This window comes from Podarcis filfolensis, assembly GCF_964270895.1.
Source record: "Podarcis filfolensis genome assembly, chromosome: 13".
Lineage (NCBI taxonomy): Eukaryota > Metazoa > Chordata > Lepidosauria > Squamata > Lacertidae > Podarcis > Podarcis filfolensis.
The window spans coordinates 28,791,430-29,016,688 of record NC_139615.1 but is presented as its reverse complement, the minus strand read 5'-3'; the positions used below and the strand labels follow the sequence as shown (position 1 = coordinate 29,016,688).

The window sequence follows — 225,259 nt, the reverse complement described above, 5'->3', positions numbered from 1 at the left end:
CTATTTGAGGGTATTTCCAACCTTAATGAAAATCCTAGCGTGTCTCTGGGTAGGTAGGAGATTGATCATGGCTTGTTTGGGTCATTCAAGGCAAAGCAGTTATTACACTCATCCGTTTTAACCTCTTGCAATGAAGAGTATTTAACCTTAGGTGTTGCTGCCACCTGGGGGTGTCAGAAGAGATTTTCCTGAAGCTCACTGGGTTCTTCAACTGAAGCAATCAGGTGCGCTGCTCCAGTTACAAACTAGGAGAAAGAAAACCAGCAAGTGCTACAACATGGATGGCTTTTTAGCTTTCCAAATTCCCAGGATAGTAATTCATTTTTTTAAAAAATCTAGAGTTAGGTTGTCTTTTAGTTGGGCCCTTTCATTCCAGGATTTCTGCAGAATTCACGTACTGAAGAAGATGACTGATCTCTTTCCCATCCACTCACAAAAACAACCCCTCTTTGAGAAGGCATTGGGAAGAGGAATAGCAGCCCAGGGGTGTGGAGAAAGGGTGACTACCACCACCTCAATTATTGTTTGCAATGTTGGTGGGGTAGCAGGCACTGCAGCTTCATCGCAGCATCATAATTCCTCCCCAGTGTTAAAAGTGAAAAGTGAACACCTACGGTTTCTACAGCAGAGAGCCTTCTTAAGGCCAGGCAGCAGAATCCTAACCTAATTAGAAGCAAGTCCTACTGCATCCAGTGGGGCTTGCTCCTAGCATGTGCATTTGCGGACTAGAGTACACATAATCAGATCCATGAAGCTACCGTTCCTGTCACAATGCAGACACAGCAGCACTCATATGTGTTGTGGTCTTACCAAACTTTAAAGAAAAATCCGGAGTCCCTGCAGTTCTACTGGAATCAGTGGACTCAGCTACATTAGTTTTTTTTTAAAAAGGCTTTGAATGTGTTATAAACATGCAACACCAGATGGCGCTGGAGAGCAAAAGAAAATCTTTGCAATTTTACATAGCATTGGGTCCCCCCCTTTCGTTATAACTATTTAATTTCTGACTTATTTATAGCAATTATTTCCCTGTGTGTAGATCCACCCAGTGTCCTGAAGTCTCATTAAAAGTCATACTACTTTTGGCTACAGGATAATAGGTACACTTACAACTTCAGGAGGGTCTGATTCAATGCTTGAACTTGAACCAAGACCTCTGCCTGGAACACACAAAATAATGATATATAACCGAGTGCCTTGGAATAGATGGATCATTGATACAACCAGGCAAGATCATTCTTAGAAATCTTAAATGTGCCTCACGAGACTTCATATGCCCTATAACCTAAAAACCTCAGTGGTGTTTACTTTAATTCATATCTCATCAGCGCACTGTGGTCTTCACAATGTTATGGCTAATCTATGACTTTAAATATACCGAGTAGGTTGGCATAAAACCATAAAAGAGCCAGTGTGGTGTAGTGGTTAAGAGCCATGGACTTGTAATCTGGTGAACCGGGTTCGCATCTCCGCTCCTCCACATGCAGCTGCTGGGTGACCTGGGGCCAGTCACACTTCTTTGAAGTCTCTCAGCCCCACTCACCTCACAGAGTGTTTGTTGTGGGGGAGGAAGGGAAAGGAGAATGTTAGCCGCTTTGAGACTCCTTAAAGGGAGTGAAAGGCGGGATATCAAATCCAAACTCTTCTTCTTCTTCTAAAACCAAAATGTTGAAACATACAACTAACCGTGCAATCCAATTCCCATCTCCTCTGCAGTAAGCCTATGCATGCCTTCAATGCATTTGCTCCAAGGGAAGTATGGAGTGAGCCTCGCTGAATACAGGCAGCTGATATCAGAGTAGGCATGCATGGGATTATGTTGCAATACCTCTCCATCTATACCTGAAAATCAGGGATGTGGAACTTGTGGCCCTGTAGAAATTGCAGGATTCTCAATGCCCAGCAGCCCTGGCATGCATGACCAATGGTCGGGGATGAGGGGTGCTGAAGATTAGCAACACTTGAAGGACCACAGATTCCCCATCCCTGCTATATATCACTTCTCCTTTCTGTCTGTTTTGCTGGGATATAAATTTTATTATAAATAAATATGATATATAATCTTTCTTCCTAACCTGACTTTCCTCCCTCCCTCTCTCTCATTATTTCTCATGCTGTTTCACACACACACACACACACACACACAGAGAGAGAGAGAGAGAGAGAGAGAGAGAGAGAGAGCTCAGTCAGTTGAACACGAGACTCAGGACCATGAGTTCGAGTCCCATGTTGGGCAAAAAGATTCCTGCATTGCAGGGGGTTGGACTAGATGACCCTCGTGGTCCCTTCCAACTCTACAGTTCTATGACTCTATGAATGCAGTTCCCATTTCCTTTGCCTCCGAAAGGTCCCCAAACCAAAGCTTTCCATGGGTGCATCAGTAAAATGATGGGCGCGATTGCAGCCAAATCGCCTCCCACCCACGTTTGATTTGTATGTTGCTTTGTAATCCGATGCACATGGCCACAGAAAGAAACTATATCTTGGAATGAGGGGGTAGCAAAGGAAAATAAGGATTCCACGAATAAATTCCCCCAGTCAGCATCCAGTACTGACATGTAACCACAAGGGGGAGCAAAAGGGCTATGCAGCTTGTGCTAGGTGGTAGGAGAACCATGTAGTTTGTTCCATCACCTGGAAGACACGGCTGTCAGGTCCATGAATGGGTAGCTGGGGCGGGACGACAGGATACCCCACTGCTAATTGTGACAACTGAATGAGAAATCCGACCTAGGGATTCTCTTGCCCAAGGCTGGAATTCAAGGTTTTTAAAGCAGCTTTGATTTAACAAGCGGTCATGGGTTCCTTGACGAAATCGCCACAGGCTTCCCCCCTTTTCCATCTGGTCACTAGGGATGGGGGGAATTTGATTTGGCTCCTATTTATAGGTGAATCTATCAACTCTGCACTTTCCAGAACAAGATGAGAACCAGAAGACAGATGTCCTTCAAAATTTGCAGTTCTCTGAATTTTGCAATGCAGTTTGCTAAGCAAACAGTATTTTTTAAAAATGCATTTATTAGGGGGGAATATGCAAGGGGGGAATGAAATAATAGTGAACACAGCGTACAAACTGTATTGTGTTTGGGGAAATTGCATGCAAAAGGGTGTGCATGAGTAAAAGCAACCACCTTCTATAAAAACACTACTTGAAAAAATAGACTAAACAGTACAACCAAAAGAAAAGTCATCCTCTAAGAATTCACAAAGGATTTCTCTAGGTTTTTTCATGTCCAAAGTAAACTGAGTGCCTATAAATATGCAGGAGTCGCACTTGCAATGTGTCATGTGATGAAAGCCAATCTTTGGACTGTTATCCTTTTTGTGGGTGATTCTATCTGCTGCAGGCAAATTCAGATTGTCATTGCTATAGTTGATTTGGTGTTCTTACGTGACAAGAACCTCCCCAGAACTTGCCTTTTTGCTGTTAGGAAAGTGGAAGGGAAATTCCTGGGAACAGGCAGAGTAAAATTGGATGGGCACAACATTATGCAATGTCTCCCCAACGAATCAGAACAAATCAGAACCCAGCCAACATTGCCTAACTTCAGTCCCAAGCTTTGTGCAAACGAAACAGAATGAATTATAAATAAACAGGAAGTCTGGACATGATCCAAGGGAGAGCAGAATCAGTCGCTCATGGCTGCTATGCTCACGGCAGCATGGAGGAAAGTCGGCACAGAATAACTCGGAGATGGGCAGGGCTGGATTTAGGTTGGTTGAGGCCCTAAGCTACTGAAGGTAATGGGGCCCTTTATATGTCCAGCTGTCCTTTGTCAACAACAAATTGTCACTGTTTTTTGTGTTGAATTTATGCTATATGGTAATTTATGGACCAAATAGGTATCTAAAGCCATTTGCACATGTTGACACGCAACCAGTCCATGCAGAATGTAGGCACCCTATATATAGAAATGAGCAAACCAGTGATATTTTAGGGAGCAGGCTAGCAGGCGGGGCCCATTATTTACATCATAGGAGCTTACACAACACAAAACACTGTTGCTGTATGTAGGTTTTATTTTATTTGTTTTTTATCTTATGTTTTGGAAATGTACATCCACATTTTTTCCTTTGATTTTTTTGGGGGCCCCCAAGAGAGTGGGGCCCTAAGCTTTAGCTTGTTTAGCTTATAGGTAAATCCGGCACTGGAGATGGGGAACCTCAGCCTCTTCCACGTGCAGAACTGGCACTGCACAGGTGCCACACCAGCTGTGTCACAATAAATCCATCTTTTAGTGAGGTGGCACTTACACTTGGGAACTGTTCACATCAGTCGGGCATCTTTTCTGCAATCTTTTCCAGCACCTGCTTAAAACATTTTTGTTTAGGCAAACCTATCCAGGCACATAGATGTTGAAGTGCTAAAATCTCCTTTATACTGTAAATTTTAATTATTTCCAGATGTTCCAATTGTTCTTAACTGTGTACTGATCTTCTTAAAATTTCTTGTAAATTGCTTAGGGGTTTTAAATGCAATCCTGTGGGATATAAGCATTGTGAAATGTTATCCATTTGCTCTGAACTTCCCAAAGCTGCCTAAAGGGCAGAGGGACAAAGTTATTCTCGTGGGAGGAAAGTTCATGTTTAAGTGTCTGAGCCAAGCTGGACAGAATAGCAACAATTCTAGCAGATACCAGTGTTAACTAGGGACTAACAGAACAAGCGAAGGAAGCCTGAACAACTTAAATATCCCTCAAAAGCCAGTTCAGAGAACCCCTGGATGTTTCATGCACACAGGGAAAAGCTTTGCTGGACCAGCAACTACAAAGCGTCAGAACAGCTTCCAGCTGGTGTAGATAAACAGGATAGAGGAGGTGTCTGATTTGGATTCTGAGACATTCCAGGAAATTGAGAAACTGGACCACACCAGCAAGGATGACTGGTTCCACAAAGTTGACAAGAATCTGGAAAGGAACAGGTCTCTAGCAGGAAGTAGAGCAAACCTGAATGAGGCCACATCCTGAAACAGAAGTCAAAGCCATGCCTAGTGATGAAAGAAACCAAACTGTTGCATTGCAGACAATGTTCCCTTAAGCCTTTCCCCCTTAATTTCATTGCAGTTGGGGGAAAATGTGCCTCTTTATTTGGCAATGTGTAATTGGCAACCCAGGAAATTCACCAGACATTCTAATAAGCACACACACACACACACACAAGTTTATGTGTATTTTAATGAACTGAGTGGGAGACTATGGGTGCTTACTTTGCTTTTGGTTGTTAGTTTGTTAATGATGTTAATATATTTGGGGGATCAGGAGTGCTGTAATGCTTTGTGAATTTTTAGAATATGACTTTCCTTGTGGCTGTACTGTTTAGCCTGTTTTAAAAGTTGTTTTGTTAACAGTGTTTTATAGAGGTGGTTGTTTTTACGGATGATTTGTTAATTATTTTATATGGTTTGTGCTGTAATTGCAATGTTCTACTAGGTTGTTATTCATTGTATGTGACTCATGCAAGTGAAAAGCAGCATAGAAATAGAATAAATGAAAATGAAATGAAAATATATATCTCTAGCGAGAATTCCTGGATTTGCACCAGTGCAGACATGGTGAGAATTAACCGCAGGCTGCAATCAATCAATCAATCAATCAATCAATCAATCACTTTATTACAGTCAATGACCAGCATAGCTTGCAATCTAATCCAGAGCTTGGCATCAATAGGATGCCCTTTTGTCTTCAGTGCCAGGGGATGGGCCACACTTTGTGCTAAGAGGTCTCTCTTGTGTGGCATTGCTGCTGGATGAGAACATAACAAAGAGCTCCGCTGGATCAGCCTGGTGGCCCATCTAGTCCAAAATCCTTTTCTCATGTTGGCCAACCAGATGCCTGTGGGAAACCAACAAGCAAGACCTAAGTACAACAGCCTACTTGTGATTCCAAACAACCTGCATTCAAATCATTCATACTCTTCTTTAGCTGAGAAGTGAGAACATAGCCTTTGTGGCTAATTCTTTGGCGATCACTCATAGCCGAGTAAGATTGCCTTCCATAAACATGGTTTTAAATTGAGTCCGTAAGTGACTGTGGAGGCCAATTCTTGATCCACACATCCTTCCATAGTGGGGACAAAGGTTTCCAGGAGGAAATTGATCGTGGTGAGGGTTTGCCAAACATGCAATTAGCACATTTCTCCCTTTCGTCCTGAGTTTGAGAGTCTTCAAAACCCATGGCACCTTTGGTAAAGGCTGTTCCCCAACTGGACCACTTGCAGGCCAGTGTTTCCCAGTTGTCAGTGTTTATACTACATTTTTTTAGATTTACACTGAAAGAGCTTTTGAACCTCTTTTGTTGATCACCAGCATTACGCTTTCCATTTTTAAGTTCGGAATAGAGTAGTTGCTTTGGAAGATTATAATCAGGCATCCGCATGACATGACCAGTCCAACGAAGTTGATGTTGAAGAATCATTGCTTCAACACAGGTGATCTTTGCTTCTTCCAGTACACTAGCATTAGTTCTCTGGTCTTCCCAGGTGATGTGTAAAATTTTTCAGAGGCACTGTTGATGGAATCTTTCAAGGAGTTGGAGGTGGAGTTTATAAGTGGTCCATGTTTCACAAGCGTACAGTAAGGTTGGTAGAAGTGAGAACTTAGCCTTTGTGGCTAATAACCATTCATAGGCACCACCTCCGTGAGGTGCCACTGCCTTTATCAGCAACATGCATTTGTCTGATGGCCAAGGCGGACCTGAGATGTTGACAGCCACCCTTCAAACTGTTTGTGTTTAGCTGGCTTCTCCTTTTGCCGAAGGGCGGAGGTGGAGGAGAAGCCATTAAGACAAAACAGTTCCACAGTTCGCTGGGTGCTTTTCAAACCCGTGGCAGGTAGGACAATGGCATCACTCACTGGCTCTCCGGTGCTCCTGAACAACTCTGTATACAGTTAAGCCCTTTACATATTTGGACGAGAGCTGGAAACGTTAGGAGCGATGCTTACCTTTAGCCGCATGAATAGAAATTGCACAACGGCACGGCCCATTTGTGTAACACCAGCAGCCAGGAGAAGCAACCAACCTTCTTACACAATGGTGGTTGTTGGTGGTGGTTGTTTTGTGCAGGCAACTTTCAGGGTGGTTTGTTTTCATTTGACACACAATGTGTGGTTTCACCTCTTTTCACCGGAGGCCTTCAGCTACTGGAACGGAGGGGTGGGTCACATTCCCTTAACCTAAGAACATAAGTGGAGCCTGCAGGATCTGGCCAATGGCCCAACTAGTCCAGTATCCTGTTCTCACGGAGGCCAATCACATGCCCATGAGAAGCCCCAAAGCAGGTCTCCAGCACTCTCCCCTCGCTGTAGTTTCCAGCAAGTGGTATTCAGAAGCATTACTGCTGTCACGGTCTGGTTCATGGGTGATTGAAGTCCCGGCAGGGGACGTCAGGACCGGGGGCAAGATGGCGGGGTGGGAGCAGGAACGGGGGTCCAGAAGCCAGGAGCCAGGAAGCCAAGAGTCCGGGGGTCAGAGAGCTGGGAGTCTAGAAGCCAAGGGTCCGAGGGTCAGGAAGCAAGGAGTTACAAAGTCAGGGGTCCGAGGATCAAGAAGCAGGGAGTCAAGAAGCCGAGGTTCAAGGATCAAGAAGCAAGAAGCCAAACAGAGCAAGGCAGGAAGCATGTTGCTGTGGCAAAGAGCCGAAGGGAAATGCTGACTTTATATACTTTCCCAGCTCTTGCCACCAGGTGCTGTGAGTTACCAATCGGCCTCTTCAGAACAAACTTAGGAAGGCCCTAGTCCTGCAAAGTCCTATTGGTCACAGGGCCTGACTCCTGCATGCACACCTGACAGCTGCCTTCAACTACAGAGGCAGAGCAGGCCAACACGGCTATCAGCTGTAGAGGAATGGCGGCCAGAGAGTGGAGGAGAGTAGTCATGGGAGAGGGGTCAGAGGCTGCAAATATGTACACGAATGTTACACAAAAGATCTTGAGAAATAAAATAAAAGTCTCTAAAAGTTCCAAAGAATACATTTTTTGGGGGGGGGAAAGAAGGCAGAGGGTTGTATCTCACAAGGTCATTGCACAAGTAGGATGACTTTCACTCACCCAATAAAATTGCTCCTCCCCTGCATAATCCCAGCCACCACCACCCCAAAAAAATAACTTCTCTGGGGTTTCTCTCAACCCTCTGGAGCAAATTTGGGAGGGCAGAGGCATAGGAAGGGGGTACGGTGGGGGCAGACTGCCCTGGGTGTCATCGTTGAGGGGGGCGACATTCGGTGCGCTGCCCACCCGCGACTCCCAAGCCTACCCTGAGCCGTCGGGGGAAGGGGGAGCTGCGCCGCTTTGCCAGCGGCCTTCCCCCCTTCCCCCTTCGTTTTGACAGCTCGGGGGAGGCTTGGGAGTCACGGGCGGGTGGTGCACCGTTGCTCCACGCTCCTGGGCTGCTGGGCTGCTGGAGGAGGCAGGCAGGGAGAGGGCGGGAAGGAGGATGGGAAGGAGGCAGGTGAGCAAACAAGCGGAGGGGGGTAGGGAAGGAGAGAAGCAAAAGCTCCCTCAACTCAGGACCCAAACCCTGGAACGCATAGGGGGAGAGGTGGGGTGTGAGAACAAAGTTGGGGGGGGAGTTTTAAGTGCTTATGCTCACTATGTTAAGTAAATAAACCAGAAAATAACACTTGCAACTGTAATTATCTAATTTTACCCTCTTTTAATAATTTCAATGTGGGGGGGAGGGTGACAAAAAAAAAATCCACACAGGTGTGCATCACAGTTCAAAATTAGCAGTGTACAAACATAAAAATTGAGGTCCACTGTCCAGGAACTCTTAGGTAAACACAAAAGTCTTAAACATGTGTTTTAACATGTTTAAAACATGTGCTGCCACCTCATGAATTACCTGAGGGAGAGCATCCCAAAAGGTGGGTACTACTCTATTGCTGAGAGGACCTTTTTCCACATGGGTCACCAAGGGGCAATCTTCTGGTCATGAAATGACTACAAGGATCCCCTCAGAAAACCTCAAAGAATGGCTTAGTCTGTACCAGGGGAGGAGGTTTTTAAGGCTAACCTAGCATTGCTATTTATCTAGAAAAAGAGGTGCCAGTACTCACCACGAACGCCTCCCTTGTTCTCTTATAATGGCAATGGCACCCACCTGAGAGGTGCCAGAACTTGGTTCCGGTGAGTTCCGTCTGAAAAAAACAACAACCCTGTAACCTAGCATTTGCTGCATTGTTTCTACTAATTAATCATTAAACCTGAATGGAAAAGAAGTCTAAGGCTCCCTGTCATTTAATTGTGTCTGACAGGATTGTGCAAGCTAAATATCGTAAACTCTCTCAAATTCCAAGGCAGAGGTACAAGCAAAGCAGTTACAGGAGCTATGCAGGGTGCGGTGTGTGGATAACATTGAGAGAGGCTGGAAATGCATCGAACTGTATTGGAGTCAAAGGCAGAGAATAATTCCTGGTAAGCCTTTTCCTTGATTGCAAATAAGTGTGGAAACACCTGGTGTGCTGAAGTGAAAGAGAATTTGTGTTGATGATTTTCTATTTTTGAGACAGAACATCCTCTTCTGGCTATCCTATTTATTATATGGTTGTTATTGTTATGTACTGAAGTTCTCACCCTGGGCCAGCAGGGGGATACTGTAGATAGTTATGCAAATAAGGGATCGAAAGTGACGTTCAGTGATTGGATAGTTTTAGAAAATTGTTACAGTTACATTGTACTGGAGCTCTATATAAGCAGGCTGACTGAACCCTTCAGTTCAGTTCTGTCCTGGCCTGTGAATAAGCAAGAGCTGTTTGAAGAATTGCTGTGTTGTCTGATATTTTCACCCACAACTTAACAGTTATTTTATTTATTGTGAGGATTTCTACAAGGGACAGGGAATCTGTACCGCCCCCCACCCCAACCCAAAATGTTTCTGGACTCTACTTTTCACCATCCCAGATTATGGGCCCTACTGGCTGGGGCTTATGGGAGTCCCACAACATCTGGGGGGCGGGGCACAGTAGGCTTCTCGATCCCTGATTTTTATACCTTGCCCTTTGATCAAAAAATTCCCAAGGCAGGTTACGAAACATGGAACACACAATAAACCAAGATTAATGTACACTAAAATATGCTAAAAGCAGCAAAATCTAAATGAACAGCATAAAAAAATACACAGTAAAAGGGCAAAACAGATCAAATTGAATTGAAAGACTGAATAATAAAAGGGTCTTCATCCTATACAGTTCTCAGGACATTCTGCAATTAAAGGTGCCACCACAAAGAAGGCCATTTCCCACCTACTCTCAAGATAAACAGAAGCTCGGATGGGTGCTGAGCTCAGCTGCTGTTTGTGAGCTTCCCATAGGTATCTGTTTGGCCACTTATGAGGACAGGATTCTAGATTGAACGGACCTTTGGCTTGATCCTGTTAGGCTCTTCTCACTCCCTAAATAAGTCCCTGATCTAAGCCATGGATCTGTGTTAGTGCAAACCAGGACCTAATAAGTCGATCTGTAGGGTTCCCCCCCCCCTTTGTTTTTTTTGTTTTACTAATTGCTTCATATCCGTGCCTACTGGCAAGCACATAACAGCCTCTCCCCCACCCCACCCCCTGCCTTGGCTGTCACCTGCCCATAAGATGTTCTCATGACTTCATTCTTTTTCTAAGGTAATTATGGAATTATCTCCATTCATATACTGTGCAGGTTGTTTGGACTTGCTGGGAAGGATTCAAAGCCTCCCTTAAGCTTATCTGTGTTTATCTTGTACAGAGACAACACCTTATCATGAAACACATGCCTCTTCCCTCTTCAAGAGTTATCAAGTTGTTCTCTTGGGGTACGAAGGGCAACTGATTCAGATTAATACCATCAGCTTCTGTCTCCCTACCTTTATAGAATGAGTAAAAATGCTTTATTCTTAACCATATTGGATTATTATTATTTTTTTAAAAAAGGAAGGGGGAAATCAAGTTCCCATTTTGGAAATCTTAACGCACTTCTTGTCAAACAAACTCATCATGACATTTCTGAAAGCTCTAATGGAAACGGGATGTCCCTATTTTTGGAGCAGGGCAGAACTGAAGCAATGAACAGCTTCATTTTAGGAAGAAAGTGAAGAAAACTGGATATTTTTTTAAAAAAACCAGTTATTTCTTGAATGTTGAATATTTATATGCAGAATGATAAAAAGTACAAAAATGCAGATACTATAGACATTAATGGTTAAAGGAATAAATTCACAATAAATAAACAAACAAACAAACAAAAAGAATCTGCTCTGAACCTTACAAATTCTTGCCAAATGTTACAAATTAGATATGAATTGTGGCCCCGGCCACCAACCCTAAATTGAAAAGTTCCTTGGCTAATGATGTAAAAATCAATGAACTTTTACAAGTAGTATGCATTCCACAAACACTGTACCTGCCTCTAGCTTTATAAAACTCATATAAGTTGCCAAGGTCAGTAAATGATTATGTATGACTGGAAATGAAAACTGCATTTCACATGTGGTCCAGAAATGTGTTGTTGTAAATCATCTTTCCCAAGCGAGCTCAGAGTGACAAATGCTTTATCTTCACAACAATCCTGTGAGGTTGGTTAGGATAGGAGTTAGTGGCATGACCAAAGTCACCAAGAATTGCCTTGTGGCTAAACAAGGTTTGGAACCTGGGTCTGTCTGTCCTAAGCCCAGTCCTCTAACCACTTCACTACACTGACTCACTTTGCTCTCAAGTTCATTAAAAGAAACTGGAAAAGCAACCCATTAAAATTCTTTTGTTTGTTTCTTCCTTTTTGATAACCACCCATGAAAGCAATTGCTACAACTGCCCAAGGGATAGCGTGAGACTATAAACAGGAAGGGAGGCTTCCGAAAGGCAAGGACCTTATTAAGTGTCAATTGTCACAGTCGTTGTGATTGGAAAGGTCAAGAAGGCCTCTTAAGAAACATTTCCTACTCGGCTGTTCCAACGCTAAGGGTGAGGGCGATGAGTAGGGATGCTGCAGAATTCTTTGGAAACGGTAATGGGAGCAGAAGTTGCCACAATCTGCGTGTTTGCTCGAGGCCAAGAACAAGAACCACACAAGCAAGTACGATTGGTAGACTATGAGCAATATTTGCTATTGTTGTTTTAGCCTGCAAATGATATACTGTATAAACAATTCCGTCATTTTATGCATTGTTCTTGGCATTTCCCTCCCACTGAAATGCACTGAAATTAATTACGTACAGGCAACGGCCACTTTGTGTGTCAGGAGAGTGCACATAAGCCTTCTCCACCCTCATCCCACCCCCATTATGCCCCTTTCTCCGGCCACTTCTGGGGCTAACGCAGTGCGCATGTGCACAGACACATGATAATTGGACGCCTAAAACGGTCATTGCTTGTAATTAATGACATTAGTTTCAGCAAAATGGAAACAGAGCGAATGTCACCATATAAACTCCTTCTGATGCAGTATAATAATTGCGCTTCGAGGCCCCAAGACCTCCCCCCAAAAGAACTTCACACAGACACATATTTTAGTTTAAGTTATTGGGCAAATTTTGACCACAACTTTATTAATTACAAAAGGATGAGCAGTGTTGGCTTAGGCATTAGCAACAGACTATAACTGACTCCGCCTCTCTGGCTGGTAGTCTGAAAGGGTAAACACCAAACGAGGGAGCAACATCGATGAAGACCGACTGATGCTCACCCCGGGGGTTCCTGTGGTCCTGGCATTGCCCTAGCCCCTCAAGCGGACTTCGGATGAGAACCAGGACCCCCAGGTTCCTTTACCGGAACACCCTATTCCTGGAGTGGCATGTGATGGCCGCACCTCCCCTCCCCCTCATTCCAAAAGCCAATGCCTAACGCCAAATGGTTACAAGTTGTGATGATTGCTGAGGGGGTAGGCAAAAACCAAGTGGCCAAAGCCAATCTGCCAAATGGAAAAATTCCTACCCAGCCCCTGTTCCAAAACAGGTGACCCAATCCAAAGCAAGGCCAACGCGACACAGCCTAACATAAAAGGGATGGAGGGCGGGTGTCTGGCAGTGCGAAGCAAGTGCCCCAAATTGCATTGCGCTGCAGCCTATATTGAGCCCAGGGATTACGCCACCTCGTGCAATTGGCCAAAACAGCCTGGCATGATCCCTGGACTGAGGGGGGCAGGGCTAGCTACGCCCCTAACAATTTAACCCTGCGGGGTCATTCCCGGGGCCCGTGCGCAACCAGGACCCTCTGTAAGGAGGATCCTACTTCCTTGGAAAAGGCTCTTATAACGCAAGCAAATTTTGCCCCATATGATCCTCCATCAGTTAGGCCAATTTATCTGTCTGATGGGAACATGGCTCCTAGTTACGGTGGCTTGGTTCTCCCTCCACCATTGGAAGCAGAATGCTTCTGCAGGCCAGTTGCTAGAAGCCATACAGTCCCAAAATAAGCGTGGAACCACATGTTATCACAGTCAATGACATGAGAGGTCATGATGTCAGGAAGACCAGGTACATTTTATTACAAGTAATAAAGATACAGAACTTGACTCAAGGCTGCTAGATTTTGGCATCTGTCCCGAAATTATCATAATGTGCTGTTCCACCCTCAACCTGTTATCTCTCTCTGCATGTCTCAATCACTCCGGATCAGTAATATGTCAAGTGGCCCCAAGGCACCAAGAAAAACCTGTTTGTTTCCTGCAGTTGTTCTCTGGAGCCACGTTCACAAACACTGTACTAGCAGCCAACCCATTCTCTGAGGAGGGATTCTTATGTAGGCAAAATAGTATCACCCAGCCACTCAAAAGCGGGAGGTAGCAGCAGGCTTGGGGGGACTCCAGGGCTTGCAGAAGACAAAACAATATTTAGGGAGAATGAAAGCCCAAAGGGAGAGGGACCCAAAGCATTCCAATAAGGACAGAGCACGCTCAGTGAGCACAGAATGATTAATGGCTGTTGGTGGGAGGAGGGGGAATAGAAAAACAGGAGGAATGAAGTTGAGTATCATGGAGCTCAGCATGGCTGGCTAGAACCTTGAAGAACAGCACTCCACACAGCAACGTGTGTGTATGTGTGTGTGTGTGTGTGTGTGTGTGAGAGAGAGAGAGAGAGAGAGAGAGACTATTTCTGAATTTTGCTAGTGTGATTGTAGGTGGCTGTTGTTGTTTTGCCCATAAAACTATGTATAAAACACAAGCATTTTTTATTCTCTCCCCATAGAAATTAAGTATTTGTAATCTGCCCAGAAAACAATGCATTGAAGACAAGGGTGTTGTTGGGGTTTTTGTCTTTGTTTTTACCTTCCCATAGGATTTTTTTTGTAATCTGTTTGCTTTATTTCCAAGCCCTAATGCTACTCCACCTTGAAAGAGATGCTGGAAACAAGATTGGGTAGAAATAGCCTCCCTATTTGCAAATGGAAAAATGGTGGAAGAGGTTGCCAAATATTCTTGGGGAAAGAATTTTCCAGTAGTTTTTTTTGGGGGGGGTGGAGGGCGCAAATTAAGTCTCACCAACTATTTCAGAAAATTCCCTTTTGAGAAATTTCAGGTTTGTTCATACTGAATGAATCTACAGTGTTGGTTCATACTGGTGGCAGATGACGGATGCAATGAGCTAAGAGAAGACTGAAAAGATCAGAGGCCAAGCCTGTTGCTTCCTTCTGCAAGAAGAAAATCATACTAAAATAGTATTAAAATGAGCCATTTCTGCAAAAATTCTTCCATGCATGGGCTGAAATTCTCAAGTGGTTCAGAGGATGCACGAAAAGAAAATTCTGTGAGCAGTACTGAAAAATTCCTTTCCGCAGTTCAGCCAAACTCATGATGGAGACATCTTTTCCTCTTCCTTCCCCCACACCCCACTGTCACCTTTTTTGCAGTTAAAAGGAGATCTGCTGTTCCCCTGTCAAAGCACTTATTTTATGCTTGGATGGAGATCAGCCTAGGGCCCCAATCATCAACTCTTCTTTTCACTTCCACAGCTTAGAAGCAATACTCACTGTTCTGACAAGCCTGGCTTTGCATCTGAATGAGAAGGATTGCATCTCAGGCTGCTGATTGCTGCTCTACACTCAAAACATTTCACATTATCTGGCAGGGTCAGGTGAATCTGCTCTCCGAAGTCGTTGCAGTCATGTGACTGGCTCTGCTCAACACTCTTGCATCTTATAGTAACTTAAATCTGTACTGCTCTGCATGCACAGCTTATTTGTGGCACACAAGTCTTTTCAGTGATATCCCCGGGGTCTGCTCTGCTTACCCCACAATTTTAGAACTAGAGTGATGCTGTGTGGATCACAGCACCACTGCTTTGCAGTTCGATGTGCAACGCCTCTGCAGCAACCACAGTCTATGGATTCCAGCGCCAGTTTCCTGGACCAACACAAGAGACCAAAGAGGAAGGGGCGGATTCAGAAGAGCTCTCACTCCAGTCAATCGAAAGCTTTTTCCACCCAAGGTTTGCATTCCCTTCTGGACAACATTCAAAGGACAGCATGCTGGTGGCAGACAGAGCCAGATGCAAAAGCAGGTGGAGTTTCTACACGTACTCTCACTTATCTATCCTCCATCCAGGCAAGGAAGAGACATTACCCAAGCTCAAGAACACTTTCCAACCCGACAAAAACACTCATGGAGGTACAAAACAGGATCAGTTGAGGGGTATGACTGGGGAATACTCCTGAGGGCCAGATAGGGAGAGTTGGTGGGAGGCATTTGGCCTTGTGGCCAAAGGACCCTCACCCCAGATCCATACACACCTATTACTCTTCGTGTTTCAGCTCCAGAAAAGCCACTTTCCCAAGGCTGTAGCAGCCACAGCTGGCTGTGCACAGTGCTGATTGGCTGTCTCTGTAATGTCACCAAGAAACCCTTCCTTCCCACAATGCTGGAGCAGTTTTTAACTTTTCTTTATTTAAAAAAGCCATAAAAACACACAAATTTATGCAACTGATACATTTACAAACACAAGTAACTTCACATGGCACTTTTAAAAATTAAAAAGGGCAAACAGGTTGCGTAGAGGAAGAACAAAGAAGCAGGGCTGGTGGCTGAGCCTGTGTTCAGATAGCTGGCTTGCATGTCTATCATTTCAGCTGTGAAACTGGACTCACCCTGTGGTAGGAGAAAGCGCAGTGAGCAACCCTTTTCTGCCTTGACCACTAAAACTCAAACCATGGTGCCCTTTGTCTGAATCAACTTCAGGCAAATGCCTGCATAAGCTGGGTTGCCCTGTGTCTGTGGCTGGATTCACCACCCCCACCCCCTTTTCCTATTTTGAGTTGGCATTAAATGCATCGTGCTTGGAAAACAGAAGATGGTTGGGTTCCTTCTGAGCTGCCAGCATTTTCAAACAAAGGGTCTGTTCATGGAACCAAGGACACGTAAGCATCCCACAATCCTGCTCACCCGGTTTAAATCCTCTGCCTTATCACTAGCTGCCAACAAGCAGCTATTATTTCGGTGCTGCGGGAATTGCAGTACTGCTGGTCTCTGCCATTCTAGCATGCGAGAGGTTTTACTGCAGGCAAACCAGCCCTTGGAGACCTTGGAAGAAACACCCAGAAAACGGTGCCAAAGAATGAAGCTGAGTTTGGCTGAGCCCTTGCTCTGTAGTACCCTAAGTGCCACAGGCAATCTCACTCCAACCTTCCTATCTCAGTGGGGTAAAGCAGTCTTCCTTTTATTTTCTTCCACTCCTAATTGCTAGGCAAATGGAGTTTCTATGCACTTAATACAGTAGCAGGAGGAAAACAAAACAGCCAATCATAGAGGTGCCTGCAGATGACAGAGAAGGGCAACGATAGAGATCAATCAACTAGCTACCATGTCTCTGTTATCAAATCCTTTATGAAATCCCTGATAGTGGATGGGCAGGCATTCTCTGAGTTTCAAAAGCAGGGTATATTATTGACTTATGGAATGTATAGCCCGCCCTTCTTCACAAAAGGTTCCTGGGTGGTTTACTTAAGCATTTGAATAAAAAGTGAGAAACACAATAGCAGAACAACAAGCTGAACAAAACGTGAATTAAGACAGCAGACAGAGAACTCCCTAAAAAGGCTTGGAAGAATAAGAAGAAGGTTGCCTGACACCTGAAGGCTAATCAGGTAGGTCTGGGGTGGGGAACCTCATAACCCAGGGGTCAAATGCTACTCCACCTGGCCCACGGGGCACTCCCCAGGACACAGCTTCTTCTCAAGTCCTGCTCTGCAATAGCCTTGCTCTGCACCCCCCTTGAGTGCCTTGGCCTCTGAAGAATGTGTCCTTGAGCGGGTATAATATCTCCTGCTTTCCTGTCATGAGTCCCATGGAGATGTCATGGACTGGTGGCCTGTTCCCAAGGAAGAATGGGAGGAGCTCAGAGAACTGGAGCAGGACGGCCTTGGGAGAGGGTCCTAGAGGGGTAGGAGAAGCCTTGGAAGGGGCTGATGGCATGGAGAATGGTGAACTGGAACCCAGGAAGGATCTGAGCAGGCTAGCAGAGGAGTGCTCTGCTCCAGGGACACCAGACACCCCTAACCAGACCCTGCCTGTCATAGAACCATTCCCAGCATCTCCTTCCATGTCAGTGATGAGCCTGCTTCAGAGAACAGGGCTACTGAGAGTAAACTGGATGCTGAGCTGCCATCAACTCTGCCTCCATCTCCTAGGACACAGAGAAGCCAGTGCAGGCACAAACAAACCTCGCAAGCTCAACCCACCCAGAGCAGTGCCTGTTTGCTTGCCCAGTCTTGGGACTCTGGCCATTTGCTGCCCTAAATGCTGTGCCTGCCCCATCCTTCAAAAGGAAGGTGCGGGAAGCATGTCGCTTGTTGACTCAACATCTTAGCTTGTGCCTAGCCATGTATCTAATCTTCTTGGCACACCTGATGTACCTTGCAACTGTGCCTCGCTGATGTGCCGCTCTCATTTAAGCATGAAAGTCTTGGGCATAAACTGAGCTGGGTGTTTGAGTTCTTCTTCTGGCGTTCTTTAGTGCCAGGGCTGGTTCAGACGCAGGTCAGCACTCAAACGCAGAGATGAGCTGGACGTTTAATTCTTTATTCAAGAAAACAGCAAACAACACAGAGAAGTCTCGAGGCAGGACCACAGTTGCACAGGACTGATGGTTCCTGCTTCCCACTTCCCCATAAGACCTCTCCTCCTCCGGAGACTGCCTACGTAGATGTAAACTATGGCGGGAGGCAACTGTTGCTCATTGTTCAGCCACATGCATAGCTCTTCATGTCCTTGGAGCTAAGGGCTTAACATAATAGGACAGGCGAGCTCCTGGGAAGCCTCATGGGCTGAGTCTGGACTACTTTCTGCCCTTGGCTCTTCCCTCTCACTCATGCCTGTTGCTTTTTCGGTGGCCAACCATTCGTCCTCTGCTTCATCCTCTGACTTGTCCTCAGTGTCCCACCCCCATCCCCTGTGCTCTGAACATTCCTCCTATGAGGCTTAATAGATGCATCTCGCCACTCCTCTTTGTCCAGCCAGTTCCTGACATCTAGGCAACAAAAGGGGGCAACCAGCCAAGTGATGCCTTGCATCAGCAGCGGGTGAATGCTTTAGGTCAGTCTCTGCACTCTCTCCTGTAGGTCCTGCCCACACCCGCACTGCCAGAACACAGGTGTTAAAGGCAAGTTGCACAGCTCTGCTGAAGCCAACAACGGATTTGTGCTGCAATTCGTCCATTGAAAATCACTCACCGCCTAGGAAATCCTACCACAGTATGAAGACACTGCGCAGGAGACAGATTTCTTAAAGGCAACAGGGCTGACTGCTTGGAGGGAGCATGAGAAAAACATGGGATCCGCAGACACTGAAAGGAAGGTGTCGCTTGGCAGCTTTTGCAATCTTTTAACCATAACAGAAAACGGTTGTAGGCAGAGGACAAGTCAGAATTTGTTTGGACAAGGCTTTGCAGAGCTTTGCCATTCTCTCTGCCACTTTATAATTAGAAACCACACTGGGATTTTCTTCCTAACTGTTCTTAGCAACTCCATCATGTCATTAATACCTTGACTGTGTAGGAACTGGGGGCGAGGGAAGGTGAAATTACAGGGGTCTTGTGTCTGAAAGCACAGGAAGAAGAACCATCACAGAACAAACTCCAGAAATGGAGGGTGAGATAATTCGGCATCAAAGAAAAATATCTGCAGGTGCTACAGCTGCCCTTTGCATTCCCACTAGTTGACCTCATATCAGAGCATTTGATGTCGTGATTCCTAATACTATCCATGTGAAAACACAGTCCTTGTTTTTAAAAAGTAATAATAAGTAAATAATAAGTAAAAAGTAATAATAGTTTCTCTTGGTTTCCCATTTTTCTAGTTCTCCACATTTCAACATCAGTATGCGATTCCCCTTCCATTCAACCCTCATGGAAATTCTTCAGCATTTTAGTGTGAATTTCTTCTAATATACACATTTGTATGTACAAGTGTGTCTGCTTTTGCCAAGCGATTTCCTCTAATACAATGCATTGTTGCACATTGTTTTCATGAATATATGCATTTTTGTGCACATCATTTGACTGGATAACTCAAAATTCAAGAAAGTGTACATTTTGAAGGACGGCTGCGTTTCATTTGGGGTCTTGTTTCAGAAAATGTGCAGAGGCAGTTTTAGGGTAGCATGACCAGTTCAGCTGCACCGGCCAAAGTCTGCCACTGAAGTGTGAATTAGATAGGTTCACAACCGAAGCCGCTGCCCCAATCCCTGTGATAGACAAACTCCCCCAAACTTGTCTTAGAATGAATTCAGTATTTATGAGCTTTCTCCCAAAATGTTCAGGGGCCAGGGAGCTCATCTGGTTTTATAATTCCATCCGAAGCTCATAAGGTAGGTTCCAGCTTAGGACACTGCCATATAAAAATCAAATACTCAAAATGTAATCGATATTTAATCCTAGCCATGGTAGCTCATCACAACTCAGACAAAGCTCTGCAAAATCGGGGACTATTGCAACTCCTGTATGTGAAAAAAAAAAGATAAGGTACCTTAGTTTTTCAGTTTAGAAAAAAAATGTAAGTAAGGTATGACATGATATAAAATTGTGTATGGTGTGAGCAAAGTAGGAGGAGATAATTTTTCTCATAATGCTAGAGCTAAATAAGGCGAATGTTGGAAAATACAGGACAGAAAGACACTGTGCATAAACTCTGGAATCCAGTATCACATGTAGGGTTGCCATACGTCCGGAATTTCTTTGACATATCTGGAATACTGTATCTGAAAGCAGTGTCTGGGCAGAAATTGGCTAAATCCATATGTATGGCAACTGATGTTGGCAGTGTTGTTTTAGTCAATTCCCCCCCCCCAAGCCCAATTTATTTGTGATTTTGCAAAAAAAAAGCTCAATAACTTTTCTGTCCAGATTCCCCTTTTTGAAATATGGCAACCATAACCACATGAGATTTATTTATACAATTTACAAACCGCTTAACTACAATAGTCTCTACGTGGCTTACAAAGATACAATACTCTAGAATCAAACATCAATTAAATTAATATTGATGGCCACCAAGTTGGGTGGCTTTACGAAGAGGATTCGACATATTCATAAAACTATTAGTGATTACTTATCATGATGGCTATATGTAATGGGCAGTATTCAGCTAAATATTTACATTAGCACAGCAACTTGTAACTGCACGGTGTAGCTTCCCTGACCTCTCTTTTTTCCTACTACCTGCCTAAATCTGCTCCAGAGGGTTGGGGGGAAACCCAGAGCACATTTAGAGGGCACGCAGGGAGAGAAGAGGATGCACAGCTAAAAGTCATTGCACTAGTGCAACTGTTTAGTGGTCTCCCTGTTGCTGGGGAACATGGGGGAAGAGTGCTGCTGCCCCTCCCCCATTGTCCTGCTCATGGAACTTCCCAATAGGCCTCTGATTAGATCCTGCAGAACTCTTCTTATGTTGTTTTGTGTTTCAAAGGATGCTTTTTAAAGGTTCCAGGAAAGCCTCTCCTCACAGAGGGGAGGTATTGTGAGTGGGAACCGTTCCCACGGCAGCAGGGGGGCATGTTCGGCCCCCTGCGTCATCTCCCGGCTGCCACGCCACTCTCTTGGCTGGCCAGCCAATAGGGCTGGTCTGGGGGAGGGGCTTAGTCTCATTCAAGCGACCATGGCAGCCTCAGCGCCTCATTCTTAACCTAAATTCTTGCGTCCTTGTCTCTTATTTACCACCACGCGGGTTCAGTTCCTCGACTCACAAAAGGATAAGCCTGAGCTTCAGGAATAAATGAGCTGTCCAATGAATTGATCTGACAAAGCAGGGATGTCAAGAGAGAAAATTTCTTTGAAAGTAATTTGACATTTGAATTTTTTTTAAAAAACCAACACATATCAAAGTAGTCCTCATGGGGGACCAGAACTTTGATTGACTTCCTGACACTCCATTTTTCTGTTCTTTTCATTACACATACATTTTGAATTACATATGCAGGACACCATTATCTTTTCAACAATTAGGTCCTCTAAAGGTCTTAATTTGGCCCTGGGTGCTGTGTTGTGAGTATGCAAAACTACACTGACTTTCAACAACATGTTGGCTCACTAGCCATCCATCATTTGTGGTCACTGCAACAAGGGGTGGCAGAGAAACTCAATTCAGCTTACATTTAAAAGTGAATCTATCAAATTTGCACTTTTCAGAATAATGAGAACCAAAACACAACCATCCTTCAAAAGTTGCACTTTTCTGAACGCTATGATGCAGTTCTCCATTTAAATAATGCTTACAAAAATGGGTGGAAGAGGAAGCGTGCCATGTTAGTGAATATGACATTGCAAATGCCTATGTTAGCAAGAACGGCTTGCAAAAATGTGTACATTACTCGAAATAGCATACAAAGATGCATTTATTCGGAGAAATTCACACCGAAATGATGATGACTTTTCATGATAATATTTTTTTAAAAAAAATATCAAATGACTGCAGAAGTGTAGGGAACTGAATGGAAGACAAGAAAAATGAGAAACAGTAACCTCAGGCATGCACAGAGGGCATGTGAGAGAGGGAGGGAGGGGGAGACGGGGGCTTCTCTCATTTGTGCAGGATATATATATATATATATAGGCAAAGGGAACCATCCATGTCCAAGATGGCGCAGACGACTTCTCTGCTCCTCACATGAGCCAGTTGGTGGAGACTGCAAGGAAACAGATATTGGCTGGCAGCAGCTGGTGTGGTATGGTGGATCTGTGGAACCGCTCTTCTGACACCCATCTCTCTGCTGCTCACCTGGATGCTGCAGGGATGAGGCAGGGCAGCAGTGAGGTCAGGACCACATGGGGGCACCAGCTGAAACACTCTAGCGCTCCTGGTGATGTGTCCCCACAGCCACACCATTGAGGCAAGCAGCAGCAATGCTAGTGCTGAGGCCAGCTCCACTGTGCAGTGAATGCTCCTGATTTTGGCAAAACGTTAGGAGAACAGACTCAGCAGCGGAACCGAGGCAATCTACAAAAAAAATGCATATTGGGGAAAATGCATATAAAAAGCGGGGGAAAGCATAATGTCAGGGAACTGCCATCGGGAGAACTGGAGAGGAAGAGACTCACAGAGGCTGGCAGAGACTTGTCAGCTGAGGAGGGAACCAGCAGGGGGAGAGAGGCAGTTCCAAGGGATAGTGAGTCGGAAGGAGGACTCAGAGACAATTCCAGCGAGAACAGCGAGGAGGTTTCAGGAGCTCCTATAGGGACACCCACTCCGCGCCGGAAATTGTCGCGTAGAGAGTCCAGACGACGTGTTTCCGTTAAAGGAGCTTTTATGCTGGAAGAAATTCTGTAAACGCCCACTGTCGGATTCTGCCAGCGACTGACGGAGCCATGTTTAGGGGCTCCGTTACAGACAGTGGTTTGTGGACTTAGCCAAACACTGAGGGATTAGTAACTTTACGCACAAGCAGCTCAACATCCCATCACACATAAGATTGGGTATATTAGGGAAATGTGCACCTACATAGCAACAATTTATTTAAAAAGAATAAATTGTAATAGGGGAATGCAGAAGACTGACCTTAAGATTGGAAAATGAGAAACATCAAGAGAGGCCAAAATGGGTGGAACTGTCCATCCCTAGAGAGGCTGTGGTTGACCTAGAGTCCCTGAACGGGTCTCAATAACTTTTTCTTAAGTTCCTAAGAGATTTGTTGAACCTTCCATTTTTTAAGAGGTTTTATAAAACAGTCCGTGTGCTCAGGGAAGTCGCAAGTTGATTTTTAAATTTGATTTTTAAAGTTGATTTAAAAAACGCCCCCAAAACCACGATAAAAGTTGGTTCAGAAATGGCACACAGAGAGCCCCAGAGCCTAACCCCTTTTCTGGCCTTCGGTGTTTTTGGATGTGTAATTCAGGCAGTTTTTCTTGCTGCTGCAAACAGCTGAACAAAACAAACCGAGCCATGTGATTGAAAGAAACCTGAAGCAGAGGCTGGGGCTCTCACAGTTCGGCTCCACCCCTCCCTTGGGTGGCCACACCTCACTGATATCATGCAAAAAGCAAAATAAAAGGGAAGAGAGGAGGAGGAGGAGGGAAGGGACGGGGGAAGAAAAGAGAAGCACCTTTGGTATGTCACCGGCGTTCCAGAGAATGACAATCACATTTGCCGGTTAATCAGGGTTTTGGAATTGACCAAGAGGAAACGCATGTTTTGTGATGATGACACAATCCTTGTTGGCATAGTTGTTTAACATGAGGGAACTCCCACAAGGAAAGGCTTAAAAGCACTTAGCGAGGGCTGAGGCACTTCTCAGACGCTGCCAGGAAAGAGAGGGAGTGTTTGCGTGTTTATTTCGGTTCCTAGTAGATGTCAGAATGAACTCCGGCCAAGGCTTCTACCACTTCTCTTCTGGATCTCTCAGGGGTGCTTCAGGATGCAGCTTCTCACACATCGGAGATCCCTACAGAGCTGGCACTCTGCACGGAGGAAATGGCTGTCTACCTGTCCCCATGTCCTTTGGAGCACCCACCTGGCTGGCCTCTGATGCCGGGGCAGGCTGGGGGGGCTTCGGCGGGAGCCACGGGGACATCTTCATGGGAAGGAACGAGAAGCAGATGATGCAGGACCTGAACGACCGCTTGGCCTCCTACCTGGAGAAGGTGCGTTCTTTGGAAGAGGCCAACACTCAGCTGGAGGGCTGCATCCGGGACTGGCACAAGAAGAAGTCTCAGGGCACCAAGCACGACTTCAAGGATTACGAAGAAAACATCTCAGACATGCACGAGAAGGTAAGTCTGAGGAGGCGCAGACTGGCTTACATTCCTCCATGGGGGAATTCAAGTACTCGTTCAGCTCAGCAATATAAATATCTGAAATGGTTGCTTCTGTTGGGTGTTTGCTTAAGAGCTGTCCTCAAGGAAAGGTGTGGATTCCAAGGGTAGGAAAGGGTGAAGAGGGAGGGGAGGCAACCCTGAAATATATATATTTTCAAGCACACACATTCTCAAGCAAATTCTCCTAACTACCGTTTTGCTCAGGGGGGAAATGTTCATATTTCTATATTTTTTATCACATTGCAGTTGTGGATGATGTGGAATTTATGGGCTTGGCAGCACAATTTGTTGAATTTGGCGTGTTAATGCTTAATACTAATCTTTGGATTTTAAATTAAGAATTGTGTTACCCTATAAGTTTTTATTATATTAAAGAAGGTAAATTTGATTTGGGGTGGAGTGGGGAGGTTAAGGTTAGGGTTAACATTTCAGACTCAAACTACTCACTGTGTTTCCAATGTGCACAGAACACGATTTGAATTCTAGACAGAATGTTGCACTTCGCTCTTGCTTCTCAGATACACCGCGACTGAAATGATGCCAGCTATTTCTATATACATGCATCTCATGTATATATTATAAAGCATAATTTTTAGTTAACCTACATCTCCTGCAAGAGCACAATGTCCCTGTTAGAATATGCCGGGATGCTAGTTTTAGGAGTGAAGCCTAGACACCCTTCTAAATCGTGGGTTAGACCTTGAACAAGCTGAAAAGGATGACATGCTCCAATAAGATATGGATGGGAATCCAGGGGACGTGTCACCCAGTGAGTGCAAGGCATTGGATGATATCCCACTGACATCACAAGTAGACCCATTCAGATGAATGTGCCTGCTCTGAGTATGACTTAGAGGGATATCTTGAGCAGCGAGCAGCTGAGACTGGGCAGCATTTGTTTACATAGCAATCTGTGTTATACCGACTTGGACCATTGGTCCCTATAGCTTAGTATTGTCTACACTGACTGGTAGCAACCCTCCAGTCTTTCAGACAAGGAATCTTTTCCAGCTGTACCAGGGATCGAACCGGGATCTTTTGCATGCAAAGCAGATGCTCTGCTGCAGAGTTACAGCCTATTCCCCACTGTTAGCAAGCGTTGTTGTTGTTGTTGTTGTTGTTGTTGTTGTTGTTGTTGTTGTTGTCATTGATTAGTTAACCATTCTTCACCCTAAGGTTCCAGGGTAGGTTACAACATTAAAACACAATACAGTGGTACCTCAGGTGAAGTACTTAATTCGTTCTGGAGGTCCGTACTTAACCTGAAACTGTCCTTAACCTGGAGCACCACTTTAGCTAATGGGGTCTCCTGCTGCTGCCATGCCGCCAGAGCACGATTTCTGTTCTCATCCTGTAGCAAAGTTCTTAACCCGAGGTACTATTTCTGGGTTAGCGGAGTCTGTACCCTGAAGCGTATGTAATCTGAAGCATATGTAACCCGAGGTACCACTGTATTAAAAACCAGTTTAAAACAACTTAGAATCACATAAATGAGGTGGGCCCTAGAAATATACCCCTCAAGTGTCAAAAGCCAAAGTAAAGAGCACTGCTGAAGAAAGTTAATTTGCTCGTTATTCCCATTTGTAAAGATGTTTGCTGCTTTACAGTTCTCTCCTCATTCATCCCCTTGCAGTAACCTTGGCCTAACTCTCAGAAACAGTAGCTGGAGATAGCCCTGAGTCTGGACTATACCACTTCAAACCGGAAGCAGGGGGTCTCATAACTGAATTTCATTTATAAAAATAAACATAACAAATGAGGTGGTGTGCGAGTGAGAACTTCCACCCAACTCTCCTTGACATGCAAGCTTTCTTTGCATAGGCATCTTGGACGACCCCATACATTTAAAGCACCACTTTAAACAGTCTTGGCTTCCCCCAAAGAATTCTGGGAGCTGTTGTTTGTTAAGGGTGCTCAGAGTTGTGCGGAGACCCTCTATTCACCTCACAGAGTAAGAATTCCCAGAGTTCCCTGAGAAAAGGGTTAGATTGTCAAAACCATTCTGGCCGTTGTAGCTCAGTGAGGGGAATAGGGGCTTCATAGCAACCCTCAGCACCGTTAATGAACTACAGCTCCCAGAATTCTTTGGGGGGAAGCCATGACTATTTAAAGTGGTATCGGAGTGTTTTAAATATATGGTGTGGATGTGGCCTGGGGGTGACATTCTCTCAGTGGAGCTCCCATCTGCAGCCTGAAGGTCATTACACAAAGGGAATGCACCTGGGATATAGCAACTCTGCAGAACTTTTTTGTCTGTGTCTCCTCTCGCCACCTATATTTGTTTCAGAGCCACTTCTCGTTTCACTGCTTGGACTTTTGAAGATACGTATGGAGGAAAAAGTCAGTAGTAAACAGCTGGAGGCGTGAACTGGGTGAATTGCTGCCGAAAGCTCAGAAAGGTTGCAAGGCATATGTTGTCTCCCATAGTATACCTGAGCTTTCCAGGGTTAAAGATATAGCCCTATCCCGACTGTGCCATTTCATACTGCCAGTTGGGCAACGTATCATCAGCCGCAATAAGCTCAAGTCCCAATTACTGCAGTGTGCTCACTGTGGGGTTACCCTTGAGCCTGGTAGGGATCCTCCAGCTCATGCAAAATGCTGCAGCCAGACTGCTGATGGGGACAGTCTCTCATGCAACTCTGGTGCTCAGAAGTTTGCACTGGTTTCCCATATGCTACCAGGCTGTGTTCAAGGTTCTTGCATTAAGCTACAAGTTCCTTAACTATTTTGGTCCAGGATACTTCAAGGACTGCCTAATCCCTTACATCCCTGCCCAATCCTGGAGGCTTTCGGGGGAGTCACTGTTGGTGGCCCCCCATGTCTGGGATGCATGGCTCATATCCATAAGGAACTATGCATTCTGTATTGAGGGCCCAATTTTGTGGAGCTTCCTTCCGGTGTAAGTCAGGCAGGCCCCTTCCCTACTGAACTTCTGGTGGCTGTTGAAGTTGTTGTTGTTGTTGTTGTTGTTGTTGTTGTTGTTGTTGTTGTTGTTGTTATTCCAGTAGGCATTATAATAGAGGTTTGATTTTATAGTTTTAACTGATCATTTTACATTGTACCTTTGTACACCACTCAGCAACTATTGTAGTTGAAATGTTTTTTAAAATAAATAAAACCAGAATTGGACCTTTTGCTTTGACCTATATACTGTAAACTTGGCAGGCAGGGATTTTGGGTGCTGTATGTCACCCACCGCATTGTTTTCAGCGCATTTACGGAGACACAGTGGTGCAAGTACTTTGCAGCTCATAGCAAGCTGGGTAGCAAGAGATATACCCATCCCCATAAACAACCTCATTTTGGAAGGTTCCTTCAGCAGGTCTGACTGCCCTGACTTCCTGTAATGTAGGAGGATGCTGGGCCGGCCCTACCAGTAAGCAAAGTAAGGCAGCTGCCTCAGGTGGCAGATATGGAGACTGGGTAGTGGGGATGGGGTATTGGAGGTCACAGTTCTGTGTGCCATAGGGACTGCCCTGCACCCCCTTTCCCAGCCTTAATTTTAGTGAAAGATGCTGGCCCATCACCTGCGCAGAAGTAAGATGCAACAGCCAGTCTGGTCCAGTTCCATACATGGAATAGGCGAGCCCAACATTTTGCCTCTTACCTAAGGCAGCAAATTGTTTTGGGTCAATCTTAAGAGGACGGAGCTGCTATAGTGTCTCTGACTACACATGAGGCCGGCTGTGCAGGAAAATACACACTTCCACTCTAATCTTACAAACAGCCCACCCTCTCAGCAAATATGTAATTTCCCGATAATTAAAGAGAATTTCTGGTTCTCACCAAGATTTCTACATTAAGCGTCAACTGAAGCTGCCTTCGTGCTCACATGTTTTCGTGCCTAAGTGGGTTGTTAATTGGGGCTCATAATAATGCCCATTTAACTAGGCAATAATCCCTGTGACTAATCCTATTAATGACTTTTAACTCCATGTTGCTATATAAGGCAAGAAGGCAGGCTTTTCACAACGGTGTGCTTTAGCTCTTGAAGAGCGTTCCGGTTCTGAATGAGGGTAATTTGTACCTCCCATAATCTTTGGGAGAGGCTGCCACAGAGAGCTCTGCAAAATGGCATCCAGCAGGGTCCCTCTCAGCAGAATGAGCAGGAAGGCCTATCTTACCACATTTTGAAGTAAAACACACGAGCACCTGAAAGACAGACCCTCATAGGATCACAGCCCAGGTGGTTCATGGGAAGTGATTCATAAAACAAAAATAACAATTAAAAATAACAATTAAAAATAAAACTGCCTAACTGTACTGCTGTATGCTAACTAACACTTTCTGCATGGTGACAGCCTCTGTGCTGGCTCATGTGGGATTAGAGCTGGCATTTTTTATAGCTAGAGGTAGCCAATGTGGTGTCCTTCAGAGGTTGTTGAACTACAACTCCCATCATCCTTAACTGTTATTGGTCATGCTGGCTGAGGCTGATGGGAGTTGTGGCCCAGCATTATCTGGAGGGCTACGATGTTGACTCCCCCATCTAAAGCAAGAAGCCTGAACTTGGCCAATCTGAACTTGGCCAACCACTCTTCAGCCACCGATCTTCTCAGCCCCCGAATGGCTTTCCTCAGACTTGGTTTAGAGGGTTACTGAAGCATGCTGAGGGCAGAACAAAGACTACAGCCAACAAATGAGGACCTTCCTAATGCAATCTCCCTTGCTCGTTTTTCCTCACTTCAGGTCCAAGCTGCCTTGCTCTGCCAGTAAACTCTCCCCTAGCTTCTATTGGCTTGAACTGGGATTGCTACCCAGTGGAGAAATAATTTTCTTGGCCCAAGATAAAGGTTCATATTAGATCTTGGCACCCACACATATACAGTAAATGTGGATTTTTCTAGTGTGTTGGGGTCTGCTTCCATAGTCAAGAGAACTGTGAGCCAACTAGAAGGTTGGCATTAGTCTACCACCCTCCCAGACTTTGCTCCATATCCTTCCTGTGTTAGGATTAATGGGCAAGCAGAGGGGAAACAGTTCATTCTGAAAACATAGGCACATGGGGGAGCAAGGAACCTCACTGGTTCAGGATACAATTCTAGAAATTATGGTTTCTATGTTGTCAATACATTTTGCCCTGCTGTTAAGGACTTTTCCTCCCAATATGCTCTTCAGGATGCCCTCTGCTCTCTTTGAAGCACCATGAATAAGTTCAGCTAAAGCCAGGATGTTTTGCAAGATGTAGTCTCAACAGCACCTTATCACACCACCATCTAAGTTTTCTTTTTGTGTGGCTCTGCATGAGTTTTGTTTACACTCAAGGTACAAACTGATTGGCTAAAATCCCTGTATGTATGTGTGTGTTCTCCTGTAATATATGGCTTTGCCCTCTTGCTGAAATCATCTGGAGGTGTTTGCTGTGTAGGCTCTGTGCTTACGGCATTCTTTCTTGCATGCACTTTGGGAAGGAGAGGAAGAACAAGGAATGCTGAAAATATAGGTCATTGATTCCAAGATTTCCGCAACCGCCTTTTTCCTGTTCTACAGTTCAACAACAACAAGCGTCAGAACTTGGAGTGAAAAAGTGTTAATTGCATTTGTGAACTAACTTTGCGGCCTTCTGCATTGCTTCTTCTGGCAACCCCAGAGGAGTAGTCTATTTGCCCAGGAATGTTCCCTGTCATCGCTTAACAAACACATTCATGGCATGGATCCCCCTGGCTCTGTGATACGACTCAGGTCTTTCAAGAAAAGGCTAGAGAGGCTGTCTTAGTGATGCTTTAGAGACAGATTAAGGGTATCTCAAGTTCCAACGGTAAAATGGTAAAACTACATCCCCCCAAAAAGATGTGTTTTGCAGAGAATGACACAGCAGCTAGGGACACGGAAGAAATTTGGTCTGGTTCACATTTCAGTGATATAATTTGCACTTACCAAAACAATACATGAACCGGGAGTAAAGATATTCCTTATGTACAGGAATATTCAGTGGTTTCCAAACTTCCTTACAGACTTTGAGCACTGTCGCCTGTTGTGTCATATCTGTTACAGCAGTCAACAATCCCTGGCTTGCCTTGCTGGCTGAAGGGATGGAGGTCTTTTCTCTGACTTCATGCTACAACTCTGAAACACAGAGCATGATGTAATGGGGCATGATGTAATGAGCATGATGTATCTTGCTCCTCACTCCAGCTCTGAGGTTGAAGCTATGAAGTGCAGGGGCCCAAAAACAATTGCTGAAGCTCACAGTTCAAAAATGAAGAGGAGACAGAGGCTGCTGGCTTACGAGTGCAGCTGAAACTTAGAGTACCAGTTTGGTTCCAAGGCAAAGTGATGGGACCTCCCTCTTCCGGGTCTGAGCTGGGAGATCCAGAAGCACAACGGCTTGCTCTGTCTCTGTGCCTGAAGGACACTCCTAGTTCAAAGAGTTGGACAGGAGAAGAAAAGCACTGAATATTCTCAGTGCCAACACAGTAGTGGAGGGGTTTTATGTGTCCTGCAAGCACAGAGCCTAAATGGGCCCAAGGCTTCCACTCGAATGGGGGTTCATTTCCTCTGCTCTTCAACTCTAGGCTTCAAGGGAGCCTCAGGCTCATGTTGTCACTTGCTAGAGCTCCTCGCTCTCAATGGAGGGGGGGCCAAGTCAGGTCATTGAACCTTGATCCATAAGAGTGTTACCTTACAAAGGGGGGTGGTCCTAGAAATATGCCAGTCCTTTTTAGCCAAATAGTGGCAACATTGTGGAAAGAATTCAGATTTTATTGCAGACTGCAGTAAGAATAAAACGATTCAGAGGAATTCTCCAAATTCAGGCCCCAGGACACAAAATTCAAGACACTTTTATAACATTCTCTTTACATGATAAGGTCATATAGTTTCAGCAATATGATTGGATACCAGAACGCATGGACCGCTTGTGGACCCCTCACGCTCACTTGTAATTGGTTTACAAAAAGCACACTCCTATCCACTAGTGATACCATGGCAACAGTGAGCAAAGTTTAGAAATTTGCTATTCATTTGTCTCATACAAAATGTTGTTTTTCTGCTATCTGCTTACATGAAGTTGTCCAAATTAGTGTGAGTTACTGTTCTGGGGCTTTGAAGTTCCTAGTCTGCAAAGGTCAGTGAGCTCTTGGCATGTCTTGCTGAGCTGATAAGAAAATGAGAGGCCCTGCTTGCTAGCAAAAAGAAATGCATCTTCTATTCATGGGTGAGGGAGGGGGCTGCAGAGAGAAAAGAAAATTAGTTTTAAAACTACTTCACATCCTTTTCCCTTTGGAGGTGAGAAAACGGAAAGTTATTTCTGAAGTCTTCAATCTGGGATTAAATGAACAAATGCATTTGCATTAAGTGTGCAAAACAATTGCATTAAAGAGAGAGAGATGCCTATATTTCCAATACATTTCCAGTACAAATGGCACAGATACTTTGTGGCTGGGACTGTCTGAGAATGTGTTTATGCAGACTCAGCACTTATCAGGCTGAAGTCAGTTGTGCATCAGAAACACGTTCTGTGGTAGACGGGGCGAGCATAGTTTTGCGTGCTGTGGGTTCTGACATGCTTCCTGGTCCACGACAGCCACCTGGGTTACAGGTCATGACACCCAGGTATCACGAGTCTATCTGTCAGGGACTGGGCAGAGGAGGAATGGTGGAGACTGCCTCCCCAGCCTGACCCTTCCAGAGAAGAAGCAGACAGTTCAGAATTACAACAGGGGTTTGAGGGAGATCACAGCTCAGAGGAAGACGAGGGGGAAAGTTGGGAAATTATGGGAGAGGAGGCGGCGGCACAGCTGGAGCAGCTGGCTGACACATTGTCACTAAAAAAAATTCCAGACCCACCATCTCCCAGAACCTGGTGAGCCTTAAAAGCAGGAGAGCAAAGGGCTCAGAAATAAGGGACCCTCAGAGCCACCCGTAGAAGGGATGATGAATGAGGAAGTGGGAAAGAAGGGGAAGGGAGATTTACTCAGGGCAACGCCATTATTCCAAGAGGCTACCTTTCTAAGCCTCTCTCTGTGAATATTGAATAAAAAGCCATAGGTAAGAACTTTCCTTGTCTTATCCGTTCCTGGCAACCTACCATGGGGTTGGGTCCTCTGATGCCTGACACTATCATAGAATCCCTCAGCTGTGCAGAAGACTCTAAACCCTGTTGTAGGGCACACACTCAGTTCACAGAAGGCACTGTTGGCCTTCCTCCTCATCTCCTGTGAACAGGTGGTGTGTGTCATTTAACATACCTAAAGCATTCATCAGTGGTTGAGCATCACAGAAGAAGATTAGTTGTGGTTTGCAAACTGCCTTTCAGCTGCTGCTGCTGTTGTTGTTGAGCATCTGATAAGCTAACAAAGACTTCTGGGATCCTCCGGAAACTCTTTGAAAATAGCTTGTACCTGACAATTTGATGGCATTTAATGGTCGGCAAACAATCGTCGTTAACATCAGGTTGCGCTGGGTAACTCACATGCATTAGATATAGTGTCCAATAGCATCTGGTAGGTAAGTAACAACCATTAGTATTTGGGAGCTGGGAATTCAGAACTGAAGATGGCCAAAACCAAAATGATCAAGAGATACTGGCAGGTGCAAACGTTTCCCTTTTTGACATTTGATTTACATATTTCAGAATAACAATGTGAATGTGAATTTGCTTTGGAAAAGTTGCATTTAAAATATGAAGCTTAACAAAGTTAGAACATTTCAGATGTTTGCAGGTGATAGGTTCAGCTCATGAAAAGCCATTAGGTCAGAGAACATTGCTTGCAAAAAAAAAATATTTGCACATTATATAGTAAACAAATATACTGAAATACTGACCAGTTTTTGTGAGGACATTTATTTAAAAAGGAAACTGAAGCATAAATGTGATGAACTGCACTTTAGGTTGGAAAAATGAGACACAGAGAGAAACCCAAATTGAGAAATCCATCCATCTGTTCATCCCTACCAACCAATCACAACAACTGCCAACCCCAACCCCCCCCCGATACTGAGCTTTTCATTCCACATTTGCAATGAGATGAATTCTTTCTTTCTCATTTACAGATTGAGACTAAACGGGTTGCCAATGCAAGCATCGTGCTACAGATTGACAATGCTAAAATGGCCACTGAGGACTTCAGGCTCAAGTAAGTTATTCCTTTAACTCCTCGCCTATTCATGGAAACAGAGATGGGCAAAGGACATAGAATTTGGCCCTTGATTCTTCACAACCTGGTCGTTTGGGTGCAATAAAGCCAACCTATTCCCCAAGCAATTTAATAAATGTAATAAATAATAACAGTAATGTTAGATGCACCACAGGTTAAGCATGGTTGAAATCATCATCACTGGAGTCATGCCATTTATGGTGCCCTACTTACTAGGTCCTTGGCCAGCAACTAGGCTGGCTAGCAGGCCAATCTTGAATGGAGCGTAGGGTTGAAAGGGGTCTTACCTTCCCCCCACTGCTTCTTACTCATTTGTGGCTGCCACCACATAACATACCTGGCTGAGGCTGAAAGCTCAAGGAAGGTGTATTTCCTTTTCTGGATAGCTGAGGAAACCTCAGGAATTATGTAGGCGCCGCAGCTTGTTTCCTTTCCATTTCCCCTGCCTCTTGAAACGAGATTGGTGCTATCAATGTTTACTAGCCCCAATGGCTATCTTCAGCCTCCACTATCGGAGGCAGTCGCTAGGAATCACAGGTGGGGAGATGCTGCTGCTCCTCCTCCTCTCAGGTCCTTCTTTTGGGCTTCCTATGGGCATCTGGTTAGCCACTGTGAAAACAGACCTGATCCAGCAGGCTCATCTTCTCAGTAGTGGCACCCACCCTATGGAACGCACTCCCACCAGATGTCAAACAGAACAACAACTACCAGACTTTTAGAAGACATCTGAAGGCAGCCCTGTTTAGGGAAGCTTTTAATGTTTGATGCATTACTGTATTTTAATATTTTGTTGGAAGCCGCCCAGAGTGGCTGGGGAAGCCCAGCCAGACGGGCGGGGTATAAATATATTATTATTATTATTATTATTATTATTATTATTATTATATCATAAAATGGTAGAGTTGGAAAGGACTGTGAGAATCATTTAGTCCGACTCCCTGCAATGCAGCAGTATTTTGCCCAACGTGGGGCTGGAACCAGCAACCCTGAGATTAAGAGTCTCGTGCTCTACCAACTGAGCTATCCCTCAGGGGATCCTATGACTATATGGACCCTTGGCCTGATCCAGCAAGCTCATCTTATGTTCTTAAGAGGGTATATTCAGGATCAAACCTGACATGTATTTACTCAATATGTATTTGCTGATTTACCTAAAAAGATAAGGTTGGTGAGTGTGCATGGAAGGGAAGTGGAAGCTGCCTATTTCCACTTCACCTTCCTCTGCTCCTTTAAGCTGTTTCCCCCACCCTTCCAGAATCACTCATTTCTAGTATCTGAGTGGGACTGTGGGGAAAAACAAATTTGAGAAACTGAAGGGCAATGGCAATTTTTTCGCTTGCAGAAATAGCCAGTGCCAGGAAGTGTGTGCACTCAGTTTGGAATGGGACACAGGAAGCTGTAGGCTTCACCTTTTGTTGCAGTTCTGATCTAGCGGCCCTCTGCCCCAGTCTGCAATTTGTACGGTGGGGGGAGATCCCATTTGCTCCAGTGGAAGCTTCCTCCCCACCTCCCGTGCGAATTGCAGACCTGGTGAGGTGTGTGTGTCTAGATCATAACTGTAATGGGCAGCAAAGGGCTGAATCACAGAACTGCAGAGTTGGAAGGGGCCCAAATAGTCATTTAGTCCAACTTCCATGTGTTCCAGTGTTCCAGGCCAAATTGGAGCTCCTGTGCAGACTGTTTCTGCATAACAAACCCTGCCCTCAGGGTACATGGCTTGATTAATACCATGTGTAACTTGGCCCGTAGCGAAAATTGGTTTTAGGAACCAAGTCTTTGAGCCCATCTTTGTCAAATACCAATAGAAAACTCAAGAGCTGCTCTGTTATCTATGTAATGGGTGCATCCAGCTTCACTGAACTTTGTGAATGTGGAAGACTATATGGAAAGGTCCATTGTGCCTTTCCAAATCAATATTTTTATTGTACGAGCATGGAAGTCGGAAAAGGGCATCCAATAGGTAGGCTAGCTGGAGTCCTCAAAGCTGTATGCTCAGTCCTCATGTGTCTCCAGTCCCCTCAACTGTTTTCCTTTGCTCTCCTTGGCTAAGATATGAGGCAGAAAAGGCCCTGCGGCAAAGTGTGCAGGATGACGTTGAGAACATTCGCAAGGAACTCGACAACATGACAATCATCATAACAGACCTGGAAATGGAGATTGAAGCTCTCCGTGAAGATCACATCCTCAAGAAGAAGGAACACGAGGAGGTAGGGGAAATTTCCAAATCTGCTAAAATAAGGCTCATAAGATGACTTTCATAGATTTCATTGCACTCTTATTGCTTTTGAAGAAAACTAATCCCTGAATCAAATCCTCTTTGACTCATTCTCCACTTGAAAGCTGAGTTTTGGATGAGCCATATCATAATTATATTGAATTCAAATAGGAGATTGTGGGCTACATTAGCACTATCTGTTGGGTAGTGTGAGTGGAGCTTGTTTTGCACAAAGCTCACATACTTTATTTCCATTTTAACTTTTGAGCATGCATTTCTCACTTTAAAATATTGATATCCCATCCAAAATACAGTAAAAATTCAGTCAAGATATACTTAAGCAGTAAAGGACCATTCCACCATAAAATGGCAAGAACAGCAGAAAAAATACCTGCCCACCCAAATTCACTAACATCGCTAACAACCGAATTCCTTCCAAAAATATAATTAGGGCAGAAGTGAGGTGGTCTTCTCGGGGCAGGGAATCCAATCTTTGACTGCAGCCTTTAGAAATACGTTCTCTCAGTCAACTGTCCCAAAACAGTATATAGGTTTAAAGGCGATAACCAATACTTTCAATTGGGCCTGGAAGCCAACTGAGAACCAGTGAGGCTGTTTCAGCAATAGTGCAACATACTTCCAATATCCAGTTCCAGTTTATAGCCTAGCTGCTGTACTTTGAAGAAGCTGAAGTTTCCGAACACTCTTTCAAAGGCAGCCCCACATAAAGCACATTTCAGTAATGTAGACATTATGTGACTGAGGTACATTTTACCACAGCCAGATCTGTCCTTTCCAGGAATGGTTATCATGGGCACAACAGCCAGGAATTGATATCATGGGCACAACAGCTTACACTGGGTGAAAGCATCTCTAGCCAAGTCCAGAAGCCCTCTCAAACTGCTTTATCCTACCTTAACCCTCTTCAGTAGAACACACACATATATAGATTGGCACAGCTATCCCATGGTCCATTGCTGAGATTACGACAGCACAAAGGATGTTGCATATATCAGAAAGATTCCCTTAACCAGTACAGATCAGAGAGAAATTCACTTCAGTTTACATTTAAAGCTGAATTTGTTACAGTCACACTTTCTGGAAGAGTATAAGAAGCGAAACGCAGCCTTCGTGAATTTTGCAATGTAGTTCTCCAACCAAAAGAGCATTTGCAAAAATGAATAATGAAAGTGAACATAGAAAAATGCATTAAGAGAAGTTGCTTGCCCCGCCCCCTCACCAAAAAAAAGTACTTTAGTCAAAGCTGCGGACAAAAAAAGTTTTTATTTGGAGAAATTTGCAATAAAATACTGACGAATCTTCATTAGTATTTTTTAAATAAATAAATAAATTTCAAATTACTGCAGAAACATGGAGAACTGAATTTAAGGTTGACAAAAAATGAGGAAAACAAGAAACACAAAATTGACAGATCGTTCCATCCCTGCCAGCCAGCTTCAATGTCCCTTGAATGCTGGGATATTGCTTGTGAAAAGGTGTCAAGAGAACAGAATACAGAAATGCATACATATTTTCATGTAAATTTTTGAAATAAAAATGTTTGCAAAAGCGGGACAAACTGAACTAAAGATTGGGGGTGGGGAATGAGAAACTGAAATAGATTTATCATTCCTTGTAGGTAGTAATATCTAATTTTTGCTACCATAGGTAAAACACAGCTATTGCAACCTTAAAGAGTTCCTAGTGGTAGTTCTGTAGAGTTAACTATCAAAGGGGACACAGTTATATAAATGCAGAACATAATTAACCAACATGCATTAGTGTTCCATTGGCTGGTGTCATTAGTTCAGAAACCCCTTTTCAAAAATGTATTGCAATTGTCCGCTGCAACCAAGCAATCAGCACAAAGCATCACAGTTTTCATGTGCTCTGAACACTGGCTGGTTTTAGCATCCTCCCCTTAGCTTCCCAAGGGCACTGTCACTATGTAAACCACAGAACGATATTGCAACGAAGGGAACTTTACCATACCAGTTTAGCTTGTTTAATAATTACGTTGTTTACAGAGTAATTATGTGTTTTCATTCAGCTGCTCCTGTGGTAATTACACAGAACCTTTATAGCTTTTGCAGCAAGACTTGGCAAAGTACAGATACATTTTTGTGTGCGTAAAACTATTGATATTAGATGAAAAGAACAGTTTCAGGTTTTGAAGAAGAATTCTATCCCCCTCCCCCCCCAAAAAAAACCAAGTATTTTTCCGTGTATAACACGCCCCCGTTTATAAGACGCCCCCTATTTTGGGGGACTAAAATTTAAGAAAATGGGGGGGGGAGATTTCCCTGCTCGTGGCAGCAACCAATCCCACGTCCCACCTCTGCACAACCCTGTATAAGACAACCCCCCATTTTTTATATTATTTTATCAGGAAAAAAACCTCATCTTATACACGGAAAAGTACAGTATGTTTAAGTAAAGAACCAAGATTTTTAAAGGACAATTTAACTGTTCTTCAGGACTCAGTTTTTCTACAGTACGCCCCAGCCCTGGATTTCTTTTAAAAACAGAAGTCCACCTATCAGAAGATCATATACTTGCTATCTATATTCTGTCTCCTATTTTAAAGAAGCCCTCCAGATTTTCTTGCACAAACACTTTCCCAGTGGTAGAGCACATGATTGATACAAGACCCTTGGACCATCTCAGGCATCTCCAGTTACTAGGCAAATTTGATTGTCATATATCGGATTAATAAGGCAAGATAGGAGCAACCAGTAGCTTTGGATATTAAACCAGAGTTTAAAAATGTCTTATTATCTTAGCTGGTTCTGAAGTTGTGAATCACAGTTTCCAGTTTGGGGTGAAACAGGAAACTATATTTAATGAAAGACTTCGCTATAGTTGATTCACTTATGCACACAAAGGGGCTTAGTGCTTGACCATAAACTTAGATAGGATCTCCTGGACTTGCCCAGTCTGGACATCGGCTGAGCCCAAAACCTCCATGTCATCCCCTCCCTTCAATACTTAGCCAAAAATATTTAAATTCTCTCTCTTGGGAACCAAGTCCTGCAGTCTGTCCTCCACATTGCTTAATTTGTTTTTATGCAAAAAAAGTGGGCTGCCGAGTCACAGGAATTTTGATCTGCGGGGCAACCTCTGTGCCTTACTTCTGCACTTCTTTGCTGGTTAAATATTAAGACCGACAGGGAAGCAATTGTCTGTGATGAGCTAGCTTTAAGAGGAAGAAACAGTCAACAAGTTGGCATGTGTTTCCATTGTTTTGATATTTTGATCTGAAGTTGCCGGGAGACCTCTGTTAAAGGGCGGGATGTCAGTTCTGAAAAGAAACAAATAACCAGCAAGCAAACACCTAAAATCACCAATTGTACAGATTCTCCAGGAACAAGCACATGCACGCACCTATAACAAATTAAATTACATCAGTGTAAATTTTCTGCGGAAGAAATAAAGCAAGCCTAGGGAAGCTGTGGCTCTCCAGATGTTTTGGAACTACAATTCCCAGCTCTCCTGAGCACTGGCCATGCTGTCTAGGACTGATGGGAATTGGAGTTCAGGAACCTCTGATGAACCACCAGTTCCCCGTCTCTGGAATAAGTGGGAATGAGATACAGGTGGAGTTTTTTTATGATAGCTAGGAGGGGAGAATCAAGATAACAAGGGAGCTTTCTCACACTCAGGCCCTGACCCAATTTTCTCTTCCCTTGGAGCACAGCTAAGTCAGCTCCTGTTGAAAATACAAATATGGGGAAATCTCATCTGCTTCTAATGAGGTTTAGGGATCCTGTTCTACCAGCACTGGTCTCCCTGGGCTAGAGACAATTGCTGAGATCTCTCCCCGGGCTAAGATTCTGGGTTTTCTTAATTACTTTTTAATGGATGGGCATTGGAGCCAGAGATACAGGTGTAAGCTGTGCTGAACCACCTGAGCTCCACCTCACCTGCTTCTCCTTTGTCATCTCTGCTGTTTATTTGCCAACCAACAACAGCAACTCCTCTAAACTTTGTCTCAATTAACTGTACATGATCATCCGTCCTGGAAGCGGCTGCGCCTCTCTTAGGCCACATACAGGGGACAGTGCATTGTTGGCAATGGGACCACCGGGAAGGATACAGGCCCATCACTCCAGTTTTGAGAGCTCGCCTTTGTTACTGTTTCCCCCTTCCTTTGAACTGCACCCCAACATGTTGGGTGTGGATACAAGTAGAAGACTGTGCAAATTCATGGAGAGCGGGAGGGGTTGGAGCAGCAATTCTGCTCGTGGACCACTGGAATATCTTTTAGAGTTTACAAAGCCCTCCCTCATAATGTTGGGTTGGATGCACATGGAAAAATCCATAAACGCCTGATAGATCCATAAAGACCCATCCCTCTCTCTTCCTCAAAAACCCTCTAAGAGACCCAGGAATACCCCAAAGAGCATGAGACTCATCTCAGGGTTGTGGGTTCCAGCCCTATCATTGGGCAGAAGATTCCTGCAATGCAGGGAGTTGGACAAGATGACGGTAGTGGTCCCATCCAGCTCTACAATTTTATGATTCTCTGTGTTTGGGTGCGATAATGGCAGACTCTTTGAAAGGCAGGTTTGGGCCAATTCCATTTCTGTTGGCCTTAGATCCTGTCCATGTCCCCTTCTTTTGCTCTTTCCAGCTCCAGCAGACAACATACAGTGTTTCCTCCTTGCCAGTTGTTTTGACAACTTCTGCTAATCCAAGGGGCTTCCCTTGTACGTTTTGCATTTTTGCCACAAGAACCTGATTTGCAACTGGCAGCATCTCATTTCATCACCTTGTAATTTTCCAAGTTTGCTGCAGGTAGGCCTGCTCAGGGCTGACATGTATTCATTTCAATGAACTGGAGGCACACCTGTAGCAGTTGCTGTCTCCAAAGGGAGAGCAACAGGAAAGGGCTGTTGCCTTCATGCACGGCTGGTGGGCTTTCTTGAGGCATCAGGTTGGCCACTATAAGAAATAGGATCTGATTAGGCTTTGGTCTCATCTAGCAGGAGGGTGCCCTATTTTATTCGGCAATCACATTCTTTAGAGACTTTCAGAGAAGGTGAAACTGCTTGGAAGAGAGACAAAGTTCAGATATGAGATTTGCAAACAGCAAGTGGGAAGGACGTCATCCTAAAAATAATTCTCACCTCTCACCCAAAGAGAAGAGGAAGGACAGATTGGAATGTGGCCATCCCATGGGCTCCTCTCGCTTCTGATGATGTCCTTTACATTAACCTCCATCTTTAACCCTTCATGTGCAGGACATGCAAGCACACGGCGCTTCCAAGGACTTCAAGGTGAATGTGAAGGTGAATTCTGCTCCACAAGAAGATCTGGCCAGGATCCTGGCAGGGATAAGAGCGGATTATGAAGCCATTATTGAAAAGAACCGCCAAAGCCTTGATGCCTGGTTCCAGCAGCAGGTAATCTTTGACATGAGCGAGATGGAGAAAGCCCTGTTGAACTACCCTGGGCCCATATGTGCATTTTTAAGTGTTGTGAGCTAGGCATGACCACAAAATGGTTGCCATTTGGTGGGGGGGGCATTCAATGTCCTTTTCTGTACACGTATGTATCTTTTGTGTGTCTTCACACCAAGGGGAAATGTATAGAGAGAACAAGAAAACAACAGACACACACACAGAGAGAAAAGCACACACAACTCCCCAAAATTCTGGGCTAGAAGACCCTTGGGTCTCTCCCAACTCAATAGTTTTATGATTCTGTAACTCAGCAGTGGAACAATTTCTGCACTGACTTGAATGGGAGGGGTGCCTGCACCTGTAAAAATGGCTGGGGAAGCTCTGTTTGAACAACAGAGCCCTTGGAAAGGGTGAACTTCTCACCACCAGCCATTCTTGGAGTGGGACAGCTTCCCTCTCCATATGCAAGTCAATAGAGGCATCGCACCACAGAGTTACATAAGGGCAAGAGCCCGGTGGGTGTCATGGCACGGCCTGATGGGTGGCACACCTTTGGGGATACTAGGGCTACAATTTGATACCTTGGCCACCCACAAATTAGGAGCTGGCTTCAGGGTGCTACGAGGGCATGCTGGCTTAATCCTATTCCAGGAATCGACAGTGCCCCAGGGAGTTCTTCCATACCCATTGTCCCTGCGATTATGAATAAGCTGACTTCCAGGCAGGCAAAGTGCCTGCTTAGGTGTGAATAGTTAAGAAACGCCACCTCCCAATATGAGGTAATGCCGTTCACTGCTGCATGGATGGCTTTGCTAGCACCCAAACCTCAAAGGACCAGCCACAAAGCTGATTTCCTCCCTACCTGGGCACATGCTGGCAAGTGAGGACATGCCAGCCTCTGCGCCTAATTGATGCCATCTCAAGAAGAGTTATTCTGGGGGGGGGGGGAGGACAGCATTTCCTGGGATGGGGGAGGTCACACAGCAATCTTCCAGGGGAAGGATGGTGAAACCCTAGGGCAGGATCTGATCCCTTCTGGGGGCACATGCAAATGGTGGGCAGGGCCAGAGGCGGAAGTGGGTGGGGCAACAAATCTCCATTCTACCTTTGTGCAGCAGGTGACTTTCTACACCCACTCACAAACCCTTCCATCCCGGCAAACAAGAAGCATTATTAGAGCTGAAGGACACATGCCAGCCAGGGCAAAACACTTTGCCCTGCAAAGTAGGCTGCAAAGCAGGGACAGTGAGAGCTGACCCCCCAAGGGAGGGTCCCGAGGGCCAGAAACAGGGCTGCGTTCGGCCCCCAGGGTTGAGGTTCTTCACGCCTGATATAGGCAGGTCAGAGGAAGGATTCTCAGTGAGAGCTCACAGGAACCTGTAAGAAGGGTGTGCTGCTCCAAGCAGGCTCAGGCGAGTCTGTTCATAGCAACAGCACAAACAAAAGACTTTTAAAAATATTTATATTTTATTGAACATTTTCAGTAGAGAGATGCAGTGGAAAAAAGTGGAAAAAACTGAACACAAAACAAAACAAAAATAGAGAAAACTACTTGAAACTGTGGTACAATACAATATATAGGTATATAAACAGTGCTGTTATCCTAACAAGTATAAACTTATTAAGAAGTCATTATGCTTTTTTCTAAATGCATTCCAAATATCATTATATTTTTCCATACACGATCTACCTATAAAAGCAATCAGTTTGTATGTTGCAAGAGTAGTCATATCTTCTTTCTATCCATCATTCAAAGGGGGCCGTGGTATTATCTTTCCAATGTATCAATATCAGACTTTTAACAGAAGTAAGGACGCAAAGAATCCATTTGCACTGACCCACTGTCAAACCACATAATGTTGGTATGTGGTTTAGGATAACATTATCGTCTGACAATTTTAATTCCAACCTCCCCCCCCAAAAAGTAGTATTTATAGTTCTTAATACTTTCCTCCCACAATTTGTCAGCATCGGACAATGCATAAACATACATGTTGTTGTAGACAGGCCCTTTCTGTGCAAGAGTAGCAGAGTCTCCAACAGCACAAACAAAATGTGTTGCTATTTTTGTTGTTGCACAGGTCGCCAGTGAGTCTATGGAAGATGCGCCCAGCCAGGAAGAACTACAGAACAACCGGAAGGAGATCTCTGACCTGAACCGCACTCTGCAGAACCTGGAAATTGACCTGCAGACACAGCTGAACAAGGTAACGTAGCCAAAGATAGAGGATGTAACAGACACGGCTCACAAGAACAATGGTCATTACAGTGAGCGGTCCATAGCTCAGTGGCAGAGCGACTGCTTTGCTGACAGAAGGTCCCAGGTTCGGTTCCTGACATCTCCATGTCGGGCTAGAAGAGACCCTTGCCTGGAATGCTGGAGAGCTGCTGCCTTTCAGTTTAGGAAATACTGAGGTAGGAAGGTCAGTATAAGGCAGCTTCCTAGGTTCTACATTCCAGCAGCCCTCAAGAACCAAGTTCTACTTAGAGGGCCAACGTTGTTGTGAAGATGAAATGAGAAAGAGGAAAACCATGTATATCACAGTTGAGTTCCTGGGATGGGGAAAGGTAGGCTAAAAACGCAATAAACAAACAAATATTCCCCACACAAGGAACAACATTTGGTACAAATGGAGCGTAATTAAGCCATGGCACTACTGATGTAGGGGACGTGGGTGGCGCTGTGGGTAAAACCTCAGCGCCTAGGACTTGCCGATCGTATGGTCGGCGGTTCGAATCCCCGCGGCGGGGTGAGCTCCCGTCTTTCGGTCCCAGCTCCTGCCCACCTAGCAGTTCGAAAGCACCCCTAAGTGCAAGTAGATAAATAGGTACCGCTTTATAGCGGGAAGGTAAACGGCGTTTCCGTGTGCGGCACTGGTGCTGGCTCGCCAGCTGCAGCTTCGTCACGCTGGCCACGTGACCTGGAAGTGTCTTCAGACAGCGCCGGCTCCCGGCCTCTTGAGCGAGATAAGCGCGCAACCCTAGAGTTGGTCACGATTGGCCCGTACGGGCAGGGGTACCTTTACCTTTACCTTTACTACTGATGTACATGAAAGTACGTAAAGGACAGACTCCTGCCTTAAACAAATTCCCGTATTTTTCGCTCTATAAGACGCACCAAACCACAAGACGCACCTAGTTTTTGGAGGAGGAAAACAAGAAAAAAAATATTCTGAATTTCAGAAGCCAGAACAGCAAGAGGGATCACTGCGCAGTGAAAACTTGCTGTTCTGGCTTCTGGGATAGCTGTGCAGCCTGCATTCGCTCCATAAGACACACACACATTCCCCCTTACTTTTTAGGAGGGAAAAAGTGAGTCTTATAGAGCAAAAAATACGGTACATTCTTAATGTAGTTAGGCAGTAGGGAAGTGGGGGCAGAAAGAAGACAACATATGATGGATAATGTAGTTATTGCTCAACCTGACAGCCATCTAATATGACTATAGGCATGTTAAAGATGTGAATCCTGCAATTGCTGCTAGGCTGAGCCCGTCATTTACAAATCCTCAAATAAATAACTGTCGTTTCTGGGGTTTCTCTTTAAATCACCACAAATATTTCACAGAAGATGATATCATTGGATCCCTCACTCTTCTCTCTTTTTCAGAAATTCGCCATCGAAAACACCTTGGATGAAACCAAGTCTCGCTACGCCTTCCAGCTTCAGAGCATCCAACACGTCATCTCCAGATGTGAAGAAGAGCTCAGTCAGATCCGCAATGACCTCAGGTCTCAAAATAACCAATACAAGGTCCTCCTCGGAATCAAAACCCGCCTGGAGAAGGAGATTGCGACTTACCGCGAGCTTCTGGATGGAAAGATTGATGGGTGAGGGAAAGTTAATATTGAGTCAGGCAAAGGAAATAAGAACTCTATGGCTGGTATCTACATAGAATTGGTATGTTTTTATGCAGACAAAGTGCACGGCATGAAAACTGAGGCCCCATCATGTATACAGGTACATGCCTGAAAAAAATACATTTATGTGGCACTTAGGGCTGCTTTTAGATGGCAGGGACGCGAGTGGTGCTGTGGGTTAAACCACAGAGCCTAGGACTTGCTGATCAGAAGGTTGGCGGTTTGAATCCCTGCGACAGGGTGAGCTCCCGTTGCTTGGTCCCTGCTCCTGCCCACTTAGCAGTTCGAAAGCACATCAAGTGCAAGGAGAAAAATAGGTACCGCTCCAGCGGGAAGGTAAACAGTGTTTCCGTGTGCTGCTCTGGTTCGCCAGAAGCGGCTTTGTCATGCTGGCCACATGACCCGGAAGCTGTACGCTGGCTCCCTCAGCCAATAAAGCGAGATGAGCGCCGCAACCCCAGAGTCGGCCATGACTAGACCGAATGGTCAGGGGTCCCTTTACCTTTACTTAATCCCAATGCACTGGACATTACCCCTTCAGATGTGCAACTCTCTCTATGCATGATAGAAAGTAGCAGATATGCAATTCCCTACTCAAAAGTTACAGAGGTTTTCAACCTTTTTGAGTCCATGGTTCCCTTGAACAGCTACATTCTTTCTGTGGTACCTCTGTGGAGTTCAGGAGCCCAGTTATGTCACTCCTTGTCTGCAGAGCTGGCAGCCTCTCACTCTTTTTTTGAACACCCTCCCTTGTGGAGTGTTCCCTCAGCCTCCTCTCCTCTCTCCTTGGGAGTCCTCTGGGCAGCCGCTGCCATCCCTGGTCTCTGAGCTGCCTCAGCTTCTGGCAACCAGCATCTCCAGGCCAGCCCCAGAGGCACCATTTGCTTGGAGAGCTTGTAGCCAGGGCTGCTGTAACAAACAGCTATGCAAGCCTTTGGGAAGCAAAGATACGAGGAGGCATCAGAGGAAGAGAGGGAAGGGTAAAGGGACAGAGGCCAATGTTATCTGTGGCATCCCTAACCATCATTCAAGGCACCCCAGGGTTCCCAGGCACACTGGTTGAAAACCACTGCACTAGGCAATGCACATGTGACCACATTTGCTTGGGTCACCTGTCTCCATACACATCTGCAGACTACATTTCCATATTCAAAAAGATGAGCCTAGCTCAGTGGCGTAGCGTGGGTTGTCAGCACCCGGGGCAAGGCAAGTAATTTGCGCCCCCTAACCCGTGGATTTGCGCCCCCTAACCCATGGATTTGCCCTAACCCCAGATGTTGCGCCCGGTGCGGCCGGCCCCCCCTGCACCCCCCACGCTACGCCACTGGCCTAGCTGAAACATAAATGATGGGAGATTTTAGCCCAAATGTGCAAGGGGAACTTTCTCCCCAGCCCTATTCTGCTGGAAGACAGGCTGGTGTCTGTATGGCTCAGGGACTAGCATATTTTCTGAAGGCAAATAAGCACAGCATGAGTCACTTTGAATCACTTGTTCCAGGTAGCAGAGTGCCCTTGTAAGGAACTTGGGGGAGCAACAGAGACACAATCAGAACTTTTCTAGAAACGGGATTTTATTGTGAAAGACTAACAAAATGACAACTTAAAAGTCCTAGACACAGGGAAGAGTGAGGGGCACCTGGCTGTGTACAGTCCCCACCCCCTAACACCAATTAAGAAATAGAAATAGAGTTGTATGGGTATTTGCATTGTGCATATTAATTTATGCTGCCTTTTTTTGTCATTTCGCAGAATGACGGGCTCCACTTCAAACTCTAGAGGTAAAAGTCTTGATAATTGTTGGGAAAGTCCCAATATTCTTTATGTGTTTTGTTTATGTTTGCATCTGGTTGGGTTTCCGTGGAGAATTTCTATCTCAAAAACATGAGCAGCGTCCTTATCCTTTAAATGAAGGGTGGGGGATGAGGGGTGTGCATGGCTGGGAAGTTGTGTCCTGTACAAAGGGAAGGGTCACATCCATTGCTCCACCTACATCTGGCATGCAGCCACTGAATGATTCCTTATGAGGGTCAAAAGAGTTACACATCCTTGCTGGGTCCAGAGGTGAGCAACATCTGGCTGTGAATATGAGCTAGGTGTGTGGATGCTCCAGCTCACAGGATTGCATTCACAAAAGGCTTCTTGTTAAGCACCATACCCTATGTGAAGTAAGATTCAAAATGGCGCCAGCCCTGTGGAGCACCTGTCTGTCAGATGTCAAACAGATAAACAACTCTATGACTAAGCTATCTTATCTTTAAAAGACATCTGAAGGCAGCCCTGTATAGGGAAGTTTTTTTAATGTTTGGTTTTTTTATATTTTATTGGAAGCTGCCCAGAGTGGCTGGGGCAACCCAGTCAGATAGGCAGACAAAACTATTATTATTATTATTATTATTATTATTATTATTATTATTAAATTTAAGTCCATTGTGAACAGATGTTTCGCTGTGGGGATTTAAAAGGAGTGAAGTGGAGGGAGATATATTCCCACTCCCCGGCCATCTCTTACATTTAATAAGATAAGCAGAACCCCATACCCTTCAATAGGTTTACAAAGTTTGCCCACACTCCACAAAAGAGGCAGAAACAGAAACACTTCCTTCATGAGGAGCAAAGTTTTTCACAAAACTAGAGAGTGGGATCGCAACAGTGTGAAGGAAGAATAATTTCCTCAGAATTCAGCCTTCTGCTCTGCGTATGTCTTGGCTTGGTCACTCCCAAAATGTTTATGAGGTAAATGTCATGCTTACCTCAAGTTAAGAGAAACTTTTCCATCACAAGGGCCACATTCCCTGCTGGACAGCCTTCCAGGGGCCACATGACAGAGGCAAAAGTGGGCAAACCATATGTTGCCTTCACGCGGTAGGCTAGTTTCTATGCACATTGATTGGCCCTTCTCTGGCCTCTACTGAGGCATTGCCAGAGTTCAATGAAACATTCCCAGTCAGGCCAAAACACTGGGAGATGAAAAGCAGAGCCACTGAAAGGCATGGCCTGGGGATACTTCTGGGGGCCAGATAAAGTGGCACAGAGGGCCGCATTCTGTCCCTGGGCTTGAGGTTCCTCGCCCCTATTTTCAATATCAGAAGGGCTGTCGCATGGAAGATAGAGCAAGCCAGGACCTGAATCAATGGATTCAAACTGCAAGAAAGGAGATTCTGACTAAACATTAGAAGGCAGCTTCTGATGGTAAGAGCTGTTTGAGAATGGAACAGACTCCCTCAGAAGGTGTTGAGCTGTCCTTCATTTGAGGGTGGATGGCCATCTGTCAGGAATTCTTGAGCTGTGATTCCTGTATTGCAGGAGGTTGAATTACATGACCCTAGGTATTTCTCCAGTTCTACAATTCTATGACTCTACATCATGTTCTCATATTTTTCTAGTACGCAAGGCATTCAGGAGCCTGTGCGCCAATGTCAAATTTATAGGACGGTGCTATAACAATTCTGATACTTCACTTGGGTAGTCCCTCAGTCCCAAACATCTTTATCTATGTAATAGAGCACGCCTCGCTTCTTGCATAATAATGTATCCCCACGTTTGTTCCAGGATATGGATCTCCCAGCCAACATCTAACAAAAATCATTCAGGAGAGTGTGGATGGACAAGTGGTTGCCACACATACTGGTGAAATCAAACGGCAAGCTTGAGGTCAGCACTTTGAAGAAAAGAAGCACTTACATGCAGTAAAGAAACCCCACAGAAGTCCAGCTTTCTAAGAGAAAGAACCCTGTTCTTCATTTACTGATATACTTTGGGAGCTTTGAATCTATTTCCCCACTTTTGCCATTTACATGTTGTCACCCAAACCAATTCTAATTTTATTTAATATGAATGCAAATAGTTTGTCCTCTTCTCTTGGCTCCTACTTCTTTAAAGAGTGCAATACAAATAAATTAAAAATGTCATGGAGTTATTCTTGTTCATAGCAGTTGAAGTTTAACCAATCGGAGAACAGGCTTTCAGATCCCAAAGGCTCTTAAATGCTGCACAATTCTGTAATTTAAACAGGTTGGTCTAGTGAAATACCACAATGCAAGCTATTCAGGAGTATAGGATTTGCATTAAAAGCCATGAGGGGATGGATCCAAAGAACCACAAGCAGGAAAATAGCTAATAGTTTTGTCCCACAAAACACTAGCACAGGGCTGGTTAACCCAGTGCTTTTTATCTGGAGGGACGCAGGGGTACACATTCCCCTAAACATTTTGTGAATGTAAGTTTGGCCTCATTGAGGGGCAGTATTTCAATATGGGTAGGAAAATGAGAGTATCCCTAAACATTTTTTTAGGGGGAAAAAGCACTGGGTTAACCTGTAGCCCTCAAGCTGTTGTTGGACTACAACTCCCATCATCCCTGACCATTGGGCAATGCTACAACTGATGAGAGATGGAATCCAAAAACATCTGGAGGGTCATAGGCATGCCATTCCTGCAATGTTCTTCTATGTAAATTCCATAGCAGATTTCTTTGTCCCACATTGTGGGACTTGCACAGAGTTCTTGTGCAAGTAGAAGAACATCTTTAAACTTACTCATGGAACATTCCAGTGCAAAGTGTATCTCAGCTTTTCCGGGCACAAAAGATGCCCTCCAGCAGCTATTAGGAATTGTCTAAGAAAGCGCTTTGTCAAAAAGTAATGTTTTCAAACAAACTCAAAGGCCAATAAAAAGGGGGGAAAGTGAAAGCAGCTCTGGAGAGTTTCTTCATCCCCCTGACTATATATGAAGTAGCTGCTGAAAACTAGCAGATTGTCCTAGATCAGGTGTGTGCAGTGGCTTAGCGTAGGTTGCCAGCACCCAAGGCCATGCAGAGGGGATGGGTGGAAGGGAGGGAAATGGACGAAGTACACATGCGCATTCAACTGCCTAACAGTGTCCGTGTCACCCAGGAGATCACAGCCACAGAGGTAAGAAAAGAAGAGTCGTTTCATTGTCTGAAGAGGTCACTTCCCGGTTTGCATGGAGCCCAGCAACGGAAGCATGCAGCTCTATTGAGGCAGCACTGGATGTTGAACATTTGCGCCGCCTAACAATTTTGCACCTGGGGCAACCACCCCTGTGGCCCCTCCCACGGTATGCCACTGGGTGTGTGAGAAACGTTTGGCCCTCCAGATGTTGCAGGACTCCAACTCCCATAAGCTCCAGCCAAAATGGCCAATGGCACTCAGTAATGATGGGATCTGGAGTCGATCAGCAGCATATAGAAGGCGCCTTGTTGTGTAGGATTGCCTTTGATACAAGTGAGAAGAATTTTCAGCCCTACTTGAAATCTGCTGAAATTAGCAGATTGGAGAATTCAAGAGAGAACTTCCTCCTGTAAAATCTCACTCAGCACTACTGAAACACTCATTAAAAATGGCTTTTCTCATCCAATGCTTTTTTAAGGGACTCGACATCATGGTTTCAAAGTTGCTTTCAGCACTTTTGAGTGTTTACAGGGGCATGCCAAAAGCCAAATGCTACCCAATGCAAAGGAAGGATGTATTCAAGTGCCTTACAATGGACTGGATTAGTTGAGAACCAGTCTGGGCAAGACTTTAATTATAGCCCCCGTGCCCTGAGTGCGGGTGAGGACAGATAAATTAAAACTTTTGCGGCCCTCAGCCTGATGAACAGGAAATGGTGCTTTCAGCCTTTTGAAAAGGTTCCGTCCTTTGAAAAAGTTCAGAAAGATCACCCTTCCTTGCTTGTCCTTGCTTAATTACATGTCACTCAGCCGCGTAATTAGTGGGCTCCGGGCCTGGAAGGAAACGAAAAGCAAGCAATGAAGTAATTAACCATAAGGGTCCTTTGTTCATGCACTGCATAAATATACACAGCGCCTCCCCAAGCCAATGGTCTTTCACCTTGCAGCAATATAACAATGTGGGACGTTCCCAAAGGAAAACGACAATAAGTTGAAAATGTAAGCCAACGAAAAGCCAATCTGTTTAAACTAGCACAGGGAACACCATAGATAAACATGAGAACTGACCTGGTCCCTGCTCAGGCCGATCAAAATAATAATAATAAATAAAAGCTTTTTGGCATCCTTCCAGGTGAAGCACCTGGCCCAGCATGTTTTATGGGAGAGAGCTTTCCACGGGTGAGGTGCCCTGCCCCTGGCAGAGAGGCTGATCTAAATTCATACCAGGGTTCTTTCTGCCTGATGTTCTGAATGCTCAGGGAGACTCGCTGGGGAGGATACTGGACCTGCCAAAACTGTACACATAGCACAAGAATGCATTAAGTTGTAGATCAGACAACTCAGCGGAAGGGCCGTGGCTCAGTGGTAGAGCGTCTGCTTCGAATGTGAAAGTTCGCAGGTTCAATCCCCGGTATCTGCATGCAGGGCTGGGGGAAGACAGCCTTGCGAAAACTCTGGAGAGCCATCGCCATCAGTACAGATAGGACTGTGCTATTTGGGCTGACAGTCTGACTCAGCATAAGGTTGCCTCCGATGGGATCTGCAACAAAAAGTTGTGGCGTGGAATGCTGCTGTTCCAGATTCCGGACGCTCCATTCCATTCCCTCTCCTTCCTCCCCTTGCTTTTGGTCCATTCCTCCCACGGCCAGTCGGCTGGGCAGGTTCAATCCTTGATGCGCTGTTTTAGCTTTAAGATTGTTGGTACTTCTGCAAACCTTGGCATTCGCCCTGTCCTGCTAATACCTCCTTACTGTGCTCAAGGTAGCACCGTATTGGTTACATGAGCAACAGAATGTAGAGAGGGAAAAATCAGTCTCTTAAGAAATAAAATCATGACACAGGTAGAGAGCAATGCCTCCTGCACCCACCCTCCCCGGCTGAGCAAAACCTACCCCACCTTGGTTCACATCCACAGATCCCAGAACCCATCTCTCCTCTTCTATCTCTGCCTACCGCCCAGCTCCAGCACTAAGCTCACATCTGCACCATACATTTTAAGTACATGGGTCCCCACAAAGAATCCTGGGAACTGTAGTTTGCCTCTCACAGAGCTACAATCCTCAGCAGCCTTAGCAAACTACAATTCCCAGGATTCTTCCGGAGAACCTGGGTGCTTTAAATGTATGGTATGGGTGTGGCCTAAGCCTATTTACAACAGGAATTGTGGGAAGATAGGCATGATCTGTGGGGAGATGGGCAGGAAGATAGCCCAGTTTCACTAGGCAGGCTTGCATGAAAATGTCATTTTACTTCCTTCTGTGATGTGAAGTCATGCAAATGCTCCCTGGTAGTCTGAGAGGGAGTGCCAGCGTTCAATGGATTCCTATGTTTCGGTTGCCCATAAAGGGCTGTATACAAAATCTGCTTCCATGAGCCACATCTTTCTCTAGGCAAGTCAAGACCAGTTCATGACCACAACCCAAGAGATTCCAAAAGACCTTGAGTGGATTACCTAATGCTTTCTGAGTAGAACGGGTAATACTAGGTAGACAACTCTAAGCTAACTGACGTATTCTTTCAGCTTTATACCCAACATAAAAACCAACCAGCTAGAACATGGGCATGGCTGTCTAATACTCTAACATTATTTACAAATTTGGACCATTCTATTCAATCATCTCAAAAGATGTAGGAGTGGTGGAGAAGATGTGCAGAAAGAGCAAGCAAAGTTGAGCTTGTGGCCCTCCAGATGTTGCTGGACTCCATCTCCCATCATCCTCAACCACTGTCCATTTTGGCTGTCCAACAGTTTCTGAAGAGCACCAGGTTCCACATGCCTGACCGACTGTACATAGAAAGCCTTAATCCAGGTGTGACAAACCAGGTGAACTGATCGCAAGCTGCATCCTAAGCAGATGCTCTCCCACTGAGCTACTGAGTCCCACCTTTGGGGACCAAGAAAAGATGTTGCTTGCTCCATTCCCTGGGAGACCCATCTGTGTTGCTAGGAAACCACCAGGTGTTCCTTCTGCCTTGGCAGCCAAACAGGCCCCACAAGGACTCTCACACCGCTTCTCGGTTGGCCCTGGGAAGAAAGCGTGAGAAAGATTTATGAGAGGGTATCTAGGCTCAAATTAACAATTTCTCAACGTGCTACAGACTTGGCGTCGTCCTGGGTTGGCAACAGGTTCAGGGTGAAGAAAAGGCAGGAATCATGCACGGGAACAAACCCATGGAACTCATTGCCCACAGGGCCTGCTGGGATAACTGGGGGAAAGATGGCTTTGAAAAAAGACACTTAAAAATATAGGGAGGATTGTTCTAATATCAGAGTGGATAGCTAGAAAACAGGCTATCTATATTTGGAGGCAGGATAACTTGAATTGACAGAACAGGTGGTAGTGTCATGTTTGTTTAAGCCTGGATTTTTTGAAGGGGAGAGATAAAGACGACTACTTTCTACCATCAGGTTTTAATGAGAACCTTATTTTCTTTTATGAAGTCATAGAATCTTCTCTCTGCACATAAGCAAGCTCCACTGACAGATGCCAAACTTTCACAGGCTACCCAGAGCTCTTTCATTATGCCAATTGAGAAAGAAGATCAAAGGTGTCCATAATTAATTTTCACATGTGATGTTTTGCCTGCACAAAGCTCATCGCATTCTTAGAATACCCAGCTGTCAGATCATGGATTTTAAAACTCTCGGTCTCTTAACCAACAACTTCAGGAAATATGGAAATGAAAACACTTTCCTTTCTCCTTTCCCAAGAAGAGGGATATTCAGCGAAGCTTGCTTGATGTTGTGTGGGTTTTTGTGTTTTTTTAAGGAAAGCATTGCCAAAGCTGGGATGCCTCTAGAAGAAGGCAGACAACAACCGTCTCAAATGTAGATCCAGCACAGAATCAGACTTCCTGGATTCAACAAGTTCTATGAATAGCAGGCTGCTTTGGTCAAATCCACCATTCAGTATAGTGTCTAAAAACTCTTTCTCAGACCCCATCTACACTTTTCATTTAAACCAGTATTATGCCACTGCATGCTGCCTTTAATAATAATAACAACAACAACAAATTGCACCCTAAATAATCTATAGTTCCCAGGATTCTTTGGGGGAAGCCATGGCTGTTTAAATTGGCATGATGCCTCTTTAAGTATATAGTACAGATGGGTCCATACACACTCAATACCACACCTTAGGAGTCATCTGTATTCATAGCAAACCATTGGATGCAGGCTGTCTTGCCTCAAAACAGGCAGCTGAGCTGAAAAGTCGGAGTTCAACGGTACAGCACATCTTCCACATGCATTGCAGATGGTTTCAAGTTTGATCCCTGCCATCTCCAGTTAAAAGGTGCTGAGGAACAGTGCTGACAAAGACCTCTTTCCCAGAGATGGAAAAAAGCTAAAGTCCCTACCAGAGAAGACTGGCAGATCAAGTTGATGGATTATGCCGAAATGGCTAAAATGTCTGGAATAATCAGAAATCAAGAAGACCAAAATTTTAATAAGGAGTGGAGAAAATTTATAATTTATCTTAAAAACCATTGTAAACAGTTAAAATCATTAGTAGGATTGGAATAACACTTGTAGTTTAATGGTGAATTTTGGACACAATGGAGAGGTAAAAGATTTGGATTATTATAAAAGATGCAGGAGGAAATGATTAACAAGAGGGCCCACAAAGGAGAGGGTGGAAGTCCAGGAGATTCTTTGGAATCTTGTTTCTATGTTGTATGTTGTAAAATTTTAATCTGAAAAAACAAACAAATAAATAAATTTAATTAAGAAAAGAGGAAGACCTCTCTGTCCCAGACTGCCTAAAGCCAGTGTTTGAGTAGGCATCAATAGACCAATGGCCTGATTCAGTATAAGGCAACTTCATATGTTCCTTCCAAGGCTGTGATTTAGTTCTAGTACATCATCATTCTTAGGCAGTCCCTGTTACAGAACTGATACTCAAAACATATGATAATAACTTTCTCAAGCCACCCAGAGTGTCTATGGCTTCACTTGGATTTGAGGTGCAATTCTAACTCTCTATCTGAGTACTTATCTAGCACTAAGTATCTGATGACTGCAAGGAGCGCACGGGTGGCTGCCAATTAAAACTGTCATCGATTTTATGTAATTCCCCAAAGAATCTTCCCATAAATCTTTGCAGCAATTATTCCGCCTCCTCTGAATTCCTTCCCTCCTTCTCAAACCACATAAATACACCCTCGCAAGGCCAATGGACCTGCACGTATCAGACGTTCAACTCTACCGCCAACACGGTTGAGGCGTGCACCCAACATGGTGCCAGCTGTGGTTGGACTAGAGCTCCCTTCAGCCTCAGCCAACATGGCTGATTGTCAGGGAATGTGGGAGTTGTCATCACTCCCATCAGGTGTTTGAAATACCAATTCAGAAATCTCTTATACTTGGTTCAGGGATTGGCAACTTCTAGGCCATATCTGGACATTGAATGGTATCCTCAAGTCCTGCGCTTGCCAAACCAGTGGCAGAAAGGATATCTGGAGGAAGTGGCAGCTGTAACTATGGAACTGACTGAATGAAATGAGTCACCAAGAGGGCACCTGGCAAGAGGCCACCCTGTCAAAGTGGTCACCCATTAAAATTAGGCCCTCTTTTCCCCTCATAGAGTGGTAGTTCTCAGGGTGGTCTAAGAATCAGTTCCTTCTCCCAGGGAAATCAAGAAATTCTAGTTCTATGAAATGAATAGGTGTTTCCTAACATCTCTCTCTCTCTCTAATTTTCATTATTACCATTTCCAAAATCACATTCACGTTCAAATATACATTTCCACCATTAATATCTTTCTTTATAATAAAAACATTCAGCGACTTCTGTTCTTTGCCTTCCCTGGTTCCTTTAATTTTCCCACCATTCCTGCATATTCTTATATATCCATTTAGATATGTATTACACTGTTGAATTTACCTTAATGCTGCTAGCATTTTCACTTGTTTACAATTATTTTCCAGATACTCCACAAAGTTTTTCCACTCCTCATTATATAACTGATCTTCTTGCTCTCTTATTTTGCTTGTTAGGCCTGCTAACTCTGCATATTCTATCATTTCTAATTGCCAATCCTCCTTTTTAGGGACATCACTCACCTGCTACTTTTGGGATAACAAGATCCAAGCTGCTATAGTGGCATACATAAATATTTTTTTTCTGACTCCTGGGTACCATCTGTACCATTCCCAGAAGGAATGCCTCTGGTTTTTGGGGGGGGGATATTTTTTAAAACATTGTGTTCATCTCATTATATTTCATTTCCCAGTACTCTTTAACTATTTTTGCATGCCTACCACATATGCAGAAATGTTCCTTCTGCTTCTTTACATTTCCAACATACCTCAGATTCTGATTTATATATCTTAGCTCATCTACTCAGAGTTAGATACCATCTGTGTATCATTTTCATACAATTTTCTTTCAGTGTATATAGCATGCAGTAAATATTCCATAATTTCTCCCAGAGGTCAAATTCTATATTATGCCCTATATCTCTTGCCCAGTGAATCATTGATGATTTTACCAGCTCATCTTTCATTTCCCATTCAAGTGTTTTCCTAACAACTCTCAACACCCTTAGCAGACTACAACTCCCAGGATTCTTTGGGGGAAGCCATGACTGTTGAAAATGATATGATGATGCTTAAATGTGTAGTGTAGATGGGCCTTGTTTGCAGATCAGGATTCTATAGAGTACCGAGTTAGATGGACCATTTATATCTTCAAAACCAGAACTGTAGCAGTTAAGACAGATTATATTTCCGCTTTGCTGAGGGTCATAATATAGAACAAGCATGTAATTAAGAAATACCTTTCCTTCTGCATCCTCTATGTCTTCTGATTGTTGGAAAGCGGCTGTGGGTCAAACTGTATGTGATGTGGGAATTCTGTGGCTGGTAATCTTTTCATTCTGCAAAAAAGTAGCTGTAACACCCCACCACCTCCAATTTGGACCAGGGTTCCAGCAGAAGGAGAGGGACGATCTAAACCTCTGCCCTTGTACCATGATCTCGATCCAAATTCCCTACAAACCTGCCTTAGCTACGGAGGGAGAAACTCACAGGCTCATTTTCCTCTCTGTGCCTAACAGCGCCTGGAATGGGTGGATGCAGCTTGGACCAAGCCTGTGGTGTGAGGGCAAAGGGTTAAATCTCCCTTCCCCAATCCAAACACTTGCACACTGCCCTCAGTAGTTGCTACTTGCAAAATGGAAAAATAATCAGGCATTCGGAATCACGGAACTGAAACAAACCATTTGGCCAGAAGCAAACCTCAAAGCAGTAGCTTCTTACTATGACAACAGTCTTAAATGTTTAGGACCTGATGTTGTTTCACTCTTTCCCTGGGCTAGTTCATCATTAAATCCGTTGCTAGGATGTCTTCCTGTGTCAACAAGGTTGCTTGGAAAGGAAGCAGTGCAGAGGTGGCATATTGCCTCAGCCTCAAACGTCAATGCCAAGCCACCTTGGAAGTGCAGCTGTCTCTACCCACAGAAAACGATGCCACGATTAATTGCTCAGGGACCATTAACCACATCATCACCTGGGAAATGTCTCTCAATTTAAAGATTAGCCTTTAATGTGTCCCAAAATGACACAAGGGAAAAAAAACCATCGTTTTCATTTCGAGCCAGTCCTGGTTGCTGATGAATAATCACAACCCATGCCTGTAAATTTGGGGGTGCATGTCTACTCAAAAGCAAGTCCCCCTGTGTTCCTCAGGCTTACTCCCAAACAGGGAATAGGGGTGTCTATTTCTTGTCTATGTCATTTGTGTATCTGTTCATTCAGAGGTCTGTTCCATTCTGTTTCCACATTCATCTGTGTTTATGTCCAATTGCACTAACACTCCTCCTGCACAGATTGTTTTTCTCTCTAATGTGATCGACTCCATATTACAGTAAGTTCTGGTAAGAGTAAATGGAATCATATAAACTGTAAAGTGTGTCTTACCAGCCAAACTGTAAACTCATGTGCTCTGTAAACTGGGGCCAATTCTTCCCAGCCAAAATAAAAGGAGCGCTCTGCCTTCGGACACTTTGGGTATTGTTGTAGGCGTCCTTACTTTACCAGCTTCAAGCTTGCTGATTTATAAAAGGAGAATAAAATTCACTGAGCCAGAAGAAGCAACATGGGAAATAATTGTCTGACTTGTTGCTGTTGCTGTTGCTGTTGTTGTTGTTGTTGTTGTATTTTGCCATTAAAATTTATATACAGCCCTTCATCCACAGATCTCAGGGCGGTTCACAACATAAAATCACAAAATAAAAACCATAAAATATATAGCAAAAATAAGAACAACAAACCAACAATCCCCCTCTCCCATATCTTTGAGGAGCTACATCGTAAGCAGCAGTATTCATGTAGCCCCTTTTCCAGCAATAGCAGGTCAGTCCCCTGGAAAACGTATGACCTGCAGGGACCTCATGTAAATGTTTACACAAATTCAATTGCATATAATGAGGACAGAGCCTGGTGTGCTGGAGCTCACGTCAGAAGCTCACATCAGTTGGGCATAGTGCAGCCCTGAGCTACAATTGCATTTACAGTCATACCTCAGGTTACAGACGCTTCAGGTTGCGTTTTTTCGGGTTACGGACTGCCGAAACCCAGAAGTACCAGAACGGGTTACTTCCGGGTATCGGCGGTCGCGCATGCGCAGAAGCGCTAAATCGCGCTTTGCACATGTGCAGAAGTGCGCGAACGTGCATCCCACACAAATCACATTCGCAACCCGAGCATCCACTGTATTGTGCAAGAGAACACAGCTACATGGCTATGAATGAAGACATTGCATAGGCCTCTGTGCCTATTTCTGTTACAGGTCTGCTACATTAAAAATGTGCTAGACAAATTTGACAGAGAAAAAGCACACAGTGGAAAGTGAATTGTTTATTGTATTTTCCTCAACAGCTGTGAAACTCAAAAACCCAAAGAGCCTAAAAAGTGAAAAACACACCTAAGAAAGTGAACTGGAAGATGAATAGGAAATAGTGCAAAGTTCTTAACTGCCCGCCCCCCAAACAAAACAAACTTAATTCACATTCAGTTCACTCTGCAATTACAGGAACAACTTTCAGCTATAGTGCAGAGATTTTTGACATATTCGGTGAATCTCATCAAACAGAACTAGTTTGTTCCAAGCACTGAACTTTTACTAATTTTATAGTTGCACGGATGCTAAAAATCCAATGCCATGGAGGGAGACAGGTGTGCAGGTGTCAGACGGCAGAAGAGCATGAGCAAAAAGGATGCAGGGGTGTGCCTATTAATGCTGGGGTGGAGGGAGACTGCAGATACAAAACAGTTGTTGAGTTCTTTAATGAGAAGTAAATATATGCTACAGGAAGCTGTCAGGCTAGAATTATAGAAACAAAAATAATAATCCAGCAATATGGGTTTTCCCACCTTGGTTTCAGGTGCAGCCAATGAGTCACATGAGAGTATTCCTTTAAAAATAAAAAGTTCACTGGATGCAACATACTTAATTACACATGGGTTTTAGGTTTCCAGCCTTTCGTCTGTTACCTGATCTGCTCCAAATGTCTCTTAATCTGCGTAGGTGACCCAAAGTTCTATGGATGAGTCACCTGGAAGCTATTGGGGTTCATAAACCGGAAAACATGGAGAAGATCAAGCTTTGCAGGCACACACATAATGCAAAACAAACAAAGAATCCCACATTATCTACAATGTATTTTAGAAAGTGTTTGGTCCATCTGTTTGTCTGCCTGTCTGTTCTCTATAGGATTCCGAGACCTCTTGAGAGATCAGCAAAAACCTGGCACAAGGACTCCCAAGTTGGAGGTAGTGTTCTTCACCATCATTTGGACCCCGGGAGCAATTTGGAATCAAGATGGCAACCATGTTTTCTGGCTCTCAGATGGACAACGCAATTAGTTAAATCGTTGCATTGTGTGGGGCAGGCTTCCCAAACCCAGTGAGCTCCAGAAGTTTTGAACCTCAAGTCCCATCATCTTTGACCACTGACTTTGCTGGCTGGAGCTGACAGGCGCTGCAATCCAGAACTGGAGAGCATCAAGTTGGGGCAGGATGCTTATGTGTTTCAGAAACAGGACCTCCCTCTTGGTCACCGATTTCCTATTATACTTGTCAGGAGACAAACATTAGTTTTCTCAAGACAGGAATGTGACATGATAAGGCCATTGTTTTCCTGGGTGTACACATGCATTTCTTTTGTCCTGCTGTTGCATCTGGTTAAGCAGGTTTTGCAAAATATTTTTTTAAGCCTGTAGAACCTGAGAGCAGAGACTATAGATGGATGTGTTCACACCCCAGTGCTTACGTCACACCACTGCCAGTCCTCTGAGAAGACACCTGACTACCCTCAGCCAATTTTTCTTTATAAGGAATTGTTGCTGTTGTTTTAAAAGCAGCCACACTCGGTTCCACTTGGCATTCCATTTCCACAAGACATGTTTGTTTCCCACAGTTTGCAGGCAACCGCCAAGGTTATCCTAAAGTGCAAATATTGATTTAGGCTTCTTTTAGTGAAAGACACTTCATCAGGGATCCGGCTCCCTGGGCTCAAAACCGAAACTGATGACTCAGAAGCAAAGCCCACTGAAAAAGTGCTCTTGGTTTCAAGGGAGGGATAAGCCTCTGTTTGGAGTGATAAGCCCTTATTTGGGCACTCGCTTTACATGATTAACAATTTCAGGGTCCTAAATTCCAAAAGGGGGGTCTATGTGTGTACAGCAGGCTCTCAAATAAAAACAGGCCCCCCATCTGTGGATAGTTGGTGGTGGGGACTGGGGTTTTGTAACGATGTGGCCCATAGGTGTCACCCCACTCTCTCCTTCCACCTGATTGTTAGTCAATCCCCACCACCAACTATCCACTGGGCTTTTGTGAGGATAAAATGGAGAGGGGAAGAAGCGTGTACCCCACTGGGAACCTGTTTTCAGCCTGAGGGCTTCTGTCACAGGAGCATGCAGTCAGCAATCACACAGTTCAAAGATGGCGTTAGCTCTTCATTAGCAAAAACATGATCACAGACTTGGTTGAGTGTCAGGCCTAATGAACAGAGTTGCTCATTCCCAGCGGTCTTCCTCCATGAAAATCAGTTGTCGAGAATGACAGTCCCCACCTCCTCACAGCAGTCTAAATCCCCTCCTCTCCAGGGCTTCTTCCAAGCAATTGGAGATTGCAACTGCATGCAGCTAACCTCTCCTCTGCCCTTTTCATGCCTCTTCTGGTTCTGGGAGACAAGCAGGAAGGGGAGCCTGTCTCAGCAGGAGACCAGTGACTCCTTACCAACCTGACTTTTCTCTGCCTCTTGGCCTCTATCCTTCCCTGCTTCAGCCTCTGCCTCTGATTCCGGATTTCTCTCTGTCACAGACTCTCCCTGCTCACTAAGCCCTGTTACCTCTTCAGCTTCCAACCCCTCCTCTTCCCAGTCTCCTCCCTCCTCTCCCTTTGTCGTCCCACCACTACTCCTCAGGCTCTGAGCCTTCTTCCCTTGGTGGTTCCCCAGCTGGCTCCTCCCACCAGTCCCATGCGCCCAACCAGTCCGTGACAGCTGCCTTCCCTTCCGCAAAGGGTGTATGGCCTTGGGAGAGACCTAAGCAACCAAACCCAGAGGCCTACCAGACCGCATTTGGCCCACAGGCCTAAGGAGCCCCATTCCCAGGAGTAATGCACATGTAACCATTAATTTGCCTTTGGCTCCAAGAGTCAGAAATTGCAAATGAGTCTATAACACCAGCAAGGTACAGTTCCTAACACAGAGAGGTTATTTTGTAATTTTTAAGGAGCAAGGTGCCAGGATTTTGAGCCTGCTTGGAATCCGCTCTGCCTGGCCTGCAACCGGCAGCAGTGACTCAAGTGAAAGTAGAAATGTACACATCGAGCATTGCATGGTGCAATCTGTGCATGAAGAAATGAGGAAAACACACACTTTAACACTTCCTTAACCACCTGCACTTTCCTCTGAGGAAGAGTGAAAAGATCAAGATCAGTATCAGGGACTGGCAGGACACTGACGAGTGTGCACTGGGGGAAGTGGGGTGGAGTCTGACTTGGGAGAAAGGGGTCAGTGATTTGTGGGGCACTGTACTGGCCAGGAGGCAAGAGACAGAGGAAGGGGAAGCTTCAGAGCTGAAGGGTAGCGCACAAGGTGGGTCAAAAGAAGAAGAGGGTGAGGGAGATCAGGAAAGTGAAGGGCTGGATGCTTCCCCATCCTCTCCTGCCCCACTGGATCCCAGAATCAGGAGGGCATTGGGCTTCATTAACTACGAATCCCAAAATCTGGGATCCCCTCGAAACTGGTGCCAAAGGTTTGCAGTCATTATGCAGCGAAAACGTTGCATTTTGCAGTGCCCCACAAATGGAGTAATTCATACAGCAAACCCCAAATGCCCCCCCAAACACAACATTGTCTGATTCACTCCAAACCGGCACCAAACTTTGGCAAAAGTTTTTGTCTGAAAATCCCGACAGCAAATGGGAATAGAACTTAAGAAGGTTTTCAATGGTATGGAACTAAGGGACTGTTGCTGCATCACCACAAAAACCTCTGGGAAAGCCAATGACTTAAACAATGGTTTTAAAGAAATGAGGAGGAAAATACTTCTTTTGGGGAGTGGGGGGTGGGGATAAAGAAGAATAGAATGAGGTGGGGAGGGGAGGAGGAAGAGCACACTGAATTTAAGATTGGGAAAATGGCAAATGTGTCCTCTTTTTTGCTCTTCAAAATATGGCAACACTAGATGTGGCATGATCACAGCATGTGGCTGGCAGCTGGCGTAGGAGATGGGAAAGTTGAAATCCCTCCATTTAATCACCTTCCGGCATGGAGCTCATTGGTTTTGGTCATTTTGGTTGAATTATTCCAATTGCAGGATTGCAGGAGGTACACTTTGAAGGCTAAGGCAGGCAAGGACCCACAGCCCAGGTGGGGCTCACAAGCTCAGGGAGGAAGTATGTGATTTCTCAGCTGGAGTAGGCTCAGGACAGGCCACATGCCTCGTCAAGCCCAGATGCTGCAGGGATACTGCATCCTGGCCAGGCCAGCATCCTGGCCACTTTAACATGTGTAAGAGCTACCTGCTTTTTGCAGATTCCTTTGTTCTTATAATCAAACCATGCCTCTTTATTAATCAATAAGCTATGTGTGTCTTTATTTGGGGGGTGGGGTTATGTACATTCCTATTTCAACTGCTTCTCCTCCACTTCCACTTTGATTAGAGATCAGCTTAAACAGGGAGCATTTAAGCCATGCGCTAGCAATTTGTAGGCAGATGGCGACCTCTAGTGAGGAAAGAACACATATATTATGATGGGTGAAAAGGAATGCAGTGCCACTTCAAGCAATTGTCAGTAGGAAGAGCACATCTATGATAGAGATGGAGAGATAGAAAGATGGTAGATGACAGATAGATAGATCTATAGATCGATCTATAGATAGATCTATAGATCTATAGATAGATAGATCTATAGATAGATAGATCTATAGATAGATAGATGATATAATTATAACAACAACAACAACAACAACAACAATTTATTATTTATACGCTGCCCATCTGGCTGAGTTTCCCCAGCCACTCTGGGCGGCTCCCAATGGAGTGTTAAAAACAATACAGCATTAAATATTAAAAACTTCCCTAAACAGGGCTGCCTTCAGATGTCTTTTAAAGATAAGATAGCTGCTTATTTCCTTGACATCTGAAGGGAGGGCGTTCCACAGGGCGGGCACCACTACTGAGAAGGCCCTCTGTCTGGTTCCCTGTAACCTCACTTCTCACAATGAGGGAACTGCCAGAAGGCCCTTGGCGCTGGACCTCAGTGTCTGGGCTGAATGATGGGGGTGGAGATGCTCCTTCAGGTATACAAGACCGAGGCCGAGATAGATAGATAGATAGATGATAGATAGATAGATAGATAGATAGATAGATAGATAGATAGATGATAGATGATATAGATGAGAGAGAGAGATGATAGATGCATTTCAACAGCGCACATTTTCCATAATTCACACGTTTAGAAGAACAACATAAGAACATAAGAAGAGCCTGCTGGGTGAGGCCAATGGCCCATCTTAGTCCAGCATCCTGTTCTCACAGCGGCCTGTGGGAAACCTGCAAGCAGGACCTGATCACAAGAGCATTTTCCCCTCCTGTGGCTTCCAGCAACTGGTATTCAGAAGCACTGTTGCCCCAATCCATGAAGGAAGAGCCTGGTCATCCTGGCTAGCAGCCTTTGACAGCCTCATCCCCCACAAATTTGCCTAATCCTCTTTTAAAGATATCCAAGTTTATGGCCATCACTACCTCCTATGGGAGCAAGTGCCATAGCTTAACTTTGCCCGGGGGGGGGGGGTCTTCTCTTGTATCTATTCAGCTTCACAGGACCTAGTGTTATGAGTTTGTAACCCGAAATGTTTGTAACCTGAAGCATTTGTAACCCAAGGTACCACTATAGTATGTTAACTTGTATCAATGTAACTAGTGGGCATTTGGGGGGTTTGTTTTCCCCACCAACAGGGATTAAAGCTTTTCATTTCAACATATCCATGATATAAATCACCTTGCATAATAAAGGAAGATAATTTGCAGCTTGCTCAACTAAAAATAAAAAAAAACAAAACCAATTTGAGCTCCTTGGAGAAAAACTGGGATCTAAAAGCAATACACAGGTAAATACAGTGGTACCTCGGGTTAAGTACTTAATTCGTTCCAGAGGTCCGTTCTTAACCTGAAACTGTTGTTAACCTGAAGCACCACTTTAGTTAATGGGGCCTCCTGCTGCCACCGCGCCGCCAGAGCACAATTTCTGTTCTCATCCTGAAGCAAAGTTCTTAACCTGAAGCACTATTTCTGGGTTAGCGGAGTCTGTAACCTGAAGCGTATGTAACCTGAAGCATATGTAACCTGAGGTACCACTGTACACGTTTTGCATAAAAGATGTACACAAGCTGTGTCTCTTACTGGGGAACACATTAAGAAAAACACACAGGAAAGTGTGCACTTCACATTAAAAGTGCCTATTTTGATAAGGAAACCATGCACATAATGTGTGCAGAGTGCAAGGGGGAGGGATGGGTCGAACAGCATACAAGGGAATGGAACGGTCCCATGGCTTATCTGAGACCAAAATGGGATGGAAAGAGTTACTTAGTGCATCTCTGCTCCACAACAACTGTGATCTAATACAGTGGTACCTCAGGTTACATGTGCTACAGGTTACATATGCTTCAGGTTACAGACTCCGCTAACCCAGAAATAGTGCTTCAGGTTAAGAACTTTGCTTCAGGATGAGAACAGAAATCGTGCTCCGGCGGCGCGGCGGCAGCTGGAGGCCCCATTAGCTAAAGTGGTGCTTCAGGTTAAGAACAGTTTCAGGTTAAGAACGGACCTCCGGAATGAATTAAGTACTTAACCCGAGGTACTACTGTACTGACTATAGTTAAGGGGATTGCTGAACCTTGTTCAAGGTGGGATTTCGGCTTTTCCTCTTGCCACCGCCACCTCCTCCTTCCTTCATGTACTCTAAAATGGAAGCAGCACCTAAGAGTTCATGCCCCGAAAGAGGTGTCTCTGTTCGCTTGCGCCTTAATGGTTTTTTTAAAAAGTGGATGCTTGAGTAAACCCCAATGGCACGCATGACGCCTGGGTGAGTCACTAGCATTATCTCTACAAATATGCCTTCACCTTTGCCGTGCTGCTGGAAGCGCTGTGGAAAAAGGAGGGGGGAAATATCAAATGCTTCTCTGTACCGCTTTACCAGGTAACAAACAGCTCTGTAGCTTGCCTTCCTCTGAAAGGTCTAGCTATGTTGAAAAAAATCTCCTTTCTCGGGGAGAAGGATGGGTTGAAGTGCTTATATCATTTCTGCAGATTTCCGTGGGAACTGAGCAGCTCGGAACATAGGCTGCATTCGCCCCATACATTTAAACAGTCATGGCGTCCCCCAAAGGATTATGGGTGCTGCAACTTGTTAAGGGTGCTGGGAGTGGTTAGGAGATCCCTGTCCGCAACTCGGTTTGAAAAGGGCTCTTTACAACCTGTTACACTGAAGCTGGGGAAGTGATCTAAATGAAAAGACCTTGCCTATTTCCCCTTCTCCTCCTGCCCACACACGAACACTTGTATCAGTACGTATCAAACTTTATTTTGGCCGCAGACCAGCACAGATGAACACTTGTCTATTTATTAATAAGCAAATAAAAGAGACATTGCTCGGTTTTCTAAGGTTCTTATCTAAGAGATTTGACTAGCGAACCTTGAACTTCTGCTCTCGTGAATTGCCTTATTTACGTTTACGCTAAGCAGCTGCACCCATACCAAACCCAAAACCTATGGCTTCGGGAATCAAACAAATCCAGCCATTATTTTACATACCTTCAATGATTTATAATACCTCCGTCCCCTGCAAACTGCTTCCATTGTTACAGCAACTTTACTCTCGGGTTGTCACCTTCCTCCTTCTCTTCCTGTAGGGTTCAGCTGGGAGGAGGATGGGGAGAAACCTAGAATTATTTAGTTCCATGTGTCATTGGCTCCACCTACTGTTTGGGTTCCCTGCCATTCGCGCCGCCAGTCCCAATGGGCATCGGCAGTGCCAGATTTATGTATAGGCTAAGTAGGCTGAAGCCTACGGCCTCTAAATCTAGGGGGCCTCGCCAGCCTGCCCTCTCCCCAGTGCCACAGTCTCCCCTCTCCCAAAATTTCAAAATTTGCAAAATTGCAATTTGCAGCAGTGGGGCGCAACTTGAATTTTTTTTTGGTAAGGCTCCAGTTCACAGCCAAAGTCTGCAAAATCTTATATATATAAATAAAATCCATCTAGATTGTCCTGCTGCAGGGCCCCCCTTAGGAGCAAAATTGCTTTGGCAAAATTGCTGCAATTGCCTTAAGGTCAGCCCTGATGAGACTGTGCAGGGGTTGGACTGACAAGCCCTGCACCTTCTAGGTCCCTGGTGTCACTATTCAGAGTACAGACTCAAAAACTTGTTACGGAAATAAAGGGGGGGCACTTATTGGAAATCAGTTTTGTCACCTCCTCCCCCCACCAAACCCCAACACAATGAGCCCAGCCACCTTTTATTCACAGTTGCATAAGCACTATACTACAGCATAGCCATAAACCTGTACATTCAACTGCTGAAATATACACCCAAACTGTAGCAATGGAGATTTATGTTACTGCTTTATGAATGAACACTGTGTTTTATGAATGGACTCTGTATTTTGTGAATTACCTAAGAGCCACCAATAGGGAGCTAACCAATTGCTAACCAATGACAGCTAACCAATTGGGTACTAACAAACAGTGATCCCTATTGCTGAAAGCAGGTAACCAGCAGGGAATGCTTCAGCTCAGCCTTTGCACAGTTGACTGAACACCCCCTGCTGTGCAGATAATGGAGAAAGCTCATAAATTGTATCCCTTCTGGCATCCTGGCCAACTCCATTATGCTGGTATAAATCCTGGTGCACCACAAGCCCAGAATAGCAGCAAATAAAATCCGCTCATACGTCAGCGACTGATAAGACTTGTCAACCAGTTCTTCCAAAGTCTTCCTAAATTATAAAGTTCTAAAATACAGGCCACAAGTGAACAGGTCTGGGAAGAGTGAGGCATACAATGGGCACCACCAGTGAAAAGGCCCTGCTCCATGTAACTCCTGCCCTGTCATTTGATTGAGTGCCCACTTGCCCTCCTTCTTGACATTGAATGCTATCTATTGAAGTCTCCAGGTCCAGTACAAAGACCATAAGAAGGGAGAGCAGGGACCTTGAAGTTCCCAACAGCTGTTAATCAAGCAAGCAAGCAAGCACACAGGTCACTTTTGTCACAGTCAGGATGCCTATGTCCCGGCCAGGCCTGCACCCAATCTTGTTTTTGTACAATCTTGTTTGTCCACAGTAACCCAAATTATATTATCAACATATACAAGTAGAAAAGTTGTTTTCCTTCATTTGCAAGGAATCATACAAAACAAAGTGACACTAATAAAGAAAAGTTCCAGGGTGACAACATAAAGTAACTAAAAATGCTTTTGCAGTTCATCAAAACTATCCAGCGATATCAAATTATAGGAAAACTGGTGCTATTAACAGTAATCCTTCTAGTTGGTTAATTGGTTCAGCAACTTCCATGCACATGGTGTGTGATGCCAATCATTTCCCCCAAGAGTTAAATGATGACTAATCAGAGGCAGCTACAGTTGCAAATGGCAACAAAATATCTGTGAAAGGAAAAGGAGCAGGTTTGCTCAAGTGTGTTGCAGGTAGAAATACTGTTTGTAATGAAGTGAGAGCAGTAGTTTACTTGCTCGAATTTACAAATAAGAAAGTTTTGAGAATTTAAATTCTAGATTAGAATTGATTACTTCATTGAGAAGGGGATTGTAAGAAAAACACTGGGGCCTAATTTGAATAGTAGAGTGCCTGGTATCTGGTGGGCAATCTCATCCTTTATTTCCACACTGTGGCTGCCGACCAAATCACCTGTCAGGAGAGTTATGAGATTCAGGTGAGGGTCAGATGCCTTGTCAATCCCAGCAGGTATATAAGAGGATGACCGCCTTTGCCCTGGCCAGGCCCGCAGTTTTTTTAAGAATAACATTACAACTTCATTTTCCTAAAAAATAATTCTTATACAGTGGTACCTCGGGTTACATACGCTTCAGGTTACAGACTCCGCTAACCCAGAAATAGTGCTTCAGGTTAAGAACTTTGCTTCAGGATAAGAACAGAAATCGTGCTTCGGCGGCACTGCGGCAGCAGGAGGCCCCATTAGGTAAAGTGGTGCTTCAGGTTAAGAACAGTTTCAGGTTAAGAACTGACCTCCGGAACGAATTAAGTACTTAACCCGAGGTACCACTGTACCACAAAAGATTTACAAAGTTCAGCTATTGCAAAAGTTTTTCAGTGTTAATTTTATGCATTTTTAAAATCACTCCATGGTATTTAACAATAATATCTTATGTCCTTTAGAGGAGAAATTGTGAATTGCAGCATTTTTTAAAATCATCATGGTATTTAACAATAATATCTTATGTCCTTTAGAGGAGAAATTGTGAATTGCAGAATTTTAAATACCCATCATCATCCTTGGCTTCACTCAATTTTATTTATAACACTCTTCCATTTTCTTCTAGCTGTGAGGGTGGGGGATGGGGAGGGGCCTCACAAGTGGAGTAGCCTAGGGCCTCTCTTCATCTAAATCCAGCCCTGGGCAACAACCACCAGTAACTTAGCAGTATTGTAGTGACACTGGCGAATTTCTTTCCACCATTGTGGGACATTGTTGCGGAAGAGAACGCAAAAAAGCCCATTGCATGGTGAACTTCTGCTCCATCAACAGCCACACGGGAATCCCCTGTTGCCCAAGATTAAAACTCACCCACCTGCTAGTGCAAAGGGCACTTGCGGTAGCAGACAGAGAAAGTTGGGTGCAGCCCTGCATTTACAGCATCTCTTTGCAATTCGTTCTCTCGTGATGAATATGCATTTATTTCCACCCTAAACCAGGTGTTCAAAAAGAAAGAGCACAAGCAAGAGAAAAGAGCAGTAAGACTCTCTGAATAGCAAGGCCTTAACAATTCCATACCCCAGGCTTTGGGCACCAGATGCTGCGACCTACAACAGACTCTCTGAGCATTGTTGAATGAATGACAGGTGCAGCTTAAAGATGCAGCCAGTTAATGTAATTGCAATGCCCTGAAGCACCTTCAGCTATAAAGTCTATAGATTACACATCTGCCATCCATGCTTTGATCAAAGCCATGTCTGCCCTAGCTTTCCATTATCATGTTTTGCATTTGTGATGTGTCACCAGGATGACTAGACTCTCAGAATGGGGCGGCGGCAGTGGGGGGAACATCACCCATAGTTGCTGTCTCCGGGGGCTAAGGCACTGTGGGCCCTCTCAATCTTTTTGAGGCCTTGAATTGCTGGAGCTGGGCTCAGAGCAATGTTAGAACAATGTGCTTCAGAAGACGGTGCCTCTGCCTCCATTGATGTCCAATATTTCACAGATGAAAATAGAGGCAATATTGCACATGGTTGTGGGGTTAGGGGCAAAGGATGGCAGGCCAGCAGCATAGTCTAAAGGACCATGGTGGGCCGAATCCAAATCCAAGCAGAAACTAGAGCAGGGGTCTTGAATCTTTTTGGAATTTTGAGACTGCTCCATTGGCACCAATCACAAAATGGCTGCCTCGGGAATGTGGCACGACACAAAATGGCTGCTGCATCTAACGGAGCAGAAAGAGACAGGGGACCACAAAATAGTGCAGCCATGCTGTCCTATCCCTCATATTAGCCACCAATGCATTCACAGAGAGAACCTCTTTGCACCTCTCCTCAGTTCAGAACAGAAGGAAGGCAATAAAAGAAGGCTCCCAATAAAATACGTTTAAGAGGATGTAGTACAAGCGAGGTTTTCATGCACTGTGGATTTCTGAAGTAACTTTTACTGAGACCTTTCACCATCACCACAGGAGGTCCTGGTGGGCAAACTGGCACCAGCAGACACCATGCTGGTGAACCCTGAAATAGAGGATTAAAGTGCAAGCCTGCCAATGCTGAGGCAGGCCACAGACTGCAAGGCAAACTGGGGATTATATTAGCATTGCGAACAATAAACTTGCAAAGATTATAAGCCGGGGGGAGCACTTAAAACCTGGCTAACCTGCTGGGGGCTGGCAGTGGAGGGGCAGAGAGCTCTATCTCCACCACTAGTGACCTGCTCCATTTACATGATGAGTACAGAGGAAGACGAGGCTTCCCATCTCCGGCAGCCGACTTGGTTTCTATGTTGGGACAGAGTGCTCCTCCCTTTCTGCATTACTCACTTGCCTGCATGGAATTCCTTGTCACCTTTGGCTACCAGGCGAGTGCTTAATTACAAGGCTGGTCTACCATAAAAATAACCACTGCTCAGTTTCATCTGCATTCATATTTGGTGGAGTCATGATCCACTGAGAAAGTAAGAGGAGCGCTGCTGGATCCTGCCAGTGGCACATCTAGTCCAGCATCCTGTTCTCACCGTGGTCAAGCAGATGCGTGTGGGAAACAAGAAACTGGGTTTCACCCTCATGAACATGCCCATTGCTAAAACCACAGTGAGGTCGAATTCTGCTTGTTGATAGTATTTACACCCTGTGTGCCTGCCTGCCTGCCTGCCTTCCCTGCAAATAGGTAAAGGTAAAGGGACCCCTGACTGTTAGGTCCAGTCACGGACGATTCTGGGGTGGCGGCGCTCATCTCGCTTTATTGGCCGAGGGAGCCGGCATACAGCTTCCGGGTCATGTGGCCAGCATGACTAAGCCGCTTCTGGCAAACCAGAGCAGCGTACGGAAACGCCGTTTACCTTCCCGTCGGAGCGGTACCTACTTATCTACTTGCACTTTGACGTGCTTTCAAACTGCTAGGCTGGCAGGAGCAGGGACCAAGCAACGGGAGCTCACCCCATCGCAGGGATTCGAACCGCCAACCTTCTGATCGGCAAGTACTAGGCTCTGTGGTTTAACCCACAGCGCCACCTGCGTCACATCCCTGCAAATAGAGCAGAGGAATTTGCTTATTCCTGTGAAATCATAGAATCATAGAGTCAGAAGGGATCTTGAGGGTCATCTAGTCCAACCCCTGAAAGTGCAGGAATCCTGCCCACAGCTGTCCCTGGGTGGGCTCAAACCACCAACTTTCTGGTTAGCAGCCAGAAGCACTGACCCACAAAGCAAGGATGGATTCAGGCAGGAATTCATCATGTTCCAGCTACCTTTTCCCTCCATAGAGAGTAGCTTCCAGCCCTCCCACACATTGACGCTTCCCTTTTGTTAGTTTATCCAGAGGGAAAGGGGCACATTTTACAGGACTATGGCTGCCTATAGAGTGAGATGGTGCAATAAATCATTCAGAAGGGTGTATCTTTGCTCCAACATAATCACAAAGAAACCCGGATCCCTGCAGACTTTGGACTGAAGCGTAGGTGAATTGTTGATTAAACATTGGATTGTTAGTGGTAAATGTCTCTTTTATTGCCCGACGATGGGTTGGGGCAAAATGTTGAGAATGTCAATGCCACCTTAACAGGCTTATCAGCAGAGGTGGAGTTTGACACGGTCAAGCCTCTTTCTTTTACACCAAGTATAAAGGTCTAAAAAGGTTTGCCCCACCAATCATTTCCTACAATAGAGTCTCTGAAGCTGGTAGTTCCTTAGCTAAAGAGGAAGAAGAAGAAGAAGAAGAAGAAGAAGAAGAAGAAGAAGAAGAAGAAGAAGAAGAAGAAGAAGAAGGGGAAGAAGAAGAAATGGCTTTCTCTGGCTTTTCCTCTGTTCAGTCTTCTCGACCAAGCCTGGCTGGCTCAATCTACAAATCATCGTCCGTCAAGACATACCGAGCGCCCAGTGTCCATGGAGGAGCTGGTGGGTACGGCACCCGCATCTCCACCGGCACCAGCTATGGTGGTTTGGGTGGTGGCTTTCAGCTTGGTGCTTCCACCGGTGACCTGCTGCTTGCCGGCAGTGGGAAGGCGACAATGCAGAATTTGAACGACCGCTTGGCTGTGTATCTGGAAAAGGTGCGCTCCTTGGAAAAAAGCAATGCTCAGCTTGAAATACAGATCCGCGAGTGGTATGAGAAGTGTTCCCCTGTTGCTAAGCAGGACTACAGCATGTATTTCAAAACCATTGAGGACCTCCAGAACAAGGTAAGAAGTTGTTCAAATTCTAAGCCATTGACTGGGTAACGGTATGAGCCTGTGAAGGGTGGACAGTGTGCCATTTCCTTACACGTGTATATCAATCAAGCCAAAAAGTTATTTTAACTCAGAGCAGCTCGTGCTGATTTTCTCACAGTTATGGCTCTCCTGAATCACCTTTTGCTGGCAGTGCACTGCTTGAGGATATGTGCTGACCTGGCCCTGACCAAGTGGGTGAGCTATGACTTCATTACACAATGTGAACTAGATAGCACACTTGGTTAGAGCGTGGTCTGATAACGCCAAGACTGTGGGTTCTATCCCCGTATGGGACAGTTGCATATCCCTGCATTGCAGGGGGTTGGACTAGACGATCCTCAGGGTCCCATCCAACTCTATGATTCTATGATCTATGATCTCTATGGACTCATGTCATCAGTCATCACATCCAAAGGTCATCCATCCATGGTAGCTGCCCATCAGCCTGGAGGTGTGGCAAAGTGCCCTGCAGTCATGCCCTGCACATTTCCCCGCACAGTGAATAACTTAGGAGGCTCCCCAACAATGCAATGCTTCTTTTTTTATGTATACAACTAAGCGGAACACCAAAATAGAACAGTCCTTCTGCAGAGGCATATTTGACTTTTGTTTTTAAACAATTGTTTGAGCAATTAAGGTCAGTGAGAAAGAGGAGGATTGGTTTGAGAAGATATTGAATTATTTGGGTAGGTTTGAACAATTTGGGGCAATTAAAATGTTAAAAGTTAAATAAACCTTGTGGAGGGAGGAGTGTTAAGGTGTATAGAAGTATACATATGGTTGATTTGAATATGTTATTATTGAATATTATTAAATATTATTGAATATGTACATTATTGAATATTGTATACCCAATGTATCAGTCGCCTGGGGGGTTTCACTGTTTGTGTTTTAGTGGTTGGTAAAAATAAAATATTTTTTTAAAAAATTGTTTGAGCAATGAGCACAACTGGGATCAAATAGCACTGTATTATCCGGGGCATGGAACCACAACTTTGTATCTAGCCAAGTCGTAGTCAGAGCAGACCGACTGAAATCAATGAACTTACATTAGTCATGTCTGCTGATTTTAGTGGGTCTGCTCTGGGTCTGCCTTAGATTAATTCAACCCACCATTTTTATTTCATTGGGAAAGTGCCTTGGCCGTGTTAAGAGACTTTACTGAAAAAGCAGAACTGTCCCAGATCAAAATGTCTGCCCGTCAGAAAATATCGAAGCTCCTTGAGAAGGAATCCTCTGTTTTCGCCATGCATGTTATTCACTAAACTTACTACTACTACTCCCATGTCGGAGGGATGCACTTCCCTATTTACTCTTCCCACACTCTACCATGAGTCAATTAAAACCTGTTATAAAATCCCAAATGCTGATGAGAATGGCCTTACGAGCGTGCCATTTAAATCATGCACCCCACCCTCTTTCCTCACCGTTTTGTACCTAATCTAATCTCTGCCATAAAGTTGCACCCACAGAAAAGTAAATACGTGGTCGATTGAGACTTGGGAGGTGCCATGTATGGAAGTAGGGAGAAGCGGTAGAGTCCATGTTCAGGTCGTAGCTTCCAGATTTGTGATAATTCTCACTGTGTGGTTTTCAAGAGCAAACAAACACTGCGACCAAGCAAAACTTACATGCGGGCACTTGGGATTTTGAGAAGATTTCCATGAGAAGCTGCCCCCAACATTACATGTACCCATTTGAGCAGGGTAGGAATTCTTTTCAAGATTATTGGGAAATGAGCACCACAACCCCATAGTTGCCTTTGACTGGACTTAACCGTCCAGGGGTCCTTTACCTTACCTTTTACCTTTACCACTGGGCCACAGCAATTCCCCTAATGAAAGGAAAGCAGAATCAGGCAATAGAGTAGAACAGTCCATGCTGAGTCATGCTGGCCATCTCTCTGCCTAGTGGTAGGGCCCATGTTCTTCATTAGAACATCATTTTAAGTTCTCCACTGATCTTCTTCTTTGGGCCTTTGTTTCTCATTATATTGCTATCTCTTGTCTTTCACTGACCATCAGTTCCAACTTCCATTGCCTGGAGGTGGTAACTCTTTTAGGTTTCTGAGTTGGTTTGCTGCATGACTAACCCCTCACTTTCTGTTGTCCCCCCAGATTATCGCAGAACGATTGGCCAACACCCAGATTGTATTGGCGATTGACAATACCAAGCTGGCAGCCGATGATTTCCGTGTGAAGTACGTAGGTTAAAAACCAATGAATATATTATGGCAGTCCATTAACATGCACAGTAATATTTCATTACCAATTATTCTCTCTTACACACACTGCTGTGGGCTTCTCAAAGGAAAAGCAGGAACTATGGGAATGTCTTTCCAGTTCCACAGGTGGCAGGAGTGGAAATCGTAAAATCTGTGAAGATTTTATGCAGTCTACATTCATTCATTCACCTAGAGGAAAAGGTGGCATATAAATGCAAGCAATGAATGAATGAATGAATGCACTGCACCATAGTTCAAGGTGCAGTACATGGTTTTCCCCTTCCTCATTTAATCTCAAAAACCCTGTGTGGTAGACTAGGCTGAGATAGGATTGCCATATTTCAAGAAGTAAAAATCTGGGCACAAAAGGGTGTTGAGTTTTTCTTTTTGGAAAAATGCCCAAAAAATTGTTGAATTTGGGAGGGGGGAATCACCCATAAGTAAAACCTGGACAACCTGAAAATTCCCCCTGGATGGTCACTTCGGCTTTGGAATCTCAGACATGTCCAGGAAAAACCAGACATATGACAACCCTAGAGATCACCATAATCACTGTAGCAATTGTTTGTAAGCATCTGCCCAAGAATATTTAAAAAACAAACAAACCCAGAATTCAGGATTCAGCTATCATAAAGAGGTCCATTGCAGTAGTATTGGCCAATGAAATTAACAACTACTGGGGAATTGGTCCAGTTTGCTAAGGAAGAAGTTGACATGTCTTTTTGAACATCAAACAGATACGAGAATGAGCTGGGTCTCAGACAAAGTGTGGAAAATGACACAGCAGGGTTAGCCAGACTCATCGATGACTTGACCCTGACTAAGTCTGATCTTGAGCATCAGGTCGAAGGTCTGAAGGAAGAACTGGCTTACCTCAAGAAAAATCACGACGAGGTAAGAAAACATCCCATTAAGCCAAAGAGTTGTGGATTTTTTCAGCTTCAGGTGTCCACAGGACCACCTCTGCCAATAGGCAGAGTGAAGCATTTGCCTCAGGTGACAGATGGTGGGTGTTCTTGTGCATACACACCCGAACCTGATCTGCTATGCTCAGGTGCAGCAGATTCAATTCTACAGTTTGGTAAGCTTTTAGACATGGAATGCAAGGAGGAAACCATCTCAGGCAGAAAAATATATTCAGATGGGCCTGCCAGTAGGGCTAAAGAGTTCGAGGGAGGATCTAGCAGAGATGTCAGAGAAGACACAATGGGAACAAATTACTTAAATTACTAAGTTGCATGATTTCACCAGAGCAGACAGCGAAGTGAACAACAAAGATTTGGGTGGAAGCCGAACTGCAGGGTAATGGAAACAGTGCTGCATGCAGCAGATAAAGAACAGAAAATGATACCTTCCTACATCCCTCTGACCGCATTAGTAAGCAGTAGTCAGATCTTGAAAGCCTGTGACTACACAGATGAGGAGCAATCTCATTTGGTTGACTGGTAAAACTCAGAGAGAGAGCCAGTGTGGTGTAGTGGTTAAGAGCGGTAGTCTCGTAATCTGGGGAACCGGGTTCGAGTCTCCGCTCCTCCACATGCAGCTGCTGGGTGACCTTGGGCTAGTCACGCTTCTCTGAAGTCTCTCAGCCCCACTCACCTCACAGAGTGTTTGTTGTGGGGGAGGAAGGGAAAGGAGAATGTTAGCCGCTTTGAGACTCCTTAAAGGGAGTGAAAGGCGGGATATCAAATCCAAACTCTTCATATATCAGGGCACTTAAGTAGAATAAAGGTAAAGGTACCCCTGACCGTTAGGTCCAGTCATGACCGACTCTGGGGTTGTGGCACTCATCTCGCTCTATAGGCCGAGGGAGCAAGCGTACAGCTTCCGGGTCATGTGGCCAGCATGACTAAGCCGCTTCTGGCGAAACCAGAGCAGCACACGGAAACGGCATTTACCTTCCCGCCGGAGCGGTACCTATTTATCTACTTGCACTTTGACGTGCTTTTGAACTGCTAGGTGGGCAGGAGCTGGGACCAAACAACGGGAGCTCACCCCGTCGCAGGGATTCGAACCATCGACCTTCTGATTGGCAAGCGCTAGGCTCTGTGGTTTAGACCACAGCGCCACCTGCATCCATAAGTAGAATATGGGGAGCCAAAAAGGACCCTATTCCTTGAACTTGATGCTGGTTTCAATGTTAACTAGCACGGAATAATCATGATCACTGGTCTTTTGCAGGAAAAGGCAAGATTGCAGAAGCAGCTGGGTGGCACCGTGTCAGTTGAGGTGGATGCTGCTCCAGGCATTGATCTGGGCCAGATTATGGACAACATGCGCCAGCAGTATGAAGTCATGGCTGAAAAGAATCGTCAAGAGGCTAAAGACCGTTTTGATAAACAGGTGATGTTTGTCACGATGGTTGTTATGACTAAAGTTTGTTATTATGACTAATAACCATTCACATGGCATTTTACCTGTGAAAACTACTTGACTCGCTCCATTTTGTTTATTCACGAAACACAGTGATGAAATAGGACGTTAAGTCTGCAATCCTGTTCCTACATCCCCAGAACTGAATCCAATAGAACTTACTTATGAGCAGACAATCGCTGTAATTGTTCCATTCTGCAAATTCAGGCTAAGAGAGCCTTCCAAAAACCAGCAAAGGCTGGGTTCAAATGGCGCATGTACACATTATAGCAGGTTTGATCTTAAAGGAGGCATTTCCCTCTGTATGAGAGAATGCCCCTCTTGATATTCTGCCTGCTACATATACACATATACATGCACACACAAATATATATGCAATTCTTTTTTAAATATGCTACAACTATCAGGCACATCCTTTGTCATTCAGCACTGTATTTTAGTCTATTCAGCTACACTGTTTATAGATTAGATAGATAGATAGATAGATAGATATAGATATTCATAGAATCATAGAGTTGGAAGAGACCACAAGGGCCATCGAGTCCAACCCCCTGCCAAGCAGGAAATTCATTTTCCAATTAAAAAAAAATTCATATTAATAACAAATCAAACCAAATCTTTCCACATTCAAAAACAAAAACCAATATAGCCAATTATATAATCCAAATTAATTAATGTCAATGGAACTTCCCGTGTTCTGGAGTTCAAGAGATAAATGTCCATCCTTTCTCTTTCTGCTATCCTCTTTATTACTTCACAGTTTTCCAGTCCTGATATTGACAATCTCCTCTCTCGATCAGTCAGTCACTGGTATAACTATCTTGTTTTATTTGACCGTTCCTTATTTCTATAATCATGCAGGGGGCTTTTTCCTCATTGTTCTCAGTCTTAATATTTTGAAGCACAGTCCTCCTTCGAAGCCTTTTTCTGCTGATTGTTGTTCTAATAGGCTCTGGGCTTCCGTCCAAGGTTGAAATGAATTAGCGTATTCAGCTACACTGTTAATCACCCCAACAACAATAACATTTGATTTCTCGTCGTTGGATTTCTCTCTCTCCGTCTTTGTATTTTAGGTTGAGGAATGGAATATAGAGGTGACCACCACTACACAACAACTTGAGGGCCATAGAAATGAGGTCACAGAGCGGAGACGTACACTTCAGACCACGGAGATTGAACTCCAATCCCAGCTTAACTTGGTAAAGTTCAAGTGCAGCAATACATTTACTGCTTTCGGTTCATTGCATGAACATTTGGGTTCCTGCCCCTCAGAGCTATGCAAATGCTGGCAATCAGCTGACCATCCCCACCCCACAGACTTTGGGTCACTTGACATTCTAGGCTAGGGAACATCCTCTTGAACTGAACATCTGCTCTCTTCTTCTAGAAAGCAGAACAGGAGAATATCCTGGCGGAAACCGAAGCACGTTACGGAGCCATGCTGGCCCAGATACAGGCTTCCATTGGGAACATAGAGGCCCAGCTGATGCAGCTGCGGAGTGACATGGAGCGCCAGACCCAGGAGTACAGCAGCCTCTTGGACATCAAGGTCAAGCTAGAGGCAGAGATTGCCACGTATCGCCGCCTGCTGGAAGGGGAAGACAGCCGGTGAGGGATTTGGTCCAAAGGTGCTTACGTTGTGCGAGTCAGCAGACCGCATGTTATGGGATGTGGAGGAAAACAGAGCTGAGTGACTCTGGTATAGCAGATGGCACAATCGTATCGTATCGTAAAGCCTTTATGGGCATCACATACAACATCCAAAACAAATCAATACAGAACTACCACTTCCCCAGTGGCACAAAACATTTGCTAAAAGAAAGGAGGCAGAGCAGTCTATCATCACATCTCTTGGTCTCCAGGGAGATCAGACATCTGCAGTGTATTTCGACGGCAAAAAGCCAAATAGAGATATTTAGCCACTAACTTGGTGAGCTCCTGATCATTCCCCAGTAATAGAAAATGCATGACCTCTGACTCTGGTTTCCATTTGGGGATACAGAGTTGATCTAGAAATTGCTGGCGGAGATCAGCATATAGTTTACAATTGAAAAGCATATGTGCAAGGGTTTCCACCAGGTGGTCTTCACATGGGCAAGTTCTTTCTCCTTCCACCCTGCTTGAGAACCTTCCCCAAAGGAGAGATGGTATAAGCAATGAGCAGAGAGGAGGAGGAGAGCTTTAAAATGTCCGGTCTGCAAAGCAATACACTGAGCATGCAGAGGCCATATAGGAAGTTTGCCCACGCAGATGTCAGGCCGCTAAAGAGATGCTATCTCTTGTTGTTCACCTAGAAAGTAATGGGCTGTATTCAGTGGAGTCATTGTGCAAGTGGGACGGCTTTCAATCATGCAACAGAACTTCCCCTTCCCTTATGTCTCTCTCACACACAAACACATCTGCTCTGGGGTTTCAAATCGGCAACTGATGCAGGCAGAGGAGGGAGGGAAGGGAAGTTACATTACACTTGCAGACATGGGACCTAACTGGTATGATGCCCTGGTGTGCTCTCCCCAAGCCAGACAGAAATGAAGAACCCAAATGCAATAAGCAAATGATGAAACTCTTTTAAAAAAGCAAACCTGATCAAGTAAAGATGATCATGGGTCTGGAAACTAAGCCTTATGAGAAGCGCTTGAAGGAGCTGGGTATGTTTAGCCTAGAATGAGGAGGCTGAGAATGATAGCCATCTTCAAATATCTAAAGGGCTGTCACATGGAAAAGGGAGCCTGCTTGTTTTCTCCTGCTCTGGAGGGTAGGACTTGAACCAATGGCTTCAAGCTGCAGTAAAGGAGATTCTGACTAAACATTCAGAAAAAAAACTTTCTTCAGCAGTGGAACAGTCCACAATTGGGGGTGGACTCTCCTTCCTTGGAGGATTTTAAGCAGAAACCAAATGGCCATCTGTCATTGATGCTTTAGCTGAGATCCCTGCATTGCAGGGGGTTGGACTAGATGACCCTTGGGGTCCCTTCCAACTCTTAGATGCTATGATTTTCTGATTTATAAGACACGCTATGTCTGATTCAGTTTTTATTTCATTTTTTTAAAACCAGGACTATTCTTGAAGAACTGGAAGCTGAAAAAGGTATGAGTCTGAATCGTCAACACCCTCTCTCATTTGTTGAAGGTTTCCACTGGAAAAAAGCATTTCAGAGAGGCCTGATTGGGATTTTGTTTTCAGAAATCCATTGCGTTCTGGCAGGAGGGTGTTGCTCCATTGTTTTAGGGACACAGGAAGCTTATACCGAGTCAGTCCCATTGTTCTATCGAGCTCAGTATTGTCTACGCTGACTGGCAGCAGCTATCCAACCCCCTTAGATGCTGGGGATTGAAACTTGGAGCTTCTGCTTGCAAAGCAGATGCTCCTTCCCTGAGCTATGACCCTTCCCCTTAGCAGGTAACTGGTTTGCACAGAAAAGGGCTTTCAGGTCTCTTCCAGCATCAGCAATCCACCCATCCATCCCACGTACGTCAGTGGTACAAGAAGTATTTTAGGCTGCACCCATATAGACTTATGCATGTTCTGCCATGTGGCCGGAACCACTTTCCATATTGTTTTGGGTACATTACACCTTTAATTTAGCATTTGGGCCCTATTGGTCAACTCTGAGCACAATCTCTTTCAGCCGGCAGTGACTATTGGGGTGGCACATATGGGAATGTTCAGGGTGGCAGGAGAGGATATTTTGCTTATTAATATCCTTCCTAACTTGCGCTAGCAAGTTCCTTTACTTAGCAAAGTTTACATTCCCCTTCTCACGCACAGCAGAAATCTGGTTGCAGGCTCATTGCTCATTAGAACCTCTTACTATTATGCAATTCAATCTTCCTCGGATTGAATTGTATGTTCCTGGTAAGATCCCCTTTTAAATCCCTCCTAAAAGAATAAAGACACCACAGTCTTATTCATAAGCAATAAAATGAAACTTTCAGGCAGAGCACAGTGTGATCCCTGAAGGCAAGCTTCAGCCTTAAAGTTACAGACTTATACTAGCAGGTTTACCCCATAAGGAAGATGACCTGGGGGACTGCTTGGCTGGCAGCCAGCAGTTCATTCCAGGAAGTTCACAGGATGAAAAGAAGATGGAAAAGAGGCAGAGGGGCAGCATGCCTTGTCCTCTTACCAGGTCTGGAAAGGTCACGCCCACCCACTAGTCACATGCGAGGAAGGATGCTCCAGGCCAGGAGGAACAGGAAGTTTCGACTGGCTGGATCAAACATTCCCTTGCATGTCCACTCTAGGAAAACAAGGAATGTTGTACTTGACTGCTCTCAGTGGATTGCATCCCACAGCACAGACAGCAAAGTCCTTCTCAAGTCACTAGCAGCACTGCAACTTACCTGGACTGTGTCTGGGGCAGGAGAGGACGGTGGCCAGGTCAGGGCTGCCCAGGTGAACAGACGAAGCTCCTGCTGGTGAGGTCCACACAGCCCTGACCTTACCGCTTCCCGGCCCTGTCCCAGCATTTTATTTATATATTTTATTTATTTATTAAAAAATAAACTAGCCCCATCTAGAGAAGCTGCAGCGACATGAGTGGCAGGAGCCCAGTTTCCCCCCACCACACTAGGAATTCAGTCATCCTGCTGCAAAAGCCAGCAGGAAAGTCCCTCCCCATCTCTTCATCCAACCAGTCATTGAAAACACTTATGCAATTCAAGTTTTGTTGCTGTACAAGCAAAGTCCTCCGTGCATCTTATCTGGTCTTGTTTTCCACACTAACCGTCAGCATTAGATTCCTCCTGAACTGGTTCTTACCAGTCTTGTGGTCAGGCTGCATTCTTGCATTGGTGACACTGGCCTCACCGATAATGAGCTTTGCAGAATTTCTACCTCCTGGTCCCTAGCCATAACGCCAAAACGGAATGATTAGGAGGTCTTCCAAGCAAGAAAGGAAATTTTTGCCCACTGGTGATGTTGTATTATCATTTAAAGCACCCAATGAATTCTAAGCATGCATCTGATCCATATTTTTGGGTGGCCTGGGATAGCTTGGTAGAGCATGAGATTCTTAATCTCAAGGTCGTGGGTTTGAACCCCACATAGGGCAAAACAGTCCTGCACCGCTAGATGACCCTCGCGGTTCTTTCCAATTCTATAATTCTATGATTCTATCTCCCTTTCCAGAAAGGAATAAAGTCCTGAGGATCAAGACTGTGGTTGAAGAGATGGTTGATGGGCAAGTCGTATCATCCAGAACTGACGAGAGGGAACAGAAGATGTAGCCGGTGGCGGAACAATACGCATTTTACGTTCTTTGTGTTAAGGCCAAAAAAAAAATAACCTAATTTCAAATCCTGCCTTTCTGAAGACGAAATGATACTTCTCTATAGTTTTAAAAAGGGAACTCAATGATAAAGGAAACAATGTGCTATTCCTAAAGAATCGATCAACTGTTTCTTCTAATTTTTTTTAAAAAGTCTGTGTTCATTATGACAAAAGGCTGCAACTGTATGTTTTGTTATTATCTGAAATATACCGGTACTCGGAGTCGAGTGTGGATTTCATGCTCTTTATTCAGCTCATAGTAGCGAGGAATGAAAGTTTCCCCAAAATATCTGCTTTATATACATTATTTACACAATGGGCTGCACGTGATTGGCTAATTCCTGGATTCTCCTGTAGGCCAATCAGGCTGCGGATTCACTTCCACCTGGAGCTGGATTGGGTGGCTCCTGCGGACCAATCATACTGCTGCATTGTTCTAGGACCAATCCGACTGCTGCATTCTGAATCCTATTGTTCTAGGACCAATCAGACTGCTGCATTTTGGATCCTGTTCAACTCAGTACATAACATTATCAGTTTAACTGGTTGAATTAAAACACAACAGCCTGTATCTAGTGCTGCCCATGCGAGCAGACTTCCACTCTTGCAACAGGACTTCTTCTTTCCCTTTGCATGCACTCAAAAATCTGCTCCAGGGGGTCCCGGCCTGGGGGAATTGGGGGGGCTGAAGATGGAAGGAGAAAGATTCATTCTTCAAATGGAAGTCTGCTCATGCAACATTGGGTTCTGCTCTCCCCAGTCCAGCTTCTTTATCCTAAACCCAGCTCTGTGTGGGACTGAATACTTCCCTTAGGCCACAGATATGGTCCCTGTGGCGGTCATCCCTCTCCATTGCCCACAATGGCCGGGAATGATGGCAGAGGGAATTAAACAACAGCAGGCAGGCCACATGTTCCATGTCCCTGCCCTAGGCAAAACAAGGAAGTTTATCCAGGATAGAGATTGGAAATGATCTATCGATTACTGTTCTGCTTTTCATCCTTTCAATCCTAAATCCAGTTCTCCACATTTATGCAGCAATCTGCGATCATTTAAAAAAAATCCTCAAGAAAATTCTTCAGCATATTACTGTCAGTTTCTCTCAATAACCACATTGTTGCGTGCAGTTTTGATTAACACGGGCAGTTTTTGCAAGCAATTTCCCTCAACTTGAACGTACCTTTGTGAGTTATTTTTCAGAAATACATGCATTTTTATGGATGCTATTTAGAGTACTTTATGCATTTCTGTTGGGAAGCTCGCAAGCAGGACATGACTGCAACAGTGCTCTCCCCCCCATCCCACCCCCACTTGTGATTTTCAGAGAGTGGCATTAAGAGGCATGACATTTTTGCACTGTAGAGGTAGTGGTATTGTAGCTACTACCAATCAACAAACATATATATATATTTATACATACATACATACATACCCCACCCATCTGGCTGGGTTTCCCCAGCCACTCTGGGCGGCTTCCAACCGAATATTAAAAACAATACAGCGTCAGACATTAAAAACTTCCCTAAAAAGGGCTGCCTTCAGTTGTCTTTTAAAAGTAAAATAGTTGTTTTTTAAAAAATAGTTTTTATTAACAATTTCAACATAACAAATTATCACAACGTATCATCTTCATCATTCCCCCCCCCAATTTTTTCCACTTCCCCCTCCCGAAAAAGAACCCTCCCTCCCCCCCAGGACTTCCCTCAGGTCCTCCCTCTGATTTTCCAGCACATGTTGTTCTCTGCATATTATAAAATTGTAGTGATCCTTAAATTATCTATCTATTATAATAACAGTGAATATGTTTGTGTATGTTTATTCAAAGCCAAAAGTAAAATAGTTGTTTATTGCCTTGACATCTGATGGGAGGGCGTTCCACAGGGCAGGCGCCACTACCGAGAAGGCCCTCTGCCTGGTTCCCTGTAACTTCACTTCTCGCAGTGAGGGAACCGCCAGAAGGCCCTCAGCGCTGGATCTCAGTGTCCGGGCTGGATGATGGGACTGGAGACGCTCCTTCAGGTATACAGGACCGAGGCCATTTATGGCTTTAAAGGTCAGCACCAACACTTTGAATTGTGCTCGGAAACGTATTGGGAGCCAACAGCATTTTCCTCCTTCGATTTGTCAAATCCTCTTCTTATTATCGTTTATTACGCATGCTATTTGTTGGTCCTGAGCTGCTGATTTTCAGCTGCGTTGAGCATTTCTTCCCATGCTAAGGTACGATCGAAACACTATAAGCGAGCAAACAGGTAAATTGACAGCATTTTAATAGCGGCTAACCACACAAAACTGGATGGGATAGGATGCCCCTGTTGCCTTGTCCGGGTTGCACCCAGGGCAGCTGCCCCTGACACCTGCCTCGAACAATACCACTGCGTCCTTATTATCCTCCCAGCTCCTTTTTATCTTTTTGATACATGAAGTAATCCTTTGCCTGTCAGCTAACACACATCCCCTTTGGCAAACATGGAGGCCTCCAAAAACAGGAAGATTCTGTTGTTGTTTCCCAACAAAGGATAATATACAAATATATAAAGTCGTCCTTTGGAGAGAGAGGGGGGAAACTACCCTTCCCGCTTTGATGATCTTGATCCGTGCAAAAGAGCCAAAAAAAACACTCCTCGGTTTCACAGGCATGAGTCACTAGCCAATTCTATGAAAAAGAAGAAGAAGAAAAGAGAAATAATTCTTTCAGATTCTTGACTTCTTGCTCCAATACCATTCATAAGAAATCCCTGTCAAAAACAAACATGCACCACACCTATAAGCCGCAGGGCTTGGGTCCATTGCAAAGTGATAAACTCAAGATGGCATCTCCGACACGATCACTGAGTTTCCTGTATCTGAGTAATGGCTGTAGAGGGGGGTCAGGACCGAGATCACAGCCTGTAGGCAATTAATGCCCATCCCCATTGTAGGCCTAATAAAAATCTCCCCTATCACATCCGCTGGTAGCCAATAGCACCTTGGGGAAAGGGAAATTGCATTGCAACCATTACGGGGGATTAAATCCACTCACGTTACGCCACCAATCCTGATTCCCCCATTCCTATTATTTAGGGGAAGGAAACGAAACATTACGTTCAAAATACAACACAACTGCTGCATGGGTTGTACTTGAGGGGGAAAGGAAGGGTCTATTAAGACAGTCACATTTACACAGGGAGGGAAGAAAAGAAAGATAGTGATTTGTTAGTACCAGCAAAATGCAGTACATATTGGTTGGTTTCTTTAGTGCAAGCAGAGAATTTGATTTACACCTTCCATCCATCCATCCAGCCATTCATCATATTTGCAGTGTATTGTGTATATCTAGTGATATACAGGCAATGCAATTTAAATGGGCTTTTATTTTTAAACCAAAACTATTTATATTTTTAAAATAATATTTTAAAACCAAAAGGATTTATATTTTAAAATGTTTTCAGATGATTTTAATTGCTTTAAATATGCTTTTATTTTATTTTCAATTGTATTCTTTTAACATGTTGGTGTTAGCTGCCCTGGGCTCCATTGAAAAGAAGGATGGGAGGGCATTGGCATTATTATTATTATTATTATTATTATTATTATTATTATTATTATTATTATTATCCAGAGCCATGAGAGAGATGATAGATAGATAGATAGATAGGGAGAGAGATATTCAAGTATGCTGAAGAAATGAAGGTAAATGATTTTAGAAACTGGAGAGAGGCTTAGTAAGTTAGAAGATATTTCCGGCCAGCGCTGCACCACATGGATTGTTTCGGAGTTTTGACTCCGCTCCACCCAAATCCGCCCCTGTTAGCAGAGCAAATACCTGGAGGGCGCTGCGTTTCCACACCAGCAGACAATTTGGGTTTGCACACATCATCCAGCTCGGCCAGGAGATAATTAAATGGGCAAAGAGATGAAAGTATGTTGCCTAAGGAGGTGTGGACTTCTGCAATCAAACACTCCCTTTGTTTCCATATATAAAGCCCAATCCTACATGAAGGCTGTTCTGCTTTGCTCTGCCAGCCCTTCAGCAGGTTCTGCCCAGCAAGGTCCTTCTAGTACGCCATGGCCCTCTCCATCAGAGCATCCTCGGGGCCTCGCCAGTTCTCCTCCCGGAGCGGATATGGAGGAGGCTCTCTTAGGCTGTCTAGCAGCAGCAGCGCAGGGAGCTTCGGGGGGTTTGGCGGCGGGTCTCTGCTCAACTTTGGTAGCAGTAGCGGCGGTGGATATGGAGGAGGAGGATATGGAGGAGGCAGTGGGTTTGGTGGAGGACTAGGTGGTGGATATGGTGGAGGGTTAGGAGGGGGCTATGGTGGAGGGTTAGGAGGGGGGTACGGTGGAGGGTTAGGAGGGGGGTACGGTGGAGGGTTAGGATCTGGCTTTGGAGGTGGCTTTGGGGCTGGAGGAGGAGGAGGAGGAGGAGGAGGAGAAAGCAGCCTTCTATCAGGTACTGAAAAGGAAACCATGCAGAACCTGAACGACCGCCTGGCTGCCTACCTGGACAGGGTTCGTTCGCTGGAAGAAGCCAACACTGAACTGGAACGCAAGATCCGCGAATGGTACGAGAAAAATGGCCCTGGGGCTGGTGGCCTAGGAACCGGCAGAGATTACAGTAGATACTACCCTATAATTGAAGATCTCAGGAACAAGGTGAGCAATTTTCCCCTCCCCCTGCCAATGATGCCCTCCGAAGAGGCATTGATTGTTGAGTCATTCTGGGAACTGTAGCTCCGTGATGGGTAGACGGGTCTCCTAACTTCTCTCAGTACCCTTAACTAACTACAGTTCCCAAGATTCTTTGGGGGAATCCACGGCTGCTTGAAGTGGTATGATGATGCTTTAGATCAGCCTTTCTCAACCTGTGGGTCCCCAGATGTTATTGGACTACAACTCCCATTACCCCTAGCTATCAAGGCCAGAGCTCAGGGATGATGGGAGTTGTAGTCCAACAACATCTGGGGACCCACAGGTTGTGAACCACTGCTTTAGATGTATAGGGCAGAGGGGGCCTATGCCATGTTCATTAATTTCAGTGTGTCTACCATGAGTGAATCTTAGTTGGCTGCCATCCCAAGTTAGCTGCTATGTGTGGTTTTGCAGGCATGTTTTTATTTCCATGTGCCGTTTTATCTGCATGTATTTATTTTAGAATTACTAGTGAAACGTCAGTACTAATGAACAAGTAATCATCTGGGCAGAGCTGCGTTCTCTAGAAACATTCTTCTTGTTTCCCAGATCATCAGCGCAACGATCGAAAATGCCCGGGTTGTTCTTCAAATTGACAATGCAAGGCTGGCAGCTGATGATTTCAGGCTGAAGTAAGTAGACACCCATTCCTTATGAAATATTCACCGCCCCGCTCCAAATCTATCATCTTCTTTAGCTACGTGATCTGTACCTACTCTTTTGCATCTGTAAATAGTAGTAAGGTCAGGTGCAGATCACATAGATCCAGCTACATCTAGTCATTTGATATTATGCCATTTGTTTAACAGAAAGAGCTCTGTGTCTAATTTCTTCCTAGATTCGAGAATGAAGTGGCACTTCGCCAGAGTGTTGAGGCCGACATTAATGGCCTCCGCAGAGTCCTGGATGAACTGACTTTGACCAGGGCTGACTTGGAGATGCAGATAGAGACTCTGAACGAGGAGCTGGCATACCTCAAGAAGAACCATGAGGAGGTAGGCCATGTTGTACTTACATTATTTCAGTTTGTTTGTTTGTTTTCATTTTTCAAGGGGAAGCCGGAGTCAGGTCTGCTTGCTGGATCTTGTTCTCCAACCCTTGCTTTAGGGCAGATCCTCACCATAAATTTAAAGCATTTTCAGTGTACATAGGTCTTCCCACAAAGACTTCTACAGTTCATTGAGGGTGCTGGAAAGGGTAGCTCTGTGAGGGGGGAAACTACATTTCCCAGAATGCTTTAGGGGGAGCCATATGTTTTAAATGTGTGTTGGATATGCTTCAAATGTATATTGTGGATCTACCCTTAGAGGCAGTATTAGGGCTAATGGTTGGATCTGTTGTCAAATAAGTGTGTGTTGGGGCAAACACAGTCGAACTCTGGTATACTTGGATGCCACAAGGAATGTGAAGTGCTTCTTCCTATCAGAAAGCTTCTTAAACCCCAAATGAGGGGTTCCCAAACTGTGGTCCATGGACCATGAGCAGTTCAAAAGTTTCACCCAGGTATTCTTCAACATGTCTGGGGTGAATGGCAGTAGCAGCCACTGTGAATGGTAGGCTCAGTGGCTGCTGTGTTGTTCTAAGAGGCAGGATGGACTGGAAGTGACCGGGAGAGGATACCTAAAAGGAGCAGAGAGGACTGGCAGCCAGAAAGGCAGAGTGAGAGGCACATCCATTGCATCAAATGCTCACATTGATTTCTAATTATATTTTTAATTTCTGCTTTTATTGTAATACATATATAAATATATATATATAATAAAAGAAACATTCAAATGTTCAGTTTAAAAATTATACAGAATCAAGGACAAGTCATTCTAACTGCTATGACAGGCAAAAATATCATGAATTGGTCCTCCAAAACCCTTAACCATTTAAAAGTGGTGCAGGGCAGGGGGAGTTTAGGAACCACTGCCCTGAATGGTGTATTATTCTAGAATCTGAGCAGGCACAAACCATTTTCTTCTTGGCGAGTCTCCTGCATGGGAGGTCCAGAGGGTGGCAACACAAGAACGGGCCTTTTCCGTGTTGGCTCCCCACTTGTGGAATGTTCTCCAGAGAGAGGCTCACCTGGTGCCATCGTTACTTACCTTTGGGTGCCAGGCAAAATCTTTCCATTTCTGCCAGGCCCTTCACTTTTGATTATCTGCGGCCTCCTTCACTGTGGGTCAGATGGATTAGTCCTGCCTTTAGAAATAATGAGTTTTAGGCTCCCTCTCCTGTTTCGTTTAATGCTGATTTTGACGCGTGTTTTATTCATTTGTTGCTGTAAGTCGCTTTGCGCTACTTTTGTGTTTGTTTTAATAAAAGGGCTGGTGAACTGCTTTTTTTAAAAAAAAGTATAGTAAGTTTAACAGTATGAGGCAATTTGAATCCCTGCGACGGGGTGAGCTCCCGTTGCTCAATCCCAGCTCCTGCCCACCTAGCAGTCTGAAAGCAAGTCAAAATGCAAGTAGATAAATAGGTACCGCTCCAGCGGGAAGGGAAACAGTGTTTCTGTGCGCTGCTCTGGTTTGCCAGAAGCGGCTTAGTCATGCTGGCCACATGACCCGGAAGCTGTATGCCGGCTCCCTCGGCCAATAAAGGGAGCTGAGCTGAGCACCACAACCCCAGAGTCGGTCACGACTGGACTTAATGGTCAGGGGTCCCTTTACCTTTTAAGCTTAACAGACGAATAAAATAAAGACTGTTTGTTTCTATTTGGTCTTCGCAGGAGCTCCAAGGACTCCAGGGCAGTGTTGGGGGGCAAGTCAGTGTGGAGATGGATGCTGCTCCAGGGACTGACTTGACCAAACTCCTGAATGACATGAGAGCCCAGTATGAGGCAGTGGCTGAACAGCACCGGAAAGAAGCTGAAGCCTGGTTCAACGAAAAGGTGACCGCCTTGGGAACAAAACCATTTGCTCAGGTCAAATGGCAAAAACTAGTGCTCCAAGATGAGCTACGCCCTTCCTGTCCTTCTCCCCTCATTCCGGCATTTGATGTTTCAGAGCGGAGAGCTGAAGAGAGAGATCTCTACAAACACCGAGCAGCTCCAGTCGGGGAAGAGCGAAATCACAGACCTGAGACGTACGTTGCAAAGCCTGGAGATCGAGCTGCAGTCGCAACTCGCTATGGTATGGGAACCCACCCACTGGGGCCTTTAATGTCTCTTATGTTTACATTTTGCGGACGTGACCTTTAAATCAGCACAATGGGGCATGGCAGAGAGAGGAGGCAGAGGCTGCAAATAGGGGTGAATTCAGTAAACTTGTGGTAAGTTGACTCACACTGGCAGCGACAGAAGCCAGGCCCAGCAGGAAAACATCAAGTGAGGTGTTGGCTCAAGCCTGACAGCATGGTGGATTAGTATTTTATCCACCCAGGCACCAGTCTCAATGGGGAGCTGGATTCTGTGGTTTAGCAAGCTGAAAAGGGGGTTGGTAGCTGCAGAAGCTGTCCATGGGGCAGAGTGGGAAAATGATGATACTGGCCTAGCTTAGAGCATTAATGTTAAGATTATGGCAATAGTTCTCACCTCTGCCCCAGTCGAAACTTAGATCAGCCTTCTCCAATCTGGTGCCCTCTTGATTTTTTTTAGACTCCAAGTCCCATCAGCTCCAGCTACTGGGTTTGGTGAGGCATGATGTCTGGAGAGCACCTGGTTGAGGAGTATTGGGACTTTAACATAGGCCATCTGTGAGGAGGGCTGATTTGAACCAGAAGGCAGGTATAAATCAGGAAAATTAAATTAGAAACAAACAAAGGGAAACAGGAAGTCACAACAAAAACCTGGGCACAGACTAGAGAGGAGCAAGAGTTGCTTAGTCATAGGCAGAGTGACCATGACTGAATGATATCTTTCTATGAGCCAGTGAGGAGTACCAAAATCAACAGCTAGAAGTCCTACCATTTTTCAAACTAACTGGGGAAAGGCATGGGGAAGAAATTTGGTTCTGTTTGCCTATTAACACCTGTTTGCCTATTAACACATGTTTGCCTATTAACACATGTTTGCCTAACATGCTTTCCCTGAAAAGATAAGCAAATATTCACAACTGTGTGCACAAAATGTATCTCTTGCAGGACATGCATATTAAAGCGCATATATTTGTGGAAACAACGTGCAAATTGCATGCAAAAAAAATGTATAAATTGGGATGGAGGAAGTACATGCAAAATGCCGACCAATTTTCACGAGGGCTTTTGGGGGGTGAAAAACAAAATTGCCATGCGGTGTGGGAACGTAGCAAACTGAGCTTACGATCTGAAAAATAAGGAACAGAGAGAAGACAGAGTGGTCCATATATATCTGAGAGCCAAAAAGCACATTACATGCAACTTTTCGAGACGTTTTCCTTTCTGTGGGGTTCCAGACATGTGCATTTGGAGGTGGGCATTTTCAGAAGAGAGCAACAGGCAGGGAAGGGGGTTCAGGACCATTCCCTGCCAGCTGTTTGTCTCCCCTCTTGATCTCCCTTCCTGGACCTGGCTTTTTCCTCTTCAAAGGAGGCAACTGGGCCACAGTTACATAGGTTTGCGAGCCATGTGCTATTGGGCCTGTGGGTTGCTCTGTCTTTCATTCAAGAGTCATATGGGTGCCACTATCTGACAAAATACAACCTACTTCTTCCACTTCATTTCTTGTGTATTGGGCTAACGCACCTCTCTTTCTTTCAATACAGAAAAAATCTCTTGAAGACACTCTAGGAGAAACTGAAGCAGGCTACTGCGCCCAGCTGGCCCAAATGCAGCTTCAAATTGGAAACCTGGAATCCCAGCTTTTCCAGGTCCGAGCAGACATGGAGCGGCAAAATGTGGAATATCAGCATCTCCTGGATATCAAGGCCCGTCTTGAGATGGAGATTGAGACTTACCGCCGACTGCTAGATGGCGAAGTTGGGTAGGAAGGCTGCCAAATTTACCTCTCTCACTGCGGAGTAGGTTCTCTCACACTGAGACTGAGCATACAATGTACATAAAGCACATTGGAAGCACATTTTCCTCCCTCAAGGAATTATGGGAGTTGTGGTTTTTAAGGGTTCCTGGGAACTGTAACCCTGTGAGGAATAAACTACAGAACCCAAAATTATTTGAGAGGAAGAATGTGCCTCAAATTGTGCTTTAGTGTGGGCACACCCTGAGTTTGCTCTGTCTTTACTGTGCCCGATTCTGACAAAAGGATGTGGCCTGACATTTCTACCATCTCTCCACAGGTCATTTGAAAGTGCTTCCGTGGCAAGTGTCAAGTCAGTGGATTCCTCTCGCGGTGAGCAAACATTAGGATTGCAGTTGCACAGCTTGGGCCTGCCAAAAATACATAACAATGCATTTGAGTTCAGGATTCCAGCCAGCCAGACATGCCATGCCCTTTCCTAGGATACTCCATTCCATTCCCCTTTCTCACCCGCAGGTTTTCCATTTTCTCCTCAGCGTTTAGTCACCTCATCAGACTGTTGCCACTAAATCTGCTCAGTCTTTACTGGGCATGTGTAGGATATTCCCTCTTAGAGTTCCACCCAGCCCCATATAAAATCATTGTTTATTTCATTTATGAATCGCCTTTTCTCCAGAAGGAGTCTGGGACTGTGTGCAATAAATAAATAAGATAAACTGGTTGTTTTGTACTTCTACAAGCCTGGGGATTGTCTCCCGAGCTTACTGAGAGCGTTACCTCCCATTTGTGGATCTGTTTGGAGCTATGAAAGGCCCACACCTGGAATATGGGTTTCCTATATATAGCAGAAGCAGGAAACCACAAGCCCCAGGGCGCAGCTATGGCTGTCTGGCCCTCATCAGCCTTGCTTCATGCCCTTCTTGTGGGTTTTTGGCCTGGCTGGAGCAAATCCCTTAACTGTGATCATTGCTTTTGCTTGTTAAGATGGGGGATAAAAAGTGTGGGGGTATCAGTGTGTTCAGGAACTAGCTAATAATACTAATAATAATAATAATAATAATAATAATAATAATAATTTATTATTTATACCCTGCCCATCTGGCTGGGTTTCCCCAGCCACTCTGGGCGGCTTCCAACAAAACACTAACATACAATAACCTATTGAACATTAAAAGCTTCCCTAAACAGGGCTGCCTTCAGATGTCTTCTCATCTGTACAAAGACTGTACTGTCTCTACTGTACAAAGGCAAAATTTGCATTCATTGCTCTGTCCAGTTTTGCCTCTGGCCTGCCCACCACCACTGGCTCTTGAAGTATTCCTTGGGGGGCAATTTGGCTCCGCCCCTTCAAAATGCCATAAACTGCTGGTCTGAATACTTCAACCTTGCACTAAACATCTCCTTTTTTGCTTACTGCCACCTGGAGGACGAAGCCTTTGTCTTTCCAAGCTCCTGTAGCACCCACAAGCATGTTTTGCCTCTTGGATTCATTTACTGACTCTGCCAGAGCAAGCACTTTCATTTAACGTATCCCGAGCTAAACTGAACACTTGGCAAACGTTGAACAGGTCGTGTGAAAGTGAAACGGTTCATGAAACTTCTGTTTTGTTTTACTTAGATCCAAACAAAACCAGGAAGATCAAAACCATCGTCGAAGAGGTCGTGGATGGCAAAGTGGTTTCATCCCAAGTTAAGGAGGTTGAAGAGAAGATATAAGAGAAAAGCTTCAACGATTCGTTCTGCAAATGTGCGCAGTTACTAGGTTTACTTTTTCTCTAATCTCCGCTTTCCTCTCTTAAGCATGAAATGTTATAGAAGCAAAGATGCATTTGAAATTTCTCTCTAGCCGAGTGATTCAATAAAAACTCTGATTCAGCTTGCATGGTGGGTTATCTTACAAGTCATTCCAGGTTCCATCACAGGTGGTTTCATTGGGTGGGTTGTGGCTTGGTGTGGATGGCATTGTTCCAAGAGGAATGTAGCAGGTGTGCCCACCTCCCACGCCAAGTAATGCCCGCCCTGTCCTTGCATCCTCTTCTCCTGTTGTTCCCAGCCCGCTGGTTGGGCCATGCAATAAGTAAAACAGAAAAGATCACAACATATATAATCAGAAGAAAACAAAAAACCCAATAACACACACACACACCCCAGAAAAGAGCCACATTTTAAAAGGGTATATGTCAAACAGATCAACCAAAGACCTGGTTAAAAAGGAACGTTTTTGCCTGGTGCCTAAAGGTGTGTAATGAAGGCGCCAGGCAAACTTCCCTGGGGAGAGCATTCCACAGACGGGGAGCCACTGCAGAGAAGGCCCCGTTCTCGTGTTGCCACCCTCTGGACCTCTCGAGGAGGAAGCGCATGAAGAAGGGCCTCAGAAGATGGTCTCGGGGTTTGGGGAGGTTCATATGGAAAGAGGTGGTCCATGAGGTATTGCTGTCCTGAACCATTAAAATCAGACCAGAAGATGCTTTAGGAAATCTTGAATCTCCCAGGACTTTTGGTTATTTGGGGTGGAGGGGGGTATTTTTGCGTGCAAGTCAGTCACATGTTTTATCTCAGCTGGCTGTGCTTTAGGAAAAGCTGCACACTTCAGATTTCCAATCTATGTGCAGTGCATATCAAGTCCTGCCTGTACATATATTCAAGTCCACAGATATGAAACAGTGGCAGAGCAAGTTTTTGGCTGGCAAAAAGGCCCGGGTTCATTTCCTGTCATCCACAGCTAGGATTCGAAAGGAGTTCTGCCTGAGAACCTGGAGAACTGTTGGCAAGCTCTGTAGACAGCACTGAGCTCAATACCAACAGCCTGACTCAGTATACAATAGCTTTCCTATGTTCCTGATTACCATACTTCATAGTTCTATGCGATTTTCTCAATTCAACCCAAAAGCAATAACCATACTCAGAACATACAGTAATACTGTGTCAACTTGTCTCCATTTGAAAACACACAAAAAGGGTAAGAAATGTTATTGCGTGGACAGGCAGAGTCCCCAGATCCCGAGCGGTCCCCTCCGTCATGTGGAATAACGACTCAAGACAACGTGCTATGGGATTAAATTGGCCACAACTTTATTAAATTTCAAATGTGGGTAGACCTTGGCTCAGACATTGGGTGTTCTCCCTCCCCAGTCCCGAGCCGGGGACCTAGGGAGCTTCAGGGTTATCCAGTGTGGGAGGGGGTGGGCCAGCTCTGGAGAACATATGTTCAAGCAGAGATAGCTGCCCCCGTTACGCCGCCGCCGCAGGGGAGAGCAACGACGACCTTTCGGCGTACGGTCAAAGCCTCCCTTCAGAAACCCCTTTAACGGGGAACCCTGGTATCACCACCGCAAAGAGGAAGATGGACTAAAGGATTCCGCCCAAGGCCTGATACCGCCAAAGTTGTGACGTTTTGCTACGGGAAAGGCGAAACCTGCCAATGCAGGGAAATTCCTTTCCGGCCCTTTAACAGCGACCTTAACGTAGCAGCGCCTGCATACCTGTGAAGAAAAGTTACCTGTAAAACCAATGAAGAAAAGTTAACCTGCAAAGAAGACATTAACTGAGGGTGGGTAGGGTGGGAGAAGCTCTGGAGCCAAGTGAGGATTCCCAGGTAAGATCCTCCCTCTATTGTGTGGGCAGGTAATCCCTCCCCTACCTGGCCTGGCCTCCTTGGCAACGCTTTCCCCAGGTGGGATTGGACAACTGACTGAGGTAGGCGGAGACCTCCAGGTATCCCACCTGAGGGAAGGCAAAGCCAAGCCTATGCTGATGGGGCCGCTCCAGATCCAGGGCTGCGCACGTCCACACAAAGGTTGCCCCCCATTTTAAGCGGGGAGCGATCATTATCAACTGACTATGCTTGTAGAACTACAAGAAGTTTTGTAAGGAGAACCATATAAAATATTGCAGAAAAGATTTGTGAGAATGGATTTTAAGCTATGCATTATTAGTTAGGATCAAATGTAAGATTAAGAGATGAGGTTTGAAAATCATTAGATGTGGCTGATGGAAGTTTCAGGCTAAAATAGCCAAAATGTTCTATAAGATGAGATGAGATGATATGTTCTGTTTGGAAAATATATGTAAAAACTAATAAAAATGTAAATTAAAATAGAAAAAGAAATGTTATTAACATTGTCGGTACAAAGGTTTGAAAAGACAAGATTTCCTCAAGATTTAGTAACATGGTGCCCTCCAGCTATTACTGAAATCCCAGTCAGGGAAAATGGGAGTTCCTGGGATAGTTAATGATGATGGAAGCTGTGGGTGCTTTAGCTGCTTTAGCTGAGATTCCTGCATTGCATTGGGGGTGGACTAGATGTCCCTCAGGATCCCTTGCAGCTCTGCGATTCTATCAACATCCGGAAGGCACCGTCTTGGGTATCTGATTACAGAAGGAATGGAAGCAAAATTAAAGGAGGATCCCTGTTGAAGAACGCTAAGTAAATAAATGAGTTTTTAAAACAAAAACAGAGACAAAAGGAAGCGAGCAAGAAAAATAAACAAGTGTAAAGACCACAGGTCTATGGGACACAGCACCGCAATCAAACAACACATTGCAAACTAGTTTTAAGAAGGACAGAGTGCCATCTACTGGGGACGCAGAAAGCAACCATTTAAAAGAATCCACTTTTTACCAAATACATATTTCACCCTGAGGGGCATATGGGGCTTGTCAACCTGGGAAGGCGGTTCATCTAGGAGAAGGGAAACTCTCATCCTAAACCTCTGCTGCCTTGCAGAATATCTTTGGAAGGAGTAAACCCTACACAAGTCTGGAGTGGAGTCCCTAAGACGGTTGGATGGCCCCTTGCATGCCTCCTTCCAGCAACTCCTGCAGCCCAGCTGGTACCAAATGTATTGCTTTGCTTTCCTTTGGACCACATCAGTGAGGCCAAGATGAGAGTCTTGTTGTCTGGGCAGCCCAGGACCTCCATACACACTGCCCAGGCTTGCGCCCTGGGGAGGTCACTTTGGTTCTGCGAAGAAGAAGAAGAAGAAGAAGAAGAAGAAGAAGAAGAAGAAGAAGAAGAAGAGGAGGAGGAGGAGGAGGAGGAGGAGGAGGAGTTTGGATTTGATATCCTGCTTTATCACTACCCGAAGGAGTCTCAAAGCGGCTAACAATCTCCTTTCCCTTCCTCCCCCACAACAAACACTCTGTGAGGTGAGTGGGGCTGAGAGACTTCAGAGAAGTGTGACTAGCCCAAGGTCACGCAGCAGCTGCATGTGAAGGAGCGGGGAAGCGAATCCAGTTCACCAGATTATGAGTCTACTGCTCTTAACCACTACACCACACTGGCTCTCACACCACACTGGCTCTCACTGCTAACACCGTGGTTTGACTTCATCCCTGGAGGCACACTCCATTGTCTCTCGGGACAGATGGATGCCAACAACGATTTCACCCTGGTTCAGTGGTTCTGTTGCCCAAGTTGTTAGGCTAGTTTCATTCGTTCAATCTAGGCAAGGCGATGCTTATTATGACAAAGAATATGGTTGGCCTATTATGTTTCATTAAGATTCAAATCCTGTTAATCCCCATGCACCTGAAGGAATGTTCTTCCTTTGCTCATAGAATGCAGTGGCCCAGTTCATACACAACACAAAGTGAAACCATGGCTTAGTGCAAACAAGCAAAAAGTAGCTTCCCAGAGCGAAGGCAGCAGCTGCTGTGCTCTTCTCCCAGGTCTAGGGATGGGGAAGAAATTCAGTTCAATTCACATTTGAGGGCAAGCCTACCAAATTTGCACAAATAGAAACTTCCTTTGAAATTCACACTTCTACACGTTTTGCAAGACACTTCTCCAGCCAATTAATGTTTATCAATTTTGTGATTTCCGCTGATATATGCCTTTGTATGATCACTTAAGCCTAGTACATGAACTTTTAAGTGATCATTCAAAGGCATGTATTAGCAGAAATTGCAAAATTATATTACAGGAAATTGCAAAATTCAGAGAAGTGCAAATTCCAAAGGATTGACATGTTTCAGTTCACATATTGGTTTGGGGAGAGCAAATGAGGCAGGTTCACATACAAAATGCAAACTGAACTCATTTCTCCACAATCCCTAGCACAAAGGCAAAAGTCAATGAGTTCAAGGAAGATAATAGTAGAGCAGAGATCTTAGGCGGTGAAAAGATCACCTGTGATTTTTAACAAGGGCCGTTTCAGTGGAGCACAGAGGGTAGAGGTCCAATTGAAAGGGGTCAAGATGGAGGTTGGAAGAGAGAAGCTCAAGAAAAGGAACAGCGCATTCCAGGAATTTGGAGGCAAAAGGGGGGGGAGAGAAGCAAGATCAACCAAGATCCTAGAGGGCAAGGATGAGTCAGTGAAGGGGGGAGGGGGTTGGAGAATGTGGAGCAGGCAGGTGGAGGGCAGATCTTAGCAGAGCATCAAATACAGAAATTCCAGAGATTGTTCCAGCGATTGTTGCAATGGGTGTGGATCAGGGTGGTGCAGTAATGTTGCTTGGCCAGATAAAAAGCAGAAGGTAAAGGAAAGATCCGGAACTGAAACTGTTTTCTGCCAGGACCTCTCAGCAACCATGAAAGCATAAGTGGGGGGTAATGAATTGAGGGACAGCAAGCCAGGGCTGGGGTTCAATGGAGTGAAAATCTTGATGGGGCCAATGGGGCAAATGTTGAAGATAGGGAGGAGTGGAAATTGGAAACTGTATTATCAGTGCAGTTTCCTCCTGCCCAACATACGGTTGGCATTCCATGCCCACTGGGCATGCTCAGTTCCCATTGGGCTCTTTTTGGGTCTCCCAGAGTGGGTGGGCATAAAGATATACCACGAAAACACAGGTTTTCATGTTCCCGAGTCGCATGATACCTCATTCTTATATAGGGGTGGTGTCATTTTGGATTGGCAGTAGAGAATAAGTGGGGCCCTGCAGCAAACTCTATTCCATCCCCTTTCCACCCACCCCAGTTTTCCTTGTTGTCCCGCCCCAACACTGTGCATTCCATTCCCACTGAGCATGCTCAGTACTTATTGGACTGTTTGAGTTTCTTCCTCCATTTTGTCCCCACCCCCCATTTTGGATATTGGAGGGTGAACACACCTGAGATACATTAGCATCTTGTACTTCTTAATTGATTTCAGTGGGTAGCAGTGGAGGACTTGGGCACAACAGAGCCCTGTGCAAGGCCAAATTTGCCCCCCCCAACCCTCACAGGCATCAGGTTGACCACTGACCTGATCCAGCAGCCTATTGCTGTGCTCTTATGTCCTGCTCAATAACCCACATAAATAGCAACTGTGTTTATTTCTCCCCACAAATCACTGTGTTTTGGGTCCACTGGGAAAACTGTGAATAAAAAGTAGACCATCGAAACAAAACACACACATTCTTCCTTCTCCTTCTCTTCCATTCCCTTCTCCTCTCCAAGCCCTCCCTTCTCAAACATGGGGCGTTTCCTCAGTTAATTTAGTTTCATTTCTCAGAATAGGAAAGCAGGGAAAGAGGTTATGAATTAAACTTTCTGGAGAAAAAACCAGGGCGAAAGAGCTGCTTGGAAAGCTGGGGACTCCCTGACTCGCCTCGACATGCCTTGTTAATGGGGTGATGCGACTTGGGATCGTGAGAGTCTGCTCTGCTTGGCTGTGTCATTCAGGATTCACACAGGTGATGCACACCCTTAAGAGGCGTGCTGGAAACTGCTGACTTGCTTCTGTGTTCTGCCCAACAGGCTGCCAGAGTTACATGGCAGCATAAGGGCATCACACGGAATTAGAAAATCCATCCCCCTTTATTGTATTTCCCTGCATAGAATCATAGAGTTGGAAGGGACCCCGAGGATCATCTAGTCCAACCCCCTGCGATGCCAGAATATGCAGCTGTTCCATACGGGGATCGAACCTGCAGCCTTGGTGTTATCAGCACCACACTCTAACCAACTGAGCTGAATGAATGAATGAATGAATCTTTATTTGTGGCAGCCGTCGGCCATAGCAATAAAACAACAATACAATATACAAAGAATAGAAATAAAAACTCAATTATATAAAATACATTTTAGGGTTTTGAATCAATAGTCAAATACTAGATCTTATTCTGATTGCCCCAGCTGAAAACCTTGCAGCCTTTGCTGTCATCTGCTCATCCTGATCTGCCAAGAGAAAGGACACTGTGGCAGTGGTTGGGCAATAAAAGAGGGGTGGTAACCTCATTCCTCAAGTCTTTATAAAGAGTGCAAGCCAGAAGGGCATGCGCCACTGATTCGGTACTGCCACCTCCACAGGGACATAAGCGTTTTTCGTGTGGAATCTGTTGGAATCGTCCCTCCAGTACAGCCAAGGGCAATACATTGAATCTTGCGAGAGTAAAAACGTGTCTATATTTTAGAATTGCTAGATATCTATGCAGATAGGGTGCCAGAGAGTTGAAATGGGAAGGTGGAAAATAGTCATATCATGGGCAAAATTTCCTTATTGTGGCCAAGTTGTTCTGACACTCGATACCATTTAGGCACTGACAAATTAGACTGTTTGCTTTACTAAAACCCAAAGTGTGTAGCTGTTGTGGTGATAAAGCACAAGAGTGAAGTTTTTGATAGACAATTTTAGTCCAGGCACTCTAGTGACAATCGTGCAGCATTAGGGATATTACACTGGGGGGATTCGAGTTTAGGCGAAGCCAATAGTTAAGTGCCCTACGCCAGGTCCATAATTCTACCAAGGGAAGATTAGCCTCTAGGAGCAACCAACTGAGCTATCCAGATGCTGAGGATTCCCGACCCTTCGCTGTCCTACAGCACAAGTCCGTCCACTTTCCTACATGAAGGGACATGTGTCATTTTCACTGTTAAATAAAATGCAAAAGGATGAGGCTATCCAGATTTGCCATAGGACCGAAAAATCCTTCAGGAACAATAGATTTTAGCATCCGTCTGTCTCGGGAGACAATGGAGGAGTGATCCTTTGGGAGTGCAGCCAAACCACTGAATAGTTACACTGCTTGCTGTGACTGTAGATCAGAGGTTTTCAACCAGTGTGCTGTGGCACCTTGGGGTGCCTTGAATGATGGTCAGGGGTGCCGTGGGCAACACTGGCCTCTGTCCCTCTTCCCGTCCCTCCCTCCTCTGATGCCCTCTTGTGTCTCTGCCTCCAAAAGGCTTGTGTGGTTGTTTGTTGCAACAGCCCCAGGTGCATGGTGTCTCTGGTGCTGGCCAGAGGGTGCTGGTTGCCAGGACCTGAGGTGGCCTCAGAGTAGGCAAGCAAGTGGGTGAGGGAGCCCAGCCAGCCAGCCAGCCAGCCAGCCCTTGCTGTTGGGAATGGAGAGACAAATGGGAAGCTGGGCAGGCAGGCAGACGCTGCCCTGGCCTTTCTTGTGCTTGCTGCCTCCCAAAGTGAGTAAGGGGCTGTCCTCATGTTCACCTTTGACCAGTTTCAGGCAATTATGGCTGGGGGCATCCAGCCAGTTTGGTATAGTGGTTAAGAGCAGTGGACTTGTAATCTGGTGAACCGGGTTCGATTCCCTGCTCCTCCACATGCAGCTGCTGGGTGACCTTGGGATAGTCACACTTCTCTGACATCTCTCAGCCCCACTCACTTCACAGAGTGTTTGTTGTGGGGGAGGAAGGGAAAGGAGATTGTTAGCTGCTTTGAGACTCCTTAGGGTAGTTGATAAAGCGGGATATCAAACTCTTCTTCTTCTTCTTCTCTTCCCAGGCCCCTGTGGGGCACTGTGAGGAGGCACCCTCTTTGGGGCAGGGGGTGGCTCAGAGACTGGGGTGGTAGCTGTAGCTGCCTGGAAGACTCCCAAGGAGAGGGGAGAGGAGAGGAGGCTGAGGGAACACTCCACAATGGAGGGTGTTCAAAAAGGGGTGAGGGGCTGCCGGCTCTGAAGGCAAGGGGTGACTTAACTGGACTCCTGAGCCCCACAGGGTTGCCACAGAAAGAATGTGGTTGGTTAAGTAAGCCATGGGCTCAAAAGGTTGGAAACCTCTGCTGCAGATCATTGATCTGGCAAGCACCACTATAGATACTGGATAGGACTGGTGTTTGCTCCAGGATTGTGAAAGTTATGGCGTTGACTCCAGTGTCATCTCTTGCCCTTGTGAACCCGTATTAGTCAGATGGAGCAGAACCTTCATTGGCGCGGTCAGAAGCAATACAAAAAGGTGCTCATGTCTTTCTTCAATGTGATGGCCGCGGTTGATGGAGAATGACTAACAGGTTAACAAAAGCTTGCCTCTGTGGTCTCAAAAGATTATTTATGTTTCTGGGTTTGGCAAAGGGTATGCGTGATGCAAGGTATCTAACATTATTTTAATTGAAAAGGAGATTTAGCTAGTCAGCAGTCATGACAAGCTTTAAGTAATTAGTGGGATAAAAAAACAACAACTTCATCTGCCCTTTGAAAGCCGGGAGGAAAATTAGCCAGTATACGCTAAGTGCACTATCATAGACTCACCTGCCACCATTCATTGACAGCATAATTATTTTCAATCCAGAATTAAGCATAGAATCACAGAATTAAGATGATGGTTTTTAAAAAATTACTTTTCAAGCAAGCACTTGAACTGCATCCAAAATATACTGTGACCTCTGCTCCAGGCAGGGCACTTACCTGCCATTTAAAAAAAAGGGGGGAGTCAAATAGCTGATGGATCACAAAACATTAAGGATCTTTTCACAGGAAATTCTTATATAGATAGCAGAATAAAAATGCTACCACCTTCCTGATGATCTTTGTTTTACCAAAACTGCTGAATTTTTAAAGCAACAAATCAAATAATCCTCTGATATTAACAAAGAAGAATAAACTGAATAAACTGGATTCCCTCCTGGTGTAACCATATAGCATTGTATCGCATTGCATTAATGCAAAAACCGGTGTGCTTTTAAAGCAGAGCTTAAACCCCATTCACCAAATGACAGCTGCTTCTAGACATAATGGCAATAGGGGGGGAATTATTCGATGCTGCTACTACAAGTGCATAATTTTACACCCCCTTTCAAAAGGCCTATGCCCCGTTGGTCAGAATCGAAAGCCATATTAGCTTTTCTGCAAACTTTCCCACAATGTGGTTGTTTTCATTATGACTGCTGCCATTTGTTGCCATTTTTATGTGTGCATGCATTAAAAATCTGTTTATGCTTGTCTTGGTTGTTGTTGGTTTTTTTTAAAAAAAATTATTCATATCTTTTTATTATGAGTATGTTTTCTTCTGCAGAAAAGGGTCTGATAGATTAGATCAATCTCTCTGTGAGATGTGGTCTTTCCTCCCCTTCTAAACTAAATAGCAGGGGAGCTAGGGTTGCCATATTCTCCAAAGTTGAGCTTTTTTTGGAAAAGTTCCCCCAGAAAGCTCGATTCCTGGAAAACTCAGACGTAAGTCAGCCCTAAGAGAAGCGATGGGGAAGGGAGCCTATAAGCTATATGACAGCTCAGCACAGTTATAAACAGGAGCCACCAGCTACTAGTTATGAACTTCTGTGGTTTTTAGAATCTGATTTGCCCCCCTGAATCTCTGTGGTCCAAAATCTCTCCCTGGTGTAAAGGGTCAGGGACCTGTGCTTTAGTCCAGCTAGTCCAGGACTCTGTTCTCCCACTGGTCAACCAGATGCTTATGGGAAGGACTCAAGCATGACAGCGCTCTCCACTCCCATGGTTTCCAGCAACTGGTGTTCAGAGATATATTGCCTCAAACCGTGAAGGTCAAACATAGCCATCGGGGTTAGTAGGCATCGACAGCCTACTCCTGAGTGAATTTGTCCAGTTCTCTTTTAAAGCTATCCAAGTTGTTGACTCTCCCTGTCTCTTATGGAAACAACCTCCTCAGTTTAACCACACACCGCATGAAGAAGCTCTTCCTTTTTGTCTACGCTGGAATAAAACCTGCAGAATCAGCATTAACCTGAAAGTTAACGTTGCAATTCCGGCACGATGTATGCAAAAGGGAGAAGGAATAAAGAGGCAAGGTAATGCAGGGATAAAACAAGGATACAGTGGTACCTTGGGTTAAGAACTTAATTCGTTCTGGAGGTCCGTTCTTAACCTGAAACTGTTCTTAACCTGAAGCACCACTTTAGCTAATGGGGCCTCCTGCTGCCGCTGCGCTGCCAGAGCACGATTTCTGTTCCCATCCTGAAGCAAAGTTCTTAACCCGAGGTACTATTTCTGGGTTAGCGGAGTCCGTAACCTGAAGCGTATGTAACCCGAGGTACCACTGTACCTAAAGAAATAGCATGCAATAATGTGTTAGGAAGCAGCGAAGCTATAAAAAGGAAAGTACAGTAATTACTCAATTGAGTTCCAAAGGCTCTAATGAAAGGGTTGGCCCACCCCGCTCCACCTATTCTCCATGTTGACATGCTGATTAACCAGAGGGAAGAACCCAAGCATGCATATTGGGATTAGCTATTAATTATTATAATTAGCTAATGATGGGCTAGGCTAGCAATTTGGCAAAAAAACACACCATACACTTAGGAGTATGATGCAATTGCACATTTGTGTATAAAAAGGTAAAAACCGCCTTCTGAGGTCACCATCGCTGCATTTCTGCACAAGGAAGGTCCTCTGTACATTGTGCTGCAAACATGAGTTTCTTTAGCCAGTCCTCCAGGCAAGCCGCTTCTTCCCGCAGCAGCAGCAGCAGCAGAGGACCAGCAAGGATGTCTGGGCATGGAGCATGCAGCTTCAGTGGTGGATCTAGCGGCAGGGCCTTTGGTGGAAGCTCCAGTTTCAGTGGTGGATCGAGCGGCAGGGGCTTGGGTGGAAGCCCAAGCTTCAGCGGCGGATCTAGCAGAAGGACCATTGGTGGAGGCTCTAGCTGTGGTGGCGGCGCCTGGGGCTCTGGCATGTGCAGTATGAATGGGATGCCTGAGAGTAGAGGGAGATGGAATTCTGGTGGCATGTCATGTGGTGCTGGTGGGTCCTGGGGCTCAAGTGCTGGGTGGGGCGCCATTGGAGGTGGGTCGGCCGGGGGTTTTAACGGCTTCGGGGGCGGTGAGGGCGGACTCCTTTCCGGCAGCGAGAAGCAGACGATGCAAAATCTCAACGACCGCTTGGCAGCCTATCTGAACAACGTCCAAGCGCTGGAGGAGGCGAACAGTGACCTGGAGAGGAAGATTGCAGAATGGTACGAGAAGTTTGGAGGAAGCTCCAGAGGCGGAGAGCAACGGGATTACAGCAAGTATTACGCAGTCATCGATGACCTTAGGGCGCAGGTATGGAAAGAAACAAGCCACGCAGATATGTCGCAGGGCTTTATTTGCTGCGTTTGTTCGATTCACAAGGCTTATACAGTCGTACCTTGGAAGTCAAACGGAATCCGTTTTGGAAGTCCATTTGACTCCCAAAACGTTTGGAAGCCAAAGTGCAGCTTCTGATTGGCTGCAGGAAGCTCCTGCAGCCAATCGGAAGCCCCGTCAGACGTTCAGCTTCCAAAAATAGTTCGCAAACCAGAACGGTCACTTCCAGGCTTGTGGCATTCGGGAGCCAAAATGTCTGAGAAATAAGTTGTTCAAAAACCAAGGTACAGCTGTATTTATTGTGCAAATTTGCAGGTGGAGGGGGGCAGGAGAGAGTTAATGGGCCCAGAGGTACTGCTGAGGTCCCTTAATGGTCAACAAGCCAAGTTGCCAGACACATCTATTAGGGAAATTACAGGCGAATGGCCCTTAGTAACTAGGAAATAGCTGGAGACACTGGAACATAGGAAGGTGCCTTACACTTAGCCAAGCTACTCACCCAACTATGTCAGTGTTGCCTACACTGAGCTACAGGGACTGTCCATGATTTCAGAGAGGCTCCTCTCCTAGTCTGTTCTGGAGATGCCAGGGATTGAATCTGCATGCAAAGCAGATGCTCTATCATTGAGTTACGGCCCTTTCTCAGAGACACCCCTGGAAGGTGAGATCCATTTTGACAAAGGGCATACTTTTATTCCCCCAACCCTCACATTATTATTATTATCAATTGAGTTTATCTACTGCCCTATACCCAGAGGTCTCGGGGCGGGTCACAGAAATATTGTAACCTTTCTTCATAGAGGAGTAGCCCCAGCTCCCCAGTCATTTATTGCTGAAATATTAATTTTATTTACCTCCTTTTCTGTGGTTCTTTTGTTAGTATTCTTCCATTCTAATTAAAAAAACTCCTTAAACTTATTGGATGCTTAGTTTTAGACAAAATCTATTCTAACTATATAAAAGAGAAGAAAGAAATGATGTCGTTTTAAAACCCGTCTATCTCTCATCTGTCTATTTAATACTATATATTCCCCTCATTAATTAATCAGACTTGTCTTGACTTCCCACAACAAAGGGAGACAGTTAAGAAATATAACATAATTCATAATCCGTCCTATTCTTAATGGTGCTAAATAATAATTACTGTACAAATAAAATTGGGTAGGAATTTCCAACAGCACTGTCGTTTATTTCTCTGGGGGAAGCCATGACTATTTAAAGTGGTATCATAGTGCTTTAAATGTGTGTGAATGAGTTGGGAGAGGAACTTACTGCATGTCCGAATCCAACATTCAATTATATATTAATTATTGATTCTTTCTTTTGCAGATAATTGCTGCAATTACAGACAATGGCGGCCTCATTTTGCAGGTTGACAATGCTAGGCTGGCTGCTGCTGACTTCAAGCTGAAGTAAGTGGGACAAAATGGGCATCTGCTCCACATCCTGGTGGAGATGTTTGCTGAATCATTCGTGTAGAGCAGAAAAACCAGCCTATTGTGAGATCTCCAGCATGCATATCCCATGAGGTGTAAATACAGTACATTTACTGTATGCTTGGGTGGAACAAATTCATACCCACCAGCCAATGAATTGCATTTGTATGCTGCAGCACAGACCCAACCATGTCAACTCAGAAGTATGTCCCATGGAGTTCAGTGGGGCTTACTCCCAAGGGTTATAGGGCTGCAGCCCTAATTTCACATCATAAATTTAGCTGAGTGCTTAACTAATTCCAGGTTTGGTTCATAATGTGTGACAAAAACACCGCTGATAACCACACCTTCTTTAAAACCTGATATGCAAGCAAATAGCCCCAACATAAATCTGTGGGTTAAACCACAGAGCCTAGGACTTGCCGATTAGAAGGTTGGCAGTTCGAATCCTCATGACGGGGTGAGCTCCCGTTGCTCGGTCCCTGCTCCTGCCAACCTAGCAGTTTGAAAGCACATCAAAGTACAAGTAGATAAATAGGTACCACTCTGGTGGGAAGGTAAACGGCGTTTCCATGCGATGCTCTGGTTCGCCAGAAGCGGTTTAGTCATGCTGGCCACATGACCCAGAAGCTGTACGCCAGCTCCCTCGGCCAATAAAGCGAGATGAGCGCCGCAACCCCAGAGTCGGTCACGACTGGACCTACTGGTCAGGGGTCCCTTTACCTTTAAAATAATATAGGAACTTAAGAAGAGCCTGCTGAATCAGGCCAGTGGCCCATCTAGTCCAGCATCCTGTTCCCACAGTGGCCTGTGGGAAATCTGCAAACAGGATTTGAGCGCAAGAGACCTCTCTCCTCCTGTGGTTTCCAGCAACTGGTCTTCAGAAGCATTGCTGCTGTGAAGAAAACCGATTAAGGCATCGAAGAAAACACCCACAGAGAAGGAACATGTTTCCCTCTCTGTGTTCAGATGATTCCCACATGATCTGCTGACAACCTTTTTAATCCATTTTGCGTCAGGTATGACAATGATGTGGCTCTCCGCCAGAGTGTTGAAGCTGACACCAATGGCCTCCGTAAGGTCCTAGATGAGATAACCATGAGCAGGGGTGATCTTGAAATGCAGATTGAAAGCCTGACTGAGGAGCTAGAGTATATGAAGAAGACTCATGAAGAGGTAATGTAGGTCTCAGTAATGCCTAAAGTCAAGTCCAATATGTGTGTGTTTGTGTATGCAGTGGTACCTCGGATTACAGACGCTTCAGGTTACAGACTCTTCAGGTTACAGACTCTGCTAACCCAGAAATAGTGCTTCAGGTTAAGAACTTTGCTTCAGGATGAGAACAGAAATCGCACAGTGGCGGTGCGGCAGCAGTGGGAGGCCCCATTAGCTAAAGTGGTACCTCAGGTCAAGAACAGTTTCAGGTTAAGAACGGACCTCCAGAACGAATTAAGTTCTTAACCCAAGGTATCACTGTATTTACCTTTACATATACACACACATCTTAAGGGCAATGGGTGCTTGCCGTGGGACTTAATAGTATTGGTTTGCATTACCCGTATAGATAATAGGGGAGTGGGTGGCGCTGTGGTCTAAACCACTGAGCCTCTTGGGCTTGCTGATCAGAAGGTCGGCGGTTCAAATTCGCATGATGGGGTAAGCTCCTGTTGCTTTGTTCCAGCTTCTGCCAACCTAGCAGTTCAAAAGTACATCAGTGCAAGTATATAAATAGGTACCACTGTGGCAGGAAGGTAAATGGCATTTCTGTGCGCTCTGGTTTCCATCACGGTGTTCCGTTGCGCCAGAAGCTGGCCACATGAACCAGAAAGCTGTCTGTGGACAAACTCAGGCTCCTGTGGCCTGAAAGCGAGATGAGTGCCACATCCCAGTCGCCTTTGACTGGACTTAACCGTCCAGGGGTCCTTTGCCTTTTCACCTTTACATAGATAATAAACAGGACAGAGCCCAAATCAAGCTTTAGCTACACAGGAGAAACTTCAGGTAAATGATGGAGCAGAATACAAAATAGTACAAGGATGCCAACTTGAATAAAATATTGTTGGGGGCCCAGGTAAGCCCCACCCCACATAATCAATCACATGACGCAGCACACAACACAACATTTGAATGGGAATGCCCACCAACTCTGTGAGGGCCCGGCCCCCTCAAATATTTTATTGTGGGGGCCAAGGCCCCATGGCCCCTAGGAGTTGGCTCCTATGAAATGGTAAGAGCAGGTATCCCAAAACTCAGCCCTCCAGCTGTTTTGGGACTACACCTCCCATCATACCTAGCTAACAGGACCAGTGGTCAGGGATGATGGGAATTGTAGTCCCAAAACATCTGGAGGGCCGAGTTTGGGGGTGCCTGGGTAAGAGGGACCCCACACCTACACCTGCTCAGTCTATTTTGGATCAGATACAGACCTCTCTGGAGTCTGGGCAGTAGAAGCAAAGCTATTGAAACCAGTCAACGTCATCTAGAAAACATTACAATTACTCCTGGTATTTTTTTTTTAAAAAAAATTATTTTCCTGCTCTTGCAGCAAGTGTTGAAGGTACATTTTTATTGATGCAGGATATGAGCTCTGTGACTGATACCACGACCGGAGGCATTGATGTGCAAATGAATGCCGCCCCAGGAGTTGACCTGACTGCCCTCCTCAATAAGATGAGAGGAGAATATGAAGCCCTCGCTGAGGAGAACAGGCAAGACATTGAGGCCTGGTTCAACGAACAGGTAGGTGACGGAAATGCTCACTTTTTTATTATTTCAATAGTTTTCATTTGGTTTTACAAATTCATTCACACTCATAGTCACAAGTAATTAAAAAAACCCACAAGATTCTTCCGAATCTCAAGACTTCCCTCCTCCCCTCTGTGGGTTCTTTAAGGTAACTTTTTTAAACTGCATATTATAAGTCCATCTAACTTACAATCCTCCATTGTATCCAAAGTCTATGTATCATTGCAAGAGTTATTAGAAACCTGCCAAAGAGTTAAAGTGTTTACAGTAGTCTTTTAAATACAATCTATATTTGTCCCATTCTCTGTTGAAGTTTTGATCCTCCCGATTTCTGATTTTCCCGTTCAGTCTTGCCATCTCTGCATAGTCCATTAATTTCATCTGCCAGTCCACCTTCGTAGACATCTTGTCATCTTCCCAGCTCTGGGCAAGCAGCATCCTGGCAGCTATTGTAGCATACATAAACAATCTTTTCAGTTCCTTCAGTATCTCTGCACCTACAATTCCTAACAAAAGGCTTCTGGTTTTTTTAACAAAAGTTATTTGAAACGTATTTTTCAATCCATTATATATCATTTCCCAGAATTCCTTTATCACTTTACAATTCCACCACATATGATAAAAGGTGCCTTCTTTTTGTCTTGCAGAAAATGCTCACTTTTGACTTCACAGAGGACTCTTTCTTAAGCAAAATTATTCATTTGACTAAAAATCTTTGGATAACTCTCTCTCCCTCTTTTAATCACTTTATTTCAGAGTCAAGAACTGAATAAGCAGATCAGCAGCAGCGTCGAAGAGACCAGCACCAACAAGAGTGAGATTACCGAACTAAGACACACTCTTCAAAGCCTAGAAATGGAACTGCAAACCCAATTGTCTATGGTATAAGAATTTTTTCTTTCGTTCAGTTAGCATCCTTTTTTCTTTGAGAATTTTTATTTTACAATTTTACAATTGCAAATAAACATTTCACAAGCTTTAAAATATCCAGGGACTTCCCTTCTTCTCTTTCCATGGTTCATTTTGCGTATCATACATCCCTGCATATTTTACTATAACCATTCAAATCAATTTTCCACTTTTACATCCGTCAAAAATTATTTACTCTGTTGAATTTATCTTAAGGCTACCAGTGTTTTCAGCTGTATACAACCATTTCCCACATATTCAATAAATGTTTTCCACTCTTCTTTAAATGTATGTTCTTCTTGCTCTCTTATTCTATGTGTTAAACCTGCAAGTTCTGCAGATTCTGTCGACTTAAGTTGCCTGTCCTCTTTAGTTGGGACCTCGCTCACTTTCCATTTTGGGGCTAACAGTTAGCATCTTTCTTTACTTATTACTTTATTACCTTTCTAACCCTTCCTTAAGTTTAAAACAAGAAGAGAGATAGAGAATATACACAGAGGGTACACATGGCCTTGTGGCATCCAGCCCTACCATTAAAAATACTATGATCTTTTAAATGTGTTTGTGGGAGGGGCTATTTGTTTGTTTATGTTTTTTATTATCTGTTTGTGTTCTCGTTTTATCTTTTTATTAAACTTCCAATGTTCCATTCCCCCCCTTTCATCAGAAACAATCTCTGGAGGCCACCCTGGCAGATGTAGAAGGCAGATTCTGTGGCGAACTTGCCCAGATACAAGGAGTGATAAGCAATGTTGAGGGACAAGTGGTGCAGATCAGGGAAGACATGGAAAGCCAAAATAGAGAATATGAACAGCTCCTGGATATCAAGATCCGCCTGGAGAATGAGATCGAGACTTACCGCAGTCTGCTGGATGGAGGAGACAGGTAAAAAAAGGGAGGAACATGGTAGAATCTGCTGTTCCTAAATGTCTTTGATTCTCCTTTGCCTAAGGGTCCACACATCACTTGGTTTCTCATTGCTTAATTGGACGTTCCCCCTCTCAATATGCACATTCTCCAGTCAGTTTGCATAGTCTCCAAGAAACATGCCCTTTCTTTCTATTTCTGGTTCAGAAAAGGGCAAATGTATTATGAGGCAGCCTGCTTGTGCTGTTTAAAAGAATTGATCGTTTTGAATAATGCAGACATCCTGGATTTAGAAGGTCACGATTTAAAATTCAGCTGGCATGCATGTCTCTGGTATGGGAAGGCGAAAACTTATAAAAGTTTTATGAACCATAATCTAACGAAGAATTTGTATAGAGTTTGGGAGAAATATAAAAATCTGCTGGAAAGGAAAACATCTTTATGGCTACAGTGGAACCTCGAGTTGCAGACGTAATCCGTCCTGGAGGCACGTCCGCAACTTGAAGCATTCACATCCAGATGCTCCGCATCTGCGCACACATGCGGTGTGATATAGCGCTTCTGCGCACACGCAAAGTGGGGGAAAGGGCTGTGAGAGAAATAGTGTGAAGTACTTCTGCACCCAACCACCCACAATGATATTAGCACACTTATTCAATACATCCAAACTTCATTACGGTTCAGCTAGATGTTGCCTTTTCTCATCTTTTTTTATCTCGATCCCACATAATATCTACAATAAAGACTTTACTGATCTTGGTACTGTCAAATTTACATTCACAGAAGCCCTCTTTTTTTCTATAACCAAGTCTAAAGTTTGTTTGTTTTTTACTGTTCTTATAGTGATTTTGAATCTGGATCCAGAAGAACCTCTTCAGAAACTAGATCTAGAGGATCTGTAGGTTCAAGTTCTAGAGACCAGACCTCTTCCAGCTCTGGATCCAGAGCTTTTGGCAGTGGAGACTCGAGATCCACAGGATCTAGAGGGTTCGGATCTTCCGGTTCTTCAGATTCCAGATCCAGGGTCCAAGAAACTTCCAGCTTTCAGTCACAGTCCAGAGGCTCTGGGTCTGCAGACTCACAAACTAGAAGCTCAGGATCTACAGACAGAGGATTTAGTGGTGAAAGTTCCCAGGATTCAGGATCAAGATATGGAAGCAGCAGCAGAGGTAATACATGTTGCTCTTATTTTTCTGTTAAAAATGCACATTTCTATTTTTGTTAAAAATGCACATTTATTTTGCTACTAATTTCAGAGGGTGAAATAGTGCTGATAAATTGCCTATTGGAGTACCAAAATTGAACTGAGAAAGTTCCGTATATGGCAGGGTTGTGCTGGTGAAGAAAGAATCAATGTTAAGGAGCCACCAGTGCAATAACAACTTTACCTCAGATGGTCACTGTGGCGTTTGCCTCCTAGGGTGGGTCATAAGGAAAGGCTTAAATGAGTGTGATGTGATTGGCCAGTGGGAATGCAAGGGAGGAGTAAAAGTTAGAGTGGGAGGTTTTGAAAGTCAGTTGAGGTTTGGGAATTGGAGAAGGAAGAGGGAGGATTAGGTGTGGGTTGGTAGAGTTGTATTGTGAGAGAGTGAGAGGAATTGTCAGGTGGAGTCAGATAGATAGTTGGGAATAATCAGTTTGAAGTTGTTAGGAACTAAGAGCTAAGAAAAATTAACTGAAACCATAAGCTTGTTCCTGCATTTAAAAATAAACTTGATTATTTGTTAATGTTAACAACTGTCTGGACTCTGTGTGTCCCCGTGAGATATGGCGTGGTGGCAACGGAAAAAGCAATCACAGTGGCGGCACAGGGTCAATAGACCAGGGGCCCAGTGTGTGATCGCCACAGTCACCCAGTGCAGAAATTGCCCAATGGGATGGTTGATCAGGGTTGTAGCTGCTCCCATTGGCCCTCATCCCTCCAAGCTGCTATTTGCATGGGCTATGAATTGTGGGTCAACTCTGGGCAAATGGGATATTGATGGCACAGAGTGTGGGGCACAATGATAGAGTATCTGCCTTACATACAGAGCATCCCAGGTTCAATCACCTACATCTCCAAGTAGAACTGGGAAAGCAGATGGAAACCTGGATAGTTGCTGCCAATCAGTATAGACAATACTGGCTTATATGGGCCAATGGTCTGGTTCACTATAAGGCAGCTTCCTGTGTTTTTAAGTAGTACAATCCTCCCCCCATGTTTACATAAGAGCTCCATGATCTGCCTGTTTAAAAGAATAACTGCTCTCCTAAATGCCTGCATTTCCTTTCTTATACAGATGTACAAAAAACAAGAGTGATCAAGACAATAGTGGAAGACAGAATTGGTGATCAAGTCGTCTCGACTCATGTCCAGTCGGTTGAAGAAAAGCCAATTAAATAAGCCATCTCAGATTCTCATGGGGAATCTTTCAAAGCATGCCATAGCAGATGCATGCCATGGAAAAAGCTATGCCAAGGTGTCAGGAGCTCAAAGATTTCTGCCTTAAACCCACAATGCCGTGTTAGAATTGCCTTTTTTCTCTGCTTCTGTCACCGCTGCTTTCTTGAGCGCCTTTCTTCCATGCAAACCAAGACAGAAAACCATGATCTTATCGGCTAGCAGCCTGCAATAAAGATTTTCCTTCTGTAGCAAGTAAATGATAACATTGTGGTCAGGTGTCTTTATTTTAAAGCATTGTCTACATACTGCCTATGCCACTCTTCTCCAAACTGGTGGCTTCTAGGTGCGTGGGACTACAACTCCTGTTAGCCCCAGCCAGCACAGCAAGGAAGGCCCGTGGATCTCTTGGTTTCAGATCTACAAACCAGTCATGGATGGGACAACCCTCAAACAGAGGACACCATTGAAGAGAGTGCTGCCCTCTGAGCGTCCTTCAAAAGAGAGGACTACACTCAGTAAAACAATCACAGCATCCCTGTTTCCAAGCTACTGCAGCTGTGTGCATCATAATTGCCCAGTCCCATGAAGATCCTCCACATAGAAGCCCCAATGATCATGAAGGGCATCTCCATGTATGTGAGGCCAGGCTGTGAGTTCAAAAGCCCCCTGAGTTCCTGAAGCACTTGTGGAGAAGCTGTCATTAGACCACCAGTCACATGTTAGTGCAGGGATAGAAAACCTCAGGCCAAAGGGCTGAATGTGGCCCTCTAGGGCTCTCTACCTCTCGGAAGGGACGAGGGTGGCGCTGTGGGTTAAACCACAGAGCCTAGGGCTTCCCAATCAGAAGGTCAGCGGTTTGAATCCCCGCAACGGGGTGAGCTCCCGTTGCTCGGTCCCTGCTCCTGCCAACCTAGCAGTTCAAAAGCACATCAAAGTGCAAGTAGATAAATAGGTACCACTCCGGCAGGAAGGTAAACGGCGTTTCCGTGCGCTTCTCTGGTTCACCAGAAGCGGCTTAGTCATGCTGGCCACATGACCCGGAAGCTGTATGCCGACTCCCTCGGCCAATAAAGCAAGATGAGCGCCGCAACCCCAGAGTCAGTCACGACTGGACCTAATGGTCAGGGGTCCCTTTACCTTTACCTCTCGGGAATCCAGGCCACACTTCCTCCCTGGCCACCCCTTCTTTCCCCAACCTACACCCCTCATCCACCCTGTTTCACACCCTTGACGGCTATGTTTTCCTGTCTGGAATATGTTCTAATAATTCCTCTTGATTTCCTGGACAGAGAATGTGTGTAGAAACTTGCTCCACCCACTTTTGCCTCTGCCCCTGACTTGTGGCCCCTGGAAGATTGCCACAGGGGAATGTGGCCCTCAGGCTGATAAGAGTATCTTATCTCTGTTCTTGGATCCTGGAGTTTGGTATGGCAAGTTTCCTGTCCAGACCCAAACTGCAGGAAACGGGGATGTGGCCAACTGGAAATGAGTGGGGAAATGAGAAATGGAAAAAAAAACCCCAAAATTTGCAGATTCTTCCATCCCTATCGGTGGGTGGCCTTAAACAAGTAGCACAGGGATTATAGTGAACCGACGCATAAGGTTCCTAGGAGTCCAGACAAACTGAAAACAGAACAGCACTTCACACATTAAATTTACTAAATAAATAATTCTTAGCAATAAATCCTAGCTTCACTGAAACTGTCATCGGCTTCAGCAGCCAAAGACTACACCCTTTGGCAAACAGCTGTCGCCCGTAAATTTTGCTGCTGCAAGATGGGTGTAATTTCTGTCACCTTCTGTTCCTGTGCTGTGCTGATCCAGTTAATAAACCAGATTGCCTTATTCTGCAGAATGACGAAAAGTCCCCAAATTAAACAGCTGCATTCCAAAGTCCATCTGTACAGTGGTACCTCAGGTTACATACACTTCAGGTTACAGACTCCGCTAACCCAGAAATATTACCTTGGGTTAAATACTTTGCTTCAGGATGAGAACAGAAATTGTGCTCTGGCGGCGCAGCAGCAGCAGGAGGCCCCATTAGCTAAAGTGGTGCTTCAGGTTAAGAACAGTTTCAGGTTAAGAACAGACCTCCGGAACAAATTAAGTACTTAACCTGAGGTACCACTGTATAGGTCAGTTGGCCCATTTTACCTACCCATGTAGACTAAATGACCACAGTTGACCCTTTTGTTTTTCTTAAGGGCTGCCTCCTTTTCATTTAAAAAAAAACAACAGGGGGAACTGCAGCTCTTGTTCCTCTCAGTGTACTGTACTTTGTAGGCACCTTTGAAGCCAATGGCATCCTGGCTGCCTACCAGCCTATTATCTTCCCCTTGTTTCCCAAAAGGTCAATAAGCATAACAGCTGAGTTTATGCAGGAACAGTATCCTGCATATCCAAAGCGGTACTGGAGAAGATTGGTGTTATTGCAGCCTGTTCACTCTGGAAACATAGCAATGGCTGGCTACCTGCCATTCTTACTTTATTACGATTTGTTAATTGATATCATTTTACCCTACCCTTCCTCCAAGGAGCGCACAGCGGCGTACATGTGCCTTCCCTGCCACACCGCATTTTATTCTCACAACAACCCTGCCCAAGGTTGCAGACTGAGTGGGCAGACAAGGTCAGCTGGTTGCCCCAAAAGAGGACATCAATTCGCATAATTTTTGAATGTGCTGTGTGCACATAGGTGCAAATTTCGGGGAGGGGGGAATCAAGATAATTTAAATAGAAATGCATCTCGGTCCAGTATACCTGAAGGAGTGTCTCCATCCCCATCATTCTGCCCAAACACTGAGGTCCAGTGCCAAGGGCCTTCTGGTGGTTCCCCTTACAGGGAACCAGGCAGAGGGCCTTCTCGGTAGTGGCACCCGCCCTGTGGTACGCCCTCCCACCAGATGTCAAAGAACAACTACCAGACTTTTAGAACACATCTGAAGGCAGCCCTGTTTAGGGAAGCTTTTAATGTTTAATAGACTATTGTATTTTAATATTCTGTTGGAAGCCTCCCAAAGTGGCTGGGGAAACCCAGCCAGATGGGTGGGGTATAAATAATATATTTTTATTTTTATTTTTATTTTTATTTTTATTTTTATTTTTATTTTTATTTTTATTTTTATTTTTATTTATTTTTATTTTTATTATTTTTATTTTTATTTTTATTTTTATTTTCCCATCATCATGCAGAAGACAGTGAGCAGGTGCCCTGCATGCAGTGGTGGAACTTCATGCTCCGGCACCGGGGGGGTGGAGAGCAGGCAGGGGCATGGCTAGTGCACTTCCTGGTGGTGTGGTGCATCACCCACAGGGGCGTGGCACACGTCCTGGGACCATGGTGTGCCGCCTGTGGGGGCATGGCACCCAGCACGGATGGGGGGGCAGCCGCGACGGCACCCCACCCGGATTGTGCTGCCGGGGCAATGCGCTCTCCCCACCCCATCTTCCTCTGCCAGTGCCTGCTTGCCGCCTGCTCAATCTGCTCTCTGGGTGCTAATTCTTCACCGTAAACGTCAAGTTCCCTGCATGCTATATCTTTAAAATGGACTCGGGCCAGACCAGAGGGGCCTCCAAACAGAGGATTTTCCTGTGACACCTCTTCCGACGAAGGCCTCTTCTTTTGTAAAGTAAGATACAAAGCCACCCAAAATCTAGCTCCCTTGCACACTGCCTCATGCCCCATCCAGTATCGGAGATTACGATCCACTCAGGTGGCCCCGTCCTCCGTGACGTTGCGTAATTCGTTTTGATCCCATCACTCCAAGAATTACAATTCGCTGTAACAACAGTATTTATGCAGCACTTCAGAATGTCCACAAACACTGTCTCGGTAATCCTTATAACACCCGGGGAGATTTGTCGGGACTCTTACTCTCCCCATCTTGCAAAGATATAGGTGCAGCTGATGATAAGAGGGAGTAAACTACTTACTTCGTTAGTGCAGGCTGCGTAAGACTACCTAACGGGATGATGGCCAAATAAAAGTTTGAATTAGGGGCTTCCGGGTTCAGAGGTCAAAGTCTCTGAGGCACTTGGCTACGCTTGCTCTCACTCAGGGGTGGACAGAAGACAGATCAGGATCTACTGGGTATGAGGCCTTTGGGTGGATGGCAGTAGAATGGCCAGGACCGGATTTAGGTTTGATGAGGTTACTGAAGGTAATGGGGCCCTTTATATATCCAGCTACCCTTTGTCAGGGACACGGGTGGCACTGTGGGCTAAACCACAGAGCCTAGGGCTTGCCGATCAGAAGGTCGGCGGTTCGAATCTCCGCGACGGGGTTAGCTCCCGTTGCTTGGTCCCTGCTCCTGCCAACGTTTGAAAGCACATCAAAGTGCAAGTAGATAAATAGGTACCGCTCCGGCGGGAAGGTAAACAGCATTTCCGTGCGCTGCTCTGGTTCGCCAGAAGCAGCTTAGTCATGCTGGCCACATGACCTGGAAACTGTATGCCGGCTCCCTCGGCCAATAAAGCGAGATGAGCGCCACAACCCCAGAGTCGGTCACGACTGAACCTAATGGTCAGGGGTCCCTTTACCTTTACCTTACCCTTTGTCAACAACAAATTGTCACTGTTTTTTGTGTTGAATATATGCTATATGGTAATTTATGGACCTAAAAGGTACCTAAAGCCATTTGCACACGTTGCCATGCAACCAGTCCCTGCAGAATATAGGCACCCCATATATAGAAATGAGCAAACCAGTGATATTTTAGGGAGCAGGCTAGCAGGCGGCGCCCATTACTTACATCATAGGAGCCTACACAACACAAAACACTGTTGCTGTATGTAGGTTTTATTTTATTTGTTTTTTATCTTATATTTTGGAAATGTACACCCAGTTGTTTTTTTCCTTGAATTTTTTTGGGGCCCCCAAGAAAGTGGGGCCCTAAGCTATGACTTGTTTAGCTTATACGTAAATCTGACACTGAGAATGGCAAGGGTTTCTGACTCCCAGTTGTTTAGCAATGTCGATTTTTTAAAAAACAAGATGGTACCCCTGAGGTGGTTATAATGAAAAATGCTTGGGTATTCCTGCACAGAGCATGAGCTCAGAGGCAAATCCGATCCTGACATTTGAGCACCGACTGTTCAGCCCCTTCTCTGCTCTCTGCCCTAAGGACTGATGTGGCACCTGGTTCCAGTTGGTGAGCTCCAGATCTCACAAGTCTGGAAATTGAAACTAATATTGCTAAAATATGCCTCGTGCAGTCACATTCGGAATACTGTGTTGTGTGCAGAGAAAGTGGATGGAGAGACCTTTTCCCTCCCTGTATTATTATTATTATTATTATTTATTGAATTTATATATTGCCCTATACCCGGAGGTCTCAGGGCAGTTCACAAAAAAGATTGCAATATATAAAATCAAAACAAAAGCAATAACCCGATAATAACCTCCAAAAAAAGAGCTACATTTTAAAAGGGTATGGGATGTTGATCGGGTCAACCAAAGGCCTGGTTAAAAAGGAACGTTTTTGCCTGGCGCCTGAAGGTGTATAATGAAGGTGCCAGGTGAACTTCCCTGGGGAGAGCATTCCACAGATGGGATGCCACTGCAGAGAAGGCCCCGTTCTCGTGTTGCCACCCTCCAGACCTCTCGAGGAGGAGGCACACAAAGGAGGGCTTCAGATGATGATCTCAGGGTCCAGGTAGGAAAGAGGCGGTCTGTGAGGTATTGCAGTCCTGAGCCATTTAAGGCTTTATAGGGCAAAACCAGCACTTTGAATTGGGCCCGGAAACTAATTGGTACCCAGTGCAGTTGGACCGGGATTGGTGTAATATGCTTAAACTGTCTTGCTCCAGTGAGCAACGTGGCTGCTGAATTCTGCACTAGCTGAAGTTTCCGAACCGTCTTCAGAGGCAGCCTAGATCCAAGGTGATCCAAAGAAACTGAGGACTGAGGAGAGGTGACAGGAGGTAATTCACCACACACAGCATAGTTAAACTATGGAATTTTATACAAGATGTTGGGATGACCACCTCTGTCCTGTTCTCACAATCTTCAAGCAGGACCTGAGTGCCACAGGGTTCTCCCCACCTGAGATTCCCAGCAACAAGTACACACAAGAATAATGATTTTGTCTTGCTGCCTTATCCTGGATGTACGTATCTTTTATTTTTTCTTAGGAACGCCTAAGTCTTCAAGCTGACTTGATTCAGCAAAAGCGATTTCCTCAATCGTCCTACACTTCCATCACGAAACCATTAGTTTCCATTTCCCAAGTGTTCCAAAGCCGGTTTGATTAAGCAGATTCTTTAAATATGTTTCATTCGCTGGATCCTTGACAATTTGAGAGCAAAAAGCTTCAGGAAATCAAAGCAGCGCCTTGTGAGTTTAGCCTTGAAACGCGGTGCTTAAAGAAATAATGAGAATATCAAACTTCCGCGTCAGAAAAGCAGACAGCTGAGACAATTCGCAGGGCTAATGCAAACTGCATAGTTCTCTCTCTGCACCACCCAGGGTGAGGAAATCGCAACGCGAGGGAACCATCCTTGAAAAGCGGTTTGCACACCCCTCTGCCACAAAAGAGTGTCGCAAGTGCGAGTGCGAAAAAAAAGTGGGTAGGGACCCAAAGAAATATGTTTATAATGATGGGCTTTGAAAACACACAAAGAGAGACGGCGGTGGGATGGGAGGAATTACTCAACCTTGCTGAAAAGATGGTGGTGATGATGAATGTTTCGGCCAGGTGACATCCACCCATTCGCCATCTTGGGAGTGGGGTGGGAGAAGACTCACAAATGGCCCAGGGGGCAAATGAACGAGATGGAAGACTGGGCCAAGTTATTAATATCCATCAGTCATGAAGGCTTGAAATGATAAATCTTCCAAACAAACAATGCAGCGATGAAATGACGTTCCAACGAAGGAACACACCCTTAACAAAGTCGGCATATAAAACCTTGATGCTCTTCTGACTGCTCAAGAAAACTCCCCTTGGGTGAATCTTCTGCTTTTCTCCCCTCAAGCTTGCTTAAAACTTCCTTGAGATCATGTCTTACTTTAGCCGGGGATCTAGGCAGGTTTCCTCCTCTCGCTGTGGTGGATCATCTCTAAAGCTTTCTGGCTGCGGAGCACATGCCTTGGGTGGAGGGTGTTTCAGCGCAGGGAGTTTTGGTGGTGGGGCAGCCTGGGGCATGGGGTCAGGATGGGGCAGCCTGGGAGGTGGGGCTGGGGGCTGCTTCCAGAGCTACAGCTGTGGTGGCGCAGCCGGCAGCGATGGTGGGCTTCTCTCGGGAGGGGAGAAAGAAACCATGCAGAACCTGAACGACCGCTTGGCCTCCTACCTATCCAAGGTGCGGGCTCTGGAGGAGGCCAACAGCGACCTGGAGCTCAAAATCAAAACCTGGTATGAGAAATCAGCGTCGCACGCCGACGGAGGCCTCCGCGACTACAGCAAATACCACAGCACTATTGAGGACCTTCGAAATAAGGTGAACAAGATTTGGGAAGGGAAGGGAGATATTGGAGGAGTGAGGCTGGCTAAAGATGGAAGAGAGGTAAAGGTAAAGGGACCCCTGACCATTAGGTCCAGTCGTGACCGACTTTGGGGTGAGGCGCTCTTCTCGCTTTATTGGCCGAGGGAGCCGGCGTACAGCTTCCGGGTCATGTGGCCAGCATGACTAAGCCACTTCTGGCAAACCAGAGCAGCACACGGAAACACCGTTTACCTTCCCACCGGAGCGGTACCTATTTATCTACTTGCACTTTGACATGCTTGCGAACTGCTAGGTTGGCAGGAGCAGGGACCGAGCAATGGGAGCTCACCCCGTCGCGGGGATTCGAACCGCCGACCTTCTGATCAGCAAGTCCTAGGCTCTGTGGTTTAACCCACAGCGCCACAGAGGTGGGCAAATCTGTCTCTTTCAGCTTCTCTCAGTTTCTTATTTCCCCAGTCTTAAATTCACCAGTGAATTTCACATGAGAGGCACATTCTCCTGTAATTTTACTTAATGATGCATATGCTAGGATAAAGTGTGCGCAAAAATGCATATGTTAATGAAAATAACGGGGGGTGGGGATATGTTTTCTATCAAGGGAAATTAAACATATGCAATTTTATGCACACTTTACGCCAGTATATTTGATGAAGTGTGGTTGTCAAAGGATGTCTGCGTTTTAGTTCGCTTGTTGTTTCCGAAAGTGCAAATTTGCGGGTTCGCCTTTAAATGTGAACTGAATCTCAATCAAGCTTGCCATAATTTTGTGATTATGCAAGTCGGTCCTACTAAAGCTACTACTGCCTGGCTGTGAGATTTATGAAGGGGGAGGGTATTCTCTTACAGATCAACAGGCTACCTTTGCTTTTTATGGCTTCTCTCCACTCACAGCAGACCCATTGGACTGAATGGACCCAAGGATGGGAGCCAGTGTAAATTAAGCTGGTTTACGTTAAGCAGCTGTTAATGTCCGCCAGATCCAAGCTCCATTCAGGAGTGGCCTGTGCTGGCTGAGCTGCCCTAAACTTGGCAGGTAAAGCAGCTCAGCTAATAGAGCATGAGGACTCTTAGTCTCATGGTTGTGGGTTCAAGCCCCATGCTGAGCAAAAAGATTCGACCCTCGTGGTTTATCCCAACTCTACAGCTCTATGACTCAATGAAAGCAAGCCCTTAGAAGAGAGTTGGATTTATATCCCCGTTTGCCAGGTTAATGTAGGCCAGGTTCTCAGGTCACGTGACTATGCTTAGGATCCAGCCTAAGTCCCCCTCCTGTCTCACCCTCACCTCAACCCCAGGATGTCACTTGTTCAGGGTTTAGGCCAGCTGAAGGACTACTGGGCTCAGCTCAGGCAGCTGGGTCCTGGCCAAACTGGGATGTGGGAGATACAGAGGCCATATCTATGGCTCAGCCAGGATCAGGTAGTTAAACCAACACAGCCTGGCCAGGTGATTGAGAGCCAGTGTGGTGTAATGGTTAGAATGCTAGACTAGGACTTGGGAAACCAGGGTTCAAATCCCCACTCAGCCATGAAGCTCACTGGGTGACCCTGGGCCACACAAAGTCTCTCAACTTAACCTACCTCACAGGGCTATTGTGCGGATCAAATGGGGAGGAGGCGAAGTCTGTTAACCAGCTTAAGCTTCCTAGAGGAAAGGTGGGATGGGAATGCAATAAATAAAACAAATTCAGCTTTAGGATTGTGCCCTTGATCATGTCAATTCAGAGTAAAACTCAGCCCAGTGCCCCCTCATGTGTTTTATTGATGCATTTACTCTTATTTTTAATCTTTACGTTTGTTTTAGAATTTTTCTAGCCGCTTTGAGCGATTTTGCTGGAGGGGGGAAAGAGGGATGTAATCTTTTTGTGTAAATAATATAAATGATTTGCTTTTTTTACTTCCTTTTTCTATCTCCCCCTCCAATGCAGATCATTGCTGCGAGCGTCACAAACGCCAGCATTATCCTGCAGATAGACAATGCCAGGCTGGCTGCAGATGACTTCAAAATGAAGTAAGTTTGAACCCAATCAGGGTATCGGTGCTATTTTTCTTTTTTTTAAAAAAAAAAAAGAGGTGCTGGAACTCACCATGAACGCCTTCCTTGTTCTCTTATCATGGCAATGGTGCCCACCTGAGGGGTGCCGAAACTGAGCTCCAGAGAGTTTCGGCTTTTTTTCTGGGGGGGACGCATACCCCTAAACATTTTTTGAATCTAATGGGAGAAGAAACTAAAAATATTTTAAAAATTAGTTTCTACGCTATCACGATGAATCATCAGTTCCGTTGCTACCCCCGATGGTGGCCTCATTCCCTGTCATGGTGTTTCCTGAGTCTCAGACAGAATGAGAGTACCCCTAAACATTTTTTAAGAAAAAAAAGCACTGGGTCCAGCTGGGAAAAAACAACCTGTATATACCTAATTTTACTTGTAAATATGACCAAAACAAACAGCCTGATAAGCAGAGTCTCAGGCTTCTCAACACAATGACAATCAAATAACTGGCCAAGCCAATGCAATAGCCAAAGTTAAGTACTTGAGCAAGCTAAGCACTTTAAGAAATAATAATAATTCCTCTTCAAAGGTATGAAAACGAGGTGTTCCTCCGCCAGAGCGTTGAGGCAGACATCAATGGCCTGCGCAAAGTCCTTGATGAACTGACTCTGTCCAGGAGCGACCTAGAAATGCAGATTGAGACCCTGACTGAAGAGCTGGCTTACCTCAAGAAGAACCATGAAGAGGTAAGGCAGCCATCTTGCTCAAGCAACTGACAGCATAACTCCAGGTGTTGTGAGGGGGTTCCTGAGCTCCAGGACTTTTGCACTAAGCCCCAGGTGTCCTGTTCCATCCTGTTCCCTTTTTCAGGAACTTGTTTTGTTTTGAACTTTGCTAAGTTAAAGGTCAGCCGGGCACACCTCAAAGCACAGCAAGATCCCAGAAGTCCACTAATCTTAAGTTGCCCAGAGGCATCCATGCATACACAGTTTGCATATGCTGATCTACGCAAATTTGTTTCCTGCCCCAGCGCCCCAAATCCTCTCCGTATTTAGCAACTCCCCTGGTGCAACTTGATCAGTTAGCAATCCAAAATGGTTGGATTTAGGGAGTGTTCAGTGCTGATAACAATAGTGATACCAAGAGGTGCTTCACTGAACAAAAGCTCAGCAGCTTACAGGAGGTGTGAGAAAGCATAAGGCTAGCAAATCTGGTTTCTGAAGGGTGATCAAATTCCTCAGATTTGGGACAGAAGTTCCATACCCCTGGGTTACAGGTTCGCATTAACCAGAATGAGGCAGCCCCCTCAAGCAGCAGAGGATCAGGTGGGATGGCAGCCCCCAACCTATTCCTTTTGAGCTCCCCCCCCTGCCCCCTGCTACTCCTATCCCTCTGAGCTGGCGCTTTTCTGGCAGTGATGCCTCCTCCCTGCTGCCTTTCACTGTCTGCCTGTATGCCTATTCACTTACTCCCAGGGATGGGGAAAGTTTACGGGAACCCAAACGCTGAGCTTATCTTGATTGATGGACTGGTTGCATTTATATCCCGCCTTCTTTCTTCCAAGGAGATCAAGGTTGTGTACGTGGTTCTCCTCCTCCTCATTTAATCCCCACAACAAGCCTGGGGAGTAGTAGGTTAGGCAGAGAGGCAGCGACTGGCCAATGAATATTCATGTTTCTAGGGATGCAGAAATGCTGCATGTGTAAATGAAGTCAACGCGTTGCCACTGTGAATATGCAGAAAATGACTAATCAGTGTGGATATGTATTACAACCAGGATCAAGAGATTGTGCCTCTGATTACTGGTTGGTAGGGAGTACCGTATTTTTCGCTCTATAAGATGCACCAGACCACAAGATGCACTTAGTTTTTGGAGGAGGAAAACAAGAAAAAAAATATTCTGAATCTCAGAAGCCAGAACAGCAAGAGGGATCGCTGCGCAGTGAAAGCAGCAATCCCTCTTGCTGTTCTGGCTTCTGGGATAGCTGCGCAGCCTGCATTTGCTCCATAAGACGCACACACATTTCCCCTTACTTTTTAGGAGGGAAAAAGTGGGTCTTATAGAGCAAAAAATACTGTAGATATGAGAGAAGGAAAATGCAGATACAAGAGAAGGGAAATGCACAAGTTCTGCTTGTGGGCTTTCCATGGACAGGCTGGGACTCTGATTCAGTGCAATTCTTCTTATGTTCACAAATGTACCAACTGAGTTATGGTCCTGAGGCATTTTGTTTGTTTGTTTGTCCCTTTCTCTTTCCTTCTTCCCTTTCTTTCTTCATGTAGGAAATGAAAAGTTTGCAAGGCGCAACCTCCGGGAACGTCAACGTTGAAATGAACGCTGCCCCAGGAATTGACCTAACTACCCTCTTGAACAAGATGAGGGCAGAGTATGAGGCTCTGGCAGAGCAGAATCGCAAGGATGCTGAAACCTGGTTCGCCGAAAAGGTAAACGAGAATGCAGGGATGTGTCTAAAAATCAGCAATCTACCAGCAAATCTGTTTTTTAAAAAAAGGAAAAAAAGAAATTACATTTGTCAGTCCAATCGTCTCATTTCCTTGTTTGTGAAACGGCTTAAACATGCACATTAAAATAAGCCAGTAGATTACCACTGTGCAGTGGTTCCAGGCATAACAGAACAAGAGACTTCTGCAGGTTTCGCAAGTGCATGTCTCTCCACGGTTCCCTGGCTGCTCATTCCCCCCACTGCCCTTTAAACGCAGCATTCATCCTTCCCTGTAAAACTCCAAATTCTGCAGAAGAAACCTGGAGAAGTTGGAGGGTGTATAAGTTGCACTGAACATGTACAGAGTGCCCTACTCTTATGCTTTCTGTTACTGGGGTCTGTTATACCCGGAGCTTTCATTTTACAAATGGGATAGAGCTGCAAAGTTTCTGGAAAACAGAATCAATTGCTCCAACCACATTTCCGTCATTTGAATACTATACCGCTCAAACGCTGTTATTGAATTATTGCAGAGTAAGGAACTGAACGTGATGATCAACGTGAGTGCCAAGGAGACCAGCACCAACAAGAATGAGATCACAGATTTGAAACGCACCCTTCAGGCTTTGGAGATAGACCTGACATCTCAACTTGCGTTGGTATGGGGAAGAGATCTCTGCCAGATAACATAATCGTGTTTGAATGATTAAGACAAACATCTCCCTGAAATATACACCTCCCTCTTACAAGGCTGGTTCAGGAACAAAGCTAAGTCACATTAAGCATTATGAGAATGAGCCTAGCTCTCCACCCCAAAAAAACCCTTGTGTCCTTTGAAGCTTTCACTCCTGTTTCATTCAAACCTAGACCTTTATGTAATCTTCATTGTGATTAATGAAAACAAGTCAACTTCAAAGAATAGTTCATGAAACTGGCTTGTTTTCACTAACTTTAGTTAAGATTGACTGCTGTTTAGGGTTCAGATGATACACACAAGCCCTGAACCCTCTTCATAATTTGTTTACATACACAAGTGGTGAAAAGAGCATAAGTTGGTTAGAAGTTATCAAGAGTCCCTGGAAATAACAGTCATTCTTTATTGGCCTCTCTCTTCATTACAAGCTGCTAGCTATGACAATAAGCAATTGGATGGACCACTGGGTTGTCTCATTCTGCAGCAGCCTGCTTTTTCTGAATGGCGAATAAGCTCAGCGATCTCTCCATTTTAGTCATGTTGTACCAAGAATGACAAGACCTGAATGCCATCTCACTGGTTACAGGAAGTCCTATAAGTGCAATGCTGAAAATTTCTCCTCCATCCTCTGTCAGTTAATGAGAAAAGAAATTGGAACCAAAAATCAATAGACTTGTGAATGAAGTCAGGGAGTTTGATCTCCTTACCTTACTTCTGAGGTGGCTGAAGGACGCTTGTGAATAGTTTTTATTTCATTCTACAAATCGTCTCACCAGTGGTCTGCACCCTGCAGCCTCCCCAGGTGCCCGGACTTCCTTTAAAGTTTCATAGGAACTCCTCCAATGGGGCTTTGTCAGTTGAGGAAGTATGGGTAGCCAGGGAGGCTGCAAATCATTAGAAAAATGTTTGAACAATGTTTGTATGGGGGAAATGGCATACACCATCCTCAGGCCCCTCACAACGAGAAGGTAAGCTCAAGACTGAAATTCTAAAGAAATTCCCAAGCGCATGAGGAATTAAAGCAGGAGCCTCTTTTGCAGAAGAACAAAACTCACAAGATGCGTTTGGAGGAAAGATTTCAGCACAGCACAAACTCCTATAGATTATTTATTTAGTGGATTTGATTTTGAGCCTCCTCCTTTCCAAGGGCCCAGAACAGGTGGCAACGTGTTAGAAACAAAGGCCTTTTGAGCACAGCAGCCAAAATACAAAGAACCACACAGGTAGCTTTGTGTGATTTGCAGGTTTGGGCTTGAGTTATTCACAAAAGGGTCAGCCTACACGTTAAATCGTTTGTACTTTAAAAAAAAACACACCAAAAACCTGACCATTTTTTTTATTCTGAAGAAGCCGCAGGGTCCCAATTCAAAACTTGTTCCCGTGCCAGATGCGACCCTGTGCCACTTTATTGCTGAAACTCACAGGAACATAGGAAACTGCCTTCTACTGAGTCAGAACATTGGTCCAACTTGATCAGTATTGTCAGACAAGAGTTTCGGCCAGCCCTACCTAGAAATGACAGGGATTGACACTGAGCCTTTCCACAGGTAAAGCATGAGCTCTGCCCATTCGCCTACTACAAGGAGCACCTTGGGGACAAATAACTGTGGCAGGGGGACTGGTCTTGGGCCCCCAATGCAGACTGCGAGTCCATTCCAGATTGGCAGCCCTTGGCTGCCTTTTCTTAGCTATGTAACTTGCTCTCAACAGCCCATCGTGCCACAAAACAAAGCACTTTTGAAGCCAAGTTGTTTCAAATATAGGTTTGCATTTTGGAACAGGATTCTGCTGCACAAAGAGAAAGAGATCAAATTTTTCAAAGCCCTTGAGCACACCAAACAGAGCACTTTAGAACTGTAACTGAAATCTAGATACTCAAACGATACCATCCCTGGGTCCGTACAAGCAGAGCTTAAGTGCTTCTTTTTTTAAAAAAAAAATGTGCATGCAAATCAATGCAAATGCAATATTGCTCTTGCAACTTAGTGGAATTGGTACATCTGGCAGATAGATTTCATAGGTACACAAGGTAAGAATGACTTAGGGACGTGGGCATGTGTCTGAAACAGCCTGGAATTCCTTAGCAGTTGCCATCCTCCCAGGACACTCTGGGGTCTGGAAGCAACCTTTCAAAATGCTGATGGCCTAAAACATGCCCTATGTGTTACGTTTGTGTTACGGCAACCTTTTCCCTCTCAGAGGCAATCGCTGGAAGCCACCTTGGCGGAGACAGAAGGCCGCTACTGTGCCCAGATCTCCCAGATGCAAGGGCTGATTGGCAACGTGGAGACCCAAGTACAACAAATCAGGGAGGACATGGAATGCCAAAATGCAGACTACAGGCAGCTGCTGGATATCAAGATCCGCCTTGAGAATGAGATTGAGACTTACCGGCATCTGATCGATGGAGAAGTAAGGTAGGGTGGAAAAAAAGAACCACCAGGCAAGAAAGGGATCTACTTTGCAACCCAGGTTTGCCATAAACCAGTGACAATAAGGAGCATCTTACTATCTGAAAAGGTGTAAAATTATCTCCTGTGGGGCAAATCAGCTGCACTTCAGACGCTCTTTAAACTGGCATGCATGTGCAAAGCACATTGAGTAGAATTGCTTTGCAAGCAAGGAATGAGGGATCTGTGGCCCGCCTCCAGGCAGTGTTGGACTTCAACTCCCATCATCCCCAGCCAGCACAGACAATGCTCAGGGATGCTGGGAACTGTAGTTTAACAACATTGGCAGGTCCACAAGCTCCCTTGCCCTCTGGTGTGTCAAGGCATCAAGCCTCATTATAGTTAAATGTACTAGAACCTGGGTGTCATCCAATGAAATGGAATGGTGGAAGATTCGGGATGGACAGAAGGAAGGACATCTGTGCTAGAAAATAAACTATTGCCAGTGGCGATGAACCACTGGTCTGGCCCATAACTTGAGTCTGGGTCTCCTGTTCTGAATGTGTTGCTTTGTTAAAGGCCTTTTTGCTGTATAACCCCCCCCCCCAAAGTTTTTATTCACCTACTATTTACTTTTGTTTGGGGGTTTTTAAAAAAAATGTTCTCATTTTGAATTTTTATGTCGTGAACTGCCCTTGTGATCTTTGGATGCAGATTGAATAAAATAAATAAGCAAGGGTAACACAAACCTATTGCCTATTGCAGTGCATCTGGACACGGAGGTAGCAAAGATCTGGGATCAAAAAATGTGGGGTCTGCAACAGCTGCAGGATTAAGAGGCTCAGAATCTGCTGCAAGAGGCACTGGGTCTGGCACAGACTCCAGTGGCAGAGGAACTGCCGGTGGGAACACGCATTCTGCATCCAAAGAAAAAGGTAAGCATCATTTTGAGGGTGTCTTTCTATGTTATTAATAGGCTGGGGACTAAGACCAATTTAACATCCCGCACTCAGTACATTTTTTCTTCCCCCTTCCATTTCATCAATGCAAAGAATTCTCAGGTTAGAAGCAATTATCTATGTACCTCATCTATGAACAGAATTCCGGGGTGCAAGTTACATGGCCCACAGAGACTCGCTATTTTCAGAAAGGGCTGGATTGGCTCTGCCAGTGTGTTTGCACCGCACTGGCCTCCACTTCCCCTTGCCCCACCCCTTCAAAGCCGTAGAGATGCTGGCGATGGGAGGTCGGGGAAGTGCCATCCCCCACCCCCACCACCTGCAACTGTCTGGAAATAACAAAAGCTTCCAGGTGTGCTCATAGACTCCTCCTGTGTTGGATGAAGATTTCTCATTTTAATATATTTTCAATATTTCAATAGTTATTACTGCTAAATCGTAGATCTAACGTGAACCCACTTGATTTGCTCTTTCCTAACTAACATGTTAATTGAAATGCACCTGTCTTTCAAAATTTTCACTTCTCCAAATTTGGGGACCGATGCATGCCAGCGTAACTCTTGCGTTTGTAATCGCTAAAGAAATCGAGTCGGGAAAGACGCCGAATAAGTACTAAATGTTGCACCAGAAAGGTGCTCAGCCTGCTTGGTTGTGAGTCCTGGAAGAGTTGCTTCCTGCCTTGCAGGACTTTTTCCACCTGGCCTGGGAGGGTGGGGCCCGGACTGACTCCAGCTACAAAAGCTGAGGCTGCTGAACAGACTCTTGGGCTGGGGGGTTGCTCAGGGAGTTTTATGGAAGACGGTTGCTGCCGTTATTGATATTATTTTTCAGATCTTTATTTTATATCTTATTATTATTCATGTGGAAATTGTTCAATTTGCTTGTGAATTTTTTTTTGTTTTTTATGACTCCTTTTGCTATGTTGCAATTAAGTAGTTTTTTCAAGTTGTAAACTGCCTTGAACTTTGAACGACAGAAAGGCAGCATACAGATTAAATGGTGTATATATGCATGCATGCAGGTAAGTGCTCAGATGATGGGGCTTTGTCATTCAGGTAGATACCATTCTGTTAAAAATTCTGTCCCAAAGAACGTTTGGCACAGGCATTTCAGCTACTTGTTCTTTCTTTTGTCTGTTCCGCCTTCAGAATCAAAGAAAACGAGAGTGATCAAAACCATCATTGAAGAATTAGACGAGCACGGGCGAGTAACTTCCTCCAAGGTTCAGTCTGTTAAAGAAAGCACAGTTATATAAACATCAAGATTTTATCCAGAAACACTTTTCTGCTTCTGGAAATGCTGCAGCGCAAGAAGAATGAGTGTCATCTTTCACATTAATGTGCCAGCATACTGAGAAGCCAACAAAAATATTTCCTATCCTTAATTAGCAATCTCTTTAGATATTCTCATTGCTCTCCTTAGAATTCTCTTACAATAAAAAAGGTTCTCTTCTCTAAAGTTAAATACAGCTTCTACTCCTGCTGCTACTTTTACTTGATTCTTCTTATATAAAGGTATTTCAAAACTTGATTTTGTGGGATGCAAATATTTTCTCTCTCTCTCTCTGGGAGAAACTAGTCACGCTAAGGCAGGATGCAGGTCTGCTGCAACAGCTTCTGTGCCAGGACTTCGGGTTGTGGGTGAGTTTGTCACCAAGCACTGTGGAGAGTGTATTAACTCATGGTCTGTGTGTGTGGTTTGGGAGCTGCACGGCCAGGGAAAAAAACAATGCTGTCCAGGGTTGTAAGGACTGCAGAGAGAATAACTGGGTACACTCTTCCCACCTTAGATCAAATCTATGCTGCCAGGTGCCATAAGAAAGCTGCAGAGATAGCGCAGGATAGTACGCACCCCGGAAATGATCTCTTTCAGCTTCTGCCTTCTGGAAGAAGGTATAGGTAAAGGCCAGGACTAGCCGCCTGAGAAACAGTTTCTACACAAATGCAATTCTGGTTCTAAACACAGCATAAGAAGTCTCTATAGTATATTGTATTTTAAAATGGGGTTCCAGAGTTTTTAGGGGTTTTTGAATGTTTTATGTAGTTTTTCAATTTCATTGTTCTGTATGGGACAATGACAATAAACATCGTATATCGTATATCATAAGCATAATGCCACTGCTTGCAGCCTTGCACATGTATTGGGTAATCCAGACCCTCAGTGGCACCTGACGGAAGAATATTTAGAGAGGCACAGGCCCCAGCCTCACTGCAAGAGCTCTACTGCCCCCTTCCAGTGCACCAGTACAGTCGTACCTTGGAAGTTGAATGTAATCCATTCCGGAAGTCCATTCAACTTCCAAAACATTCGGAAACCAAAGCGCAGCTTCTGATTGGCTGTAGGAAGCTCCTGCAGCCAATCAGAAGCCGTGGAAGCCCCGTTGGACGTTCAGGTTCCAAAGAGCATTTGCAAACTGGAACAATCACTTCTGGGTTTGCAGTGTTCCGGGAGCCAAACATCCGATTACCAAGGCACTCGGGATCCAAGATACGACTGTATTGCTTTTCCACACTGCAGCTTTTCTTAATCCAAGTGAGCTCCCCCCCCACACACACACTTCCCAGCAATCAACGATCTCTGCGGAAGTGCCCTTGGGGTTGATTCACACTGAATGCGGGCAAGTGCCCTTCTTGTACTGAGCAGTGCGAAGTTGTTAAAAACGGAGAAAACAGCTTTATTCAGATTCACGACATGCTATTAAGGCATCATTAAAATGAGGAGCAGCTGTTAAACACTGAGATGCGATTGTTACATGTCTTTAGGACTGAAGCAGATTAAAGGCTGTCGACTCAAATCTTTACGGGTGCAGAAGGAGTCAAACACACGCTTATCGTTTTGCAAACACATGTAGGTGCGCTGATCAGCGCACAGCTCTCTCATCATCTCCAGGATGTTTATCCAGAAGAAGGGAGGAGGGAGAAGCCTCTTCTCAATAACTAGATGTGTTTTGACTTGCTAACCTTCCTCAGCAGCGTAACTCGAGAGGTGTACACAAATCACAGCGGAGCAAATCATCTTATCTTGCAGGCTCGCAAATATCCGTTCGTTCCCTTGACAGAACAGCGCTTACGGCAAACCAGATGTCTTCTTCGCAAGCGCATATCGCAGTTCAACGTGCCACAGCCCACCTGGGCACTCGTGGCAAACGTTTTGAGCCACAGGCTCGCCACACTGCAATTTGGGCTTCAAGATGCATGCTGCCAGCTGATTTCACTGTGGTTGCCTGGGCAATGGCCCTCGGCCTGCAGCTGAGGGAGAGGAACCGGCCAGAGCGAAAGAGGCACTAGATTGCTGTGGCTTCTACTCACCCTGCCGATGTTGCCACTTGCTCACCCTCCAGTAGAAATAGGCCAATCTGTCAATTTCTCACCGTTTCTCATTTTTACTATCTTAAGGACGGTTCTCCACTTTCCCACATCATTTTGCAATATTTTTTTTCAAGGAAAATGTTTTAGTGCAAAGGAATCCAAATATATGCATCTTTGTTCCCAAACTGCTTTGAAAAGAAATAATGGGAAAATAGAATTGCACAGATTTCATATCTTTCAATGGCACTTGTAAAGTTACTCCCCTATACGGGTTGACAGTGGTGCAGGTAGAGCTGGACTTTGACCAGGTCATCCCATTTCTCTCAGTTTCTCTTTTCTGGCAATCTTACATTCAGTTCTCTACATTTTTGACATCAGTTTGCAATTTTTTAAAAAAAAGACCTCATGAAAATTCGTAAGCGTTGTAGTGCCAAATTATCATAATATAAGCATCTTTGTATGAATCCCCCCCCAATATACACATTTTTGCAAAGCAATTTCCCCTAATATAATGCATTTGTGGTGGGGGGGTTCACTAATATATATGCATTTCGGTGTTCAACTATATGCAATTTACTTGGCTGGAGTGCCTCATCGCAAAATTCAGAGAAGTATGAATTTAAAAGGATGCCGTGTTTCAGTTTGCCATCTTTCTTTTCCTCAGTTGTACTTTCTGCCGAAGATCCTTGTGCAGCCCATTTTCACATTATCAAATGGGGGGGCTGATAAGAAAGTGCCATTTCTAGCTCTCAGATTCTGGCCCCCCAAAATGCGAACAAATATCTCAGTCCCACAGATATCCGCAAACCCTTGAAAACCACTCGATTATTGTTCAACTAGGAGATGCCATCCAAACCACTAAGCAATGCGATCATTATTTATTGATGCACAAGAGAATACGTTTAGGGGAAAGGAGAAAAACTGCATTAAAGTGAAAGTTTTGCAAAATAACAATAGGGTTCGGTTCAATTCCAAGTGCATTGGGATCAGAGGGTGAACCAAAAAGAATAACGTTTACTGGGGGATTGAACGTTTTAAAAGCCAAAGAGATGCAAAAGAGGGAATTTGATTGCTTTGTTCTTTTATATGAATGGTGTTCTCAAAGAAATGCTACTAAATCATTATTGGAACCCTGATGATCCATATGTGAATTGACTTGCCCTCTTCTTAATCACAGATTAAAGAGAAATTCTTGAGCTTGCTAGTGTGAATTTATAAATCCAATCATCTCCTGGGACTTGCAAAGACAGGCTATAAAACAAATTAAGTTCTCAGATCAAAGTGGAGGTTTTTTAATTAAAAAAAAACAATAATCCGAGAAGCAATTAATAAATCAAGCAATTGGCAACTTTGAACCAAACCGTGACAAGCTATCTGAGATCCGTTTTTCTACTAGATTAAAACAGTATACAAAAGAATCCTCCCAAATTTAAGAGTTTAGTGCTTGTTTTGTTTATACATGTCGCTTTGCTTGGCGTCCTCTTTCAGTTGAGAGAGATTTTTGCCTGGGGGCTTGAAATGTTGAACAGAACGCAATATAATAACCAAACTTAAAAGAGAAAGAGGAGGTGGAGAGAAAAAGCCGAAAAAGGGTTTGCTCATCACAATTTCAAAGATAAAAAGGAAAGCAAAACATGTTTTGGCTCCATTCCATCTGGGATTCTGGCATAATATAATAACCCAAGGATACACATTTCTGCAGAGTTGGACCTGGTAACATTTTTTTTTAATTAGACAGAACAATTATCTAATTATGAAGGCATTGACTTGGCAAAAGGATGTGCCGTGCCAGGACGGGGCGGAAACACACAGCTAACACCGCATATAAGCCTTAAAAGCCCACCAACTCAACGCACCCTTTCTAATCCGCTTGCCTTGCTTGTTTCACGGGACAGAACCTTCTTCTTGCTCAAGCACCATGGCTCTCTCTGTCCACACTGGCTCTTCCCGACAGCTCTCCTCGTACAGTGTTGGCGGCGGGGGCGGTGGGGGGTCTGTCAGACTGTCTAGCGGTGTAGGGTTTAGCGGTGGCTCCAAATTTGCCGGAGGTTACTCAGCAGGTGGTTACGGAGGAGGAAGCCTGAGTGGAGGGTATGGAATGGGCTTGGGTGCAGGTCTGGGTGGTGGGTATGGAGGGGGCTTGGGAGGCGGTTTCGGGGGCGGCCTTGGCGGCGGTGGCGGTGGCTTTTCGAGCGGCTTTGTGAGCAGCATGGGCGGCATGGGTGGCGGCTTTGGAGGAGGGGATGGGGGTCTCCTGAGTGGCGACGAGAAGCAGACCATGCAGAATCTCAACGACCGCCTGGCAAACTACCTGGGCAAAGTCCACGCTCTGGAGGAGGCCAACACAGAGCTGGAGCGCAAGATCAAGGAATGGTACGCAAAGTACAGCACTCCGGACACCAGCCGAGACTACAGCAAATATTTTAGCATCATCGAAGATCTTCGGAACCAAGTAAGTGATCGGGGCGCTTATGCAAAGTTTGGTCCACCGAGAACAACTTTCTGTGTTGCATAATTAAGTTAGAATTTATTGCGCTTTGCAATACCTAATGGCCAGTTCGTAAATGTTTCAACAGCCCCTGCGTGTTCGGAATATAGGAAAATAGAAAGCTGCCTTATAATGATTCCAGCCATTGACGTCAGCATTGTCTACACTGGCTGGCAGCAGCTTTCCAGGTTTTTAGCCAGAGAACATTCCCAGCCCTACCTGGAGATGCTGGGAATCGAACCTGGGACTGTCTGCATGCAGAGCAGATTGCTCTACCCACTGAGCTACGGCTCCTCCCCATTAAGCCTCAGAGGGAGCATAGTCTGCAATATTCCTCAATATTTCATTGGTGAATTGTCCCCCTTGGGCATCTGAACGTTACGTGTGCTTTACTGGCAAGATCTTAATACCCTTCTCTGGATATGCGTCACTGTCCACACCCCTCCTATCACGTAATTAAATTTGCAAAGAAATTAAGCGAGTAGTAACCGATTATCATGAAAATTGATCAGCATCTTGGTGCAGATTTTGCCTAATATACACTTCCCTACAAAACGATTTCCCCTGATATAATGCATTTCTATGTGATTTTAATGAATGTGTGCATTTTTCATCATGCTTTCCCCTGCTGTATGCATTTTCGTGCACATCACGTGTCTGGAGAACCGCACTGAAAAATTCAATTAAGTGCAAAGTTTGAAGGACGGCTGTATTTCAGTTTGCATCCTGCCTTGGAAAGTGCAAATTTGGTGGATTTGCCTTTAAATGTGGACTCAGTCCAGTTTCTTCCCCCATCCCTAAAAAGGGGGGACATGGCAGAATGCATCAAATTACACATGATGAATTGGAAGTGGATAGGAAGACTTCCCCCCTCCACCATCACCACTTTTATAATACCAGGACCTGGAAGCTGAATGGTGAGGGATTCAAGAACAGAGAAAGAATTCCATCGTACAACACACTGCTATCACAATATGTGGCAAGTGTTCCCAACGGGGATGGTATTAAAAAGGGGTTGGAGAAATTCATGGAGAATAAGGCTATCAAAGGCGAATATTCATGAAAGGTCTATAGTCATTGCCTGCACTCGCAAAGGCTGTGTGCCTCTGTATGCTGGTATCTGGAGAATCAGTAGGGAGAGTGTTGTTGCTCTCATGTCCCACTTTGGGGCTTCCAGAGGCAGCTGGATGCCCACTGTAGGAACGGAAGGCTAAACTAGATGAGCCTTTGGTCCCATCCCACAGGACTATCATTGCATTCTTCCGGTTGCCTTATGTGACTCCTCTTCCTTCTCCTCCCAATCTTCCTTTCTAAAAATGGTTTGAAAATAAATGTCCGTGTCACTCCACTCTATGACCTTGGTGTAAAGTGTCCAAGAAGAGGAACTAGGGATGATGGTGATGTTTGGTTGTTGTTTTCCCCTAAAAAGTACTGCAGCTATCTTTCCTATGTGTTCCTTACAGATTGTGAGACACACCATTGAGAACGCTGGGGTCGTTCTGCAAATCGACAATGCTCGGCTGGCTGCTGATGATTTCAAACTTAAGTAAGCATCAAATTCTGGGCAAGGGAAAGGAAAGGAAACAGAAACACCAACACCTCTGTTGTACACCTTGCTCCCGCCTCCTTCCCAGCTTTTTGAAGGCCGGCAGGAAGCGAGAAACCATAATTGCCACAATTCTGAAATCCCATTCTTACGTTATCTTTGAAGGTATGAGAACGAATTGTTCCTGCACCAGAGTGTAGAGAGTGACATCAATGGCCTGAGGAGAGTCCTGGATGACTTGACCATGACTAGGTCCGACCTCGAGTTGCAGATCGAAGGCTTGAATGAGGAGCTTGCCTACCTCAAGAAGAATCATGAAGAGGTAGGTAGAAACATGCTTCTAAAGCTGCTGTGCCACATAGTAGCAAGGAGGAGAGATGCACTTTTAGCCTTGAATAGGGGTATAAGAAGGCATCATTCCCCATTCTACTTTGTGTTTGTCGCACGCAGCACTGTTTCCTTTCTGCTGCAGTTCATCTTCTACCCCAAGCTACATTATTCATCTCATGATCCACCATGGCGGGATTATTAACTGACATGAATCGCATTGTTGTTGTGTTATCCCACCATATTCATTTCAGTGCAAAGGAAAAAGGATGCAAATTGGGCGTAATCAATTCCATATGATAGATGGATTTCCAACAATTGGCAATTTACACTCCCAGTTCTGTTTTCATTGGAATTCTCTGACACCCTGACCCTGGAAGCAAATAGTTTTAGCCTCACCAAGTCATATGGGAGAAACAGGGCTGACATCACATATCTCACTCGACCCAGGCATGATGATCAGTGGCGAAAGGAAAGCAGAGAGTCAGAGCAAGAAGCTGTTCATCTAAAGGAAAGAAGGATGCCTTCTTATTTTGAAATCCTGCTTTTAGAGAAACTGCACTGTATTATTAGTGAAGATGGCAAAATAACATTAAAATAAACAAATGCATTGCTTCAAAGTGGTTAGAAATATATGCAGTGCTGACCGGATTTACCAAAGGGAGTTGGGGAAAGGCTCTCCTAATATTTTTATTTTTAAGCCAAGGAAAATTCCAAAATCTCAGGTGCATCTGCCACCTAGCGGTCAAATGAGCTCACACTGAGACAGAGACAATTCAGAATGCATTAAAAGTGGTCTCAGACTGCTACCGTATGGGAAAGTTTGTGCGCTTTCAGGGTACGGTTGCCATGCGTCCAGGTTTTCCCAGACACATCTGGGAATCGGACTGTCAAAATGGTGTCTGGGTGGATTTTTGCCAAATTGGCAAAATATCCAGGAAAACCCGAACGTATGGCAACTAGGGTGATTTTTTAAGAAAAATGCTTTAAAAATCCAAAAATAGCCCCAAAACTTTTTTTGGGAGGGGGAGATGTTTCCAAAAAAGTCTCAATTTTCGGGAATATGTCAACCCTACTTTCAGGGCCAGCCCTACAGCTAGGCAGAGTGAGGCAACTTGTGGGGCGAATAGCAGCTGCATTCACCCCACAAGTTGTTCCTCTGAGCCATTCACCTCTGTTAGATGGCAGAGCTATGGATGCACATGACCTGTTCTTCTAAACTAGCCTGCTGCCTCCCCTCTGGTGGAGGATATTATTCCATCATCAGGGATTGTTGCCTTTTCGTGGTCTGGCTCATGCTACATGCTGTTAAAAACCCACTGGGCTTCTCTTGCAGGAACTGATGAGCTTCCGAGGGATAACCAGCGGAGATGTCAACGTTGAAATGGACGCCGCTCCCGGAATTGACCTGACCAAGCTACTGAACGAGATGAGATCCCAGTATGAGGAGCTCGCAGACAAGAACAGGAGAGAGGCAGAAGAGCAGTTCAACAAGCAGGCAAGGATGGTTCTTTACTCCGCCTAAAACCTTAGGAGATGGCCCGGTTATCGAGCCCACTTAATATTTCTTCTCCTTGGTCCTCCAGGTTGGAGCTCTGAGGCAGGAGATATCGGCCAACGTTGACCAGCTGAGCACGGGCAAGAGTGAAGTTACGGATCTGAGACGCACGCTGCAAGGCCTGGAACTGGAACTGCAGGCTCAGCTTGCCATGGTAAGTGGATCGTCGCAGCAGGAGGAGTTCTTTCAGAGGGTTTGTGCTACAGCTGTGCATATTAGGCTGCTATCAAGATCTCTCCCGTGGTAAGGAGGTAAGTCATAGGACTGTAGAGTTGGAAAGGACCCAAAGAGTTATCTAGTCCATGCATGCACCTACACTCCCCCCTTCTAGAACAGCAGTACATTACATAATGCTCAGTTTACTGAAGTCGCTTGATAGCCACAGAATAGGGGCTCACAGAATGAATTCAACTTGAGCTGCAACAAAACTGAACTGCAAGCTTTCACTTTCCATTAGAAACGCAAGCAATTCTGCAAAAAGCGTCATCGTTTGCGGAAATTCGGAATCCCACCTAAGAGAAGAAGCAGTCGGACTCTTTTCCTCATCCATCTATATGCTACTATTATCCAAACTCTCATTATCACTTTGCAAGGCGGTGGAGCCTATAAATTTTCATGGCATTCCAGCAAGTGACATTATCGCTCCTGCTGTGGGGGGGGGGGAGTCCCAGTGCTGCATTCCCCCCTGTTTTCCCCATCCACCACACCTCTGAAATATTGTGTTGTGTTCTTTAGAACTGGGCGCGCCAATTCCCGTGTAGTGAGAGACGCCACCGTTTGGCACTGTGGCTTGTTTTGCAAGCCTTCCAGCAAATACGGGAATGGTATTTCAGCACTCCTGCTGAGCTGATCCATATATTGAGCCATTCCAAAGTGATAATGAGCCATCCTCATGTCAACATGTGTAGGAGGAAAAGGAGAGCGTTCGTCAGAGGAGTCACCAGGCTCAGAATGCTGCAGCACAGTTGCCAACAGCAGAAGAGTTTGAACTTGATATCCCACATTTCACTCCCCTTAAGGAGTCTCAAAGCAGCTAACAATCTCATTTCCCTTCCTCCCCCACAACAAACACTCTGTGAGGTGAGTGGGGCTGAGAGACTTCAGAGAAGTGTGACTAGCCCAAGGTTACCCAGCAGCTTCATGTGGAGGAGCAGGGAAGCGAACCCAGTTCACCAGATTACGAGTCCACCGCTCTTAACCACTACACCACCCTGGCTCTCAGCAGGGAGACCCTGTCTGCATACTGACGCCTCTGCTCAGAGGTCTGGACTGGTTGCCCATCTGCTACCAGGCCAAGTTCAAAGAGTTAGCCCTTAGCAGCATGTATGGCCACTCAGTCGCTTCAATCTGCAGAACTGACACGGTTACAGGTGCCACATTATACCCATTCCACAGTGGTAAGAAATTGATCTTTTAGTGTGGAACTTTGGAACTCCCTGCCTATTGACGCCAGACAGGTGTCTTCTCTGTATTCTTTCTGTGACTATGCTTAGGCAAAGCTATCCAGACATGTAGAAGTTACATGTGTTTTATCTCTGTCTAGCTGTTGTTGGTTTCAAACAACTTTTAAAAGTTTTAAAATACTTGGGGGGGGGTTAGCAGTTTTTATCAAGAATTTCAATGTTTTATTTCATCCTTTTGTAAGCCACTTAGATGTTTTCTTGCCATTGCATTTGGGGTGCTTTGCGCAATGTCTGCAGGAAATGTAATCTAGATGCAAGAAGGGGGGGCACATAATTTGGGTTATGTCTGCAGTTTACTTAGACTTCCATCCTATACCCATTTATGTGAGAGTAAGCCCCATTGAACCTAATGGGATCTACCTCTGAGCAAATGTGTCTGGGGTTGCTGTGTTAGTCTTATAAATCTGCTGGCCTGTGTTAAAAAGATACAGAAGCACAAAGCAACCAGTGTGGTGTAGTGGTTAAGAGCGGTAGACTTGTAATCTGGTGAACTGGGTTTGCTTCCCCGCTCCTCCACATGCAGCTGCTGGGTGACCTTGGGCCAGTCACACTTCTCTGATGTCTCTCAGCCCCACTCACCTCACAGAGTGTTTGTTGTGGGGGAGGAAGGGAAAGGAAAATGTTAGCCGCTTTGAGAATCCTTCGGGTAGTGATAAAGCGGGATATCAAATCCAAACTCTTCTTCTTCTCTTGGCTTTTGAATCATTCCAAAGAAGCAGAGTTCTCACAGGGCTGTTTCAAGTGGAAGTCACTGCATGAGTGGAAGGACTTCCGCTTGCACAACAGAACTTCCCCTCCCTTTCCTCCCCATATTTTCACCCTGCAAATCCTCCCAATCTGCTCTGGGAGTGTCCCCAACCCTCCAGAGCAGAGTTTGCAGGGGGGAAATGCAGGAGAAGAGATAGCAGAAATTCCACCACACAAACAGAAGTCATTCCGCTTCCCCAATGACTTTGGTGGATACAACATTATGCTATTTATTGGATTTAACCCATGGGAGCGTTTAGAATAATCATTTTCTTTGCTGGAACTTCATCTCTGTTAATTTTGCTGTATTTTTATGCCCTTTTCTTTCTTCCTTCCGCTGCGCCTTCGGAACAGAAACAATCCCTGGAAGGCACTTTGGCGGAAACAGAACGAAATTACTGCGACCAGCTTGCGCAATTACAGGGTCAGATCGCTGGCTTAGAGGAACAGCTTCTGCAGATTCGGGCTGAGATGGAGAACCAGAATGCAGAATATCAGCAGCTGTTGGGCATCAAGACACGCCTGGAGAAGGAGATAGAGACCTACCGCCGCCTACTGGACGGAGAAGGGGGGTAAGCGTTAGACATGACAGATAGCCAGATCTGACTCAGAACCAATTATGAGGCCCTGCAGATCTGACCAAAGGACAATATCTTCACAACAGCAATTTGCATAATATGGATGCATTTGCTTCTACTGTAATGAATGGGAAACCTGCCATTTATTAAATTAGACCAGATTGCACTTGTATTTAGAAAGCTTGCAGAGCTGGAGGCGATTCTAAATATCTGCCTGTGCAAAATGCAGAGGAAGACCTACGTTGGTCAAAATTCGCACAACGACTTTCCATATTTGGTAGAATCAATGTGTGGGGTTGGAATCTGGATCGCACCTACTGGCCCCACCCTTCAAGCTCCATGGGTCGAATGGGAGGGCTGGTCTGCACAGAACCTACATATACAGTGCATTGAAGACAGCGCCAACCCATTCCAATCCTCCCTCCATGTACTGATTCTCATCTGCTTAGGGCTATAAAAAGAAATGATCTCCATTACGCATCTGAGCTGATTATAGGAGCCAACTCCTAGGAGTCAAGGTCCCTTCGCCGCCCCCCTAAAATATTTGACGGGCCACCAAATGGGTTGGTATTGCCATTCAAATGCTGTGTGCCCCCCACGTATCATGATTGATTATGCAGGACGGGACTTTCCTGCCTCCCCCCCCCCCCATATTTTATTCAAGTTGGCAACCCTGGAACTGATTATCATCACGTTATATTACCTGACTGTAATAAATTGGTGGTCATGTTTAAATTCTCTCTGAAAAATGATGCACAGTATACCACTAAAACAAAAACTTACATTTTTTTCCTTGACAGTGGTTTTGGGTCTTACGGATCTTCGAGCCACAGTAGTTCTATGAGTTACGGAGGCTCTGGCAAAGGTAATTACAAATGTCTTTATATACATGAAAAATGCACAGCCGAAGGTCTGACTGCAAACTTTTCACCAATGCATAAAAGCACCCCCTCTTTCCCCGCCTGTTTCCCCCCTTGCTTCCCAAATTTTCTTGCCTGCCTATTTCCCACATTTCAACAATACATCGCCTCTCTTGGTCCCCAAAACTATGCAAGGCTTTTCCAGTTCGCTCTTAGCAAAGCAGCTGAACTACAGCCCTTTCTTGTGGGTCCATCTTTTCTTCAACTCTGTGTCCACAGCCCAAGCCAATGTCACATGGGGGACATCTATTTGCATTCAGCAGTAACCATAGACCACAATGGTGAAACAGGTGGCTGTTAGGGAGGGCCATGCAACATGGGTGTAGCAAGAGGGAGGTGGCCACAGGCATAACCCTACTTCCCTGTTGATGTGTGACGGTGTCCATCAGTTACCTAGTCTTGGAGCCTTCCTGCTGACGCCAATGTTGCTAGGTACAATGTTGTACCTAGATGGGGTTCAGGCAGCACAAAAGCTAGTTCAGGGCTGCATTGTTCCTATCTGGTGCTCCTGCAGGTGTGTCCACATGGCTTCAACCACACAGCCCAACCCTGCTCCATCCCTCCATGTAAGCTGCAGTGACACCAGTGGCAGGAGGTCAACTTCTTGCCACCAAGAGCGTGCAAGGAGAAAAGACAGTTATGGAGAAGCAATTTGGAGAACAGAAAATGGGTGGGTGGGGAAGGTCGTCTTGCACCTCAAATTCACTCCCATCAGCCCACATTCTAGGGAATTGGCAGCAGCCCAGTTTTCCCAGTTGAGAATGCAAAGTCAGGCCCTATCTTGAGTGCTTGATGATTATCTGCCTGTATAAAAATAGGAGCGTAAAAAGCAATCATGCAAAGCACGTCGAGGACCTTCTTTGAAGCCTTGTTCAAACACTATGTTTTAATTTTGCTTTCTTTCTTTCTTTTTTTAAAAAAAATCCAGAGTCAACGAAAACCAGAATGGTTAAGACGATTGTGGAAGAAATGGTTGATGGCAGAGTCGTTTCGTCCCAGGTCAAATCGGTCGAAGAGAAGCCGACTAAATAACCATCAAGAATCCCTTTTCCCCATGTCCTGGCAGAGCAGCAAGAAAGGATGCCTTCAAGAGAAATCATTTCTTCTTTAGAAAAGCCTCTTTCTAGATGTCCCTCACTTCTTTCCTCTCTTTTTTAAAACAAATCATCAAAGCGCATTCTGAAATCTTGATTTCTTTTAGCTGTGGTAGTTCAATAAACCTTTTTTTACTGTTTGCATATCATACCTAGTTTCACGCGGTTCCAACATTGAAGTCATGAAGGGCAGTAAGAAGCTCAGCGTTTTAATAGTGTGCATTAATTTTATCTACAAACAAGCACATGCAAGCATAGAGATTATCTCTGCACAGCCGCCATGAGAGAGGCAACCCTTCCTCCTTGCCCAAGCAATAGTTCTCTCTGATCACTATTAACACCAAACTAATTAACATTAAGCACAATGCTAGCCCTTAAGTGCAGGGTTTTTCCTTTCTCTTGTAACACCAAAGGATCAAGATCACAGTGGAAGTTGCAAAGAATTAAAGTCCCCTTAACCCCATGCCAGAGTCCCAATCTGGATTAAAGCCTCATGCCTAGTATTGGTAATAGGGAAATTATTACATTTAAGGGCAGACCATGCGATTGAAGTAATGTGTAGTTTGGCCCTGTGGTGTCAACAGATACTTACTAATTTCTTTAAACCCTTAGCTATATTTGGCCCAAGACACAGGATCCACTGAGTATTTAAATTCAGGTAGCACGGAACAGGTGGCAGATATTTTGACAAATAGCACACCCACAAGCCCATTTGTGCACTTGAGCATGTTCAGTACTGGTGTGGGAGTGGACAGGCCATTTTAGTAAAGGTAGAAGCAGACATCTAAAACATGGGTAGGCAAACTAAGGCCCGGGGCCGGATCTGGCCCAATCACCTTCTAAATCCGGCACACGGACGGTCCGGGAATCAGGGTGTTTTAACCTGAATAGAATGTGTCCTTTTATTTAAAATGCATCTCTGGGTTATTTGTGGGGCCTGCCTGCTGTTTTTACGAGTAGAATGTGTGCTTTTATTTAAAATGCATCTCTGGGTTATTTGTGGGGCATAGGAATTCGTTCATTTCCCCCCCCAAAAGAAAAACATATAGCCCGGCCCCCCACAAGGTCTGAGGGACAGTGGACCAGCCCCCTGCTGAAAAAGTTTGCTGACCCCTGATCTAGAACATCCTGCAGCACTGCAAACTCAAGTCACAAACACTTGCCAAGCCGAAGCTTTGCACAGTCTCTACAGCTGTTACTTGTGCACCATGTCATCGCTGCAAAGAGTGAACGGGAGAGCCGTCTCTGCAACGGAGGAGTCATGGAGACATGCACCTGGGAGCTGCAACTAACACTTCACACTGCCTGGTATTCACAGTGACAAATGCCAGCATATGCATGGCAATCCCATCCACCATGACATAATTCCAATACAAAATACAATTGAGCAGCCAAGCCTGTAGTGCAAATTTCCATATTACTCGTTTCACCAAATGGCATGGACGTAGCTGCTTGGCTTAGTAGCATATGCAGCGCATAGATGCCTCCACATCAATGGCTACTGGTCATGATGGTGGTGCCAGTTACCACAGGAGAAGAGAGTGCTCTCATGCTTGGGTCTTGCTTGTGGGTTTCCCACAGCAATCTGGGGAGTGCACTGTATGAAGAGAATGGTGGACTAGATGGGCTTTTGGCCTGACCTAGCAGGCTCCTTTTACAATGACGTATCAATAAAGTGTCACTTAGCTATGTGGCACTCTGCAAAGATTAGAGACGTGGAGTTTGGAATCTGAAACAGACCCAGGGAGACAACAGAAGAAGGGAAGGTAGGAAGAGAAAATGTGATCATTTCAATTTTGCATGCATTGGCTTAGTTATAATGAAGCATCTTCCTCAAAAACAATCGTCAAAGCAGCTGTTCTGTCATCTGTAAAAATCCTGGGCTTCCGGTAGTCACTGTTACAACACAGGTCACACCCAACTGTAGCCCTTTCTCTTTGGTGATAACTTGTAGCCGAATAAGATTGTGTTCCATAAACAGGGTGTCAGGGACTCAGGAGCAGGAGCACTGGGGAGAGAGGAAATGGAGAGCGAAGGGGAAGAATCCGAGGGCAGCGTAGGGGAGTATGACAGTGGCCCGAGAGATTCCATGAGCTTCTCCAGCGAATCAGAAGATTCCCAGAAGGGGGCGCCTATGGTCAGGGCAAGGGGGGTCCCAGGGGGGACGCACCAGAAACAAGGAGACAGAGGGGAACCCCAAAGCAGCAGTGGGGGATCGGGACCAGTTTCCCCACCAGAGCGTAGTGGGGGGGAAGAGTCACATGTGTCAGGGCCAGCGTCTCCTCCAGCGGGGAGAGAGAGTGAGTCAGGGCTGACCACGCCTCCAACGGAGGGGAGGTCAGTTGCAGCTAGCCCCCCCAGAGGGGGAAGCAGTGACAGCAGCAGCAGTGAAATGGTCAGGAGAAAAGTTACCGGCTGGGCGCGCGCGCCAAGTTCAAATGTACAGGCGCGGGCTACAGCAGGAGACCCGGATGGGGAACCAGCTCCTAAAGCCCGCCGGAGGGAGAGGGAAGGCTCAGGGGACTCAGCGTCAGAAGAGGCTAGAAAGGGCGAGACCCCAACGGCCAGGCGGAACCAGAGGCGGAAGGAACTGAGGAAGAGGTGGAGTAAGGCTAGAATCTTAAATTGCTGTCAGGGGGGAGGAGACTCAGACGGAGCATCAGCGGTCTAACAGTTGAGACGTAGAGCTGCGCGCTGCGGCTCTGGAAGTGAAACTGAACTTCAATAAAGACTTTGTACCTAACAACGAAGCAGCGTTGGTCCTTTGTGAGCTGGGACCCTGGGCAGCTCTGACACAGGGTTCTAACAGTGAGTCCGTGAGTGACTGTGGAGGCCAATTCTGGACATAGCTGTCAACGTTTCCCTTTTTTTAAGGGAAATTCCCTTATTCTGAACAGGATTCCTTGCAAGAAAAGGGAAAAGTTGACAGCTATGATTCTGGATCCACACATCCTTCCACAGTGGGGACATAGGTTTCCGGGTGGGAGTTGATCACGGTGAGGGTTTGCCAAGCATGCCTTCCTCTTACCACGTTCCTCCCTTTCGCCCCGAGTTTGAGCGTCTTCAAAGCCCATGGCACCTTTGATAAAGGCTGTTCTCCAACTGGAGCGCTCGCAGCCAGTTTTTCCCAGTTGTCAGTGCTCACACAACATTTTTTTAGATTTGCCTTGAGAGAGTCTTTCAACCTCTTTTGTTGACCACCAGCATTACGCTTTCCATTTTTAAGTTTGGAATAGAGTAAAAGAAAGGCAAAAGGGAAAGTGTCAGAAAGATACTTTTACACAATCCCAAAAGGGTCTGGTGAAGGGCTTCCTGGAACATGTTTTTGAGGCATGAGAAAACAACAGAGAGCAAGACCACAGCTTGGTCTCCTTCCCCCTCTCCTTCTCCTAAAAGATTGGGCAAGATGACCCTCGGGACCCCTTCCAACACTACAATTCTATTTTTCTTCAAATGAAATCATTGTGATGACATGAACCAACATGTGCCTGTCGAAGGGATACAGTTAATTGGTGTTTATTGGCCCTGATCCAGAACAGGAGCAAAAGGCTGTTATCATACTTAACATCTTCTGTTAATTATAACAAGCCAAAGTTCTCAGAAAAGGTATCTGAGGGAGAGTTGGATCCTGCAAGTTTCCTTCTCAACAGGAAGAAAGAGAGGTCTGCATTTAGAGGACGAGGCCCAGAATCAGAGCCCTCCAAGGCAGCCATGGAAAGCTTGGCAGCTAGTGCTGATCCACCACCAGTGGTGCTCCAAGTGGGGAAGGGCCAGGGAGAGGGTGTCCCACGGCCATTTCTGGGGAGACTGTGGATCTGCAGAACACTACATCCCATCTCTGCTTGCTATCTTTAGGAAAGGGGTGAATAAGACTCTGGTCCACAGAGGTCTGATGCTGGAGCTGCTCCTGGTGGCTAGATTAGAAATTGTACATCGAATGAAGGGTCTTGTGACCTCTCTTTCAATGCTTGGTATGCAAAAAGGCCTGCCTCTTAGTAAGAAGTGGACTCAAAACTGCCAGGAAGCAAGGGGAGGAAGAAGCAAAAGGCAAGTTCTCTGAGATGTGGTTTCAATTTATTGTTTAATGCTCATAATAAAGATTAGATGCTCCAGCCTCTGAAAGTCTCATCTTTCCTTTTTGTTGGACAAGTAGTTTCAGCCAGACCTGCAATTTCAGGATGCGAATGAATTTTCTGTGCTGAATCATTGTCTGCCCTATTTTTGGTGTTACTAAGGCAATTTCGTTGTTTGCTTTTTTTGTGAGAAAAGTTCAGTAAAACTTCAGTGTGTGTGTGTTTTTTTAAAAAAATCTCATGCCTGTCGCAAGAACAAAACCAGTGGGGTTGGTGTGAATTGGAAAGAAGGACACAAAAATCCACCTGCAAGTTGAACAAATTTCCGAAATACAAGAACGGTCTTGTATGTTCCCAACAGGAAGCAAGAAAGAGCAACCTATCGGAAACCCCCTGCCCCACAAAAAGAAAAACCCCGGAACAAATTTCTGAAAAATAAGCAAATGCTGGCTTTGCATAATTTGTTGTGATAGCCTAATTCAAATGATCTCTGTGCCAAATTATAATAAGCACAAATCTGTCAGCCCACAGAACCCAGGGAAATGTTCGCAGTTTCAGGAAAGGATTGGCTTTAATGCGCCAATACTGCTCCCTAGTGAACCGGTGGAGATGCTGTTGCTAAAATCCTCTCCCTCCTTCGCTCTAGGCTTTTTCTCACAGTACAGGCAACCACATTAAAGAGTTTGGTGCTGGCGAGATGCCGAGCGGCCGGTTTAATCTCTAGTGGGGGGGGAGAGAGACCCAATTATAATAACAACTGCAGTTGAGTCAGAACATGGCTCTTATCGTACAACTTTGCAATCAAATCAGTAACCACCTTTGATGGGGGCGGAGAAACTAATCAGGGTGGAATGACAGGTTTGACTTTGGCAAGAGGGACTATGAGTAGACTCGAAACACCAGCAGGATGCAATGAAGAGTTCTGTTAAGTGCATGGTTAAAAGGGCATGCTTACAACTGTCTCCTCTTTTTCCTACACAAAAATAAGCTGTGTCCAAACGCCAAAAATAATAATAATAACAACCCAGATCAGGCATGTGGTATGAAGGAGAGGGTGCAAACTCTTTCTTCTCTGTGTTGTTTTCCTAGCAAAAGTATTACAGATGAACAAATCTGTCAATATCAATTTCTTTTCGTTACTCATTCTTCCAGTCTTAAATCCAGTTTTTCCATATTTCTACATCAGTTTGATTTTTTTAAAAAAATGTCCTCATGAAGACGTGCCAGCATTTTGGTGTACATTGTTTCTAAAATATGCATTTTTGTACGCAAGTTTGCCAAATACACGCATCTTTCTTTAAGCAAATTTCCTGAATGCACTTTTGTACATTAATTTCACTAATATATGTATTATGGTATGTTGCATGGTTTTCCCCAATATACACATTTCTTGATTGGAGAACTGCATCTCAAAATTTTGAAAGATAGCTGTGTTTCAGTTCACGCATATATTTTTTTTCAGAAAGTGAAAATTACAAAAATAAAGTGTGAACCAATCCGAATTTCTCCTCCATCCCTACTGTGTATAGCAAACCCGCAGGAGTTCCAGCTATAGCAGATGCGGGGATCCTTTGTAAAACCGCTAGCATATTTATCATCTGTAAAGCACACACCCGGCACAGCTGCTCACAAAACCTGTTAACTCCAGAGTCTAAAATTATACCACAACACTGGGCATAACTCTACTGTAGAAGGCTATATCTTCACCACACTGCTTAAAATACAGTGGTACCTTGGTTCTTGAACTTAATCCATTGGACTCCCAAAACGGTTCAAAAACCAAGGCTTCCTGCACTCAAGCAGAAGTAGCATCAGATGCCACCGGTATGAAATTTACGGCATGTAATGCCTTAAGAGAGAATATTATGAAAATGATATATAGGTGGTACATGACACCAGTCAAGCTTGCAAAAATATATCATTTGCCCGATAATAAATGTTGGAAATGTAAAGTGATGGACTATATGGAATTGGCGGAAATGACTGGCAGAATCCGAGACCTGGGAGAAGAGTTGGTGGAAGAAGACTGGAAGAAATTTAAAGACTATCTGCAGAAACACTGTAAAATTAATGAATGTTAAAATGATGTTGGATTGAAAATAAGTGGCATTAGCAACAAAGTTAACAAGAGTATGCAAAACTGAATTGATAATGGATGAAAATATAGAGTTATAATATGTTAAGATACAGAGTTAAGATAAACGAAAGAGGGTAAGGATTTGCTGACTTGATTACTTAAATGGGAATACAAAAAGGGGAGGTGTGAGGAGGCCAAGGAAATAAGATAATGAGTTAGGGTTACAAAAAATGGATTTGTTTTTATTCTTCTTTTTTCTTTTTCATGTATTTTTCTATGTGGTTTTTTTTGTATTTCTTTCTTTTTATATGACCTTTTTAAATTTATGTTTTTGTAAAACTTCAATAAATATCTTTTTTTAAAAAAAGAAGTAGCATCAGATGTTCGGCTTCCGAAAAACGTTCACAAACCGGAACACTCACGTCTGGGTTTGCAGCGTTCAGGATCCAATTTGTGCAGGAGCCAAGCTGTTCGAGTACCAAGGTACCGCTGTACTAATTTCTAAGAGGTTTTCTTTCACAGCTAGTGTTAGGAACACATAGAAGCGGGCACAGGATTGGCTTGTGCATAAATTTAATCACATGTGAAAGAGAAAATGTTAGGGAAAAGTGAGGGGGACAAGCTTTCTGAAGTAGGCAACAAACGACAAAGCAGACACATTGAGAAATCCATCTGTAAATTCAAAATGGCAAGGTATTTCTCCGCTACTCCTGCTACTAAAGAATGGGTACTACCATTGTAGAAAAAGAAACTCCACTGTATTTTGTTAGTTAAGGCGTTGATAATCCTTGGGTTTAAATATCCGGTGTGATAAAACTCAAGCCATTCGCACAGTCACACTTTAATACAAATAAATTAAGAAAGGCTGTTATGGCCTGGCATCCAAGCTGTGGGAAGTGTACACAATGTACACAATGTTCCTGCAGATCCTTGTGGGTCAGAGTGGGAATGCACTACTGCTGGAATATCACACGGGTCTAAAGTATCACTGCCACATCAGGGGCAATGGAGCCAGTGTGGTGTAGTGGTTAAGAGCGGTAGTCTCGTAATCTGGGGAACCGGGTTCGCGTCTCCGCTCCTCCACATGCAGCTGCTGGGTGACCTTGGGCTAGTCACACTTCTTTGAAGTCTCTCAGCCCCACTCACCTCACAGAGTGTTTGTTGTGGGGGAGGAAGGGAAAGGAGAATGTTAGCCCCTTTGAGACTCCTTAAAGGGAGTGAAAGGCGGGATATCAAATCCAAACTCTTCTTCTTCTTTGTTTTTGAGCATTTTTTTAACTCACTTTCCCACTTAGGAAGGGGTCCAGGGCAACTATCAAATGGAACGAAAAATGGAAAAGTAAAACAATCACTTCCCTGAGCATCAGATATTTTGATTCTGTAGCAACTGGGAATTCGACTCCATAGAGGATTTTGCTACTCTTTATCTCACCTAGCTAAGTTCCGAGTGGGCAATCTGCTGTGAGAAAAATCAGAGAATCATAGAATTGTAGAATTGGAAGGGACCCCAAGGCCCCCCTAGTCCAGCCCCCTGCAATGCAGGAATCTCAGCTGAAGCATCCATGACAGATGTCCATCCAACATCTGCTTAAAGACCTCCAAGGGAGGAGAGTCCATAACTCTCTTTCACACAAAGGTGTGGCTCTCATGTACGTCCATGAAACAAGTGGGGTATGTAAGGATAACGTTGAGGTCTAAAAAGAACACACTGCCCAATTATTCCATTTGGAATCATTATGAGTAATTAATCTGAATTTACGCCGTCCTTCCGATGCTGCCAGCTCACTTCTTCAAGCGGTAAATCTAATTTAACTTAACATAGTGTAAGGTTTGCAGTTCGTAAGGACATAAGAAACGTCGAGCTGGCTCAGGCCAGAGGCTCATCTACTTCAGCATCCTGTCCTCACAGTGGGGAACCAGATCCATGTATGAAACCCACAAGGAGAACCCAATTGCAGCATTACTCTCCGTCCTTCTGATTCCCAGCAGGTAGCATTCCGTGGCATGCCATCTCCCACAGTGGAGGGAGGAGCATTAGTGTAAGAGGAACATAGAATCATGGAATTGTAAAGTTAGAAAAGTTCATCTAGTGCAGCCTTTCTCAACCTGTGGGTCCCCAGGTGTTGTTGGACTACAACTCCCATCACCCCTAGCTAGCAAGGCCAGAGCTCAGGGATGGTGGGAGTTATAGTCCAACAACATCTGGGGACCCACAGGTTGAGAACCACTGATCTAGTGCAATAACTGCTGCCAGCTACGTACCTCTCCACTGAAAAGGACTTCCTTAATCTGAACCTGGTTTACTTAGTCTTCGATCTTTTGCCCTTGTGTTGCTCCAAATATTCACCATGGACTCCCGTATCCATTGAGGCACTCACAAAACAATGAAACCAACATCAGGTGCTTGCAGCTTTCCTATTGTTTCTAGGGAGTGAACAGCTCTTGGGTGCCTTCAGCATATTCCAGTTCCAAAGGAGCATCATCCCTAACTCCCCATGGAACATGTGCCCCAGGAGCAAATCTGTGGTGGGGTGGGGGGAGGTCAACTAAGGCTTCAATTCTGTGTACATATCCTTGGGAGTAAGTCCCAATGAACTCATTGAGCCTTGAATCCAAGGAGAGATGCATAAGACTGTGCTGTAGCGATGGAGAGAAAATGTAGTTTCTGTTTGCATTTAAAGGAGAACCCACGAAACATGCACTTTCTGAAAAAAATACATGAACCAAACTGCAGCCGTCTTATCGAAATTTGCATTTCTCCGAATTTTGCAATGCAGTTCTCTAACCAAGTAACGTGTATTAAAATGCAAATGTGGCAATAGTGTTTGTGAAAAGAACATACAAAAGTGCATTATATTGGAGGAAATTATTTTCCATAAATGTTATACTATGGGAAGTCGCATAAAAACATGCATATTATGAGAAGTTTGCACTAAAAAGCTGATGCATTAAAAAAAAATGGCACACACACAAACCGATGTGAAAATATGGAAAACTGAACTTAAGACTGCAAATGTGAGAAACTGAAATTGTCAGATTCACCTTTCCTAACTGCAAGGTGGCAGTCCGATACAGTTTTACTTGGGAATAAGTCCCACTGAAGTTACTTCTCAGAGCTGCACTTTTCACGAAAACCACCGTTTTAATGTGTAGTCAGTTATTTTCCATGAGGGTCATAGGTATGCCTCTTGGAGCATTTTTGCACAGGATGCAAACATGTTTACCCACTTTTCATATCTGCACTTCAAACATCATACCTACACCGAGCAGAGGGCACATACATTCCAGTTGAAAAATGACTCTCCTCCACCTTCTATGTCACATAACTTTTTACAGGTACATGCAGAAATGAAGCAAAACAGCTCTTTCTGTGCTGTGGAAGAAACACCATTTTGTAACTCCCAGCTCTGCCACAGAAGCCTCCCATCTTGCAGAAACTCCCCATAAGAAATAGCACGCGGGCATCCATTTGCCATTTTTAATGATAATGGGTGATGCTCCACATTGGGTTGTGTTAAACTTTTACTCAGAGCAGATTTGCTGAAAGTTGTTGGCCATGACTAGCTTGTCCATTTCAACAGGTCAACTCTGAGTAGAAGTTGCTTGGATGCAGCCCATTGTGTCCCTCAGTTCAGGATATTTTGTGCCTCAGATATGTTTGAAGAGGCTTTAGTTCTCTGTTTTATAAGAAGTCCAGAAGTGCGGAAGTGTCTTTACAATGAGAAGCCTTCCATGTCCATATTCCTTCGGCAGCAGGTGGTTGCTACCGGTAAGCGTGAACGAAGCAAAAGGTTGAACGAAGCAAAAGAGAACACGATCCCATCAGAGCAAATATTCCCTCCATACAAAGAGAAAAATTGTGGCTGTAAGGCAAACTCTGAGGTCCGGCAGAAGTGCTGTTAAGTGAATGACAAGACATACAAACAAGCGCCTGTCACCTAGAGATTCGCTCTGGGAACACAGAGCGTTATGCCTAGGGGTCTAGGAGATGAAGGAGAGAAGAATTACTCATCCGCAATTACAATATCGTAATGAATTTTTAACTTTGTTCCACCCTACTCCACCCCCCGGCATAACAAACGCCCTCGAGGCACCAAACTGCAAATGGACACCGTGTTGAATTAGGAGGGGAGGGGGGGCAGGGATGAAAAGCTGTTGAAACTGAGATCCGCTGAGTTGACAAGAAAAAAATAAATGCCACAGGTAGGAGGCATTACAAAAGCAACACCCTCACAACCCTATATATAAAAGGCAGAGGAAACCACCCTGTTAGCACACTGCCTGTCTGTCTGTCTTTCCTGACTCTCCTTTGCCTTTTCCTCGCAGCTTTTTGGCATCCCTCAGCTAACATGTCTACTCGGATATCGACCTCCTCGAGGAGAATTTCTTCCTTTGTCAGTGGGGACGGAGGTGCCAAAATGGGCAGTGTTGGAGGAGGCAGTCTGTATGGTTTTGGCGGGGGGTCCATGGTCGCTCTAGGTAGTGGCTATGGAGGGGCTGCATGCGGTGGGTTTGGTGGACCTGGCTTTGCAAGCGGAGTTGGCTTCGGCGGGGGGTCTGGCTTTGGTGGCGGGGCTGGCTTTGGCGGTGGGGCTGGCTTTGGTAGCGCCTCTGTGGGAGGCGGTGGCTACGGAGCCAGCTACCGCTCCAGCTCGGCGGTGTCCTTGGGTGGTGGTTATGGAGGGGCCGACAGCGTCTTCCTGGCTGGGGCTGAAAAGGAGACCATGCAGAACCTCAACAGCCGCCTGGCAAACTACCTGGAAAAGGTGCGCTCTCTGGAGGAGGCGAATGCCGAGCTCGAGCTGAAGATCCGCCACTGGTATGAGAAGAATGGGCCCGGGGCTCCTGGAGTGACCCGCGATTACAGCAAATATCATCAGATCATTGAGGATCTGCGCAACCAGGTGAGGAAACAAACGCTGGGTAGAAGCATCCCCTAAGTCACACCTAAACGAATGGAATCTGTGTGAGGGATTTGCTATTGGACATCTCCCCTGCAATTCTGCACAGCTTGTTAAAGTGGCATTGGAGGAGCCAATTATGTACAAAACGGGATAATGTGCATAAATATGACTGTATGCTAAAGTAAGCAGACCAAGATGACGAATTTTTAAAAATTGCTTTACCTGTTTTATCACTCATATATGTATGCAGTGTAATCAGGGGAGGAAGTTCAACATGGAGGGTTTTTCTTTCTTTCTCAGCACTAGGAACCCAAATGCAAAATTATAATGGGATGAAACTGGCATAGGCATAGAAAGCTGCCTTATGCCCAGTCATTTCATTGGTCCAGGCAAGCCAGTAGCTTTGGCTCTCTGGGGCTTTAGAGAGGAGTTTTTCCCAGCCTTACCTGGAGATACCAGAAAATGAACTCAGGGACATTTTTTACAAGTGAAGCACACAGCTACAAGCCTCAGTTACAAGCCTCAATCTGCTTAAGCAAGATGGGGTGCCCAATCCTTTAAAACTCTAATGAATGACATTTCTTCAGAACAATAACAGTCTGAATTACTGGTGCTTATTTCTGTTAGCAATAAAGGTCTTGTCCACATATTAATTCAGCAGAAGGACTGGAATTTAAGCCAAATTAGTCTTGGTTTGTTTGTTTGTTTTGATAATGAAGTTCATGTAACAGGAGAAATTCAGATGAAATTCAAGTGCTTTAGCTGAATAATTGTTGTAAAAGCTAACATTGTCTATTCTTATTCTTCATATTCAAAACATTGGGGAGATTTATTTATTTTTTAAGTCAGTTTTTATTCGCACTACTCAACCCTGATTATGTACGAAATGCATTAGCTGTTAATCTGGAAGTGGGCATTTTTCCCACACAAAATAACCTTGTTTTATTCTTTTAATATTTCGTTCCAGATCGTCAATGTGACCATTGACAATGCCAATGTAGTCTTACAGATTGACAATGCCAGGCTGGCTGCTGATGACTTCAGACTGAAGTAAGCTAAATGCAAAACTTTTCTGTTTTGTTGTTGTTTTTTAAGCAAAATGTTGGTTCTTAAGTTTTCCACCCCACTCCTTTCAGTAGCATTGGGTCATTGGAATCTACTTAATTCACCAATAACGTAATGCAAGTTGGAAATCAAAATCCCACTCCTAATGCTATGGTCTGTGATGGGCAGCTGTTAAAACTTGGTGAATTTGGCAATTATCAGCTATGTAGAAAAATGAGTAGAGATACATAAAGCTACTTCTTCTGCTAGACCCAGTAAGACTATAGTGATACACATGATATCAAATCCACCTTTTACCAACCCAAATGTTTGTTTGCTTTTGTCAGGATCCAGTGAAATAAAACAGTGCTGGGACGAGCTGGGTTTTGAAGCCCTGTCTCCCAGCTGCAGATCTAACAACTCATCTGCTGGCTCTTAGTAAATATCTGCTGTAATTATCTTAGAGTCCAAAGGGATCTCACCAGGGCATCTATCGAATCCCCTCCAGCTCCCAGCAGCCTTCCATGCCCCATCCCACATGGTTTGGAAGTTCCCATAAAGGATTTTGGGGTGACTTCAGAGGGTGGCCAGGATGCAAAACTCGCCTTCTGTGTATTTTCTTGCAGGAATGCCAGCCAAAATTTGTGGGTGCCCGGTCTCTTCATAGGGAATTTTGTGGGTGCTTAGGACCCCAGGAAGTTGGCACCTCTGGTTCCTTGAGTTAAGCTCCTCATTGTGGCCATTGAAAATTGAAGAACTGATATGCTCACTATAACAGACTTTGGGGCTATGGGGCTAAGGATCTGTCTTTGTGCTGCTGTCTTCATTGTGTTTGTATAAGCTACTTAACCCACCTTGGGACCTTCTGGTGAAGGACACAATAAAGAATGACAATGTTCCAAGCGCCTTCGATCCTGATCTTGCCATTTCGTTTGCTGTCTTTACAAGCGGCTAATCTGAGCCATCTCCCTATATATCTCATAGCTTTGTATGCTCACTTGCCCCTTTCAGGTTTGAGAACGAGCTCTTCCTTCGCCAGAGTGTTGAAGGAGACATCAATGGTCTGCGCAGAGTGCTTGACGACTTGACCATGAACAGGTCTGACCTGGAAGCACAGCTTGAAAGCCTCACAGAGGAACTAGCATACCTTAAGAAGAACCACGAAGAGGTAACCAAGTTTCGTTTCACCAACATCACCCCTTTTCAGGAGATTTTCACCCTAATCTAGTCCAAAGGCAGGACTGTGTGAGTCTTTGGGATGCAGGACAAGTGCCTAGCACAGTGCTGCAGATCAAAACGTTTGTTTAGACAAAAGGAAGCTCAAGTTCATTCTTCACTTAGCCCCAAAACTTACTAGAGTACCTCCTGGGCAAGTCAACTTCTGCCTAACCTACCCCACAGAATTAATTCAATTATAATAGTCCACCTAAATCCAAGATTCAGAATGAGGAACATCACAAATATTTCAACTTCTTGCATGAAGTCAATAGAGGAAGAACAGCTTAATAATAATATAAAAAAGTACTTAAAACCAGCTTAGACAACCCTTCTTACATTACCATGTGTGGTGTGGGCTTTCAAAAGCTTTCAGGAGGACAGAAGTGTAATTGTAAAGGCAAGGAGGTAAGACTTGTGAAATAATTCCACAGAAATTGTTGGGAAAGTGAGCAGGGACTAGCACAGAGTCCTGACTTTTCATCCATGTTTATTGGTTGGGTTAGCTCATATTATGCCATATGGATATGAAATCCTGTTACATCACATTGCAGAAAGAATGAACAAATTCCATCACTCACCTTCAGTCTCTGACCGCATTTGTTACATCACACCACTGTGCTTGAGCACAAACGAGAAATCACACCCTTATCAAAGACTCCATCTGAACTACCAGGAGATGACTATCTAAATGAAGTTCAAATTGTGCCATAAACTGCTTTAATGATTAGTGTGTGCTCTCTCCTAATGTCTACTCATCGCTGTGCCTGTGTGGTCCAATGTTACTACACAAAGTTATGATACACAGGGCTCTGTGGGCCCCGTAGCTTAGGCTGGGGCTACCCCCCAAAAAAATCTATAGGCAGAGCATCGTTTTACGCCTTCACTGTGTAAGGTAAAGCTGGCATATTTAGACTAGAATGGAGACAGGCGCTCCTGCAATTAACCCTCCGTTCTTTGGGAACACCCTTCCCTTGCTTAGATTCCTTTATGCCTAGTGGGTGCTCCGGGGCCAGGCAGGGAGAATGGATCTTCCTTCAGAGCTTCCCAGGCCCTAAGGCTAGTTTCGGTAAATGAGATGCAGATCATTTTCTCTGCGGTATTTGTCCTGGGAACAAATCCAAGAAAAATAAAATTAAGGATAATGGTTTACCAACTTCTGAAGATGCTGGCACTGGCTGTCATGAGAAGCTTAAGGTGGCTGTTTCATTGTCTCTACTTAGGATGGCGGTATACAAGTTTCACGGTTACAGGGGAATGGCCTGATATATGTATATGCTCAGAGAGATAGTTTCACAATTATTCATAGTACCTGGACAGAGCCCAAGTAAACTGAAATCAGGTCATTGGATTGAGCACTGGCTCGGCTGAAGGACCTGCCTAGTCCTTCTCTGAATACTCTCTTCACCAGATAATGCTTCAGTGCAGATGTTTTGGACTACAATATCCATCAACCCCAATGGTCAATGGCGAGAATGGCCAATGGTTGGGGATTGTGGGAGCTGTAGTCTAAAACATCTGAAGAGCATGAGGTTGGGAAGGGGTTTCTTAGAGCATCTGCCTAACAAGGGCTGCCCTCTATTGCAAAAATATAAAAGGCTATTACGAGACTTTCAATCCAGGAAGCCTTTTGAGCACTTAACAAAAAATTCTATACAAAACCTATGCCGTTGTAGTCATTTCCTGTGTAATAAAGACACGTTTACACACTGATAGCAGAGGATATGGGACCCCCCCACACACACACACACAGACACACACCATGATACTCAGAGGTACCATAAGAAGAGAAAGACAATGCTTGGAACATTTTTGTACGAATTTTACTGAGGATGACGTCCTTCTAGATAAGAAGTTGATGAATCACTGTTTACTGACTTTACACTGCTTCATCATCTCAAGTTAACCTGCTTCTAATATTCTTGCCCAGGAAATTAACTTGCTGAGAAGCAGCTCTACGGGTGACGTCACAGTGGAAATGAACGCGGCTCCAGGAGTAGACTTGACTAAGCTGCTGAACGAAATGAGAGCGCAATATGAAGACCTCGCAGATCAAAATCGCAGAGAGGCGGAAGAACAGTTTCACAAAATGGTAAGATGGATGGGCGGCGGCTGAAAGCAAATTCTATTTGATGCGCTGCATCAAGCAATATTTGCAACAAATACATAGGGGAGGGTGGTGAAGAATGTGCACAAGATGACCATCACATACAAAAATGTATTCTGTTAGGGGAATGTTTGCAAAAACGTGTACATTACTGAACAATGTATGCAAAAACCTGTTCATGCAAAGAAATACACACTAAAATGCTGGTGAATTTTCATGAGGATTTTTTTTTATTATTATTGCAAATTGCTGCAGAAATATGGAGAGCTGAATTTAGGATTGGAAAATGAGAAAGGGAGAGAACCGGAATTAACATAGCCTTCCTCCCCCCTCCCTTACCAGTGATACTGGACAGAATGAATCTGTATCAAATTCCTACATGCTAGAAGCACAGTTGTGACCAGTTGTGCATTGCCTCCCCCACAATGGGCAGAAAGAAGACCCATATTTGATGTCAAACAGCATAGGCTAATTTATATGTAAATTTAGAAATGATACCTATAATGTAAACACAAATGCAACAATGCATCACACCATAGCGGTAAAGGCTATGACCAGGTGATCTGCATGCCCACTCCATTGCTATCAACTTTTCCCTTTTCTTGCGAGGAATCCTATTCAGAATAAGGGAATTTCCCTTTTAAAATGGGAAATGTTGACAGCTATGGCCCACTCACCAAGTGCTAACTGTTGATGGGCAACTTCAAAGCCCCCGATGAACTCCTTTCCTAATTTGTTTATCATTTAACTGGGCTTGAACTGGACAGCCCTTCAAATAGCAGACTGCCCTCCGTACAAGAGGAAAATATTTCATGCCAAGTTACATCTTATTGATTTTTCTCCCACAGAGCCAACCACTGCAGCAACAGATCTACGATGACGCCGGCGCAGCAAACTCTGCCAGGAACGAGTTAATTGAGCTGAAACGCTCATTCCAGGCATTGGAGATAGAGCTACAATCCCTTCTGGCTAAGGTATGTGCTTTGCATCTCCTTCCTTGGACTGCAGGGTATTGAAAGCAGGCTGAGTTCTCTTTGGAGGGCTCGGCTTTTGAGATAAATGTCATTTTTAAAAAAACTGCTTCCAGATTCATAGTTTAAGGAGGAGTTATAGGCTGCAATCATAGAGAGTAGAAACCTCGAAGCAAAATCAATGCAGGCCCCAGAATCCTAGAAGCTCAGAGAACAGCAGGATGCTTCTCCCAGGATGCTTGGCTTCCAGTATCCAACACACTGCATCAGGATCAGATATGGTGATTTCTCTTCTATAGCCCCACACCTGTCTGTAGTTTCTAGGAAGTCCAAGGGTAGCCAATGTGGCACTTGCCAGATGTTGCTGGACAGGACCACAACTCTCATCATCCCTGACCATTGGCCATGTTGGCTGGGGCGGATGGGAGTTAGAATCCCAACATGTAGAGGTCACCATGATGGCCACCCATGCTATAACCCAGTGTTTCCCAAACTTGAGTCTCCAGCTGTTTTTGGACTACAGTTCCCACCATCCCTGACCACTGGTCCTGCAAGGTAAGGAGGATGGGAGTTGTAGTCCAAAAAATAGCTAGAGGCCCAAGTTTAGGAAACACTGCTCTAACCATTGCAGCGTAGCTAACTAGCTTAGGTTGCAATCCTATGCACCCTCACAGGGGAGTAAGCCCCATTGCGCACAGTGAGATGTACTTCGGAATAAACATACCTAGAACAGCATGGTGAGTAGCTTAGAATTACTAGGGGAAACTGGAGTCTCCTACCCTGTTTGCTGTCCATAATTCGAGTCTGGCCATTGCATTTCAAATGGGAATCATACAGATTGCATTTATGTTTGATACTAGGTTGATAAAATGCCAAAAAGCAAAACAAAACAAAAAACCATGTGTACAGCAATTTCCAGGGACACACAAAATAAATATACCGACCCTCAGTTTTGGGGGAGCTGAACTTTACACTGGATGCTGAGCGAATGAAAATTTTCACCTTCATTAGCATGTAAGCAAGCCCTGCCTTCCTCTATTTCTCCCACCGACAGAAAGCTTCTCTGGAAGGCACCTTGCATGAAACTGAAGTCAACTACAGCACTCAGCTCTCACAGCTGCAGCACCAAGTGAGCAGCATCGAAGAGCAGTTGCAGCAGATCAGGTCTGAGACAGAGATGCAAAATTCAGAGTACCAACAACTGCTGGGCATCAAGACCCGACTGGAAATGGAAATTGAAACATACAGGCGCCTGCTTGATGGCGAGAGGTACGGGAATGATCTGAAAGTAAAGGGGAATCAAACTGGGAGTCGCATGATGTTGGGTTCATAGGGTCCCTTCCTCACACTTTTTTATTTTAAGCCAACGTGTTTGAAAAGGTGGAAGCAAACTTTAAGCATCAGTTGCTTCTTTTTCTGGTTTTTGTGTGGTCGGGGAAGAGGTATAAGAGACTCGGAAGCTTGCTCCTAGTCCCTTAAACCCAAATATTCCAAAATAAAATTCGCAAAAGACCGCATTAAAAAGTCAACATTCCCACTTGAATGCAAAATCATCTCTCTGGTTCTCTATATATCACACTGACAAATGACAGATCACAGAGGCAAAGTATTCCATTTTTTATTTGAGGGGACCCTAAAAGATTCTGACCTTGCTGAGTGGGTGCCAGCAAGAAAGAATCCTCCAGGAATACGAATGACACACCATGCAACTGTACTGAAATCATTACTGCTTCCACAACCATTATCTAAAAATATTTTTTTAAAAATCTGCCAGCTTCATAAGAATATTAACAAGTTATCATTGTGTTCCTTTCTGACAGTTTCCGCACTTACGAACCAAAAGTTCAAATCAGAGGTAATTACAATTTATTATTTCAGAGTAATATTGTTTTGTATTTAAAAGGACAATGTATAAATCTGAAAATTGTGCCCTTATTTCCATAACGGGGGGGGGGGGGGAATGCTTTAAGGTAGAACCAGAGGGAACCTAAGACTCTCTTTAGGTAGGACTGAAATACCTCCCCACCCACCCACACATCTAAAACCCTGGAGCTCTGCTGCAAGCCAGTATAGACAATACTGAACTAGCTATTCCAGTGGTCTGACTCAATATAAGGCAGCTTCCGTGTTCTAGACTAGAGTCCCTTGCACTGAGCTGTTGGCTATTTGGCTCTTCCACTGCCATTGTCCCAGTGCCTGCTGCTTGTAGAGGCTGCCAGCGCCGCAGTCTCAGCCCCCGCCCTTCAAGGCTTTCTTAAATACGAACCCTGAAATTTGGGGTCTCCTCCCAACTGAGGCCAAAGTTTCATACCCGTTTCATACTGTTTTGCACCATGAACCCCGCATTTTGTACCACCTCCCAAGCTGGGTAAGTTGATACATCAAACTGGGGCTCGCCGTTAACGTCTAAAAACCCAACATTGTCTGGTTCACTCCAAACTGGTGCCAAAAATTTTGCACTTATTTTGTACCACCACCACTCCACAAGATGCTCAAAGCAGGGGCCATAGGTACCCTTCCCAAAACCCAACATTGTTCGATTCACTGCAAAGCGGTGCCCAAATTTTGCAATAGTCTCAAACCCTTTTGCACTGCTAACCCCCCTGGTTTTGCACCACCCCAAGCTGAGTAATCCTTCAACATTTCTGAGAACTGTAGCAAACAACCACAAGTAGCAGACACCCCTACCCCCCAAGGCATCAAATCTAGTGACAAGCTGGCCTATCTCACAATTCAATTGAACAATGTTGACTTAGGAGTATTTTCACCAGCCTTTATCCATACTGGCATGAGTCCCTTTCACTTCATCAGCTTCAACTCAAGGAGTGTGCTCAGAATTAACATGCTACCAGAGAAGTGGGAATGGATTTCAAAGGCCTTCAGCTCCCTGTGGGCAGAAAACTAATTATCACTCACCACATTTAAAAGAAAAAGAATTTTAAAAAAATAATCAGTAAGCTCAGTTTGATAAAATGCACACCGCTGCAGAATAAGCCTGAAATTAAAAAAAGAAGAAGAGAAAAGCAAACATTGGGAGGGAACGTTCAGTTAGATTGTATTCCTTTGGTAATCTGCATTCTGTTGAGTTTACAGAAAATCATGTGCCTGAATCCAAATAAAGAGTCAACAGAAGGAGAAGAGAATAACCCTTGTGCTATGTGAAGAATTCCCAGATAGAAAGCCGGTGTTTTTAGTGGTCAGAGTGTCCAACCTGGGAAATCAGGGTTCAAATCCTTACTTGAACATGAAGCTCACTGGGTTGTCTTGGGCTGGTCGCTGTCTCTCACAAGGTTGCTGTGGCTCCTTGGAGAACAAGGTGGAGATATAAATGCAATAAGTAAATATATCCATTTGTGAGAAAGAAAGTCTGAGGGAAACAATTGCCCTAATGATCCCAGCAGTAAAAAGTGTGAGCACCAAACATGAGTCTCGACAAAAAAATTCCCCTGGTCTATCTTCTTCAGATCCTGTGGCCAACATATGTTGCCAGGACCATGACATATTTATTCATTCAGTGGCATATTCAACATGACTATTGTCCTGTCCCCACAAGGGATCTTTCTGCAGTCACTGTCTGGATGGCATTGTAAGATGTAACTGGCTGGCAGAAAAAGTGACTAAAAGCTGACCCAAGTCTGGAGAAACTTGCCAGGTTTCTGTTGGCCTGCAGTCACAAAGCATTACTGATTAGTTAAATTGCTGTGGGATGTAACAAGGATTGCACATTGAAGCCTCCGTTGTTTGCTTGAAACAATATGTGTCTGGGCAGGAAGAGGTAAAAGATGACGTTTCGATGGATGTTGCTATTCTACACTAATGGCCAGGTGTTTGCATAATGGGGTAAAGCAATTTTAGGAGTGGTTTCGCTGCTATTACTCACTGCTGAATTGTTGCTGTTACAACTTTGTAGTTTAAATGATGTGTTGTTTTGTACGATTGCTTATGTATTGGTTGTTAGCTGCCAAGAGCTCCAGACTGGAGGAAAGGCAAGATATAAACATCTTGAATGAAAGAGCAAATGAATTAATAAATCAATACTTGGTGCTTCTCCTCCAGCTCCAGTAGCTTCCCACGTGTTGGGAAAATAGGCCATGTGAACCCATTTAGCGATATTATCAATGGTTAACTCTATCATCATTTTATTCCTTTATCAGAGCCCCTCAAAACAAGGGTGGTGAAGACCATTGTTGAAGAAGTAGTGGATGGCAAAGTCGTCTCTTCTCAAGTGAAATCAGTTGAAGAAAGAGCAACGAAGTGAACAGCATGAAAAGCAGAGTGGGGGGCCCCTTCAACTCAGGCAAGCAAGGAAATGCCCAAGTAGAAGATAACCTCCTGGAACCAGAGTCAATTGTAGCTTAGTAGCTTCTCGCAAATATGGGCTCTAGAGAGGGAAAAAGCCCACTCAATATGCTTTCTTAAAACTATACGGAGGTGTATGCTTTTAGAAATACTGAGAACTACATTCTGTTTACTGCCGCAATGCAATAAACCTTCTTACTGTTGCAAGTAATATCTGACTTTGACTAGAATATTTTCAACCCGGTGATCTTCTCCTTGTCCTTTCTATTTCTATATTATTTGTTGTGTTTACATCTTACCTTTCATCCAAGGAGCTCAAGGGGGCACACATGGATCTCTCACACTCTTCACATTATCCTCAAAACATCCTTGTGAGGTAGATTAGGCCCAGAGGCAGTGATTGGTCCAAGTTCACCCCATGGGTTTTGTGTCCCTGGCACCCACGTCATAGTTCAACACTCTAACCCAATGTTTCTCAAACTTGGGTATCCAGCTGCTTTTGGACTACAACTCCCATCATCCCTAGCTAGCAAGATCAGTGGTCAGGGATGATGGGAATTGTAGTTTGAAAACAGTTGGAGACCCTGATTTAGGAAACCCTCCTCTAATCATTATGTGATGCTGGGAGACCTGTGGCCCTCTAGGTGTTGTTGAATGACAACTCCCATCATCCCTGAATATGAGCCATACTGACTGCCGCTGATAGGAGTTTGAGTCCAAGTGTATATGGGGGCCACCAAGTTGGCTAAACACATTTGCTAGGGAGAAAGCCCAACTGAACACAGTGGGACTTGTTTCTTAGTAAATATCTTTAGCAAGATTGCTTAGCAAGTCATTTCAAACTCTGCCTGGAATGGAGCCAATGTCTGTTTACTAAGGTTGTTTCTCACACACACCCAAGAGAAAGAGAGAGAGAGAATAATTCAAATATATCATTCATATAATATTAGATAGCATGTAACAAGCTGTGGGTTAAACCACAGAGCCTAGGGCTTGCCAATCAGAAGGTTGGCCGTTCGAATCCCCGCAAGGGGGTGAGTTCCCGTTGTTAGGTCCCTGCTTCTGCCCACCTAGCAGTTTGAAAGCACGTCAAAGTACAAGTAGATAAATAGGTACCGCTCCAGCAGGAAGGTAAACAGTGTTTCCATGCACTGCTCTGGTTTGCCAGAAGCAGCTTAGCCATGCTGGCCACATGACCTGGAAGCTGTACGCCGGTTCCCTCGGCCAATAAAGCGAGATGAGCGCCGCAACCCCATAGTTGGTCACGACTGGACCTAATGGTCATGGGTCCCTTTACCTTTACCTTTTACCAAGCTTAAAGAGAGCAGACTGCTGTAGTCTCTTCCTAAAAGACAGTGAAGGTTTTCCATGAGCAGGACCTGAGCATAAGAACATAAGAGCCTGCTGGATCAGGCCAATGGCCCATCTAGTCCAATATTCTCACAGTGGCAACTGTGGGCAACCTGCAAGCAAGACCTTTCCCAAGGACGTTCTCCCCTCCTGTAGCTTCCAGCAACTGGGATTCAGAAGCATCACTGCCTCCAGCTGTGGAGGCAGAAGCATAGCCATCATAGCTAGGAGCCGTTGACAGCCCTCTCTTCCATGAATTTGTTCAACCTCTTTTAAAACCATCTAGGTTGATGGCCATCATTGCCTCTTGTGGGAGCAACTTCCCTAGGTGAACTGTACACTGCACGAAGAAGTACTTTTTTTATGTGCCCCGAATCTTCCAACATTTAGCTTCGGTTCAACTCCCAGTGCGGGTGAACAGCCATGCTCCCCTAAATCTGCCTCTGCTGGCTGGGGCTAATGGAGTCCAACAACCTATGAAGGACCACCGTTTATCCATCCCTGGTTCCAACCCAGTGAAAGAAAATCACTGCTGGAATAGACCACATGCCTGCCTATGTGCGGAATCCTGCTCTCGCAGTTTCCAACCAGATGCTTATGGGGAAATGCATCTTAGACCTCCCGTCCCCCGTCCCCCCGCCAACTATTTTTTTTTTTAAGCATTTCAGGTTTTAAAGTCAGGACAAAGCTAGGAATGAGTGCTTCAGTCTGCAGCACTAGTATCTTTTGAGCTCAGATTCAAAGGAATATAGCGTCTGGATTTTTATTTAATACTATCTTGTTTGAACACGCACATCAACGTCAAACACAATTTCCAGCGGCATTCACTTGGCAGAAGCTTTGATAAATCTTTGCCTGGGTGATGCTATTTCAAAGCGTCGAAACTTTGAACTGCAAAAATTGACTGATCATTATCTGGACCAGCTGAGTTCACATAGGAGGCATCCATCGTTAGCATCCTGTTGTGACATCGAGGTATGTAATCGTACCTAGGGCCGAGGAAACACAAGGGTACTTGTCACAGCTTGAAGAAACAAGAGCACTGTGTACATCTACACAGAACTCAAGTGTAGGAGTATAGATGCAGTCAATTAAGGAGTTTGCAAGGCTGAGATGGATGAAAACACACAGATCACTTAGGGGGACCAAAGAACTGGTGGTTTAAAGAGCCTGTTTTGCTTAGTTCCATGGTGCTTTGAATGTGAGCATCCTTGAGGATTTGGAATAAGCCAAAATGCGGGCTATAAATAAAAATATATTCTAATCCAGTTAACGTGTCAAACATGGAGTGAGGAACCTGTGGATCTCCAGATTTTGCTGGATTACAACTCCCTGGGGCTGATGGGAGTTGGAGTCCAATAACATTTGGGCAGCCATAGGTTCTCAATACATGTGCTAAAGCATCGAAGAGTTGGAGCCTAAATTCCTTTCTTAAATTAATCTGGTGAATTCTCTATGGGAAACATTAACTTAGATTTTTCTCCATGTCTTAATTTTTCTCTGTTATATTAGTACGGCCCCTCCACTGTTGTGGATAAAGTTATGCTCTATCCAGGCTAGATTTTGTAAGGTGTTGTGTACCAGACTGTCCTTAAAGGCAGTTTAGAATCTTCGGCTGCATCAAAACACTGCAATCAGAATTCCGGCTTAGAACCATCATTCTGACAATATCACATTGACATTAAAATAGCTACACTGGATTTCAGTGCCTTTCAAAATATAATTCAGAGTGATTAACTTAACCTTCAAAGCTCCAGTGGGAACTTGTAGCTGGACTACAACTCCCATCATCCTTAACCTGTGTCTATGCCGGCTGGGGCAGGAGGGATATGGCAACATCTGGAAGGTCACAGGTTCTCCATCATGCTCTAATGTAGGGTTTCCCAAACTTGGGTCTCCAGATGTTTTTTGACTACAGCTCCCATCATCCCTTAGCTAGCAGGACCAGTGGTCAGGAACGATGGGAATTGTAGTCCAAAAACAGGGGGGGCGACCCAAGTTTGGGAAACCCTGCTCTAATGGGTTAGGACTTGAATACACGAATGGCTGTCTTCAGCCCAAACATCTCCATGAAAAGGAATTACCATATTATTTCGTGTATAAGACTATATTTTCTCCCATTTTTTTTTCAACTTTAAAATTGGGGGTCGTCTTATACATGGATAGTATATATGGGAGACTGGCAATTGATGGAGTCCCAAAAAATAGGGGGCATGTTATACACAGAAAAATATGCTATTCAGATGCCCCCACCAGGTGGACTCAAATGTATGGCGACCAGGGTAAGGGAGTACTGGCTCCCAATTTGTATGATGCCCTTCTAAGACAACTAAGGGACGCATCAATTCCTGCATTGTTTTTCTTGGAGACTTTTAATAATTCTTAAGTTTTGTAATTCTATGTTTTTACTTCCACTGTTTGGAAGGTTGAATTGAAATTATTGGTCGCTCTGAATTTTTGAGTGTGTTTGGTATAGAAAATAAATAAATAAAAATATATCTAAGCCATTATTTCATCACTCTGCTACATTTTACCATTTCATTGTAGGCGTATTATTTTGGCATGCTCCCTTCGATAAAGAAAAGCAACTCATAAATATTTTGAATAAATAAATAAAATCCCAGTGCCAATAAAATCCCAGAGCTGAACTGAGGCGTGAGGAAATTTGCTGATTCAAAATAAAATGTCGAAAATGAACTCTTTAAACCTATTGCGTTAGGTATGTGGGTTGCTTTGCTTCCAAAGAAATGTTTGTAGGATGTTGCATTATGTATTTAGCTTTCTTGGCTTCCAAAGAAAAGTGTGTAGGATGTTCGAGTTTCAACATCCCAAATTAAACTTATTTATCATTCCTCATGAGGCCTCGAGGGCACAAAGTGTTAGATCATTTAGCTGCAGGAAAGCTAAGGCAATTATAAAGCAATTCACAATATAGTGATCTGGCGTAAGCAAGTAATATCGTCATTTAAAATCATTAATATAGTTCATTTATTTAGCTATCTATCAAATTTAACTATATGCCACCCTCCCTCCCAAGCATAGCCCACAGAGGGGCAAGCATATCTGTAATAAAAATAAAATAAAAACTTGTTTAAAACATGTTAAAAACATCAAAAAACAAAGAAACACAATAAAACATGTAACCAATCATCTGTCTGAATAGGCCCACTGAAAAGAGAAAAGTTTGAAGAAATTGCTTTATACAGCTTAGAATAAAATTGATGATATACTTTTTTCATATGTACATTATCTGTTATCACAGCATTTCCCTCTTGCAGCTTCACTATCACTTTCCTTTCTTTCTCCTTCTGTTGTTCATATGCCAGCCACTTCCCTGGTTTATTGGCAAATTCAAAGTTTTTCATTTAGCATAATTCAACTTTTCTATCTCTTGCGTTTTTAGCATAGATAACTGCCTCTGCAACGTCTTAATTTGCCAATTAATACTAATCTTATTTGGAAATCTTTCCATTTCTTTTTCCTTTTGTCTAATTTCAGTCAAGATTGTTCTTGATTTTATCTTGTAGTCCCCCAAGCCAAGCAATAAATTATGCTCTATAAAATAGCTTCTGTGTTGGAGAAAAAGCAACTCTGAAGTGACCCTCATTTGATCCATCCATCACTAGGGATTTAAGGGGCCACCCAGTGTTCACCGCAATCAGAGCCGTTTCTGTTTGGCTGCAGTTCGGCTTCCACTAAAACCTACATAATTCATTTCACTGACAAACATAATTAATTATAATTAATTCTGTAATTATTTCATTTCAAAGCATTTGTGGAATGCTCTCGCCAGGGAAGTTTGCCTGGTGCCTTCATCACGTATCTTTAGGTGCCATTTGAAAACTCTCCTCTTCAACCAGGCCTTTGGCTGATTCTACAGCCTTTTAAATGTGTCTGTGAGAAAGGGTGTGTGTGTGTGTTATTGCTTTGCTGTTTTGCTTTTGCTATTTCCTAGCAGTTCGAAAGCACGTCAAAGTGCAAGTAGATAAATAGGTACCACTCTGGCAGGAAGGTAAACAGCGTTTCAGTTTGCTGCTCTGGTTCGCCAGAAGCGGCTTAGTCATGCTGGCCACATGACCCAGAAGCTGTACGCCAGCTCCCTCATCCAGTAAAGCGAGATGAGCACTGCAACCCCAGAGTTGGCCACGACTGGACCTAACGGTCAGGGGTCCCTTTACCTTTACCTTTATCCTGTATTTTATTCTGTGAACCGCCCTGCGATCTTAGGATGAAAGGCGGTATATATAAATCTAATAAATGAAATAAATAAAAAACAAATGGCCATTCTTCAATGCTGCTAAGAGAATAGAACTCTGCTGCTTTAAAAAAAAAAATCAGTGTTTTCCTCCCTCCTCTCTCTCCCTCTCCCTCTGTGTTCTCACTCTTACTGCAGGCTGAGAATGCTTTGCTGCTGCTGCTGCAGGCTTCTCGCCCTATCCATAAGGTTGAGTTAGCCAAGGTGGAGGATGGGAGCAGCATGGAACTGTCCCAGCTCCTCAATGAGATCAGGGCAAACTATGAAACGCTCATCACCAGAAGTCAGATAGAGACCATCCTCTCAGCAGGGACCCAGGTAATGATTATATACAGAAAGGCACCTACCCGAATAAGGAGGCATTCCAATGTGTACTCAGTTCCTCTCTCAGCCTCTGTGAGGTACAGTATTTTCTTTTCCAATGCAGCCTTTTATTGGGGAAAGGGAATCGCGGTGTGTGTGTGTTATTCCGTTCTTTCTCCTCTCATACTGCAGCATATCTAGCCCGAAAAACTGCGGGGAAATACATGAAGGTATAAGAGTCGTGTCACCTTGCATCTATCTGTTTATATAAATAGGATGGCAAAGGTTTTTGTGATTCCCATTCCCTCCCCACAAATGAAATAGTGCTCTTGGCTCATTTTGAGATGATTCTTCTTTTTTGTGGGGGGTGGGGGGATAAAGTAGGCATCCTTTAGCAGTTGTGTATAGGAGCCATGTTAAGGTGGGTTAAGATTTCTAGCCACTTTTAAGGTTGTGGGAGCTTGTGCTTTAACCCTCAAGGTAATATTTACGGTGTCCCCCCAGAAAACGAGTGCCGTAGTATTTTGCAATGCCTTGCCTTGTTCCAGCTCTCATATTTCTTAAAGGTTATCCGGTCACAATGACACCATTAGACATCCACACAGAAATAAACATCTGTGAATCACAGCTGGACAATTAGTCTGAGTACCGCAACACATCATAAACCAAGACATGTAAGCTAGTTGCAGGCTGATGTTATCACCCTGCTACACTTTAAATATGGTTATTTCTGAATGTATGGTCCTATTATTATCTCACGGCAGGCTTGCTTCTGGTGTAAGATGATACTATTTGTATGTTCCAGCAGCTTTCAAATCCTGTCCCAAGAGGCTGGGATGGGTTACAACAACTTGTCCTCACAGCAGCCTGCTAGGTTAGGCCCAGAGGCACCGACATGCCTGTCCAGAGAGTTTCTCCGCAGAGCAGCAACTTGGACCTGGGTTCCCTACATCTCAAAGCACCCATCTGCTCTGTGCAACATGTATGTGAACCATTGATAGCAACATATGTTGCTGAAAACAAGGCTTAAAGGTAAAGGGACCCCTGACCATTAGGTCCAGTCGTGACCGACTCTGGGGTTGTGGCGCTCATCTCGCTTTATTGGCCGAGGGAGCCGGCGTACAGCTTCCGGGTCATGTGGCCAGCATGACAAAGCTGCTTCTGGTGAACCAGAGCAGTGCACAGAAACGCCGTTTACCTTCCCGCCAGAGCGGTACCTATTTATCTACTTGCACTTTTGACGTGCTTTTGAACTGCTAGGTTGGCAGGAGCAGGGACCGAGCAACGGGAGCTGTAGGATAGGGCAGGGGTGAGGAACTTTCTACAGGCCTCATACCCTCCAACTGTCCTCATAATTCTGCATCACTATCACTGCTGGGGAGGGGCTCTTTCCTTCTGGCTTTGCATGTTAAGATTTTTATTCAAGTTTTTCAGGATACAGACAACCCCTCCCCTTGCAAAGCCCAGCTAGCTCCAGTGCCCACCCTTGACCCCATAACCTCCTTGCTCCCACACCCCTCAACTCCAGGCCACCACAGGCCTGTCTTCATCCTGCCAGCTACACACCCAGCGCGTGTTCCTGCCCATGGTCTCCTCTAGCCGCCACCTTCTCTTCAGACCTGACCTGGCTCACTTTCTCCTTCTTGTTTTTATTTGGCCTGGCCAACTGAATGGGGACCCACCAGGCTGGAGAGTGGCAGCCTCCCACAACGGGGATGGGAACGTCAGCGTCCCCATTGCCTCGCGCCCCCTTCTTCTCCTCTACCCGCTGCTAATACTCTGCTGGCTGGCCGCGCTAGCTCCCTCGCTTGAACCCGGTGCAAGACTCTTCCTCCCCCCCCCAACCCACCTTCTACAACTCCCAGGAGCAACAGCAAAGGAGTTGACAGAGGAGGAGGTCTCAGTCGGCAACTCTCTCATCCCTGCTTCCCCCAACGTGAAGCCATTTCTGATTAGTGTACCTCAACAAAGAAGGGGATTTCGGATTCTGTGTGAGAAAGTGAGAAGCCACAATGGCTTAAGGGATTTAATGATGGTCCCGGCATTTTCAGGGCAGTTGGAGGCTATGAGGCCACATTCGCTCGTGATCAATCTTCACGGGGAGAGTGGTGCATGCCAGTGAGTCCTTTATCTCTCTCACATGAAATAGCTGAGGAAAGAAGTTTGAGTACAGTGAGAAGGGAGAGACCCTGAAAGGAGTCAAAGTGGCTGTTTTAAAGCATCCATGCTTCACTCAAACCTCTGCTGATGTTTAAAACTGCCATTTTCCTCTCAGAGTTGCTCCTCGCTTACTTTACTGACTGCAACATGGGCTGTTGTTTAAAACGGCCACTTTTTTTTCTTACAACGCTACCCCCTTTACACTGTACTTAAACTTCTCCCTCTTCCATTCCTCAGCGACCTCATGTGAGACGAAGGAAGGAGAGGCCTCAAATATTCCATTGTAGCGTCACACACTGTATTTCACTCCTGGTGCCATGTGTTGTCTTCAACATGAAGTTCCAGATTCCGTGTAATAATTTAGAACAGATATTTTATTAACAAGCCATATATGTACATCCATCAGCTGAACTTAACCTTCCCTAACTAAACAAGCTAACAGCCTTGCTCTTAATAATCTATTTAACTTAAAAGATATAGTACCGTGCGTTTCACAATGGTTCACACGCAAAGGGGGCTGTTATAATAGGAGAGAGGATGAGTCGAGGGAAAGGGGTGGTCCGTGTTCAAGGTCGAATTGAGGAGGGAAAGGGAGTGAAGGTGAAAATGGGGGTGTAAAGGGGGCTGCAAAAAAAAAAGGAGGGAGTAGGAGGCATGGGAAGCGGGTGAGCATGAAAGCTGGGGCATGAAGTGTCTGCAGAACAGGAGGGAAAAGTAGCTTCATAATTGGATGGAAGGTGGCAAGGGTGCTTAGTCATTGCAATGTGTGGAAGGAGAAAGATGCATGGGGTTCCATGAGGGTGGTTTGTGAGCAAGGGTCAGAGGCACAAAAAGAGGAGCAGGAGGAGGCATAGACATGAAGGTGAAGGTGAAGGTGAAAAGAGGTGCAAAGCATGCTACAGAATAAAGGAGAAAAGTGCCTTCAGAAATGGAACTGGAGAGGTGAAAAGTGAGCTTAATAGTTGCATGAGATGGAATGGGGATTAATGCAGGGGATAATGGCAGGCCGGGGGGGGGGGGAGGTTGGCAAGTGTAGCCCCTAGTAAAGAACCGTAAGAAGGGACAGCAACTGGAGCCTTGAAGTTGCCAGCCAACAGCATCAAACTGAACAAACATACAGGTCACATTCATCTCCATATCATATTTCATGTTTCTGCCTGGATTGCAGTATTTTTGTTTTTCTAAATGTGAACCTATATGTATACATATTAATTAGCCGCATATGCAAATTTCGTGCATATATTTGACCTCTTTGGGGAGGATGTACTTCTTGCTGCTGCTTCTTCATATTCCTCTTTTGGAAAATGCATAAATAACCATCCTAAAGCATGAATTTCTTCTGCATATACCATGAACAGCACAAACCAGGCCTTAGATGATGTCTGCCATGCCTACAGTCACTCCCCTGTTATTTGAGGATGTGTCATTCAAAGGCAATTTGTAATCTGGTAATGACAGAGTACGTGCATTTCTCCAGAAGGAACAAAACTAGGTATTTGTAAAAATATTGCCTCAGAAGTAGGTGTCAGTAGAAATCCACAACTTATGTCTGAACTAGTTGCCGGCAATTATTTTCTAGCAGCCAGATGAGAAGTCAAATTCCAATATGATGCTTCAACAATGTTTATGCATTTTCAAACAGGTATCAGATCCATCGGGCTGAATAAAATTATATAGCCCAGGCTTTATCTGGGTTAATAAATACATGAAATTATTATTAGGGGGGTTTTATTTTTTAAAAAAACCTTTTAATCTGTGATCCATTTTGTGGCTTTCTGACCATCATTTCCCTTCTTGCTTTTAAGGCTAACCTTTTTTTGTCCTACATATATATTATGTATTCTTATTAAAGACTCAAATATTATATATTGTTCACATGTTCTAGTACAAATGTGGGGGGGGGCGGGGTGTGTGGCTTTTGGCCAGGGGGCTATTTTAATTCCCTGCCAATAAATGTAATTACAAAAATGAAGACAGAACAAGTTTTTCCAGAAGCACCTTGGGGAGGAAAGTAACAACATGCGCTTTCTGAATGTCAGATGATGCATAGTCACTGTTGAAGTGGAGCCATCAAGCATCCTTATCTGGGGTTAATTGTGCAAAGTACCTATTACCCCCCAAAGCTTCTGTAGTGCTATCGTATCTATGTCTACTATTGCCTCAGAATTGCTGCCTCCAGAATTGTCCCATAGTGCCAAGAGCGCGTCTCATGCAGGGTGCGGCAGCCAGGTACACTTGTCCTGAGACTCAGAGGACTAAGTCGGCCGGGGGGGGGAGGTGTGCGCCAGGAGCCTGCTGAACTTACTGTTAGAATTCCTGCTCCATGATTACAATCATGGGATTGTTGTCTATCACATGACGGTATATGTTTTGACTCCACAGAGTGGGAAGTGACAGAGACAGGATGTTTGTGTTACTGTGTTCCATGAAGTGGGACTATTGTCCTTTGTTCTTTTTCTCTTTGTTGTCTGATGATAGAGGGGGAGCCATGTTGCAGTGCTCCGTGTGTGTTTATACGTGAATAAAGTAGATTAGCCAAAATGTTGAGTTGCTGAGGTCTGTTACCCAACTGTGCAAACTCTGCAGATCCCTAAGTGTGCCGGTGTCGTTTGGCATTGGTCGCTGTGATGTTCAGGCAGAAGAAAGAAGAAGAGTTTGGATTTGATATCCCGCCTTTCACTCCCCTTCAGGAGTCTCAAAGCGGCTAACATTCTCCTTTCCCTTCCTCCCCCACAACAAACACTCTGTGAGGTGAGTGAGGCTGAAAGACTTTAGAGAGAAGTGTGACTAGCCCAAGGTCACCCAGCAGCTGCATGTGGAGGAGCAGGGAATCGAACCTGGTTCACCAAATTATGAGTCTACCGCTCTTAACCACTACACCACACTGGAGGGAACATGCCGGTCAGGCATGTGTCTCTGCCAGGGTCCTACTCGAGTGTAGGCTGAACTCCTGACACTTACACCATCATGCCAAGAATGTCCCTTGCCTCCCATGTCCTCAGACAAGCTCTGCACATGCCTGGCCCCATATATTCGATTGCTTGACCAGTGGGCTGTATTTTGTCAGGACTGTCCATCTCTGCAACAACACACCTATTGCACCACATTCCTCCTGTGTAGGTGCATGCCCAGTGCTATTAAGGACAGAAAAGCAGTATACCAATGATTATTTTTAAAAAAGTAAATACTATCTGGACCGCTGTGATGTCACCCAATGTCTCACAGTTCTGTTGTTGGAAGACTTCCTTGCGCTGGCTTAACTCCGATAGGTAGATGAAGAAATGTGAGGTGTTGAAATTACCATATTTCCTCAAATGTAATCCACACTTTTTTTGGCCAAATTCTGCCGTGAACATTAGGGTGTGCCGTTAGATTTGACGGTGCATTAGATTCAATTGCAAACTTGCCTGGATGTTGTGTTCAAGTTCTGCTGAGTCTGCTTTTTTTCCTTTGGGCACCATGAAAAAAGACGAGCTCTTGTTAACTGGGAGACCCGGTCGCTCTGTTGCCACTCCACTGCCACCACTGCCATCTTTGCCACAGGAGGGGGAGAGCCATGTGGGTCAGCAGAAGCGGCTGGAGCCGGGTGAAGTGAGTCGGGGGCTCAGTGTGCATCATGGGAGTTTGCTTGTACAAACACACTGCCTTTCCCCTCGCCCAGCTCCGCACGCCAGCTGCTGATTCAAGATCGCCCTGTCCTGGTCCGGTCCCCCACCCCCCCGAACAAGGACTTGGCCTTACTGGTGAACAAGGTGAATGTTGCAGGAACCGGCCTTGTCATGCGACAAAGAGTCTGGCTGCAGGCGTGGGCACAGTAGCCCATTTGAGATGGAATATGGCGGCTCTCAGGAGAGAAGATTGAACAGGCCTTGGGAGTGCACTTTTTGCCAATGCATATTACATTTGCAAGCAAATACCTTTTTGAGTTTCAAGGTTTTGAAAACTAGGGTGTGCATTAGATTTGAATAAATACAGTACGTAGGTTAGCAGATTCCTCCTGTTGTCTGATGTAGGAACCGAGTAGTGTTTCTGAATTATGATCTTAATGAGCACTTTGGGATTCAAACCATTTGCCTTCCCCCCCCCCCCCTCAGTGATATCCAAGCAATTTTCTCATAGATACCTTGACTGTATATTGAACTTTCTCGAGAAGCTTCAGTGAGTCCTTAACAGTATATTTCTGCATCCTAGAATTTTCTGGGAAGCCCTTAGAACTTCCCCCTAGTTCCCATTGGAACAAAGCCAAAGTACCATACTTTTCCGTGTATAAGACTATGTTTTTTTCTTCAAAAATCGTGCTTAAAAGTGGGGGATCATCTTATACATGGGTAGTGCATAGGCTGGACGTTTGATTGGTTGCTGCGTCAGTGGGTGGTGTTGATTGGCTGACGCTCCAGCAGTTGGGCTGGTGATTGGCAGGTTCTGCTGGCGATGGGACAGACGGGAGGTAGATTTTGCGACACATGCAGGTGAGCGATTTTTGGCAATCCCCACCCTAAAAAAAGCTCAACAACCCTGTGCCACCCCCCCCCATATTCTTAAATTCTTAAAGGGGGCATCTTGTACATGGGGGCGTCTTATAGACGGAAAAGTATGGTATATGTGATATTAATTGAAGTAACTGCATATTCATTCCCTGCCTCCATTCCCCCCATCCTCTGTGTCTATTTTAGACTGTAAGAGCTTTGGGGCAAGGACCTCTTTTTTGTAAAGTGCCATGAACATGTGGTACCTCAGGTTACAGATGCTTCAGGTTACAGATGCTTCAGGTTACAGACTCCGCTAACCCAGAAATAGTACCTTGGGTTAAGAACTTTGCTTCAGGATGAGAACAGAAATCGTGCGGCGGCAGCACAGCAGCAGCAGGAGGCCCCATTAGCTAAAGTGGTACCTCAGGTTAAGAACAGTTTCAGGTTAAGAATGGACCTCCAGAACGAATTAATTTCTTAACCCGAGGTATCACTGTACTGTATATGGATGGCATTTTATAAATAAGCAAACAATATTATGGAGTAACCTCTGGAGTTGTGTCAATGTGTCCTTTAAAACATGCCAAGTCCCTCAACGGGAATTGTGCAATTAGTTCTTCTTGGGTCTTCTTTGAGCTTCAGTGTGTCTGTCTTGGCACATATCAGGTTGAGCTGCATGAAGGCATCTTGGTTTAAGCACTGGTACTAAAGATCCTGTGGTGAATAAAAAACTGGCCTTGTAGCAGCTGCTGAGTTCTTCAGATCCTATCCACAGGAGCCACCATTAAATACAAGAGCAACATCGGCCTTTCTGATGTGTTGGCGACCTAGTACTTGCCTCAGATTGTATGCAGGCAGAACATTCTCTCCCACCCCAATGTTAAGCCTGAAGTTAGGAGAAACACATGGAACGCCATGGCCCAGAGCAATCAGCATTTTGATCACCCCAAAACACTGGATCTATCAAGGATGATGGTGGCTGTAGCCTAACAATACCTGAAGAAACACAGGTTTCCCATTCCCATAAAGAATAGTGGTGGGGCTTGCTTTGCAGTCATCCATAAATTCATCTTAATATTTTGGCATGTAAGGTAGACGGCACACACTCACAGAGCTCTACAGCCCATCTTGTTATATCTCATACAATGTTTCCCAAACTTGGGTCAGCAGCTACTTTTGGACTACAGTTCCCATCATCCCTGACCACCAGTCTCGCTAGTGAGGGATTATGGGAGTTGTAGTCCAAAAATAGCCGGAGACCCAAGTTTGGGAAACTCTGCTCTAGCATTTTGTTCTCAGTTTGTAGGCAGCAAGTCCCTTCTGATACCATGTCCTGTGCTCAAACGGAGGTGGGGTGGGTTAGAACATATGCCATTTCTTTTCAGGCAGACCTATGACCACCCCATCCATTATTATTATTATTATTATTATTATTATTATTATTGCTTTTGCTCCCACTATGAAACCATTCAACTCCCTTCAGAACCATCTTGTTTTGATGATAGTATAATAAAATGAAGAAGACGTGAATTGTGCACTGGGTATGTTTCAGGAACCTAAGATTCATTCGCACATCCAAATTTGAAATTTTCAGTGTGGGACATCTTGAACTGATGTGGCCAATGCTTCCTCTTTGCAGCTAGAAGAAGCCACTAGTGAAAGAATGAGCAAAGACGAGGAAGCGCTAAAAGCAGCCAGGGCAGAGCTAAATGAAGCAAGACGCCAGTGGCACCATATGCAGATGGAAATTGATTCTCTCCATGCTGTGGTAAGTCTGATTGAGCAGCTGGGCTGTCTGTGCAGAGAGAGGAGGTGAAATTGCTTGCTGTTTTCCCTAGGGCTCACTGTACTCAAGGTAACTTTACAGACCCTATTTTCCAGGGACATCTCTGATTTAGAGAAGCCATTCCAGTTTCTGATTTGATCCCAGAATGTCCCACTTTTCCTTAGGATGTCCCTATTTTCATTGGAGAAATGTTGGAGGGTATGGAGTTATCCGACCCCTGAGTCTGAAGGAAAGGTTTTTTAAAAAATGTTTTATTCCATTTGACTTCCAAGGTACAACTATACGTTTTATATTGCTCAGAATATAAAGGTTTGTGACAAATACTGATTTAATTAGTTTGAATTTAATTTGAAATGTAAAGTTGATTGTGTATGTGTGTTTTTCAAAAGTTTTTTTTTATGGTCCTGGGCTTTTTAGAAGTACATTCAGGAATTGAAACCAGTAATCTAATTTTAACAGGAAAAGGGTCTGGAAAATTCTCTGCGCACCACAGAACAGCGGTACCAGACACAACTGAAGCACCTGGAAGCAGAGATTGAAGGCCTAGAGAGAGAGCTACATAAAGTGCGGCAAGGGATTGAAAAGCAGCTGCAGCAACACGAAATATTACTAAACACTAAGATGAGGCTTGAGCAAGAAATAGCTACGTACCGCAGTCTGCTGGAGAGGGAGGAGAAAAGGTACCCACATACAGTCCTCAAATACCTATAGCAGGGGTCAGCAAACTTTTTCAGCAGGGGGCCGGTCCGCTGTCCCTCAGACCTTGTGGGGGGCCAGACTATATTTTTTTGGGGGGTGGATGATGCAAGAGCACCATAAGCCCCAGTGGCTGCTTACCTGTGTCTTGCGAGCAGCAGGGGAGGGTGGCAGCGGCAGGAGGATGAGGGCTCCAGAGTGGGGCTGCTCAAAATGGCGGCCGCTCAAGCGCTGCTGCTGCTGACACCAACAAAGCCCAGCCCCCTTCCTCCTCTAGGCAGGGCGGGGAGAAGCCAGGAGGGAGGAGGCGCCAGCGTCGCTGCCGTGTAAGGTAGAGGGAGGGAGAGGGAAAGAACGCACATGCTGGCAATCCACGCGGCAATTCCCGGACCGTTCGCGGGCCCGATCCAGAAGGCAATAGGGTCTGATCTGGCCTGCGGGCCTTAGTTTGCCAACACATGACCTATAGCATAGCCAGGGTTCTATGGCTAGTAAAGGTTATCTTTGTTTGTTTGTTTGCTTGCTTGCTTGCTTGCTTGCCTGCTTGCTTGCCTGCCTGCCTAGATTTATGCCCCACTTCCTGCCTAAAATTCCTGACATGGCTAGCACTGTGGCAGATCCAAGGCGATTTAGCTGGGAAGTGGACCAAAGCATTTTCATTGGTTGCCTAGCCCATTTATTAAAAATGTACTCAGAATATACTCACACAATAGTTCATTCGAGGCAATCTGGTGGGTGAGAAAGGGAGAGTTTGAAAGCTTCTGCAAACACCTTTGTATTATAGGAAACTCTTAATTAACCTAAGAAACCTTCAATTGTTGGCAGATTCTCCATTCAAGCATGTGGCACAAGTGTTTTAACCATTTCAGCTTCATAAGCCAATACTGTATATACAGTATGTTGCATCCAGTCCAGACCATTGTCTCCATAGAGGAAAGAAACAACATATGAAACAGCCCTGAGCTAACTCTACCCTGATAGAGGTTGCCACATGCTTGTATACTGAACAGGCAGAAGGTCTAAAGTGTCGTGCCAAACAAGTTCAATTGGGACTGCTCAACCCACAGAGCTCACCCGCTGCAAATGTTCATGGTATCTTGTTTATCTAGAACAGGGATGGGCAATAGGTAGATCAAAATCTGCTGCTATTTCTGCGGGCAATTCACAGTCAATCGATAAGTGTTCCCAATTCTGAATTGTTCAAAAGCAGCAGCAGTTAAAAACCTAAATCAGGTTGATCCAATGTATGTTTGCGTGGAAACCAGGAAGCTCTTGTATGAAAGGACTTAATTTGGATTTAATTTGTGCTCTGCCCTTTTATTCCAAGTGTACGTCAGCACAACAACCCCCAACTATTATTATAGATGGTGGGTTGGTGGATATTGAAACCTGATATCCACCAACAAAACAAAAAATATCCAGAAAGCCTGAAGTCTGGCAGCCCCCGATTTAGAAGGATCTACCCATAAGCAGGCCCATTCTTCATTCTTACAGTTTCTTCCTCCTTTTCTTTCAAGGTTTCATCGTTCTGCGTGCCAAGACAGAAAAGGCGACAAAAAGCGCGCCACTAGCCAAATAGCGTTTATCTTACCTTCATGTGAGTTTTCTTAAGACCTGGAATTAACATAAAAAGACAGCTCACCATTTAGGCAAAGCTGAATGTGAATCAGAACTTGTAGGAGTTTAAGAAAATAACCCACTGGGAAATAAGAGACAACTCTGTAATTCTGGAAACTTCAAATGGGCAGAATAGGTTGGGCTTGGTGATCACAATGTTTGGCACCTATTCTGAACCATTTGATTTGGTTATCGGTGGGTTCCTGGGCTCCTCTCAAAGTGCTGGTGCTGACCTTAAAAGTTCTAAACAGTTTGGTACCATGTTAAATGAAGGGCCACCTACATATAACATACAAGCTTGCCTGGGCACGATGACTGCTTCAGGGCCCTACATGTAGACCCATCTATAAAGTTGATAAGCGCATGAGACTGGGCCTTTTCTGTGATGGCCCCCTTATATTATGGACCTCTGCTACATAGGAGTACATACTGAATGACTTTCGTCCAGTAGCACTCACACCTATAATCATGAAGTGCTTTGAAAAGCTGGTACGAAATCATGTCATTGCCTGCCTACCAGAGGGACTGGACACATTCCAATTTGCTTATAAAACGAAAAGATCGACAGAGGACGCTGTGGCGATTGCCCTCCATGCCGTCCTTGCACATTTGGAGCAGCGGGGGGGGGGGGGGTTATGCCAGACTGCTTTTTTTAGATTTCAGCTCGGCATTTAATACCATTCTACCACAACGTCTGATGTCTAAACTGGAAGATCGGGGGCTTCCGTTATCACTTTGTGGGTGGATACTGGACTTTTTGTCAGACCGCCCCCAGAGGGTTCGGTTGGGCCCTTATACCTCTAATATGCTTAAGACTAACATAGGAACACCACAGGGATGCGTACTCAGTCCGCTCCTTTATATTCTCTACACGTACGATTGTGTCGCTGCTCACCCTAGTAATAGGGTTGTCAAATTTGCAGATGACACAACCGTGATTGGGCTCATCCCTGAAAGGGAGGGTGAAACGAATTATAGAGATGAGGTAGAGCGGCTGACAGAGTGGTGCAGAGCTAACAACTTGCTCATAAATACAAGGAAGACAAAGGAGCTTGTGGTGGACTTCAGGAGACAGAAGAGCAATATCCAGCCACTTTTGATTGATGGGGTCTGTGTGGAGAGGGTAACAACGTTCAGATTTTTGGGCATTGAATTACAAGAGGATCTGTCCTGGAGTGTCAACACAAGGGGGCTTGTGAAGAAGGCGCAGCAGAGACTGCACTTTTTGAGAATTCTAAGGAAAAACCATCTTCCGCAGAAACTGCTGCTTGCCTTCTATCACTGTGCCATTGAGAGCGTGCTCACTTATGGCTTATGTGTGTGGTACGGAAGCTGTACTACCCAGCACAGGATGGGGTTGTGCAGAGTTGTTAAGGCAGCAGAGAGCATTGTTGGCTGCCCACTCTCCACCTTAGAGCAGATTTATGCCACAAGGTGCCATAGGAAGGCACTGGACATAGTAAAAGATCCATTGCATCCTGGTCACTGTCTCTTCGAGCTCCTGCCGTCGGGACGGAGATACAGGACGATGAAGACAAGAACGAGCCGTCGTAAGAACAGCTTCTTCTCCAGAGCGATCTCGGCCCTGAATGGGAAGCCTGGACTTTGAAAGTCATCTAATCTTCCTTGCTGTACTATACTGTATTGTTTTAATTAGTGTTTTTATGGAGCAGTCAAGTAATTTCGTTATAATAATAATTATTATTATTATTATTATTATTATTATTATTATTATTATATATCCTAAACCTTTAAGCGGGTTTTAAAAACCTGTTTATTTCAGGCCACTCCCCAACCCCTAATTTGGGGCTCAATTTCATGGACCATTTAAAAATACGTAGCTTTTTAAGCTGCTGAAATCTCTACTGCCATTCTATTTATCTTTAACTGGCCTCTGTTTTTAAATAGTTTTGTACTATTATTTAGATTGCCTGGTGTTGTTTTGAACTGTCTTTTCTGTTTTAATTTATACAGCAAGTGAGCTAAAGGCACACGAGATTGAAAAAGTGGAAATACTGACAAAGCAAGCAGTCTTAAATGGAAATGTCGCAAAAGAGAGCGCAGAGGCTTGTGGAACGATACAGTAAGTGAAACTGAACAGCGCAGAGCGCTTACAAGCAACAAGGAAATGTTCTCTGAGGCGGGTTGAGCTAAGGACTTGGTGGGGGGGCAACTAATGCTACCACCTCCATCCACAAGAGACAAAATCCGCCAGAAAAATATCCTGCAGAAGTTTAACGCAGAGAGTGGGAAATGCGCAAGGCACTGGCAATGAGCAACATTTGCCAGTTAAAGTAGCAACCTCAGCTTGCTTCAGAGTAGGGATGCTTCTGATCGAGCACCCTGTATCATCTTGTTTTCAGACAACATAGGGGTATGCAGTGTGGATGGCTTAAGGTCCACTGTGGGTTGTTTTTGGATTATTGGTTGTGGTTTGTTTGAGGGAAGCAAACCACAGTACGCAGTCTGCATGACAACCAAACCCAGTTATAGTGGTTTGTTTCTCCCATAGCTATTGGAAAGGAACAAGGCAAGTGAAAATCGCAGATTCACAGTAAATCATTAACTAACCTGATGTTTACCAAGAAATGCAAAATAGGCCAATGAGTGATGGACTATTTACTCAGATGTCTCACTGTGTTCAATAGCGGTCTACATCCATACCATACCATACTATAAATTCAAAACACATTTGAAGCCCATCACACGCACACCCAGCCAAAATCCCGGGAACTGTAGTTTACCTCCTTACAGAGCTACAGTTCCCAGTATTCTTTGGGGGGAACAATATGTTTTAAATGTGCTTTAAATTTTTAGTGTTGATGTGTCCTGTATATAGGACTGGAGCCCAAATGTTAAAAGGCATCCACAGAGGCATTTAGCAAACATTAATTAGTACAAAACAAAAGCAACCATTGGTACTAAAGGCAGCCTAAAAACTCAGTGCAGATCCTTAAATCAGTGTTGCTTAGTTCAACAGAATTTCTCTCCGCCTTCTGTCCTGAAGAAGGTTGTGAGAGCAGATTTCCATGGGTGTCTTTCTTTCCATAGTATGAAATCCTGGTTGATCAGGATTTTCTAGGGCAGCACTTCAGTTTGGCATAAGTTCATGTGTAGCAAATTGGGCGCCTTTTATTTTACAAGTAAAAAACTGCAGAAAGGTTGCAACTTGCCATCACGTTTCCTGAGGGATACAGATTTTAAAACCAGCCCCCGTATTTCAGCTGACTAAACAAAAACTCTGTGTGTGGTCAGGTCATGCCATTTCCCATCACTTTGTGAAATCCTAGCTTGAAGGTCTGTTCCACACTCATTCATCAGTATAATGTTTAATTTATTGTTTCAGGACGGAGAAAGTAGATGAAGTGATTAAAGAATGGGAAGGCTCTTTCTTTAAAGACAACCCTCGCTTAAGGAAAAAATCAGTTTCTTTGCGGTTTGATCTCCACTTGGCAGCCACAGATGAAGGTTGTTTACAGACTAAACAGAAAGGCTTGCCTGATATCGAAGTGAGATTGGTTATGAGGCGGTCTTGCAGTATCCCATCCATCAAAACCTAAATCTGCATCCCACTTACCCAAAGATTATTCATGGATGGGTTTCAGAAATAAATGGCAATATGGACCCAGGTGGACCACATGATTGTCTCCTGTCTGTCAATACTAGGAGTATATTCTTTCAGCTAATATATATTCCTGTAATCCTGTAATCATTTTGAAGATGGCTCATGCGTCTATATGAGAGGAAGCTACGGGAATCCTGACAAACAGAATTCCTGTTAGTTAAAACACCTGATGAAATACCTCCCCCGCCTTTCTTTTCCTCCAGAGAAGAATTATTTATTTTTATAATTTTCATCAGTTCAATGTTTAATGAGTTCAAAGACTTGTCTCTGCAGAACTAAACATCTACATTTGAAAGGACTTCCTCCACCACAGGATTATGTGATTATAACTTGTCTGTAGTCATTTTTATCTCCGTCATTTTATATATTTTCACCAACACCCCTTAGTCACGGTTACCTCCCAAGAACTGGTAAAACAAAAGCTTCAAGAGGGCAAATAGGCCTCAAGCCATCTAATTCCAAAGTAGTACAATTAACACTCACTGTGAAACATGCGCACATTGCCCTTGTTCTGTCAGAATGGGTAGATAATTTTTCACTTACCTGAGATTCTATATTCCACCATAGCTGGATTTCTTCCAACAGATAAACCATGAAAATATTTCCTGGAGTTAGTTTAAAATCTGATTTAAGCTATACCTAGCCACCGATAATGGCATTGGTACTCTTATGGACTTTTGCGAGGTTAAGCTCAGATGAGGCTGCAACTGAGGCAATAATAATTTCCCCACTAGAAACATGTTCAAACTGCCTCTGACTGCTGCCTCTCATTGCTCAGTCCCTACTGGCCAAAGTGGCTTGCTTCCAAACGGCTCAAGTCTTTCCTAGTGTGCCCAAGCCACCAGACAGATACCCTAATGGGCAAGAATGTGTAGGTTCTTGTCGAAAACATGAGAATACAGCCATCAGAAAGCTATCTGAGCTATCCATTGCATGGGCTATATAAATTATTTTTGAGTACAATACATTTCTTGCTGGCCTTTCACTGTGACTTGGAATTTTAGCAAGTGGAAGACTTCCTTGAAAGGAATGGACAGTTCCAGTACTGGGTTATTGGTTTTTTCCAGACCAGACGATTATTTCATTCATGTTTTATTACTTTTCTCCTTCGCCCCAAAAGACGCTATGCAGGTAAAATGCTTTCCGTATCAATTTTGCAAATTCCTGCCAGCTCATGAATGTTGTATATTTTCTTGTTGTCTCGATAGCTTGAAATCATGATTTCGAGCCCCACATTGGGCAAAAGCTTCCTGCATTGCAGGGGGTTGGACTAGATGACCCCCACAGTCCCTTCCAACTCTGCGATTCTGCAGTTCTGTGACATCACGACTTCCTTGCACCCAGTGGCAAAACTTTTGATTTCAATACACCCAGGGCTTCAGCTGCTATGTTGTAGTTATTACAGTAGCAGGGATGAAGGTTTCTTAAGTATAACAGTTACTTTATGATCTACGTGCCTATATTATTCTTATTTAATTTATTACTTGTGTTTCGTCCTAAGCTCCCAGGGCAGGTTGCAACATCACAACACAATATTAAAAACTGTTTCAAACAACTTAACCATTGCAGAAATAAGGTGAGTCCAATATACACCTCAAAAGCCAGGGCAAAGAGGTACATCTTTAGCATTTGCTAGAAGCTGTATAAAGAAGGTGCCAGACACAAGGAGTTTCGCAATTTAGGTCACAGCCACCCCTGAGCATCTGAAGGTGGAAGAAATACCAAGATGGCTGCCTCTGCCAGTCTTAGGACCCAAGAGAGTCTCTGGGTATTTGGGGAAAGAGACATTTAGGGCTTTGCACACTAATATGCGCACCTTACACTGGGCCTGGAAACCACGTGGTCTGTCATTATCGTATTAACAATTGGAAATATCTGCTTCACAGTCAATCAAATGATTCTAAAAAGGGCTACAAGCTTGAAGCCAACCTTGTGCTCAAATCTCACGTGTAATGACGACACTAATCCAAAAAGCTGGAATCCTGGCCCTGGTACTCCATCATCCCATTTCAGCTACAGAAGCTCTGCGCACAAGGTTATAAGCAACAACAAAAAAGAATGATAATGGATTTTAACGGCTTTTTAAATGTATTGCCTGGTGAATTCGGCTCTTGGCTACAAAAGTTCATGCTACAGTAAACAAGCCATTAGAGGGCCACCATGTGTCCTCGTCTTGCTTCAAAAGCTACACTGGCCAGAATTTTAGAGGGATCTTTCAAGGTGGCTTTCTTCCACTTTTTATGTCATATTAACTTCCCAAAGCGGCATATTCCAGACTGAGGTTACAATTCTACACACATGCATACGGAGGAGCAAACCTTTATGAACTCCGTGGGGCTTACTTCTAAGTAGACCTGTCTAAGGTTGCCCTGTAAATACCATTCCTGGCATCACCTCACTTGTGAAAGCATTCATTTCCATGTAAATCAGGGTGGGGAGTTTTGTGGCATTGCCTAACAATAATTCCCAGCACCCCTTACCATTGGCCATGCTGGCTGGGAGTGATGGGAACAGCATTAGACCAATTTCTATTACACATTACATGAAGCAGAATGGCAAAATACCCGAACCTAGAGATCATGGTTATCCTTAGACCAGGATCCAAATGATAGCACAGCTAAGGAGGCTTTAGACAAGTGTTCCTTGAAGAGATAATTGTTCCTCGAGGTAACTGGGAATGCCTACTTTCAAAACTGAGTTTCAAAATCTGATATATGAGAGGACTGTGGTTCAAAGATGGAGAAGAAAAATATTCCTGGGTGCATAGTGGCCTTTGATCATACCTAAAATAAGCATTTGGGTCCTGGCCATAGTCCTTTTTTATCGTAATGCTTGCTTATTTACCAGGAAAGAGCAGTATCTTTTTATTCACTTACCTAGGACAGCATAACTTTTCGTGAAAAAAGGTGAAGAAAAAGCCATGATTCAAACCCATAACCTCCTGTATTCCTAGCAGACACCCGAGAGATTCATAATATTTTTCTGTCAAAGCAGAGGTATGTCATGTGTATTCTTACTGCCATGGAAACTCAAAACAGCATCTTAGATAAGGCTAAGTTTCTTTCATTACTGCAGACTTCAAACTATTTTGTCATTAGAAAGCTAAAAAAAAACCTAATCCTGAAGAGGCATTTAAGTAAAACAATAACTGTGACCTTATAATGAAATTAGGTTGTGTGTGTTTTTAAGATTTCGAGGGCACTGCAGAGTGTCAAGATATCTTTGAGGATCCAGTTCAGTGTCTTCTTTATGTAGGTCTTCATCTGTAGCATGTAATTTTACTGGAGTGTCAACAGTTGCCTTATTACATACGGCATGCAAAGGCGGGGAAAATGACACAGCAAGTGTCAATGCTCCATTTAATTAACTTCCAACTTTTAGCAACATACAAAGCAAGCATTTCTACTGCTGGTTCTTGTGCTAGATCTTAAAATAAGTATGTCAGCTGTTAATGTTTAATCTTCATAAATTCTGATCTAGAATTGTTAATATTTGTTTACTTGGCATTATGAATGTAAAACTGATTTATTAATTGCCCTGTGCGCCTTTTTCTCTTCTCTTCTCTTCTCTCTCTCTCTCTCTCTCTCTCTCTCTCTCTCTCTCTTTTTTTTTTTTTGGTTGATACTTAATTTGTACTTTTTACACTTGAATTTCAAAAAGGAGACTTAAAACTAATTTTTGAGCATTAAAAAACAAGATGGGGATATGAATTTACCAAAGTAAATGATACCATGATGATACAGATAATAAAACTGAGCCTGGCAAATCTTCGCTTCTTCTTCTTCTTTGGCGATCACTCGCAGCCGAGTAAGATTGTGTTCCATAAACACGGTTTTAACAATGAGTCCGTAAGTGACTGTGGAGGTAAGTGACTGTGGAGGCCAATTCTGGATCCACACGTCCTTCCACAGTGGGGACATTGGTTTCCGGGCGGGAATTGATCATGGTGTGGATTTGCCAGGCGTGCCTTCCTCTTAGCACGTTTCTCCCTTGCATCCTGAGTTCGAGTGTCTTCAAAGCCCATGGCACCTTTGGTAAAGGCTGTTCTCCAATTGGAGCACTCACAGGCCAGTGTTTCCCTGTTGTCAGTGTTTATACTACATTTTTTTAGATTTGCCTTGAGACAGTCTTTAAACCTCTTTTGTTGACCACCAGCATTACGCTTTCCATTTTTAAGTTCGGAATAGAGTAGTTGCTTTGGGAGATGATAATCAGGCATCCACACAACATGACCAGTCCAATGAAGCTGATGTTGAAGAATCATTGCTTCAACACTAGTGATCTTTGCTTCTTCCACTACAATGATATTAGTTCACCTCTCCTCCCAAGTGATGCGTAAAAATTTTTGGAGACACCGTTGATGGAATCTTTCGAGGAGTTGGAGATGGCGTTTATAAGTGGTCCATGTTTCACAAGCATATAGTAAGATTGGTAGTACAATAGCTTTGTAAACAAGCATTTTGGTTTCCCTGCGAACGTCTCGGTCTACACTCTGCACTTCAATTGGGAGAAAGCTGAACTCGCAGATCTCAGGCAATGCTGGATTTCAGCATCAATGTTGGCCCTTGTGGAAAGATAACTGCCTAGTTAGGAGAAGTGATCGACATTTTCCAACATTACACCATTGAGTTGGATTTGTGGCGCTGCAGAGGGGTTATTTTGTACTTGTTGGAGCAGCACTTTGGTTTTGGGGATGTTGAGTGATAAGGCAAGCTTTTCATAAGCTTCTGCAAAGATATTCAGGATGGTTTGGAGGTCATCCTCTGATCATGCGCACACTACGTTGACATCAGCATACTGAAGCTCTATGACGGAAGTTACGGTAACCTTACTCTTTGCTTTCAGCCTGCTCAGATTGAAGAGATTTCCATCTGTTCGATATATGATTTCTACTCCGGTGGGGAGTTTCCCTTCGACAAAGTGTAGGATCATGGCAATGAAAAAAATCAGCCTGGCAAATATAAACTCGGTGTCATGTGGATCTTCCCAAAACAGGATACAGCGGTCAAAGGTTACTATTCACATTCGAGGGTCAACCATTGTAGATGCTGAGTCACATTAAGTTTATTTCTGAAATATGTCGGTTGCCCTTCCAGCAATTCAGCACATCTTGTAATAAAAATAATAAAATAGCAAAAAATAAAGGCAGTAAAAATAAACTTGCAGAAACAGCAGAAGCCAGCCTTTCCAAATAAAAAGACTTTCATGTGCCAGCACAAACTATGTAATGGGGAGCAAGTCTAATCTCCGGGGGGGCGGGCAAATCTTCCCAGAGTGGAGGCCACTCAGTGAAGCTTAGTCCATTATGGCAAATGGGGCGTTGCCGCACCAACAAATCAGGAGGTGGCTGTACTAGTCACTGACTGTGGATCCACCTGCCTGCTTTCAGCGCCACCAGTCACCATGGGCACCAGCCACCACTGGTGCCACTGCAGCAAAGGCCCTGCACTCCACCCTATCAGACAATCTACTAATAGTAAATGGTGGAACGTGGGCTCAGAAGAAGGCTGTTTCTCCAAAATGGCTGTTTTTCTTGTTAAAAAACAAGGACAAGCATATGGGAGAAGGCGCTCACAAAAGTAAGCCATTTGGGGCTTTAAATGTGAGACCCAGCACTTTGAATTAAGCAGCCGCTATTACTGTGTTGAAACTGGAGTAATACAATCTCTCTGTCATTCCAGAGATGGGTCTAGACTGAAATAAGTTTCATCCTGGCTGCCCAAGTTGCAAATCCATTTCCAAAGGAAGGGGGGGAAACAGTCCCTCAGCAAAAAACTTTCTCAAATAACTTCGAGAAGCTGAATTTGCCTGTATGTTAACTGTTTTCAGAATATATTGATTGAAAGATTACAAAAAAATAATAATAATAATTCTGCAGGTAGCCATTGGTCAATTCGGGGGGGTGGGATCCTAACCCCACAGTATAGCTATGGCTTTCTGATTCAAAGGCATAACCAGTGCTTTTTTTTTTCTAGGAAAAATGTGCCGGAACACACCATGAATGCCTCCCTTGTTCTCTAATAGCAATATTGCCCACCGGAGAGGTGCCAGAAATGAGTTCCGGCTGGGGGAAAACCCCTAGCATTGTGCAGGAATCTGCAACCAAACAGTTTAAGATGGTGCGAGTTTGTAAGGGATTAATGTGTAGGATGAATGTACAGAGTGCCTCAAGGTATAAGTGATCCCTGAGTCCATCCAAGCTCTGAGTCATACAGGACTTTCAAAAAAAGGCCATAATTAAGGGCAGCAAAACACTGGGCTCCTGTTTAAAAATGTGGTCATTTATTTCCCATCTTTGGTTTTGCCAAGACCCACCTACTCACTGATGGCCCAGTCCAGCAATTAAGGGCAGAAGGCAGCACAGCTCAATTATTGCTCAAGGATAATATACATTACACACAGCACCAAATGTTATGCAAGCTCTGCCACAGATACAATAAGTCGGCGCTACCCATCAGGTCTCTGCCAACAGTGATTATCTTTCTTTCTATCTCATAGCATAACAATCTTGCACCTGAACTGAAAGTAGCACACATTTGCAACAAAACTACAAAAAGAACAAGTAAAACAACCAGATAAAAGCAATCGCATAGCTGTTCACTGAACTGTTTACAACAGGATTAGCAAACCAAACAAAAACGCTCCCATTCAGGGGTAAATACAATTGCCCAAATCCCTTATTAAAATTAATTATTTTGTTTAGCTGTACAAATCCCAAGTCTCGATTTCATATCCCCCCCCCCTTTTCTCTATTCAGACATGCCAAAACACAGATGACAGGTTGTTTTGACATAAATACATACAATGTCACATCTTCATTGGAATGATAGGCTTAACGTGCTAATCTGACTTCAAAGTATACAATCCAGAGTGTTTATACTGGTGGTAGAGAGGAAAACACCTTTTGGGAACTACCTGACACTTGGCTGTTTCTCCAGACAACATAAATTTATTTTAAAATATATAATAGCCTAGGAAATTTCCTCTTAGCTTTGCATTTCATCTAAGCTCTTATTTATTAATTTTAAAGCTTAGCTCTTCTCATTCTAAAGACTCAGGGAGAAAAAATAACATTTTCAAAACAAATATATAGTTGCATGCCACTCCAATCTCTGAATGGTGCGAGATTCCAGGGGTTCCAGGCACCCTTACCCAGGGTCCGTGTTTCCTTTTGGAAATGAGGCATAGCGGAGACTGTGGTATCTTCATAATATATGGTTTATTTACACATATATACAACCTGAGCCTATGATGGAGGGGCTCACTGCATAAACACCGCAAAAGGAACTTGTTTCTCCCGTAGCTGTAGTCTTGGATCACAGCAGAAAGAAAATGTTGTGCTCTGCCTCAGTCTTTTACTGCCTGCAACCTTTTTCCTTTTGGATCACATCACATTCAAGTTTACACTCTGTTTCAAAACTCTGGCTTTCTAACTATCTAGAGCTGGAGGAGGGGGCCTCACCCATTTTCCCTCTGGCACAGACTCCCCTCTCTTGCTATCTTAGCGCTCCAACACCTTCCCCTTTGTTTTCTCTTAATGGCTCATCTCCCAGGTGATTACCTCATAAGAAAGCTAGTCTGGCTTATATTTTAACTCTTGATAGATCCAGGGGTTCAGGAGGCTTGATTAATTTCTAACACTTACTGGGTCCAAGAATTTAGGGGAGACTGGCACCCCCAAACTCATACCAATATTTCCAGATCAAACAGGCATATTAGATAATATCAGATACTGAAAGCTAGACTGTCAGGAAGAAGTTCCTCATCTGCATCTGGTCTTCTGCTAACAGGGATTTGTTTACTTGCAAGAGCAATCCCACAAACGGCTGCCCACAGTTGAAAGTAGTACAAGCAAGAGTCACCACCTTAGTGAAAACTATGCTGTGGGAAAACAAGCTAGATCAAAATTGGTTATCTTAGAGGGCCATTATCCTCTGGTCACTTTGGGGCATGGGTGGGGAACATGGGGGCCTCCAGATGTTGTTGGCCTACAATTCCCATTATGCTTGATCTTTAGCCATGCTGACTGGAGCCGATGGGAGTTGGAGTCTAACAACTAGAGTGCCACAGAAGGATGATAAAGATGTGCATGAAATTTGCATATAATGCGTATTTGCATATATCATGCGTATTTTGTTGGCATCCATCAGTCTTGAGACAATGGAAGAATGAGCCACTAGAGGGTTACAGACCCTGCTGTTGCTGTAGAGACCAACATGAGAGAGACAAGTTTTATGGCAGCGGGGACAGATGAAGGCGTCCGGTTTCACTGTTACAAATACACCATGGCATACAGATGCAGATTTAGAAATAATTTAAATTCTTACAATATTTGATAAAAGGATGCCATATTTCAACAAAATCGTCTACATCATTTGTATTATTCAATGCATGTTAATTTCTCTGGTGCAGCAATAATTGTTAATTTCTCTGGTGCAGCAATAGACCATCCATTCTGTTTCCAACTGGAGATGCACAGATGTTTCAATCCTTTCCAAGTCTGTGACACTAGTAGATGTGCCACTGCAAAAGAAAAATAATTAGTTCTTTACAACAAAGCCAGATTGCCCTTCTTTTAAAATGGTTAACAATCCAAAATTTGTGGTACACTCCACGTTGACCCGCAATATAGCTTATTTCTGTAAATACCTCCTGCCACAAAGGCTTATAGGTTCTCATAGCAGTGACTCTCCTGACCAGGAATTGGGCCAGGAATGGAAAGCCCTAATTTTACATCCCACAAACTGATTAGGACCGCAAACATTTAAGCATCAAAATCTTTTTCCTTACTCGGGGGAGACAGGACTGCTTTTGGAGGTCCTGTTAGAATACCTTTTAAAATTAGGAAAATGAGCACTGACACACGTTAATCTCTTGCCTTGTGGGAGGCACAAATACCATTTAAGCTCTTGCTTTCAGATCACACCATGCGGTAACCTCTCAATATTCCTGTCTGTACGCAAAACTCTATTATATTAAAACATAGATGACTAAGGTAGACAGCACAAAAGCAAAAATAAGAATACAACACAGAGATATATCGCATCTGCAGGTAGCAAACCTTTCTCTTCAAATTCTTGAAATAAGCTAATTTGTGGAAATGTTGGCTTGCTTTGCTTCTGCCCTTTTGAAACAGAAATCTAAACTAGTCGTGAGAATTACATCAATAGGTTTATTGCTACGCTTTGAGTACATGAAATTGCTGCTCCCCCAGGAGTAAATTTGCACCAGGCCTCTTTAAGACTTAGAGCTTGTCGCCATTGAAGGTTGCAAAAATAAGTGGACCGAAGCCATATTTTCACCTTCCAATATGCAGTAACAAATAGTTATCAATTGAGATAATCAGGATTTTGCTGTGGCTGTGACTGAACAGCAATGTATCTACCCCTAAACAAAAGACAGGAGCTTAAGCTGCCTTACTCAGAGAGGGGTTTAAACATCGAAGAGAGATTGCCAATATATTTCATTATCCCCGGGGGTGGGGAGGTTGTGCCTGGACAAATAGCCTTAGGAAAGCTTTGAATAGGAGGACATTGTCCATCTTGCAGGTCAGAAGTAGCTCAGAGGGTGGTTTGGGATAGCAGCAAAATAGAAAGAGGAGAAAGCCCTCGCTGCTCTACTCCCGTTTGTTTCTGGCTGCAGAAATCCTGGCATTTCTGCTTCGACTTCTATCGACACTCTCCCACCTTCCCCGCATAAAAGAACCGGAGGACGAGCCCTGCGCACAGACCTGCTTAAACTCTACTCTCACTCCCTTTGCATTACGTCGTCGCGTAGCCCTCACGTGATTTGCGCGCGACTCCTTGCCTACCAACGCCGCCGCCGCCGCTTCAGGCAGGCAGCTGCGGGAAATGTAATTTCTAAGTTGCATTCGCAGTTTCGCAACAATCCGCTGGCAGTGTCCCTTTAAGTAGAGAGGGAGATGACTGGGTGCAAATGTCTTCCCAAATTGGGAGGTTTTTGTTTTCAATTGGAAAGTGGGTAATGGGGTGAGCGGGTGAGAGAGCCAGGGCGTGAGGAAAGGTTTGTGTGGAAAGTGCCGAAGAGGAAACGGAAGTTGCTGCCTTCCCCCTCCCCCCTCTCTCTCCATCCCTGCTTCCGCCGCTTCCCTCTCGTTGGAGACAAAGGAGCGAGGCCCGAGGCCCGTGTTGGAGCCGGTGAGTTTGCGGGGCCCAGTCTGGGTGCGGCGCCTGAGAGAGAGAGAGGCTGCGCGCCCGTTAGCTGTCCTCTTCCCCCCACCCGCTGTGAGGGTGGCGCCCCCTCCCCGCAGTCCTCACTAGGTCTACTCGGAAGTAGGTCCTGCTGAGTCCAGCAGGTCGTCGTCGTCTTCTTGCGGAGGGGATGGACAGGCAGAGCTGGCAGTACTTCAGTTCATTCATTTATTTTATTCGTCTGAAGATCACAGGGCGGTTCACAGCATAAAAACACAAAAGGCATAACGTGATTTTTAAAAAGAAAGTTCTCTCTCTATGAAAGCTATATATATATATATATATATATATAATATAATATAAATCTCAAACTCCCAAGGTCGTTATTGATAACAGATTAATTTAGGAGGATCAGGGTTTGTGGGGGGGGGGACGACGCAAGGGTACTCATACCCCTAAACATTTTGTGAGTCTAATTTTGGCCTCATTGAGTGTACATATGTGTGTACACACACATATAAACACTGATCCTCCTAAATTAATCTGTTATCATTAATGACCCTGAGATTTTGATCTTGTTACACAAAACAAGCACATTTTGATTCAGAGTTTTTTCTTCTCTAGAGAGGAAAACCATTTGCGATATTTGTTTTCAACTTTTTCTTTTGGTACCACATGAAAGAAGTCGCTACAAGTGGGTAGTGTTTAAAGGGGGACGGAAATAAACTTTTCCTGTACTGGTTCATATCTTTGCTCTGAAACAACAAGGGGATTATCTGTGTTTAAGAAGGTAGCTCAGTACTGCAAACAATGAAGTTTATAGATGATTGTTGTTCAGTGCTGTATATCAATTATGCGCTTCAGTTGTAGATGTTGGAGGACTACATTGGTCCAACTGTTTATATGGGATGTGTCAAGAGAGAACATGATTTATAGTGACGTTCTACTTTTCTTTTTCAGATCTAATGTCAGCTGGTTGAACACTTTTCTACCAAAATGTCAAGTAAGTTCAGCAGCAGTCTGTGTGTATGTGTGTGTTTTCTTATTTAATTCATATCCACATATAGAATGGCACCAATATTTCATTCCATTGATAATGATATCTGCACTCTCTAAACCAGCCTTTCCCAGTCTTGGGTCCCCAGACATCGTTGGAATACAACTACTACCATAATCCCTAGCTAGCAGGACCAGTGGTCAGGAATGATGGGGGTTATAGTCCAACAATGCCCGGGGACCCAAGGTTGAGAAAGTTTGCTCTAAACCTTCCCAATTTTGAACTACGTACTTAGTGTGTTACTGTCACTGTCTTTATGGCAAAAAGTTCATTTGCACAAGAGCTCCAAATCAACTATAATTGTGCACCCTGAATTTTCCAAAATCCTGAAAATCGTGACAGTCTGGATGTGCCGTCACATGAAAAGTCTGTTATTGCTTCAGCAACTGAATCAGCCACCCTTTTGTTGTTCAGTTAGAATAGGAGAAGGGAAGAATACAGAGAAATTCTGTTGTACTTTTAATTTACTTGGACTTGTTCATTCTACTCACTTCTTTGAGTTCTTGGGAACTGAACACAAGATTACAAACCACTGCTTGGATGCTCCTATATGAAGTATTTTCTTAAACGACAGACTCCTCCCCCTCATCTATTCACCTTTTGATTTGATACTTGAATTTTTTTCTGGCAGTCTCTAGGTTTCCAGCTTGTCTACATAGTCATTCTCCCCCCCCCCCTTCTTTTTTAAAACAGAAAGGCCATCCTATGCCCCACCACCCACCCCAGCCCCCACAACCGTAAGTATGAAAGTATTTTTCTTACTTTGTAAACTAAAGCCTGGTTTCATTTTAGTTCAGCAGAGAAGATACTGCAGAGCTCTGTAAACCAAATCAGACAAATGGTTCCTCTCAAACCGCGTGATTAAATTCTGACTCTAGTCCATACCTCAGAATCCTTTGCCAGCCCTGGCTGTGGAGTGCTTTTAACTGGCATTTTCAAGAATTAGAACTTGGGGTCTCATACCTGATGCATGCTATGTTTCCAGACTATAACACAAGCTTACTTCCTATAACATTTGGCATTCATTTTTGTAAAAGTACACATTTTAATCTCGTGTTGCATCTTTAATCCAAGTAATATCTCACATAGCTTCTTTCCAAAGCACCTAGTAAAAGCTGTGACCACACATTTTTGGAAACCTGGATAAAGTCAAGCTCTGTTTTTTAAGTCTGCTAAGATATGAGCATCTGTGTGGTGATAACAGGCATTTGTGAATCTCCCTAATTGTATATTGTAATTATTCCCATAGAATGAGGTATAAACACCTTGGCAGGGAATGGGGGCAGGGGGGAGATGTTGTTATAGCTATTAGATACAGTAGCAGAAGGTGGAAGTGAGGTGCACAAAGAACAGCAACAAGGTTTTCACTTCTAGGGAAAGAGAGTAGGTTAACCTTTTGAGTAAACACGTTCAGAACATCTGTGTGGTGTGTGCTATGAAAAGGAAGGCACACGATAAGCAACATACTTTAGAGAGCAGAAGATAAGAATTAAATGGAGGCCTCAGGTTTCCACTTTGTGACCAGGCTGGCATGTCATGCTAAACCATTGCTGAGTGCAGGTGAGAAGAAGCTTTTGCTTTACTAACAGTTGTCACATTGTCTATGGTTTTTAACTATAGTTAGCTTAAAACAAGCCAACTTCAAATTGTGTTTTCAGAAACTGGCTTCTTTAACCAAATTGACCACAGGTTTGGATGACATAGGAAGCTGTTGTTAAATAGAAGTGAAGGCCCCCAACCTCCTCCTTAGCTATGTGGAGTGGGTGTGCAAACTCAAGGCTTGGTGCAGCTTCTTGTCTAAACCAAAGTGCAAGTGATGTGTGAACTCAGCCTCCCTGCTTTGGGTGCTGTCTGCAGAGCCAGAGGGCTTCCTGATGGGAATTTATTGTAGAACTCACACCATGTTTGACACCATGTCAAAATGCCATCCTATAGCTCTTGCCATTTAATCTGGATTTTGTGTGGTAACAGAAAATAATGAAAAATAAACAATTATACACCTGCAGACACTACTCGTGCAAAAGCTCACTGATTCCATTTTTTTTTGTGGGCCGTTTGTCACATATGCAGTGTCCTTTTTGGTAGGTGTTCTCCCTCTTCTCCTTGCACCTCACCTGAACACAGCCTACTCATTTTGTTTCTGGTGGCCCAAACAATGTGAGCATGCCTGTTTCCACAGATTGCTGCGTACTAATGGTCCTACTGAAAGGTATCTGGAGAGTCTGTAATTGGTGCATATCACTTTTTTAAAAAAAATACTAAGGCCATGCTCAAAACTGCTTTTGCAAAAAAAAAGAAAACCTCTTACTATTAAACCACTATATTAAAAATATTTATTGCCCACCTTTTGGGAGTGCATTCAAGCTGCAAACTATGTACCTAGTGTACTGTCTCAAAGTAATGATTTGGGTATTAGTTGCATTTATGGTTCACCTTCTCCAGAACAGAATAAAACAGAATCTCGGGATGGTTCAAGAGCTGAGAATTGCCCAGGTTTGGGTATACTAGACAGAACTGTTGGTTGGATCCTATTTCCCCCTTTTTCTGTGGTGCTGCTAAACATTTTATATCTATTTGGTCATTAGTTACTGCAGTGGCCTGGTTTGCACATAACATTAAACCATGGTTCATTAAGCTGTAGTTCATTCAACCGTGGCTTAGTGTTATATGTGAGCCCTCCCCAGCAGCTCAACTATGGTTTGTTTGCTCCAAAACAAACCATAATCTGACGGCTTCTTGGCTTTTGGACTTGTTTTTAATTATAGATTGGTGCTGTGTGAGAACCTGGTACCCTTCTTTAACCATGATTTAAACATTGTCCACTCTACCTATTCACCAGGCTACAGAATAGAACCCCCATTATTAAAAGTTGTATTATCTAGCCATCAACAGCTATATCATTTACATGGAAAGGAGCTTCACTGATTTCTGCAGAACTTACTTCCATCGAATGAGTTTAGCACTGGGGTGCCAATGACATTTCCTTAGAATCATAGATGTGTAGTGTTGGAAGGGACCCCAGGGGTCATCTTCTCCAACCGCCTGCAGTGCAAGAATCTCAGCTAAAGCATCCATGGCAGATGGTTAGTCAACCTGTGCTTTAAAACCTCCAAGGAAGGAGGGTCCACAACTTCCCAAGGGAATCCATTCCACTGTCAAACAGCACTCACTGTCAGAAAGGTTTTTTTCTGATGTTTAGTCAAAATCTCCTTTCTGTTAGCTTAAATCCATTGGATCGAGTTCTACCCTCCTGAGCAGGAGAAAACAAGCTTGCTCCATGTCTTCCATGTGACAGCCCCTAAGATAATTTGAAGATGGCTATCATATCTCCTCTGTCTTCTCTTTACCAGGTTAAACTTTCTCAACCATTCCTCATAAGGATTGGTTTCCAGGCCCTTGATCATCTTGGTTGCCCTTCTCTGCACACATTGCAGTTTGTCAATATCATTTTTAATTTGTGGTGCCTAGAACTGGACACAGTATTCCAGGTGTGGTCTGACCAAAGCAGAATAGAGTAGTACTATTACTTCCCTTGATCCGGACACTACACTTCTGTTGATGCAGCCTAGAAGAGCATTAGCTTATTTTTGCTGCTGCATCACACTGTTGACTCATGTCCAGCTTGAGGCCTACTTAGACCCCTAGATCCTTTTAACATGTACTACTTGCAAGCCTGGTGTCCCCCCATCTTCTGTTTGTTCAACTTGTTCTTCATGCCTAGGTATAGAATTTCATATTTGTCCCTCTTGAAATTAATTGCATTAGTTTTGGCCCAGTTCTCCAGTCTGCTTAGGTCATCTTGAATTCTGATTCTGTCTTCTGCAGCATTGGCTTCTCCAAATTTGGTGTCCTCTGCAAATATGATGAGCATCCCCTCATACACCATGTCCACAACATCCCCCTGATCCATGCAAGGAACCTACTACTTGCTTGAACTTCCTCTTGCTTTGAATGTAGCTGAATAAATCTTTATTATTATTTTTAACTTCTCTTGCAAGCCCGGGTTCATTTTGAGCTTTGGCCCACCTGACCTTTTCCATGCAACTGTTGGCTACTCATGTACACTTGAACATAAAGTTCCTTGCCCTCTGAGATCTTTTGATGCACTGAATTCTGATTACATTGATTAAATATTGTGGCTGTGCGGTTTCTCTTTAGGGCTGCAATAATTTTAAAATAATTTTGTGTCGCCCACTTCATGCCAGGGTAACTATGTAAGCTTTCCCCCCACTGCGTTCTAGAAACATCTGGCTGGCTGGAGTCCCCATTGCATTTATTTAATTAAAGTATTTGATATATCACCTGCCAGATTCACAACCTCCAGGGTGGCTTATAGGGATATTTTGAAATGATAATAATAGAACTATAAAGAACCAGGAAAAGCACATTGGCAGCCTGAAAGCAAATCTATTTTGAAAGACCTGGGCAAATAAAACAAAGTCTCCTGATGCCAGCAGGATGTGAAATTTTGTGCCAGTCTCCCTGGGGAGAGCGTTCCAAGGCCCTTTCTTTAGTTGCTACTCACTTAAACTGCAGGAGAGGCACCCAGAGAAGGGCCTCAACAGAGGACTTAACCATGGAGACAGGTTTGTGCGAGAGTAAGCAGCCCTCCTTATACTTGACAGCTTTCAGGCTGTATAGGACTTTAAAGGTTTGAATTGCGCTCAGAAATGAGCCAGCAATAAAGACATTTAAGTACTGATGAGTTAGGTATGTTTCATTTACTGGTCTTAGTCAACCATCTAGCAACATAACTGGGCAACCTATTATGGGGTGTTTCCATGTACTTGCACCATGTCAGTTTCTCTATCCTGTACAGATCCTAGCACCTTGCTAGAGCTAGATAAACATTGAAAAGTGAAGTGTAGCAGGTAAATATGAGGGCGAGTGCTTTTTCATTGGCAGTGCTCTGACTCTGAAATGCCTTCCTGGATGTTTTTGACACCCTGGAAACACCCCCCCCCCAAAAAAAAGAATTCATTTTAATTTATTTTGTGGCACAGCTTCAACGATTTCTATCTCAGCTATGGGATTTTCAGCTGCCATTAAATATTCATTCGTTGTGGGGGCGGGGAGTTAGCTTGTATTTTAGATAAACTGTTAACATGCAACCTATAGTCTTATTTGGTTGAATATAAAGACCCAAAAGAAATACTGAAGTTTGAACCATGAACTAATTTTGAAAATACAAATGGCTTAAGAAAATATTGGTGCACCGAGCGCCCATATAAAGGACTAGGTCTACTTGGCTAAACGTATTTAGATGCTTTCCTATGATGTATCATGTCCTTTGAGTATTGCAGTTTGGGGGGGGGGGGTTGTACCCCATGAGCACCTGGATAAGCAATGAATCAGAGCTGTGAATCTCCATTTTTCTTGGGAGTTTTCCTTCAGCATCCTTCAGAAGCACCTGAAGGGTAGTTGGTTTTTCTAATTTCGGTTGGCTGGAGCCCAGCCCAGCAGGTTGGGTGGTAATAGTTCTAAGGTTATATTGATTATTTTAGAATGTATATTTAAATCAAGCATGCAATTTGCCATTCACCTACAGAGCATAGCAATTAGCCCCCAGGCGGGCAGATGACTGGCAAACTGGGTGGTTCAGACGCAGTGCCAAATCATGATTTGACATTATGTCAGCAAGGAGCTTTGGCATTTTATTCTTCCTCTCCTCATTGCATGATGCAGTTCCCTTCTTCTGACCCGGCTATAAAGCAAGCCATGGTCTGCTGTTTTCAGTGTTTGAAATTAGCCAGGTGCATTTTGCACTTGGCTACCAACCACTTGCGACCAAGAAAAGATGCCAGGGTACCACGATCTAGAGGTGCATGCCTGCGGATCCTTGGATCTGGACTGTTTTCACACACCCATACCCCATCCTGTTGAATTCTATCAGTTATATTTTATCTGCACAATCAGAAGGAGTGTCACAAACCAAAATGCTTTTTTCTGTGCAGCAAGAGCAGGAGCAGTGAACAACATTATAGTTTATCGTTGTAGCATGTCTTCAGTTATCCCACCACACTGCCCTGATTGCAGTTGTGAAGAATATCCGTACATTATGAATGATCAGTGTCACCATTAAGAAAAAGAGGTCGGAATAGGCCAATATAATTGTGGACCGTCTCTGGATAAAGTGACCTTTCTTATTTTAAGTTCTCAACGTTCTTAACCTAGCTCAAGGTTGTTGTCTCAACTAGGCAGTTGCTTTAACTTTGAGGTTACACCCATCCAGAATCTGCAGTGGCAAGTTTTTTTTAAAGAGAGAAGCCCCTCTTTCCTCAACAGGTTTCATTCAGGCTTAATGTCCCTCTTGAGAGAGGGAGAGAGAGCCAGCTGCTGTTAACACCTCATTATGCTTGTTTAAATTTCCGGTTGCTTTTGCATGCTGTACTGCAAACCATTTTCATTTCTCTGTGTTCTCCTCGTTGGGATTCATTTCTCATTCGTGTTTTTGTCTCATTTGTTTCCATCAGCAAATGCCCAGCACACCGGGGTTTGTGGGATACAATCCATACAGCCATCTGGCCTACAACAACTACAGGCTGGGAGGGAACCCGGGCACCAACAGCCGGGCCACGGTAGGAGAATCAACTATTACGTCATCCGGCAAACAACAGGAAGTGACCAGAAATGGCTTTAGAGTTAGGTTCTTCTGAATCTTAGCTGATACCACTTTTTTATTTTCATTTTTCAAATATGAAACATGAACAACAATAACTTGTGGTTTCTTTCCCTTTCTCCCTAGTCTTCCTCTTTTTTTCCTTTCTTTTTTTCACTGTGCACGTTTTACATAATGGCCTTCTATTTGTAAAGCATACAAAAAAATGGGGTGAGTTCACGTGTATGCCCATTGATAAGTGGAGCATCACATACGGGTGAAATTGTTGTCGCAGATCAGGCACCACTCCCAGAACCTCTTGACTGTGGTTTCCATGGAGGCAGCTCACACATTGCCTTGCCAGGGCACCAAGTGAGAAGGAAGCAAGTGATAGACATGCACAAGGGAATCAGCCTTTTGAGTTCCAGAAGAACAGTTCGCTTAAAAGGTGGACGTGCTTCAGCATCTTCAAGACTTAACTTGGCAGGAATGTTTCTGAAGCTACAGCCTACTTCATCAGATGGGTGGACCTTTTCCAAATTTGCAGAAAATTGTTTTAGAGCTACAGTCGTACCTTGGATCCTAAACGCCTTGCGAGTCTTAACGTTTTGACTCCCAAATGCCACAAACCCAGAAGTGAGTGTTCCGGTTTGCGAATGTTCTTTGGAACCCAAATATCTGTCACAGCTTATGTGGCTTCCGATTGGCTGCAGGAGCTTCCTGCAGCCAATCAGGAGCCGTGTATTGGTTTTCGAACGTTTTGGAAGTCGAACAGACTTCCAGAACGGATTCCGTTTGAGGACCAAGGTACCTCGGAAATCGAACGGAATCCATTCCTGAAGTTCGTTCAACTTCCAAAACATTCGAAAACCAAGGCCAGCTTCCGATTGGCTGCAGGAGCTTCCTGCACTCAATTGGAAGTTGCGTCAGACATTCTGCTTCCAAAAAACATTTGAAAACCGGAACACTTACTTCCAGGTTTTCAGTGTTCAGCAGCCAATTTGTTTATCAACTAAGCTATTCAAGAATGTCCAAAATCTTCTTAGGCTCATTTAAGTTGGCATCTTCTGCCTCCATGTGTAAAATAAGCTGTGTTCTGGAATTGGGGGGGGGGCACCTGCTCACCTTCAGAATTAAACATTTTGGATTTTCCCATTACTACTTTTAAACTAATTATGTGAAGTTTTGATGTCCTCCTAAAAGATGCTTAAAATTGGGGAAAGAATCAGTAAGATCTACCATCTTGACCTTCCTACTTGCTTCCTATCTACTGCCAAAGGACATTCATTATTTTTACTATTATTATCAATATATATTACTTGCCCTTCAGCCTAATGTCCTAGGGCAGGTTATCAAAATTAAAAACAATGTTTAGACACAATATAGACATAACCTGGTCCTAAAAATACACAGCTTTGGTGCCAAAAGCCAGTGTAAAGAGGTGCATCTTCATTCGACAACAGCTGTACAGTATAATGAAGATGCCAGGTGCACTTTTTAGCAGCTGCCATAGAAAATGCCCCTTCCTGGGCTGCCACCCCCTGAGCTTTGGGGGGGGGCGAATAACCAATAGGGCTCCCCTGCCAATCTTAACACCCAAGGGGGTCTGTAGAGAAGGAGGCAGTTTCAGGTATTTGGGGCCTGAGTCGTTTAGGGCTTTAAACAGCACCACGAGCACCTTGAATTGGGCTCAGAAAGAAACAGCTTGTAAGCATTGCTGGTGGAGAATGCTCCATCATAACCTGTTAGCACCTAGGCTGTCTTAACTCATGTCATCTGGCTGCTGTAAACAGCATCACGGTGACCTGCCAGTGGTGACCACATCATTGTGAGATCTTCTTTCTCATGCTTTTCCCCCTGATAATGTGGCAGTAATGGGTCAATACAGGCCAGACTTAATTACATGCTTCCTTTCCCCTTGATTGTTGTACTCCCAGCTGAGCAAGATAGATCTGGGAAAGAATCCCACTCCTGGCCCATTTCATGCATTCCCTGCCTGCTTCTACACAAGAACGGGGGTGGGCGGGAATAACATTATAAGGAGGTATCTCTCATGCCCCTCCAGGAGCATGTGTAATATACCTTGAAAAAGCATTTTATAAGTTAGCTAACAAATTAATAAAATGCAGTTGCTCTTCTGGAATTTGCTAGTAACCGATAACTGTAGTAAGTGTTAGAACAGTGTTCACCCACCCTGGATAGTCAAACAAGGTAGCACATCAGCTATCCTCAGTGTGGTTCTCTCCAGATGTTTTGGACTACAACTCCCATCGGCTATGGACAGCATGGCCAGGGGTGGTGTAATCCAAAGAATCTGGATGATACTGAGCTGGGCAAGGCTGGATTGCATAGTAGCTGCTGTCACGGCCTGCCCCTAGCAGCCCCAAAACCGAAGTGTGCAACTCTCAAGGGACTCTCATGTCCCTTGTGGAGTTCGTCTGCAGCTCAACACAACACTCATTTGATAAGTTGAAGAGAGCCCTCTTTTGGCCCTCGGTGCTCAGATCAGAAGTAGATTAATGTGGCAAAGCGATACAGGAGGCACATGATACGATGGGGGGGAATTGATGGCCCTTCATGCTTTTAAGTCACATTTCAAAGGAAGGATTTCTTACGTTACTAAGATCATCATAAGGTGTCTGTGTGTGTTTTTCCCAAATACAGTTTTTGTCCATTCATCATTTAAAAATCTTATCCCCAAAGACTTTTAAAATCTGAATTTAAGTTCAGATTAAAACAGGTTTTTATGTTTCACAGATTTCCATTGTATATATGTCATGAGCATTTACACCTTTCTCTGCTGTGTATATTTCAATATATGTGGTCTTTAAAAAAACACCTATTGATTTATAAGCATTAAATTAATTCACTGAATGTTTTCAGGCCCATTGTTATGTGTGTGCATGTATCTGTATACAGTTGCTAATGCATACATCTCAAAAACTTATAGATAGATAGATAGATATAGATATATAGATATTTCAATGGAAGCGATGTATGAATTGATTGGTTCAAAGCATTTCATAAATATGAGCAGGAGCAAAGCCTGGGGTTTTTTCCTGCATGAAAACAAAACAAAAAATTGAAGTGCTTCTGGAATGCTAGAGATCTGATCTTGCAAGCTTGCCACACATGCTTTACCTCAGGCTTAGTGGTCCTGCCAAATTCTGCGAGATTGACCTTACTGCTCTAAAACTGAAATCCATGCAGAGACTTGTCTGTATGTTTATGCCTTCATCTTAAACACTTCAGTTCCAGGACAGCTATATGTGCTGCAAGGTGCAGGTGGAATCTTGTTCATGCAGGCTGCCCCATTAATTGCTATGGAAAGAGGAGATCCATGTGAGCTGAGAAACGGTGTGCGCTGATCAGTTTCTTCCATTGAAATGAACAAGAAGCTCATGAAAATAGTGATACAAGTCAGAGCTTCTGGCACTGTAAGCAATTGCCAGATGTGGGAACATAGTTTATTATGGTAGAATTCCATTTTCCAGAGTTATCACACTATCAGAAATAGTGTGGGGAATTTGACTCTTGCAACTTCCGTTGGGGTCCATTTAATATAGTTGGCATTCAGTCCCCACATGAACACAGAACACTGGACCATAGCCATGGTTTGTAAACCACTTAGAGATTTTGCTATAGCCAAGCAGTATATAAATTTGGTTTTGGGTTTTTAAAAAATATATATATAACAAATATACTGCACTCATTTCAGCAGAAGTATGGACGCCAAGGCTTTTAATGGAAATCGTGTTAAGACTGAGGAGTTATATCCTTCTGGCAAACTATAGATAATGCAAACGAAGTGTCAGCTTGTCTTGGATGGATGAGAGGTTGTATTTGTGCAAATAATGTATTTTGGAAACGAGAAAATAAATCATAGAAAGGAGGGCACTGTGTAGCTGCCAGCCAATAACACCTATTTGTTTTAGTGTCTTTCTTTTTCTTTCTTATTGAGTGCAGGCAAGGTGCTTGGCGGTTTGTACCTTTAAGGAAGACAAGGTCCCTCCAGGAACTCACAGTCTAATTTGGACTCCGACAGTGAAATTCGGATTCATGTGGTGTGCAGGTTGAGGGACCCAACCTTGCAGAGTTCTTGTTATGATACGTTTTCTGGGTTCTCCCCACCCTTAGCCTGCCTTAATGGAATAAGTATAACCTGAGAAGGCCTTGAGTGAAAGAATATCCATACTACTTCAGTTCTGTTCTCTCGCCTCTTCCTAAAGTTACCTGTCTCTTTTCTTTAGCATTGAGGTTGCATTCACCCCTGAACTTGACCACTGGTTTGCCACTGTGCCTATGGCAGCAAGTGTCCCTAATGCTCCCCTGGGCTGTGGTTCGGGGCGGGGGGGGGGGAAATCTAAGAAAGCTACCGCTGTAAAATCCAACTATCCCCAAGAAGCCAGCCTAAAAGAAGTCAAAATTGCATATGCTCAGGATTCAGAGCAGTGGCTACCATTCCCCTAAACCAGGCATGGCCAGAATTGGCCCTCCAGCTGTTTTGGGACTACACCTCCCATCATCCCTAGCTAACAGGACCAGTGGTCAGGGATGATGGGAATTGTAGTCCCAAAACAGCTGGAGGGCCAAGTTTGGCAATGCCTGCCCTAAACGCTCATAGCTTTCTAGAAAGGCCCTGTCAAACACAGCATCATCCATACTCTGCTATGCGTTGCAGGCGGATTATGGGAGAGCCGCATATTTTGCAACATGAAATGATCCCAACAAACTGTTTGAAGTTTGTGGGAGCTTCATAGAACTGTGGGTGTGGAGGCTACAAACGGGATGTGTTTAACTCCAGCGCTGGGGTGAGGCAGGTGTGGATGCAGCCTCAGGTATTTAGTGCTGGTAGAGTTAACAGCTGCTCTCATTAGAAAGTGAAAACGGACTTTCGAAGCCACTGTTACAAGTAGAGAAAATCTGCTTCTCTTTCATTTAGAAATCTCTGTACTGACAAATTCATCAGAGGTGCTGTCGGAAAGTATGCCCGACCCAGGGTGCTGGAGAATGTAACCCTTCTGATGAGAGCTAATAATGTTGCCTGCACCTGTGTCTCACTTACCTGTGTACGTCTCTTGGCAAATGCCTGTCTTGGCGGTTCGCAAATGTTTGAGATAAGATAACCAGTGGATTTTATTTGGTTCTTCTCTAGGCATCATCGGGTATCACAATCCCCAAACCCCCTAAGCCTCCAGATAAGCCACTCATGCCCTACATGAGGTACAGCAGGAAGGTGGGTACAGAACACTTGGTCTTAATTTCCGTAAGCAGTCCTCAAAACCACGTTAGCCTCGTGCTTAACCTGTTTCGTGGTGGTTCTTAAAAGTGTGCTTGAATGTGTGGTGTTGTTTTTTTCTTTCCTTAAGGGAAAACTTAAGAATGCAGTTTGTCTTCTCTTTTCACAGTGAAGGCAATAGCGAACCATGCAAATGGAGCGGGTGGGGAGTTAGTTTCGCTGCGGGACGAAACTTGGCCACCGTACTTTCGGGGGACAAATGAAGAGCTTCATTTAATTGAATATTTAGACAATGCTTAAAACTGCTGCCACCCCTCTCTGCTAACAAGGATGCATCTGGTGACTTGTTGACATACTTTTCTGTTTTAAAAGTATCCAGGATTGGTGCAGCCTGATAGCTGGACTTTGCAGTAGTGACAATAGGACCTACTTTGCTTTTTTGAAAAGTTGTGTGTGGTTTTTTTCTTTTTTTAAAAAAAGAGGGTGCAGCGCCATTCCTCTCTTTCTCTCCCCCTTTTTTAAAATGTGAGCTTTTTCCTGATTAAAATGAGTACCTAGGACAGCGCCTGATCCAATCCATTGTCGAGGAGTCACTCAGCCAGGAGGACGACTGTGTTACCGGCCTTCCCATCTCTGGTTTAAAAAAAAAAACACAGCAACACCAGTTTCATCCAGCGGCCTCTCTTAAGACCAAAAGAGAAGAAACGTAATGCAGGATTTAAGGGCAAGACTGGCGGAAAAGATACTGTGCGGCTGAGAATAAACGTCGTAACTCTTGACTTCCTGCCCCAGAGAAATAATCAAACAGTGGACATAGCATAGCAAAAAAAAAAATCTGTCTTAATGTAGCCTTGCATTGTGATGATAGCTCTCAGAAAAGACCCTAGTCATGGTAGTGATATTAACAACAAAAAAATAGATGTGTTTAATTTTATAAGTATTCAGTTAGCTGGAGCTTTACTACAGATGTTTTTATTAAGGTCTGGGACCAAGTGAAGGCGTCCAATCCTGACTTGAAGTTATGGGAAATTGGGAAGATCATTGGAGGGATGTGGCGAGACCTCACTGATGAAGAGAAGCAAGAGTACTTAAATGAATATGAAGCAGAAAAGGTACACGGAAGAAATCCCTCTCTCTCTCCCCCAAATGACACTGGACGTCTCTCTCTCACACGTGCACACATGAGGCTAAAATCTTTTTTAAAAAGAAAGAGAGACTAGCTCTGGAGGAGGAGGTGATAAAGCAGACTCACATACGAGAGAGTTATTGAAGGAAACTGAATCAACTCTTTGCTGTGCGAGCCCAGCTCTCCCGGGAGCTTTAAGGAAAGTATGGTAGAAACACGATACTTGGATTGCTTGAAAAGAGCCCACAACACCAGATCCTTCAATTAAACCTGAGTCGAGGTTGTGTGCCGTCCCTCTCTGCCCCCCAACTCTAAAGGCACCTGGAAATAAAGCACAGTTTAATGAGATTTCCCTCTTCCAGTTCCTCCCAGCATCACACTCCTCCTGTATTCCCTTTGCTGTTCATTATATATGGACGCGCACCGAAATGTTTAGATGACACCCTGCCCTGCCTCTGGCTGTGAGACCTTTGCAGAGGAGAGCAGTTGAACCTCAGTAAAGCTGCCCTGAGATGTTGTCCACCCCTTGATTCGCGTGAAATTGGTCCTTGTTTTCCTGCAAGGAGCCTTTAGTCAGAAGGATTCCCCCAAGGGCAAGGGAGACTGTTTTGGGTGCGATTTTTAAAATGTATCTGTCAAAACTATAGATAGAGTACAACGAGTCAATGAAGGCCTACCATAACTCACCCGCTTACCTTGCCTACATCAACGCGAAAAGCCGCGCCGAAGCCGCCCTGGAGGAGGAAAGCCGGCAAAGGCAGTCCCGGATGGAGAAGGGCGAACCTTACATGAGCATCCAGCCCGCCGAAGACCCAGATGGTAAGCAGGAGTAGCAGGTGTGCTGCTTTCTGCCTGTAAGGAATGGCAAGGGGGTTGGTGGGGAAGCTGAAACTTCTTACTCCAAAAGGCTGCTTGGCAATAGAATTGTTTAGCAGGAACCCTTGGGCCAGTTACTTGTCACTCAGCCCCACAGCTTGGTGGTGGGTGATCCATGCTAATAATAATAATAATTTATTATTTATACCCTGCCCATCTGACTGGGTTTCCCCAGACACTCTGGGCGGCTCCCAACAGAATATTAAAAACACAGTAAAACATCAAACATTAAAAACTTCCCTAAACAGGGCTGCCTTCAGATGCCTTCTAAAAGTCAGATAGTTGTTTATTTCCTTGACATCTGATGGGAGGGCGTTCCGAGAAGGCCCTCTGCCTGGTTCCCTGTATCCTCACTTCTCGCAGTGAGAGAACCACCAGAAGACCCTCAGAGGAGGACCTCATTGCCACTGCATTGATACTGAATATATGCTCTTTAAGCTTGGCAGAATCAAAACGCATTCTTTTGCGGGTATGCTGAGCAAAGAGCCTAGATCAGGGAATCGAAGGGAGCATCCCTCTTCTCTGCCCACGGGAACAATCTCCAGCACAATCTCTGCGTGTCTGGTCTTTTAACTTCAGAAGGCGTGAAAAGGGCCAGGTCCCCATTTCTTGGTGCCTTTTCCAAATCATGAGCTTTATTGCGGCAGTTGCACAGCTCTGTTGAAGTGGCTGAATAGGATCAAGTCATCCTAGCTCTCTAACTCTTCAGTTGCAGGGAAACGTGGATTTTTCCATCTCTCACATTGCAACACCTTGTCTTGCTGTGTGTGTGTGTGTGTGTGTGTGTGTGTGTGTGTGTGTGAGAGAGAGAGAGAGAGAGAGAGAGAGAGAAACAAATGTCTCACTCTTATCCTGTCCCTGGAACCTGCATTTGCCAGGATTCAGCCTTCCAACTTGGGGTGAGGGTAACAGAGAACACGCAAACCTGTGCACAATGCCTTTCATGAGACCATAAGAAGCCCTCACACACTTAGGATTTGCAGGGAGGGGGGTTTAAGGAGACATAGTAAGACTTACAAATAAGCTTCTCTCTCCTACTTCTGACGGCAGAAATTAAGCATGGGGTGAGGCATCATATTGAGTGCGCAATCATTTTATTTCTCAGGCCAGACTAAGTGCTAGCCTTGCTGCTGTCAGACGTCCAACGTTTTTATCAATCTGAACTCATTGGCTGGAAGGGATGGGCTAGAAATTCAGGGTGGCTCCTCGGTGAAACCTATCCAAAAATAAAGTTTTGTTTAGATACGAGGCCAAACCCATAGCCGGTATTTATCCTCCCCCTCTTCAAAGCAAAAATTTAAAAAGCCCTTTGGTGCTTGACTGTCTCTGGCATTCTTTTGTTTGTTTGTAGGTGGTTCTGGCTAGGGGAGGATGGGTGGGTGGCGGCAAGTTTGCCATTCAGTTTAAGTAATGACTTGTGCTGGGAAAGATGACAGGGTGAAGGCTTGCTGTGCTTCTGCAGAAAAGCAAACAAAACAAAAAGCCACCTTCCTGTTTCCTTCACTGATGGCACATATACATTCCTCTACAAAAAGAAGGCCAGTGCTCCACCCATCTGTGAAGCACAGCTTGGTTCCTTTCTCACTCTATGTAGCAGCCAAGGATGATGATGTTCATGATTGCTTTCATAAACAAACATAAGCTAGGAAAAAGACTCTTTAATGTAGAGATAGAATAGGGTCCTCTTATCATCCTGACCATTGGCCACGCTGGCTAGAGGGCCACAGGCTGTCCAACCCTAGGCTAGATCTTCCTACAGGTTGCCCTCTTCGCCCTTCCAAGGTTGCAATACTTCGCATACTAACATGGCAGAAAGCCTTGCAGAGCACAGCGAGGTTTTCTTCTGACTAAATGTGCTTCAGAGTGCCATGTAGTTGGCTTCCTCTAATTGTGAATCCCTCTGCGGCTTCTGTATGAGAAAAAAGAACCTGCATCTAGTGACACTTAGAACAGGAAACATTGAGTTTGAGAGCTTGTAGGTCGTGGTGGCTAAAGGCACGAGCTGGGTTGTCTACTGTTCAAATAACAGTTCAGTCCTGAACTCGTTGGACAGCATAAGAGTCACACACAGTTTAAAAGGCCGTGGATTGTTGAATTGGCCAAAGGCCTAGGAGAAGAGGAATGTTTTTGCCTGGTGCCTAAAGATATGTTAACAAAGGCACCAGGCGGGCCTTCTTGGGGAGAGCATTCCACAAAGCCAAGCTTCAGGATTTCAAGAAACTTGGAGATTCTTGGGAGGGATAGTGAAGTGACAGAAGGGAATAGAGTGAACAGAAAGCTGTACACTTCAAGAGGTTGTATCCAATCTTAGTCCTACTTTAGGTACAGCCATCGAAATAAGCAACCTAAGACAGTCGTTCCCATTACTACAGTGAGTCTACTTGTGAGTAGGACTTGACATTAGATACAACCCAAAGTTACTTAGCAGTGTTACCTGTGAAGCTAAGCAGTGTTAAAACTGCAAACTGCCCTGGTATCTTCTATAACGTAACTACTGCATACATTTTTGTTTCAGATTATGACGACGGGTTTTCTATGAAGCACACTGCCACAGCCCGTTTCCAGAGAAATCACCGCTTAATTAGTGAGATTCTGAGTGAAAGCGTCGTCCCCGATGTCAGATCTGTGGTCACCACGGCAAGGATGCAGGTTCTCAAACGCCAAGTCCAGTCCTTAATGGTTCACCAGGTAAAGTTTGGCTATATGAGAACGCTTAATAAACGTAATAGCTTTTCATGTGAGATGTGCCCGGGGGTTATCTGTGCCTATAACAGCAGCGGTCACACACACACACACACCCCTGTGTTTTGAAATCTACCTGTTATTCAGGTAAAAATCTCCCCGTTTTTGAGCCCTGTCACTAGCACTGCTAGGGAGGGGGACTTTTCTCTGCTGATGGTGAAGAAAAATTTGAAATACCTTCAGTATTTTCTTTATTAGAAATACTGGACTTTGTTCTGTCCTTGGGCTCTAAAATCATCCATAATATTGGACTTCCTGAGGCCTGAAATTGTTTGAGCACAGCAGCTGCTCCTGTTTAGAGACACGTTTGGCAAACTTTTTTGTGATTTGTTACAGTCCTGTTCAACTCTAGTCCTTGTTTTAAAAGTCCTCCCTCCAATCCACAATTCATGGGCTCCCCCCGCCCTTTCTTTCAAGATGGTGCAAAAATATAAGATGATGTTGTTTTTCTTGAATGATTTGTTTACCTTTTATTTTCTTCCGCCTCATGCCAAACAACTCATGTATCGTTATTTGTATCTCTTGCTGCTGCTTCTTGCAAGCGTGTCTTGCGGGGGGAGCGGATCTTGCTATAAACATGCATGTGTTTCAAAAAGCAGCTTGGGAAGAACCTACAAGTCTCTTGAAGGTAGCTGAACACATATCCTGAGCCTATGATTCACACACACACACACACACACAGAGAGAGAGAGAGAGAGAGAGAGAGAGAGAGAGAGAGAGAGAACTTACCTCTTTCTGACTTTGGGGGATTGTGGGGGGAGGCCCAACATTCAGCGCTTTAGACAATTTCTGTAGAGAGATCAAATGTAACAAAAGTTATGGACTACCTCTTTAAATATCCCGGTACATGCTGTACTTTGTCACAGAGATTCAACTGTTGAACCAGGTGAAACTAGGAGCCACACTTTCTAAAGACGCTGTTGCAACTTTTCATTAGCATGCAAACTGCTAGAGGCTATTTCTCTGCATGCTAGGGTTTGTTTCCCGAGTTGCTAAATATGTGAACTAAGTGTTCCTTCTCCAAGATTTAGCATAGAAAAACAATGGTATGTACAGGGTGTGGGGAACCTAAACTGAAAACAATGGAAAATGTAAAAACCCAAGTTACGGATTGGTTGCAATACCATCAGTTACATGAAATGTTTAAATTAGATAGGGGGGAAATGGTTTTTCGGACCAAAATCTCACAATTCGAAAAAGAACTTCTACAAAACAAAGAGAAACTTTTGTCTAAAATGTATAATATGTTATTAGACTGTGAAACAAAAGACAAGCTTGTTAGAGCCTCAATGACACACTGGGCAATCGATATAGGACACAAAATAGATTTTAACCTCTGGGGAAAACTCCGGGAAAGTGACTTGAAGTTTACAGCATGCTATTCTTTGAAGGCGAACTACCTGAAACTGATTTGCAGATGGTATTTAACTCTGAGTAGGCTTGCTAAGAAGTATAGGACTGAATCAGATAAGTGCTGGAGATGCAAAGAGGTGGACGGAATGTTCTTTCATGTGTGGTGAACTTGTAAAAGGGTAAAAGAGTATTGGGAAATGATCCATAATGAATTGGAAAAAAATGCTTAAAAATACTTTCCCTCAAAAAACAGCGTCCTTTCTGTTGGGGATAATTCAGACTGAAATTCCCAGGTGTCGAAAAAGGTTATTTATCTGTGCTACTACTGCGGCCCATGTTTTGTTAACCCAAAAAAGGAAAACAAGCGAGGTCCCAACCAAAGAAGAATGACAACTTTAGTTGACAGAATATGCACAACTTGCAGACTTAACATATAGAATAAGAGAACAAGAAGAACATACGTTTAGAGAAGATTGGAAAACATTTATTGAATAGATGGGAAATAATTGTGTACAGCTGAAAACGTTGGCAGCATTAAGATAAATTCATGTAAATAAGCTTTGGTGGATGCAGTAATGGAATACTGAATGGTATAGTTTTTGTAAAATATGCAGTGGACACCTTGAGAATCCCTTTGTATACTTCAGGAGGCAGCATATGTGCATATTAAAACTAAATTCAAAATAGCACTGCACCTTCTGAACTGTGTGGCTAAAAAGCCAGCCCAATTAACACCTTCCAAATGCATTCAGGCTGACAACTCTCTTGGGGAAAGAGTTCACAGCTGTGTGGACCATCTTGGCACACAAATGGAAATGTCACCAGGACACACTCAATTGATAACAGAAGGACTTGTAAAATACGGATCTTAGCGTTCAAGCAGTCAAGCATATGGAGAGGTATGCCGAGAGAGAGAGAGAGAGAGAGAGAGAGAGAGAGAGAGAGAGAGAGACTGACTTATTTTAAAGCACAGATAAATTAACATTTTTACAGCCATTTGCAATGTCTTTAAGCTTGGGTCTGGAGCGTAATAACCTGTTTGTAAAGTGTTTGAGGCATTCTGGTGTGCTGCCAAAAATAAACTTTACTTCCTTATTAGTAGAAATTAAGGACGTGATTATACTACAGTCTTAAACCTTCCCACATACACACATCCCAAATATGGGTCTTTAGAATTATGATCCCGTGAAGAGGCCTCAGCTCTAACCATTCTTACAAGTCTCAGGCAGAGGGATGTTTGAAATGGTCCACAGCAAGAGAGTGGCAAGGATTTCTTGGGAGGTGTTTGCCAATAGAATAAAATGGTTCACATTACTTGGTCTCATTTTGTTTCTGAAACCATCTGCTTTTATTTCAAAGTAGAGGATCTGCATATTTTTCTTCAAATTCCCCGCTCTCAAATATAGCAGTCTTTCGCATGAACATTTGAATTAACGTGTGTTTGTGTTACAGCTATGTGCTCACTTTTTAATCTCATTTTCCACTCACAGCGGAAACTAGAAGCTGAGCTCCTGCAGATAGAAGAACGTCACCAGGACAAGAAAAGGAAGTTCCTGGAGAGTACAGAATCCTTTAACAATGAGCTGAAGAGGGTAGGGTTCTGCAGAGCTTTTCTACTTGTTCCATGGACTAGTAGGCTTTCTCAGTCAAGGGCTGATGTGTGACTCCCCAAAACAGAGAGGAGGAAGAGCTGAAATCCTCTGCCATTGCAATTTTCTAACGCTTTGTTCTACTGAGTCTGTCCGGTTCCATGAGCTCTTTTGTCTGGAAAGACTAGGGAATGAGCCTGAGACTTTGTTTTCTGCTGCGGATCAGCCCTAGGGTAGGTTTAGTTTCCTTTGAAGCAAAGCTTCACCTTTTCGAAATATTGTGCCTCCCAGTACACAGGTTGGGAAGGAGCAATGGGGAAATAGCATCTTGCACCAGTAGTCTAGTTCCAAGACAAAATAAATACAGGCCAAAGAGTCCACAGACTTTCCTTGTAAGAGCCAGCTCTCACTGAGATGGTTAACTTGCTCCATGTCCAAAGGCAGTTTGTGGAGAAGACTCGGATTGCTGGATATACCTTCAAATAGAAGATTAGCCTTCTCACTAACATGCTGGGTTTCAGGTGGCCTTTCTCACTAACCTCATAGCTTACTATGTGTAGGAATATTGTCAGTGGGGGAGCATTCTCTCATGTGAGCCAAACACACCTTAGTCTGACGCCCAGACATATTAATCACCTCTCTGAAAACGAAGCCCATCTCAGCTTTTAAGATTCAACGAGGCTCACAATATTCGACGGGGAATGAACATGATGGCTCACCTCCAACATACCCAGCTCCTGTGCTTCCCGGGGACTCCTATATCATGATGTTTGAGACCAAAACAGCAGAACTGCTTTTTGTCTTAGTAACTATTTACTTTTGTTCAGTGCTTTTTTTCTGGGGGGGGACACAGGGGTATGCATATCCCTAAACATTTTATGAATCTAAGTTTGGCCTCATTGAGGGGCAGTGTTTCAAGATGAGTAGGAAAATTAGAATACCCCTAAACATTTTTTTTTAAAGCACTGCTTTTGCTTTAGGCCCACATAACACCCCAAACTAAACTGCACTCTCATTGTTGCTGGCCAAGTTCTTTTTATTAATGAAATGGTTGTTTGACAAAGGGAAGTAATTCCGTTTCGGTGCCGCAACCCATCCTGACTAGCTGAAACTCTAGAGGAAACGTCTAGGGAGTTTCAGTCTGGCTGTTGGAGCCTGCTGTAGAAAACTGAAGGTGTGAAATTCAGATTCTCATTGGAAAGACAGCATCCAAAAAAACAATGCATGTCACTTTTCCACACAAAGCAGTTTGCCACGTAAGTACAGCAATGACGGAAATATAAAAACTCCCATCGTAATCCCAGCTTGATGTGTCAGACGGGCGTGTGTAAAATCTGTTCCACAAACAGAACCATTTATGGGTAAGAAAATCTTCAAAACCTGACGAAGTAGGTGTTTTTATAGTAAACCGTGGCTACAACCAGTGCTCCCCCCCCCTAAAAAAATGTTTAGGGGTACTCTCATTTTCCTACTCATCTTGAAATACTGCCCCTCAATGAGGCCAAACTCAGATTCACAAAATGTTTAGGGGTATGCACCCCCCCCAGAAAAAAGGCACTGGCTACAACAGTCAGCTTTTTGTCTCTGGTATGCGAGTGAAGCAATCCACACACACACAGACACACAGTCTTCTGTACCAGAGGGGTTTTGAATGGAGCGGAGGTGTCCCTCTGCCCTGTGTGGCTCTGCTGGAGCTCCACCATAGGCGGGGAAGCCCTGCTGGTCAGAAGTGTCCCAGTGCTCCTGCCCAAACAGCAGGCAAGCAGAAACTGCTGGCGGTGGCATCCTGGCCGGCAGTAGCCAACAGAAATCCCTGAACTGCTGGCTCCTGTGTAGACCCTCCTGCCATCACATGGCAGCCACAGGGCCAACCTGGGATGCTTTGCTGTTCCAGCCTGGGAGCTGACTCGGTGAAGGGGGACATTTTCCCTGCCTCTCTCCCCATACCTTCTTCCCTGGCTGGCGCGAATGTTGTGGCTGTGAATGCATCGCTGGCTGTGCTGCCTCACCAAGCCCCACAGAATTTGGGGGGGGGGTGTGAATTAATCTATAATGTGGTCACAGCACTTTCCAACAGGAATCTTACCAATCCTGTTGAAATAAAGATGTGAGCCTAGAATATCCCCACCACCGGAGCCAAGCAGTGATAGATCGGACTAGTTCAAATTAATTTTAAAGGTTTTTTTGTAAGCTACAACTGAAACACACAAAGCTTGTTGGTTCTTAGGAATAATAGTTTCTGAGCTTTGCCAGCACAGATGGCTTGCAGTTGCCTCAAATGTTTGGCTTTGATTCTGTGCTAAAATATCTATTTAAGATAGTGTATATGAATCACACCTACAGTGTGATTTATTCATACATATTGTGCATCATATTTCTGCTGTATGTATTATTCCCTTATTGTATATCGGAGGGAGGGGAGACTGAAGTTGGGAGAAAATGCTGCCTAGTGACGTCATAGTGGAGACAGGACTTGGGCCTGCAGCCCCAAGGTGATGAGAGAACCTGGATTTTGAAAGTGACACGTGATTTTTCCCTCTTCCCCACATCCAGCTGTGCAGCCTGAAGGTGGAGGTGGACATGGAGAAGATAGCAGCCGAAATCGCTCAGGCCGAGGAGCAGGCCCGCAAGCGGCAGGAGGAGAGGGAGAAGGAGGCCGCGGAGCAAGCCGAGCGCAATCAGAACAGCACAAGCGCCGAGGAGGAGCAAGCAGCCAGCAAGGCAGAGGAGAAGAAAGAGGAGGGGAGCACTCCGATGGAAGCAGGTAATCGTGTGGCAAGCCCGGGGGGGGGGCGCTTCCCTTGAAGCAGCAGTGGTGCATGAGGGGGGCATGTAGCCGAGGTCGGAAGAAGGGCTGATGTTTTAAACTGAGCCTTTTCTTAAAGGATCTGGAGTCTGTACAGTGGTACCTCGGGTTACAGACACTTCAGGTTACAGGCACTTCAGGTTACAGACTCCACTAACCCAGAAATAGTACCTCGGGTTAAGAACTTTACCTCAGGATGAGAACAGAAATCGCACGGCGGCAGCGAGAGGCCCCATTAGCTAAAGTGGTACCTCAGGTTAAGAACAGTTTCAGCTGAAGAACGGACCTCCAGAGCGAATTAAGTTCTTAACCCAAGGTACCACTGTATCGAGTAGCACAGTTGAGTTTTAATAGGCTCCCCCATCACCCAGTGGCTTCCCCTTTTTCGCGTCTCGCGCATCACTGCGGGAACAGGTTACAGCCATGTCTGGTGATGCAGATGTGAAGAAGACTGAACTCTGCATTGACTTAATAACCAGGGCTTGTCTTTAGTTGCCATTTATGATACAGCCAGACTTTCATTCAAACAAGGTCTCCTCTTCCGTGAGAAAAAAGAGGAAGAACTTTCCCGAACTTGGTGCAGTCAGGCTGGGTAAGAGCCTTGAAGCAGAGGTGCCCAGAGCGGGGGTTCTTCCTCGATTTCTGCCTCTGGGTCCAGCAGCTGATGGTTCAATGGAAAACAAGTTTGCCTCTGAGGGGCCCTTTTCTCTTAGTAGGCGTTGAGGCTTTGTAACAACTAGTTCTCACTCCACCCCGCAGCCAGGGGGAAACAAAGCTCTCAGTGAAGAATAGAATAGAGAAACTGCATTTCCTTACATGCTTTCCTTGTTGGGAGAGAGTACAGAGCCCCCCAGACCCTAGCATCATAGAATTGTGGAGTTGAAAGGGGCCGCAAGAGTCATCTAGTCTAAACCCCTGTGATGCAGGAATCTTTTGCCCAACATGGGGCTTGAACCCACGGCCCTGAGATTAAGGGTCTCATGCTCTACCAACTGAGCTACCAAGACTGAAAGAATGAACTCCGGAGAAGTCTGTGGGGAAATCGTAGGCCTGCTCCTTTCATCATTGCTCATAACTCAGTTATATTGTTTCATTGGTAACATAAGAGGGAAAATGACTATTGCTCATTCTTAATCTAAGCACAATCACCAGGACTCCTGATTAGGCGTTTGGGTATGTGATGTTAATTGAATGTTAATTCTATTCTGTCCCGTTTCCCCCTTTTTATTGTTTTTCTTAAACCACTTCACAAACCAGGAACTTACACATTGACCACTAATCATATATGTTGTAGATATCACTACAAATTTATTGTGCTCCTTTTGTGATACACAAATGCCATGAGACTTGGTCTGTTTATTTGTATCATTTATTATTCCTGTGATCCTTATTTATGAAGCCTAATAAAAAAGTTATTTAAATAAGAATACGAATAATAACTCTGATACAGTTTGAAGGGTTATGCAGCCAGGCAGCAGGGCCTGCAGCCAGAATTGTTGAGGAAACCCAGCCAGATGGGAGGGTATAAATTATTATTATTATTATTATTATTATTATTATTATTATTATTATTATTATTCCTTGGAGCTAGGAGAGGTGGTGTTGGTAGGGATTACCCCTTTTTGTGCAGACCACGAAAGCACTTCTCCCTCTCCGCCATCCTGATTGTGCTCACATCTTAATTTGGGACAGAAGGAAGGCAAGAACTAAGCTGTGCCAACACCTCCCAAAGAAAGATGTCAGTAAGGGAAAGCTTTTGTGTGGAATTGGACTTCCTTGAATCTGTTCCCCATTGTACTGCACACTCTCCCTTCATTCGCTCAGCCCAGCAGTTGATTACCATGGCTATAGTGATGCCTCCTCACCTTTCCCCCACATCTTCCCAACAACAATTCACAGCCCTTTCTGCCCCTAAGCCCCAGTACTGGCAGATCTTAGCCTTCAAAATGCTCATTCCATGACATCATAGCAGTCCGGCCAATGGTTGGAGAGGTGGCTGCACATTTTCAGTAAAGGGAAGTTAGAGTTCATGCAGCAGGCCAGCTAGGGAGGTTTCAAACAATGCTGGTGGAATTTAAAGTGGAGAATTTGGGGAAACTGCAATTAAAACAATTTCTGAATTTCCGTACCGTGTTTAATATGATTACTGAGCCATATCCCTGTGATAAGTAACCAGTCTGCCAAATTACCGAATATTAATTCCCCTTTGTATAGATTTGGTTGTTATAGAACCTAGGCTCTACAAGCCAACAATTGCCCCAAGAATCTACAAACGATACCCATCTTACACATAGCAACTCTCAAGACAGGATTGCTTTGTTTTCTTTTCTTTCTGGGCACACCATGCATTGTTTGGACACCTATTGTTCTGCCTGAAAAGCTTTCTAAATTCAAAGGAGGGGAAATCTCACTGAAAAACTTGTTTCTATGGCAGAGGAGCCTCCTGCGGAAGAAACCATTGAGAGCCAGCAAAACGGTGAAGGGACATCCACTCCGGAAGACAAGGAGAGTGGCCAGGAAGGAGTCGAAAGCATGGCGGAGGAAGGAACGAGTGACAGCAACACCGGCTCCGAAAGCAACAGCGCCATGGTCGAAGAACCGCCAGCTGACCCGGTGGTTCCGGAAGACAGTGAAAAGAAAGAATAAATTTTTAGCTACTTTTCATGCATCTCCCTTTTTTAAAAACAAAAGATTAACAGCATGAGAAAGAAAAGAGGTGGTATGTAGGTTCTTCTTGGTATCGTTTCATGTATATTGGTCACCACCAAATGGTTACTGGGCATTTTAACTTTTTGTGACATCAGATATCTAGGGGTCACAAATGGATTTAGAGCGATCATTTGGCACAGAAGCAGATCACAGCTCGCACACAGCTGCATCATACTCCACAACAGCAGCATCACTCTTCTCTCTCAAGGAAGCAATTTTACTCTATGATTTGCTTTTTAAAATTTTCCTTATGCCCTCTTTCCAGGGAAAAGTTATAGAGTGTTTTAGAGAAGCATCCACATATCTGAACAATCCCTTTGTTCTCAGTTGGAGACTTGGCAACTTCAAATCAGCTTATTAAGTTATAAGTTCTGCCAAATTCACTCTCCCTCTTTCACATTATTTAAAATTGTGTGTGGAACTGATACTCCAGATTTCCATTCCTTTCAGATATAATTAAAAATTGGTTATCAGTGAAAAGAAAACTTCCTTCCTGCAAAATTAAATTGCCATTTGTTTTTGTGAAGAAAGGAAATTTCCTCTCTACACAAAACACTTTTAAAACAACACCACACACCTCATAGTTTTAAACTAGTTTTTTTTTTAATCTAAAGAACTTGTTAGGGAAATCCTTATACAACTTTGCATGGAAATAGCATGGAAAGATCTGGATAAGAGCTACAATCGCAGGACACCTTCTTTGCTCTTAATGTTCCCCTTTTTCATTGTCTGTAAAAGAAAATCTGACTTTCCAACACTGGGAGAAAAAACAGAGATAAATGTAATATTTCAGAAGTCTGAAATGTGAGAAAGGCCTTTAACCAGAATGCAGTTTCTCCCCAGGCACATGGTGATTAAGACCATTCCCACTGAAAATGCAGCTGCATTAGACAGCTTCATTAAGTCTTGCGGCTCTATGGAGCAATGTGGGATCCTTGAGGGATTCCCATCACCGCCATTTTTATTCTCCTTGATCCCTTTCCTAAGAATGATTTGATGCAAATGCGGTAGTGGAACACAATCCAAGGCAATTGTTTGAAGCTTGTCAGAGTATCCCCCCCCCCACGCTGCGCTGTGCTACCACAGCACCATGCAAGCAATTCACGTCAAACAGCTTTTTGGAGTTGCAGCGAGCTCTTAGGATCCCTTACAGCACCACCAAGTTATTTGTTTTCCTTGTTAAACGCTGGCTGTCTGAGAATTCTGCTTCAGGGTTGCCCTCCACAGACGTCTTCTCAGAGGATTAAAAAATAAATTAGTAACTTTAAGGGAAGGCAACGCCAGTCTTTTTGTGAGTGTCTCCTAATCCCTTGTTGGTTTAAGGATTTATGGTGGGTTTTGTTTTGTTTTGTTTTTCAAACAACTCTCTTTGTTCTGTTTTAAATGGTTTTTCACGTAATAAACTAAAACATGTTTTAAGAAAATGGAAAAGTGGTAGCGGTCTGTACTTGTCTCAAACACATTTGTTTAAAGCACTGGTTCCCCACCCCCAAGGAGGGGAAATAGACCTCTGAAGAGAACCATCTTTTTTTAAAAAAAGCTTGAACTCCTTCCAACATGCCTGTACAGTCGTACCTTGGTTCTCGAACGGAATCCGTTCCAGAAGTCTGTTCGACTTTTGAAAAAGTTTGAAAACCAAGACGCGGCTTCCGATTTGCTACAGGAGCTTCCTGCACCAATCAGAAGCCACGTTGGACGTTCGGCTTCCAAACAACGTTTGCAAACTGGAACACTCACTTCCGGGTTTGCGGCATTCAGGAGCCAAAACGTTCGAGAACCAAGGTCTGACTGTACAACACATTGAAAGCACATCATCCCCAAAGAAGCATGGGGATTATAGTTTACCCCTTCACAGAGCTATAGTTCCCAGGGGTCTTCGCAGGGAGGGGTGCTTGAAAGGTATGGTATGTATGCAGCCTGGGAGACCTGGCTTCAAATCCCCATTCAGACCCATGACCTTTGGCCAGTCATCTCTCAGCCTACCTCACAAGGGCATTGTGAAGATATAATAGGGAGAGGGAAAAACAAATATGCCACCTTGAAAGGGAAGATAGGAATGTAAAAATAAGTAAGAAACCTAGGTAGCTTGCTCAGCAGGAAGCTGGCTGAGCCAAACTACTTTGGGGATTTTGGGAGGGCAGTTTCTTCCTCCTTTTTGGCAAATGCTTGATTGTACATTTACCAGCACGGATTATATGTGTCCCACCTTTTTTATTTTCTGCCTCCCTCCTCAGTTTGCCTTCACTGATCTCACCAGTTAACCAAATCTGCAATGCGCTCACCTCGCCCTCTTATAACAGAGTCATCCTTGACGGGCAAGATTGCCTATACAGGAATAATCCAGGAAGCAGTAACTTTGAAGGGAAATGGTCCCAAACCAACAACAGATCAGGAAAACCGTGGCAACAAGCAAGATCAAAAAATAAACTTAATCTCTCAATTGAAGGGATTTCTGAGGAATATTTCAGTTCCCATGAAAAGGTGGTTTTCATCATCCCCCCCAAAAATTAAAAAAATAAATGAAAGAATATTCAGGACTGCCCTAATGATGCACCCCTGCACCTGTAGAGACGACTGCTAGCCAGTCTTTGCTGTGCTGGGACGATTTAGTTCTTTCTTGGTTGGTTGCAAATACATCAGAACTTTGGCAGGGATTCTTGAGAAAGAGACTGTAAGGTGGCGTTGGGGGGGGCATAGAGCATGAGCCCCAGGGAACCAGCAAGTTCTTGGCCTCTGTACCAACATGGACAACCTTCTAGAGAACCTGCAAAACTAGTTAAGGACATACCACTTCTCCCCCTGAGAGATGAACATATCGAACACTTATTTTATGCCCTGCTTTTCCTTGCAAGGAGTTCAAGGCAACAAACCTGGTCCCCCTCACTTAATCCTCACAACTACCTGTGAGGTAGGTCAGGCATGAGAAAAAGGAGGAACTTGACTAAGATCACCCTGTAAGCTCCATGGCTAAGCAAGGATTTGAAGCTGGCCCTCTTCCGTCGTCGCCTGGTGCTCTAACCCAGCCATTGCCAATCTGGTGTCCTTGACACTTTTTCTCTACAACTCATACCAGCACATGCTAGTCAGAGCCGATGAGAGTTGTAGTCCAAGACATCTGGAGGCACCGGGCTGGTGAAGCCTGCTCTAACCATTGCACCACGCTGCCTCTCTGCTGCTGCTGTTGGCAGCTGGCCCTGGTGTCTCTCGAGTCGCTTATGATGCTTTAAGATGCTCCTTCGTGGTTTTTTGTGTTTTTTTTTTCTTTTCTTTTAAGAGCCTCTAAGCCCAGGCTCCACAGTTTTGCACACCTGGTCACTTAGCAGTTGGGTGGGGAGCAAATGATTTTCCGTAACATTGCCCGCGGTAACTTTCAGAGCTTGTGTGTTCCAATGTGAAATCCCCAGGAGGACTTGGCTCCCGGAGACGGTTAAAATCCACACCATCAAAGTCCCTTGAGCGTGCTCTCCACCCGATGCACAGGTTGCCCTGTTGCAACACGCTTTCGTTGTTATCTTGTGTCTTCGGTGCATAAATTGGAACATCATTTGCCATGCATGGACTGAACTTTGTTTAGGACCTTCATTCAGATGAACCTGAAGGAACCTCAAAGTGTCCACTTGGGTGGAAAGGCACTAAGAACAAATGATAAAATCACAAAGAACCGAAGGACTCTTACGACGATTGCAATGTGCATCTCTCTCCGTTGGCATTCAGTTAGCTTTGCCATTGGGGCTGAAACCAGTTATGTGAAATTGGCCGAGATCAAAGAGCAGATTCACGTGGGAAACACTGCAGAGGGTTGCGTGGCTTAATTTGGGGAAAGGTTTGTAGCTTAGCACTAAATCATTTTTGTTTTGCATGCAGAAGGTTCCTGCTTCAATCCCTGGCATCTCCAAGTGGGGCTGGGAAAGTCCCTTGCCTGAAACTCTGGAAAGCAGCTTCCAGTCAGTGTGGACAATATTAAGCTGGGTGGACCGCTGGTCTCTGTATAACGCAGTTTCCTGTGTTCCTATATTGTGGAGGGTGGAGAAGCAGTTGTGTCTCTGCTAGATCTTTGCCTATGTGTTCCTCTCAAACAAGAAGCTGCCAACGTTCTTATCAGGGCCATCTTTAGCATATGTGGCACTGGGGTGCAAAAAAACTGCCCAGCGCCCCCAATTTTTTGGGGGGGAGGCTAAAGTTGTTGAGCTTTTTTGGGGGGTACGCAACTCTCTGCTATGCCACTACGGGTGGAGGGAGGATAGCAATCCCTGCAGAGGCTTGGGAGGAAAGCTGTGTGCATGCGCTGGGCGGGCCTCTCAATGGCCCGCCAATCCCAGGGACGCAGGAGGGTGGAGCCGGCCGGGTGCCTCAGCACCAACAGCAAAAAAGCCTGCGGCGCTCCGACAGGCTCTGCTGCGCTCGACAGTGGCTGTTTGGCTGGCTTGGCTCTTCAATCCCCGGACTCCAAATCTCAGCGCCAGACTCTAGGCCCGGAGCCCCTGAGAGCCCGGTGCCTGGGTGCCCCACACCCCTAGCACCTATGGGTAAGCCGGCCCTGATCCCAGTATATTGATAAGTCATTGCCTGGATGGATACAGCTCTGAGTCTCCAAGGGGAAAACAGCTTAATTTCTAAACAGAGTACAATGGTACCTCTGGTTGCGAACGGGATCCGTTCCGGAGGCCCATTCGCAACATGAAGGGAATGCAGCCTGCAGCGGCGCGTCTGCTCACACGCGGGCTGCGATTTGCCGCTTCTACGCATGCGCATGATGTTATTTTGCGTGTCTGCGCATGCGCGAGTGGCGAAACCCGGAAGTA

General features: G+C 44.6%; 9 protein-coding genes and 3 long non-coding RNA genes across 18 annotated transcripts; 9 read left to right on the top strand and 3 right to left on the bottom strand.

Annotated features, from left to right (window-relative positions):
* Positions 1 to 23,446: 23,446 nt before the first annotated feature.
* Positions 23,447 to 48,683, top strand: KRT23 (keratin 23). The gene is made up of 8 exons (XM_083583381.1): positions 23,447 to 24,145; positions 33,188 to 33,270; positions 35,342 to 35,498; positions 40,750 to 40,911; positions 42,993 to 43,118; positions 44,521 to 44,741; positions 46,521 to 46,549; positions 48,321 to 48,683. The coding sequence occupies exons 1-8, from the start codon at positions 23,732 to 23,734 to the stop codon at positions 48,419 to 48,421; spliced, it is 1,293 nt and encodes a 430-aa protein (XP_083439507.1). The 5' UTR covers positions 23,447 to 23,731; the 3' UTR covers positions 48,422 to 48,683.
* Positions 48,684 to 71,790: 23,107 nt separating this feature from the next.
* On the top strand, positions 71,791 to 82,368 carry LOC310747904 (keratin, type I cytoskeletal 19-like). The gene is made up of 8 exons (XM_083583301.1): positions 71,791 to 72,329; positions 74,477 to 74,559; positions 75,321 to 75,477; positions 76,765 to 76,926; positions 78,030 to 78,155; positions 78,344 to 78,564; positions 80,013 to 80,044; positions 82,088 to 82,368. The coding sequence occupies exons 1-8, from the start codon at positions 71,931 to 71,933 to the stop codon at positions 82,183 to 82,185; spliced, it is 1,278 nt and encodes a 425-aa protein (XP_083439427.1). The 5' UTR covers positions 71,791 to 71,930; the 3' UTR covers positions 82,186 to 82,368.
* Positions 82,369 to 86,045: 3,677 nt separating this feature from the next.
* LOC310747859 (keratin, type I cytoskeletal 12-like) lies at positions 86,046 to 93,652 on the top strand. Its single transcript, XM_083583176.1, has 8 exons — positions 86,046 to 86,860; positions 87,446 to 87,528; positions 87,735 to 87,891; positions 89,610 to 89,771; positions 89,887 to 90,012; positions 91,561 to 91,778; positions 92,092 to 92,144; positions 93,391 to 93,652. Exons 1-8 carry the CDS (start codon positions 86,276 to 86,278, stop codon positions 93,486 to 93,488), a joined length of 1,482 nt encoding a protein of 493 aa, XP_083439302.1. The 5' UTR covers positions 86,046 to 86,275; the 3' UTR covers positions 93,489 to 93,652.
* Positions 93,653 to 104,627: 10,975 nt separating this feature from the next.
* LOC310748663 (keratin, type I cytoskeletal 12-like) lies at positions 104,628 to 114,216 on the top strand (the record flags this gene model as incomplete). The annotated part of the gene is made up of 8 exons (XM_083584511.1): positions 104,628 to 104,942; positions 106,296 to 106,378; positions 107,422 to 107,578; positions 108,980 to 109,141; positions 109,904 to 110,029; positions 110,724 to 110,941; positions 111,767 to 112,092; positions 113,203 to 114,216. 8 exons carry the CDS (start codon positions 104,628 to 104,630, stop codon positions 113,304 to 113,306), a joined length of 1,491 nt encoding a protein of 496 aa, XP_083440637.1. The 3' UTR covers positions 113,307 to 114,216.
* Positions 114,217 to 119,468: 5,252 nt separating this feature from the next.
* LOC310747866 (keratin, type I cytoskeletal 12-like) lies at positions 119,469 to 130,761 on the top strand. Its single transcript, XM_083583188.1, has 8 exons — positions 119,469 to 120,746; positions 122,680 to 122,762; positions 123,334 to 123,490; positions 125,028 to 125,189; positions 125,722 to 125,847; positions 128,082 to 128,299; positions 129,038 to 129,207; positions 130,380 to 130,761. The coding sequence occupies exons 1-8, from the start codon at positions 120,306 to 120,308 to the stop codon at positions 130,484 to 130,486; spliced, it is 1,464 nt and encodes a 487-aa protein (XP_083439314.1). The 5' UTR covers positions 119,469 to 120,305; the 3' UTR covers positions 130,487 to 130,761.
* Positions 130,762 to 134,386: 3,625 nt separating this feature from the next.
* LOC310747869 (keratin, type I cytoskeletal 12-like) lies at positions 134,387 to 143,409 on the top strand. The gene is made up of 8 exons (XM_083583192.1): positions 134,387 to 134,991; positions 136,491 to 136,573; positions 136,739 to 136,895; positions 138,237 to 138,398; positions 138,487 to 138,612; positions 141,023 to 141,240; positions 142,047 to 142,111; positions 143,095 to 143,409. The coding sequence occupies exons 1-8, from the start codon at positions 134,458 to 134,460 to the stop codon at positions 143,196 to 143,198; spliced, it is 1,449 nt and encodes a 482-aa protein (XP_083439318.1). The 5' UTR covers positions 134,387 to 134,457; the 3' UTR covers positions 143,199 to 143,409.
* Positions 143,410 to 153,512: 10,103 nt separating this feature from the next.
* Positions 153,513 to 164,161, top strand: LOC310747876 (keratin, type I cytoskeletal 12-like). Its single transcript, XM_083583223.1, has 8 exons — positions 153,513 to 154,314; positions 155,282 to 155,364; positions 156,370 to 156,526; positions 158,504 to 158,665; positions 159,529 to 159,654; positions 160,706 to 160,920; positions 161,472 to 161,506; positions 163,806 to 164,161. The coding sequence occupies exons 1-8, from the start codon at positions 153,760 to 153,762 to the stop codon at positions 163,907 to 163,909; spliced, it is 1,437 nt and encodes a 478-aa protein (XP_083439349.1). The 5' UTR covers positions 153,513 to 153,759; the 3' UTR covers positions 163,910 to 164,161.
* Positions 164,162 to 165,246: 1,085 nt separating this feature from the next.
* LOC310748180 lies at positions 165,247 to 173,788 on the bottom strand. Its single transcript, XR_014541167.1, has 3 exons — positions 173,530 to 173,788; positions 169,903 to 170,068; positions 165,247 to 166,289 (listed from the first exon to the last, which is right to left on the bottom strand). It is a non-coding gene; the product is annotated as an uncharacterized lncRNA (long non-coding RNA).
* KRT222 (keratin 222) lies at positions 169,685 to 184,225 on the top strand. 2 transcript variants are annotated; one of them, XM_083583550.1, is made up of 6 exons: positions 169,685 to 169,873; positions 178,127 to 178,255; positions 178,733 to 178,953; positions 180,487 to 180,566; positions 182,561 to 182,669; positions 183,933 to 184,225. In XM_083583550.1, the coding sequence occupies exons 1-6, from the start codon at positions 169,778 to 169,780 to the stop codon at positions 184,144 to 184,146; spliced, it is 849 nt and encodes a 282-aa protein (XP_083439676.1). In that variant the 5' UTR covers positions 169,685 to 169,777; the 3' UTR covers positions 184,147 to 184,225. The 2 variants fall into 2 exon arrangements, with proteins under 2 accessions (XP_083439676.1, XP_083439675.1); XM_083583549.1 differs by having other exon boundaries at positions 169,700 to 169,873; positions 180,487 to 180,518.
* A 7,188-nt stretch (positions 184,226 to 191,413) lies between these two features.
* LOC310748200 lies at positions 191,414 to 194,026 on the bottom strand. The gene is made up of 2 exons (XR_014541191.1): positions 193,942 to 194,026; positions 191,414 to 192,734 (listed from the first exon to the last, which is right to left on the bottom strand). It is a non-coding gene; the product is annotated as an uncharacterized lncRNA (long non-coding RNA).
* A 202-nt stretch (positions 194,027 to 194,228) lies between these two features.
* SMARCE1 (SWI/SNF related BAF chromatin remodeling complex subunit E1) lies at positions 194,229 to 221,888 on the top strand. Of its 6 annotated transcripts, none has more exons than XM_083583296.1 (11): positions 194,229 to 194,368; positions 195,323 to 195,365; positions 196,113 to 196,156; positions 201,893 to 201,997; positions 207,173 to 207,253; positions 208,237 to 208,368; positions 209,030 to 209,201; positions 211,774 to 211,946; positions 214,844 to 214,945; positions 217,496 to 217,706; positions 220,183 to 221,888. In XM_083583296.1, the coding sequence occupies exons 2-11, from the start codon at positions 195,359 to 195,361 to the stop codon at positions 220,392 to 220,394; spliced, it is 1,239 nt and encodes a 412-aa protein (XP_083439422.1). In that variant the 5' UTR covers positions 194,229 to 194,368; positions 195,323 to 195,358; the 3' UTR covers positions 220,395 to 221,888. The 6 variants fall into 6 exon arrangements, with proteins under 6 accessions (XP_083439422.1, XP_083439420.1, XP_083439423.1 ...); XM_083583294.1 differs by having other exon boundaries at positions 201,893 to 202,060; XM_083583299.1 differs by having other exon boundaries at positions 194,319 to 194,368; positions 201,893 to 206,497; positions 206,605 to 207,253.
* Positions 210,229 to 213,961, bottom strand: LOC310748202. Its single transcript, XR_014541193.1, has 3 exons — positions 212,730 to 213,961; positions 211,064 to 211,167; positions 210,229 to 210,474 (listed from the first exon to the last, which is right to left on the bottom strand). It is a non-coding gene; the product is annotated as an uncharacterized lncRNA (long non-coding RNA).
* Positions 221,889 to 225,259: the final 3,371 nt, after the last annotated feature.

Coding starts and splice junctions, on each gene's coding strand:
- KRT23 (XM_083583381.1), top strand. CDS start 23,732: ATGAACTCCGGCCAAGGCTTCTACCACTTCTCTTCTGGATCTCTCAGG. Junction 35,499..40,749: donor AGAAGAAGGAACACGAGGAG/GTAGGGGAAATT, acceptor CTTCATGTGCAG/GACATGCAAGCACACGGCGC. Junction 44,742..46,520: donor CTGGATGGAAAGATTGATGG/GTGAGGGAAAGT, acceptor GTCATTTCGCAG/AATGACGGGCTCCACTTCAA.
- KRT222 (XM_083583550.1), top strand. CDS start 169,778: ATGGAACTGTCCCAGCTCCTCAATGAGATCAGGGCAAACTATGAAACG. Junction 178,256..178,732: donor TTGATTCTCTCCATGCTGTG/GTAAGTCTGATT, acceptor TAATTTTAACAG/GAAAAGGGTCTGGAAAATTC. Junction 178,954..180,486: donor CTGGAGAGGGAGGAGAAAAG/GTACCCACATAC, acceptor TTTTCTTTCAAG/GTTTCATCGTTCTGCGTGCC.
- LOC310747876 (XM_083583223.1), top strand. CDS start 153,760: ATGTCTACTCGGATATCGACCTCCTCGAGGAGAATTTCTTCCTTTGTC. Junction 155,365..156,369: donor GCTGATGACTTCAGACTGAA/GTAAGCTAAATG, acceptor TGCCCCTTTCAG/GTTTGAGAACGAGCTCTTCC. Junction 156,527..158,503: donor TTAAGAAGAACCACGAAGAG/GTAACCAAGTTT, acceptor ATTCTTGCCCAG/GAAATTAACTTGCTGAGAAG.
- LOC310747869 (XM_083583192.1), top strand. CDS start 134,458: ATGGCTCTCTCTGTCCACACTGGCTCTTCCCGACAGCTCTCCTCGTAC. Junction 136,574..136,738: donor GCTGATGATTTCAAACTTAA/GTAAGCATCAAA, acceptor TTATCTTTGAAG/GTATGAGAACGAATTGTTCC. Junction 141,241..142,046: donor CTACTGGACGGAGAAGGGGG/GTAAGCGTTAGA, acceptor TTTCCTTGACAG/TGGTTTTGGGTCTTACGGAT.
- LOC310747904 (XM_083583301.1), top strand. CDS start 71,931: ATGGCTTTCTCTGGCTTTTCCTCTGTTCAGTCTTCTCGACCAAGCCTG. Junction 78,156..78,343: donor TCCAATCCCAGCTTAACTTG/GTAAAGTTCAAG, acceptor CTCTTCTTCTAG/AAAGCAGAACAGGAGAATAT. Junction 80,045..82,087: donor AGAACTGGAAGCTGAAAAAG/GTATGAGTCTGA, acceptor CTCCCTTTCCAG/AAAGGAATAAAGTCCTGAGG.
- LOC310747859 (XM_083583176.1), top strand. CDS start 86,276: ATGGCCCTCTCCATCAGAGCATCCTCGGGGCCTCGCCAGTTCTCCTCC. Junction 86,861..87,445: donor TTGAAGATCTCAGGAACAAG/GTGAGCAATTTT, acceptor CTTGTTTCCCAG/ATCATCAGCGCAACGATCGA. Junction 87,892..89,609: donor TCAAGAAGAACCATGAGGAG/GTAGGCCATGTT, acceptor TGGTCTTCGCAG/GAGCTCCAAGGACTCCAGGG.
- LOC310747866 (XM_083583188.1), top strand. CDS start 120,306: ATGTCTTACTTTAGCCGGGGATCTAGGCAGGTTTCCTCCTCTCGCTGT. Junction 125,848..128,081: donor TGACATCTCAACTTGCGTTG/GTATGGGGAAGA, acceptor TTTCCCTCTCAG/AGGCAATCGCTGGAAGCCAC. Junction 128,300..129,037: donor CTGATCGATGGAGAAGTAAG/GTAGGGTGGAAA, acceptor TGCCTATTGCAG/TGCATCTGGACACGGAGGTA.
- SMARCE1 (XM_083583294.1), top strand. Junction 208,369..209,029: donor ATGAATATGAAGCAGAAAAG/GTACACGGAAGA, acceptor TCAAAACTATAG/ATAGAGTACAACGAGTCAAT. Junction 217,707..220,182: donor GAGCACTCCGATGGAAGCAG/GTAATCGTGTGG, acceptor TTTCTATGGCAG/AGGAGCCTCCTGCGGAAGAA.